The sequence below is a fragment of the Arvicanthis niloticus genome, chromosome 21, assembly GCF_011762505.2.
Source record: "Arvicanthis niloticus isolate mArvNil1 chromosome 21, mArvNil1.pat.X, whole genome shotgun sequence".
In the NCBI taxonomy this organism is placed as follows: Eukaryota; Metazoa; Chordata; class Mammalia; order Rodentia; family Muridae; genus Arvicanthis; species Arvicanthis niloticus.
The window spans coordinates 5,458,618-5,746,975 of NC_047678.1; the positions used below are offsets into that span (position 1 = coordinate 5,458,618).

Below are 288,358 nucleotides of genomic sequence, written 5' to 3' on the forward strand. Positions count from 1 at the left end.
TGTGACACACACCAGAGGCTTCACTGTAATCCCATCCTTTGGAATGTCAAAACTATGTCTCATACATGGGCAGAACACAATATCTTTTTTTCCCCTCAATTCATGTTTCAATGAGCTGTTTGGGTGGCAGTGTTGTTTGTTTTGGACAGAATACTCATTGTTTAATTCCAAAGATAGATAGAAGTTCGGTCTATGGAAAGGACATGTGTGTAGTTTGTGTGAAAATTCTATGAAAGAAAACTGGAAACTGTAGTTTGAGGTTTTCATTTCTTCTTACATGGGGTTGAATTGGTTGAATTGTCTAATGTTGGAATTATTGATGATATCATTTATTCTTCAAAGGAAATTCTTTTAATCACCTGCGGGTACATTAGGAATTCAAAACATGGGCTTAGTGGTTAAAAGTGTATACCATTCTTACAGAGGATCTGGGCTTGAGTCTGAATACCCATGTTGGGTGGCTCACGACCATTTATAGCTCTTGCTTTAGGAGATGTGGCACTTTTGGCTTATGCAGGCAGCTGCACTCATGTTCACCTGCCTCTACACACACATAATTAAGAATAAAATAAATCTTAAAAGATGAATGCAGAATATTGAGAAGGTGATTTTCTCTGAGCAGCGACTTATTTTCATCCTTCCTTAATGATGTTTCTGTCTTTTAAAAATTTCTGTGCATTGGATTGGAGAGATGGCCCAGTGGTTAAGAGCACTTGCTACTGTTGCAGAAGATCCAGGTTCAATTCTAAGTATCTCATCAGGTGGCTCATAACTGCCTGTAACTACAGTTTTAGGGAGATACAATGCACTCTTCTGTCCTCCCCAGACACCTGCACATACATGGTACATATGCACACACGCACACCACACATAGTCACCCACACATACATTTAAAAATTCAATGCAGCTAAAACAGTATGCATACTTCTAGACCTCCACACCTGCACCCCAACCCAGGAAAAGTGAAATGCATAAAGCAGGCAACAGAGATAAAAATTCCTTAGCCTAGAAATGAGAGAATATCCTGTCAAAAGACAAAGGGGCCTGTTTGAGGGACTCCCTTTGCCTACTCTTGAAAGGCTGAAAGAACAAAATTAATGGTAGTGAGAAGGCATGGGTTTGTAATCGTATATAAGTCATCGAATGAGTAAGTATTTGAGGCATTAGGAGTGGTCACACAGCACAATTTTAACTAAACACATTAGAAAGAATAATAGAAATAGAAAAGTCATTAAATCCATTATTTGCAAGCACTAATCATCATTTCAAAATCAAGAATTATCAGCCGATGTTAAAAGGAGTCATGAATGTATTTTAAATTTATCCTCTGACAACTTCATACATATATACAGTGAAGCTTAGTCATTTTCAACCCAAGTATGCTCTCTCTTTCCTTTTCTGCTCAAACTGTTTCCTCTCAGAAAGTCCCTCTCCCATTTTCATGGCATTTTTACACATACAAACTACTGAGAATTATTAGGTTTGTTTGCATGAGCGTGGGTGGGAGGCTTTTTACCGGACATAGGCTAGTTTTAAGTGGTTACACCACCAAAGAAAATAAAGATGAAGCTTTTTCCCAGCAACCATGAACTACTGCTAGTCCCTTGGGGGGCAGTAGAGCTTCATAATGCTTCTCCCATTCAGGCTTGACCAGCCCAGTCTGTGCGATGAAAGTACTTCAGTCTTGAAAATTATCTTCCTATGTAATACTCAGTGGTTACAAAGAGAAAGACAGTAACTATAGTGGAGAAACCTAGCATACAGGATCCCTAAGGGCACAGTTACCCTCAGCAGTGATGAACAAATTGAAACAGTGTGCTTTCCCCATAAGGACTATGAAGCCGACACAATTTATTTCCTAGGCTAGCCTTGCTACATATATGTAATTTGAATTTAATCATGGACACACATCAAACCAGGACAGAGGGATATGTTACAAGGCAACAGTCCTGCACAACTCCAAATACCAAGGTCTTGGAAACCAGGGCAATTCAGAAGTTTCTAGATCTGTATATCAGATACATTGAACAACTTGTCATAAGCACACATTTTTCACTCCTTCAGTTTCTGGACACAGGCTCAAAATTCTGCATGTGACACATGCCCCTAGATGTTACACATCCTGGAGTATGGGTTCATATGTCAGAAACTGATGGTCCAGAATAGGCAAGCTGAGACCCATTAGTCAAATTCAACTGGGAGCTTGTTTTCCTAGTCCTTATATTTATGTATCTTTGTATTCCCTAAGCTCTTACCCCTCCATAGGTGATGTGTTCAAGATTCCCAGTGGATGTCTGGAAGCATGCCTAGCTCCCAACTTTATCCTTACACACCTATGACAAAGTTATTAGTCTCACAGTAAGAGACTAATAAAAGCTATTAATAAAGTGAATAATTATAAAGGTATAATGTGATAAGTTACAGGAGCCCTTTCCCCGATAATAGATTATTCTAGCATGCTTACCCTTCTTCCTGTGGTGATGGAAGAACCATTTAACACCAAGTGCTGTGCTCTGTGGCTTCTTTGGCCTTTCCCAAGTTGGTAGCATCATACTACACTTGCCCTTCTGGACCATTGTTAAGGAAAATTCAAGTTAGTTGAATAAGAGTGTCGTAGTACTGTACCAGGTGGTGTGATAACCAGGCTGGCTCCCAGGTAACTAAAGGAAGATAGTGCGCAGAGTTGATGCTCTGGACTGGGATGATTCACATCCAATGAAGTACTGTGAGATGACCTCACGCTACCTACAATGGGCCGCCATTTGAAACTAGTGTCTTATTTATTTCTGGGACCTTCCATTTGATATTATTGGACAACAGCTGACCATGGTAACCAAACACACAAAAGAAGTGGGCCAGAGGACAAGGGGGGTGTTCATGGAGAGTTTTACTGGAGCATAGTACCAGTACTGTTTACATACCTGTGGCTGCTTTTGGCTGAGTTGAGTGGTTCCCTTAGAACTACTCATGACCCATGAAGTGTAAATATTTACTACCTAGGCCTTGAAAAAACAAGTTTGTCATATCTGACCTGGAATTTAGATTAACTGGGCAGCACAACAAAGAAATAGGATCGAGCCTGTCAGAAACTGGAATCCAGATAACAAAAGGGGCAATCATGAAACAATCAATTGTGAATGCCTGTAGATCAAATTATATAAATTTATTAATTTTAATCATCTGGTTTTGTCATTATATTGTGATGATATATGATATACCCAGCTCAAGAACCTGGGTGGAGAGTATATGAAAATTCTCCCTAGGATTTGAGGTGCAACTCTGTGTGCATCTCTAATGACTTTTAAATTTAAAAAAAAAAATGGTTTGAGAGGTAGAGAAGAAAAGCAAGGCTTGTCCTCAAAAGCTTAACACTGTGCACATATGAACTGTATTAACATAGAATACTAACAATAAACAGTTAGATAGATCACCTCAGGAGAAACTGCTCTCTCAGTGTGAGGAAAGTTTTGTAAATACCCCAGATTACAGAATGATCTTCAGATCAGCAATTGATTTAGATATTTCAATAGAATATAGAATGGGAAGCTGAGTTCAGAAGGAAACAATTTTCATACACAACTGGCCTTGCCAACACAACCCTTTGTCAGAAAATGCTTCTTCTCAGCAGCTTTTATGGGCAACTCAGCAGTTAATTGACTCTAATAATGTCCTCAATGATTATTACTCAGTATTACTATATTTTTATCAGTACAATATTGTACATCAAATCTAGTGCCTTGCACATGCCAGGAAAGTTCTCTACCACTAACCTCACATCAACAGCCCTCTTGTTACTCTTTATTGTGAGACGGAGTCTGACCAAGTTTCCCAAGTTGGCTTTGAACTGGAGATCCTCCTGACTTAGCCTGTAAAGTACTTGGGATTTTAGGTCCATGCTGTTACTAATGCTGCTACTGCATTAGCCTTTGCTGTCGTGAAATGCCCAGATTGTCACTGGGTGTCATGTTCCACAAAGAAGCAATTCAGGGGCACATCAAGCTGCGCCTAACTCAAGGTTACTCAGGCAGAAACTGAGGTGAGGACAAGGCTTCCAACGTCATACACTCCTGGTCCCTTTCCTGTTCCTTCAAGCACTTTACCTATAGACAGAAGAGGAAAATATTCTATTTCCTCTTTTCTCCTATCTTGCTATTGCTCTCGAGAATAAACTGGCATAGATTCTGGAGAAAAATCATCCTGAAATGTGTCCCTATTGTGGTGGTCAATTGTCTTTGACAACTTAAAAGGATTTCAAATCACCTTGGAAACACATCTCTGACAGTGGCTGTGAACAATTTTCTAGCTTAGGTAAATTGAAGCAGGAAGACCCATCCTAAGTAGGGATGGCATCTTTCCATAGGCCGGGCTTTCAGACTGAATTACAAGAAGAAAGTGTGCCGAGCAAGCAGTATTTGTGTGACTCTCTCTCCAGTGTCTACATACAGTGTGAGCAGCTGTTTCGTGCTCCCACCACCATGGTGTACTCTGTAAACATGAGTTACAAATAACTTTTCTTTAAGTTGCTTCTGTCCCAGCAATGAAACAAATAACTAGTACAGAAAACTGGTACTGAGGAGGACCACTACTCTGGTGACACTGGACATTGACCATGTGGTCCTTACACCTTTGGAAGGGTAATCCTGAGGCAGAGGTTAATGGGCTATCCTAGTTGGAGTTCGGGAGATAAGAATCCTGGGAGAAATATGGTTACTGAGGGAGTATCTCATGGGGTTTCAAAGAACAAGGACCCTTCCAGGAACTAGATTAGAGGCTATTTTTGTGGCATTCTGAAGAACCAGCCTGCTTCCCTCATAGGCTTAAACCCCATCTTAGAGTAAAGACAAACTAGGTTCATTTCTGTTTTCTGATTAAATCTCTGTTTCTCAAGGATTGGGATATGTCCCGCCTATAACCTTAACTATAAATTGTTTTGTAATGTGTGTTCCTGGGATGGGAATCACGTCTTTGTTTCAAAAAGTTAATAACCATCTTGCAATCCTTTGTTTTTAGAGGGTTGCTATGACCACCTTTCAACCATGGCTTTGTTTCAGGAGGTTATTATGACTAACTTGTTATACTTACATTCAGCTCCTCGAACCCTGCCTATTTTGCCTGCAAAATTTCCCATTTGGACCCCCTCGTCTCTGAGCTATAAAAGCCTTGTCTTCCTCATAGCCAGTGCTGTGCTCTCAAACTCCACCTTAGTGGGAGGAAGCCTGTGTACATGAATTTAAAAAAAAAAAAAAGCTTGCTTTAATTAATGTGTCCACTATAACTTGGGTGGGTGGTCTTTCTCCGCCCATCTTTGGGACTAATAATACTGGTGAAGAATCTGCCCTCATTCTGTCTCTGTCTCCTGAGAAGGTTAAGATTTAAAGGTGTTCGTTGTCAAGCTGATGAGGGGTGGAGTTGAGATGGTTAAACTTGATTATAAATTTGACAGGATTTAGAATCTCACCAAGGAAACAAATCTCTGGGCATGTTTGTAGGGCACTGTCTAGATAAGGTTAATTAAGGTGAGAAGACCTACTTCAAATATAGGTGGTACCATTCCCCGGGCTGGGGTCCCAGACTAAAAGGAAGGTGGGTGGATTGTCGAGCAACAGCCTTCATCATGCCCTGCTTCCTGACTGTCATTTCACTGCCCTAGAGTCCAGCTGGGTGGATGCACTCTCCCTGAACTGTGAGCCCAGACAAAGCCTTCCCTCCTTAAGGTTCTTCTGTTAGGTATTTGGCTACAGTAACATAACAAGTTAACTAATACACACATCAAACAAAGAATGCCAACAATTTCTAATCCCACACAAATTTAAACAGCTTTAAAAGATTTTCCTTGTGTGTGTGTTGCCTGTGTGAGGGAATACCATATACATGTGGGTAACTGATGAGGCCAGGAAAAGGCATTGGATCTCTTGAGGCTGAGATTAGTGGCAGTTGTGACCTACCAGACATGGATGTTGGGAACTGAACCCAGGTCTTCTGGAAGAGCAGTAAAGGCTCTTAGCTGCTGTCTTTGCAGGGTTTTACTTGCAGCCCAGGCTGGATTCGAACTTAGCAAGTAGCCTATGCTGTAGCCACAACCCCAACCTCTGATCTTCCTTCCTTCCTCCCTCCTTCCCTCCTTCCTTCCTTTCCTCTTTCCCTCCTTTCCTCTTTCCCTCCTTCCTTCCTTCTCTCCCTCCCTCTTTCCCTCCTTCTTTCCTTCCTTTCCTTTCTTCTTTCCCTCCCTCCCTCCCTCCCTCTTTCCCTCTCCTCTCCTCCCCTCCCCTCCCTTCCTCCCTCCCTCCCTCCCTCCCTCCCTCCCTCCCTCCCTCCCTCCCTTCCTTCCTTCCTTCCTTCCTTCCTTCCTTCCTTCCTTCCTTCCTTCCTTCCTCAGTCTCCTGAATGCTGGAATTACAAGTTTGTGCTACCATGTCCAAGGACAAGGTTTAAAATTCAGCTTCTTGTTAAGACTAAAGGCAGGTGATACATTTCCTCCCATCTGTCAGCCAGTTTGCTGTCTCAGCTCTAGTACTTATATACTTAACTCTGTAGGGCAAGGACAGAATGCACCTACCCACTGACTAGGCTTGCTGGTGGCCTGGGGCTAGGTCTGTTATTATCATGTGTGTATTTTGGTTATATGTTTTGTTCTTGTGGAGAAGCATATTAGGAAATAGCAGGGGATTTCAGCCTATGACATCAGAACTGTGCTTGGGCCCAAATAAAACTCTGTCACATGACAAATGTCTTGGGATCAGACTAATTTGGCATTAGGATTTTGAAATATTTGTGTGTATACAATGTGTTTAAGGTAAAGCAGAACATTAAACCCAGCATTGCAAACACAAAGTTAATTTATATTTCTTACATGTTCTAGACACAAAAATCTAAAAATATTTCATATGACTTTTTAAAAATGTTTTTATACACAAAATAAAGTTTTGGTGTGTGGAATTTTTTTTTTTACTTGCAGAAATCATATTGACAGTTAAAAAGTTTCAGACTTTGGACCACCTGTGATTCTGAGGATCAGATCTGGGCATCCTACCTATGCTGTGCAACTTCAAGTAGGTTACCAAGGCTCTCAGAACCCCGGTTTTCAAGCCCTGTAAGTTATTAGAAAGTGATAAAAATTACAAGATTTTCAACAAATAGTGAGTAACAGGAGGGCAGCTTGTTGTGGGTCCTGAGGCCTGATCGTACCAGTCCTTAGCTTCACAGTCTAAATCAGTGGTTCTCAGCCTTCCTAATGCAGCAACCCTTTAATATAGTTCCACAGATTATGGTGACCCCCCCCATCATAAAATTATTTTGTTGCTACTTCATAACTGTAAGTTTGCTACTGTTATGAATCATAATGTAAATATCTGATATGTGACCCCCAAAGAAGTGTCAACCCACAGGTTGAGAACCACTGGAAAAAAACATTAAATCCAAACCTGAAGATTTTTAGCTTAAAAAAAAAATCCAGGGCTGGAGAGATGGCTCAGCAGTTAAGATCACTGACTGCTCTTCTAGAGCTCCTGAGTTCAATTTCCAGCAATCACATGGTGGCTCACAACCATCTAGGATCCGATGTCCTCTTCTGGTGTGTCTGGCAGCTACAGTGCACTCATATAAATAAAATAATTTTTTTTTTAAAAATCTGAAAACAGGCAGGAAAAATACATTGGTATTTACTAAAAACAATATGATACACAATTACATACAATATCATCTATAAGATAATACAATATATAGCAAGAAATTAAACTATCATATACCCTAACCATTTTATATATCATAACTATTTTACATATGTATGTATGTATGTATGTATATGATATATCTGATATCATATATACACATATATATGATATATATCACATATATGTAATAGATACTGGTCCTCCAGCACCATGCTTCTAGCCACATCTCTGTGTACAGTTGAGAAAATAACAATTGGCCATGTAACCCTCAGCCTTCTTTCTGCAGGTAAGTCAGCCCAGGCTAGGCTGTGCTGTGGTAACAAACCTCATTTGCTCAATCATCAAGCAATCCTCTATGTCTTTCATCCCACTGATGTTGCAAAACCAACATGTAGGCACATGGCCTCCAAGTTGCTACAACAGAGTAGAGATGAACCGGAAGGAGGCTTGGCCTGGAAATAAAGTGTATCCCTTTTATACATTTGCCCATTGTCTGGAATTTGTTTAAAACAACAACAACAACAACAACAACAACAACAACAACAACAACAACACAACAAAACAAAAAAACCACCCTCCTAGGAGAGTGAGAAGAGACACAGTCAGTGGGCAATGCACAGCTCTAGCTCAGGTCAAACTATGACAAATAGTTTTCCCATTTACACCTGAATGTGCTATAACTTCTCTCTGCAAAATTCCATAAGGCTTCAGAGAGATGTGCTACATATGCTGGATCTCCTAGAGGAAGCAGCAGCTGGAAAAGCCCTGTTGAGAATGGAGATATCTCGCAGACAAAGTAACAAGGAGAGTGCTAAGTGGGCTGGGGGTCTGTTTTGCCAGACAGAGTAGCGAGCTGTGGAGGATGAGGTCTGCATTAGTTATTCAGTGGCAGTTGCACACTAAGGGGTTCAGACTACAGTTGAAGTATGTGAAACTAAAATTGATACAGGAGCATCTGAGCATCACCACCACCGTGGGTGAAGATTTCCCACACAGTAGCAGAAGGGATGCTTCCCCCAGCCCCATTCCTTTAAGTAAAGGAGAAGCCCTGGACTCAGGCTTCCTGAGCCACAATTCAGATTCCGTGCAGCTGTCCCTAGGACAGTATGGATTTGGATATCTGGCTGGAAATGCTGTGCAGAATAGGTAGCATGGTGCTTTACATCTTTAAGGATGTATATAGTATAGATGCTATTACACATGTTTTTTTTTTTCCTAGATGAAAGGGACAAACCTTTTAATGAGGCCAGTTTCCACCCCCCCCCCCCAAAAATGGAGATTTTTAAAAAAATTATAAACAATTTTTTATTGAATATTTTATTTACGTTTCAGATTTAATCCCCTTTCCCCCCACACCCAGGAATCTCCTATCCCATCCCCCTTCCTCCTGCTTCTATGAGGATATGCCCTCACTCACCCTCCCACTCCCACCTTTCCACCCACGATTTACTCCACATTGGGGTGTCCAGCCTTCACTGGACCAAGGATTTCCTCACCCACCTATGCCTGACACTGTCATCCTCCCCTACATATACAGCTGGAGCCATGGGTCCCTTCCTATGTGCTCTGAAGCTGGTGGTTTAGACCCTGGGAGCTCTGGTTGGTTGGTTTTGTTGCTCTCCTCATGGGGCCGCAAACCCTTTCAGCTCCTTCAGTCTTCTCTCTAACTCCTCCATTGGGAACCCCATGATCAGCTCAATAGTTAGCTGTGAGCATCCGTCTCTGTATATTTCAGGCTCTGGCAGACCTCTAAGGAGACAGCTATATCAGGCTCCTGTCAGCATACACTTCTTGGCATCCACATCTGTGTCTACCTTTGGTGACTGTACAAGGGATGGATACCCAGGTGAAGCAGTTTCTGGACGGCCCCTCCTTTAGTTTCTTTCCCATCGATCCATTCTTATCTCCTTGTACAAAGCTCAAGTCCAAGTGGATAAAGGACCTTCATATAAAACCAGATACACTGAAACTAATAGAAGAAAAGGTGGGGAAGACCCTCGAATACCTAGGCACAGGGGGAAAGTCCCTGAACAGAACACCAATGGCTTATGCTCTAAGATCAAGAATTGACAAATGGGACCTCATAAAATTGCAAAGCTTCTGTAAGGCAAAAGACACTGTCAATAGGACAAAATGGCAACCAACAGATTGGGAAAAGATCTTTACCAATCCTACATCCTATAGAGGGCTAATATCCAATATATACAAAGAACTCAAGAAATTAGACTCCAAACAACCAGCTAACCCTATTAAAAGCTAAACAAAGAATTCTCAACTGAGGAAACTCGAATGGCTGAAAAGCACCTAAAGAAATGTTCAATATCCTTAGTCATCCTGGAAATGCAAATCAAAACAACCCTGAAATTTCATCTCACACCAGTCAGAATGGCTAAGATCAAAAACTCAGGTGATAACAGATGCTAGTGAGGATGTGGAAAAAGAGGAACACTCCCCCACTGTTGGTGGGATTGCAAGCTGGTACAACCACTCTGGAAATCGGTCTGGTGGTTCCTCAGAAAATTGGACATAGCATTACTTGAGGACCCAGCTATATCACTCCTGGGCATACACCCAGAAGATGCTCCAACGTATAACAAGGACACATGCTTCACTTTGTTCATAGCAGCCTTATTTATAATAACCAGAAGCTGGAAAGAACCCAGATGTCCTTCAACAGAGGAATGGATACAGAAAATGTGGTACATTTACACAATGGAATATTACTCAGCTATTAAAAACAACTGATTTGAGAAATTCTTAGGTAAATGGATGGAACTAGAAAATATTATCCTGAGTAAAGTAACCCAATCACAAAAGAACACACATGGTATGTAGTCACAGATAATTGGATATTAGCCCAAAAGCTGGCAATATCCAAGATACAATTCACAGACCACATGAAGCTCATGAACAAGGAAGACCAAAGTGTGGGTGCTTTGGCCCTTCTTAGAAGGGGTTAACAAAATACTCATGGTAGCAAATATGGAGACAAAGAAATGGAGAATTTTATGATCAGAGAGAAGACCTTTGTTCTGGAGTCCATGTCTAAAATAGCACTTTGGCTAAAGGGACAAGGTGGCTGGCTCAGTCTTGTGGACATTGTTACTCCTCTGTTGCCATGCTGTGGGGGAGAGATGGATAGTGCAAGCCAGCTTTGACTGGATGAGAACACTCAGCTCTGTGTTGGGGAGAACAAGGTTTCCATGCACTTGTGGCCATACTATTGTCCAACTCGACATCAGTAAAAGCAGAACAAAACCCCACATAGCTCTGGCTAATATTTATCTGTCTTGTCTGTCTTGTAACCTACTTGATCTAACTCAGGAGAAGAAAGGGTGGTTACTAATAAGTAACCTTCATCTAACTGTAAGGAAGGGGGAGACACTCTAAAAGCAGAATCTTAGAAGTTTGGACCCTAAACCGTTCAGGTCACTTTCTTTCAGTGATGAGAAAATGACAAGCTCCCAAAATATCTGAGGTCATAGTTGCATCCGAGTTATGCAGGTGTAATTCATGGATCTTTCTCCTACTTGATTATGGGTTAGATAGCATTGGGTAAACATCAGCTGATAAAACAGGAATAAGAAGCCAGCTGGCAAGGCTTGTCATAGATGCCTTTAATTTCAGCACTCCTGAGATCAAGGCACGAGGTTTGTATGTTCAAGGCCAGCCTGGGTTATATAGTAACACCATGTCTTATTTAAAAAAAAAAAAGCAACAACTATGAAGAAGTGCCAGCAGTATGAGTAATTGGAAGTGGAAATTTAGGGTGAGAATATATTGGACCCAGGACATAGGAAAACAACCTTGACTGACCAGAAAACTCTCTCCTGTTGACTAGTTTTTTTTAGTGTTGGAAGGGTCTATGCTGTTGATGGGGGAACAAAGACATTGACGGTTTTAACTTGCATCAAACCCTGTGTAGTATAACACTAACCTGCCAGTCAAGATGTGCCTATTGGTGCAATAGCACATAATTGTTTTAGATGTTATTCAACTGTTCTCTTGATTGGATTTGAGGCCTATATCACAGGAAAGAATTCATGCCTATTTCTATAAACATGGGCAAAGAATCAGCTGAGGAAGTCTCAGGTCCAAGGGGAAAAGCTTTGGATTTTCTACTAGATGGTCGAGTTGTCAAGTGTCAAGCTACCTTGTAAATACCTACGTATGTACCTATAGATGAGTGTAACTCCCCACCTTGGTCAGAGAAAGTTTCTTAAACTAGTGGGTGGTGGTTAGTGCAAAGATTTAGCTCTGTTCAAGTGCTGGACATAAATGACCATGAGTGTTCAACCATAGATGGGTCGTCTATATTGACTCTCCCACCTCAAGGCTCAGGGAACATCTCAGAAGAATAGGTAGAGAGAATGTAAGAGTCAGAGAGTGGGGAGAGGGTTAGGGTGGGGTGCTGGGAGGGGTAGTGGGAGGGGGTGAGGAGGGGTGGTGTGAAATGCTGTTCTCTGGACTTTGGCCTTTGCACAAACGAACACACAGAAACAAACCATGATTATCTGCACAAGACTGACACAAATTCAAGCTAGTGAAAAATTGCAGAATGAAGCTAGGAATGATTCCTGAGGCTCCATCCCTGATTGAAGAGCTGTTGGTCCAATGGCTGACCCAGGAGGGAGGCTCACTTTTCTTTGAGGGGTGGTCTATAGCAATCTGCTCATGTACCAGTAGATAATCCTATAGTAACCGGACTCAGTGGATTGTTAAAGGCAGGGGTAAGAGAGACTTAAAGTGAGGGAAGAGAGATATTGGGGGAGGGCTATATGGAAATTAAGAGAATTGGGGGGGGTATGTTTAAGATGTATACTTCTATGAGAGTACCAGAGAATGTGAGTAAAGACAATATACATATAGAAATATTGGCAAATACTATTTTCTTATTTAAAATAAAAATTTTGGACCAATTGGAGTTTGGTATGTGGTATGAAATAAGCTGTCATGGCAAAGTTAATTGGGAAGACCATCACTCAACCTCCCTCACTGATTTGAAATACCACCCGTGTGCCACTAAGAGTTGTTTCTGGAACTTTCTTTTCTGTCCTATCTGAATATATATTGGCCCATTATACTTTGTTGTGGGTAGAAAATCAACATGGACAAAAAGTCAGACATTGATTTTTTTTTAATTCAAACTACCTGGGTTTGAATCCAGAATATGTCTTATGGATGTATGTCTCAAGGAAGACACATACGCATACACACACACACACACACACACACACACACACACACACACACACTGACACAAAATGAGTCCTAGATTTGACTCTCAGCTTCAGTTTTCTCATACATTGTCTGGTGTTAAAAACTACTTGCTGGAAGCACAAAATAAAATAGCTTGTACTGTGTGGGCTTAACATTTGAAATTTGTATATTGACTTAGATAATTTAAATCTCAATATTTCATCAATATATGTACTTTGCAATTTATAATACAATTGCCTCCTAGGGAAGAGTACAAAGTGCTAATAATTTTTATTATCTGATGCCACCTGGCGTCTTTTACAAGTTACTACAATTATATTTGAGCCAGTTTTCTTTTTGTTTTGTTTTGTTTTATTTTTAAATTTGCTTTTGAGATAGGCTATGCCACCACAGCTGGAGCTTATGATTCTCCTGCCTCAGCCTTCCGAATGCTAAAATCACACACATGCACCACCATGCCTAGCTTATTCTTGTGAAGTTTTAGTAAAAATGAAAGATATAACTAATATTTGCAGGATTTTTTTCCTGGGCCAGACACATGTAAAATTTCGCTATATTTGTTTGTGTGTTAATGAACTAATTCAATAAATACTTCCTGAGGAGTGTCTGATCATAATTATATGATCTTATCATCACAGCATGTGTCTGGATGGGTTTTTATGTCTCCCGTAAGACTCAGTGGGTTAAAGTAGATACTCAAGGTCACACAGCTAGAGACTCTCTCTGTCTCCCTTTCCTTCCCTTCTTATGCCCTTCTCCCCCCACCACTCTCTCTTCTTTCTCTCCCCCACCTCTCTATCCTTTTGTCTGTCTCTCTCCTCCCACTTCTCTCCTCCCATCTCTCATATCTAGTGAAAGTTTTCTTTCTAAAATATATTTTTCAAGGAAGTTACCCTTTGGCTTTGTTGACTCTTCTCCATCTTCTTTCACCAATTTCCACTGTGATCTTTACCAGTTCCTTCCTTCTGTCTGCTCATGCTTAGATGTTTCTTCTTTCCCTAGTTTTAAAAGCAGAAATTCGGGAGGTCGCTTTGAGATCCTCTTTACTTTTAAGTGGACATTTTCAATCAGACATTTCCTTCTTGATTCTTCTCTGTTTTCTGAGTTTTTTCTAAGTTTAAATCCACTGTGTCTTCACTTAGCTTCATCTGAGAATACTGTCTAGCTTCCACTTGGATTTCCCTTTTTTCAGCCACTCATCATTTATGAGTATGTTACTCAGTTTCACACACACCCGAGGTTCCCGAAGTTTAATGTTATTAATTTCTACTGTCATTCCACTGTGTTTGGAAGAATATATTTGTTATCATTTTGAATGTGGTAAGGCTTGTTTGTGGACTAAGAGACAACATATCTTAGAGAGTGCCCCTTGTATATATGCTATTGTTTTTGAGAGGAGTGCTTTGTAGCTATGTAAAGGGGCTAGGTGATGTGTAGTTGTCTTCAAGTCTTCAGTTTCTATGCTGATCTTTTGCCTAACTGTTCTATTATTGAAAGGAGAGTATTTGAAGGTCTAATGTTGCTGCTAAATAACCAATACATTTGTCATTTCTGGATATATTTGCTCCATGTACTGTGTATCTCAGTTATCTCTTGTTGGGTGCATGGATGCTTATGGTTATTATATTCTCAGATGGATCGACCCCTCTGCCATTTAAAAAATAACCCGATTTGTGTGTTGTTACATCGAGTTATGCGACTTACTGTTTCTGATATTGATACCAGCCCCCTACTTTTCCTATGGCTATTATCTGCATGATATAATTTCATATTACTCAATGGCTGGGATTCATCTGAAGAACTTCATCACTAGAGGGTTCCTGCATTGTGTGAACAGCACACGTGGAATAAAAACCTAGATGATGTATGTCAGGAGTTTGGTGTGGCCTCAGGGCACTGAAGATGTGCGTAGCTAGCACTGCACTGTGTTCTGTTTCACGGGAGAGGAGTCCACAGTGATAGAGAGTGCAGTGCCCTAAGTGTACGATTGTGTATCGTCACTATGAGGCATTTTGTGCTGCGTATAACTGTAATAGTTTTACCTATAGCAGCCAACGCAGTAGGCTTGTTTACACAACACCACCACAAACATTTGAGTAAGGTGTCATGCTACAATATTCCAAAGACCAAGACATCATTAAGCAATAGAAAATTCTTACCTCCATTATGATCTTTTGGGACCATTGCTATTTCAATACCTGAAACTTCATTACGTAGCACATGCCGGTGTGTTTTGTTTTGTGTATATATTTGTGTATCTGCCTGTCTATAGGCACATGTAGATGCTCTGAAAAACAGCTCATACTCAATCACTGAGCCATCTCTCCAGCTTGTCTTTATGCTTTGTTTTCAAGAAGATTTTGCTTGATAGCCCAGGCTAGCTATAAATTCTCCTCCTGTGTTTTTTTTTTTGTTTGTTTGTTTTTTTTTTTTTTTGTTTTTCTTTATCATTGAATCTAAAGATAGTCTCCTATACACTGCATCTAGTGATCTTTAAAAAAAATCTAGCATTATGATTTCTACTTAAGTCATTTAACCTCTTTCTGCTCTTATTGAAATCATCATGGTTTGGTTTTTCATTACATTAATACAAGTAAAAACATTATTTTACAAGTAAAAACATTGAATAATTTAAAATGCTAAACAGACCTCGCATTTTCACGATTGACCTTTTTTGGTTGTAAATTTATATTTACATCTTGCTTCATTATATTCCTTAGAATATCTTTACTTATGAGAAAATTTCTTAGTTTTTCTTTTTATAACATATTACATGATTTTAATATCTGGGTAATTCTATCATTATAAAATGAATCAGCAAATGATATTGTATGTTTAATATCTTAGTCTTTAACAGTGTCTTGCTAGCTAGGAAGTCTGGGTAAGCCTTGAGCTCATCACATAGCCCATACACCATCTTCCAACTTATGCTTCACCTGCTTTCCTACCTTGAGACCTGGGATCACAGGTAAGTACCGCCATTGCTGGACTGTTGGAAATTTTTGGAAGCCTAATTGGCACCATTTCCTCCCAAAGTTTTTGTTTGAATTTACTCATGAAACTGCCTGAGCTTTGAGGGTTTTTTAAAAAAAAAACTGTTGTGACATTTCAAGGCATGGATTTAGTTTATTCAATAGATATATGACTATTCACTTTACCTTCTTTCTCTGAACAAAGCTCCTTCTGGACGCTCTTTGTTTCTGTGAGCCTACTGCCATGTTTGTTTACCTTTGAGGCATATACAAATTTATAGTTTGTATACCACAGTCAACCCTAACTGTGATGTGTATGTTGTATGTAAATCATGTGTTTAACTGCATATATATATATGTATATATACATATACATCATATACATATACATATATATATGGTATAGGGCTGGAAGAACAGGTTGATCATGAGTACCACTACTGCAGAGGACCCGAGTTTGGTTCCCACCATGTACATCAGGTGATTCACAGTGGCTTGGCTTATAACTTCAGTTTCAGGCACTCTGATGTCCTCTCTCAACTCCTTGGCTATTTATGCCCTCATCTGTATACACTTACACACAGACATACATTTAATTATAAACTTAAAACTATCTTTAAATAGAAGATATAGACCATTTGAATTTGTGAGGCTGCCCTCTCTAGACTGAAGGATATTAAAGTAGCTTGTTACTTTACATGCAGGTCCATGGAAGTGTCAAAAGGAAAGCTTTTCCCTGTGAGCTGTACAGGTGCCTATCAGTGGGGTGACTGCATGGTCATTCTGTCTTTAAGTTTCCAATCACCAGTTCCCCCTTAGGAGGGGAGCGGTTCCCTGACTTAGTGTTTTCGCTTTGTGTATAGTCTTCACCAATAAGATGTCTTTTTTCCCCAAACACAGCAGACAGGTTTTCTCCCAGGAACTGAATCTTCAGTGGAATCACTCAAAGATAGATTAGATAGTTGAGACTAGTTCATGGCACAGGCTTTTCTGTTGATTCTCTAATACCATCCCCTGTATTGTCCGCTGTGTCCCTGGAGGTGGTCTCTCTTCTATTCTTCATGATTCAGTTTATTTCTTTAAGTTGTTCACCCCATATTTTCAGAAGTCATTAACTCAGTGAGAGATTATTTCAATAGCTGTTAATAGTTAAAATTAATGTTAAACAAATTAATGTTAATAAATTAATGTTAATAAATTGTGAACAAAGTAATGCCTTAATACATGCTATAAGTCTAAGTCAAGAAGGTCGTGGCAATTCTTTTCTGTACGGAGAATGCATTATAGCGTCTGTAAAGACTTAAAAGATTTATAAGTGTGTGTATGACATGTAGACCATATTAAGCACACAGGGATGGGGGAGCTTGTTAAAAATATGCTTCTCTACTTTGGGCCACTAGGTAACAATTCTCAGCAGGAGGCCTAGACCATCTAACATTTGAACAAAGTTCTCAAGGATTACCTTGCAAATTTATTTTGGAAAGCAGTACAGGTTTTAGAAGCTAAGAACCACCTACTGGAAAGCTTTATCCCATCTAAGCTGAGATTAGTGGGTGGGTTTTATGGATCCTCTTTTCTCGTGGGTAGCATGTGTGCAGTAAGAGCCTGCTTGCTTATCCAGAGGATGTATGCAGACCAAAGGTATTTTCCTGTTGCCAAAACAGGGCAGTTGCATCAGTGTCAGGATTCTGAAATATAAGGTTAAGGTAGAGATTGTGAATAACCAAACCATCAGTCTAGATCATTTAAATCTACAGTAATGTGTGGCCATACATATGTACCATGTTATAGGGACCTCACTGTCATTAGCATACTGCTGAGTACTGTCTTCAAAGATCAACATAGATTAGGCCAGGTAAAGGACTTGGCTTGTACTGAGAAATGATGATTGATGTAAACCAAAGTCCAAACAAAGCACAAAGGTGCTTTTCGCTCATGGTCCATAGCATCAAGGGAGATGCATTCGAGCATCCGGTCAGGAGCATGCCAATGGATGCCTTGGTCTTTGAGATATTATTACTTGGTACAACAGAGCAAGAAGACACAGAGAACTGACCCCAAGTTCTTATATAGCTTTATCCAGGAATAGCTGCTTTTCCTTATGTTCACATCCACTGGCAAACCAAATCACACTGCCATGGCTGATATCACGTGGATAAAGAAAGACAGTCTGCTCAAGTTCTTTGAAAGTCAGAGAAATAGGGGCTGGTGATGCAGCGAGATGGTGGACCACTTGGTGAGCATATGCAAGGGCCTTGGTTCAATTCCCAAAGGAGTAAAGAGTAAAAAAACTGGAAAGGAGGGAACTGGTGTATTGTTAATGCTTATACCGCGGTGTGTGTGTATGTGTGAGTATTGTGTGGCATCTAATGTGAAGTAAAGGTTGGGAACCACCGTTCACCCTCGTCTTGGGTGGCTTTACATATGGAGAAGTTGTCAGGGGTCGCTGGGACTTGGCCCCATGCTGTTCCCTCCTTTTCCACACTGGTCCTCACAAGGTCTTCCTATACCTGTCACAAGAACTGTAGTTCAAATGAGGTCAATGGCAGGTCATACGAACATGAAAAAGTAAGACATTGAATCTAAAGATGACCTTGATGGGTGTAGTAATCTCGGCTGGTAGTTATTCTAAAAAAAAAGTCATTTCATTTCAATATTAATGATTGTATAAGCATTAATTTTAATTGAGATTTTATACATCTGGCACTACTCATAAATTGTCTTTGGAATTAAAACAATCACCACTGCTGCTCATGGACATGTCTTTGTGTGTGTTTTTTTTTTTTTAAACAAATTAGCATGTCTCTCTAGAAAACAGTGGCCCTATGGGAAAATGTCCAGTGTCTCTCTGAAGAAAACCATCCCAGTGTGTGGCTCTTTAGCACAAGTCCTCACGTCGTGATGACCCCAACCATAAAATTACTTTCATCGCTGCTTTGTAACTGTTTTTAGCTACTGTTATGAATCGTAATGAAAATATCTAGGTTTTCTGATGGTCTTAGGTGACTCCTTAGACAATGGCCTCAACCCACAGGTTGAGAACTACTTCTCTGAAACAATGATTATATACCTAGGCAGAAACTATTATTTGGATATGAGCCATCACTCCCCTGACCCCTTGGCCCTGCTTCCTAAATATTCTTGGCAGCATAAGCACTAACTGCAGAAAAAAATGCCACATTGAAGGACGCCACCTCTCTGGTTTCTGTCTGAGTAGGATGAATCAGGTGCCTGGAAGGCTGACCACCATCCATCCTGAAGCCTTGTAGGATGTAAGAATGCAGAGAGGTTTCTGCTATGTGCAGGAAGGAAGTGGTGGGAACTCTTATATATGGGGTGGGATAGGCATCTCAGATGTATGGCTTGCCTTAACATTATGTTGGCAAAAACACAGTGCCTGGCACAAGCAGGGCTCTCAGTGTACATTACTAAACAGAAGGCTCAGCTTACTAAAACGCTAAAGAGCAAACAGCAGCGACAAATCTTAGCAGGACCTAGATAAATTCTCCTATCAGGTTTCCCTGATATTGATCATCTATCCTTCACTTTATTTATTTAACCTTCAGGGGACCCACTGTGTATCTCAGGCTGGCTTTAAACTTGTGTTCCTTCAATTTTGACCTAGGCCTCTGAAACAGCTGGAGTTGTAGGTGAGGTGCATGCCATAGTACCAGGCTTTGCTTGGATGTTGTTATTGGTGGATAACTTATTACTTCTCAAGATAGAACACTCAATAAGACACAATTTACATTGAATGCCCTTTCCTGTTTATTCGGTCAGTTTCCGAGTTGACCTTGCTGGATCTTGGTTGGCAGTTATTCCGTGTCAGGCCCTGAAACATACCATTCCATGCTTTCATGGCTTTTAGGATTGTTGGTCAGAGTGCCACTCTGCTGCCCGTGGCGTGAGTTGGTGTCTTTCCCTGTTTAAGCTGACCTAGTTATTTTGTGGCTTCTGCATCTTGACTGTGATGTGTCATGGAGACATTCCTCTCTAGCCATGTCTCTCTGGGATAACAAATATTTCTTGTGTTTTGATGTCTGTTTCTTTCCCTAGAGTTTTGGGGGAATTTTCTGCTATAATTTCATTGAATTCATTTTCTATGTCCTCAGTGTTTATTTCTCTCTCTCTCTCTGTCTCTCTCTCTCCCTCTCTCTCTCTCCCCTGTGGATTCTTAGGTTTGGTTGTTTGGTCGTACACTAGAGTGTTTAGACCGTGTGGCCATAGTGGTTTAATTTTTTTGCTTTGATGTTTGGGTCCTGAGTTTCTTCAGGCTTGCCTTTCATCCTTGGTCCGTGTCTGCTGCTTTCTCTAGTTTTCTGGTGAGGCTTTCCATTCCTTTTATTAGTTGACCAAGTTTTTTTTATTTCCAATATTGCTGTCCTTCCATCTGACCCTCCATTAGTTTCACCCTTGAAGTCAGTGATTCGTTTAGATGCAGATATTGAATTCTTAGGCTTCAATAATTTTAGCTTCTTTGGATTCGGGAATGGAGAGGTCATGACCTCTTTGACCTTATGCTGCCTTATTGTTTTTCATTTTCTTGTATTGACGTTGATGAACTCTTAAGGTTTGATTTAGGATCTTCTTGGTGACTAGCCTATTCTTGAGATCTCAATTCCCAGTAACTCTGAGAGGAGAAAACACTCTGCTATAGTAGGAAAACACCCCGGTACACTCAATGTAGAATTACACTTCAAATCGACTCAAGCCAACGATGGCTAGAACAGAAAATGGCAAAAGTAAGTGTGCTGTCATGATAAAAATTACTTAAAATAAAAATAAAACTAGCCGAGGAGTTGACAGAACAAGCTCCAGGACAGCCAAGGTGACACAGAGAAACCCTTCCTCAAAAAAAAAGAACAAACAAAAAGAAAAAAAACCCAATTACAACAAAAAACTGAAACAAAACAACAACAAAAACAACCTCTCCCTCCAAACAAAACTAGTAAAACTGGTAAAATTTACTGAGCAAATGAATGAAAAACTAGAAGGAAGCAGGAATGGGGGGAAAATGGAGAATGGAAGCAACCAGAAGTAAACCGAGGATTAGAGATGGGTGTCGGTGTTGTCAAAAAGGAAAACGTGCAGCAGATGCAAAAACATCTGGATGCCAAATAAAAGATGGATAAGCAAAAGTAGATAAATGTAAGAAGAATGATAACAAGTAAAATGATAAAAGTCTTTAAGAACAAAACATTAACAGAGAGTGACAAAGGGATGCCTGGGAGAAATGTAAAAGAAAAACAAAGGAATGTTAGAGAGGCTTCTTTCCCTCTCAATCTCATTAAGTCATTAAGATAGGAGCCTCTCAATCTCATTAAGTCATTCCCTCTCAATCTCATTAAGTCATTAAGATAGGAGCCTGCCAGGTCTAGTCCAGGGTCAGGTGTCCACAAGAGTAGTCTTCTCACTAGAACCATCTCTCCTTGTGTACCAGGATCATACGCTGGCCACATTCACCTCTGCACTCTGTGGTCTGGTCAGTCTTTTATGCCTCCAGTTCATACTCACTCACTGTGGTGCTGAATGATCTCCCTGAGGAGGTTGTCTGATGAGTGCACTTGAAATGGAAGTCCCAGAATTGTCAGGCCAGTCAGCAAGTAAGGCAAGTGACTCCAGAAACTGATTTACCACTGACCACAGGCTCAGGATTCTCAGGTTCCATGTTTTGTTTTGTGTGTGTGTGTGTGTGTGTAGGCCTAACATGTAGCCTAGGTTGGCCTCTAACTAAGTTAATTCTCCTGTCTCAAGCTCCTAAATGCCAGGATTACAAATGTGAGCCATGCCTAACTCAAGACTCCAAAGTATTTTCAAGTGATGAGTCTGGCTACTAGCCACTGTGGTTGGTATTACTGCATTATTTCAACCAAATCCCAGGTCTCTTTAACCCTCACACTCTCTGGCATGTCAGCCACTGTTCCCTACCTTCCCACAGCTGCCTTGAATGGCTTTAATCCACTCTAGGAATATGGAATCCCAGATTTAGACTTGTTCCTCATTATCTGGGCAGCTTAGTCTTAAACAATAAAAAAAATCTCAATATGGCATCTTGCTACAGACCTCCAAGACTTGGAGGTAAGAGAATAGAGCTCCTCTCTTCTTGTTCTGTGGGTCCACAAGGCCTGCACTAGCATCTACTTAACTTCTTATAAAGGGCTCGTGTTGCTTCCATCACAGTGGGAGAATAACAGGACAAGTGAGAAGGAAAAGAATTTGCCTGGTGAGATATGAGGCAAAAGAAAATCAAGGACACAGACTCCTTGTTAACATCCCATCCCCCCACCCCTCCCAGTAACTAATCCTTTCCTCTGAGTAAGTGTTTTCTCTTAAAGTGAGTTTAATTCATACAGATGGTACAGTTCCCTGTTTTTTAGTATATTCTCAAGGTTGTACAACCATCACCACTATTTGATTTTAGAACATTTCTGTGGTGGTTTGAATAAGAATGTCTCTTATAAGCTCATATATTTGAAGGCTTGGTACCCAGTTGGTGGAACTGTTTGGGAAGGATTAGGAGGTGTGGCCCTGTTGGAGGAGGTGTGTCACTGGGGGCAGGCTTTGAGGTTTCAAAAGCTTATGCCTTTCTTAGTTAACCCTCTGTCTTCTTCTCCTGTCCCTCTCTGCTTTTTGCTTGCAGATAAGGATGTGAGCTTTTAGTTACTGCTCTAGTGCCATGCCTGCCTGCCTGCCTGCCTGCCTGCCTGCCTGCCTGCTGCCAAGCTCCTGGCCAGGATGGTCCTGGACTAACCCTCTAAAACTATAAGCAACCGCCAATAAACTCTTTCTTCTATAAGTTGCTTAATTACAGTGTCTCTTCACAGCAATAGAAAAGTTACCAAGACAATTTCCATCACCACATAGAAACTCCACGCTCATTTATAGCCACTTCCCCTCTCCCCACCGCTGTAAACCATTTATCTGGTTATGTAACATTTTCATACAAATGGAATGGTTTACAATTTTATCTCTGGCTTATTTCCCTTGTCATGCTTTCAGGATTCATCCCTGCAACCGTACTTCTTTTTGTTGCCATGTTATGGATATTCTATTTCTGAATACATCCCATTTCACTTCCCCATGCTTGAGTCAATGGGCAGTCAGATGGCTTCCATTCTTTGCCATTACAAATAGTGTTGCTAAAAATGATGGACTGGGTATTAGGACTATCTTGTACCTCACTGGTACAATTAGGAATAATTATGTTCTAATTGTATTTTGAGAGAAAAGTTTTATTTTAACAGGAAGGGTGATATGTAGGAGGAGCTAAGGGGGAAGGAGTACTGAGAGGAAGAGATTGAGTAAGGAGAGGAGAAGATGAAGGAGAGGAGAAGCTAGGTGATGAGAGAGAGAAAGAGAGAGAAAGGGGGGACATGGAGGCAGATGTTCACATGTCTCCACCAGTCAAAGATAGTTTATATATCTAGGTTGGGTATTGGGTTACACTTCTGATTGAGCATTACCAAAATTATAAAGCCTTTGATTAACATTTAAAAAAAATTGTATAAAGGCAAAAAGGAAAAACCCAAAATAACAAAAATAAAAAAAAACAAATAGTGTTGCTATGAAAATCTTTGCAGATTGTAAGTGTATTTTTTATTTCTCTTGGTCACATAATACTTAGAAGTGGAACTGATGGATTGTATAATTATTTTAATATTTCTGAGTGGCTGATACAGTTTCCTTAACAACCTCACTGTTTTGCTTTCCTATCAGGAGTGTACAGAGCTCTACAAGTACTGGATATGGGTTCATTTTAAATTTAGACTTCTTAAGTGAAATTATATGTTATTTTGGTTTTGTTTTGAATTTCCATGAAGATTAATACCATTGAATATTTTTTAAAAATGTTTAATGAAAACTGGAATGTCTTTTCAATTAATTAATTAATTAATTAATAGTTGATTGATTGATTTCCTTTACATCCTGATCAAAAGTTCCCTTCCCTCATCTGACAACTGGAATATCTTATGAAGAGATTTCTATTCATATCTAGGTATAATCTTTTATCTTCTAAAATGATTTTATAGTCATAGAAAAATTGAAGACAGGTTACAGAGAATTCTTCCCTCCATATATATAGCCTATCCGACAGTCAATACTGTCCCTCGGTAGCACACTGTCACCCTGAAGAACCACTTTGATTTAGCATTCTCTCCAATCATTTAGCATTCTCCCCAAACTCCATAACTTATTTTAGGGTCCAGTTTTGGTGTGATAGAATGAATGGGTTTGAAAATGTATTTCACTTATTGAATTTATTCACCATTATAAATATAGAAGATATTTTAACTACTTTGAAAGTCCCCTTTACTCTACCTTTTAATCCCTCCCTTCCCCTGATAACTACTTATTTGTTTTTTACTCTTTCATCATTTTTATTTATCTAGAATGTAATATAGTTGGAGTTGCATAGTTATGTACCTTTTTTAGATTGGTTTGTGTATTAGTCAGGTACACACACACACACACACACACACACACACACACACACACACACTTAAAGAGGATTTATTATGACTTACAGGCTGTGGTCCAGCTAATCTAACAATGGCTGTCTACGAATGGAAGATTCAAGAACCCAGTAGTTGTTCAGTACACAAGGCTGAATGTCTCAGCTGGTTTTCAGTATATGCTGGAATTCTGAGGAAGTAGGCTCTAATATCAGCAAAGGAGTGGACTTACTAGTGAGGGCAAGAATAGCAGGCAAACATGAAGCTTCCTTCCTTCATGTCTTTTATATGGGACTCCAGCAGAAGGTGTGGCTCAGATTACAGGTGGATTTTCCCACCTCAAAGGTCTGGATTAAAGTTATGTCTTTCCATCTCAAAGATCTGGTTTAGAAGTGTATCTTTTCATTTTCAGTGAGGTTTTATTTGTTTGTTTGTTTTGCTTTTTCTTTTTTCCTTGAGGTTGGGTTTCTCTGTGTGTCCCTAGCTGTCCAGCTCTGTAGACCAGGCTGCCTTCAAACTTAGGCAAAAATTGTTCACGGGTAAGCCCAGCCACTTTTGGTTTTTCATTAATTCCAGATATAGTCAAGTTGACAAACAAAGTAGCCATCACGGCTTGTCTCATGTTTCCGTTTGTGAGGAGTATTTCCTGACAGCATCAGTTTACTTATGTACTCATTGACCGATGTTCACTTTGTTTGCTTCTGAGCTTGGCAAGCACAAACAAAGCTGGAATAATATTTTGTGCAAAGCCTTACATAGTGCCCACGCCTATAACCCCAGTACTTCGTAGGCAGAGGCTGGAAGAATTTGAGTTCAATGTTATCTTTGGCTACCTGCTGAATTCCAGGCCAGGCTGGGTGACAGAAGTTTCTGTCTACAAAAGAAAACTAAAGAGCCATAATGTTGACTTGAGTTTCTAAGTCACTTGAGAAAATATCAAGAGGTGTGACTCATAGATTATATTGTAAGAACATATGTAATTTTGTAAGAAATGGCCAAACTGTCTCCTAATGTGGTTCTGCTACTTTGCTTTTTTATGAGCCATATCAATGTCTTTGTTTGGTTTCTATTGATAGGGTTAAAAATTTTCAGAAACTTCTAGCAGGCTGAACAGAACCAAGAGTGCAGGTCAGCTTGGTTGTGAGCTCTGTGTTTCAGGAACTTGGCTGACCACAAGATAGATGTTTGATTATTAATAGGCTCTTTGAGAATAGCCTATACAAAATGTTCCCCAGGACTGTTCCGTGGACCCTGTCACAAACTGAATAATGGGCTGGGACTTTCCACAGGTACTCTCCAGTGACCTCCCTTCACTCCCCCTGGGTTGTGGTTCCCCCCTGGGTTGTGTTTTTTTCCTTGTGGTTTTTGCCTTTAAAGTTTCTCTGCCTCCAAAGCCCCGGGGTCAGACCCCACTGCCCCTGCGTGGGTCATAGGTCTTGACCTCAGCATGCTGATTGAAATATACCTCTTGCTGATTGCATCACGTTCAGTGTCTTGTGAGTTATTGGGTGACTGCGAATTCCTGAGGCTTGGGTGAGGTCCTCCCTTCGTGGGGGCTTTACATTTTTGGTTCCCTGACCGGGAAACTGCGACCACCCTAATCTCCAAGAACCCACTTGGAGGTAAGATTTCACCCGCGTTTTTCTGTCTGGTTGCTGTGTGGCTGTCTGTGTAAATTGTTTAGTTTCTCATGTGGCTGTCTGTGTAAATTGTTTGGTTTCTCATGTGGCTGTCTGTGTAAATTGTTTGGTTTCTGAAAAGTGCACTTTGGTTTTGGTCTGCAGTTGTTTCTGTCTGAAGAGACAGTAAATCGTTTTTTGTCTTGGGAGGAGACAAATGTGTGACCAGCAGACATGCTGTGGGGGTCACTGGCTGCTGCTGCGCCCTGAGAGACATCTCAGGAAGACAGGGACCCCAGAGACATCTGGGAAGTTCCCATCTGAGTGCTGGAGAGAAAGTTAAATCCCTCCTGGTTGGCACTCGTGATTGAGACAGGTTTTTGTTAGTCTTTCTAACAAAATGTTTATGTTATGTTATGTATATGTTTTGTCTGGGTTTTATGTTATTTGTGATGATGGGACAGACTATGACTGAAGTTTAACCTTAGACTATTGGACTGAAGTTAAAACCAGAGCACATAACATATCAGTTGAGATCAAGAAAGGACCGTGACAGACTTTTTATGCCTCAGAGTGGCCAACTTTTGATGTTGGCTAGCTGCCAGAAGGGACATTTGACTTGAGTATTATTTTTAAAATTAAAGCTATTATTTTTCAGGAAGGACTGGGGTCACATCCTGATCAACAGCCATACATTACTCTGTGGCAGGACCTGGTCCAAGATCCACCACCATGGGTGAGAAGGAAGCAGTCAGGCTCCCAAGCCCTGGCCCTCGGTGGAACAAGGCACAGACCAAACTGGAAGATTAATCACCCTTCCTTTTCAGATAACCCTGCCAGTCTGGAAGACTCTTTAATGTTTTTCCACCAGCCCACCTGGGATGATTGCCAGCAGCTTTTACAGGTTCTCTTTACCACAGAAGAACGAGAAAGGATCCTGTTAGAAGCCCCCCTTAACCGACCAAACTGGGACATGGCTACAGGTAGGGAGTGGCTGACAGTTCCCCCTCTAGGCTCTGGTGACAGGTAAGAAGTTACAGCGTATAGAGGGACTACAGGGTTATACCCTGCAGGATTTAGTTAAAGAGACAGAAAACGTATATCACAAAAGAGAGACTGAAGACTAGAATACTGGCCACAGTTGTAGGAGATAGACAGACAGGGAACCTGGGCAACAAAAGACCAAGACCAAATGGGAACAGAGAGATGCAAAGACATCTGTTAAAAAAGATCAATGTGCCTACTGTAAAGAAAAAGAACACTGGGCTTGAGACTGCCCAAAGAAGAAAGGCAGGACCTCTAAGGTCCCGGCTCTCAAAGAAGATGACTAGAGGGGACCCTGAGCGTGGAGGAGACCCCTATGGACTTTCTGGTAGATACTGGAACAAAATATTCAGTTCTGAAACAATCATTGAGAAAATTTAAAAAAGCCCAAAAAACAAAAAGACCATAGTCATAGGGGCAACTGGGCAAAAACAATATTCTTGGACTATTTCACGAACTATTGATCTGGTGAAAGGTTAAGTGTCTCATTCCGGTTATACCTGAGTGCCCTATGCCTTTGTTGGGGAGAGACAAAGTTAAAGTTTACTCAGAAAGGACCAGAGGTGTCTTGAGAGAACCCCCACCTCTATGATGTTGGCCTTAAAACTAAAAGATGAGTACTGGCTTCATGAGCTTCAAGAACAGCAAGAAGCCCTGACATTAGTAAATGGTTAACAGAATTTCCAAAAGCTTGGACTAAAACCAGCGCCTCCTCTACTGGAGTGTGGCTGTACCCAATGAGTCGTGAAGCCAGAGAAAAAAAATTAGACCTCACATTCACAGACTGTTACAACAGGACATTCTGGTTCATTGCCAGTCACTGTGGAACACCCCCTGCTACAAATGAGAGAGTTCCTAGACACTGCTGGCTTTTGACCTAGTTGCCAGTGGATGGCCTACTTGTCTGAAAGCCATCGCTGTTGTGGCATTGCTTGAATTGACTCTGGGACGGCAGATAACTCTTATGGCACCCCACTCCCTTGAGAACATTATCTGGCAGCCCTCTGACCGATAGATGACTAATGCCCACATGAAAGGGTGATCTTTGCAACCCCCTGGCCATCCTGAACCCTGCCACCTTACTGCCTGAGACTGATGATTCCTCCCCCCCCGTCCATTGCTATATTGACATTCTGACAGAAGATCAACCTTGGCCAGGAAGTCTGAACTGGACGGGAGCAGCTTTGTGATTGAAGGTAAGTGGATGGCGGGAGCAGCAGTGGTAGATAAAAAACAAGTGCTTTGGGCCAGCAGCTTGCCAGAAAGGATACTGATAACAGGTATGCTTTTGCCACTGCCCATATTCACAGGGCAATTTACAGACAGAGGGGACTGCTGACTTCTGAAGGAAAAGACATTTAGAACAAAGAAAAATACTGAGTCTCCTTGAGGCCATCCATTTGCCTAAAAAAGTGGCCACAATTCATTGTCCTAGACATGAGAAAACTCAAGATGCTGTTGCTAAAAAAAAATCAGATGACAGATTTGACTGCTAAAAAGGCTGCTCAAAGAGCTATGATCCTAACTGTTGAAAGTCCTAGAAAATATCTTGATGTCCATGTTAAAAATAATCCTCTACAGAGAGAAGGATGAAGATATGTGACAAATTTACATCGTTTATCTCACCTAGGAGCTAAACACCTGAAGAACTTGATAAAGTCCTCCCAATTTTATGTGTTGAACTTATCTGAGGTAGCTGAAGCAGTATAAAGAAATGTGAGGCCTGTGCCCTGACTAACGCTGGGTATTTGAGATGTCCCCCAGGAAGAAGACTTCGAAGAGACAGACCTGGGGCCTACTGAGAAGTGGACTTCGCAAAAATCAAATCTGCTAAATGTGGTAACAAATATTTGTTAGTCTTTATAGATACTTTTTCAGGCTGGGTAGAAGCCTTTCCTACAAAGACTGAGACTGCCAATGTGGTGGCTAAGAAGATCTTAGAAGAGAACTTCCCCAGGTTTGAAATACCCAAGATAATTGGGTCTGACAATAGACCTGCCTTTGTTGCCCAGGTAAGTCAGGAACTGGCCACCTAGCTGGAGATTAATTAAAAATTACATTGTGCTTACAGACCCCAGAGCTCAGGACAGGTTAAAAAAAAAAAAAGATAAAATTGGCCTTAGAGACCGGCTGGGGATGACTGGACAGCCCTCCTTCCTTTTGCCTTGTTCCAGGTTATTTAAGCTAACACCTTATAAGATTTTATGTGGGAGGGTGGTTTCCACCACTTACTGAGATAGGTAGAGTATATGATTCTGATGTTGTTCTTTCTAAATCCCTGTTCGCCCAAATGAAAACACTTGAGGTGGTCTGACGTAAGGTCTGGGAGCAGTTAAAAGAAGCTTATGAGACTGGAGACCTGAGTGTGCCTTATCAGTTCCAGATTAAAGATGTTCTCATCTGCTGCCACCCAGTGGAAAACCTTGAGCCTCATAAAAAGGACCATACCTGGTGCTCCTGACCACCCCCACAGCGGTGAAAGTTGAAGACATCTCTAAATAGATTAGTTAGATACTGAAAATTAGTTCTATAATTAGAACTCCTACATCAGAAGAAATTGGGAAATGAAAGGGTTAAAAATTTTCAGAAACTTCTAGCAGGCTGAACAGAACCAAGAGTGCAGGTCAGCTTGGTCGTGAGCTCTGTGTTTCAGGAACTTGGCTGAACATAAGATAAATGGTTGATTATGAATAGGCTCTTTGAGAATAGCCTATACAAAATGTTCCCCAGGATTGTTCCGTGGACCCTGTCACAAACTGAATAATGGGCTGGGACTTTCCACAGGTACTCTCCAATGACCTCCCTTCACTCCCCCTGGGTTGTGGTTTCCCCCCTGGGTTGTGTTTTTTTCCTTGTGGTTTTTGCCTTTGAATTTTCTCTGCCTCCAAAGCCCTGGGGTCAGACCCCACTGCCCCTACGTGGGTCATGGGTCTTGACCTCAGCATGCTGATTGAAATATACCTCTTGCTGATTGCATCACATTCAGTGTCTTGTGAGTTATTGGGTGACTGTGAATTCCTGAGGCTTGGGTGAGGTCCTCCCTTTGTGGGGGCCTTACACTATCACTGTAACAAAACACCATGGCCAAAAGCATCATGTGGAAGAAAGTTTTATTTTACCATATAGCTTGTATCCCATCCAGGAACTCATGGCAAGAACAGAAGCAGAAGCCATGGAGGAGCGCTGCTTATTGGCTTGTTCTTCCTGGCTTTCTTAATCTGCCTTCTTACACAGAGCAGGACCCAAAGTGTAGCACAGTGTGGGGAGCCGACAGAAGGCAGCTATCATCCTTGTAGCCATCTTGAGCCATATACCCTGAAAAGAGACTTGATTACATTAGCCTACAACAGCTGAGCACACTCTGATAACATCTTGCTTTAGATACCCAGGATTTTCCCTTGGGTGTGTGAGACTTAAAGGTGTGTGACTTAAGGGTGTCACTTAGAGATCAGATTTAGAGACAAGACCTAAGGGCATGATTAAAGGCGTGACTTAGAGGCGTGGCTTAGAAGTGAGACATATAAAAGGCGAGAGGCAGACAGGAGAGCTCAGAACAATTTGGAGTAACAGAGACTCAGACTCTAGGAGTAGGAGTAGACATTAGACACTCAGAAGAGAACAACTTAGAATACAACTATGAAGAGAAACTGAAGAATAAACGGGATTGAATCACACTCTGTCTGGTCTCTATTCTTTGCATCCGTCCTTACTCTCTCTTTCTTGCTGAACCCCGACCCTCAGACTGAAGCTGCTTGGGGCAGTGTGGGCTCTAACAGTTTAGCCTCCAAGGCTTTTGGCAGTGTGGGTTCCAACATTGACAGAGCCGTCTGAGACATTTTGGCCCCCAAAGGTGGGGCAGCTCGGCCGCAACAGCACAGCCCACAAAGTGTGGGCCCAGTCACATCGATCATTAATCAAGAAAATGCACCACAGACTTTTATATGTAGACTAATCTAACAGAAATATTCTCAATTGAAGTTCCCCTTTCCCACATAACCCTATTGGCTTGTGTCAAATTCACAAAAAGTCTAATCAGGACAAGCAATTCTCTGTTCATTAAAGTTTTCTTTTTCTTACACTTTATTTATTTGTATATGTGTGTTCATGTGTATACATGCCACGGCATCCTGTGGAGGTCAGAGGCAACTTTCAGGAGTCATTTCTTATCTACCATGTCATCTTTAGGTATTGAACCTAGGTTATCAGTGTTAGCAGCAAGCTCCTTTATTCTCTCAGGCATACCCTGATCTTTTCCACTCAGTTTTCATTGACTAATTTGTCTTTTTAAAATATTGATTTTAGAGAATCCATATATGTACACACACACACACACACACACACACACACACACACACACACACACACACACATATATCCTGTTATAAATCCATTATTAACTGCCAAATGTCTCCAAGTCTCTCAGTTCTGGTTGCCACATTTGCATGCTTCCTGGCCACACAGGAGCGACATTTTACTGTTCTGTGTGGCATGTTAGCTTGAGGGTAGTGATACTCCTCTGGATCCACCTGCAAAGCAATATTACCTTTCTACATTTAATTGCTGATCACTGAATCAAAAGAGACAAGTCTCAGCAGGAGAAGGCTGACTAGTCAGTGAAGCTCTTTGAGAGAACACGAGGCAAGAACCATTCTCAAGAAAGAACAGCAACTGTGATATCCTTCCTTCCTTTCTTTTCTTTTTTGGATTATAAAATTACTGAAAACTTCCAATTTTTGCACTTCCCAGAGGCGTTTAAAGACAGCCTGACTCTCTGAAAAGAGTCTTCGGCTTCCCAAACAAAGTTCAATGCAATGTGACTGGGGATGAGAACCGGCCAGGGCTCTCAGCACATAACTAGACATTTCTTTTCTCACCCTGGAAGGCACTTCCTCCTTTCATGCCCTTGTACCCATCTCACCTGTTGTGGGAGACTATTGTTCTCTGTCCTCTGTTTGGTGACTTCTAATCCTCTTGAGTACAGGCTAGCCTTACCTCTGGAAGCATTTTGGTCTTTAAGAGCTTGTTCCTCTTCATGCTGTTCTAAGTCACATTGGATTGTGTCACTGTCTAACCTGTCTCCTTGTGTGCCTTTTTGAACATTTAAAATTCCATTTCGGGCAGTGGTGGTGCATGCCTTTAATCCCAGCACTTGGGAGGCAGAGGCAGGCAGATTGGATTTCTGAGTTCCAGGCCAGCCTGGTCTACAGAGTGAGTTTCAGGACAGCCAGGACTACACAGAGAAACCCTGTCCCGAAAAACAAAAACAAACAAACAAAAAATTGTGTTCTTCGGGGCAAGGTGTGGTGGGTGGTACGTGCCTTTAGTCCCAGCACTTGGAGGCAGAGGCATACAGTATCTGTGTGTTCAAAGCCAGCCTGGTCTACACAGCCAGAGCTACATAGTGAGAATCTGTCTCAAAATTCAATAAAGTAAGAAAATTCCATTTTTACTCTCCCCCCCCCACCCCCGTGCTTCTTAGCTAAACCAAAGGTCTGTTAAGAGGTCACAGATACTACTGGAGGGATGTTCCTTCCTGGCTCCTTCCTCTCCGTTCTGTCACCACAGTACTTCCTCCACGCTAGAATCCTTCTTCTAGAATCTAGACACACTTTCTTTTTTTTTGTCTCTGTTGTGTTCTGTTTTGATGGCTATCTTCCAACTCATGGTTAAGGAGGCTATATATTTTTAAACACTTAAATATTCTAAAATAAAAATTTTAAGGTTGATTACTTTAAACCTAAATCAGTCATTCAACTTTTGCATGTTTCTAAGTTACATAGAGTAAGACCATCAGGTAATTTTTGCTGCACCTCGGCAAGATTTCCTAGTGGATTTGAAGGCTGAAATCTCTACTTACCATATATATATATATATATATATATATATATATATATATATATATATATATATATATATTTGCTATGATCTAAATAAGGAAAAACAAAATCAATTTAAGACATCTAAATACATTTTTTAATTTCAAAATAAGAGTGAAGGCTTTTCCAGGAATCTAGGGTTTTTCTGAAAGTTGAAACCAAAGCCTGTCCTTGCAATTGTTAACCATACCACTGCACTCATAGACCATGAGAAACGTGGAAGTATAGTTTTAAAACGGAAAAGCTACTGAAATGACACCGCAAAAATGACACCGGATAAGAACGCAGCCAGTCGCGCTGTGACACCGCAAGTCATGCAGCTGATTTTGGGGTGGCTTTACACCCAGGGACCTAATCTCAGGCTGTAGGGGCCTTGGTTTGGCTTCCGTCTGGGCGGGCTGCCAGGTCATAGCGCCTCCATCCCCGCCCCCGAACTCCCATCTCCGATTGGTTTCTTTCACGAACCCGCCCCCCGAGGCCGCCCAATGAGGAAGCCTGCGTCTCAGCTCCGCCCTCCCTGCCGGCAGCGTGGGCTGCGGTGCCTGAGAACCGGGGATGGCGGCGGTGGCAGCGCGCGCGGGTGGGCTGCTGCGGCTCGGGGCCGCGGGAGCGGAGCGGCGGTGGTGCGGACTGCGCAGCGCTGCGCTGGTGCAAGGCTTCCTGCAACCCGGGGGCGAGGACGCGGCCCAGAAGCGGCGGGTGGCCCACTTCACTTTCCAGCCGGACCCAGAGTCCCTGCAGTATGGTGAGACTTGGCGATCTCACTGCATCCCGGGTCTATCCTCGCCTTGCCCTAGACTCTAGACTATAATCTAGAGCCTCCCTGCTTCGGGTCGTTTTTATGTTTCCATTGCTTTTCCTTGGTGACTCTTTCTTCCTTTCAGATGCAGGCCCTGGGAACTTCAAGATAGGTGAGAGTGCACTGTGCCTTCTGCGAGGGCCTGAGGGTGTAGATGAGTTGTTTAAAGAATGCCCCTCCCCGCCCCCCTTTCCCTGAGTTCCATGCCTGCTTTCCTGTATCAGGTTTTAGGTGTTAGCTTGTCCTAGACCGAGTCACTAACTTGAGGCAACTGTCTGTAAAATACTTGCCTTTTAATTTTCATTTGGACGGAAAGTGTAAACCTAGGGAGTAAATACTAGAATTTGATTTTCTCAAGGTCACGGAACAGGTTCTGCCTAAAGATGGGAAAGAATCCATACTTCTATTTGAGCTTAGTACGGAGCTCCTCCTGCTGGGACCCGCTGCCACTTGGCCAAGCAGTACTCCATAGAGGTGGTGGGAAAGAGCAAATGGAAGGGCATGGGGCAGGCGCCTGTGGTGCCATCTTTGCTACACTCTGACTGTTTCTCCTGAAAGTTTATGCAATTGCCTGCCATCCTAGGTCTATCTGCAGTGTATCAGGAGAAAGTAAGTACAATCAACCTGTTTTCTTGTCTAATAACTTCTCACTGCGCCGGGGCTGGCATTTTTTGGAAGCTTGTCTTTACTTGTGAACAATAATTGAATATTTTTTGAAGTTTGCTATTGACGAAATTGACATTCCTCATCTCATTTAGTTCACAGGACAAGATTTAATTTCACGTGAGGTAGGTGATGTTTTAATATTTGCTTTGTAGTTAGATAAACTGAAGCCTTGAAGCAGATTATTCAACAGTACACAAGACATCAGTTCATAACACATAGTTCCCAGGGTTAGACTCTAGTAAGCTGGATTTCAGAATTGCCACTCCATGCAAGGCAATAAGAGGCCTTTGGAAATAATTTAAATGGCCGGGTTTCCCAGTTTTGTGAAATAGTATTAGAAATAGAACAGCAGGTCGTTTTCCCCTCCTAGTCTTCAATACTGTTTTCACAGCAAAGAAACTTTGGCCTAGTAATGGAGAAATAGAGCATAGGTCTTCCTAATTCTCCTTTCCACAGTTGTGAAGTTACTAAAATTGAAGCGATGTCAGGTCTCTAGGTTGTTACTATAAAAACAGTACAAACATCTTACAGATAAAAGGTATAGTTTAGAAAAAAGTATAAAGGTGACCGCGCCGCTCATAGTGAAAGCTGCGGAGCCTTTTGAGGTTCGCCCTTGCATATCACTGTGTTTTCATAATTGTAGTTATAATACAAGTCCAGTTTGCATCAGTTAGAAAACATTCCCCGTAATGCTATAGAGTTTTGATGACTTGTAGAATTCAGTAGAGAGAGTTAGTGTCTTGAGTTTGGTCTAGTCCCCATCCCCTGAGACTTTGAACTTCTCACTTCTACAAGCCTCACATCTCTGTAATTAAGGGCTTAATGATAGTAGCTATTTCAAAAGGAGAGGAGAGCTAAGGGCTGAGAAACATCACCAACATATGTAACATAGTGTCTGCCATCTTGCAAGTACTAACTCAGTAAAGGGAAACTTTCAATAGACAACACCATGCGTTTGTCATAGTTTCACAGTGTTATAAAAAAAATGCAGACTTACATTCCATGTGTATGGCTCCCCTGCCCCCATGATAGAGCCCAAGAGATGAGAGTTCTCATTCGAAGATTTGAATGGTTTAATGGAGTTTTAAAATGCCCACTTCGAATCCCCAGTTTACACCCAGTGTGTTTAAGAGTGTTCGGTGCATTAAGTGTGAGGGTCTGTAAGAATGTGCAAGAGTGTGTTAGGGATTAATGCGGAAAAGCCCAGGTACACACTCTTGGGAATTTGTACTAACCTCTGTATCTTGTGTTTTCGGCTGCTTCAATCCTGCAAAGGAGTGCTTTCCCATGCATTTGCTCACTGGTTCATGTTCTTTTGTGACTTGAATTGCTTTTTTTTTTAATGTGTTTCGAAAGTTGTGCCCTTAGTCATTTCTCCTGTCCATGTTAATACTCTTCTCCATTGTTGGGCAATTGCTTTTATTCAGCTGTTGTAGGCATGAAGTCTCACAACAATCATGTGAGTTGGATGGTGATGTGTTCACTGTACAGATGAGGCAGTCGAGGCTCAGAGGTGCTTGTGGCCTTCCCAAGTGTGGTGAAGGGCAGAAGCAGCTTTCCAGTCACATTGTGTCCAACTCTTAAAAGTCTGACAGGTTTAGGTGCTAAACCTTTGCATATTACGGCTGTTAATGAAGACGCAGACTTTCTGCTCTTCCCAGGTGCTGCAACTGCTTTCCATTCATCCATACTGTTTGATTTCATATGGAAAAGGTTCTGCTCCAGTTTGTGGCTGGGTCCAACTTCTTTTAAGCTGCACAGTGGACTGGGACAAGGACTTGTCTTTGCAAAGACCATGGGAACATGTTGGGGTCCACACTAGCCCCACGTTGGGGCAGCCAAAAACGTCACAGCCCAGGCAAAATGTTGAGGCCCGGGCCGACCCACATTTGGGCGGCCACTGTATCCCGGCCCAAGCTGCCGCTCCGGTCCGCGGGTCGGGGTTCAGCAAGAGCGAGGGTGAGGGCAGACTCGAAGAATGGAGACCAGACAGGGTGTGATTCAATCCCGTTTATTCTTCAGTCTCTCTTCCTCTAAGTGTCTTCTTCTCTGTCTCCTCTGTCTGCTGTGTCTGATTCTGTCTGGAGCCAAGTGTCTTCTACCTAATGTCTGATGTGTCTGATTCTCTGATCTCAGTCTGATTCTGATCTGTTCTGTCTCTGCCTTTTATATGTCTCACTTCTAAGCCACGCCCTTAAGTCTCACACCTTTAAATCTCACACACTCAAGGGAAGATCCTGGGTATCTAAAACAAGATGTTATCGGAGTGTGCTCAGCTGTTGTAGGCTATTGTAATCAAGTCTCATGTCAGGGTATATGGCTCAAGATGGCTGCAAAGCTGATAGCCGCTTTCTGCTAAAAGTCGGCCCCCAACAGAAACATTGCTTTTCAGGCAGAAAAAAGGCTGGATAGGTCTAAGGCCCCTCGTAAGTTTATCCTGTGTTGTATCAACAGAGAAAACTTCTGTGATTGAGCTGTTTCTGGTAGCGGGGTAGTGATATTCAGGGGCAGACCAAGGCTTTTTGTTGATGGGGCTCCTCTTTTTTATGGGATAGGAATATCCTGAATAAAGTCAGATTAGGAAGCATGATGTTTCTGTGCAATGGGAAGTGAGTTTATTTGGGGTGGAAAAGGAAGACATAAGAAAGAACCAATAGAGGCTTTAAAATTCAGGACAAAGCTTGGGGAGAGAAAACACCTGCCTACAGCGTATCTCTCACTGTGATGGGTGCATTGCACTTTGGTTGAAATTCTGTTGGGCTATGGGGTCATCATTTATCTCTAGGAAGCAGGTGATTTGCAGTGTTTTTGTGTTATTAGAAGAGTTAGTGGAAGGTATTGCTGGATGAATAGTAAGGAGCTGAGAGACAAGCTTTGAATATTGTCTTTGACCAGGCGAGTGGATGTAATTGAACTCAGTACCAGGGGGTGGTACTAATATTGGAGATGTTGATCCTGATTTACCTGTGGGTGTGTGTGGGGTGTTGAAGTTGATGTGATCATTTGTAGCAAGAGAGACTAAAAGGGCGATGTGCTATTTTTCTTTTTAACCAGACAAAAGTCAATATAAGGAAGGATGTATTCTGGCTTACAGGCCATCATGTAGGGTAAGGCATGGTGGCAGCAGCTTGGTCACATCACATCTACAGTCAGGAAGCAGTATGGGATGAATACTGATTCTCCGCCTTTTCTCCTTTGCATGCAGTCCAAACACAGCAAGTAAATTCATGCTGATGGCATTAAGAGAGGGTCTTCCCACCTCAACCAACCTCCTCTAGATGACCCCTCACAGGTGCCTTTTGAGGCTTGCTTCCTAAGTGATTCTAGATCTTGTCAGGTTGACAGTTGATACTAACTAACGAGGGTAAGGCGCCAGGACCACTGATACACGTAGGGAATTCTGGGGTAGATTTCCATCTTCGGAGAATGGGAGGGCACATGATGGAGACTTAAATTTTACCGTGATTTGAGGTATTGGTGGATGTAGTACTGTGAGCAGACTGTCTGAATCTTAGTCTGCCATTGAAAGAACTTGTTGGCAAAGTTAGGAGCCCTTGAGGCCAGATAACTCTCTCTGTGACTTTTTGGATTTGACATAACCCAAAATGTGACCCTATGAGACAGGGCTGTGAGGAGGTCATGTCATCAACCACACTTTAAAAATGAAGATGCTGAGACACAAAGACATTAAGTTTCTGTAAATGTCGATTTGATTTCCTCAGATGAAAGGAGGAGATGAGAGTTGTGCTTGAGCTGTGTGAATATACAGCTGGGGCTGAGCACAGAGTGTGTCTTTCTCTGTTCTGACTATCCCTAGGCCTAGGCCTGGAAGCTTCTGGTCTCCATACAATTTAATCTTCCAAAATGACTGATTCAATCCTGCTTCTCTCTGCTTCTCACTAAAGTGTGTTATTTGGCCTCATACTAACTGTTCTAATCTGGCTCCTTATTCTCTGGTTCCTTCTGTCTTCACCTGTGTCTAGATAGTTCTCTCTGCAACCTGTCTCTCTGTAAAACTGTCCTGGTAAAACTGACACACACACACACACACACACACACACACACACACACACACAACTGACACACACACAGACACACATAGACACACACCACAGACACACACATAGACACACACACAGACATACACACCTATGTCTAGCTTGTTCTCTCTCCCCGTGCTGCTCTTAAGTAGCCTGTCTTTCCTGTGCTGTTCTTGTGAGAGTTGGCCGTATTATAACTCTAACTCATTCTGTCAAATTTTTCTCTGGTTTGTCACCTTGTCTGCCTTTCAATTAGATGTCACTTTCAAACATGGCTGCTTCCTTTTACAAACTAACCTTGCCTTCACTCTTAGCGACCTTGATAGTTTATATGTGCTTGGCCCAGGGAGTGGCACTATTAGGAGGTGTGGCTCTGTTGGAGTAGGTGTGTCACTGTGGGTGTGGGCTTTAATACCCCCATCCTAGCTGCCTGGAAGCCAGTATTGTGCTAGCAGCCTTCAGATGAAGATGTAGAACTCTCAGCAACAAAGTCTTCCATATTCCTACTAGGATAGCCTATTAAGCCTCACTTAAAGGGTTGCACTGCTTTTCAAATCCAGAGTCCCTAAATCCACATTCTGCCAAACAAAAGCATGGTCAGGTCCATCACAGCAGTACCGCAGTACGTGGTACCAACTTCTGGTCTTAGTATTTCACTGTTGTGAACAGACACCATGACCCTCTTATAAGGACAACATTTAATTGGGGCTGGTTTAAAGGTTCAGAGGTTCAGTTAATTTTCAAGGCAGGGAACATGACAGCATCCAGGCAGGCATGGTGCAGGAGGACCTGAGTGTTTCACTGAAGGCTGCTAGCAGAATACTAGCTTCCAGGCAGCTAGGATGGGGGTATTAAAGCCCACGCCCACAGTGACACACCTACTCCAACAAGGCTACACCGTCAAATAGTGCCACCCCCTGGGCCAGTCGTACCAAACCATCACAGGGACTAAAGGTGTGTACTAAGGGCATGACTGTATTCCAGTTGTATCATATTGTAATCCAGAGCATGTCTGAATTCTAGCAGGATCACATAGACCTAGAAGGTCTTTGGATATGATCTCTTGCCAGAGCATCTGTGTTGCTGGATCAGAATTCCTCTAAATCTTCCCCTTTCTGTTACAACAAACAGTTATCAGTCCCATAAGCCTGAATGTCCTTATAAAGATCCGCTGATGCAACTGTCCTTCCTAACTGCAGTCCTACAGCAGATGTTTATTTTGGCATTACGGCCTTCCAGTCTGCCAGTCTGATGAACTTCTGGCCTTTTTCTGCCAGTTTGTTGAGCTGTCCCTTAAAGAGGGGGAGGGGATTGTCAGCTTTCTGTATCCTTTGCATTGCATTGCTGTCTTTCCGTGTCTCTTCTTCCTTCCTTGTCAAACATCTTTAAAGTATACAGGCTGAAGCCCTCAAGCCTGGGCTTCAGGCAGGAATCTGACATTAGGCTAGAACAAAGAAGTAATTCCATGCAGGAATCTAAATCTTAGGCTAGAACAAGGAAGTAGACTTCAGACATGAAAATGACTTTGGGCTAGGACATGGAAGTAGGCTCAGATATTTTGGTCATCCTGAGAAGCCCTTAGAAACAGTGATCATGGAGGTGATCACAGGACTTTGGATATTGCCTTGCTTGTTATTTGACTGTTTGTGTTTATTGTCTTGCTTGTTCCTTGACTATTTGCATCTACTGTATTGCTAGTCCCTCAACCTAGAATTGATTTTAATACTTACATGTAATTAAAATAAAAGCAAAAAGGAGGAGGCAGGGTGGGATAGGGAGTTTCTAGGGAAGGAAAATGGGGAAATGGGATGATATCTGAAATGTAAATAAATAAAATATCCAATAAAAAATAAATAACTATGATCAAAGTAAAAAAAAAGTATACATGTTGATCTAATTCAGTAGTTCTATAATCCATTGTCTTTAAGTAGATGTTGTTCCTACCTCATTGGCATTCAAAAAATTTAAAGTTAATAAAGCATTATTCAGTCTATTTCTGGGAGTTATTATTTCCCATTTCTGTTTATTAAGCATCTCCTTTCAGGTATGATTAGATCTTTCTATAACTGTTTGACCTATTGGATTGTATGGTATACCTGTAATAGGTTTTATGCTCTAATATGTAAAAAAATCATTTCATTTTAATGGAAGTATATGTGGGGGCTTTATCAGTCTTCATTTGTAAGGGTATCCACATGATAGCCATCATTTCCAACAAATATACAATACAATTACAGAATCAGCCTTTTCAGAACTCAAAGCAGAAGCCCATTGAAATCCTGAATATGTACCAATAGTATAATGTACAAATTTTAGTTTCTCAAATTCTACAAAGTGAAATACATCCATCTGCCAAATTTCATTTCTTTGGGTATGCTTAGTGTTACTTCCAGCAGGTAATGGAACTTGATTATGCAAAGAACAAGTAGGACTTCTTTTTCTTTTTTTTTTTCTTCTTCTTCTTCTTCTTTTTTTTTTTATAAAGAATTTCTTTGGCTTGTTGCAAAGTAATGGGAACATTTCTCTTTAAACCTTTGTTGTTAACATGATGTTTTTATATGAAATTCTGAGGCTTCTAGCACTTTTTTTTTTAAACAATTGGTCAATCTCATCATTTTTTTGTGCCAGTAAGCCAGGCAATCCATATAAGGTTGAATATGGATGGTATCTAATAGATAATTTCTGTTTTGAGTTGTCTGTTTTAGTTGTATGAATACTGATGTTAACTCTGAATTATTAGGAATAAGTTAGCAGTTTCTATATGTAACACAACTCTCTCTACATATTTTGAGGCAGTAATTATATTCATAGGTTCAGAAAAAATTAATAATGCTCTAAGAATTGTATATAACTCTGATTTTTCAACTAGAGCATATGGGCTTTGAAATTTTTTTACTTTTTTTTTTTTTAAAGATTTATTTATTTTATGTATGTGAGTACTCTTTTGTTTTTTTCAGACACACTCAAAGAGGGCATCAGATCCTAATACAGATGGTTGTAAGCCACCATGTAGTTGCTGGGAATTGAACTCAGAACCTCTGGAAGAGCTGTTAGTGCTCTTAACCACTGAGCCATCTCTCTAGCCCCTAAATTTTTTTAATTTATATTTCCTGACCATTATAACCTGCCATTTTTGATTTATTTATCAGTGTAAAATGTAGGAGCTTCAGAAATTGGTGTCTCTTTTACTATAGCGGGGGTAAGGGGGTGGGATACAATTACTTCTTTTTATGAACTGGCGTTGCTTGCTCTTTTTGGGTATTTGTTGTTAATTTCTTCCAAATAATTGCTAAAAGCTCTTTGCCAATCTTCATTAATTACCCATAATGAGGTGACTTCAGCATTACTATAATGTACTATTTTTTTATTGTGTGTCTGTTCCTGATACTTGACAAAGTCTTATTCTAACTTTTATTATTATTATTATTATTATTATTATTATTATTATTATTATTATTATTTTTCGAGACAGGGTTTCTCTGTGTAGCCCTGGCTGTCCTGGAATTCACTCTGTAGACCAGGCTGGCCTCGAACTCAGAAATCCGCCTATCTCTGCCTCCCAAGTGCTGAGATTAAAGGTGTGCGCCACCACCACCTGGCTCAGAAACCTTTTCAATCTGTTTTTAGCTTATTACCCTGCTTATGTGCTAAGAAGATCCATTCTAAAATATTGGCTTCTCTGCATAATGTGTCCATGATGAGTAGAAGGTACGTATTCTTGATAATACAGTCAACTTTGAGATCTAGGCAGTCCACATGTGTGTCCTGCAATTTTTACTCTGCCTGAGTCAACTCTTTCTCTGCTTCTGCTGCTAATTGTCTAGGATTGTTTAAGTTTGCATCAGACTTGTAAAGTTTGAGACAAATTACTCAACTCTTGAGTAGTTAGTCCAATAGTAGGCTGTAACCAGTTTATATCTCCCAATAGATTTTGCAAGTCATTAATAGTTTAGTTTGTAGCTGACCTCTTCTGATTGTGGTTGAATCTTTTGCTGACTTAATATAATTTCTGGATAGTTGATTGAATCTCATCTCTGTATTTTTTTCAGGAGCAATCTGTAAACCCCAAATAGATAAAATATTTTTTGCTTCATTAAACATTCTAGAGAGAATGTATTTGCATCAGAATTAGTCAACAAGATATCATGTATATAATAGTAAATTATGGATTGAGGAAATTGTTTACAAATTATTTCTAGTGGCTGTTGTACAAAATATTGACATAGAGTTGTATTATTTACCATTCCTTGAGAAGGAACTTTCAATTGGTTTTTTTTTTTCCCCACAGTTTGAGGATTGTTTTAAGTTGGTACTGTAAAAGCAAATTTTTCTCTATCTTGCTCTTGTAAGGGAATGAAGCAGTCTTTAAAACCTATTATTATTATAGGTCGTTGTTTTGGTAATAGAGAAGGTAAGGGGATAATAAACTCAGGATTAAATAATAAACTCAGGATTGATCCCTTTATTTATAACCCTTAGATCAGTCAACACTTTCCAATTTCCAGATTTCTTTTAAATGACAAATACAGAAGATTCCAAGGACTTATAGACTGTTTTATATGTTGAGCTTCCAGCTACTATTGTATCTGCTTCTTAAGTGCCTGTAATTTTTTTTCCCCATTCAAAGTCCATTTCTGTAACTGACATGTTCTTGTCAGTTAACGATTTTAAAGGGAGGGCTGTTAGTTTCCCAGAACCTCCAGAATTTCTTGTTCTATCAAGTAGAGCTGCTCTGCCCTTGTTTGATGGGCTACTTGTGGTTATTGCCAGAGTAGTGTTGCCTTCTGTAGTATGTATTAGCCATCCGGAACCTAGTCTAGTTTTCTCTAGTTGCTCTGTGGATAGGTGTTATCTGGCTCATGTTGTTTGTTGTCTGGGTATGAGTGCACCCTCTTGGGAGTTTCCTGTATTTAAAAGATTATCTCGTAGGGAATTTCCCATTGGTAAGGGATTAATTACCTCATATATCTTTTGCTGATTTGCATTAATTAGTCCAATTAGACTCGTACTAAACCGTCTACAATCCTGGAAGCCTGAGGTCTTCTAGAGCAGTCTCTGGGAATGCTTGTCTACAGTTTCTTTTCAGATGACCTTGTCTCCTATAATCAGAACAACAGACATTTTGAAATTTAGGATTATTGGCCATTGCTTTTTTTAACTACATAGTCATTAGAGTCAATATCAGCGATACTTTTAATCCATTCACCTGTGGGTGCTGATCAAGCTTTTAAAGGTCTAAGAGCTTTTTTACACTCTGCATTTGCATTTGAAAAGTCAAAAGTTTCAATTCACACCAGTCTTGCATCTGGATGTGATATTGCCCTGCTTATAGCAGACATTGATCTATGTATGAAATCAGTAAAAGTCTTTCTAGGGCTTTGCATAATCTTTGTGAATGACAGACCTTTCCCCTTGATCTTCCACCTTATCCCAGCCTCTTGAAGTTAGTAAAGTACACTGTATAGAGTCATCAAATTGCATCTTCTTTTGTAAATCAGCATATTGACATTCACCTAACAATTGATCTTTCATGGTATTTACACCTTTAGACAAATTACAAATATCCATAATTATAGCTTCTTTTTTTGCCACCACGTCAGCCATTGTAAGTGAGAAGTCTAGTATAGCTGTTGCCAAGTCTTTCCAGTTTTTAAGTTATAGCTTCTTTTTTTGCCACCACGTCAGCCATTGTAAGTGAGAAGTCTAGTATAGCTGTTGCCAAGTCTTTCCAGTTTTTAAGTTAGTGAATTTTCAGCATTTTCTGGCATTTGTTCCTGGGTAACTGGGAAGGCTCGTGGGGATGCTTGCCTTTTCTAAGTTTCATTAGGAAGTGGTACTGTAGGTTCAGTGGCCTGTCTGTCCTGATCCTCGATTTCATTAGGTACCATAGGTTCACCATAAGCACTTGCTATTCTCCGACTTCCTCTGTTGTTTTGTCTCTCCAGCCTCTGTACTATCATAACTAATTTTTCGTGCTGTACAGCTATTTTTCTTGTTTCTCTTTAATCTTTTTAAAAGAGGAAATATGTAAAGATTCCAATTGAAAGTAGAGATGGCTTTTTCAAATAATGTTTCTATCCCCTCATGTCTCATTCTTACTTTCAAGGGATCTGAGCTCTTCCCATTTTTGAATGCAGGAAGAATCTGCCGATGTAATAAAATTGTCTTTTGTGTGCCTTACTGTGATTCATTGTCTCAGAGATTCCTCCATATCCAGAGTTTCCCGAGTATTTTTGAGTGTCCAGCCAAACCCAAAGAACTGACGCTTTCTCTGGAGATGATTGGAACAAATCTCTCCTCTGTGGCTATCTGTCCGATGTTTCCTGTCTTCTGCCATGTTTCTGTCAGATGTCTTCTGCTTTCTGCAATGTTGGTGGGCTTTCTACTTCTCCGTTCATGTTGGGCTTTCTTCTAACCATGTTGGGTGTCAGATGTTAATGTTGCTTTTATCTCCTCAGATGATGGGATAAGATGAGAGTGAATACACACCTGGGGCTGAACCCAGAGTGTTTCTTTGTTCTAACTATCCCTAGGTCTAGGCCTGGAAGCCTCTAGCCTCCATACAATCTAATCTTCCAAGATGACTGATTCAATCCTGCTTCTCTCCACTTCTCACTAAAGTGTGTTACTTGGCCTCATACTAACTTTAGCAGTATGTTCTAATCTGGCTCCTTCTCTGGTTCCTTCTGTCTTCACCTGTGTCTAGATAGTTCTCTCTGCAACCTGTCTTTCTGTAAAACTATCCTGGTAAAACTGACACACACACACATACACACAGACACACACACTGACACACACAGACACAGACATACACACACATACTGACACACACACAGACACACACAGACACACAGACACACAGACACACACAGACACAGACACAGACACACAGACACAGACACAGACACACACACACACTGACACACACAGCCACACACACACACACTGACACACACACACAGACACACACAGCCACAGACACAGACACACACAAACAGACACACACAGACACACACACACAGACACAGACATACACACACACATTGACACACACAGACAGACAGACACACACACACACACAGATACACACACAGACACACAGACACAGACAGACACACACACAGACAGACACACACTGACACACACAGACACAGACATACACACACACACTGACACAGACATACACACACACACACACTGACACACACACTGACACACACACAGACACACACAGACACAGACACACACACAGACACAGACATACAGACACAGACACACACACAGACACACACACTGACACACGGACACACACACACATACACACACACACACACACACACACACACGCACCCTATACCACCTGTGTCTAGCTTGTTCTCTCTCCCCGTGCTGCTCTTAAGTAGCCTGTCTTTCCTGTGCTGTTCTTGTGAGAGTTGGCCATATTATAACTCTAACTCATTCTGTCAAATTTTTCTCTGGTTTGTCACCTTGTCTGCCTTTCAATTAGATGTCACTTTCAAACATGGCTGCTTCCTTCTACAAATTAACTTTGCCCTCCCTGTTAGGGATTAAACATGTGTACTAAGAGTGTCTGAATTCCCACCGGGTCATACTATGATTTAAAGCATGTCTGCATTATAGCCAGATCACGTAGACTTAGAAGGTCTTTGGATGTGATCCCTTGCCGGAGCAGCCATGTTGCTGGATTACAATACTCTATAAATTCTGTCTTAAGACATTTAAACATAAGACGTGAAGCCACACGTCCTTCGGAAGGTTACTGACTCAGCCTGGCTGCCAGATGTATTTCCCCGAGTTCTCTCTTAATGTTATTCCTACACCCGGCAGGTGCTTTAACGTGGGCTCCCACACCTTTTGGCTCTGCTCAGCTTCCATCTGGTCTTTGCTGAAGACACTGCTTCTTGTGTATCTCAGCGAGGTCTGACCTCTTACATCATTTACCACCTTCGGGTTTCTTTTGATCATTCAGGAACTTCCTTAGTTATTTTCCTCTTCATCTCATTTTTGATTTTGTCATTTCAGAGGCAGTATCACCTAACCGTTAGGAGCTGTGGGTTTGTGCTTCCTCTCTGCCTCCCGCATCCTTTTCTTCTTTCCCTCTTCCTCCCTCTCTCTCTCTTTTCCTCTCTCTTCCTCTTCCCTCCTCTCATTTAAAGTTTTCATACTAGTCCAGGCTGGCTAAGAAATCACTGCAGAGCTCCAGCTGGCCTCGATCTCATGGTGATCTTGCCTCAGCCTCCCAAGTGCTGCTCTTGTATGAACGAGCAAGTACACGCCTGCACTTACTTCTCGACAGCACTACACTGTGACATGGCCCAAGCTCATTAACCTGTGTGTATTTTACTGCTTTCATCTGTACCATGGCAACCTAGTATGATGATCCATGTAGTTATTGGCACCCAACAGCTGGGGTACTAGAATAACTCTCGGTAGGTAGGTGAAAGAGTAGTTCGTACCAACACAGACTATTGGCTTTTTGATAGACATTACCTCACAGGTTTTCGACAAGGATCCTGTACATTAGATATCATTGGTTTTGCTTTTGTAGAGGAGGAAACCGGATGCCAGCAGCTTAAGCAGCTTTCACTAAGTCATGCAGAGAATAAATAACTTAGCAGACTTCAGAAGAGGCCAGTCTTAGGCTTATTTGTGCACTGCCTGTCAGGGCCCTGTAATTGTGCGCATGCGTGAGCTTGTTAACTAATTCATTCCACGCATTCTTACTTCTTTCTGGATGACAGACTGCTAGATGCTCTGGATATGGATATGGCCCTGTCTTCCTGGAATTCGAAGTCTGAACAGAAAATAGCAACCACGAGTGTAATTAAGCCAACGCCTACTGCAGTAAATGACTCTTGAGTAACGTTCCATTGCTAAGGAAGGATAAGACAGATCTGTCACAGCTCCTAAGATACTTAGCCAAGGTTTTAAAAAGGTACCCAGAGGTGTGAGAGGGGACTTCTGGCTGGCAGGGTTCATGTGTATAGGTTCTGCTTACATAGTGGATCTGAGAGACCACTCAGTGGTGAATTTTCCAGCCAGTGATGGTAAATGGGAGAGTTCAGGGGGGCAGAGATGAGACTCAGCAGGGCCTTGTGGATGTGCACAGAGTGGGGATTATTCCATGTGGTCTTTATAGGGCTTTCTATAGGGGAGTCATGATGTGGTTTGCTTTGTAGGACTCTGGCTGCTCCGGTACTAACTCTGTTCACTAGGCTGGCATTTAACTCAGAGATCCACCTGCTTCTGCCTCCCCAGTGCTGGGATTAAAAAGCTGGCTGTGGCAGAGGATTGCCTGTACTCCTGTTTCTGGAGGTTGGGACAAGAAGAATCTAGGGCTATTTAGCTAGCTTTCAGAGACACCACACAGGCACAGTTGCATTTATAGAGTCTTTGATTTTGTTCGTGATAGTGTTTGTTGCTGGTGATTGACGTAGGCATGCTAGGCAAGCTTTTTAAACCAAGCCCTTTCATTTACATTCTAGTACAAACTGTGTGTGTATACAGCGTGCTTGCACGATAGTGTGCCCCCTCTCTCTCTTTCTGTGTGTCCAGTCTTGTATTCTCTCAAATCTTAAGTTGTGGGTAGTTATTGGGGACAGATTTTAGTGGGAGGTAGAGAAGGATGAGAGCAGAAGCAGGCAAATAGAGGACGGATGCAGAACAGAGAGCCTGGGTGCTGGGCAGGGCCAACTGGAGTTCGAGGCTGCACACTGAGAATATAAAACAAGGCCGAACCTGAGAATAAAATGGTTCCTTCTCTACCATCTATGCTTCAGCGTTAAAAAGAATTGGAAGTAGATGCTGCCGTATCAGAATTGTCATTTATAACTTGGGACAGTACTAAAGAGTACTCCAACCCTAAACTTTGCAATATTTGGCAAAAATATCCACTAGTGAAAATATAATTTGTGTGCTGACACAGCAACATAAATAACTTGTAAGTTATTTCCCATAAGGTGAGACAGGTTTTTTTTTTTTTTTTTTTTTTTTTTTTTTTTTTTTTTTATAGTGTCAAGAATACATTTTAGGGGGGTTCTTTATGTAGCCTAGGATGACCTTGAACTCACAATCCTCCTGCCTCAGGGGCATAGGATTTTACTCCCTTTCTAGTAAAAACTTGCAGAGCATCAGTGTGATGGTGTGAGCCGAGAAAGCTGGGGGCGGAGCTCAGAGGTGGAGCACTTGGGCAGCATATGGGTTTGTTTGCTCCTGAGCTCTGGGAAAAGGTCTTGTGGGCACATTTGCTATTAAATGGTCAGCAAAATTAAAATGACAAGATTAGCTCTTAAGGTGTTTCTATTCTCCCCAGGTTCTTAACTGAAAATCGTAATAAGCAAAAATATTATTTTATTACACATATGAAATAGGAGAGAGTATGTTATTGTCATTACAAAAAAAGTTTATCTTAAACTGCTATGTTTTGTGCCACCAAGAAGTTTTAAGAGCACAGACAGGTTTTTTAGTGAATGTCAACTTGACACAGCCTAGGGGGATTGCTCCTGTCAGATTGGCCGTGGGCAGCCTGAGGTGGTATTTTCTTGCTTGTTAATTGTTGGAAGGCTGAGTATGTGGCTTTATGAGGAAGCCAGAGAGCTGGCTAGTAAGCAGCTTTTTCTCTCTGCTTTCTGCCTCGGCTTGAATCCTTGCCCCGACTTTCCTCAGTGGTGGACTATATAAGCTGTACGATTAAATAAACATTTTCCTCCCTAAGGTGCTTTTGGTCATGGTGTTTATCATAACAACAGTAAAACAAACTAGAACAATAGGGTAGAGAAATAGTTACCTTTAAGGAAGGTAACTATTGAATGAAACAACTGTTTCAAAATACTGTTCAAAATACTTTATGAAGTAATTCTGGTGTGACTGTATTCTTTCATATGGCTGATATAATGATACTTTCTCAGTGAGTTCGGTTTTAAAAATTTATTTATTTTATGTGCATTCATGGCCTTTCTGAACATGTATCTGCGTGAGGGTGTCAGATCCCCTGGAATAGGAGTTCCAGGCAGTTGTGAGCCATCATGTGGTTGCTGGGAATTAAACCTGAGTCCTCTGTAAGAGCAGCCAGTACTCCTAACCACTGAGCCACCTCGCCAGCCCTGGAATGAATTCTTATTGTCTCCAGAAACAAGAGTATAAACAGGGCATTATTCTGGGTGCAGAGGGAAGCAAAGTGTCTGAAAGGGAACTGCCAAGGCCTGAAGCTTGGGCATGCCGCAGTATTGAAGCGATCAGAGAGACTCCTGAGGTCAAGCAGGAGAATGCCAGAGGTCAGGCTGAGAGGACAGTGGAAGGCCTAAAGATGGCGGAGGTGAGCGCTCAGTGAGGAGTAGGCTGAGGAAGAGGAGGGAAGGGTGAGTGACCAGCATTTCATGTTCAGGTTTGAAGCCAACAGCAGGAGCTGTTGTGACCCATGCTGGCTGTTAGACCTTGATCATGCCTCACATTAGGTGACTTTAAAGAGCATGGAAGTTAGAGGGACAGTGGCCAGAGTGGGGGCGGGCGTTGGAGGTAGCTAAAGGGCTAAGGTAAGGACTGGACTGCTTAGCAGAAGTTCGTGCTCTGAATGCTGTAGGAGAGGAGTTGGACTAAAGTTCTGGTTATTGTGGGCCTCTGCCAGCCTTTAATTTGTTCAAAGTCATTCTTATTCTGAATTTGCAACATTAGGAGTTCTATCTGAGAAAGCTTTTGATGAATTTGACAGGGTCGCGAGCAAACCTGAATCTAACCATTGACAGCTAGCTTTCCCTCTGCATTTAGGGATTATAAAATACATTCTTTGAACATCATTTTCCAGTACTATCTGGTGAAGATGCTGTCTTTGGCAGTCTTGTGGTGCACCGTTGGTTTACGAGACACTGTCTTAAGTTTCTTCTCTGTATTGCCTCATCTATTCCTTCCCAAAGACTGTTTGATAGAGACAGGCACGGGCTGCTTACATTGTAAGCAGTAGTACGATAGGAAGGACTGAGTCTGCTATGATAACAGAAGAGGCTGTACTACTCTCCCAGTACCAATGGTTGGTCCTGCACACCAGACTTTAGCTTCAGCTTTCTTTACTGTTTCATGGGCTATGGCCATTTGCTGCTGTTACCAGTTTTAACATAGGGCACTGGTCATGTGCATTTTTAGGGTGCTCTCTTCCAACACTGTCTGGTACCCATCTGCCTTTTCTACCGAAAGTTCACCACTTGGTGCTTTCTCTCCATTTGCTTACTTTTCTAGACATTGTTTAGCAACTTAGGGTTTCCGTCATACACCTACCTCTGGCTGACTGCATTTGCATCTTTTATAGATCTAAGATTTCTGCAAATCATTAGATACATTTCTGTGAAAGATTCTGTACCTTTCTTCCTACCTTGCCCTTTTATTTATTTATTTATTTATTTATTTATTTATTTATTTATTTTTTGTTTTTTTCGAGACAGGGTTTCTCTGTGTAACTCTGGCTGTCCTGGAACTCACTCTGTAGACCAGGCTGGCCTCGAACTCAGAAATCCGCCTGCCTCTGCCTCCCAAGTGCTGGGGTTAAAGCCGTGCGCCACCACTGCCCGGCTTATCTTGTTTTTAAAACCATGCTCTAACAACTGTTCAGAAATTGGTCATTTAATCCCAGCACTTGGGAGGCAGAGGCAGGCAGATTTCTGAGTTCGAGGCCAGCCTGGTCTGTGGAGTGAGTTCCAGAACAGCCAGGGTTATACAGAGAAACCCTGTCTCGAAAAACAAAAAACAAAAACAAACAAACAAAAAAAAAAAAAAAAAAAAAACAAAAAAAAAAAAACAAAAAAAAACCCCAAAAAGAAAGAAAGAAATTGGTCATTTTTTCCCTGTATGTTACAGGTTTTGATACAATTAATTTAACTTTATTTTTCACAGGGCAAACTCAGAAAATGAACCTCTTCCAGTCAATAACAAGTGCCTTGGATAACTCATTGGCCAAAGACCCCACTGCAGGTAAACTTAATACATGTGTGGGGCTTTGCTCCTTCCAGAACTGGGTACCTGAGCAGATCATCAAAGCCAAAGGATGTACTTGCAGTGTTAACACATGCACATTGCACTCATTCCTGACACACTGTGTGTGTCTTTGCTAACTTGCTCTTCACATCGCATGTGGCCCTGTACTGTATGTTACTTTCTGACTGACACCTGCTGGCCACTCCCATTAGTTTAGTGTATAGGACAACCCAGAAATGCCACTTTGTTTAGATATTTAGATACAGCATAAAGATTAGATTTGTATATGTTTTGGTTGTTTTTACATTGAAGTTGTTAATATTTTTTTGGAAATAATAATTTTAGTATTTCTGTTTTTAAAATCAGTTTTTTTTTTTTTTTAAATTTATTTATTCACTATTGTTCTCTTCAGACACACCAGAAGAGGGCATCAGACTCTATTGCACCACTCATGGTGGTTGTGAGCCACCATGTGGTTGCTGGGAATTGAACTCAGGACCTCTAGAAGAACAGTCAGTCAGTCAGGCTCCAGCCCTAAAATCAGTTTTTAAGTTGCCATGCAGAGCAGTAGAATTTACTATGGCACTGTCATCCTTAGGTGTCATAGTTTGTTCTGATGTGTCTCCTTCCCCTCACCCACTTTTCTACCCTTAGGTTGTCCCCAGTCTGTTTTCAATGACAAATTTTACTCCTCTCTTTCTCATCCTCTTTCTTCCATTAAAATCTGTTTCACTCCTCTCATGATAACCTCTCTGGTCACATGTACACATACATGTACTTGCACATGCCTAGGTTCTATATATGAGAGAAAGCAGGCAGTATTTTATCTTTCTGAGTGTGGTTTATTTTAACCAATGTAACGACTTCTAGTTCCACCCATTTTCCTGCCAATGTCATGATTTCATTTCTCCTTGTGGCTAAAAAAAAGTTTGTTAGTGTATGTAGAGCACATCTTTGAAACAATTTTATAAGTAATTTAATTTTAAAAACTTATTTTATTTTTAGTTATGTGTATGTTATCTGTATGTGGGTATGTGCATTTGAGTGCACGTGCCCATGGACTCTAGTGCCATAGCACTAGAGACACTAGTGGTGTCTCATTGCCCTGGAGCTAGACTTCCAGGAAGTTGTTAGCCACCTTCTGTGGATTCTGGGAATCAAGCTTGGTTTCTTTGCAAGTTCAGTGTACACTCTTAACTGCTGAGCCGCTTGATCTTACTGAGTTCTTAAAGTTTGGTTGACTTTGTATACACATACATAATTACATGTGTGTGCGTATATGTATGTATGTGTATATACATGTATGTGTATTATACATACACAGGATTATGCATATATATTTATACATATATGGATAATTTATGCAAACATAGATGTATGTGTGTATATGTGTATACCACTTTTATTACAGAGACACATATATGTGTATGCATAATTTCAAATCTAAATATTTAAGTTCCTTATTTTTCATAACTTAAAAACTTGAGTTTTACTAAATATATTCTTTGAACTATCATTTTCCAGTAATATTTGGTGAAGATGTTGCCTTTGGTGGAGTCTTCCGATGCACCGTTGGTTTACGAGACAAATACGGTAAGTTATTAGCTGTGTAAAACAGCATTCAGTACAGTATTTACTCAAGGATCTTGAAAATATAAACATGTCTGTAACATTGGTGTATTATTGTTGGTTGGGTTCCTTTTATTTTGGCAACATCTTGTGGAGTTCGGTGGCCTGGGTCTCTCCAAATCTGTTCTGGCTGGAATCTTCTAATGTAGTTTATTCTACATGTATCACAAATTGCAAAGCACCAAACAGCTCACAACATGGATTGTCACATCATTCATCTATCCGAGGACCTCTTCCTCTTGCCATCACCATAGTCAAGATTCTGCCCATTTATCTGTGTTAGTAAGAGTGAATATTTTGTTGCTGTTGGTGGTTTGAATATGTTTGGCCCAGGGAGTGGCACTATTAGGTGTGGCCTTGTTGGAAGGGAGTGTGCCACTATTGGGGTGGACTCTGAGACCATCCTCCTAGCTGTCTGGAAGACAGTCTTCTCCTGGCTGCAGTTGGATCAAGGTGTAGAACTCTCAGCTCCTTCTCTAGAACCATGTCTACCTGGATGTTGCCTTGCTTCCCACCATGATGATAACGGACTGAACCAGTGAGCCTGTAAGCCAGCCCTAATTAAATGTCCTTTATAAGAGTTGCCTTGGTCATGGTGTCTCTTCACAGCAGTGGAAACCCTAACTAAGACATTGGTGGACATTTGATTTGTATTGCAGCATTGGTTTACATGGTTGTGGAGATCTGGCCGTCTGTAGGGAAGCTCAGGCAGGATTTCTATGGTTCAGTCTTGAAGCCTAATTTAGTTTCCTTTGGGAAACCTCAGACTTAAAGCCTGGGGGTGACCAGAAAAAGCCCACTCTGTGCTGTGAAGGGTTCTCTGCTTAGAGGACTTAGAGCCACAGACTTAAAAGTTCTTCATAGCTAATGGGCATCTCTGCAACAGTGTCTAGACCTGTGTTTTGGTAAATGTAACAGCACTATGGATGGCCTGGCCAAGGTGGCGCTGAAGTCCACCAGCCGGTAGCCTCTTCTCTGAGTCTTTCTCACAGCCAGTTTATGTCTCTTGCATGGCACACACTTCTTTCTACATGCCGATTTCATTGTCTTTTCACTCAGAGGTCGAGCCATCCGAGTTTGCTTTGGTTCTAATGATGCCCACTCCTCCGACTTGCTAATGAGTGTATTTCTCCTGTTGGTGATGCCTTTCCAGTGACCTGTGCTTTATTTCTTCATTCACTCTTGCCTAATCTCAGAGAGAGCAAAGCAGGCTTAGGAGAAGCTGATGATATCAATCATCTGTTAGTGGCCTCTGCCCTGGAGTGCTCAGCTGTGCTCTGAATGGGCACTGAGGGCGGTTAAGAGCTTTAACGAAATCATTGTTTCCCTATTGTACCATTCCTGAGGTCCAGGATATTGAGTTCCGTGTGGTGTTCTGAGAACAGCCAGCATGTTCTTTTTTCTGCCACTGATAACAGGGTTCCAGTCCTCTGCTTCCTCCTGGCTGTGTGTTCTGTGAGCCTTTGAGAGGCGGAAGAAGTTGGTTAAAAGGCTGTCTTCTGTACTGCAGACTCTTAGAAACATTAGAAAAAAAAAAAAGAAACTTTTTATACATTTGATTTCAGAGAGATGAATGCACACTGTGTACTATTTCAGGAAGTTAGGAAAACATAAAGTAGAGAGTAAACATTGCTCAGGTGTTTCCAGAGATAATCACTGGGCACATCTAAGTATTTGTACCTCTGGAGCGTTTGTATATATTAATATTTAAAAGGCAGAATTATGCTTTTTACAACTTGGTGTTTTCTCTGTGTGGTGCAGCTGCATGCTGCTGAGGGCAGTCCCTGTTTGGCTGACTCGGTATGATGGATTTAAGCTGGGCAGAGTTTTCCTGGCGCTTCCCACAAGGTCACTTGTATGATTCTTTACCAAATCCATTCTGTCTGGGGCATTCATCCATGTTTTCTCCTGTTGACAGACTAGCAACTTCTGCCTTTCTTCCCCTAATTTATACCTCTACCCTGAGCCTGAGAACCATAGATTCACTGTTCTACCCCAAATCTTCACGTTACAGTCCCACAGTATGCTGATTGGCAGCTTTCACTGACCTATGAAGATCTGTCTGCGAGACCTGGGATATGAGGAACTTAAAGAATAGGGCAGGCCACAGTCTAATGCTGTAGACAACCTTCCTTCAGTTTCAGTACCTTTATACACAAATGTAACAAAGAAAGCAGTGATCTAAGGAGGGTTGTTTGAGGTCAGAAAATCATGATCAGAAAAACATGTAAATAAATAAACCCCAGTAAGCACATAACTAGATACTGACAGAGCAGCCATTCCCTAGAACTTTCTCAAGACAGACAGATTTAGACGCAGTTGCCTGCTGCGTGCTGTGGATTATATCTGGGCAAGCATGAACGTAAAGCAGAAGGCCAGATCCAGATTCAGGGTCTTTCATCTGTCCGACGTTAGCTTCAGCATTGTGTCAGATTGACACATAGCGCCAGTGTGAAAAGGCACCGAGTGTCTGCGTTCGAATCTCAACAGACCTGGACCCGATGAAGATGAACAGTTAAGTTACTGCTTCATGACCAAATTCTGTTTTCAGAACTAAAGGGTAATGTGGATGCTGGAGAGAATATGTATGAAAATAAGTTTTTTTCTTACACTTACAGAAGTATTTCTGATTCATGGCATGTAAAAGACAAAAAAGGAACAAAACCACAAAAATCAAATACATACTTTTAAAAAATAACTTCTGAGTATACTCTAGGAATTTTTCAGTTTCACGCAAACATGTCTGCTTACCATTATTTTATGAAGTTAAAATAATTTGTAAAAACTAAAAAAATTGTAATAATATAGTTGAAGACGATTTTTTTTTTTTTTTTTTAAATGATGAGCTGACTCTGTTGGTTCTCAACACAAGCTAGAGTCCTCTGAGAGGAGGCAACCTTGACTGAGAAAACGCCCCCATCAGACTGGCCTGGGACACACCTTTGGGACATTTTCTTGATTAATGATTTATGTGGGAGGACAGAGCCCTCTGTGGGCAGTGCCATCCCTGGCTTGTGTAAGAAAGCAAGTGGAGGAAGTGATGGACAGCAAGCTGCTGTCACCTTTCCTCCATGGCCTGTGCCTCAGATCCTGCCTTCCCGTTCTAGCCTTGAGTCCCTGCCCTGACTTCCCTTCATGCAGACTTTAAGCTGTAAAGTGAAATAACCCCTTCCTCTCCAAGTTACAGTGTTTCATTATAGCAATAGAAAGCAGACCAAGATACGAAGGCTTAAAGTTCTGGGTAGCCTTGGGTGTATGGTGCAGGAAGGCTCATGGCCAGTAGGTGGCAGCCTGCGCTTTTCAATGCGAGCTGGGCATTGTACTGGTGTGGAACTGTGGCCAAGCGTTTTGCATCCGTCATGAGGTAAAGACTCAAGTTTTGCAGGTTTACTGATGTAGTACTGGAAAGCTGGACACTGCTTCGCATTACAGTGAAAGGGCTGCATGATTGGAGGCCACACTAAACCAAAAGCTACAGGGCTGTTTTGTACTCAGATGGCCAGGATGAATGGGAATTTAAAAGCATCAAACTGTTTCTCTTTTCCTTCCCTGTCCATTGACAGAACAACCTGAGTGCCTTGGCAATCAAAAGCAATAGAATGATATGTCCCTAGCAACTCGTTGTGTACTAAATGGCAGCGTTAAACGCCGTGGGTGCTGAGATCTGTCTCAGAGCAGCATGGGATGGAGCTAGTACACTTCCAGGGAAGCGAGGGTCCAGAGAGCCGTTTACGTTCCTTGGTTTGTGGGGAAAGTGTATTCTTCTGTTGAAGGTCACATGCATATTCAACAGTCTCCTTTGACCCTGTGTGCAGGTATATGTCTTCCGTGAGAGTGCTGTATGCATTTATCATTTTTTTCCTTTAAAAGGATGTATGTTAAGTTAGCACACAAAATAACAGGTTTCTTAATGGCAGCATTGGATGATTCTATCCCCACCTTTTCTGGACTCCCCATTTCCCTGTTCTTGTTCCTGCTTGAACCCTCCCCCACCGGAATCCCCGCTTCACTTTCATACCCCTGTCTTCTGTTACCCTCCCCACCCCATCTCAAACCATTCCCCCCGCCCCCTGTCCCCAGCCCCTCATGGCCCACTTTCTAGTTTTCTGGCCTCTACCCAAAGCCCATCCTCACATAAACACAAATAACTCCTAAAGCTGTGATCTGCACAGTACCATTCTGCACTGCTGTAAATATTGCTGGGCTGTGCTTCTTAGACTCTCCTTGGCCTACTCACTGCAGGAAACGTAGGTGAGAAAGAGAACTTGGAGCAGTCTCCTGCCCAACCGGACATCTGCCTTTCCTCAGGCGCTGGGGATTTTCCATTACTGCATCCATCCATTCCTTCATACATGCGTGGCTGCCATAGCAGCTTGGAAGCGCTAATATAACCACTTAGCTGTTTTTCTTCTCTAAACACCAATGGAATTGTATAACCAGATACTTTAGGATGCTAAAGTTGGGAGGGAGGAGGGGGGCAATCATGAGGAGAGAGAGAAGTGACCTGTGACCTGCCTGTGTTTGTGAGTTGACTTTTGGCATCTGTCGTTGCTGGTAGGGTGGAGGCAGAAGGCTGGGAGACCCCACTGACTCTTCTCCACACTTTCAGGCAATCTTTTGTGCTTTCTTCTGGTCTCCCTCATGCATTGCTCCCCGAATGACCTTAGGCACTCTTAAATATTATTTTAAGAAATGTCTTTTCCAGATTAGTTTCAGACCTGAGGGGCACACGCATAGCTTTTTGACAGCTCTCAAACTTTTCTCTGAAAAATGATATTAATATCGTCAACACAGCAAATACCCTTCTGCTGTACATTCCTAGTGCCGAAAGGCTCTTCTGACTGATAGCCTTGCTTTTGGACTTAGTGCCAGGCCTGCACTGAAGGACAGCCATCGGCGAGATGAGGTTTTGCTGTCTAGAAAATTGAAGTTCATTTTTGCTGAAGAAAACACCTTATGAAAACACGAATTCTTTGGAGAAATGGAATGTATGATTTGTCTGTCCTATTGAGCTATGCGTGCATTTTATCAGTTTCTTACGGTTTTGTTCATTTGGTGGAATTACCTTCAGAAAGGAGATGAAATCTTGTTTATCCATGCTTCATTTACATTGACCTGCTTCTTTGCTTTGTTGATTTTTTTTTATCAGTTTTTATTCCAAATGATCACTTTAGAATCTACTAAAATTCAAGTTGTCAGAAGTGGCCACTGCATTTTAATTTCGCAAAAGTTAAGTGAGCATTCTCTTAATGGTACTTCTGAACAACGGCTCAACAAACAGCATTTAAGAGGATGAGCTATTTAATGTTTTATAAGGTATCAGAGTTGGAGAGAAAGGAAGGCTGTGTGTAGCCCAGAGATTCTTGGCTCAGTAGTACTGAGGCTGAGAAGCCTTCATCTGTCTGTTCATCTCTTACAAAGAGCCACAGAAGTGGATGTTCTGAAAGGTTAGCAATCCTGAGGGCCCAGTGGCAAGTGGACCAGCAGTTCCTTTCTTTAAAAAAGTTAGAAATGTAAAGAGTTTTTAGCTCAGGGTGGTGCCACATACCTTTAATTCAAGAAGGCAGAGTTGAGGCAGGTAGATCTTGATGAGTTTGAGGCCAGCCTGGTATCCATCATAATTTTGAGCCCAGCCAAGGCGCTACAGTGGGACCCCCTCCCCCAGCTTCCCCTTTCCCCCACCTCTCTCTCTCCTACACACACACGCACACGCACACTCACACACACACACACACACACACACACACACACACACACACGTAAGAGAGGTAAAAATGTAAAGAGGTCTGGAGCTAGAGAAGTTACATGTATGTATGTATGTCAGCTTAGTTGACAGAGTATGTATGTATGTATATATGTCAGCTTAGTTGACAGTTTGCATGTATGTATGTCAGCTTAGTTGACAGAGTTTGCATGTATGTATGTATGTCATCTTAGTTGACAGTTTGCATGTATGTATGTATGTCAGCTTAGTTGACAGAGTTTGCATGTTGTATGTATGTCAGCTTAGTTGACAGTTTGCATGTATGTATGTATGTCAGCTTAGTTGACAGAGTTTGTATGTATGTATGTATGTATGTATGTCAGCTTAGTTGACAGAGTTTGTATGTATGTATGTATGTATGTCAGTCAGCTTAGTTGACAGAGTTTGTTTGTATGTATGTATGTATGTATGTCAGCTTAGTTGACAGAGTTTGTATGTATGTATGTATGTATGTATGTCAGCTTAGTTGACAGAGTTTATATGTATGTATGTATGTATGTCAGCTTAGTTGACAGAGTTTGTATGTATTTATGTATGTATGTATGTCAGCTTAGTTGACAGTTTGCATGTATGTATGTATGTCAGCTTAGTTGACAGAGTTTGTATGTATGTATGTATGTATGTCAGCTTAGTTGACAGAGTTTGTTTGTATGTATTTATGTATGTATGTATGTCAGCTTAATTGACAGAGTTTGCATGTATGTATGTATGTCAGCTTAGTTGACAGAGTTTGTATGTATGTATGTATGTCAGCTTAGTTGACAGAGTTTGTTTGTATGTATGTATGTATGTATGTCAGCTTAGTTGACAGAGTTTGCATGTATGTATGTATGTCAGCTTAGTTGACAGAGTTTGTATGTATGTATGTATGTATGTATGTATGTCAGCTTAGTTGACAGAGTTTGTTTGTATGTATGTATGTATGTATGTATGTATGTCAGCTTAGTTGACAGCATGCTTGCCTAACATGCAGGATGCCCTGAATTCAGTCCTCAGAACTTGACAAATCCATCCCAGCATGGGAGGCAGAGGCAGGAGGATCAAAAGTTTAAAGCCACTTGATGAGTTTGAGGCCACCCTGGTACAGGAGCTCATGAGCTCCTGTCTCAAAACAAACTCAAACAAAACTGAAAGAAAGAGAGAAAGAGAGAAAGAAAGAGAGAAAGAAAGAGAGAGAGAAAGAATAAGAAAAGAAAGAGGAATTCTAATTTAGCAAAGATAAAGTTTTTGCGTTATCTGTGGAGTAAGGTACAGCTGACAGAAGTTCATCTTAAAAAGTTTGAGAACTCTGTGCTTTTTTTCCCAAACAGGTTCTCCTAGCGCATTAAGTCATTTTGCTGGCAGCTGGTATTTTCGCTGTTTTTTCCCCTCCTTAATTGATTAAACACTAAATGTTAGAGCTGCAGGCAGGTGTTCTTTTTGACATTTTAAGCATCATGCAGAATATGATGCCCCTAAGCCAGTTTTTCTCAGCCTTTTTTGACGGTGGCATAGTTTTAAACTTTTCAGATGTGAGTGTGAACCGGAGCTTGGGAGATAGACTGAGATCAACATGACCGGGTAGTGGTGTCCGTAGCGCAACACTGACTTTTAGATCTTTTTAAACTTGGCCATTTAGAAGTAGAAAAGTGAGACTTTGTGTTTTATGAAAAGCCATATGTTAAATGGTAAAAGACCTTTTACATTTTCAAGTATGACATGCCTTGGCTGTGACGATCTCACATGTCCCTTGAGGGATGGATTTGCTATAGTAACCTCCCAGACCTGGACTGCTGATACCTTTTCACATTACAGATGGTTGTGAGCTGCCATGTGGTTGCTGGAAATTGAACTCAGGACCTCTGGAAGAGCAGACAGTGCTCTTAACTGCTGAGCCAACTCTTCAAAATATTTTTAAAAATTTTATGTGAGTACATTATAGCTGTTTTTCAGACACACCAGAAGAGGGCATCAGATCACATTATAGATGGTTGTGAGCCACCATGTGGTTGCTGGGAATTGAACTCAGGACTTCTGGAAGAGCAGACAGCTGATACCTTTTAATAGATGGAAGGATTCTTTGTTACTTTGTAGTATAGTATGCTATAAATATTTTCAAATCTTTTTCTTTTTTTTTTTTTTTTTTTTAAACTTTTTAGTTATTCAGAGTTTTGGCTCAAGTCTAGTCTTTGGTGTAAAACCTTTCCACTTTCTTGTCCACGTTAGTCATAGATCACTGGGGAACGTATGTCGTGTTGTCTTTAGTGAAGAGTAAATATAAGGCTTTAAACATGAGGTAAAGCTGGGGCAGAGCTCACTGTTAGACACTACCTAGGAAGAGTGAGACCTTGGGATGAACTATCAGTACCACAGATAAACAAGAACAAATGAATAAAAACAGTACAAATACATTACTTTCTTTCTTTCTGTTTCTTTTTTGTTTTTAAAACAGGGTCTCACTATGTAGCCCTGACTGGCTTGGAATGCCCTATGTAGACCAGGCTGGCCTCAAACTCAAACTCAACCTGCCTCTACCTCCTGAGTGCTGGGATTAAAGACTTGTCCCACCATACCTAGCGATATTTTAGGAGAGATTTAGCACAAAATAACACTCACCAAAAGGACAAATTCTATTCATCTTGAGGGTTTAGAACCACCAGATTGAATGCCACATGACTACCTCCCATTCCTGGGTATGGCTGACCTGTATGTGAAGATTAGAAAGTGGTGGTCTCTTTGGTGTTTTGTACTTTATTTCAGCTGTGGTAATTATATATCTACAGCCACAAGAGCTTGTGTAGAAGGGACTCCCATTTAGAAATGGAATGTGACCATTTTGAGACACTTGTAGTTTGTGAATTTAACACATTTAAAACAAACAGTGAGGAGGTAAGAGAGATGGCCCATTGGGTAAGAGCACTTGCTGTTCTTTCAGTGGACCTAGGTTCAGTTGCCAGCACCAATGTTGGATGGCCCACAACTGCTTATAACTCAAGCTCCAGGGAATCTGATGTCCTCTTCTGGGCTGTGAGAATACTCACGCACATCTGGAAAACACACACTTACATTTTTTTGAAGTACATTTTTGGTTTATTCCTCATGCTTTTGATGTTCACGCCATGATCTTGGACATGCTTGGGAGAGGAGAGCTCAACACTCCGTTTCTGTGACTCCTTCATTTAACTGTTCACGGTTGTTTGTGTATCTTGTCATCATCATCTTCCTCCTTTTCAAAGAAAAACCATGGGTGTTGAAGAATTAAAAACAGACTCGTGGTCGCTGCTGACTTGGAGATTCAAAGATCAGCTTAGGTGGGGTCAGGCTAGTTACAAAATAGACTTCCCCCTCTCCAAATAGCATTGTGGATTCCTCAGTTTTAATAGCTCAGGTTTCTTTGGGGATTATTAATTTAATGATTATTAAATTTTTTAAAATTAAAAACCATCAGGCAATAAAAGAGTGTGATTGATAATAGTTCATTTAGACTTCTGGATTTTGAGGGTGAAGAGGCTGGATAAGACGACTTTTTTTTTTTTTGGAATGGTTTAGATTAGCCTCTAACATCTATGAATGCCCGGATTATCCCATCCTCTTTTGTTCAACTTGAAACAAATCGCATCATCTGCTGAGTTCTTTCAAGGATGTTTTTTCCCTGTATGCATGACAACTGTAGCCACTTCAGGGCAGCTTGACACGAAGCTGATATTGTCACTTACCAAGTCACTTCAGGAATCTTAATGTACAGGCTATTATAGTGTACAGGGAGACACATTCTCTGCCTCTAATCCTAGCTTGGGATTTCATTGCTTAGTGCATGTAATACAGCTCTAAGATCACATAGTAATAATTATTAAATTCACTAGGAAAAAGTCATTCTCTACTCAGACTGGGCGTAGCCAGTAAAAACAAGCCTTCCATGGAGGGGACAGACAGCATGAGTGTCATTTGCCAGGTATTTGCTGAGTGAGACTCCTTTGTGAGAGCCACAGAAGTTTGGAGAACATTGGCTTTGTTTTCTGTTCCCATTTAAATGGATGGGGTTTCTTACTTGCTTTGATTGGCAGGGTTGATGAAGATCAGTTAGGTAAAGGTTGGCAAATGCCACGAGCTGAGAAGTCACTTGGGAAGCTTGCTGGACTGAAAGTTTTCAGTTTCCTGGTGAGCAGCTACGCCCAAAAGCATCATTAGCCATGCAGTGCGTGACCTTCTCTGTGGCACTCTGCCACCCCTTCCCACAGGTCCTCTGGCCCCCAGCCAGAAGCAGTGGCATCTGGCCAGCCGTAAATTAGCCAAAGGATTCTTATTCTGTAGTTCTGGCTCCTGGAAGCGCAAGTGTCTTTAGTAATAAGGAATTCCTGTTCATTTTTCTGGGCAGGCTGCTCGCTTAACCCGTCTTCTTCTTCTTTGTTCTTTGTTAGTGGGGAGTCCAGTAGAAACAAAGGAGAAACTCGTTTCTGAGCCAGAAGGGAAGACGCACCCCCAGTACTGGACTCTAAATTAGACAAGGTCTCTTCTATATTGAATTTGAGCATTTGTTTAAAAAAAAAGTGGGAGTTCATCAAGTTCAGGAGGAAACTTTAAATCACTGTAGGAACATCTTTATTCTCTAATTAAAACAAGAGATGAAGCATACTGCATGCCACCAATCCGTTGTGCTTATTTAAATTGAAATCATACAATAGGATGGTATGTCTGTTTCTCTCTTCCTCTTTTCTTTGTTTCTTTGTCTCCCTCCCTCTCTTCCTCCTTTTTCCCCCCTTTCCTTTCACAGAGTCCCAGGTGGCCTCAATCTTGTGATCCTCCTGCCTCAGTTTCCTCAGTGCTGGGATTACAGGTGTGCACATTGTTTTGGTATACTTTCCTTGTGTTAAATAAATATTCAGTGGAGTTTCTGCCTAAGGAATACTTTTAATCATTCTGTCCATATATACCAATGACTATCATAGCCCTTTGCTTCCTTGGCTACCGAGTATGTTTACACCGTGTGACTATGGAAAAAGAGAAATGCTTGCTATTGCTATCTTAGCTGTGCTCTCTCTAATGGCTTCCTTCACCACACAGGATGCTGAAGGTAAATTCAAAGGGATCCCATCTGTTGGGAGGCTCTGACCTACATACCCTCTCCTGATTGCTCCCAGAGACTCGTAAGCAAATCTAGAACCGAAGAATTTCAAGGCTTGGTTGCTCTTCCATTCTTGCCAGTTATCTTGATTGGCTGTGTGGGTAGCAGATGTTTTTTCTTAGAGCGTGGAGTAGAAGAGGACGGCAGCTCACTACTCAGTGTTAGCTCCCAGTGTAGTTAAAGATGTTAGCAAAGTGAAACTTCTTCTCTGTTCTTCCAGCCTAAGGGTGCTTACTCTCCAGTCTTCATGTACAAAGGAAGAAACAGCCAAGTCAGACTGCATGGCTCACTCTTCAAAATTGCCTACAAAAGACAGTTCCATTGGTCTGTTATGCTGTCCACCTCCCATTGTACCTGGAAGGGTCTAGGGAAGAAGCATGGATCACAGGACAGAATTATTAGGAGTCTGTCTCACATGTGACTTCCATAGGGCAGAGGGTTTGATGCAGCACGATTTACCTGCTTAGCTTTGTTTGCAGATCTTCTGGTATTAGTGGTGTCTGTTAAGGTAGTTAATCTCTGCTGGACTGCGAAGGGATGAGGCGCAATAGTTAGGATGCGTGAGGTAATCGCTTCTCTTTTCCAGACCACAGGGAGTCTTTCTTTCTCTGTTGAGTCTCTCTTATGAGGGCTCTAGCAGTTGCTTGGTGTCTTGCCTTGCTTCACTCTTCTTGCCTTTCATCAGACCACTGTCCATCTTCTAGGAAGAAGAGAGATGAGGAGGTAGTTTTTGATAGGGCAATGATGCTGGCATCTAAGGTCCCTGCCTTTGCTAAGGTTGAATGTTGAGGAAGACTTGAGGGAGACTTGTGGCTTCAGTAATTTTCTCATATCACCTTTTGAGTAGTCAGATCTAAGGGAAAACAACAGGCCTGCTATGGACATGTAAGTTCAGCACATGCCCTCTGGCTTTTGTTTCTGGCAGGAGCAAGTTTCTTGAGCTCCTGCTATACAGCTATTTTGGAACCCTTGCTGCCTGGCAACTCTGTCTGTTTTGTTCTTTGGGGGTCTGTTTTATAGTATCTGAAGAACTGGAAGGTTGCCACTCAAAATATCTCTGGTTTCCTTCACGCATGTGTATGACTGTTGGGCTGTTGACCACAAGTTATGAAGGAATAACAAGGCAGAAAGATGGGCAGTACACACAGTAGTGTAAGGCTGTCAGGCACTGGTCCTGTTGGTACTTTGATTAGTGGTCATGATGTAAACAGTTAACTGTGCAGGTTTTCTGACAGGCAGGAAAAATATGACTAAACCTGGTCTAGGCCCATGTATTTCAGTGGAGTTACCTTCCTGGTTTAAGGATCAAGGGTTTGTTGGCGATGCCATCCAAGGAAAGTAGATGCCTTATGGTTGTTTGTGTTGATAAGAGGGGTCAGTATCCAGGACAGGTCTACAGACAGCTCCAGTCCTGCTGAGTTTCGCCCACATTCAGCATCACTGATACTCACCTCAGAGATGCTAAGTTCCTTGAAGGAGTAGGATGTGGTATTGCAGTCTTAAGAGGTCCTTAGGGCAATTCGCATAGAGAACTGATGCCCTAGAAGGGACCAAATTTTTAAGATGTTATTTCTGCATTTAAGCAAATCACAGTGTACTGGATAAACCAACATTACATTACATATGGAGTAAAATAGTTAAGTATGAAGTAACAATATAAAACCACATAATAATTGCCAAGAAACTTTGTTTCTTCCTTTGGGACAGAATTTAAATAAAAGAAGGTAACGTAAATTATGTGAAGTTTAAATTGTGCACTAAGACTTTGATAGCATATGGCAGTGGAGACCTCTATAGAAAGACACTACTAATATAGGGATCTGTTGTTTTTTTCTCTTCAAATGCCACTGAAATGTAAGGGTCTTCCTCTGTGAAGGAGTTATCTGGATGTGAATGGTGAGACCAGGGATAGCCTTGGCAAAACTGTTAGAAGTTCAAAAGTAAAAGGCCTTATAGCATGGGAAAATGGGATCTACAGTTGTTAGCCAAGAATTAGGTTCATGTTGTAAACTTGCCCAAAGTCTCAGGACATGGCAATACCAGAGGTGTCTGGAAACGGCGTGGGGGAGGTGATGGAATTAGGTGAATGGGTAGAAAGTCTTCTGAGGATGCTCTCAGACCACCATTAGCTTCCCTGACCACCTGGCAGAATCTTGTAGTTGATTCACATGAAAAGGTAACATGTACAGAGACAAAGGGTTGACTATGGAAGATGTCCTGTGTGTTTTGTGGTTAGATGAGCAGCCAGGGGTTCAGAGTTCTGGCATGTAGAGGCACAGGAGAGTGAATATTGGGGGGGGCAGCTAGACATTATGCTTCCTTAATATGAGTTGCTACCTTAATATGAGAAATGGAGACTTTGGGGACAAGATAAGGAAGTATCTTAATTTGAGAATCTGGGCTCATGCTTAAACCATAGCCTTTCTCAGGGCAGAGCACAACAATTGGTCGTCCAATACCGAAAGATCAGCCCTGAAAACATACATACAAGTTTAAGTTAGTATCTGACTTTGGCTACAGCATAGGGGGCTGAGAAAAGAGGCAGGGCAGACAGGGGTGAGCCAGGGGTGAGGTGACTGCTGGGCCAGGGATTTGAACTTGGAAGGTTTTTGAGGACCCGGATTGCAGGGGCCTACTCTCCAGGACATCTGACTTGTAGATCTGAGGTGATAACCTGAGAATTTTTCCTTCTGGGAAGTGCAGATGTTGTGAGTCCTGTTTGAGAAGTGTGAGGATTAGTCTTTGGCCCTGTTGGAGAGACAGCGGGGAAGGACAAAGATGGAGTCAGTCAGGGTAAATTGATAGGAATTAATGAGTTTTGGGAAGTTGAGGAAATGGGGACAGATGAGGCTGGGGAGATAGTGAGGGGTGAAAATGAATGGAGGGTAGGCTGAGCCATTTCCACTGAGCCCACCAGAGGTCAGTGATGACTGGCTGGCCCGAATGAAGGCAGTTTTTCATGGAAAAGCATGGTCAGAAATAGGTTAGATGACTAAGGCTTCAAGACGCTATGACTAAATCCTCTCATGTCATGAAGATGAATGGAGGTTTCTTTAATCTCAGAACACTGGGTTAGACTTTGTATCCTGGTTGCTTTAGCTGCGTGTCTGATTTGGAACTGACTGGGCCCATGCTTAAGCAACAGTCTTCCTCAGGGATGAGCCTATCAGTTGGTTATCCAATAGCAAATGGTCATCCCTGAGAACATACATACAAGTAACATGCTATATACTGTGAGAGTTGTATGTATGCATTTAGGGGGAAAACCACACGTGCACACACATATGTATGTACAACAGTTAATAAAGGAAGAGGCCATGAATTTAAAAGAGACCACGGAAAGGTATATGGGAGTTTTGGAGAGAAGAAAGGGAAGGGGTTTGTGTGATGCAATTATATTATTATCTCAAAAAGAAAAACCCAAAATCCTCCCAAATGTCTCTGACACTGAAAGAAATGTCTGTATTTTTAAGTGACACCCCTTCTTCTACTATCGCTAGCTGGCTGGGGACCAGCATGAAATCCTGTCTGCTGGGTTTAATTCTAGATAATGACCTCTAAGATCTACCTGACTCTCAGAGCCTGCAGAAATCTTCAGAATGACTCCAGGCATGCCAACTTCTGTGGTTTTACTTTGGGGGTTATAGACAGCTATGAGCTTCCATGTGGGTACTAGGAGTTGAACCTGGGTCCTCTGGAAGGGTGACCAGTGCTCTTAACCTTTGAGCCATCTCTCCAGCCCTTGTTGATGTTTTTCTGATTCTATAGTTATCTGCTCATTGAAGTATGAAACATAAAGGCGCTCTTTGCAAGCAACTAGGCTGTAGGAATGGGCTTTAGGGTTTGTTGGCAATAATTGATTTTAGGGGAAAAAATATCTGGAGCTAGCTTAGGAAATAATGATGTGATAAGCTATAAAAATTAAAAACACTTCAGATTTAGAGAAGAATAATTTATATTGTTCAAAACTATTTCTTCCCTCTTTGGCCAAACATCAGTTCTTCGGGACATTTTTACGCTGTGCTGCCTTGGGGCTATATTAAAGATCATAATTATGGAATAAATTGTGTTTAGTTTTGCTCACATGTTTGCCTTGAGTTTGTTCCTAGCTGTGAAACTGACAGATCTTTTTTTTAAAAAAAAATGGCCGATGATATTGGAAGAACATTGTTTGTTTTCTGTTTAAAATGGATTCTTCATTTTCTTGTGCTTTATTTTATTAATAGCTCTTCAGTTTGGATGTAGAATTGGTTTGCTGTCAACCTCCTGTTTACAAAGGGAGAGAAGCTCATTTGTTTTTTATACTTCCGTGTCCTGTTCCCTTCGATTCGGAGAAAAGGGCAGCATCCTATTTAGATAGGGAAGTTTAGGCTATTTTTAAAGCAAGGCAGGTTAATGGAAATTGACAGCTTGGTAATGTCCTTCTTGGTGAATGACGCACACGGGTTTCAGATGCTGCTGCCTGGCTGTTTTCCCTTACAGTCAAGAATCAGCTGGAGGAATTTGTGTGCTTGGAGCTTTGCTGTTGACGTAGGTACTGGGTACAGATACATTTTCGGAAACATCTCATTTCCATATAAATGAAGGGAGAGTAAAAAGAAAAATGGAATTGGCTTGCCCTTAAATTCCAGCTGGTATCACAAGGATGATGCAAGTCTGTCTTTGGTGTTTATGGAAAGATGGGCTTTGGTTATAGTCAGCCACCGTGAAACAGCCACAGGTTCATTCAGAAATACCCTCTGCTCATTTCCTGGAATCTGTTTATCAGAATGTGCACTTTTGTTTGAAAAACTAGATTTCCAGTGTGAATTTTTCTAATTTCCAATATTAGCCCTCCACCTCTGACCCCCGCCTTCTGCTAGGGATAGAACCCAGGGTCTTGTGTACCAGAGGGGAAGTTAGAACATTACCACTGAGCTACATCCCTAGGCCCTCTCAATTCAGTTTAGTTAAGTGCACTAGGGAAGTTTACATTATCCCACCAAGAAACGTGTTCATTTGGTCTTAGTAAAAGGTATAAGAGCCAGGATTTGAGGTGTATCTGGTGATAGAGTGTGTGTTTAGCAGGCATTAGGCCTGTGTCCACCTGCAACAAAAAGACAAAAGAGCTTTCTAGAATTTCCTCTCCGTCTCTCTCCATTGTTTTGACTGAAACAACTCATCCTGACTGAAGTGAAATTTTGTGTTTTTCTTTTCTAGTTTCTGAAGCTTAAATAATTGTAATAGTCTGAATTCTCTCAAATCCAGGCCATTAGACTGTGGTGTTTGTCCTCAGAGTCATTCACAATGCTACGATTTCATCATTAGTGAGGACTTCACCTCCAGTCACCATCAGTTCATGCATAGAAGCAAAATTCCAGCCTACAGTGCAGTGTCAGAGCAAGCCCTAATAGTTGATTGACTACTAGTTAATATCACACCCTCTGCGGATTAAAGGCTGTATCAAAATCATTGCTGGAAAAGTCCTGAAGTTGTCCACGGCCCTGGCGTGCCAGCTTCGCCTTCATGCTGTTCCCGTGTGGACCACTTTGGCGTATAATGTTTTTACTCAAGTCTATGGGCGGCAGTATGATGCTCAGCCATTAGACGTCAGGATGCTAAGGTGCCTTGAGGCAAAGGAATGTCCCCAAGCCTAACGGGGCTGCCTGTCTGCCAGGATCCCTGCTTTCTCCTGTGCTCTGGGGGCTCTTGCTCCTGTCTTTCAGCTCTTGGCCTGCGTGGAGCCCAATGTTTGCAGACACACAGTAGCGGCGTCAGTCACTGCTCATATTCCTTGGTCCTGAGTGGCCTTTGACTCCTCACGATTGCCCTTGGTTCTCTTTTCCACACATTCATCTTTGGCCGAGCGTCTTGCTTGCAGCGCCACTCTGTCCAGTGCTTGCCCACGTGATAGCTGGGTGGAGGTGACGGGCAGCTCCCTTCTTGCTCATCCATTGTTGGTTTATCAATGAAACAAAGTTAGATTTCTGCTGCTGTGACTCAGCCTTTGGGGAATTAGCTTGAAAGGAGGGAAAGCTCATTTTGGTTTTGATTATGGTACCTTTGGGCCAATGGTGGTATGAGGAGCATGTTGCCAAGGAGAAATAGTCACCTCACAGTATCTGCGAAGCAAAGTGTGAGGGGGAAAAGGCTTTTCAACCATAATGCTCTGACCCTTTAATACTGTTCCTCATGTTGTGGTGACCCCCAACTCTAAAATTACTTTTGTTGTGTAAGGCCCCCACGAATGGAGGACCTCACCCAAGTCTCGGGAATTCGTGGCCACCCATTAACTGCAAGACACTGAACTTGATGTAATCAGCAAGAGGCATATTTTAATCAGTATACTGAGGTCAAGACCTGTAGCCCACGTAGGGGCAATGGGTTCTGACCCCGGGGCTTTGGAGACAGAGAGAATTTAAAGCCCAAAACCACAACTCAGGGGGGGAACCACAACCCAGGGGGAGTAAGGGAGGGCTATTGGAGAGCACCTGTGGAAAGTCCCAGCCCATTATTCAGTTTGTGACAGGGTATAAGGAACAGGCTATTCTCTAAGAGCCTATACGTAATCAGCCATCTGTCTTGTGGTCAGCCAAGTTCCTGGTATCCAGGGTGCACAGGCACGCTAACTTGAACTCCCAGCTCAAACCCTATTCAATCTATCTTTTTCAGTTTTTAGTTCCTGGTACCCATAGCGCTTGGTCACGCTGTCCTGAACTCTCAGCTCTGAACTCTTATCTTACTTATTTTGTCTTGTGGATAGCCAGTTTCCTAGGACCCAGAGCTCAGAACAAGCTGATCTGCACTCTTGACTTCATCTGTGGAAGGTTTAAAAATTTTTAACTCTTTCAGTTGCAACTTTATAACTGTAATTGTGTGGTTTGCATTATGTAATGGAAATGTCTGTGCTCCCCCCACCCCAACAGGGTTGCTTGACCTTCAAAGGGGTTGCAACTCACAGGTTGAGAAACCCTGGGCTAGAGTCTTAAGGTTTCCTCTACTTGCAGGGTATACCACTAGTCACCCAAATTCCTTCTAACAGGCCCCCACCTCCCTAAAGATTCTAGCACATCCAAATATGTACCAGTGCTAATATCAAAGCCTTCCATAGGTGGGCTTCTAGGCTAAGCAGGATTGGTTCACAGGCTCTGTGTTGTGAGTTTCCCTCACTGAGTGCTTCTCACTGATGGCTCAGGTGCCCCAGACAGAACTTTATCACAGCTGAGGACAGGCAGCATGGAGTCAGTGCTGATTGGCCTTTTCTGGGGCCTCAGCTCCATGTGCCTCCTCACGACTACCAATCTCCCCACGGTTCTACAGTGTTTCTCACGTTTCCTCTCGCCGTTACCTAGACGATAGTGCTCCAATTGCCTTTGCATGCTGTAGCTTGCTTTTTCCCCTTAGATCATCCATAGGTTAATTCTGTTTTTTAATCCTGACTTATGGATGGGAAAATTGAAGCATGATGTAAGATCACCTGACTGAGAAGTTGTTAGAGCCATATTTAAGCCCTGGCATTTTGACTCTGATGGTCCCTGTAACTGTATGGGCTTTTTCTATGCCCATCAGAGTTCCTGAATAATGACACAGAGGCTTAATTTTATTTACAATGGTTTTGGTCTTTGCTTTGGCTTGTTCCCAACTAGCTCAAAACTCATTTATCCTGTTTATACTAATCTAAGTTCTGCTACATGGCTGATTACCTCTCCTCAGTTTCATACGTCCATGTCTGACTTTCTCCCTGCCTGACTCCTTCCCAGAGTTCCTCTCTCTGCCAGATGTCACACCTTACTATCCTGCCTTTTGCTATAGACCATAGGCTTTTTATTTTTAACCAATCTGAAGGTGCCTTAGGTAGGGTAAGGAAGGACAGAGACATCTTCACACAGTAGATGAAACATCACTCAGGTTCCACTTTGAACTGCTGTACTAAGCCTGATCTCAAGCAGGTAATGTTGAATGTAGCTCAACTTTCTCTGATTACCACCATAGTATAATTGTGGTTATTTGCTAAATTATACACATGATGGGGTGGGTGGAAATTTCAGAGACTCTGAACTTAGAGGAGGATTTACCTGAAGTTGTTTTGTACCAGGCTGTCTTCTCCCCCACCCCTTTGTTTTCTGATTTTGAGAGAGGAAACTAAGGCTTTCCAAATGTTGGATAAGCACTGTACCATTAAGCCGTATCTCCAGTCCTACCATTTTGTATTTTGAGTTAGGGTCCCACTAAGTTTCCCAGGTTGGCCTTGAATTTGCTCAGTAGCTTAGATAGGCCCTGAACCTTCTATCCTGCCTCAGCCCAAGGTCTTAGATGTGAACTACTATACCCAGCCCATTTTTGCCCCTCATGAAAGTAGATTGTATAAAAACATCTTGATACTTTACAACCTACGGCATCTTAATTCTGGCCAAATAAGAGGTAGGTTTGTGTCCGCCTTTGTAACATAACTGCTAACAGTTTGTCAGGATTATCAGTACTACATAGAGTCTTGTGCAGTTTATTATTCAGTCAGTATTAAATCAAGCCTTTTTGGATAGGTTGTTTAAAACATGCTCTCATTAAGAGTTCCGCCTTTGTAACATAGCTGCTAACAGTTTGTCAGGATTATCAGTACTACATAGAGTCTTGTGCAGTTTATTATTCAGTCAGTATTAAATCAAGCCTTTTTGGATAGGTTGTTTAAAACATGCTCTCATTAAGAGTTTTCTTGACCACTTTAAACATTGTTTGGTGTTTAAAGAATCTTTTTATTTTATTGTTGGTAACTAGGTCACATACTGTAAAAGTTTAAATGAACTATTTGTTTTAACTTTTTGGAGAAACATCTGAGAGAGTTTTAGGACATTGCTCATAGAGACCTATGACATTTGGAGTCAGTGTTTAAAACTATTTTGTATCTGTAGCTGTGGCCAGATAATTATGGTCTAATTTGATATGTTTCAAGCACTTATGAGTTGAGTAGCTTGCAGTAGAAAATTTAGGGACAATGTATTTGCCATTGAGGGGACCAGGCACTGGTCAGACCACTGCCAGCAGACTTTGGGCAGTGATGTAACAATGACTTTTGTTTGTAGCTGTAGAGCTTGGGGCTGGTAGGAATGCTTTACTTAGAGCTAGGATTTTGTAACTTGTTCTTTTGTTCCCTTTGCATGCACAGTTGTAACATTTACAGCCCGTTATATCATTTCACTGATCCTCTACCTGCCTTCTATCTTGTGACTTTTGAATCTTCTGGAATTGTTATAAGTGCAGTCATAAATTTTTAATCCCCCCCACTTACTGTGTCTCATATGTCCTAAATACTGTTCTATGTAGTAGAGAAAGGTAGGATACATTTGTAACTATATGCCTCAGTGATTGTGTGGTCTTTGTTGTTGGAATGTTTTGTTTTTCCAGGCAGGGTTTCTGTGTAGGCTTGGCTGTTACTAGAACTCACTTTGTAGACTAGGCTGACCTTGAACTCAACCAAGTTCTGCCTACCTCTGCCTCCTGAACACTGAGAGTAAAGGCAAGGCGAGAGCCACCAAAACCTAGCAACTGTGGTCTTTTTATTGTCACAGTTCCCATTATTTAAATTAAATATTTCATGTGTGTTTTACTCCCTCAATTTCCCACTTAGGCACTCAGCTCAACTCCTGTCTGCCTTGCTGCCATATCTGTTTGTCTTAGTCCTTGGTGGGATATGACCCATATATCTGCATGAGTTCCACAGACACGGTTGTCTTTTTGTCTTTAGTCTTCAGTACCTGGTGAATATAATAAGTTCATTTACCCAGTATCAGATAACTGCTATGTTTAAGGCTCTGTACTCCATTCCATTTCCAAAGATGATGGGATGGAGTCTGTGTTATTACTAGAAAAGCGTATGGCTTTTCCCCCTTGTTATTCACTGGAATTGATTTGGGCTTTTCTGGTTTACAGTGCTCTTGGGTACACAGCCAGAATTACAGACTCCTTTATCTCAAAGGGACATTTGTGTTTTGTACATGTCATTCAACAAATGTTTCCTGAGCATGTGCATTTGCCCCTACTTGCCTTGGGTTTTCTTCCTCCTGACTCATTAGCTGTCATGCTTGTCTGAGTGTTGTGGAGAAGATGTAGAATCTGTAGGACAAGGCTCACAGTCATTTGCAGTGATTGCTTCCTGAAAGTTTGTGTTTTGAAGACTTGTGATATTAGTATAAATACAAGTGAACTTCCTACACTTTGATCCTTGAAACTTGACACATTCTAGGTTGGTAAAAAACATTGTTGTTACCTGTTGAAAGCCGAGTTGGACCATGGGAGAGGGCCACGCATGGTGTGGCTGCCATAGCATTCACAGGCAGCTCCAAGAGACTCACAGGCAGAGTGACTTCTGAGTTGAACTCAACTGGGCTGACATGACCAGGCCTTGGTCCTCAGATAAGATCCAGCAGTGCATGTGGGCGCAGGCTGGATGGGTTGCTGCTGATGAAACAGTCCTTAGAGGAAGGGCTGACAATTGATGCCTTTCATCTAGCAGCATCCTTAGCAGCCAAAGGAACACAGTGGGAGAGCTCTGTCTGGGAGTCCTAGTGAGCATCCTGGTGGTGACTGAGGCACTACCTCCACGGCTGGTTGCTTGTCCCTCTTCTCTTCTCCATTTCTAGGACTGGATAATGAACAGCTCACCCAGAAAGCCAACCTCCCACCTTCCCTTCTTAGTTTTCATGGGTGTTGCTATCACTGACATTTAATAATAAGGAGACTGGCAGTCATTGTTACCTGGAGCTGTCTTTCTGTCTAGAGCTCCTTTCGAAGATAATTAACATCTTAAAAAAAAAAAAAAAATGCCTAGCACCCGGAGAAGTGTTCAGTTTGGAAGATAAATTATATGGTCATCTCATTTTAGAATGAAAAAAAAATTCTTTAAGAATCTTCCATTTTCTGTTTTTAATATTAGAAAAAGAACATTTAATTTATGGATGCAGACTGATCTAGATTAGTTTTGTATTGGCCTTAGGCAACCCTGAAAAAATGCTTTTTATCTTTATCAAAGCTTTGAAGAACAAATATAAAAAAAATGTTGAACAATCAACATATTCTAGAAAGTCTATGACAAAGATGATAAAGATACAATATTTCTTTTCCTGTTGTTAAAATTGTACCTGTATAGGAGCTGGAGAGATGGTGTAATAGTTCTGAATGCATACTGCGCTTGCAGAGGACCTTAGTTCAGTTCCCTGTAACCATGTCCGGTGGGTCAGTATCACCAATAACTCCATCTCCAATGTATCTGTCAGCTTCTTCTGGCCTTTGCAGGTAACTATATTCTCCTACATACACTTCCTTTCAACACCAACACCATATTCTTCTATACATAATTAAAAATAAAACAAGCATTTAAAAAATTGTACCTGTAATGACTTCTAATTCTCTGATTTGTTTTATGCCTCAGTCATATACGTTCATGTCTTTCCTCTCTTCTGCACAAGTGCTCTGGAACAGATGGCGATTAAGTTGTCTGTTGTGGTGGTTTGAATGAAAATGGTCCCCATAGGCCCATAGGGAGGGGCACTGTTGGGAAGTGTGGCCTTGTTGGAGTAGGTGTGGCTCTGTTGGAAGAAGTGTGTCCCTACAGGTGGGAATTGAGGTCACAGATGTTTAAGCCAGGCCCAGTGTCTCACTGCTGTCTGTCAATCTCAGCTCCTTCTCCAGCACCATGTCTGCCTGCACGCTGCCATGCTTCCCGCCATGATGATAATGGACTGAACCTCTGAACTTGTAAGCCAGCCCCAGTTAAGTGTTTTTCTTATAATAGTTGCAGTGGTCATGGTGCCACAGAAACAGCTATTTTTTGAAAGGATGTTTTGGTCGACTGAAATCTGGGTGCTGAGGATATAGTAGCTGCTTAGGGATGGATAGTTTTAGTTCTGCCTTTTTAGAAAATTTTGTGGGAAAAGACAATTTCAGTTTTATTCTGAGTGGCTTCAATGACTTGCAAACTCTAAAATTAGGGATGGGTTCTGGAAACTGACTGGGGGGCAGAGGAAAGTGAGGGTTCACTGAGTCCCGTATCCCCGGAGGTGATTGGCCAGCAGTCATCCATGGTTCTTTCCTTTCTCTAGCGGTTTCTTCTTTGCCTAGTGTTTTGTGTGTTGGGTTGAGGACAGGATTCACTGCTGGGCTCAGCTTTGGCCCTCTCTACTTTTTCACCGGGAGAAGTCAACTGCTGGTTTTATTTTGATGTTTGGCATTGGATAGATGCTATCTTTATAGACAGTGCCCTACTAGGAAGGCAGAGCTTCTGAGTCCTGTGTCTTTTATAAAGGAATAGTATCAGGAGAGGGGCTGTGACCTGATGTATGATTTTCCACAAATGTGAAATCAGTAAGACAATGGGCAGCTGATATTCCACATAATTTTCATTGTTTTTGGAGACTGTGACATTGTATAAGGATGTAGTTTGAAATGTAAGGGTACATAGCCACATGTAAATCATGTGGCATGGACATTTCCCCCTTTTACTCTAGTTTCCTCTAGCTATACATTTATCTGAAATGTCAGTTGCTTTTTTTTCCCCTTATTTTAATTTTTTGGTTCTGGAGAGCAAACATCGTAGATGGGTGTCCTCCATTGGGCTACCCTACCCCAATTGCCTGAAGTGTTAATTTGATTTATAGTTGAAGAAGTATATGTAATATTTCCTTTTTTTCCCCCCCTGACCCAGTTAAAGATGGTGGGTGCTGGGGCTACTCCAGGGGAGGTGTGGTTTTCTTTTATTTGAAGTGAAACACCTCAAGTGACTAATTATATCCCTGACAATGTGGTATATAGGACTGCCATGTGACTCTCCCTGAGTCTCAGAGGCTAGGAAAAATAGGGATTTCAACTGATCCCACACACTAGCCATTGCTTAGATGACTGGATCCCATATTTCAGAGATCAGCAGTTTTGGTAGTTGCTAAGCAACAGAGAGGACAGCTGTGTGAGACATAAAAGTTACCTACCACATGCATAGTGCCTACGAGTACTGAACTCAAAAGAACCTGGTTCTAGGTTTCAAAAGGCTGAGTTCAGTCATCTCAGAACTTAGGATAGACGCATGAGGTGGCTCAGCAGTTAAGAACACTTGTGGTCTTCGGGAGGACCAGGGTTTGGTTCCTAGCACCCACACTGGGCACTCAAAATTGACTGCAACTCCTGCTTCAGAGGACCCGATGACCTCTTATGGCCTCGGAGGGCACCTGCACCTGTGTGCCGACACACACAGACACATACAAACACAAACACACATACAAACAAATGATAAATCTTAAAAACGTAGGACAAGCTAATAAAGTGTGCTTCTAAGGTAGCTCTCGTTACCTAATTTACCTTTTAAAAAGAAACATTTATTAAATGGCTGCAGTGTGTGTTGAGTGACAAGCACGTGCACTCTATATAATTCTTTGTCATTTGCTGGCCCTGACCAATCCTTGCTGAGGGCGACTGGCTACTGTCATTCTCCGTCGTCTCTCCATGTCTTCACAGATGGTCCCCCCACATCCCAGTCACTTCATTTCTTCTTTGTTTTCCTTCTGGTTCTCTTGCGCATCACGTTCAGACCCTCATTCTTATTACTATCAATAGCAGGATATTCTCTCTACGATCTCGTTTTGAAGCATTTCCAAATCTTGATCTCAGCCTTAAACTTCTCCCTGATCCCAGGACTGCTACTTCAGCAATCTCTTGATTTTTTTTTAAAAAAATATTATTTATTTTAAAATAAATAATACTTTCTTCATCATTTCAGAATTTCATGCGCTATATTTTGATCCTATCCATTCCCTTCCCCTGCCATTCCCTCCCCACTCACTCAACTTTGTATTTTCTTCTTTTTTTAAATGTCCATTGAGTCTAATATATGCTCCCCAAATATCCTTGAGTATGAAGCCTGGCTTGGACCATGGTTGACCTCTTAGGGACCACACCCTTAAAGAAAATGGACTCATCCTTTCACAGAAGCTATCAATGGCTCCTCTGCTAGGGGTGGGACTTTATTGCCCTCCCCATGCTGAGACTTCATTGGTTCTTTTATATTAGATTGTAAATATTTTATGTTACAGGCTGGAAAGATGGCTTAGTGGTTAAGAGGACTGACTACTTTTCCAGAGAACACAGATTTGATTTCCAGCACCCACAAAGCAGCTTATAACCATTGTACCGTTAGTTCCGGATGCTCTGATACCCTCTTCTGGCCTTTGAAAGCACCAGGCATGCACGTAGTGCACAGATATGGGTGTAAGCAAAATACCCATACATATTAAATAAAAGTAAATATTTAAAAAATATGTTATGTGTATAGGTGTTTCACAGGCATCTGTGTACATCACGAGAGCCTGGTGCCAGTGGGAACCAGAAGAAGGAGTTGGATTACCTGGAATTAGTGGTATAGACAGTTGTGAGTGAGTGCTGGGAATTGAACCTGGGCCATCAGGGAGAGCTCTTAACCATGGAGCCATCTACCAAGTCTGGAATTACTGGTTCTTAAAGCCACAAATTTCCCTCTCTTGTTTCTCTCTTCTTTGATGTCCTTTCTCCTTTTTATCCCCATCTTGAGTTCTGTACAATATTTGCTTGTTGAGATCCAGTTCTAGATAAATCTATCTTGCTGTCTAAATCCTAAGGCCATCAAGCTGAATGCCACTTGTACAAAACAAGCCATTACATCCAGTGCTTTCAGTTTGGGCTCAAGGTTGGTGGCCACCTTCAAGGCAACCCTTGCTGCCTGACTCCGGGCGTGTTCTATACTGTTTCATTCTTTCTTCTCAATACTGCCTTCCTCCTTCTTCCCTCTGCTAATAATGTATTTTATGGGTGTGAGAACACTTGTTTAGTACACATGAGGCCCTTAGTTTGATCCTTAGTACACAAAAAGAGAGCTGGATCTACTTCAGGATACCAAGAACATGGGCAGGCCCTTCTTTTCTTGCTGCTTGTGTCAATGTGTGGGCCTCAGTGCTTGTCTGCTTGCTTCCTTTTCTTCTGAATCTTGAAGGATGTCAGGGTGCCATTGAGTTTCCCCTGTCCCTGAGACATGATCCTAGTTATTCTTTCTATGTATTTCATTAATTCTTTTTTGGACCAGTTTCTCTTTCTCTACTGATCATTTCTATTGACCTGAAAATTCGTTATTTCTTCCACCTTAAATTTTTTTGGGGGACAGGGTCTCATGATGTAGCTCTGCCTGGCCTGGAACTCCCTATGTAGACTAGGCTGGGTGCTATAAGAAAGCAGGCTGAGCAAGCCATAAAGTCTGCAAGTAGTGTCTCTGCATTAGTTCCAATCTCCAGGCTTCTGTCCTGACCTCCCAGGACAGGCTGTTGTTGCCTGGAATGTGTTAGAGGAAATAAGCCCTTTCCTCCCCAAGATTTTGATCATGGTATTGCCTTTGGTTATTGTGTTTCATCACAGCAATACAGACCCTGACTAATATACTACCAATGACCACTTCTGTTCGTTTCTTTACTCACTTTGCCCCCTAAATTCACTCAGTAATTCTATCCCCTCTTATGCCATTCATATGTAAGGTTACTTATGCCAAATACTTCTAACTCATATTTGACAGTCCTATAACACTCTACCTAATGTCGGAGGCATGGTACACGTTTTCGAAACAAAACTTTGGAATCTCATGCCCAGAAGCTTTCATGTAGCATAGTCTTTTTTATTTCTCAGCCTCACTTACTGGCTGTGGTATCTTCAACATTACTGAGGCCCAAGGCTCTGAGTATCCTTTGCCTGTCTTTGATTCAGACTGCAGGATCCTTTTATCATCAGTGAAGCCTTTGACTCAGGTTTTAGAATTCATCCAGTCTTGCCTATCCTTCCCACCTCTGCTGTTCTGAGTCTCGGTCTTTCACGGTATCCTGCAGTCCTTCTTGCAGTGACTTCCTTTGCTGTTTACAGGCTATTCACAGAATGCCAGCCAGAAAGAGAGTGATAAAATGACACCGAGGGTGGCCTAGCTTTGCTCTGTCATTTCCTGTTTATCTTACTTACTTGTCTTCTGACTCATCTCAGGAAAAGTAAGCGTTTACAAGGGCATGCTGGATGGTTAGTGCTGGGAACCAGACCTGTACGCACCTTGGAGATGGGCCTTGGGCTTGCCTGTGGGGATTATCTTGATGTGTTAGTGAATTAACGGAGGCAAATGGTGTTAATTTTGGATGGGACACTGCAAGTTCACAGAACCCTGGCCTCTGGAAGTTGAGAGTGAGCCGAGCTCCCTCTCATGTAGTTCTCTGTGCTTCTGAACCATGAGTAGAATGACCCATTCCCTCACGTTCCTTCTGCTGTGACTTCCAGCTGTGATGGACCATAGCCTGGGACTGTGAGCTATAATAAACCTTATCTCTCTTACATTGCTTTTGTTAAAGATTATTTGCTTACAGCAGTAGGGGAAAAAAACCCAAGACTAAGGGCCTGGAAGGCCCGCCCGATCCACGATGGATGCTCCTCTGTAGTCTCTTCCTTTTGCTTTGGCTTATCTCTGCCACAGTTTTGTGTTGAGATTCTCTGATATGCCGACGCGATTTCTTCGGGGTCTTTTCACTCTCAGCCCCTGCATTAGTTCATCTTGCGCTGCTGTGACCACAGTAGCTGGTTTACCAGTGTGGACAGAGAGGTGCTGTGGCTCATGGTTTCAGGGCCGTGGTTGCCCGAGCTTAGGTGAGTCAGCACAAGATTGTGATGGCGAGAGCTGGTGGAGGGGCATGGCCGATCACATCTCAGCAGATGGGAAACAGAGAGAAGGGTCAGGCCACTATTGAGCTAGCTTCCTCTCTTCATCCCTTCTGTCTGAGACCCCGGCCCATGAGCTGCTCCCAAGCCGTGTTTAGTGTGGGTCTGAACTGCCCTCACAGATGTACCTAGAAGTGTGCCTCCATCTATTAGATGCTGGGCATGCAGTTGAGTTGACAATGAAGGTTAACTATGGCTGTCCCTGTGCCCAGACATCTCTGTGGATGCTTGTATGGCTCACACATTTTTCTTTTTTTAACTGTTACTTTCCAGTCTATGAGCTCCCTGTTTGAAGCCATGTTAGTTCCAAATAGCTATCACCCACTTCCTTCTTTGCGGTCCCATACAGCACTTAGTGTTATAAACAGACTGCATATCTACTCGGTTGTTCTTTATTGTAGTTTCCTTTGTCCAGAGTAAAAAGCCTCCCTCATGGTGGGAGGGGAGGAGTTTTTTGTTTACCTAGTACTAGTTAGATTTGGTCACCTTGACATAATCATAGATGTATCTGGGAAGAGGAAATGCCTCGGAGAGATTGGCCTGAAGGTAGTTTGTGTGTGTGTGTGTGTGTGTGTGTGTGTGTGTGTGTCCTTGAGTAATGACTTGGGAACTTAAAAAAGCAGGCTGAGGAAGCCAGAGAGAGCCGCGCAGTAAACAGAGTTCCTCATTGGCCTTTTCAGTTCCCGCCTCGAGCTCCCATCCTGACTTCCCTTCAAGATGGACTGTGATCTGAGCCCAAGTCCTTTCCTCCCCAAGATGCTTTTGGTCATGGCATTTTTAATTACAGCATAAAAACCAAGCTATGACAACCCTAACGTACAGAAAAGTGTTAATGTAATGTTCAGTGCTTTGTGAACACTAGTCAAATAAATGTGTGAACGAGTTTAGTCTGGTTTGCGTCGTGGTTCTTCTGTTGCAGATAAGAATAGAGTCGTAGGTAATTTAGTAATTTATGGAGATAGTTATCCTGGTCTGTACTGCTTCACTGCACCCTTGCTGTTTGCAGTGTTTCATTTCTCAGGATGTTACATACATGAGCTTTACATTGGGTTAACTGCACTGTCGGCAAGAGGAAGTCATCAATATTGTGTGTCTTATTACTGCTTACATCACCAGTCAAGATTAGGCAGAAGACAGAAAGATTTTTTAACCTAGCGATTACACGGGAACATCTCTTGGAGCATTTAAAAGCATCCTTTGTTAAACTGTTTCCTCTAAAGTAAGAATTCTGAAAAATTCACCTTTTCTGCCTTTTAGTGGCTAAACAAGCTGTACTTTACCAAGACGGAAAAGTACCTACCTGTATCCTATGAACTTGAAGCTACAAGGAGCACATTGGTGACGGCTGCTTGTTCGGTGTAGGAGGCTCAGACTTGCTGGATTCGGCTCCACTGCAGGCAGCTGGGATTTCTGGTCATTCGCTACCACTCAAGCAATAGAGTAATTTTTTTTTTTTCTCTCAAAAATTACCCAGGTACTTTCGGTGGAGTAGGGCAGTGATAAGATGTAGAGGCTCCACGCTCGGAAGACAGTCGCAGATCATGATGAGTGTGAATCCCACTTTTAAGTTTCTGCAGCTGCTTTTAAGAGTTACAAAGTACAGGATGTGTCTAGTCGGCATTTCCAGCACCTGCCCGATTTGTGGCTCGTATTCAAAGGGAATGATTGAGCTGAAAGTAAATTCTGCATACGGAGATGAACCGATATCCTGGGTTATAGAAACAGAGTTTGGATACCGACCAGGTCTGTGCCTGAATGTTTGGGTTCCTGATCAGATTTCTGAAATTAGATTTTTGTCATAAAATGTTGGCAGTGAAATTTTAACTGAGATTTGAGTAGTGTGTTAACGAAGTGTGCACTGTGGTTTGAAGGCAAAGCCTGCATGAGGGGATTATTAAGGTCCTCCTGCCCCCAATACTCCCATTTCTGGCCTTCCCAATTCTGTTTACATCTTTGACAGAATCTTTCATTGTCTTTGTTGTTTCATTGTCCTGGTTTTTTAATACTATATTAAGAGTTTTTGTACCTTAAGTTTATTCATTAAGGATATTGGATTATAATTTTATCTTCTTTTTCTTTTTTCTTTTCTTTTTTTTTGTACCTTTCTGGGGGTGGCATCACTGATTTTTTTTTTAATGTGAAAATCTTTATTGGATATTTACATTTCAGATGCCATCCCCTTTTCCCATCCCCCCCCCTTAGAAAACCCCTATCCCATGCCCCCTTTTCCTTTTTGCATTTATACATTTTTTAAAATAATGTTAATCATAAGCGTTATAAGTTTGGAATTGTTCAATCAGAGGTGTAACCCACTGACCAACCTAGATATAACAACTATCTTTGACTGGCGGAGATACATGAATATCTGCCTCCCTGTCTCCCCCCTCTTTCTCTCTTTCATCACCTAGCTTCTCCTCTCCTTCTCCTCCTCTTCTTACTCCTTTTCTTCCTCTCAGTACTCCTCCTACCTTAGCTCCTCCTACACATCACCCTTCCTGTTAAAATGAAACTTTTCTCTCAAAATACAATTAGAGCATAATTATGCCAATTTGTACCAGTGAGGTACAAGATAGTCCTAATACCCAGTCCATCATTTTGTTGATTAACCAGCACCTCCGTCATCTATCCTAACTAAAACATTTAGGTCTGAACCTGGCTTTAGGATGAATGTCAGCTGACGACCATCCACTCAAATCTTTTCTCTTAAGGTAAATAGCTATAAGTTTTCAACCCCGTCAGAAATCCAGAATGACTCAGTTAACTATAATTGTGGGAAGCACAAAGCATAGCTTCTAAAACTTAGCCAATTTATAGAGACCTCTGAACACCTGAAAAGCCCCTATACTACCGAACGTTGGAGCATCAAATCTTCAGCCTTCTGGCCCAGAATCATCTGACAGACCTTGGTGATGCAGGATTATTAAGGGCTGATTACTCTGTCTAGGCAGATATAATCAGTCGACTATTCTGCATGTGTGTCCTTTTCTGGACAGTAATTTGTCTGTAGATGGAGAGAGGCAATTCTTGCCTAGTGGCTGTTACCACACAACTGGAGTAACTCCAAGGATGCTCAATTTCTTCTTCTTAGAATCCACGACAGGAAGCTGTCAGGAGCAGACAGGTCTCTAATCAATATGAACATTAATATATAAATATTTGTAGCGTCGGTTCTATGGACTTCTGATGTTTTGAAAACCAACTATCCATGTAAGGTAACCTGGACTGTTGTCTGTTCACTCCTCTCAGCTATTTCTAAATAAAATATGGAAAACACCCTAACAATAAACTCAAAAATATGAATTTGCTATAGTCCCTTAACTCATAGGTTAACCGTCCCAAATCAGTTAAAAAAGTTAAAAAAGGGCTGGGTCTAGGCATTGTATTCCTAAATGTGTTATACAGGCACAATGCCCATGACTGTATCAATATTCATCTCATTTTTATATTAATAAGAGGCTCGTACCAATGAAAACCTTAAATTTGAGATCCAAGTAAATTTTGTACCATTTAAGAAATTATAACTTCATCTTGATAATAATTATACAGATTTCTACCAATAGGTTATGGCTATGCAATAAGTCCTAGCTAATCCCCCCTGTTCCAACAAAACCACTACTTGTCCCTAGAAAGACAGACCATTATTAACCACCTTAGTTCCCAAGCTCAGGGAATAGGGGCGCTGACTCTTCTTTAACTTCTTCAAGCTGATTAAGGGCATTGAGATTTTAGAAGAGGGGTGGGGGGAAGAGTAAGTTGATAAGCCTCTGATGCTGTGTCTTCACTGAATCCAGATGGAATTCCAGGACATCAGAGGTTTGGGCAGGTCTGCTCAGTATGCTTGATGAGTAGATACACCAAGGCTCTGTATTCTGCAATATACAATTCTCAGAACAAGTTTTAGTACCAAGAAAAAAAAAAAATTTCTCACCCCCAGGGGGCTGACATTTTTTTTTAAAAGATGTTGGTTCTGAAGACTTTTTTTTTCCCGCTTGTTAAAATTGGTTGTAGTATTTACGTTTCAGATTTTATCCCCTTAGCCTACTTCCTCCCACCACCCAGAAACCTATCCCATCCCCCTCCTCATGCTTCTGAGGCAGTGACCGCACCTACCCCCCCCCACTATCCCCTCCCCACCCTCACATTCCCCCCCCCCCCACTGTGTGTTCATTTTCTTTTTTTTTTTTTTTATGGGACCAAGAAACTCCTCTCCCACCTATGTCCGACAAGGCCATCCTCCCCTACATATACCTCTGGAGACTTGGGTCCCTCCCTATGTGTTCCCAGGCTGGTGGTTTAGACCCTGGGGGCTCTGGTTGTTTGGTATTGTTGCTTTCCACCTGGGGTCAATAACCCTTTCTGCTCCTTCAGTCCTCTCATTAAATTCTCCATTGGGAAACCCCTGATCATATCAGTGGTTAATTGTGAACATTGTCCTCTGAGTGTGTTAGTCTTTGGCTGACCTCTAAGGAGACAGCTATATCATGTTCCTCACATTATGCACTTCCAGCCATCCACAACAGTGTTTAGCTTAGGTGGCTATACATGGGATGAATACCCAGGTGGAAAGGTCTCCTGATGGCCCCTCCTTCAGCTTCTGTACCATGTTTTGTTTCCCTATTTACTCCCTTGAGCATTTTTGTTTCTCATTCTAAGTAGAACTGAGGCATCCCCTCTTGGTCTTCCTTCTTCATGAGCTTCATGTGGTCTGTGGGTTGAGTCTTCGATAATCCAAGCTTTTGGGCTAACATCCGTGGAGATATGTTTGTGTAACTATCTTCTTTTGGGGTTTTTGGAAGATTACTTTCTTGCTTTTTCTAGGTTGTAGTTTCCCTCCTTGTGTTGGAGTTTTCCACCAATTATTCTTTGAAGTGCTTGATTTGTGTTGAGATACTGTGTAAATTTGGATTTGTTTTGGAATATTTTGGTTTCTCCATCAATAATGATTGACAGTTTTGCTGGGTATAGTAGTCTGGGCTGGCATTTGTGTTCTCTTAGGGTCTGTATGATATCGGTCCAGGATCTTCTGGCTTTTATGGTCTCTGGTGAGAAGTCTGGTGTAATTCTTATAGGTCTGCCTTTATATGTTACTTTGCCTTTTTCCCTTACTGCTTTTAGTATTTTTTTTTTGTTTTGTACATTTGATGTTTTGACTATTATATGGCGGGAAGTATTTCTTTTCTGGTCTAAACTATTTGGAGTTCTGTAAGCTTCTTGTATATTTATGGACATCTCTTTCTTTAGGTTAGGGAAGTTTTCCTCTATAATTTTGTTGAGGATATTTATTGGTCCTTTTAGTTGGGAGTCTTCCCCCTCATCTATACCTATTATCCTTAGGTTTGGCCTTCTCATTGTGTCTTGGATTTCTTGTATATTTTGGGTTAGTAGCTTTTTGTATTTTGCATTTTCTTTGACAGTTGTGTCAATGTTTTCTATGGTATCTTCTGCGCATGAGATTCTCTCTTCCATCTCTTGTATTCTGTTGGTGATACTTGTGTCTATGACTCCTGATCTTTTTTTTAGGTTTTCTATCTCCAGGGTATTGTCCCTTTGTGATTTCTTTATTGTTTCTACTTCCATTTTTAGATCCTGCATGGTTCTGTTGAATTCCTTTTCCCATTTGGTTGCATTTTCTTGAAATTCCGTAAGGGATTTTTGTGTTTCCTCTTTAAGGGTTTCTATCTGTCTACTAGTGCTCTCCTTAAGTTCTTTGAGAATGTTATTTATGTCTTTCTTAAAGCCCTCTATCATCATCATGAGAAGTGATTTTAATTCTGATTCCTGCTTTTCTGGTGCGATGGGGTGTTCAGGGCTTGCTCTGATGGGGGAGCTGGGTTCTGATGATGCTATGTAACTTTGGTTTCTGTTGCTTATGTTCTTGCTCTTGCCTTTTGCCATCTGGTTAACTCTAGTGCTGCCTGTACTTGCTGTCTCTGACTAAAGCCTGTCTTTCCAGTTATCTAGCTTGTGTCTGATCTCCTAGGGGTCCAGATGTCTCTGTGATCTTTTCCAGCTGCACTGATTACAGTGGTACCTCTAGGATGCCTCAGGATATGGTGCCTCCAAGGTAGTAGTCCAGCTAGGTGTCTGCTGTTCTGGGTGCAGTGTCTCCTCTAGAATATCTCAAGATATGTTGTCTGAAGCTCTGAGTTCATTTGTTCCTCTGTGGCTCTGGATTGAGTGGACCTTCCAGTATGTCTCAGGTGGAATCCAGGGTCCACACAACAGCAGACCTGGCAGAGGTCTAATCCAGGCCTCAGATCTGAGAACTAGTTTCTAAGACACTGTCCAAGTTTGAGCGCCTGGGATCCCTGCTTCCTCTGGGTTCTTGGAGGTTGGGGACAGAGCTGCCACCCAAGATCTGCTCAGTGCTCTGGCCCAGACCTGAAGGAACCAGTGTTCCGGGTCGGGAGTGACTTCCTGGGTCCTTTTGGTTCCCAGTTACTCCCTGTTTAGGGTGGGCCCTGCTGTCTGCTTACCTAAGATACTGCCTGAGTTCGAGCACCTGGGATCCCCGCTTCCTCTGGGTTCTTGGAGAGGTGATACTGGTTTTAGACAGAGTTTTCTAGCATTCCTCTCTTTTCTACTTTATGTAGTCATTTGAGAAGGACTGCTGTTAATTCTTCTTTAAAGATGTGGTAGAATTGACTCCATTAGGCCCTGGACCAGGTTTAGTTGGGAAGTTTGTATAGATGCACATGTGTGTTCATGGGTCTATGTGTGTGGAGGCTACAGTGTCAGTGTGGAGGCCTTGGGTGTCAGTTCTTAGGCATTGTTCATTGCTTTTTGAGATAAGGTCACTCACTGGTCTGGAGCTTGGCAAGTAAGCCAGGTGAACTATAAAGTGGGTCTTGGGGATCTTCCTACTTCTGCCTCCCTATTCTTGGAATTATACAAATATGATTGCCTTTAAAAATATTATTTAATTTTTTACACAATATATTTTGATCATATTCTTTTCTCTTCCCCAGCTTCTCCCAGCTCCTCTCCACTTCCCACCCACCCACCCAACTTCATGTTCTCTCTTTAAAAAAACAACTCCTCAAATCAAGACAAACAAATAAACAACCCAATAAGATGAGGGTGTGGGGCTGGGCAAACAAAAAGCACACAAAATCACATGTCAGCCAACTACTCCTGGGCATGGGGCCTGCTTTGCAGTGTGATTGATCCAGTGACACTCTATTGGAGAAAACTGACTTTCCCTTTCCCAGCAAGCATCAATCACAAATGACTTCTTGGTAGAAGGTGGGACTCTATCTGGTCTCCCTGTTGGGATTTTTGTCTGGCTTGAACTTGTGTAGGTTTTGTGCACGCTGTCACAGTCTCTGTGAGTTAACATGTGATCAGTCATGTTTTATCTGGAAGACACTTTCTGAGGAGCCATCCCCCACCTCTGGCTTTTCTTTCCACCTCTTCTCCAGCATAGAACTGTGAGCACTGGGGCAGGGCTCAGGGGTTGATAAAGATTCCTGCTGTGACCAAGTGCTCTGAAGTCTTTGACTCACTGCACATTATCCAGTTGTGAATCTCTGTGTTAATTGTCATGTCCTGCAAAAACAAAAACAAAAACAAAACAAAACAAAACAAAAAAACAAAACCAGAAAATTTCCTGGTGAGAGTTGAGTGATATACTTACTGTTCATTTATCATCCTTTTACCCCATGGTGGTGTCTGTTCTTGGTGGTCAGGTGTGTTTCTTGGATACAGCAGAAAGATGGAGCCTGTTTTCTACTCTAGTTTTTTAGTCAGTGACTTTTTATTGAGGAATTGAGACCATTAATATATAGAACTATTGAGCTGTGTTTATTGATTCCTTTAATATGTTGCTGTGTATTTTCCTTTTTTTTTTTTTTTTTTGATTAATTGTTCTGGATTATCTATTCTTTGTGTCTTCTTGGATGTTCTTCAGATTTTTTTTCCTTCTAATGCTTTCTGTAGGGCTGAACTGGTGGACAGACATTGCTTAAATTTGTTTTTATTGTGAGCTGTTTTTATTTCTTCATCAACTGTGATTGATAGTTTTGCTGGGTGTAGTAGTTCAGGCTGGCATCTGTGTTTTTGTTTTTTTTTTTTTTTTTTTTTTTTTTTGTTTTTTTTGTTTTTTCATGCTTGTAGAATATCTAGAGCCTCCAATAAAAAGTCAGGTTTTAGTCTGATGGGCTTGCCTTTATGTGTAACTTGGTCTTTTTCTCTTGCAGCTTGTAATAGCACCCCCCCCCCCCCCATACATTTAAGGTTTTAGTTATTATATGTCATGGGGCATTTAGTTCCTGGTTCTGTTTATTTGGTGTTTTGTATGCCTCTGGTACCTTGATAGGCATTTTTTTCTTTAGATTGGGAAAATGCCCTTCTGTGATTTTCTTGTGTGTCCTTCTAACAATTTCTGTGCCTTTATCTGGGTTTCTTCTTCCTGTATACCAGCAGTTCTCAAACTATAGGTCATGACCCCTCTGGAGGCTGAATACTCTTCCACAGGGGTTGCCTAAGACCATTGTAAAGCACAGATTTACATTACAGTTCATAACAGTACAAAACTACAGTCATAGTAGTAACAAAATGATGTTATGGTTGCCAGTCCCTCACCACAGTGTGAGGGACTGTTAAAGGACTGCAGGATTACAAACACTGAGAACCACTGCTCTACACTTACTGTTTGTAGGTTTGGTCTTTTCATAGTGTTCCAGATTTCCTGGATGATGTCTTGTGCCTGGACATTTTTTTTTAATTTATAACTCTGCACCTTTATTAATAGGTCAGTGGTCCAGGTTGCAAGCTGATAACCATCTTTCCTCATGAGGGTATTAAGAAGTTTAATTTAGCTTACCTTTGGCTAGATCTCCTAATTTTAGTTTTTATACATTTCTTATTAAGCTTTCATTGATTGCGTTGGCAGCTCTGTTTTGTAAAGCAAAATAATCTATTACCCAGTCTCTTGCCTTCTGTATGTTTATTTTAGCCTTCAAATCCTGCTTTGATAATGCCTCTTATTCTAGGTGTAAACTGTTTCTAGTGGTTTTATCATGCTTATTTATTCATTCATTCTTTTTCCAGTCCACATTCTGCCTGACTGAACTGCATTTCCTCTATTGTCTTCTACACCTGAATTTCTCTTCTCCTTCATTCAGGATGTTGGTGAGGCTTACCTTTGAACTCTTCTCTGACTTCCTGAGCTTTTCATTTTAAGTTTAGTGATCCTCTTTGTTAAATTCTGCTTTCATGTCTTGAATTTTTGTCATTATTTCATCAATGGTTTGTGCTTTTATGGTCTCATTAAAGCATGTATTCGTATCTTCTTCTAGGTCCTTGAGCATATTCATAATTGGTATTTTCAAGTTCTTGTTGTGTGCTACAGCTAAGCTGCTTTTCTCAGGGCCTATCGTAATAGCATTTTTCATTTTTGGGTGAGACATACTGTTTTGGTTGTTCATGTCTGTGTTTTTGAGCTGAGATTGAGCACCTGGAGTTATGATGGTTGTGGTATTCCTTACTATAGATGTCTGGTCTCAACTCTGTTGGGTGGGTATTCAATTCTTTGGTTGTTATCGCCCCAGTCTGGTTCCTAGCCAAGTGTGTCAGCTGTGGGTTCTTGGTAGAGAACACTTCCATGAGTTGGTGTTGGGTGGGATAGAAAGAATGACTGTATCCTAGTTAAGTGTGGTGGCTGGGGCTCCCCTGAGTCTAACAGCTCAGTGTGCAGCTATGGGTCAGTAGTAGACACCTTGTTCTGTAGATTGATGAGGAGTCACAAAGGACTGGAGATGGCCTGGAAGAGATGACGGAAAAGATGGCAGTCAAAAGCTAGGGACTTATTTCTGCAGCAAGAGGCTAAGTCTCAGTGGGATGGAGATATTCTGGGGAGATGGGAAGGAGGGCACATGTAGCATACCTGAGTCCCTTGTTAGTGTGGCAGCTGCAGGGTTTCTGGTAGAGAGCTATTCTGTAGATCAGAAGGAGTCATAAAGAAATGGAGGTAGGCTAGAAGAAATGGCTGAAAAGGGGTGGCAGTGAAGGCCTAGGGGGCCCTGGGTCTACACCAAGAGGCCAAGTCTCAATGGGATGGAGGTCTGTGTTTGGATTTTATTAAAATGTGGGTTTTGGGGATTGGACTAAGGGTCTCACATTCGTTTCAGCCCCGCTGCTGTCATAGACATATTAGATATATTTAAATGATGCCATCTTGGATTATTTTGGTAGGTCATATGCTTTTAGAGATTCATTTATTTTCTTTAGATTTTCCAATTTAGGGGATACAATTTTTTTCTGTTTTTTTTTTTTTTTTTTTTTTTTTTAGAAAAGGTCTCAATTTATAGCTCTAGCAGGCCTGAGGCTTGCTGTTGTGGGGAGCCGACAGAAGGCGGCTATCATCCGTGCAGCCATCTTGAGCCATATACCCTGACAAGAGACTTGATTACAGCAGTCTAGGCAGCTGAGAACACTCTGATAACATTTTGTTTTAGATACCCAGGATCGTCTCTTGGGTGTGTGAGATTTAGGTGTGATTTAGAGATAAGACCTAAGGGCGTGACTTAAGGGCGTGACTTAGAAGTGAGACATATAAAAGGCAAGAGGCAGACAGAAGAGATTATTAAATATTAGGCACTTGGAGTAGGCACTTGAGACTCGAGACAGGAACTAGGAATTAGACACTTGTACTTGGATGAGACTCGAGACTAGAACTTGGAACTTGGAGGCACTAGGGACTAGGAACTCAAGACTTGGGACTTGGACTAGGAAGAGAGACTGAAGAATAAGCGGGATTGAATCACACTCTGTCTGGTCTCCATTCCTCGAGTCTGTCCTCACTCTCTCTCTTGCTGAACCCCGACTCGTGGACTGGAGCAGCTTGGGGCAGTGCGAGCTCTAACAACTTATCCCCCAAGGCTTTTGGCAGTATGGGTTCCAACATTGATAGAGTGGTCCCCAACATGCTGTGGAGATCATCATATTGGCCTTGAGCTCACAAAGATCCACTTGCTTCCGCCTCCTGCATCCTTTAGGTTTCTATGACCCTGCCTGGCAAATGAACTCTGTTTATTAATTTCTGTCTTCCTGTCTACTGATTTTTGGATTTGCCTTGTTTTTGATTTCTCAGGTAGATCATTTAGTTATCTGAGATTTCTCTGATTTGATTTTTTGGGGAGGGGGTAGACATTTGTAGGTCGTAGCTTCTATCCTTAGAACTGATTTCATGATTTAATTGTTTCCCATATGTTTTGATCTGTTGTGCTTTCCCTTTCATTAACTTCTAGAGAGTTTTGGATTTCCCTTTTCCTTCCTTTGGTGACCTATTCTTCATTCAGTAGTGTTCCTTGGACTCGATGACATTGCTCTAATGTAAAGAGACTAGGATTCCATACTCCCGAGTTCTCTTTAGTGGGTACAGGAGACGCTTCTGCTCAGCTCTTCTGTCTTCTAGAGGTTATTTTCTAATGAGTTCTTTGTACAGGTGTCAGTGTGCGCATGCCAGTTTGTGCAAAAGTGGAACATTCTTTCTTAGTTTTCAGTTAATGGCCACATCCGCCTCAGATCCTGCTCTTTGACACCGTTTATATAGTCTGTCTGGATTCTAGTGGTTTCTGATGCAGAGTGGAGAGTCCTTTTGTGTCAGCCTCATAACCGTGATCATTTGCTCTGTGTTTCTTCTTTCAAGGCTCATGTGTTCCGTTTATGTGCACTTTTAGCTTTCTAATGCCTCTAAAAACTGATCACTTTTAGCCTGGAATTTTAAATAGATTGAGGAGGGTTAGTTTGAAAGAAGCAACGCTGCAGTTAACTCTGGTAGTTCAATAAGTTGAGATATAAAGTTTAGTTATTCAATTCAAACATTTTTTCTTTTCTTTTTCTTTCTTTCTTTCTTTCTTTCTTTCTTTCTTTCTTTTTTTCTTTTTTTTTTTTTTGTTTTGTTTTTGGTTTTTCGAGACAGGGTTTCTCTGTGTAGCCCTGGCTATCCTGGAACTCACTCTGTAGACCAGGCTGGCCTCGAACTCAGAAATCCACCTGCCTCTGCTTCCCAAGTGCTGGAATTAAAGGTGTGTGCCACTACCGCCCGGCTCAAGCATGTTTTTTCTAATTTCCATTTTTTAAATTTTTTTTGAGCTATGTATTAGAGAGGTGCATTTAGTAAGCCATCTAACACAAACTTTACTGTATCTCCCCGCCTCCTTTTCCTTCTTTCCTCCTTCCTTTTCTTTTTCTTCTTTTCTCTTGCTGTGATAGAATAGCCTGATAGAAGCAGCTTAAGGCAGAAAGGCTTTGCTTTGGCTCACAGCTCAGTGGTACTATGTGTGAGGAAGTCGTGGTACTAGGAGCTGGGATGTGGGCGGTGGAGGAAGGGGCTGGTACACTGCATGGAACTCAAGTAGTGAGAAACTAGGAGGTGGGGATGGGCTTCACAGCCTTTCTTTCAGAAAGCTCCACCTCCTTAAGGTTTTACATTCTTCCCAAACTAGCTCTGGGTGGGAGTGCAGTCGGTGACTATGTTTAAACCCCTGAGCCTATATGGGATATTGGGATATTCTACAATAAACAACAACAAAATAGCTAGTTTTCTTGGTCCCTCCTTTCTTCCCTGCCCTCCCCTCCTCACCCCTCCCCTCCCCACCTTCCCCTCCTCCCTATTTTATTTTTTCTTGAATATTGAAACTTGAGCCTAAGGTCTCCGCTGAGCCCTACAGCCCCACATCCAGATTTCTTTATTGTTACTGATTCTTAGTGTAATCCCACCATGGCCAGAGAACATACTCAGTATGGTTCTTATAAGTAATTCTTAATGAGTCTGTAATGTGGACACTTTTCTATATATGTGCACAGTGTATTCTGCTTACTCTCCCCTCACCTACCTGCTACCCCCCACTTCTTCCAAGTGTCTTTCCCACCGTCAAGTCTTCTGTTTTGCGACATGCTGCATTTGATTTTACTCTTTACAAAGTTGCTGAGATAGGTGGAACCCCAGCATATGATTGGCTCTGTATTGGTGTTCCTGGTGTAGGTGCTGTAGGTGACATCCTGAATATGTCAGTTTAATCACATAATTTATTGTGTTATGCCAATATTTTTAAAGCCTCTTTTCTTTCAGGGGGAGGGTAATTGTTGTTGTTGTTTGTTTGTTTGTTTGTTTTTGTCATTGCCCAGATAGTATCTCAGAATCTCATCATGCTGACTTATGTACTTGCCTATGTTCTATTTAGTTGTGGCAGTTATTCCACACTGCTTGGTGCTCATTGTTGCATGTCGTCGTCTTCCTCTTCCTCCTCTTCCTCCTCTTCCTCCTCTTCTTCTTCCTCCTCTTCCTCTTTCTCTTCTTCCTCTTCCTCCTCTTCCTCCTCCTTCTCTTCTTCCTCCTCCTTCTCTTCTTCCTCCTCCTCTTCTTCTTCCTCCTCCTCCTCCTTTTCTCCTCTTCTTCCTCCTCCTCCTCTTCCTTCTCTTCTTCTTCCTCTTCCTTCTCTTCCTCATCTTCCTTCTCCTCCTCTTTCTCCTCCTTCTCCTCCTCTTCCTTCTCTTCCTTCTCCTCTTCCTCCTCTTCCTTCTCTTCCTTCTCCTCTTCCTCCTCTTCCTCCTCTTCCTCCTCCTCTTCTTCTTCTTCCTCCTCCTCCTCCTTCTTTCTTCTTCTTCATCATTATTCCAGGAGTGAGGGTCTCTGCTTGGGGGAGGGGTATCTAAGTCCCAGGATCCCGGGGGTCCTAGTTAAGCCGGATATTTGGGGGTGGGGTCTGGGGGGTCTTACCTGTGATCCTAGTTGTGTCAGAATACCTGGGGAGTCGAGCTGCAACTGGGGTGTGGGCTGAATGGGCTGAGATCCAGAGCGGACGCTCTGCTCATAGTACAGGTGCAAACCGGAAGGAGTTGTCTTCTTAAGTCTTTGTAAATCTGAGCCTTTAACAGAACGAATTTTGCCTTACTATCTTTGGCAGTGTCTTTCTCTTGATGTCTTCCTGTTGATCATGTGATGTCAACTTCCCTGATTAGAATTTTCACTGTGTAGTTTTCTGTTTGGACTTTTCCCTTCAGATACCTGGGATTTGCCTTTCAGACAGTCTCAGTGTGGCAGTGTTTCTTTGATTGGTCTGTTTAGGTTTCTTATGTTTCATACAGATATGTACTGAAGTCAGTCGTTTTGCTGTTTACTGTTTGCTCTATGTCCCATTTTTCTGCATCATACTCGTTTTTGATGCATATTACATTGCTTTAAATTGCGGCATTTCTTTTGTTTACTATTTATGTTCGTATTAACTTTAATCATTTTTTTTTTTAAGGAAAAGATAGAGTGTTTAACACCCCGTTGTGTGAACAAGGAATTGTTGGATTTGGCATTGGCATCGCAGTCACTGGTGCTACGGCTATTGCAGAAATCCAGTTTGCCGACTATATTTTCCCTGCCTTTGATCAGGTAGGTTGCCTGATGCTTTGCTGGGAAGGGTAACTCTTAGGGTCAGTCTCCAGCATTCAAAGGCCGGCTCCTCCCACTCAGCTCCGCCCTGCCTACAGCAATTGTTGTCTATTTGTGCTCTACAGTTCGCATTTTGTGGTGGGAATGCATTTGAAGATCCAGCATCATGCTTTTAGGGCATTCATTGGGCAGGAAAGAGTCACTGTGGCATGTTCCTTCTCTCTGCAGATTGTCAATGAAGCCGCTAAGTATCGCTACCGCTCAGGAGATCTTTTCAACTGTGGGAGCCTTACCATCCGCGCCCCGTGGGGCTGTGTGGGCCATGGGGCTCTCTACCATTCTCAGAGTCCTGAAGCCTTTTTTGCCCATTGCCCAGGAATCAAGGTATCCTTGTTATTTTCTTTATTTGATCATTATTAGTTGTTTGCACCTTCGCTCATGTTGTTAGTATTAACCAACAGCACTGAAGGAAGGCAAGTGGGACTTTGGGATTGATACCACCTTAACTATATTTGAGAGAGAGGGGCTCCTTTTTAAATTAATTTGCCGATGCCCAGTTTTCTAGATGTTCCTCCTGAAGCAGCATTGGCATGATGTTGGCATTGATGAACTGCATAGGTTCTAAAGAGTGTGACATTCTCCCAAAGTTCTAGTTTCTTCTTTTGAATGGGTTTTTCTTGTTTAACCGATTTTGAGGTATTTTTAATAAAACCTACTGTTAGTCAATGTTTACCTCACAGTCTTGTTTGCTCTCAGCTCAGTTTTCAGTTTTTGAGCAGATGGAGAGAAGGCTGTGACCTAGATGTGAATCTTCTGTTCTAGAACAAAGTAGCTCTGCTCAGCCCGCTTTTCTCAGAGTCCTGTTTGTAACTGGCGCTTGTAATAGCTTTTAAGTCTTTTTGATGTCACGAATATTTTTGTCTCTTGATAGTCACCAAACAGCTTTCCAGGAATTACAGAAACACACATATGTTTTGCAGAGAGGCATGTTTGTTTTTGACAACACAAATCAGTTGTAAAAATGTTTATATTTTCTTTCTTATTGTTTTTTTTTTTTTTTTCTGCTGTATCATAAGAATAAGGTTTGTCTCTGTTTAATGGAGTCTGCATGCTTTTCTGACACCAGCCCGCAGTGGCAGTTTGGGACAAGAGCTACTTTGAGGCAACACTTGTTTTTGGTTTGAGCTGGATGTTGATTATATTTACCATTTATTCCAAATCTTAGGGTTTTAAACAACAGAATTTTTAATCTTCTGTTGTATTTTCTATTTTTAAACTTGAAATACACACATACACACACACACACACACACACATACACACACATACATACACACACACATACATACTAAAAGACTAATAAAAATAAGTATATGAAGAAAGCAAGGGCTGGAGAGATGGCTTAGTAGCTAAGAGCAGTGATTGTTCTTGGAGAGGATTGGGGTTTGATCCCCAGCACCCCTGGGTGACTTACAACCATCTGTGTAACTCAAGTTCTAGGGGATCTGATACCTTCTGGCCTCTGTAGGCACTGCACACTTGTGGTATATAGACATATATACAAGCAAAATACTCATGCACATAAAATAAAAATAAATAAATTTTATGGCAGGGCAGTGGTGATACATACTTTTAACCCCAGTGCTGGGAGGGAGAGGCAGGCAGATGTTTGTAAGTTTGAGGCCAGCCTGACCTATAGAGAGAGTTCCAAGTTCTAGGACAGCCAAGGCTACATAGAGAAACCGTGTTTGAAAAAATAACAACAACAACAAAACAAAAACAAAATAAATAAATAAAGACTAAAGAATAGAAGCATAAAGGCATTGTGTGATATAGTTAGCATAGAGATAAAGGCATTGTGTGATATGGTCAGTATAGAGATAAAGGCATTGTGTGATCTGGTCAGTATAGAGATAAAGGCATTGTGTGATATGGTTAGCATAGAGATTTATGCTGCTTTATTTTTAAACAAAATCTTCTTAATAAAAATAACACAATTTCTTTAAGGCAGTAAGATTAAAAGTGGGAGGCCAGCCTGGTCTACCTAGTATGGCTTTCTCTGAACCAGATCAAGGGCTGGGGGTGTTGCTTAGTGTAGAACACTTGCCTAGTATGTGCAAGCTAAGGACTTGACTTCCAGATCCACAAACCAAACCAAACCAAACCAAACCAAACCAAACCAAACCAAACCAAACCCACAATAGTGGTTTGAAATTGAAAGGTAGTTTGCTTCAAGGAGTCTTCTTTGATCTTCTTAGGAGGTTCAGGCTTATTTTAATAATCCTTCTCAACTAAAGTTTGTTCTTATTTATTTTATAATCATGAGAATTTAGATGCAAGAGAATTGTGAATTGTGATTTGATAGTCAACAGTGTGGTCTCCAGACTGTATCCAGAGAGAGTAAGAATCTCTGTTCTAGCAAGCTGTGTGACCTTGGGCAGTGTCTTTACCTCTCTGTATGCTCCAGTCTCTGTTTCTAAGTGGGAAAAAGAATAGTAGCTGCTTTCTGAGGTCACTGTGACCTCAGATGAAGGTCTGATGAAATGACCACGCAGAGCGCATTGCCAGGTCATCTCATGCACTTCCTCCTGTCGACAGTCCTCCTCCTCATTCCTAAAGGTCTTGGAGCCCTTTCCTGTGCACTGGAGATGTGGAGTAGCCATGTTTTTCTCTTCTCTGTGTAATAGGATGCTATACTATGTAGGCCACAGAGTTGAGTGGGTTGCCTTTTCACTTATGAAATGCACGTAGCATTTGCCCATTAGAACGAAAGGAATTGTGGCGATTTACGTTGGTGAGTGGTAGCCGCATGTCATTTTAGAAATGCTTATCTGAGGGCAAGACATGCATTTTATAGTAAATACAAATACCCATTCTCTAGTTGAGTTAGTTATACTTGACTAGTTAAGTATCAACCCTAGGAGTGGACTTAATGGGATGTATTTTATTTAAAATGTTTGTTTTTACAGGTGGTTATACCCAGAAGCCCTTTCCAGGCCAAGGGACTTCTGTTGTCATGCATAGAAGATAAAAATCCATGTATATTTTTTGAACCTAAAATACTTTACCGGGCAGCAGGTAAAGATTTCTTATATTTTGTATTTGTATCATTACAGTCTTTTACATGGTTAATTTTTAAAAAAAAAAACTTTTCTCCCTAACACTTTCCTTATAGCTTGAGTTCTATGATACTTAATTTTGTCCTCAGATGTAAACTGTAGAGAAAACCCATCTATTTAGATTTTGATTGTGGGATATAAAATGTTAACAAGAATGGAAGATCATGCCGAGTTCTGTTTGGTCAGTGTGGGTTGGAGGACAAAGTAAACGTACTTGTGCTTCATGACATTGAAAGTCTGCTTTGCATAAGTGACCCCAAGGTTCTCTAGGTCAGGGGACTCTGCAATGAAGCAGGTACTGTTTACGGTATGCTGTGGAATCGAGCTTCCCTGGAGGTTTGTCTGTAGTAGACCAAGATGCCTGGTTACCCTTCCTGTAGCTCAAAATCACAGTTCTATAAACACACATCTGTGACTGCTTATTTCTCAGATGTCATGGAAAATTTAAATATCAGATCATTTATTTTATCTAAAGTGTGTCCCCCCACACCCTGAATTCAAGAACATTACTTTGGCAAATCAGTTTTGAACAGTTAAATTTGAAGCCACATGTTTTTGTTATGATGTAATTTATGTACAAGAAAACACACAGCTATTGTGTTCTGTTTGATGGCCGCATACATCCACGTAGCCACTGTACAAAACAAGATGCAGGACAGTTTCATCACTCCTGCAAGCCCTTTCCTCTTCTTCCTGCCCATCTGTCCTGTCAGCTCGAAGCCTCGTTGCTTTCTGATTGCAATTAGGTTAGCTGTTCATGTTTATTTTAAATTAGCAGGGCTTTGTGGAAATGGAGTCTCCTATATATTCTGTTTGTCTTCTTTTGCCCAACCTAGTGTCACTGAGATTCATTCATGTTGTTGCCTACGTCTAGTTTATCTGGATTGCTGTGTCATAGCCTACTGTGCGAATAGTCATCGTTCATTATTATTACAGTTGTGATAATTCTGCACAGTTGTGTACAATATTAGGGCATTAGTCAGAGAATGAGCATGCCTTTCAGTTGTATGAATAGTTGTTGTTCATCATTATTACTGAGTATTTTTGTTGTTATTGTAAGAAAAATTGTTTCTACTAAGGAAAATAGGTTACTTCTCTCGTCGGCAAGCTATTGACCTTTAAATATTATTAATATATTGCACCTCTACTTCTAGCACTTGACTGTTAATGAATTAATTGGGAAATGCATCTTGGTCATGAAGAAAAAAGTACTTGAAAAATCTATCTAAGGCATATACAGTTCTGTTGCATAATTATTATCTTAAGTTCATATCCATTGTATGAGCCCACTATATTTTACTGAAGGCTCATGCACTGGGCTTCTATTTTACTTTATCCATTTAGTTTTTAAAACCGACTTGTACTGATAGCAGAGAGAGATTGCCCCAAATCTGAAGTATTGTTGTCTCCATAGTTTTTGAAATAAAATACTTTAAGGATCTAAACATTGATTTCCTTAGGAACCCCAAATGTCAGTCATTTAAAATAATTCCTGTTATCTCTCGATATATATTATATGAGTGTGTGTTTGTGTCTATAATCAGAATATATACTTTCAATCAGTACGTGTAGTGTCTATACTATATCATCTGAGTCCGTGTATCTGTGTATCATTTCGGAAGCATGTGTTTCCTGGTTTACTTTGTATGTCTCTGTTCTCTTTTGCATTGTTCACAGAGATCTGTTTCTATCTTAGCCATGGAGGAGAGCTTTTGTTGTATCTAAAACAAGTGGATCCACAGTTAACATAACTTCATCACTGCAGAGTGCCTTGATAAAATGTTGAGAACAGAGAAGAATCAAAGGTTTTCAGTGAACTTAAAGTGCAGAGTTGCCTTTGAATTTGTTGACATGTTTTCTGTGATTGATAAGCTGTGTTGTTCATGGCACTGGGCCCAGAAGAATTTTCTGATTTGCTTTCTAGATTGAATTTGAACACACGTGTCCTGTTATCCTCGATATATATTATATGAGTGTGTGTTTGGTCTATAGTCAGAATATATACTTTCAATCTGTACGTGTAGTGTCTATACTATATCATCTGAATCTGTGTATCTGTGTATCACTTCGGAAGCATGTGTTCTTATTTTCTGTTAGTTACCTTCTTAGTGACCAAGCTTACGCCATGTGATAGAGTGATGCTCTCTTTCCTCTGTGTAAAGTTGAGGATCATGAGCCACTGCACCTTGTACCAAGTTCTCCTGTTACAGTTCTGTAGCCATCTATAGTTTATATACAAAATAAGCATAGCAAGAGTTCCCCTTCCATCCCCTTTATTTCCCACTCCCCCTTAGCCCAACTTCTGTGGATTTATATTTATCTGCATAGGTGACTAGGTGGACGATATTTGCTGATACATAAAACATTAAAAAGGTAAGCACTTTCCTGTAACTTGCTTTGTGAAACATTTTTCTATAGATGAACAAAAATCTACAAATACGTCTGTATACTCAAGTAATAAAGAGCAAGCTACAAGTTTTCTGTAAGGAAGTGTTCCTTAAAATATATTTCTGTTAATTCTTTGGGAATTTCATATAATGTGTTTTGATTACATTCACGCCCACTCCTACCAACTTTGTGACCCCCGCTTAAATACTCATCAGGTCCAGTTGGTAATGCTTCTATATTCCTGGGTGTGGGGCTGTGTACTGTAATATGGTGGACATACCCGGGACCACATTGTTAAGGAAAACCTGAATCTTCTTTACTAGAAGCCATCAACCACAAATAGTTCTTCAGTTAAGGGCGGGGTCTCTTGATCCATGCCCCCATCTTGCCACATACTTGGATATATTTCTGTCACTTGACATAGGTGAAGCTGATTTTTACTTCATAAAATGTGTACCATACCCACATCTTTACCCTGCTTATAAACATTGAATTGCTTCTAAGTTCTGTCTGTTTTAAACAGTATTGAAGAAAACATCTATTTATATACATTTAAGTATGTGGAAGGAAATGTCTGTATTAAATATGTGTCTGTACAAAAATCAAGAAATGTATAATCTGTATACTCAAGTACTAAAGATCAAGCTATAAATGTTCTACAAATAGCTTTTTCAAAAATATGTCTATTAATTATCAGTGAATTGATACATTAATAAAAATTGATCTGTAAATTAGAAGCTCACAAAATTGGTATTCAGTCCTTTACTGCTTTCTCTAATCCCCATGTAGTTTTTGGTTGCACCTTGATAGTACATGGAGCTTAAGTCAGGATCATCTTGTCATTTTTTTTCCCCAGAGACCAGTAGTTGCTATTGCCTGTTCATGTACAAATATAAAAACTGATACTGGTCCCTACCTAATCCATAACTACAGTTGAGAAAGTTCGAGAAAGCTGGATGTGGTTGGGCATACCTGCAATCCCAGCATTTGGGAAACTAAGGAAGGAGGATTGTTGTGAGTTCAAGGCCAGCCAGGGATACAGGGATACATAGTAAGACCTTAAACAAAACAAAACAAAACAAAACAAAACAAAACAAAACAAACTAACCAACATGCCAAATAAAAGTTCCAGAAACACCAGAAACTACTCTTGACAGTGAGGTCTAAATGGTTGTGGTGATGTGGAAAGGCCCAGAAATGCATGAGGTATTCAGTGGATTGCTAGAGAGCAGTTGGTTACTCCTGTGTGGTTTGTGCCACTCTTGCACCGGTCAGTATGTCTGGATAAGACTGAGTTTTACTTTCTTCCTCCACTAGTGTGTATAGCAATTTCCAGGTAAAAACTAGCCCGTAAGGATTAAGCTTCCATGTCAGTACCTGCTTGATTTCTCCATGTTTTATGGTACAAATATATGATATATTCAGCAACACGGTCTTGCCATCAGCTCAGGAGGATAACTAAGAACAGTGGCAAGAACATGCAAATCATGAGAGTCTATAGGACCTAACTGGCCAGCAACTCTGATAGAGTTAACCCATTCCTGACATTGGGTTTTTATTTGTTAGCTTGTATCTACTAGGGAGATGGTTGTCCTGGAAAAGTGAAACTACATTTAGGTTATTTTTATAGATGCAAATGTTTATATTTTAGGAAGCATCTGCAATAGTTTTTCATGTCTTTTTCAGAACATCTTTAGGGTCAGTCATCTATCCCTTTTTCTTTGGTTTTCTTTTCCAAATCCCATCCCATTTAACTCTTCCTGTTCCATTATTCACCCTTACTTGTTATATTGGTATGTTCTTCCTTGCCTTGAAAGCCCCGCGCCCAGTGACCACTCACTGATCTCTGTGTGGTACATTTATACATGGGGTATTATTCAACCATTAAGAAAAATGAAATTTGGAAGTATATGGATATGAACAACCATTCCATGTGAGGTAAGCCAGATGCAGAACTATAAACCTCATGTGTTTTCTCTCATCTATGGATGGTAGCTTTGGATTTTCATGTGTGTTCTCTCATTTGTGGATGGTAGCTTTGAATCTTCGTGTGTGTGTGTGTGTGTGTGTGTGTGTGTGTCTGTGTCTGTGTGTGTGTGTGTCTCATTTGGAAAAGCCAAAGAAATTCCAGTGTTTTAAAGAGGAAAGAGCAGTTGTCAGTACAGTCGATTTGGTAGCATTGTTGCCAACCTAGAGATGTAACATACTGCTGATTGCATGGAAAAAACTACTCCGAGTAACTGAGAAAATGAAAGAGGCTGTAGTTGTGGTTAAAGTTCACTACACTCTGTGTCATGAAGTATCAGTCCCATGAAAGCTTTCCTTGGTCATGTCAAACAAGACTGCAAGTATGTAATGAGGCTAATCGCAAGTCGTGCAGAGAGCAGATGGACGCTGTGTTATCTCACCACTGCCTTTGCCGTGCAGGCTTGCCAGCCATCTTGAGAGCTTTCTAGTTTGTCTCATGTAGAAAAGCTGGAGATGTAGGATGTGATTATTCAATTAAGTGATTAGGAGCTCTGTCTTCTCCCCCCACCCCTTGCGGGTGCATGCGTGTGTGCGTGCGTGCGTGCGTGCGTGCGTGTGTCTGAGACTCAGATAATTTTGTTACAACCAGGAGGAACTGAGTTTGATCACTAGAACTGATGTGAAAACGCTGTGCATGATGGTGTGTGCTTGTTATTCTAACCCTGGGGAGGCAGAGACAGGAGGAATCCTGGGCCCACTGCCCAGTCAAGTGTACTTGGTGAGTTTCAGACCAATTTGAGACCCTGACTCAAAGGGTCTATTATGTTTTGGAAGATGATACCTAAGGGTTGTGTTCTGGCTTCCACATACATGTTCACATATGCACGTTTCCATACTACACACATGAACACACACATGCACAAAAGTGATATCTGGAGCATTTAAGTTGAAAAAGCTGTAGACTTTTCCAGAGTAACATTGCCATTTAGAATTAGAAACAATAAATTCTTTAGTGACATTTCAATAGTAAGACTATATGACCTTTGGAAATAATGGCATGCATAAAGACACGTACAACCCTAAAACGATTATACATAAAAGTATGTGCATAAGAAGCCTTCTGATCGCATGCAGGATACTTGTGGATTCTTTACGTGTAGTTTTGTTCGGATGGCTTTTATTTAATAGTCAGGTCTCAAGGGAATTATTGTCTGGCATGCATAGATGTGAGCTTTGTATCTTCCCGTCTTTTCAGATGAGTTTGTCCAGGATACAGAGAGATCACAGGTATAGTATTGAGTGCCGCTCCACCTACAGTTGCATCGTTCACTATAGCTTCCTTAGCTTTATTTGCACTAACGTTTCCAAAAGGGAACATTAATTCACAGTGCCTCTATGGGATATATACAGCAAGTGGCCCTGTGGGTAGGAGTGACTCTCTAGAATGGGAATGTCCTATGCAGCCTTAACGATGGGGGTCAGTGACGTTTTGTAGATTGTAATGTAGTCTTTTTCCTCAGAACACAAAAAGATGTCTGTTGTGATTAAGATAATGTGTTCTCATGTTCCTGTGATATTTCCATAATCACAGGTGGGATCCTGGGACACAAACCTAATATAATGACTTGTCAGAGACTACCAAGTTAGATGCAGAGAGAATGCTGGAGGCTGGCTTGTGTTTGGAGAGCTTTGTCCCCCCTCTCTCCTGTGGGACTGACAGGTGAGGCAGGCTGTTTTCAGGATGCAGTGCAGACATTACGTATATTTGATCATCAGCCACCATAGGCCAACATTCCAGAAGTGCACAGTACTTTTAATACAGGGAACATCTATGTCTTGTCAGGGCATCAGGTATGATAAAGCCTTACCCATGTCTCACATTTGTGGGGAACCTGTCATCCTTGAAGTTCAGTGTGTGGGGAAGGACCAGTGATCTTTGTATATCTGTAATGGTCATTGCGTATTCACAGGGGAATTTGCGGCATGAAGATCAGTGGCTAATTTTCTTGCACACAAGTACAAGTAATTAATATAGGAAATCAGAAGATGTTGGCAAGTTATTTAGAGGGATGGGGAATGCTGACTGACAGGTTTCAATATTTGCCTCATCTGAAGTATCATGTCTGTTTTCTTAGATGCTGTGTATACTTGGTTGCACACTTTCATGCTTTTTGTTTCCTCTCAGATCTTTTATTTTTATTTATTTATTTCTTTATTTTGGTTAGGTAGGTTTTCTTGGTGTAGTCCTGGCTGTCCTGGGGTTAGCTCTCTAGACCAGCATCCTTATTTATTGTCTCTCATGCTAACCACTTCTGTCTCCAAGACTCCCCCAACTTGTGCCATACTTGGTGAGATCTCTTTGATTTCCATAAGCAAACTGTTGCCTCCTCCTAGATTTCCAGAGTGGCTGGTGATATGTTGTCGATATCATGTTTGTATTTTTATTTTTGGCTAATTATATCTTTTATCTTTATAATTCCCACAGACTGTTTCATTTCTCAATAGTATGAATGACTTCTTCAGGTTTTTTGTTTTTTTTTTTTGTTTTTTTTTTTTTTTTTGTTCAGTGTCTTACTTGAGGCTTATATATATTGGAAGCTTAGTCATTGTTAACTGACTATATGCATATATTATCTATGCATTTTCTTGCGAAAATATGTTTAAGATGGCTTATTAAAAGAAAATCGAGGCAAAAGTATGGGAAATGAAATGAGCTATTTGGAAATAAAATGAACGTATTCATGCCGTGAGTCTGTAAGTGAGCCTGTGCTAGGCATGCAGATGTGTTCTCATGTGCAACTGAATGTCGAGGTGAGAGGTTTATAAAACCCATCCTGCCCAATAATTGTGTCCTTGCTCTCTCAGTCGTACTGCCTGCCATCGCTGTGGATCTGGTGCTGAGGATTTCTCTGTGCACCACTCATTAGGATGTGAACGCAATCAGCATGAAGAGAGGGGGATGGATTCAGTTGGTGTGCATGCTCTGAGCATATGTGATGCTCTGTAGCTCCGGAGGCCAGGGTTCCAACTCCTGTTGCTTGCTCTTTTTCAGAAAGCACATAGCACATAGGAATACAAATTTGCAAATTTGAAATAACCTTCTGGAATATGTTATCATTTAAACTAATATAACTAAAGAGCACCTGTGGATTCTCACTGGCTCATCTGATTTGGCTCATTTACAATTGAGCACATTCAAGTTGTACTCTTACTTCCAAGTCCTTAAGATTAAAGTCATGCAAAGCTGAGAAGAACTCTGAAGAGATCTGCCACATTCGGCATGGCTCCAGGGACTGACCTGACTGAGATGGTGAGAGAATGGGCTTACGCATGGACACCGTGTACAAGAAGACTGGGATCTGGTGGTTTGGGCTTTGAATGGGGAAACTGCAGCACCCTGAAGCTCAGCCTGTTTAATATACACAGTTGACAGGGAGGCAGGGTTTTATGTACAACTGAATAAGGAGTACAATCTAGCTAATTTTCATAGTATTAGTCTACACATGGGAGTATATTCAGGCTGTAAACATGGGGGCAGAGGCTAGAAAATAGAAAGTGGGCATTTTCTGTACATACTGTCAGCATTCACACTTGGATTAGTGGAAGGCTTTGCCATCTCTCTGAACCTTACCTGTGGGAGGCTCGGCTCTCCCATGTGCTGAGACATTGGTTCTTGATGTTTACCCAGGACTTCACTTGCCCCCTATAGAGGGTTTATGGCCCCCAATTTGGTCTTAATATGCCTTTCCCTGAATCACATTTTCTGTATGATGTTAAAAAAAAAAAAAGAGAGAGAGAGAGAATAAAGCAGTGTTTGCCATGCTTTTCCTTAATTGCTAAAATAATGAGGTCTTATTGTTCTGGGTAATTTATTTAAGACAACAAGGCAGTCATTGCTGGCAGTCTTTCAAAGACGATGTGCCAAGATACCAAGCCACCATGCTAGTGTGCCAGCCTCAGAGTCCTGATTCCAGGGATTTGCTATTCACCAGCTGACAATTGATTTACAAGACAGGAAGACAGGGTTCTTGTATGTCCCTCGCGGGCTTACAAGCAGAATAGAATCTGTGCTGATTTCCTGTTCTTTCTGCTGGCCTTGTGAGCTTGCAGCTAGAGCATGAAGTGACGGCAGAAGACCAGGGTGTTATCTTTGGTCAGGTGTCCTCAGTTTGGTCCTGACTTTCAGATGGTTAACAGCCTAGTAGAATTTAGTACTCTGGTCAAATATGTCTCTGTGTGTGTCCATTTTTCCATCTGTTGGTCGCCTATGGGTAATACTTTTCATCTATACAAAGTACAAAAATGAAACACAATAAGCTTAATCCTACTATGTGTTTCCTGTGTTTCAAATGTTTACACATTTTCTGCTTGAAAGAAAACTGGTCTGAGAATTTAAGAACTTACTTGAACAGTGAACTAGGGTTTTGGCAAATTTGTTAATAATTTTTAAGCTTCCTTTAATATTAACTTCTAAATGATTTTGTTGGGACATGACACAGTATGTTTGTGGAAGTGGGAGGACAACGTTGTCCAGTGGCTTTTCTTCTTCCTTCTTTAATGTGGGCTCTTAGAATTGAACTCAGGTCACTCAGCTTGTGCTGCAAGAACTTTCATATGCTGAACCATTTCACTGGGCCCAAATTTTGAACACTTTAACCATAACAGTTTAAAATCTGTGAGGTGAAGAGAATCCCATCCACCGCAGTCTGTTCCCATGGTCATCATCTTGCTATTGAACACAGTTCTTACGCTTTGCCAATTCTGATGAGTTAAGTTGGATGAAAACGTGCACCATTAAGATTTATTGTGGTTTTTCATGTTTCAGGATAGATGATATATTTCAAATGCTGCATATTATTTATCTGGGCTGTGATGTCATGGAGCTATATAATAAAATTTATATCTTTACATGAAGCTTTCAACAATGAGGCCCTGTCACAGTGAGATTTCTTATATTCTCTACGACACAAGTGTCACTTCGGGAACATTCATTAATTTGTTTTTCTCTCTCATTATGTATTTAGTGGAACAGGTCCCAGTAGAACCCTACAAGATCCCTTTGTCTCAGGCTGAAGTCATCCAGGAGGGCAGCGATGTGACTCTGGTTGCCTGGGGCACTCAGGTCTGTAATGCTAACCACCTGCTGAGTCCACACTGCACTGGGAAACTCTTTGTTTGTCATTCTGGTGTGTCCTTTATGTCTCCGATGGATGGTCCCTTTGTGCTAATGATAGCCATCTTCACCTCGAACTTTCTTAAGGCTTAACTGACAGATAAGAATGATTTGAGGTGGGTAGTGTGATGATGTCACATATGTATACACTGGTAAATGATGACCCAATCAAGTTAATCAGTAGTTTACTACCACAGTGCACATGTGCACATGTCTGTGCAGACCGAGGAGACGCATGATGTACTCTGAGCAATTTTTAAGTGATTCAACTTCTTTTTAAAGCAGAGTTTTATTTACTTTTATTTTTGATGAATATTCTGCTTTGACACTTACACACACACACACACACACACACACACACACACACTGTGCTCTGATTACTTTCATCTCCTAACTCTCTTCTCTCTTTCATCTTTATCACAGCCCCTTCTTTATGCTCCTCAGTCTTGCTCCTAGATTTATGAATTTTGCAACCCAGTTAGTTTAACCACAGGCATATCTGTGTGAGTAGTGGATTGGAACTCCCCACTGGAGCCTAGTCTGAAGGCAGTGATTCCTTCTTCCTATAAATCCACCATAGGAAGTATTTCCACAGTGTGATGTGGCGTCCCTAAACTCTTCCTCCATTCGTGACTGGCCATTGATAGGCCCACAGGTGAAGAGCAAGTACAGCCATCCATAGCTGTTCTAAGTCCTAGGTTTCAGTGCGAGTGTCTTGCCAAGAAGATGGTGCTTGTACAGCTCTTCTCCCATCTCCCAGCTCTTGCTGACCCCTCTGCTACATTGTCCGTGAGCCTCAGGTGGGATGTCTTATTTAAGGCTGAGGACTCACCTATCCTCTGCATCTGTTTAGCCATGACTGCCTTTAAACAGAGCCTTAATGATGCTCAGGTCAGGCCCTGAGCTTGCTAAGCAGTTGATGATGGAGTTGAACTTCTGTTCCTCCTGCCTATACCTCCCAAGTGCTGGGATTACAGGCTCTGCCACTGTGCCCAGCTTACAAGCAACACAATTCTATTAGCTTAGTCACTATGCTGCACTCTCATTTCGTGCCATTTACCCATTTTGTGACTGGAAGTCCCTCTTCCGTCACACTGAGATGGTAAGTGGATATGCACAGCTGTGTCCATTAAGACACCTTTGTAGCTCATGTTGCATATCTGTGTTTCATGTTGCACTGAGATCTTCCTCATCCGATCTTTTGCGCTCTGTCACGAGTGCTTTGCTGGCCACGTGGACCATTTCTTCTATGGTCATGTGACAGAATTAGGTATCTTTTTTTGAAAATTTTTTTTATCAGATATTATATTTACATCTCAGATTTTATCCCATTCCCCCATTCCCCCCACCACCCAGGAACCCCCTATCCCATCTCCTCTCCTCCTGCTTCTATGAGGATGTGCCCCCACCTACTCCCCAACTCCCACCTACCCACCCTTGAATCATCCCCCCCCCCCCCCCACACACATTCAGTATTCAGCCTTCATGGGACCAAGGATCTCCTCTCCTACCTATGCCTGACAAGGCCATCCTCCCCTACATATGCTGATGGAGTCATGGGTCCCTCCCTATGTGCTCCCAGGCTGGTGGTTTAGACCTTGGGGAGCTCTGATTGGTTGGTATTGTTGCTCTCCTCATGGGGCCACAAACCCTTTCAGCTTCTTCAGTCTCCTCTCTAACTCCTCCATTGGAGTTTCATTGGATTTGCCTCAGCTGTAATAGCAGGGCTTGTGTAATAGTTCTCCACTTCCTGTCCGTCTGTCCGTCTGTCTGTCTTTCTCTGTCTATCTCTCTGTCTCTCTCTTTCTGAGCTGGCTTTCAGCCATCATGTATGATGCTAAGGATTGAATCTGGGTCATCCTCACGAACAGCAAGTTCTCTTAATCACTGCGCCATCTCTTCAGTGCCTCTCCTAGTTACTAAACCCAGCATTTTTCTCTTATTTGGGTGTGGGTACTTGCTACTTTGTCTATGAAACCTTTTGGTCTTTAGCGTTTGGAATTACTGACTTTTTTTTCCCTTTTCAGTTTCTTTAGCTGTTTCATGTTTAGAATTCTTGTTCTGCTACCCCCGCCCTTTTCTTTAAATGTTGGTAGTATGTGAGCTCTCTCTCTATGCTTTACAGTCATCCTGTTTTTACCTCTGCCCCTGTTTGCCTTCTGAGTTTTTGGAATGAATATTTTTCCTTTCCTCCTGGCATTTTTTTTTCTAACTGATTTCTAGACATTTGTCCTTGATTGTTTTTGTGACTTGGTGATCGACATTTATGCATTTTTCCTGCACATCATTTCTCCAACTGCAGAGAGTAGCATTACGAATGATGCTGCCATTCAGCTAGTCTTGCAGCTTCAAACTGTTATAGTCATTCTTTCTGTGTTTCTCCTCATTTTCAGGTTCATGTCATCCGGGAGGTGGCTTCCATGGCCCAAGAAAAGCTTGGAGTGTCTTGTGAAGTCATCGATCTGCGGACAATTGTGCCTTGGGATGTGGACACAGTTTGCAAGGTATAAGTCTGTAACCGATGCATCACTGTTTCTCTAAGGCCTTTTATCAACTTTTTTGTGTATTTGAAAGGAACTGTTTTGAAATTGTGACTTGCATGAGCATTTTCTACTCATTTAAAGTTTTAAATCTGTGATATGAGTGGTATAGGTGTTGTAGCTTGATGTTCAGACAACCAGCTCCCTTTAGACTGTCTTTCCCTTCCATGGTTTTTTTCTGTTTAAAATATCCCAGTGTTCTCCTTGTAGGCAACTCACATTGATTTCTGTGGGAAACAGTGGTGTAAACAGAGTGTCAGGACCACTGAAGTCACCCATGCAGCTAGCCTCTTACTGGTTTGGTTCAGCTAGCTTGGTTTGATTTAGTGAGGTAAATGGTTTGGCTCCCTTTTTGAAAGCCTTTTTTTTTTTTTGTTCTATAATCAACCACATTATTATTTAGGAAATTACTCTAGTTACATCAGATTGATCCTGTGGACCACAGACTGAATGTTATGTTGTGGGATTCTGGCTACTCTGAATTATAGTTTCTGTCCTGATACTTAGATTAGATCGCTGAAGCCCTAGTAAGTAATAACTAAGTAAATGCACATAGTTGTCTTTGAAGAATAGAGCTGAGTTTATAACTGGTATCTTATGCATTGACTTCTGCGTAGTTTATAGAGTGTCAGTTCTTACATCAGTGCCCAAGGGGAAGTCAGATCTTCTGTTTTGTGATGATCTCATCTAGTAAAGTCTAGATCATTATTACAGGTATTTCTTTCTCTCTTTTTTCTGTATTTATTGCTATAGTAAATAAATCTTAAGATTTAGAGCGTTTTATGGTTCCTATTTTTAAATTTTACAAATATTATTAGTTCTTTCGAGAATTTCATGTAATGTCTCTTGATCCTACTCACCTCCAGCTCTTCCTAGATTCATTCCCTTTCTGTATCCGCCCATCCTGTGTCCTCCCTTTGTAATTGCTATTTACATTTTTTTTTACTATTATAATATAATGACATCATTTCCACTCTGTCATTCCTCCTTCCAAATCCTCCTTTATAACCCTCCTGTCTTTCAAATTTATGGCCTCTTTTTTTTTCATTAATTATTATTGCATACATACATATATGCATATCCATATAAGTCCTAATTATTTAAATACAACTTCCTCAGTCTGTATAATGGACTTTGTGTGTGTGTGTGCATGTGTGTGTACATATATGTACATCCATTTTTTATGGATATGTATGTATGTATGTATGTATATGTTTCAATTGGTATGCTCTTCCCTGGGAAAGATTATTGCTACTGTTCTTGGCAGTCCTTAGTTGCCATTACTTCTTTGTCTTGGGTTGAGGCCTCTTGCCCTCCCCACTAATCCTCATTAGGATGTCTGTTGTCCTTGTACGGCTCATATTTGTTCATTTGGTCTGTTGTATTGGTAAGATTTTATAGGTGTAGCTTCTGACATTACTGAGAGACACAGTCTCACAATAAGCTCCCTGTTCTTCTGGCTTTTACAGTTTTTCTGTACACACTTTTACAATGTTCCCTGAATCTTAGGTGTGGGAGTTGTTTTGTAGCTGTATTCATTGGGACTCTGCTCTGCAACTCTGCATTTTGATTGGTTGTGGTTTTCTGTTATGTTCTCCAGCTATCGTAAAGAGAAACTTTCCTCGTGATGGGTAAGGACTCCATTTATCTCTATGTGTAAGAGTAGATATTTATCATATAGTTAGGGATTATGCTGGTTTAGTAAAGTAGTGCTTGTAGATTCTCCTCCAAGATCCATGACTTCACTAGTCCTGGGTAGTTGGCTAGGTTTCTAGTACCATGCATGATTGTCTTCCTGGTGAGTGGGCCTTATTTCCAATTAGAGTTGCTGTTAGTTATTGCCAAGATGTGTGAGCCTGTATATGCATCCTTAGGGTTATTGTTCTAAACCTGTCGTTGTGGTTCATAGGCATCATAACTGTGTGGACTATTTGTTGCTTCCCTCCATTGGAAGATTGAGTGGTGCCTCCTGGTACCATGAAAGCTAGTCTTCAGGGAGGAGGCATTATTCTAGCTCAAGGCCCTCTGGACCTGAAGTTTATGGTGTCTTCAGCAATAGAGACTTATCTTCCACCCCTGTGGGGGCCACTAAAGGCAGTAGGAATGCTCTGTAATGCTTTAGGAGTCTCTTGGACAACCCGGCTAATGACCCAAAAGAGGGCTTCTCCTGTTTTCTGGAGGGTTTTTGGATCTTGGAAAGAGTATTGTCAGCACAGATGAGAAATTTCATTTAAACTACATGTATATTTATACATAGACTTATCTGTATTACAGTTTATTTTATTATTTTTAGGTTGTTAATAGTATGATTTCTTATGATTTTTTTTTCTGGCTACACTTCTCTTATAAAGAACTCACAGTAAAGCCATGTGGGTCTAGGGTTTTCTTTACATATGGTTAGTGGAAATGCATTTAATTCCTAATACAGATAATGACAATGAAGGTTTTCTAATTCCTTATTTATTAATTTTAAACAATTTCTGTTTTTATAGAAATTTTATACAGAATTTATTCATAAAACTGTTAGGATTATTTAATATGTTTATATTTATTTAATTGCTTCTTATGAGTTTACATCTGCCATCTACTGTCTGTTTTATACAGACCCCAGCTGTTTTTGTACATACTTCATTCATTCTTTTGGGTTGACCAGCTATTTGTAATTTACAGTTTTTACTGGCTTGCTAGAGCTGCAGTCTTTTATTATTATTTCACTCACAACACTAGAGATTATAACACACATCCCTGGTTATTGTCACAAACATGTTATAGTTCACTTATAATCTCAAAAGTAGACAGTAGAGTTCTTGTCATAAATTAAAACTTTTCCTTAATTTTAAGAGTTTATTTGATACACTCTAGTGCCGTGATTCCCTGGGCAATATTCAGAACTCTGCTGTGTACCCCCGAGGACATACACTCCTACACATACATATATCCATGTACACACACACACACACACACACACACACACATTCACTCACATACACACTCACCTTATAAATAGTGTGCAGGGCTAAGGAAAAAAATTAGAAATTCTCAACTCTTCCAGAATCACTTTCCTATGCAAGCTGCTGAGGTATGCATTGCATTTATCATTTGTATTTCTAATGACATTTTCTGATTGAGAATTCCCAAAGATGTAGGTGTGTTAAGTTATAGTAAATAAAATCAAGGAATCCAATTTTGTCCTGTGACAAAACATGGCTACTAAAAATATGACTACATTTTGGTATCTATAAAATTTATAAAGATGAAGAAAAGCTTAACTTGAATTAATGAAAACAAAACAAAAAACAAAGCCTTTGTTTTTAGTATGCTTATACTATGGTTATAGGGCCATCATTTTTCAAGTCATTTCTAGGATCCCGCGTGATTGCCTCAGAGGGTAAGAACCTTGCTGATCTTGCAGAGGACCCAAGTTTGGTTTCCAGCACCCACATAGTCGCTCAAAAACTGCATTTAACTCCAATTACAGGGGATTGGACTCCCTCTTCTGGCCTTTGTGGATACCAGGCACACATGTGACACACTTACATACATGCATAACACTCACAAAATAAAAATAAATAAATCATCTCTAACTTCCCAGGGGGAAAGGCTAAGTGTCAAAACATATCTGATACCTTTTGGTATCAGGAAAGGAAAACAAGAATTATACCCAAGATCAGCAATGAAGAGAGTCACAAAGAGACCCAAAGTCATCCAGGAGTGTCAAGCTGGCTTCCACTGTCAAACTGGGGCCATCAAGCCGAGAGTCAGCACGATGAAGTAGCCCAACACAGACCCAAGATAATGAGGCCAAGGAGCCAGAGGCCTCATTCTGCAGAAAACTCTGGTCTTTCATCTTCCTGAGGTGATTGGAGCTTTCAGGACAGTGGCTCTATAATCTAGAATCACACACAGGTGCAACTAGTACATTTAATAAAGGAAGGAAAAACCAAATTGATAGAAATACCAATATTCCTCCTTTTTTCCTCTGGCTGTCTCGTTAATCTCGTGATACTAATTTGGTATGTTATTATATTTGTGTTTTGCCCTAAAGGGCTACAAATCCTTTTTGAATGTAGATGGCATAAATACAGTTAAATAAAATTCTAAAAATAATTTACATGACTACATATCAGAACATGGGCCACTCCCTCCATGGTATCAGAACTGAACCTCTTATCTCCAAGCTGAAATAATATCCACACTAAAAATACAAGTGGGAAAGACAGAATTGCATATAAGGGTAGCTGTGGTTTAGCTAGGTTTTGACCAGCTATACAAGGATCTAAGATACTGTTAAAAGTACTTGTAACTAAGTCAAGTGTTTTACTGATGTCCACTGGGTCCATCTAGTTTCTAGTTTCAGATCTGCTAAATCACAATATAATTTTCTTTTAAGAGTACTTTACCCCACCCTTTTATGGCAGTATATCTGCAGATTATATTCTTGTGACTTGCCTAAGAAGTAGTCTGTAAGAGCTACGAGAACCTACTATTTGTCAGCTAAGTAGACATAGTACTAAGGTGACGCTTAGTGACTTATTATTGTACAAATAGATTAATGCATTTCTCAACCCTCATAGAGAAGTTTCTACTTACAGTAGATAACAGTTAATACAGGGTGTGAGACCATGAAAGGATAGCTTGGTTTCTGGTGGAGCACTGGCTAGAGATGGCTGGAGACCCTGCGAGGGACAGCATACATTTTGCCACACTCCCAGATTCCAGGCTCCTGACATGCGACTGAAAACCTTCATTGACCCTCATTTCATTGACCTTCATTTCAGTTACATAGGGCAATTCCCCTACAGCCCCTCCCAAAGAGAGGTTTGTGTCACCTAGCATAGGTAGAGGGCATGACTACAGGCCTCAGGACCTCGAGAGAGCGCTATATTAATGAGATACCTAAAGACCAGAGGGTGTAGCCAATTAAGCATTTCTTTCCAAACCCTCCTCCTTGCAAAAGGTATTTAACCAAAGGCCTGCCCTGGAGGCACAGGGGTACAGCTTATCCACTTTCCACCATGACAATAAATATCTTAAGACCATGGACTACCTCTTGTCTTTGGAGCCCCCACTGTGGGGAACCATGGAGAAGGCCTTTGACTACCAAGCCACTGCTTAATCTCCTGCTAGAAGACTTCTCTATATTCCTGTCATGAAGGCCACCAACCCAAACAAGCTCGCTGAGCCAAGCCAGCGACCCAGCCAAGCGAGAGCCATAACCAAGAGTCTCCTACCCCACAGGGTGCTGCCAGAGTTCTCGTTCTCTCTCTCTCTCTCTCTCTCTCTCTCTCTCTCTCTCTCTCTCTCTCTCTTGCTGCGGGCTAGTCCAGCCCGTATGCCCTCGCATCTCAATTCTTCTGTGGCTCCCAGCGGTGTCTGGGAGTCCAAGGACAGAGACCACTGGTGTTTCAGCCCGGAGACCCCCCTCTCAGAAGCTCTGCCCCTGTAGGACTTGAGGCTGAGACTTCCCCCACCTGGGCCGAGCCCCGTAGCTTCTCACAGCCCAGCTTCTGCCTCCCTGAGCCATGGCAGACACATGGGATCCAGACAAAGCCGGCTCCAAGAGTGCCCCCCACGCCCCCTGATGTCGCCCATGAAGAACCTCTCCATGGAATTCAAGGACAGTGAGTAACACCTGGCCTAGTTCAAAAGACCTAGGCCTCTCCCCGTCCCTTTCTCCTTTCTCTCTCCATGTGTTCCTGGTCAGCTTCTCCCTTTGACTCTACAGTCAACTCTTGCCTAGTTCATAAGGAGACTACTGGATGCTCAGTAGATATATGGAAGATATATGTGTACTCTCTGTTTCCCCATCCCTCACCCCCCAAGGCTCAGGGATCATTGTAGAAATGAGATAGAAATAGAGTAAGAGCCAAAGGGTTCCCTACAAGGAAACAGTTTCTGGACATAGCATAGCAGTTGTATATATGGGGTTTGAAGGGTTGAGACAGCACGCACAAGACCTGTTCAAGACCAAGCCAGTACAAATCCAAAATGGAGAGAGGAGTTGAACATGAAGAAGTCCCTCCCAGCTGTTGGCAGTTGTTAGGGGCTCGTGAGAGAGAGAGAGAGAGAGAGAGAGAGAGAGAGAGAGAGAGAGAGAGAGAGAGAGAGAGAGAGAGAGAGAGAGAGAGAGAGAGTTTTCTAACAGTCTGGCTCCTGTTAAGTTGACTGCGCTCCAGTTGAAGGCCACACATCCAAGCATATTTGGGCAGCACAGACTGGGCCTGATGGGTTTTTAAAAACCTTTCTGTGCTTAGGTTTTAGTTTTTGCTTCTTAATTCTAATTTTCATGCTGACTTTACTGTGCATTTTTGCCTGGATATGCTCGAGAACCCAGTGCTCATACTTTGTACCTGAGACACGTGCATTGGTCAAAGAAGGCTGGTCTGTGGTATTTCCTCATTAATCAGAAGCCCGTGTTTTACCGTTCAGATCTCATTCTATCAGGCTGTGCTTTGCCTGCCTTTTCTCCTCTCATTGTCTAGTCTGCATCGCAGGTGTGCCAGTGTCACGGGACTTTTAGCTGGAGCACATCCTAGTAGTTGGTTCCTTCATAGGTTTGCCTTCCCATGCCTGAGCTGATTGGCTTCCATTCTTCATAAGCACTCCTGAGTGTTGAATCAGTGCTTTTCTCTTTGGAGAACTTTCTAGTACAAGATCGTGTCACAGTTTCCATTACTTCCCCTACCCACACTCCAAAGCAATGTGTACTGGCTGGTTTTGTGTGTCAACTTGACACAAGCTAGAGTCATAATAGAGCCTCAGTTGAGAAAATGCCTCCATGAGATCCAGCTGTAAGGCATTTTCTCAATTAGTGATCGGTAGGGGAGGGCCCAGCCCATTGTGAGTGGTGCCATCCCTGGGCTGGTGGTCTTGGGTTCTGTAAGAAGGCAGGCTGATCAAGCCAGCAGAAGCAAGCCAGGAAGTAGCACCCCTCCATGGCCTCTGCATCAGCTCCTGCCTCCAGGTTCCAGTCCTGCTTGAGTTCCTGTCCTGACTTCCTCCAGTGATGAACTGTGATCTGGAAGTGTAAAGCCGAGTAAACCCTTTCCTCCTCAACTTGGTTTTGGGTCATGGTGTTTTGTCGAAGTAATAGAAACCTTGTCTAAGACACAATGTTTTATTTTTCTTATGATTTAAAAAAAAATGAACAAAATCACAAAAGAATATATATTTTTTCCATCCTGCCACCTTTTCTTCTTGAGCACCCCCCCTCACTCTTTCCATTCGTCAAACATCAGTTATATGGACAACTCTGGTTGTCTACTCATGGGAGTAGTTGTTCTGTGGCTTCAGGTCAGGGGCACCTGTAGCCATGTGTGTTTTGGAGTTGGGTGATCACAGGAGTCATGCAATGTGAAATAGTTCATTTGTGGCATGGAGCATGACTTACATCAGTTGTCCCTAATTTAATAATGTTCTTGCCCTCATTTCTAGACAGGGGACACTGCATAAAGACCAGACAGGTGATAGCTGGTGGTGTAGTGTAGGGAAGGAAGGGTTTGGAAACAGAGAGGTCTCAGTAAGAAAAAGGGAGGTTGCAGGTAGCTCTGCACACATTGAAAGGACCAAGATTGCTTAGCCTTCCCATTTGTACCTGGGTTGATGAGTTTGATAGAGGAAAGCCTACCTCATGAAGGCTCATCAACTTAACCTTAACTTTGCAACATTTAAAAGACATCATTTTCAATGAACTGGATATTAGGTCATCTTGTACCTTACTGATACAAATTGGTATAGTTATGCTCTAATTGTATGTTGAGAGAAAAGTTTTATTTTAACAGGAAGGGTGATATGTAGGAGGGGCTAAGGTGGGAGGAGTAAGGAGAGGAAGAGGAGGAGTAAGGAAAGGAGGAGGAGAAGGAGATGAGGAGGTAGGAGACGGGGGGGGGGGGGGGGGTGACATGGAGGCGGATGTTCGAGTGTCTCTGCCAGTCTAAGATAGTTGGTGTATCTAGGTTGGGTATTGGGTTACACTTCTGATTGTATGGGTATCTTGTTATTGAGCATTACCAAACTTATAAAGCCTTTGATTAACATTAAAAAAAGTTACTAATAAAAAAAAAAGAAGTCAGAACCTATTAGAGATACTAGGACACACTTTAAATGATCTGTTCTGTCTATGGAGACTAAATAGTTTAATAGGCCTTTCAGTTCAAAGTGCTGCTTATAGATTTAAGCAGAGCAGCCTGTGGATATGTGGTTTTCTGCGGTGTTCTAATAGGCATTCATGGTGTGGGGGGCTTGTGTACTTGTTTTAGCAGAGTTGAATAGAATAATATGGTCACATATGGAACTTGTAAAATGCTGTATTTTAAATTTTTAATATGTCATTCATATTGCAAGTAAAGTAAATTCCTATGGGGGGAAAAAAAAAGAGAAAGAAAAAGAGAGGGGACATGGAGGTGGATGTTGGCATGTCTCTGCCAGTCCAAGATAGTTGATATATCTAGGTTGGGTATTGGGTCACATTTCTGACTGTATGGGCATCTTGTTATTGAGCATTACCAAACTTAAAAAGCTTTTGATTAACATTTTAAAAAGCTACTAATAAAAAAGAAATAAAAGAATATAATCAAAATATTTTGTATAAAAATTTAAATAAAAATTAATAAAAATATCATTAAACCCCATCATTTTCACTGGGCTGCTTTAGATCACCTTTGATGACATTTTAAAAGTTAAGGTTGCTGCCATGAGAAGAGTGGTAGATAAATTTTGGGGCTTTGTACCGAATGGCTGCACCCTGTATCCATGGGAAACTGAGGGCTTTCCTCCCAGGAGTTAGTTCCTGCTGGATAAGTGGTGCACATTTGTTTATATACATTTAAAAAAGTGCCATTTTGGACTTAATTGAGTAATTCAGTGACTGAAAGTTGCATATTTTGCTTGAGGCTGTGTGTGTTCATCAGAGGGAATAAGGCGGAGAGAGAAAGGGAGAGAGTGGAGGCAGAGAAAGAGTGAAAGTTAGAGAGGTTATATAAAGAAAAGAAGGGGAAGATGGTAGCAGTGAGAATGACCATGGTCACAGAATCTTCATGAGGCGGAAGAGGGGGCCATTAGTAACTGACCATAGCCACTAGAGGCCTCTCTTAGGCAGGGTTTCAGGGTGAATAGCATTAGGTTTCCATAGTGGCGTCTGGCTTTATCATTGCAAATTACGTATACTTTACATTATAGTTCTGAGTAAATATTCTGTCAATGGTGTATTCTGGGGTGTGTGTTATGCTGCAACCTAAGTGGTTTATTAATTTGTGTATTAGTGGATGGATGCTCAGTGAGATTCAAGGCAGCTACTTAGGAATCTTGTCTCTAAATCCCTTGACTAAAAGTTGTAGTCAAAGAGTTACTGGGTGAAATGATGTGTCTTCAATAACACAAAGATATTTAGTTTTACAGTTATGATTGTTTTAAAGTGTTTTGCTTAACTTTTGAGTGGTTTATTCTTCTCATCATCAATCTCAAGGAAAGCCATTGTAGACTGTTGAAAAATTTTTTAATAGAAAAGTTACTATGGAAGTGAATATGGAAAAGCTAATTGAATAAATGATTTTAGACCCATCTGTCTGGGAGGAATTTGATGTTTTTCTTTAGGAGGAGGGACACTGAGTCTCATGCTTATTTGGAGTTGGTTGTGATGTAGTTTGATTTTACAGACTAGTTGATCAGGTCTACCCGACCCTGTCTGATAGAGCAGTATTTTCAGGTACAGAACAGGAAAGTGGTGGTAGACTGAGGCTTATTTGTCAGGTTCTCTTTCCTGTGTTGTTTGCTTGATTTTGTCATTGTTATGTCCTATTGGTTGAGGCACTGGTTGGAGCAGGGTTCACCTTCTTGTCTGCTGTCTTGTTATATGGCTGCTTCACTCAGTGCTCTTCTGTGGCCCTGTGGCCAGCCAGGTATTCTTAGGTCCCTTGAAGCAGGGACTTTGCTCATTTGCTAGATTGCACTAGCCACAAAGAGTGTCTAAAACTATTTTGTTTGTTTGTTTGTCTATTCAGTGTGTGCATGTGTATGAGAGTATGTCTGTGTGAATGCGGAAGAGGATAATTTGTGGTAGGTACCAGGAGTTGAACTCAGGCCACTACATTTGACTGCAAGCGACTTTATGCAGAGCCATCTTACTCCATGAAGAGTACAGTATAGTGGATGCTCTTTGTAAACTTTACTAACAATCTCATTGAATTTTAAGATAGCTTATGGTATTTGATCTTTCAATGGAAGAAAGTACAGGAACTCATACTTTCTGTAGGGAGTCAAAGGACTGAGGATGTCACTCCTGCCACTTTGTCTGCTTTTGGTCTGACTTTTGGACTGGGTTTAGAGGTGTTTAAGGTAACAACTCTAGGCTTCAGCCTAATTTTGTGAACTATGATCCACATCCTGGGATGTAGCAGGCCCTTCCTGGTGAGAGATAAGTGGAAATGGTTAAAAGTCTGCCTCACACAAATCCTCTTGGTTACTCTCAGCAGTTCTAAGTTGACACCAGGGTCTATTTTACAGGGAGGAAATTGAGTTTGGAGACGGTGAGATGGGAGGTGGAAGGGATGGCTGATGGCTCAGGAAGGGCCAGCTGCTTCTCTGGCATCTGGATTCTGACTCTAGCTCTCACTTTTCTCACACAGCATACAGCTTCCCTAGCAAAGAGTGAGCAGATGTTTGACATAGTTTTGAGATGTGATGAAATGAGTGATTTATGATGATTTGTTTGTGTGCACCTGGAAAGCATAGCAGCCATTGGCAATTGAAGTAGATCAATTGAGAGTGTGAAGCTTTTCCTGGATGTCTATTTCATATTGAACTCCCCCCACCCCCCGATTTAACCCTTTCTGTTATGGTGTGTGGTGAGAATTATTATTAGCTGTTTTAGGGAGAAGGAAATTGAAGGAAGACTAGGAACTTCTGCGTCACTCAGCTAGGAAGTGTCTCCCTTGTACTCCATCCCCAGGCCTGATCCCCTCCTAGGGCATGGATGCCTCATGTCAGAGTACTCTTACGATCAAAGTGTTTTATGCTTGGAAAATTCTCACTTGAGTTTTACTGATGTTGCTAAATTTCAGCTGAGAACATATTTTATAAGATGTCTAAGTATTTCTCCCACATTTATACACTTGCATTCTTCTAAAATATGTGACAGAAATATTGCATCTACTCAGTTAACTCAAGCTAACATATTCCTTTTATTTGATTTATTTTATTTCTTTTTATATGGGCCCGGAGAGAGAACAATTATGCAACTCCCAGTTTTTTCTGTTTCTAATCTTCTTTAGTATCCTTTGCAAGTGCTCATTTACATATTTAAATTATGTGAGTATGACTCAAGGGCTTAATTTTGCTTAAACTATTTGTTGTTGCCATTCTGAGTAGCAATGGAAAGAAAGTGGTTCCCTGCCTCATCTTCTGTGTCCTTGGCAAGAAATCGACCACTTCATGTGATAGTGATGGGAGGTTACCTCCCTGTGTTCTTAGAAAGAAACCTATTACTTCATAGTGACAGATGGTGACAGAAGGGAATAGGCCTGTGTTTTTAGGAAGAAATCTACCATTTCATGTGATAGTGATAACTGGTCACTTCCTCGTGTCCTACATTTAGCATTTTAGGTATACTACAAGACATCTAGATTAAAAATAAAAGCATATATATATATATACACACACATATATATATATATATGTACACTCACACATATATGTACATATACATACACACACACTATATATATATATATATATATATATATATATATATACACACACACACATACATACATACACACACACACACACACACACACACACACACGAACTATCATATCTCATAGAGATAGTATGCTCCATGGTCAGAGGTCAGTCTTGTGGAGTTGGTTCTTTCCTGTATTTATGCAGGTTCTGGGACTAACTCAGGTCTCCAGGCTTGCATAGCAAATGCCTTTCAATGTTGAGGCATCTGGTGAGCCCAAGAAGCCTAAGTGTGTTAAGCTGGCATTCCTGTCTTCCAGGCCATTCTGCCCAGTCTCTTCTGTTAACACACTCACTGAGTAGCACTTACGCTGCTACAGGGAAGCATAAGTGCCCCTCCTACAGTATGACCCCACTCTTGCAGTGTCTAACTGTGATGATTTAGCTTGGATAGTTATGAAACATTTCTCAAAGCCGTTTTAAAATTTTACTTTTATTTAGTTTTTAATTTGTTTTTATTATTTCTCAAATTTCTTCTGTCATCGGATGACCCTCATCATGCACAGACAGTCCTTTCAGGCACACCACACTGCACATAGAAAGCCCTTTCACATACACACACTCCTCTGCACATAGTCAGCCCTTCTATGTACATATATCCTTCTACATAGTCAGCCTTTCCACATACATACACTTCTCTGCACATAGTCAGCCCTTCCAGGTACATACACTCCTCTGTACATTTCCTTCCCAGTCATTTCTTCCTGAAACTTAGCTTCTCTCAGTTTTTTATTCTTTTATTGCTTTTTAACATTTTATGTATTTTTAATGATGTATTATGTCCTGGTTGGATATTTTTGTCAGCTTCACATAAGCTAGAGTTATCTGGGAAGAGGAACCTCAGTTGAGAAAGTATCTCCATCAGATTAGCTCACAGGGAAGCCCAGGTTGCCTTTGGTCACGGTGTTTATCACAGCATTAGAAACTCTACCTAGAGGTCGGATCATTATGACTTTGTTTACCCTATTGCCGTTCCTGTTCTTTTTTTCAGTGTTCCTTGTTTTTTTTTTCAGTGAATAGAAAAATGAAAGTTATACACTGGTACAAAGTATATTGTCCAGTGGAGGTTACAATGCAAAGCCCTGTTTTCTGTCCCTGTCCTGGCTCTCTTAACACAATCGCCTTTTACCCCATTTCTGTTTCGCTCTTCTCATGGCTGTGTCCGATATGCTGGGCACATCTGTCTGGTGTGACATAATGAAGGATTGCTGAAAACTCCTGGATTTCCTACCAGTGTTCACTAGAAATAACGGTGTTGTGTGTGTGTGTGTATGTGTGTGGTGTGTGTATGGTGTGTGTGGTGTGTGTATGTGTGTGTGTGTGTGTGTGTGTGGTGTGTGTATGGTGTGTGTGGTGTGTGTATGTGTGTGTAGTGTGTGTGTGTGTTGGGACAACAACAAAGAAACAAAACAAAACAAAGCAAAGTTATATTGGGGGAACCGTTTAATAAGCAGCTCTCAGAGCTGAGTGGTCCGGAATGGGCCTGCTGGCGCCACGTAGCGGGGTGATGAGCCACGTATGGGGTGATGGCACTGCTGTTGGGCATTATTTGAGTCAGCACTCTGGCTGTGCTTGGCGTTTTACTTTGCTTCATAGTGGCGCAACATTAATGTGTTGGGGCAAACCCTGGTGCCAACATGGATTTGTTAGTTGCCGCTTCCTCTGAGCCTGTGAAAGTGTATTTTAGATGAGTACCAAGAAAATGGACTCCTCCTGTGGAGACCTTCATTCCTGTGGCTCCTGCTGAGTAAGGTTTGACAACCAGAGCATGGGTTATGCCTTCCTCTTGATTGTGATGGAGATTGGACACGTAGCTTCCTTTAAATTTTTACCTTTGAAGGGGTATGATTAATAAGAGAACTAATAAAATTTGTAAAGAATGTAAAGTTTTTCAAAGATACTTGAATATGCTTGTAGAAATATACACTGACATATGAGTGTCTTGTTTGTCCAGGTCTGTGCCATGTTTTGATTTGTCCAATTTGAAACTTGTATTCACCTCCATGGAGTAGAGTTGCCTTTTTTGTTGTTGCTGCTGCTGTGAGCAGACTTCTGATGGAAACCATTCATTTGGATCATAGTTTGAAGGGAAGCAGCTGGTCATGAGGAGGAAAGCATGGCGATAGCTCACTCCATGGCAGTGAGAGCTAGAGGCTGCTTGCCTGTTTACATCTCAGCGCATCAGAGAGCAAATGAGAGGGGGCACACAGACAGCAGTGGGAGGGAGCACACAGACAGCAATGGGAGGGAGCACTTAGAGAGCAAGGGGAGGGAACATGGACTCAACTCGCTTTCCCCTTTCGTTCAGTCTGAACCCTGGTTGTGGGATGGTGTCTCAAGCTTCTGACATTTGGAACAGATCTTCATTCACTTAATTCTCTCTAGAAAAGCACAGCTGCACTGGGAGGTTTACCTCTGTAATATTGTATGTGTTTCCCAGTCCTGCCAAGCTGAAGTGGACCACAGTGCTAGTTCAACATGCCGTAGTCCCTGCTGACATCACACGGTCTTTCCTGAGCTCATTATTCTACTGATTAACTTCTGGTCTTAAATTATTTGTTTTAGATGATATGTCTTGTATCACTAAGTTTCAGTAGTGTCCCTTAGGCCCCCTTTTCTTGCTCTTTGCTCCTTGGACAGAGTCTTAGTCTGAGGCCTGGGCTAGCCTAAGAACTCAGGGCAGTCTCCGTGCCTTGGCTCCCCAAGTGCAAGGATTGCAGGTGTGAGCCAGCATGTTGACTCTCCGAATCTCTTGGTCTCTCATTATGTCAGAAGATGATGCTGATGATCTGCTTGACATCATCTCTGTCTTCACTCCTTCCGGTTTTCTGCCCACTGTTCGCTTCTGCACTGTGAGACTGGTAACACTGCATCCTGTTACTTAATCCCAAGGAATTGCATCTCCTACACTTTATGTATGGATAGGCTAAAGAAGCTGGAGAACCAGTAGCTGCTCTAGATATCATGATAATGTAAATAGTCTTCACCATTGAGATGGGCCCTGTGGTGTTTGAATGAAAATGGCCCCCATAGGCCAATAGAGAATGTCACTATTAGGAAGTGTGGCCTTATTGGAGGAAGTGTGTCACTGAAGGTGGCTTTGAGGCTTCAAATGCTTCAGCCAACCCCAGTGTCATTCTCTCCTCCTGCTGCCTGGCAATCTGTAGAACTCTGAGCTACCCCTCCTGCACCATGTCTTCTTCTGTGTTGCCATAAACCTCTGAAGTATAAGCCAGCCCCAATGAAGTGCTTCCCTTTCTTTATATGAGTTGTTCTGGTCACGGTGTCTCTACAGCAATGGAAACCCTCACTATGCAGGCCCCTAAAAGATGTTCTTGCCCAACCAGTCACATGCCTAGCATTGCACAGGGCATGCTAAATGTCCATTCTTACCATTCAACTGATACTTCATATGTGGGCCATTGCATTCTTTTAACTCCCTTTGGGTTTTAGGAGAGTGATTGCTTTTCTTATTTTACCTTTACAAAGTCTAACAAGCCTTTCAGTGGTCTTTTAGTTCACCCCTCTTAGAGGTCCACTCTGATTCTTGACCCTCCAGAGCCCTCTGATTTGACTCTCTAGTCCTGATTTCCTGCTATGTAGAAGAACTGTGAGAGTCTCCTCCTTCTCCCTCACGTTGCTGCGCCTTCTAGAGAACTGATCTCTTTAAGCATAGCGCATGGGGTGTCTGGGTGCCCCGGACACACTGTGTACCCACGAGCACCGTATCTGTCTGGCTAGGCTCTTACCAACCTTCACTTAGTACTTTGTAGATAGTTTTACTCAGTATTTGTGTCATATTGGAGGAAAGAACTTTTATAAATGATTTCTCCGTGTGTTTGTTTTTCTGAAAGTTTTATACTCCCTACCCCCAGGCTTTAATGCTGAATGTTGCAGGTCTGAGTGTTAGAATCAAAGTCTCTTTCACACTTGTTTGGGCTTTTTTTGTTGATTTTCCTTTGGGAGCTTCTTAATTACACATGAGTAAATCCTTTTGTATAGTTTCCTAAAGAAAAACCACTCCTTTTGGCTGCACGAAAAAAATCTATGTTGGATTTTTCTGTGTTTCTTATCTTTTCTGTCCGAGTTTTTCTATTCTGTTTTACAACAACATTTTGTTTCTTTCCCTCATTTTTTTTTTCAATTCTTTCTTTGAATATTTTAAGTTTCAGCTGTAGTATATGTTTTGGGGTCCAGTTGTGGTTCCACATCCTCTGTTTCTCCCTCTGTGGGTATCTAGATGCAGATGAACACCAGACTGGAAGGATGAAGTGGAGTCTGGAGCTGGTTGGGTTCTGCAAGTTTACTTGGGAATGCGTGCTGGAGGGGGTGGGGAGGAAAGAGAAGGTCTTCTATGAGGGTCTTTAATGAAGCATCTCTCTTGGACGATCTTAGCTTGTGTGTGTACCTTTATTAGAGGTGGGCTCGTGCACATACACTTACTGGGGTGAATAGGTGGGTATATATGGACTTTGGAGAGTGGGAAGGCATTTTTAGGGTAAATGAAAATTATTTTAAGTTCTGTGAATGCCTCATTTATTTGTATGGAGAGGCATTTTAGAAGTCCCAGGTACTTGCTGGGTTGGTTCTTTCAGGGAGAAGAGGAAGTTTGCAGGTCTGCCAAGGACTACACTACCTTCCCCAGATAGAGGGTGTGAAGAGTTGGGATCTGCAGACAAGGTCAGAGAAGGGGAAGCCCTGCTGATAGAGGGAATTCTTCATTTTGTGCACAGCTCAGAGAAGCCATCTGGTCATATAGACAGTGACCTTAATTAGCTAGCAGGGTTTCCCCGAATTCAACCAAATCTTCAGTCTGTTCTATTCCTTAGGGCATTGAATGATTATGCAATTTAACTTTTCATAAAGATGTGTCTTAAAAATTACACTTTTTCAGTCCTCTTTGTTTTTTGTTTTGGTTGGCGTTGGTTATCTTGGGTAGCTAACTGATGTGGTTTCCATGGTCTTTGCCCTAGGGGAAAATGTTCTGGTTTGTGCTTGGGTTGAGCCTATGCTTATGGGTAGTAGATGAAAAGTCCTTTTTCACTCAGGAGGGTCTGCTTGATATTCAGATCGAGTGGTCTTCATTTTTGCAGGATAATGTTATCTTTGTCAATTTGAATCACTATCAGAAATTGGCTTCTTTGGATTGTCTCTGGAGTCAGGCCTTCAGTAGGGAAAAGTGGAGCAATTGATAGAACTGTTCTCTTGAATTGTGTTATGTTCACTTTCAAACTTTCCCTTTCTTTTGCTGGGGGGAAGGTTTCTTGCTGTGTGGTCCCAGCTGGTCTTGTGTTCTCCTATCTTACTTAGGCTCTCAAGTTTTGGAATTCAGGCCTGCACCACCACACTTGGTTTCAAGTCTTTTAAAGACTTGAAATTTAATTTAAGACTTGAAATTAAATTTAATTTCAACTGACTCGTAAAACATAACATTTGTACAGATTAATGAGGTCATGTTCTCAGTCTTTGCGCCTACCTTCTACATCTGCGGATGAGCTTGTCCCCAGAGATGTTAGCTTCCTCTACCCCAGTTTCTCTCCTGTCTGGGGAATTGAGCTTCCTGTGCTCCTTGTTGTTCTCATAATGCCCCTGTCTCTTATGTCTGAGGCTCACTCCCCTTCACAGTTGTCTTCCTATTTTTAGGTCAGGGTCCTACCTGCCCTTTGCCCTCATTTCCTGTTAAAGGCATGCATGCTGTCACCCTGAGCTGGGAGTCTTGTATGTTTTCTTTTTTTCTTAACACAAAGTTTTATGTTTGTGTATTTTGATCTATGTCATATTTTCTCACCAGCATCTTATTCATCCTAGTATTTTTTTTTTCCAGACATTTTATCTTGGTATTGTATTCTTCAAGTAAGTCAGATTTTGTAACTTTTAATATATAAGCTTATGCTGTCTTACATATCTGGAACTAGAAAGCTCAAGCTTGAATTAATTAGATTCTTAGAGAAAATGAAAAATATTAACTTTTTACATAAGCCTATTGGAAAAAAAAAACTCAGAAATTCCTAGCACAGTTTTTGTTTTAAAGCAAACAGTTTGCTTTAACACTAGCTTAAAGTAAACACTCTATTGTGTTCTTTTGTAAGTAGCTACAATTTGGAGTTAATGATAGGTAACAAGGGAAAGGTATTTGTCTTAAGCAGTGAATCCTTCACAGGGAAGTTTTCAAGGCTAGGTAGCAGTGGTCAGTCAGAACCCTAGTAAGCTGTGAGCTTAGTATTATGTCAGAAGTATTCTGTAGAAGAAGTTGGTTGCTTGATTGGCTTTGATCTTTTAAAAGGCTCCTTAAGAATTGCATTGCAGATCTTTGAATTTTTTTCTTTAAAATTAATATTTATTACTAGCCTCCTCCCCCCAGAAGCCTCATTTCTGCTTTTCATGGTCCCTTACTTACTTACTCTCTAGAGGCAGACTCTTAATGTAGAACTCCAGACTATAGAATTTAGAAATACTTAATAGAAGTCTCAGGGAAGTGTTTTCTTCCTTTCTTCCTTCCTTCCTTCCTTCCTTCCTTCCTTCCTTCCTTCCTTTCTTTTTCATTGTTTCTTCTTTTTCTTTCCCAATATACATCAGTTTTATCCACAAGGAGATGTTAAATCATATGGAATGGTCAGAAAGCAAAAACAAAACAAAACCAACCCTTCCCCCCAAATGAAATAAAACCAATAGCCTTTTGCAGTTTTAAGGCCTCTTTGTTAACAGGAGAAAGTTGCTGGTAGAGTCTTAAAGATTAGGAATAGTGACCCAATAAGTGTTTTCTTTTTTTAAAGTTATGTGAAGTAAGGAAAAACTGCCCAATAGCTTCTAAAAACAGAAGTGCTATGTTTTAATATTATATAGAAAAATAAAAAATACAGACAATAAATGAAGCCCTCTATTTACGCTTATTTTATATAGTTTCTCACATTTGTAGTTTAATGCTTACTTAGACTTTTTTTTTTGTTTTTTTTTTGTATGTTTTGTTATTCCCTAAACACAATCAGAAATGAGTTATTTTTCTGGTTTTGTAGGTAGATCCCATCCACTCCCCATGTGGCACACGGCTTTTCCAGTGACATTTCTGTCACCTGTTCATTTAATTTTCCTCTTTTCTGTCAGCCTGCCTCCCTAGTTGAAAGTAATGTCACCTCTGGGACCAGTGACTCGACTCTTCTTTTCCACACTTGAGCTGTTGTGGGGTGGTTTTTCTTGCCTTACTGTCTGTCCTCTTGCTCCTTTGAAGACAGTCCTTCTATCCAGGGGTAAGCAACTGAATGATGTCATGTCCCCCAAACTTTACATGTTAACATTCTCACACATAATGATTATAGGCAGGGCCTAGTTAAGTTGTACGGGTGGGCTTCTCATGGTGGATTAGCACCTTTATTAAAGGGCCCCAGGGAGCTCCCTGGTTTTCTACCATGTAAAGCCAGGAAATGACAGTGTGTAACCAGAATAAGGTGCTTCTCCTGCCTTGATCACAGCAGTTCTCCAAACCATTGGCAATAAATTGCTACTTGTGCTTTTAAATTATTATTATTATTATTATTATTATTATTATTATTATTATTATTATTATTATTTTATAGGCATGGTCTTATTATGTAGTCCTGGCTGGCCTGGAACTCACAGAGATCTGTTTGCCTCTGCTTCATGGTGGCTGTTGCTAGCAAGGTGTACCACCATGCTTGACTGAACTGACCAGTTACTTGCATTTTTCCTGTACTTCCAATCTGTTCAGTGTTTGGGGTGAGCTTCAGGACAAAATTTAAAATCTATGATGTGCTTGCTTTTCTATTGTCTGCTGCCTCCTGTCACTGACTTTTCTCTGTGCGCAGGGTAGAGTGCAGCGCTCGCTGTTTCCCCCTCCCTCAGAGCAGCATTCTTTCTTATGAAAGTGTCTAGTCACAGCTGTGGTCAGATCGAAGGCTGCAGACAGCTGGCTTGTTTCATGCAAGTGTTCTCTCTCTTTTTGCAGGTACCTTGTGTCCTTAGCTCTTTCCTTGCTAGCTGTTATCTCTCTCCAATCTAACGAGCGCCTTGCTATTTTTTCAGTGTTGTAGGTAGAATATAACCACATTAAAATAAAGGTTCACATTCTTTTTGGATAGAGCCAAGATCAGGAGAGTCTTGGGAATCACAGCTGACAGGTTTTCTCCTCTGGGGACCTGCTCCAGAGTGTCTTCTCATTGCCTTCCAGCCCATGTCGTCCCCAGGCTCCTTACTGGCAGCTCTCTGGGAGCAGGTGTCACTCTTGTTGTGGTTTCTGATCTCTCCATCCATTTTGCTTCTCCTACTCTCAGCATGGTCTCTGTGATCTTCATATCTAGTGCGCGTGGGAGCGTGCAGTACATGGGAAATACGTTTGTTGGTTTGTTGAGACAGGCTTGCTGTGTTTAGTTCTGGCTGCTCTGGAGCCAACTACATAGACTAGGATGACCTTGAATTTAGGCGATTCTTCTGCCTCTGCTACATGAGTGCTGGGATTGTAAGGAGTGTGCTACCACACCCAGCTCAGAACTTGATTTCTTCTCCCTCAATATTTAAGCTTTCTATTTATACAGAGATGAGGTTTCTTGGATTCTCAGCTTTCTAGCATTTGGCAAAGAATTGTGAAGAAGGTAGAGACCGAACTTTCTAGGCACTTTGAAGAAGTTGTGGTTAAAGCCCTTGCATAAGAGCACACACTCCTGTGGGGGAGGAAAGCATTCCTGAGCGGATCTCACTTTGCCAGCTTTTGCCTAGAATCCTAGCCGACTCCTGTACTTGGGGCCCACATTAGATTGAAAGCTACACATAAGAAGATGAGGGGACATTCTGCTGACCACAGGAGGGGACCCAGAGCTCTGATGTATTGACAGCTACTGATGGTAGGAGATGGACTGAGACTTTATGGGGAAAAACATGTATGAGAACGATGTCAAGCATTTTTAATTGTTTTAAAATCACAGCCATTTATCTTCATTTAATGCAGAACCAAAGCAGACACCTACTATGCTCCCCTGACCATACCTACTGTGCTCCCCTGACCACACCTACTGTGCTCCCCTGACCATACCTACTGTGCTCCCATGACCATACCTAATGTTGTAAATGCATGCTCCCTATGAAGACATTCATTTCCCTCCTGAGAGGTATACATGCGTCCTTAATGGTATGGGTGGGGTGAAGGGTCAAGAATGTTGGGTGACCAGCGGCACCCCCCAGTTTTACACAAACAGTTTTTTTCGGGTTCCTGCAAGGTACTAGTTATCTTGTTTCTAATTATTAATTTCTCTTTGCTTGCAACAGTCTTAATGTCATTAACAGATGGCTGTTTGGGCATTTCTTATTAGTTTCTAATTTCTTGCATCAGATTTAGAAAGTAATAAAATTACTCGTTCCCTTGGCTCTTTGACCTCCACCGTTCGAAGTTTGAAAATTTCTTACCTGCATATAATATATTGATCAAATCTACCTGTATTCCTTCTTTACTGCCCCCCTTTTCAGCCCTGCCCTTCCCTCCCAACTAAATGTGCTGTGATTTTAAAGCCACTTAGTGACGTGGATATGTGCACAGAGCATAGGGCTATCACTGGGGCTATCAGGGGACATAACCTTGAAGAAAATAGACTCCCCCCAGCAGCCATCAAGTGACAATAACTCCTTGGCACTGTATATTTTTATCTCTTTTCTCTCTCTTTTTTTTTTTTAGTCAGAGCTGCTGACGACTTTTAGCTGGATCAGACCTCTCTGTGTTGCTAGTTCTCATACAGTTTTATGTTAATCCCACTTCGCATGTTCCAAACTTTTCTTTAGTTACAGTGGTGGGGAGGGATGAGAGGGAGGGTTAGTCCTTCATTTGGTGCTGATTGAGATATCTAGGTATGACAGATGGGCTGTTTCAGTCTTGATCCTTACAAGTCCCTGTGCTGGGCCATGGAGTGGCGCTTCTTGGTGTGAATCACTGGAGACACATTTCTGTGTCTCAGTTAACGTCTTCCAGGGGAGCTTAGCTTGTAGAACCAAAGGGCGGAGGGCGATTGTCTAATCTGCTAAATAGCCTTTTATCTTCACGTCTAGTTTCTCATTAGTATTTCTAAGCCGAAGGATGGCTGGTTGGGAATGCGGGTTTGTGTTTTTAATTAGTCTCTCTAGGGATGATGAGAGGCTTATTTTGAGGAACGGAATTTTAAGGAAGCCTGACAACCCCACTTTTCATGTGACTGAAAAATGTTGGCAGCTGAGAAAGGTTTCACAACTGTGATTTGAAGCCAGCCTTTCCCATGGCTTTGCTCATCCTGGGGGCTGAGATGCATGGGTGACCCGCATGTCTGCTTCCAGGCCCCAGGGGTCTAGAGCCTCTGTAGAGTGCCTGGTGGTCAGAGCCGCTCATGCTTCTTCCTCTTTAGTAGTTCAAAGGGCTCTCATGGGGTTTACTCTCCTATAACATGTATTAGAATGCTGGCTCAATTCCTTCCTTTGTCTGTATATTCAGTTAGGCTGCAGGCATGGGGTTGTATGACGTCTTACTATCTGTATAAGAAGCACTTGTTTTTCGTGCTGAACACCACCGTACATTTAAAATGCTCATTACCATGGAGAGTCAGGGAGGTAGGCTGTTTTGCTCACAATTGTGTTGGAAAATAAGGAAATGTAGCTACAGTACCCTGAAGTATGATATCCTGACAAGTGACCATTAAGCTGCGCATTTTACCTGCTCCCATAAAATAAGGCAGCCAGCTCCTTTGTTGTGCAGTTCTGGCTGTTAGGGGGAGTGTGTGTGTGTGTGTGTGTGTGTGTGTGTGTGTGTTTGTGTGTATATGTGTGCATCTGTTTATTTTGTTTTGTTTTTGTTGTTGTTTTTGAGTTGAAAGGTGTTTTCTCACTTGTTTCTGTGCTTCCTTCTTGAAGGCTTTGTTTCATGCAAGTATGTGCATAGCTTCCAGACCCCCCCCCCCCAGTTATTGTCTTCTCTATGTCCTTTGCATAGCCACCAACCCCCATTATCCGCATTTTTACTTTCCCTTTCTGTGGCTTTGGTTACTTATAGTCTGAAATTATTAAGTGGAAAATTCCAGAAATAATCCGTTTAAATTGTACACAATTCTGAATAGCATGGAGGAATTACACACTGTCCCTTTTCTGTCCCACCTGGGACATGAATCACACTCTCCCCAGCTTACTCATGCCATAGGTGCCATTTCTACCTCTTGGTCACTTGTAGCGTCCTGAGGATTACTTGTACTAACTAGGGCATACTGCAGTGCGTAAGGTAATGACCCGGAAGCAACAGAGGCTGAGAGTGGTGCAGATGAGATGCCGTTGCTTGGAACATGGAGGGCTGGATTAACTCAGTGCTGTGCAATGATGTGTTGTGCGGCATGATGGAAAAATGACAGCGTGTGTAGAATTCATGCTTAGAGTCTTTCTGGGACTCTGATATCCCCGTGAGTGAGGGAGGTCACTGTTGCCTTTTTGTTGCTGATTCCTTTCAGCTGTTAGGTAAGTGTCCTGGTTTCCCGGCTCCACATGCTGTTCTCAGAACGCCCTCGCAATGTCCAGTGGCTCTTTTCAGTTTAAGTGACTTTAAAAGTGATATGTGACCTGACAAGCTGAAGGCCTCTCAGGAAAGTTTCTCTGGTGACCTGATGCCTATCATGACTTGGATAGAGATTGGTACCTTGTCTGCTCTCTTTTGGAATACCCTGAAAAGGCAGTGAGTTAGTTCCCTGCATTGGCTGTGTTAAGCCCTCACATAGAGGTTTATGGGTATTATTGAAATAGAGGAGTAAAAACTGTGTTGTGAAGGTAGTAATCTTGCAAAAACATCTCAAATGGTATTAGTTTTAAAATATATTTTCAGTGTGGTTTGTATGATATGGGGCGGGGGAGGGGGCATGGCATTGTGTGCCTTGGTGTGTGTGCAGCGGTTGAAGGACTTTAGAACTGTTTTTCTCTTTTCATATGGGTTCCAGGATCAAATTTGGGTGGCCAGGCTTGTTCCACAAGCATCTTGTTCCCCCTGAGCCATCTTGCAGGCCCATTTTTGGTTTTATTTTAGCTGTTTATGTAGTACCAATCGAAAAATATGGGTTAAATGACAGCATCCATCTCTAAGATTACACCCAAGGAAATCTCCGTCTAGAAGGGCATTTGGGTACTTTCATTTTCTGATCAATCAGTAAATAAACCTATTTGCATCTGTGGAAAACTGTCTTTTATCAAAAATTTTATTTCACAAAAGTTTTATCACCCCCACCTCCTGCCCTCTACCATGGCAAATGGCAGTTTTTGTTATTTTCTATTGGTCTAAATTACTTACTTCTACATATGATCAGTATTTGGGGCAGCATGCCAGTATGGCTACAGACTTACTCAGTGGTGCGTTTGTATCTCAACTGTGACCTCCTTGTTGTTAGGTAATCAGCCAAGCTTTGTTAGATGTTCTCAGATAGCACTCTTGGAAAAAGACCATTACTCATGCTTAATCCTAAAATCTAGCTTATGGAATGTATCTTTACTGTCTGTCAGTTTGGTGCTATGTAGAGGACAGCCTCGTTAAATTATGGCAATAAGAATTTTTGTGTTGTCTGTTTTAGGACAAGTAATTCTTCAGAAGGTATGTCTTATAATAGTTTATGTAGTATATAGAGTATTTCTTTTGTCTTCCCCTATGAGGCACTTTTTGGAGTGTGTGACTCTATTGAGATGTTTAGTTCAATAGTATATTGCATAGAAAGATAATTTGATGAGAAGTTTCTTGTGTTATGAGGCAAGGATGTCAAAAAACCAGAATCACTCAAGTAAATTGTGGTCTGTAACAGCTCCACCCTTGGGGAAGGGAGACTCATCTGAACTTCTCTGGCTATTAATATTGTTAGAGCGTACTCATGGTGTCCTTGGAAGCCTCTCTTCATCTTATCAAGGGAGGGCTCCATAAGTGGGGTCAATGTGCATTCCTTCAGGCCCCACTAATCAGAATAAAGATGGAGGATTGGCTGCACAGTGGATTGGGTTTTTTGACAAGTAAGTGTGGAGTGTGAGTCATGACCGTTCCCCATTTCTTCATTTTTACCACTTGTCTCCCCAAAGTTTCTCACCAGAAATACACAGCGAGACCTTGAGTTTGCTTGGATCATTGAATGTGTTTGGAGAAGGGAGTGAGAAAGGTTTCCAGCTGGAGCTGCCATTTTTTCCCTCCTGCAACAGACTCCTGCCAAACCCAAGGATAACCTGATATGTGCCTTCTCTGATTTGCTACCACTAAGCACCCTCCCCTGGCTTTTGTAGGCCCCCACAATGCAAGGCAGGCTCTGGGCTTTGGTAAGCACTTGGAGCTTTGGGGCATGGAGAGCAATCAGATTGTTGGCCCTGCCATTTCCTCTGGTTGCTGGATGACCTTGCGCTAGTGAGTCAGCCTCTTCCCCATTTTCTTTCCCACTTTCTAACTAAGACATAAATGAAAATTCATGACCATTAGGAAAAGGTAAAAAGAGTTTTGTAACTTCAGATAATACAGGAGTCTTTCTCTTATCAGTGGAGTGTGTTCCATTCCTCCAGTGGATGCTTTTTTGATGCCTTGGAGATGACTAAAGCCCATGGATATCATGCTTATTCCTATACAACATTCCTGTGAAAAAGCAAATTTGTAAATTAGGAATCATAAGAAATTAAAAACAGTAACTAGTAAATAGAATAATTGCAACACTATGTTATGATGAAAGCTAGAGGTGAATGGTTTCTCCTGAAGTAGCTGATTGTTGTGTCCTCTCCCTGGTCCTGACGGGAGGAAAAAGGATGTCTCTGTGCTAATGATATTATGGGGAGAGTGGCAGAGCTGTTGGGCAGTGGCATTAGGATACCTTTGACTTTCTGACTTGTTCGCTAACCACGGACAAATGAACCCATAGCAAGCAGAAACATGGAGAAGGGAGGTGGATACAAATGAAACTGTAGCAAGCAGAAACATGGAGAAGGGAGGTGGATACAAATGAAACTGTAGCAAGCAGAAACATGGAGAAGGGAGGTGGATACAAATGAAACTGTAGCAAGCAGAAACATGGAGAAGGGAGGTGGATACAAATGAAACTGTAGCAAGCAGAAACATGGAGAAGGGAGGTGGGTTGCTGTGTAGATACAATGAGTTCTTGGATTACTAAAGTAAATTAAAGAAAATGTGCCAAATGCATTCAATATGTATTCCAGATGGTCTATGTTATATAGAAGATGTAAGTCGTGTTGGATTTGTATAAATCATTTCTGTGTCTTCTGGGGGAAAGCAGTTATTATGTTGTCCATGTAAGTTGTATTGTAGTCGTCGAGAGCTTCAGAGGACACCGAACGATTGTTTAGTCGCTTGAACCCTTAAACTCCCTTTGGGAGGTCTAGTTCATTCATGTGGACTTTCCAAAATGATCTAATTAACCACATTTTTAAATTGCATCACAATTATTTCATCTACTTTTTACTTAACTTTGGTTTTTTTTTTTTTTTTTTTTTTAATGTTTTTTTCAAAAAAAGTGGTGGATAAATTATGGTTACCCCAGGAAAGTGTTTGAATTCTGGTTTATGTAAATCCAACTTCAGTTTTGCATTTCAGAAGTCTTCAATGTCTCTCAGCTCCAGAAAGCTTGACATTCTCTGAAGCTGTGTGCCCAGGTGTGTGTGTGTGTATGTGTGTGTAGAAACCTGAGGGTAACTCCTACCTAGCCTGTGGCCACCCTGAGCACTCTGAAGGTTTCAGAATGTTGTTTCTATTTGAGCCCCATAGAACAATAGAGTTTACTCACCTGTGCTGTGATCTGAAGTTTTATAAGTTGTTCTCAGTTGTGTGACCATAAAATACCTTACAAGGAACCTTTTGTTTGTGGATCTGTAAGTGTTAATGCTTGTGGTAAGGCAGAGTTGGGACCTAATGGGAGAAGTTTGGGGAATTGCTTGGCATCTACTGATAGTGGAAATGAAACCTTTCTAGGAGGGAGTCCTGCAAACTACTCACTGAAGTTCCCTTCTATTCATGTGCAAAAAAAAAAAAAAAAAAAAAAAAAAAAAAAAAAAAAAAAAAAAAAAAAAAAAAACCACTGAGGGAGTCAGAAGCATCCCTGTGTTGTGGGATGAGAGAGCAGAGGCTTTTCCAACCACCATATGTGGTGACTAGAGTCTTTGGAATGACATTGGGGTACTCTCTGAGCAAACAGCAAAAGCCTTCCAAATAACATATAATAAATAAAGTATGCAAGACATTTCCCCAGCCAGATGTAATGTTCAATAGTAGAGAAATAAATTTACAGTGCCCTCCCACAGGAAACTGGAAATGCTAGCTGGACCAAGAAGGCAGTCATGCTGTTAGAACTGCAGGCTCCTTTTCCCGCTTCCAGGTGAGGATATACCTCATTGAAATTCTGTTTGTGTGATCTGTGGGGTTTCTTAGAAAATGCATGGATGAAACCTCAGAACTTCAGTGAACTCAGTTTGAACTGGTACTGGATTTTCGTTTCCAGTATTCAAAAGGCAGAGTGTGTCAGTAGGTGTGGTGCATTTCCTTGAATGTTAGTAACTGATGTGATTTTTTTTTTTTTTTTTTTTCTGTAACTGATCTAATTTTGGTATATTAGATTATCATTTCATGGTGTAGAGAGAAATCCACTTCTGGCATGATTCTTAAAGGTGGCAGTCTAACCATGTCCCTGAGGGCCTTCCAGGCACCAAATACAATTCAGAATTTTCAGGAGGAGAGCTTTTGGGGAAGGCATAGGGCAGTGGGAAGGATGTTTCTTCATTCTTGTTGCATACAGTGCTGTAAGTTTGGCTTTATGTTTACCCAGGGATCGAGTTGTGGAGCTTTTTATGTGTCTCAGCCAGCTGTGGGCAAACCTCCATTGCTCTTCAACAGACTGAGCTGTATGTGCCCAGGTGTGTGTGTGTGCAGAAACCTGAGGGTAACTCCTGCCTAGCCAGTGGCCACCCTTCTTTTTCTTCTACATGGAAGAAAACAAAACAAAACCAAATCAGCTAAACAAATAAACAACAGCAACAACAAACAACTAAAACTGGAGACAGAGTGTGAGGGCCATACATCTTTCTCCAAGTTCTTAGAGGGAGTTAGCCTGGAAGTCTGTTTCCAGGGAATCCTGGTACCTGCCCAGGGGTTCTACAGAAATGCTGGATGTCAAAGTTTGTATACAACATCCTATCATAATAGGATCCCTTGAAGACATTCTTGTTAAAACTGTATTTTCATTATGTTTATTCCTGTGATAGATATTCATTGAGAACCTTCTTAAACAGGTGCTTTAGAAACAGAGGGCACAGCAGAGAGCAGAACAGAGGATATTTTGCACTCCTGGCTCTTAGATTCTATTTGGGGAAATAATGAATAAGTACACTAATGCCAGGTAATACTGTGAAGTAAAATGAATAGCTTGAAGGGCGAACTATGTGCTGAGTTGCTGATCAGGGAACACTGCCCTCAGATGGTGTTTTCGGAAGGAGCACTTGACTTCAGTAAAGAAGGAAGCTGTGTAAATAAATATTAACAGCATGAGTAGCCTGTGCACAGGACCAGAAGCAGGATCGTGCCATGTGCACAGGACCAGAAGCAGCACCATGCCTTGTGCACAGGACCAGAAGCAGCACCGTGCCTTGTGCACAGGACCAGAAGCAGCACCATGCCTTGTGCACAGGACCATGCGTGTGCACAGCACCAGAAGCAGGACCATGCTGTATGCATGGACTGTGTCATGTGCACAGACTAGAAGCTGAGCCGTGCCTAACCTGTTGGAGGAATGCATGAAGTTGGGTTTTGTTATACTAGAGTGAACAAGGACTGTTGAATTTTGCAGTCATGCAAAACTCAGTCAGTTGCCAGATTGAGTTGTAGAACTCAATCAGTTGCCAGACGAGGACCAAAGGATGTACAGCATCTCTCACTGCCTGCCTTCCTTCCTTCCTTCCTTCCTTCCTTCCTTCCTTCCTTCCTTCCTTCCTTCCTTCCTTCCCCTCTCTCTCCCTCTCTCTCCCTCTCTCTCCCTCTCTCCCTCTCTCTCCCTCTCTCTCCCTCTCTCCCTCCCTCCCTCCCTCCCTCCCTCCCTCCCTCCCTCCCTCCCTCCCTCCCTTCCTTTCTGTCAGTATAGGGATAGAATGAGAATTAATGAGTTGGTACAAATGTGGAAAGAAAAACAAGATCATTCATCTATTAAAGGATGAGATTATGTTCTTGTGAAACCAGGAGTCTTTCTCCACTGTTTGAGCTGTGAAGTGGTAGGGATTTGTATAAAACCTACTGAGGTAGCTGATATGGGGGAATTCTTTGATTCCAGGAGTTGGGAACGAGTCTGCTCAATACAGCAAAACTCTTCTGAAAAACACACACATGAAAAAAAAAAGTAAGTTTTCTGTATCATGAGTATGTGCAAAATCAATAGCGTTTTCTATACTAGTGATAAATAGCCAGAAATGGAAAATGCCAAATGAGGGTCCAATTCATAATGGAAAGAAATAAAAATATTTCAGAATAAAATTTTATGAGAATAGTCATAGATATATGAAGAAATGAATAAAGTCCCATGGAAGGCCATCAAATTAGGCTTAAATATACTGTGTGCTGGGTGGTAAAACAGCGTCACATAAACACCGTTTCATACAGCCCATATTGAACCCTCAAGGAGCTTTTATTTTTTTTTTAACTGCCTAAACTTTGAAACTTTGCATCAAAGAAGAAATCCTCAAAAGTAGCCAACGTAGAAAGATTCCCTATTAGATGAATTTAAAATTTAGTGTAATGTCTTATAAATAGTCTGTGGTTAGAAACTGATCTGCAGATAGGGGATTAGCAAGCTTTTTCTCTAAGGGCTTGATGCAGACATTGCAGCTGTGTGGACATGTGGTCTTTGTCTGACTACTCCACCCTGCCCTTCTATCTCAGCAGCAATAATAGATAATTTGTGAATAGAAGATCCACAACTGTTTCTGATAGTTGCTGATATAGATGTTAAGACAGAACTGAGAAGGAGCCTGTGCTGCGTATGTTAAAGGTGATATTTTAAATCATTTGGGTAGATAATTTAGTTAATAAATGATGCTGGTAAAACATACATTAATCTGAAGACAAAACACACTCAATTTTCCCTTCAGTCTGTGTGACAGCATTCCCAGTTCACATAAACACCATCACAACAAAGTGATAGAAGAATTAAGAAACAATTTTTCTAACCCAGAGCCCGAGGGATTTTTTTTAAGAACAAGGCTGAGATCATAAAAGCTATAAAGAAAAACAGAGGTATTTGACTATGTAAAAAGTGAAATTTTTCTTATGGCAAGTTACTGTAAACAAAGAAATAAAATGGCAGGCAGTTAAAAAATATTTACTGGACATGTGGCAGAAAAAGGGGGCAGATTCCACAGTATTTGAAGTCTATCATTTTTGTCTGCGTCAGTAAAAGCAGAGCATAGAATAGAGTTATTGACAAGGAAAACAAGTGGCAATTAGTACAGATTACGGACAGTGTTACTGGAAGCTGCATCCTTCAGGGGAGGTTCGTTTTTTGGTACCCATCTCAGGGGTTGTTTAAGGTGGTGCAGATAGATAATGCAAATGAAGACTAAGGATTTGCTCGGCTCTCAATATCTATTCAGTAAAATGGTACTTGTTTTTAGCCTGTAGAACATAAAAAGTGTTAGTGTAAGAAGATTGCTATGGTACGCAGTTTTGTAAATAACTGGAAACAAATGGAATGACTGTCAGTGGGGAGATGGTATATTCTAGGGAATTTCATGCAGCTATTAAAATAATGAGCTTAAGTTATTGTGCATGTGCAGTGCTAGGCTGAACTGAAGGTCTCACACCGGTCAGTCAAATGACATACCACTGCCCCACAGCCTGAGACCCAAGGACTGAGTTATATCCAGAGGTTTAAAATGCAGCCATTGATAGCTGACTAGAAGGAAAACAAACTTTAGGAAAGTGAAGGTATTATTTTCAGTTTTACAAATGTCAGGAGCTCTTAGAAATGTTTATACTTACTACTAAGATACTTGATCCATTCCACTCAGAATCACTGTCTTGATAAAACAATACAAAGACTAGCTCACTGCCTTCTCCCAATAAACCTTTGGTATATATATGTATCAAATCAACATCCCTCTCTCTCCCACTTTCTCTCCCACTCTCTCTTTCCCTCTCCCTCTTGCTCTCCCTCTCCCTCTCTTTGTGTCTGTCTGCCTGTCTGTCTCCTGCCTGCCTGCTTGTGTTCGCACCATTTATATCCATCTCTCCTTTGAGCTTGGTGTCATCATGGCATATGACCTTATTACCCTCGTTAAAGTATCAAATGCTGTGTGAGAACTTCAGAGAGAATTGCTGCACACACCCTGGCTGTTACTGGTGTTTTCTTTTGCACCTTTGCTCTGTCCCCATCACTTCCTTGCGTCATCATTTCTAACACGCCGAATCTCTTCTTCCCTACCTTCTGTTTTATCTCTGCTTCTAATTAGGAAAGCAGTAATGGGAACCATCCTATGAACACATAAAGGTAAGTTGGGGCATTCCACCAGTCATGGCAATGTCATAGTTCTACCGAGCCACCAACCAGGAGAAAAACAGTTATTTCTTATAGCTACTAAACACATTGTGGTTCTGTATTAGACCTACCTCCATATTGATCCTGGATGATTGGTTAGCAGTAACTTTCCAGAGGTCTATTATTGTATCAAGAATTTATTGTAAGTTTGGTTTCAACAATAGAACTTTCAGTTTCTGTCACAGAAATCCATTTTTCTATATTTGTGTATAGTTATATAGCTTTGTATATGTATGTATCTTAGCATTTCTTTGCTGTTGCAAAAATACCCAAGATCACAACTTAAAGGGGAGAATATTTATCTTTGCACATGGTTTCAGAGTTCACTGCGTCTGTGGTGGTAGAGTATCTCATGGTGGGAATGTGTAGAATATTTAGCAAAGGGTCGTAATGAATTAGAGTATAGAGGTAGATATACGAGACGAGATAGAATCATAAGAGAATGACTGTAGAGGGAGATAAGTCCAACAGGGCCACCCAGAGACACAGGGACTTCAGATCCACAGAAGTCACCGAGACATGATCTGAATTAGGGTAGCGTGAACTGCTGGGGGTACAATGCAGGGAGCACCCGAGGAGAGGGGGGTATCTGAGCTGTGTGATGCACGCTGTGTCCCCAGGAAGAATGTGGAGAACTGAGCAACTGATTAACAACACCAGAGTCACTGGCAAATTTAGATGGAAACTTACAGGTCCAAACCCAGGGTGTGTAAGAAAAAAATGAGAGGACAGAAATAATTGAAACCACTAATGGAAAATTACCAAAGAGTTTCGTAGCAGAGAGAAGTAAGGGAGGCTGTTTTAGGGTCTGGATATAGGGGGCAGAGACTGGTGCTGTTTGTTTCCTATGAAATGTGTAAGGCACATTGCAGGATGATCCGAATGGAGTGAGAGGACCATTGCGATTGATTTGCACATCTACAGGTCTCCTAATTCATCCTGCTAGTATAACATTAAATGAATATTCCAAAGTGTATGCCTTCCCTATTAACATGTATTTACGATGCTTTTCATATTTCTACATTTTGCACAGTGCCCCTGGGACTGCTTTTGCACGTGCTTCTTTATGTGCATATCATAACTGTCTGGGAAACGCCTGGGAAAACAGCTTCTGGGCCGTGTTCTGCTCTGTGGCTGTTCCTGTGCGTTTGCCTTGTGGGGGATGACACGGTATCCTGTCGGGCTCAGATCGGCACTCCTGTAATTGTTAATGAACTTGCACATGTTTTCTAAACATACAGATCATTCTTGCGCTGCTTCTGGAAACTTGTTTCCTTCTTCCAGATAGGGGAAAATAAACAAATTCTAATGATGATTGTAGTATAATATTATATCATCTGGATAGCAAGATATGAGTTGTGTAGTGCTAGTATTACATTCTTAGCTTAAGCCTGTATTTTTATTCTTTTAGTGACATCTTTAGATGCATAGTAATTTTTAATTTTCCTATCACCAGATATACTCATTGTTTTTTCACTTAAGTTTTGTGTTTTCTTTACCTTGAAATTTTGCTTATCACAAGATTATAGAGATTGTCTTTTGTATTTTGGGGACTATTTTAAAGTTTTACTATTGAAGCCAAATCTTTAGTTACTTCTAATCTTTTTATTTTCTGTACGAGTTGGAAGGTTACTTTGACAAGCTTGTTCTGTCTCACACACACATGGGTGGGGGGCAGAGAAAAAGGGGGAGAGGGAGAGAAGGAGGGAGGGAAGGAGAGAGAGGGAGAGAGAGGAAGAGGGAGAGAGAGAGAGAGAGAGAGAGAGAGAGAGAGAGAGAGAGAGAGAGAGAGAGAACATGAACTCAGCTATTGGTATTTACTAGATTATCCAGGGAACATGAAATCTTGGCAATGTTAGTTCTTCATTTCTATGAATGCTGTATCTCTTCAGTTTGTCAAACCTTGTCTTCTTCTTTTCTGTCTAAAATTTCACTACAAACCTTTTGTTCATGGTTGGCTAGATTCATTCCCAGATACCTTAGAGATTTAATTGCTCTGATGAACGTAATTTTTTCCCCTCGGTTATTCTTCCTTTCCTATTGCTGGTCCAGAGGAACATTATTTATCATTAAATCCTGAGCTATCTGAAGCTGGATGCATTAGTAATGGAAAGGCAGTTTGCCCTAACAATAGTCCTAAATGGAGAGACCACGGGGAGGGCTGCCGAGTGCTTCGGTCAAACCAAACCCAGGCTGCTTCTTGCTGACTGCAGCGGCTCCTCCGACTTGGTGACTGAGTGACCTGAGGAAAACTTAGAAAGAAGGCAAGAAGTGGATGGAAATCTTGTTCCCTGCATAAGAGGAAGGGTTGAAGTAGGTGACTGAAGTTCATCGGTGGACTAGTTTTTTTAGTTAATTGGTTTCAAGCACTTCAATTTTTGGAGCTAGCGCAGGAAAAGTCTGCAAAGCACGGCTTGATATAACAGATAGAATTGGAGGAGGCACGCAGCCTGCATGGTAGGACAGCCAGGTCTCAGCTCTTTAACAGCCTTTCTCCCAGCCAGCTCTCAGGTCTTCATCAGATCGGCTTTCACGATGGCTCACTTTTGTTTCATTCCCTATGTGCTGTTGAGCAGCGTCATGATTGATCACCCTGCCATAAGCTCCAGTCCAGCTGCTCTGCCTCACGACCTGTCTCCAGCAGGTAGTTCCCCTTATATCTGAGTTTTAAACTCTAAATATAGTTGACCCAGTCCTCCTCTGCATCCCTGTCACAGATCTGAGGTTGCTGACCACCCACAGAGTGGCCCCGTACCCTTTCTTTTAGTTTTGATTTTGGTTAGGGGCTCACTGTTGTCTTAGTGCTTTGTAATGTACCAATCCCAGTTTGCTCAGAGCCATTATTGTCTCAAAACCAATTATTAATAGACCTTTTCTCTGAATGTTTTAGTTTGGATAGTACATTATTTGGTTACATTATTTGGTTACATTATTGAGAGATGGCAGGGCCTGTGCGACATGAATGTGTATGCCACAAGCAAGAAGTACCCTGCTACAGCCAGGGGATTGATTGCAGTGGTAACGTTGAACCTGCACTGTGTTCACAGAAAGTCTACTGGTAATCAGATCTCAGGCTAAATGTAAGAGAACAGACGGAGTGTGACATTTGTGTTGATTTCTAGGGATCAGTTAGTCAGGGGTAATGGCTGTTGCCTGGGCTGAATGTCCAGGTAGGGTATATTTGGCAAGAGGGAAAGGCTGGTGTGATGTTCACATCTTCACTGATGAGGCACACCTGTGTATTTGTCTGTGAGGACGATTATCTGAGGGTGAACTATCTACTCTGAGGGTAGGTGGCCCCACTGCACAAGGGGCAGATGAAAACTAAAGTGTACCACATTCCCTTCTTTCCTCTGCTTCCTGATCTGCCCTCACGTGATCTTCAGTGCTTGGCCATACCCTCAGCTGTGATGCAGTGGACTCTGAAACCAGTCAAATCAAACCCTCCTTCCCCCTAAACAATCTATGTCAGTGGCTTTCATTAGACAAAAGACTCTACCCCTGAGCTATGCGTTCAGCTAAATCTCAGTCTTGGAGCACTGGGGCCTGAGAGCCACATCTCAGCTACATACTACCTGGCTGGTACGGCCAGAATCAAGTTTCTAAGTTTGGACAACTGGATAAAATTGGGTACAAATGGACAAAGCATCATGTCTGGTGCACTGAGACCCAGCTAGAGGTTCAAGGACGGAAGGGGGATAGTACTGAGCATGCTCACTCTCAGGGAGTGGGGATAGTACTGAGCATGCTCACTCCCAGGTAGCACTTTGTAGGCTTTATTTCACCACCAACACAAAGGCTGACGTATCAGTGGATAGAAACCCAAAGCGTGTCTGTCTCAGTCAGAGGAGCAGGTCAGAAGCAGGGAGCCTTGTGCTTTCATACAGTCTTCATTCTTTGATGAGGCAAGAGCAAACTAGAGTGTGAGCTGGATTGACATAACTGCAGTAGGCTCAGGGTGGCTAGAACATGTTACATGATTGTCTGGGTAGAACAGGCTTGAATTAGATGTTGTTTGACAATAGCGTAGAAGTAATGAAAAAGGTTTTCAAATACCTGTATATTTTAAGAGGCTCAGTTCAAATGTGTTTTGATATAAGAATTAATGTTTATGTTTGCGACTTTCAAGACAGAACTTATTTGAAGAGGAATGAATAGCTCCCTTTGGGGAAGGGAGATCTTTGACAATAAGAAGGTGTGAGCCTAGTTATGAGCTACATATCTAAGAAAATACCCTATTATTTCATGATGCCTGCTTTATAAACCCGAGTCTATAAAAGTTTGATAGCAGAAGCTACTGGCTTGTTATATTTGGGAAACTCTGACTGGGAAGCATATGTTATGTATTAATGTGTGGGAAAGGCTGAGGGGTCTGATGACAGATGGAAGTGGAGGGCTGGAGGAGCGTGGAGATGGATGGGCACAGGCCGGGCTGTGTGTGTGTGTGTGTTTGCGTGTGTGTGTGTCCTGAATCACAAAACAGTGTGGCTACAAGTATGTGTATAGGCAATGAAGGGTTTCAAAAACACTCATTATAAAATTAAATTTCTTTTTGATGTAATATCCCATAGAGATTCTCCGACGGGTTGCTCATAAATCAAATCTTGAAGGGCTCCAGTGTAACAATAAGAAAGAAAATAGCCCTGTTAAAATTACTGTTAAAGGACTTAGTTATAAAGTTGTTTTTTGGTTGTTTCATTATTACGTAAACAGGGAACAGAATTGTCTTTGTTCCTAGGGTGAATGGGTAACAGGCGTTTGTATGCTCTGTACTGTATGCACGCATGTACTGTAATTATAGTAGATAATGCCTTTTAACAACTTATGGAAAGAATTAGTTTCTTCTCTATCAAAAGCTAACCTACGGAATATGACAAATGTCATTATATTGTAATGATTTTTGGCCTGAGAAAATAATAATATCTTGGAATAAGTGAAGAAATGTGACAGCAGAAGAAAGATACCTCTAATAAAATAGACAAATTATTTAGACAAAAGACACAGTGTTTCTTTAATTGGATTCCCATGGCATACTGGTTGGAAATGTGCTGACCAAACACTGTATCTCTGAGAAAGGAATTTTAGATTTCTGGGTCATGCATTTTATGGTGTGGATTCCGTTTGGCTTGGAAAACTTCTATCAGCCATCTTATTCTTATTCTTAGCTCTTGTACTCTACTTTTTTTTTTTTTTTTTTTTTAAACATATATTGGGTATTTAGGACATTGTTTGCCAGTTGGGCACAGAAAACCCCCTAGCTTAGAACTGGGAGTGAAAGCCACTCATGAGTCCAGTGGAGCAAACAGCAACTTTATCATTTTCTGATGATGACAAGAAAATATTCAGAGAAGAATGGAGAAATAGAAAGTTTGAACAAATGACCACCTTAGTTTTCTGGAATAACCCCCTTCCAGCTGTTTTGTTAGGGACATTAAAAGGAAATCTCTCCAAGTCCAGGAAGCAAGAAGTGAGCAAGGTATGATCAGGACACATTCACATGGGCCTCATGCAGCTTCCTTCCTACGACTGGTCCTGACACAGCATCTGGCCAGAGCCTGGGAGACTGTGAGCTGTTAGGTAATGTAAAGTATATGTAGTTCCAGATGTGTGCAGATTTGGCTTCATCAGTGTGGGGGACGTATTGGTAGAAAGAAGTGGTCAACCCAGTCTGTAATCCACTGGTCCTATGTGGAATTTTGCATGTCAGCCCATCTGAGCCTTGGCTTCCCCATTTGTGTTATTCCATGTTGCTCTGCCAATAGCTGGGGAGTCTCCGGGTGAGAGAAAACCATAACAGGGCCTTGTGTTACCCTGGCTAGGCCTAATGCTTTCCATGCAGCCACTCCACCCTCTCCCATCACAAGCTCAGGAAATTTAACCGTTTGTTTCTTAGTCCTTTCTACCAGGCAACCCGCCTTACTCTTGGAGCCGGGGAAGTGACTCTTGCCTACTGTGTTGTGTCCTGCTTTACGATTGGTAGCCATTTAAATGCTCAACTCTGTGTGTTCTGAGCCATCAGCCTTTGGGCTGTTGAAGCAAAACCATTTCTCTTTTCTTTTTCGATAGAGTGTTGGGTTCAAGACCATTGCTCCAGTTGATCCCATGTTTTAGGTCCTATTTGAAAAGTGAGAACTGAATAGTAGCACTGAACCTAGCAGCATCTGCCTCCTTCTAAAGCTGCCTGGGCTTCGGTGGATAATGATGAGGCAAGCAAGGACGAAGAGTCAACACCTAATAGTTTGTAAATTGGAGCTTGTTCAGTCCTATGTACTGCATTTCTATAACCCCCTGAACACCGTGGTGATGAGCCAAGCTGATGTATACACACATTTATGAAAAGAATTAGCAGTCTTTCAAAGATGTATTACAGGTAAGCACATGATGGATTCAATGAATCAACTCTCTTAGGTTCTGCTTCCTCTGAGTCATCTGAATGTCTTTACATTGATTTAAATTCTGGAATCTTATCTTCAAGACAGGCATAGAAACTCATGATGATACAGTGTCTTGTCTGTTCTTTTGGAAACTCAAAGGCACAGTGTCATCGTTCAGCCACATTCTATTATCAGAGACACATGATAACAGGAAGTGGCTGGTCCACATTCAGTCCTGAAATACCATCTTCTTGGGTCATCACTACATGCCCGACCAGCTGATGGTTTTATTGGTGGGAGTCTTGTTGGGTTTGGAGAGGAGAAATACTTTTTTGTCAGGGCCTTTTCAAGCTCTCTGCTATTTAATATTTACTGGGATTAGCTGGCAATGATCCCTGCACACACTGTGGCCTGCAGCTCACTGCAGTGATGCCTGCACACACTGTGACTTGCAGCTCTATTGCATTGATGCCTGCACACACTGTGACTTGCAGCTCATTGCAGTGATGCCTGCACACACTGTGACTTGCAGCTCATTGCAGTGATGCCTGCACACACTATGACTTGCAGCTCATTGCAGTGATGCCTGCACACACTGTGACTTGCAGCTCATTGCATTGATGCCTGCACACACTGTGACTTGCAGCTCATTGCATTGATGCCTGCACACACTATGACTTGCAGCTCATTGTAGTGATGCCTGCACACACTGTGACTTGCAGCTCATTGCAGTGATGCCTGCACACACTGTGACTTGCAGCTCATTGCAGTGATGCCTGCACACACTGTGACTTGCAGTTTATTGCAAGCCTTAGTTCATAGATTTGAGCAGTTTGTACAAACTCTTCCGAGTGTCTCCTCACTAGCTTACTGTGTTTCTATTCCATACTTTGAGATACCCTTGTTCGTAAAGCTAGATTTTCCTTTTTTAAATGAAAAAAATCTCTCCTCAGCATCAGCATCCCAGCCGTCTCTTGTCATGTGTTATCTGAGTGCTGTGTTCACCCTTAAGTCCGTGGCTTGGGTTGCATTGGTTCTTTTTGAGTCTATGGCTGTTTGTGTGTTTTAAGTGTGGGATATGTTTATATACGTGCTGTTGTTTTATTTTTTTAAATTTAGTTTCCCTAGGTTTCATGGCTTTTATTTTCTTTAGTCTTTTTGAGGCTTAGAATTTATTCTTCTTTATAAATTAGCCTGAAAAAAGATTCATTATTCTCAATATCTAATGTTTCCGTCAAGTGTCAATTTATGAGTAATATATGGTGTTGCTGGGATCTGTCTATACTGAGTGGAGATACCAAAGTTGAGCATGGCAAGGACGGTGTGCAAGAATGAAAGAGAAGGAAGAGACTTCTCCATTGAGTAATCTCTGGTTTGTCCAGGCTATCCTGTAAAAGACTGTCCTGTTTGGATGCAGGAATTTGTATTTAAAAGTTCTCTGAAGGCTTTGAGGCATTCTTGTGTTTAATATTATCAGTGAGCTGTATAGAAATTATGCTTTTTAAAATTAATGAGGACCATGACACTATTTGTGTGTTTAACCAGGTAGTTCTTTACTTTGGGGATGCCCCGTCTATTGAAGGATGTTTAGAGGTAACTCCAAGGTAGCAGGACTTTCTGTTCTCTGATGTCATTGGCACCCCTGTGTGTATACTTCTCTTTGCAGTTTGCCTCATCCCCTCCCCCAAGTTGTGGTAACTCTAAAGGTCTCAGAATATTTCTAAGTGTCCCGTGGGTTAGAAAATACCACTGGAGCATGTTCTTTTCTGGCTTTCAGAAGGATTTGTGTTAGCGTTTCTATTGCAGAAAAATGCAGTTATGTTTGTGATTATCCTAATCTGCATTAAGGGAGCAGCTTATTCATTCTGGAGGGCGAAGTGAGTTGATACTGCCTCATTTCCATTTTTTACTATGGCACAATAGCCCTGATTGATGGCAGGGGGTGCTTTTTGCTTTTCTTCATGTTTATATTGTATGCAAATAGAATGGGGAGACTGGGAGGTGGTGTGTTCCAAATAGCGAAATAGCGTGTGGTGTGGTTAGGACTCAGCCAGTTCAAAGGAATTGCTGTCAGTTCTTTACATGTCCAATCTACTACAGGAGCCCATCCAGAAGTTACCTGATACGACTCTTGGGGTATAAGTAGGAGGGCATGTTTCAAGTGACATTCACATGAACCCTGCCGGGGGAATGGGGAGGCACAAAGTTTGAACCCTCAGAGCTAGTGCTGTATATTTTTTAACTTGCTTTCTTGGTTACAGTCCATGGAGAAACGGAATATAAGAAGGTAGCCTAACTAGCCCCCTGCCTTAAAAGCTAAATTAATTTAGTGCTCTAAAACCTTCTTAAGTTCTCAAGGATTATTTATAAGTTGTGATACCAGGTGTGCTCACTGTTCTGAAGTGCCACTGACATCACTTTGTCAGATGCTCCAGGAGCCAGAGGCTCAGTTCTGTCAGTTCTGATCCATGACCCACAACTGCTTGGTGCTGTGGTACTCCATGGTGCCGAATGGGCTCTCGGGAGTCGGGCTCTTGTTTCAGCTTGACTGTAGCGCCCTCTATCACTGTTCTTTCTCTGTACCCTCCTCCTCTGCTGGTATTCTCAACACTCCATTCGGAAAGAGCCTGAGCCAAGAAGTTGAGGCCGTGGTTTGTACCACTTCTCATGGATGGATCTTTAAATCCAGCAGTTATCCCCAGAGCTCATAAAGTGGCAATGCTGACACTTTATATGCCCAATAACATTGTGGCTGCAGTTGCAGCTCCAGTTTCAGTCTGAGTCATTTGGAGGAAAGAAATGAGGTAAATGTGAGCCTTTGCTGTATGGATTCAGTCCCCACAGAGATGGCCATGCTTATGTGCTCACATCTGGATAGTGGTGCCCTTGATTGTTAGTCATGGGAGGGAGAAAGGAAAGAACAATGGAGATTTTTATTTTTATTTATTTATTTTTTAAATCCTGAAGGCAGGAAGGACGGAGACTAGAGACTGGGGAAGATGGGGGCCTCTGTGAACTTTCACTTTTGTGCTTTGATTGGAATGACTAAGGTCCCACTGGAACCAGAGTTCTCATTTCCTTCCCTCAATGCAGAACTCAATTTGGGTAGATGTAGGCTTTGACAGCACAGAGGCGATGGACTGAACATAGCACGCCTAGTGTGAGTTAATCCCACAGGAGTCTGTATGTGAAGAGCTTGAGCAATCTTAGCTCACTGACCCTGTGAATGTACTGTGCTGCTTCCTTGCCCTTTCTGGTCCTGATGCCCAGGCTGTAAAGCCCACTCAGTAATAAAGACTATTTAATACAAATAACCACAGAAAGCAGTTCTTAACAGTTTAAATGCCGAGTCTATATTATTGTTTTCTTATTTGCTCTAGAATTATGTAAAAATTATTCTTCTGGCTGTTCTAGGGGATTTAGGATTCCTTTCTAGTTTTCATTGCTAAATAGTGTCCTTACTTAAGTCATTTAACTTTGTAGATTTTGGAATTTGAATATTAGAAACTTTTGAAATGGAAGATCTTTTATATTAGTTTGTTTAAAATCTCTGTGATTACAGTATCCAGCATTACTGACTGAATGGGGGCCCTTTATGTTGGCTCACACTTTCAGGGGTCTCAGCCTTTCTGGCATCGGGAATGTGAGCAGAGGCCCCTCTGCTCATCACAGAATGGGAAGCAGAGTAGCCGGAACCAGGGATCTGTGTGCACACTTCAGAGGCCTCTCCCTGGCAGTAATCTGGTGCCAGCTAGGTCCCACCTCTCAAAGTCCCCACAGCCTTCCAAAACAGTACGGCTGGCTGAGAAAGAGGCCTTCAAAACATAGCCTCTAGGGATATTTCATGTTTCAGCTGTAACATCTTCTATCCAGAGCTACAGGCATTGCATTTTGTTTTGCTACTTGGAAACCTTTATGCCTTTTTTTTTTTTTTTTTTTTTTTTTTTTTTTTTTTTTTTTTTGTGAAAAATGAAGACTTGAAGAGCAGCTTGAGTCCCGGCTCACTTGCTGAACAGCCACGGGGTGCAAACCTTTTCACAAGTCTTACGATTTTTTAGATGAGTACTTGTAAATGGAAGGACTAACTTAATTGACGTCTTCTAATTCAATTCTGTCTTAGAGATCAAGGTTAGAAGAGAGGATAAGCGTATGTAAGATTGTACAGCAGGGATGTGTGAAAAAGTTAAAACTCTGTTAAGATATGCTTTTTAACCAATGTATTCTTTCTGCCAAATAATCTTTTCACAAAAGGAATTTGAGTGCCGTGTTCTTTCTGTGCTTAGGTTTTTCTTCTCTTCCCATATATGTTCATTGTGTCAAGCAAGAATATTATATATAATTAAGAGAGAACAACCCTTCCTCCAGGCCAAGATTTTCAATTGTCATTTGTATTCTCTGATCTCATGAAGAACTGACCTTATCCTATGAGAGATCACCTCACTCTTGCTTGTATTTCTGTTTGTATATAAGTAAAACAATTACTGTACATGTATTCGTGCCTCTCTCTCTCTCTCTCTCTCTCTCTCTCTCTCTCTCTCTCTCTCTCTGTGTGTGTGTGTGTGTGTGTGTGTGTGTGTGTGTGTGTGTGTGTAGGGAGTGGTGCATGCTACAGTGAGCATGTGTAGGTTAGAGGAGGAACTGCAGGAGTTTGTTCCCCTTGCCATTATATGAGCCCTAAGCATTGAACTCACATCATCAGGCTTGGTGGTGAGTCCTTTTTACCTATAAAGCCATCTTTATGGCTGTATTTATAAGAGAATATATATAAGAGAATATTCTCATTATACTTCATTCAGTGTGTGTATGTGTATGTATGTGTGTGTGTCTGTATGTTGGGGAGCACATTTTTTTTTTAAAAAAAGACTTATTTGAATATTTTTAATTGTGTATACCTGAGCATGAGTAGAGTCCAGGAGAGGCCATTGGATACTGGAGTTACAGGCCTCAGTTACAGACTTGTCTCTTCTGTAAGACCATGCTTGCTCAGCCTCAGCACCTTTTAAAAAGACAGATATCATAGAGCATGATTAAACTTCAAATGTAGCAAACAAAAAGTACTTTTAACAAGCTATTTACAATAATTTGGTTGAATTTTTATTTTGTTAAAATACTGTTGTTGAGAATGGCAGTAGGGACTTTATCTTTCAAGTATTTAAAACCTAAAAGGAAACAGAGAGCACAAATTAACATGGAACAAAAAATTCAGTTTTAGGCTAATGTTAAAGCTAGCATCATAGAATGTTCAGGGGAGGCAGCAAGTTAGGAGCTCTGTGCAATACCTCAGATTTAAATACCCATCAGAACTGGTAGGTGTCGACTCCTCTATCTGTTGATAAAATCTATCTGAAGTTTGGAAAAGTTAAGCTCACATGACTGCGCAGTTGAGTACAGGAGTTAGGCTTGAACCCAGGCAGCCCAATTCCATGCTGAAGCTGCACTTTTAGTAACCAGAATTTCTGTATTGTAGTCCTGGCATTTACTTTTTTCTTCTCTGAACTTTAAGCCCAGCTACTGCTGAGGTCACTTAGATTATTTTTATCATTATTCATTTGATGATTAAGCCTGTGACATAACCTGAACAAGACTAAGGGAGACTCTGAAAACCTTAGTTCTCCACTCTGTGGTGAGTCCCTCACTCTACTACATTATTATTCATTATTGTAGCTGTTTTAAACACATCTTTTTCTGAACTTAAGTTTTTGGAGAAATTAGAAATCTGGAAAATGTAAAATCGTGTTTAAAAGCATCAGATGAACTAAAGCAGAGGTAAGTGTTCTTGCATCAAACAAGGGCCATGGATGCCAGTATCAAAGGCGATTACTTATTTTTAACAAAAGTTTGTTTTTGTATTTTTTTATTGGATATTTTCCTTATTTACATGTCAACAAGTGTATTTTTAAGTATCTTTTTTGTTTGTTTCCTGTTGAACTTACTTGTGTGTATATGTGTGCACGAGAGGAACACTTATGAGACCCAGTTCTCTGCTTTCTCCATGTGGGTCCTGGGGATCAAACTCAGGCAATTAGGCTTGGTGGCAGGCACCTTTACCCTCTAAGCATCTTTCTGGTCAATATTTTAAATAATCTGTATATAATTTTTAATGTAGAAATGTTATGAATTATCACTAGATATCAGGCTTGGAGTAAGAAATAAATACTATTTTTAAAATGTAATAAGACTTTTAAATCATAATCTCACACTTAAACTACCGTCAATTAGGCAGGCTGATGCGTGACATCCCTCATAGCCTGTTACATTTGCTTCTGCCCTTGCTTCCTCTTAACCAGTCATCATTGTCATGGCAACCATCACCATCATCATCCTTTCCCTTAGGACTTCAGCATGAGAAATCTAATTTCAAGTGTAGCCGGCTATTCCCCCCTCTACATTTTACAATAAACTTGGTAGTTTGGGAGGAGCTAATGTGGGAGGAGCGAAGGAAAGGAAGAGGAGAAAGAAGAGGAGGAGCTGGAGGGGGCAGGGATGTAGGAGCCATGGAGAACTATGCATGGGTCCAGGATGGTCCTGGGTAATGACTTATATCTTAAGGTTAGATATTGGGAAACAACTCTTATTGTGTGGGCAAATTGTTAATTGAACATTTCTAAATATATAAAGCCTTTGGATAATAATTAAGCTTTAGAGTCTCATTTCTACTGGGTACTGAGTGGATGGCAGGTATTGACTGGGGTTCAGCTAAGCATTGTGGAGACAGCGTGGTAGATTGGCAGAGCCAGGGCCAGTGCTTCTGGCTGGCCTGAGCTGTGGCAGCAGCAAGAGCATTCAGCTGCTTGTGGCCTCAGGCCTTGCCTAGTCTGGAACATGGCGGCCCCGTAAGAAGAGGCCAGATTGGACCTTGCTGTTTTTAATATTAACCACAACATACAAGCAACAGAAGTGGCTGAGTTAAGCCTAGAACCAGTCTCTTTGGAAGAATATTTATGGGTTTTAGTTGGAGTACATCTGGGCCTTGAAGAGCATCCCAGCTCATACGGGTTAGATTTTTATATTCATATGTGCTAGTATTATATTTTAGAAGCATGTATTTGGGCACTATCTCTTTTAGTGCCCTTAAAGGTACCGGCAAACATGTTTCCATTGACTTTGTGCCTTATTGGATTTTGCTAACAGTGCATTGTAGTGTCACAAACTACAATATGGAAAAGAAATAAGGGCTGTAATTTTCTGTGAGGACCATAGCATACTGATTGATAAGATTTTTCTAGCACACTCTTCAAGATAGGCTTAGTGAATCTTCCATGGAAAGTGTTTCGTTTCTGTGTTTCTCTTGGTACTGGCTTTCAGTTTTTCTGTTAAAAACCAGCCAACCAGACAGAACTATTTTGGGATTAAGTCCTCAAATATTCTTATTCTAAATGATAAAGGATAGAATTTGAGTCACCCACTGACTGGTTAGCACTAGCAGTCCCAACGTCGTTACATCATCGCACGGCATGCAGTAGAGGTGCAGTCTGAAAATGCAAGCAGCATTGCATGCAACAGCATCACAAAAACAGAAGTTTTGTATGTGTTGCCTGCGGGGATTCAGGCTCAGCTTTGTGTAATCAGGAGCACAATGTGGTCCAGTTCCCAAGTTGGATAGGACATATGGTTTCCTGTGGACTAGATCTTAGTCCTGAAGAAACAGTATGTGCTGTTTATGTTTGGTCATCATGGCGTATACACATACCCAGTACTGAGGTTGTCCATGGACAGCTAATAGGACAGTGAGTCAGTGGCTAGACTTTGAGTACAGGTGTCTGGTGGCATGAATCCCATGAGCAAGCGGCATTTACCCTGTGTGCCCTGCCGTTGTTACTCCATCGTTAAGGCTGCACGTTCTCTCATGTGCTTGTCTTTGAGAAATTATTTGTTTCCCTCCTGTGGATCATGACTGGCAGCAAATAATAAGTTTAAGCCAATAAAATCCAATGTTAATAAAAGTGTCTCATGCTATTGAATTTCTTCTTTAAATCCCCCCTTTCTCTCTCTTACACACACACACACACACACACACACACACACACACACACACACACTTGTAAACAGACTGATTTAAATCCACGGAGTCACGTCACGCTTACACTTTTGAACGAATAGTCTCAGGATGGTTCTTCCTTGGCTCAGTTGAGTATGTAGTACCTGTCCCCATGCTGATGAAGCCTGGTGGTTCACTGTGGGCTTCAGTCCTGTGTTCTAAATGAGATACTGTACCTGGCTGCTTCATAGATGTTCAGAAAGGCTATAGTGGTAAATAATATTTACTCATATTAAATGTAGGTGTCTGAGTACGGTTTTAAAAATAGCAACATAGTTTTAAACAGAGGCTTCTGATTAAATCCTTGCTGAGTGACAGGAGTGAATGCTTTCAGATTGGTGGATGGTTTTGCTCTACAGCACCGGCTCGCGACCTTCCTGATGCTACGACCCTTTAATACAGTTCCTTATATTGTGGTGACCCCCAGCCATAAATTTATTTCATTGTTCTTTCATAACGGTAATCTTGCTACTCTTATGAATCATAATATAAACATCTGTGGTTTTCAATGGTCTTAGGCGACCCCTGTGAAATAGTTATTCGTCCCAAAAAGGGGTTGTGACACACAGGTTGAGAACCTCTGCTCTAAAGTCTTTAGTTCCCCGATGTGACTTTTTAGTTTCTATAACTACTTACAAATGTGAATACATAGAGTTTTGGGAATTCATTTTCTAGCATGAGTTATAATTTTTTTAGAATTATGTCTGTGAGACAATTTTTAAAAATGAAAAATAGCTGGTGTTTACCCCTTTGACTAGGGAATTGAGTGTCGGCTGTTTCCTGAGAGCCTGAGAACAGTTGCTCTTCTAGGCTAATGCTGACATGGTTCATTGCTTTGGGCTCAAAAATCTTATACTCCCTTTCCACCCTCTGCAAAATTATGTAAAAATATCTACACACATAAGAATATGTGTACAACCCTGTGTTGTGTCAAATGTCTGTGTAGGGCAATACATACAAATACATGCATTTACTTTTGTACTGTATCTTATAAGTCAATGAATTATCTCATTATGTTCAGGAATAATACATACTTTAAGAATTGCAATACTGCTACACATACGTACTCTATTATTTCAGACTTTTCATTTAAACCTTTGGCTGTACCTTCCATATTAACAGTTTAATAAAATCTGTACTGAGCCTCCATCCTTTGTGTTAACTTGTTTCCGCCCCTTGTGGGCTCCCTCCACACTCATGTGTGAAACTGAACATACCTCAGTGACAGATGAGTAGCAGTTTATGCCTGAAAGCCCAGAAGTGTCAAAGAATAGTGTTTTACCAGCTCTGGTGACCTCTGGTAGGTAGTTATCTAGGAATAAAAGTCCAGGAATCTGAGCTGATGCTTCAGGTCCTGAGGAATTTGAAGGGACTTTATTTGTTTGCTCAGGGTGACTCACTGAAGATTATCAAAAATTGGACTTTGATTTCAAGTAGAGCACATGGCAGTGTATTAAGATGTTTCCTTTGTGCAAATGCACAAATTTTTTTTTTAAAAAAAATGTCAGCTTATATTCATCACCGCCTATATGTGGTTCTATTGAATACAGTCACAAAGGACGGATCCAGAGCCTCTGAGCTGGAGCTAAGGCCTGGGGCTCAGCAGCAGGATTGCTAGGTGGTGTTGAACCTTACTAGAGCCAGGGCAGCAGGGGCTTCTTCCTGGTTTGGTGGCTATTTCGTAAGCAGCGATAGTCTCTTGGTGAGGAGAGCAGACAGGCTAGTGTGGATATTTACTCCTTGAGGTGTTGTTTGACAAGAGTCCTGTCCCTGATGCTCTAACTGACACATGGGTCAGTTTTTACTTGTATCTTCTTAACTGTTTATGTTCTGACTCTTTTACAAAGTCCTTCTTTATTCTTCCTCCCAGTTTTGACGACACTTTGTATACATGTATTCTCTCAATACAATACCATTGTTGCAAGAGGTCCTGGGACAGGGTAGTGTTACCATGTCAGGGTGACTAGGAATGGAGAGTACCAGGTACCATCAAGACCTTCCCCTGCCCATGTTCTTGGCAACCTCTCCATTTTAACCCCTGAGCATAGGGGATATGTTTATTCTGTACACTGTATGGAAGCCTGGTAGCTAAGACAGTGGAAACGGTTCATTTCTTTGGAATCTAGAACCAAGGGAGACACGTGAATAAAACTTTTGTTTTGTTCTTTATGGTCTTTCCTTGGTTTATGGTTGTACCTGAATATATCCTAACTTGATTTCTTTTGTTGGTATAAAATAACTTGAGGAAAGCAACTTAAAGGGCAAAGGCTATCTTCTAGTTCCCAAGTCCAGGTTACGGATCACCCTTGTGGGCAAGTTACGGCAGCAGGAACTTGAAGCAGCAAGTTACATTCATAGCCAAGATCAGAGAGAATGGATGCACACATACTGTGTCCAGCTTATTTTCTTTTTTTATTTAGTCAAGGACCCAAACCCAGGGAATAGTGCTACCTACCCCTTAGTCTGATTCTTCTCATATCAGCTAATGTAATCAAGGCAGTCGTTAGCAGACATCCATCCACTGGACAACACTTGTCTAATCTAGACTTTATTAAGACTCTCTTGTCAGGAGTCAAGATGTATCAAGGTGACATTTAAAGGGAACCTTCTTACTGAGCAAACCTTAAGTATTATAAATGTAATTTAAGTTAATAAAATAGTTTTGAGAATTTTGTCTCTAAAAGGAATTTTAGAGTTTCTCAAGATGTTGTGTGACAAAACTTTTTCTGGGAAGACACAATGCACATGCACACTCCCTTTAGGCAGGGAAACCTTGGCAGACCAACGTACGGATACTACCAAAGTCCAACTTGGTGACCCGTAAGTTTTATTGGGATCACTTACTGGGATATGGGTGAGAAATTACTCACAGAAGCAGTAATGACTCAAAGACAGCTGTGTCACCAAAGCCCACTTTAGCATGAGTGACAGCTCCCAAAGACTGGGAACCTGGAGCACACTGCACAGCTGCAGGCAGCTCAACAGGCTAGAGAGAGAGTGTCCCTTCCAGGTACCTCAGTTGGTCTAAACCTCTTCTAGGCAGTTTGCCTGGTTTCTGTTTCTTAGAGGCAGCTGGTCTGATCTATCTCTAGAGTCTTCTTTGCAGCCCAGCTTTTTCTTAAGAGGTCTTTTAGCTTTTATTTCTTACTCTGCAGGGATGGGCCTAGTGAATTGTTCAATTTCAGGGACTTCCTGAAGCTATTTTGAATTGTTTAGCTTCTTTTCTTAAGGTACTTCCCTGCAGGATGCAGTGTTTTAGTCTCAGAGGAAACTGTTACACAATACCAGTGAAAATGTATCTCATCTACTGATAATTATGTCATTTTCCCCCTTCCTTCCCTCCAGACTTTCCCATGTACCTACCCCCACTTGCTTTCTTTCAATTTTGCGGCCTTTTTTCTTTAACTATAGTTACATACTGGTGTGGTTGGTGTTTCTATGCGCACATGTACGCGTGAGTATCTCTATTTCTAAGTATATAAATATAACCTGTTCAGCTTATGTAATGTTACTTGTATGTATGTTTTCAGGGCTGACCATTTAGTATTGGATAACAAACTATGTTTTTCCCCCAGGGAAGACTATTTCTCTCCAGCATCCTTCAGTTAGTTACCAACAGTTCTTTTCCTAGGGTGGAGGCCTCATGAGCTTTCTTCTTTCCATGTTAGCTCATTTACGGTTACATCCTGGTTCGAGTGAGTCATCTTTAGGCAGCCATGTTAGTGAGACTTCAGGGTGTATATTCTGACATTCCCAGGAGACACAGTCTCACAGAAACTTCCCTCTGGCTCTTAGAATCTTACAGCCTATGCCCCTCTTCTCCCTGGGCCTTCAGTGCAGGCATTGGGTTGTAGATATATCATTTGGGACTGGGATCCACGTGTCAGCGTTTTGATTGGTTGTGGGTTTTTGTAATGGTCTCCATCTGTTGCAAAGAGAAATTTTCTTGATGAGATCTCCACTTATCTGTGGGTATAAGGACAAATATTTAGTGTAGTTAGGGATTATGTTGGTTTAGTAAGGGGCTGTTGCAAGTTCTCCTCCAAGAGCCACAGTTTTGCCAGCCCTGGGGAGTTGGTTATGTGTCCAGTAACAGGCATGGTTTCCCTCTTTCTTCTCACTTCTTATGGAATGTGAGGAAGAAGGATGGTCAGTTTTCTTCAAACATTCTACCAATCCATGCCCATAAAAACATTATGACTAGAGAATTAGAAATCAATCAGGAAAGTATTAGCACCGCAGGAAGTAAAATTTCTTGAAAAAAATTAAACTTATAATTTGATTAAAAATATGAATCATCTTTATAACTGTCATCATCTCTTGCTAATACACTAAATTATCTTGATAATTATCATAATGTGGAGCTAATATTCCAGTAACACTGAGTCTCGAGGCTGTAACTCTTGGCTTTGAAATGTTCACACCTCTGTATTTTTAACTTTTTTTCTTTTACCAAGTAGCAGACATGCATTCTGTGGGTACTAATTACTCTCCCTGATGAAGGGATTCTTTTCCTGTAATTTATTCTTACAATCTTGCTCTTAATGAAAATATGAATGTTTGCATTTTTACTTTCATACTAGCTTTCTTATATATGCTTAGTCTGTAATTTTTCTGAAATAGTCTTAAAGTTTTCCTATAACACTGTTTGCCCAAGAAAGACCCAAAAGATTTTTAGCCTTGACCATGGGTTATGAACTACACATGATTTTGTTTCATAATGTACTAAGAATTCATTTATTCTAACAGAGTTGGACCAAGTTTTAGGAAATGAAACCATTTATCCATGGTGATGGAGAAGTGTAGCTGTGTTTATACTTTTGATCATTCTGCAGAGAAGTATTACCTTGGTAGGCACCCAGCTGGCATCAGGGAGAATTGTACCCTTGATACATACTTCGAACAACCATGTAAAACGTAACTGGCTGACGCCGTGGTTTGGGTGCGGGTCACTTTCTTAGTTTTAATGTTAACCTGGGAGCAGGATAGATAACGCCAGTTTCTACCAGTTATCACACTCAACGATGGCCAGACATAGTATTTCTTCCGCTTGTCAGCACTTGAGAACAGTTTGCCAAATGTTGTTTTAAGAAGAGAAAAATACCGGGTGTTTTTTTCCCCCGTTATTTTAGAATAGGAGTAAAGTGTCGAAATTTAAAATTCTTCAACAAATTTCTGAACTTCATTTTAACAAGGCATTCTTTCTCTTTTATCCACTGTCTCTTAAAGCAGTCTTTGTTTGGAGGGAATGTTTTCTCCTAGGAAATTGTGGCAATTAAAGTTATAACTCTTTAGGACCTGAGTTAACTCTCTTACTTTTCCCCAATACTAGCCTATGGCTCAAGGTGTTGTTTTTGATATGAACTAGTGACCTTTGGAATTTATATAACATTAAAGGTTTATTGAGAAGTTACATAGATACTTAAATAAAATGGTGAAGAAAACGATTTTCTGGTTTGTACTACTGTTCTAAGCTTTCTTTATTGGCCCTCAGTATCTAGTTGGTGGCATGGTGTGGAACAGACCTTAGAGGTTTTTTTTTTTTTTTTTTTTTTTTGGTTTTTCGAGACAGGGTTTCTCTGTGTAGCCCTGGCTGTCCTGGAACTCACTCTGTAGACCAGGCTGGCCTCGAACTCAGAAATCCGCCTGCCTCTGCCTTTGAAGTGCTGAGGTTAGAGGTGTACACCACCACTGCCCGGACCATAGCATTTTAAAGAGTGATGTAGCAATGTGTGCCACCTGGATCATGTTCACTGAGACTTGACCCTGGCTTTAGGTTTTATAAAAGGTCCTAGTATTGTCAGCTTCCTCAAACACTATGAGACTCTGGTAAGAAACTGAGAAAATAGTACCATGGCATTTAAAGCAAGAGGAAATCCAGCTTGTTGTGGGGACCAGGCAGGAGGGGGTTGTAAGATGGGTCTCTGAAGAGGGTAGAGTGTCTGGTAGTTTAGAGAAAGGCAGAGAATGGCTCATGTTCTTTTTAATTTTTTAAAAAAAATTTTATTGGTTATTTTATTTAGTTTCATTTCAAATTGTTATTCCTCCTTTCTGGTTTCCCCTCTGCAACCCCCCTATTTCTCCCCCTCCCCCTGCTTCTATGAGGATGCTCCCCCACCCACCCAACTATTCACACCTCACTGCCCTGGCATTCACCTACACTGGGGCATCAAGACTTCACAGGACCAAGGGCCTCCCTTCCCATTGATTCCAGATAAGGCCATTCTCTGCTTCATTTGCAGCTGGAGCCATGTTCTTAAACTCGCCAGTAGCTCACAAGCTTTGGCCTTCCAGGGCAGTATAAAAGCAAACTGCAGAGGTAAAGGCTGGCCAGCACCAGCAGGCTTATCCAAAGTATTGTGAAGTAGCTTTAGAATCATGCACACTCGTAATTGTGTCATGATTTCCACAATGATTTTCAAAATAATGGTGGAATGTGTGAACCATGGAAAAGATCTGGAAGTGTCATAGCAGTGCCTGGAAGCTGGGGTACCATGGTGGCTTCCCCTTCAGTTGTCTGTCATTGCTTTCTGCTTGTTCTTTTACCTCCTCTCCCACATGGGTGACAAAGCCATAGGGATTCTTTTTTTTTTTTTTTTTTTCTCAGTTTACACTACTTTCGTACAATATTAAATATTTGCTACACTGCCAGCACTCTCTTTGCCAAAGTGGACTTTTCAGAACTCTCTCCGGAGCTCTCGACGGCTCTTTTTTCGTGTTGGTATTTCTCCAGTGGAATACTGGCCAGTGGTCCAGTCATGTGCAGCAGGCATGCTGATAAATACTGGTTTCCAGGCATCCAGTGGTACGTTTGTCAGCCTGTGACTAATTTTGTTTTGTTTTTTTCTTCTAGTTAGCATGAGAGATGTGTTTGGTTACTACAGTAAAAATGTTTCAAAAATACTTAGCTAATTCATCTCCCTTGATGTTTGTAGCTCATTGATACCGTGTCCTTGATCAATCCTAGACTTCAGTTACTGAGTAGCATGTGCTCCACAAATGAAACGTGTTGTGATGTTGTCAATCATTATGATCACTGGTAAAGGCGGGCTTTGATGTTTCATTACCTATCTTTATCTTTGTAGTCTGATGGAAATTGCTAGATCGCCTATGTAGAATATTACATTCTTATTGTATCTGGCCAGCACGTGAATGTGTTGCTCAGCCTGGTGCTGTTAAGATTAAATTGTCTGTAGGGAGAAGTTTTTGTTATAGATTTTAAGTAAGAAATAACACACACACACACACACACACACACACACACACACACAGAGCATTGTGAATGCTGGTGTTATACTTTCAGGCATATGCAAGCTTAATGGTCTGCCTGTCTGTATCATTTTCTCCTGGAATGGCAGCTTAATAGTTTTCCTGGTTGGATTGTGTTAAAATCCTTAAAGGCTACATTCACTAAAACATATGTGTAGCATTTGGGCAGCCAACCTCTGCGTGACCATTTTTTGTAGTGAACAACTTAGCTCTGCGGAGACTGGCATCTTGTTGCTAAAGTGACATTAGCCTGCATGTATGAGACATCACAGGGGACCCATATATAGGTATGAATTTTATGTTTTACTTTAACAGCTAAAAACTGCTTTAAATTAACAGATAAAAGCTATGTTAAAATTCCATTAATTTCAAGTTTTACTTCACACCATTGCAGGATAGGCTGAGGTGTATTTTTGTTACCTTAAAATGGATTTTGTAACATGAGATGTGTTTGTATAAATGTGCAAAGGTGACATGTGTAATACCTTTAAACATGTTTTCATAGAGATTGGTCTGGCTTGCCTGGCGTATTGCCCATATTCAGAATATTGTAGTAGCTATCCTATATAGATAAGCATAGCTCTCTCATCATTGTTGAAGATGCCCAAGCTGAGCACAGCTGTGGGGGAGTCTCATATGGATCCCAAATCTGGGTTCCATTAAAACAGGGCATCGTGTTTGCCTGTGGTCTTCCACGTCTTCATTTTGCTTGCCTCTCCTGTGACAGGAAGCTGCTGGTCTCTGATAGACGGTCTTTAAATGGTAAATAGCCTTTGGGAGGCAGCCTTGAAGGTTTTGACAGGTAGGGAAGAGACTTTTGTGGTTTTGGAATATGGAGAAAAATGGAGACTTTTTCACAGTCCTAATTTTTAATTGGCTTAGCCCTTGCTGGTGCCCCATGTGCCACAGACTTAATCCAGGAGCAGATTGTAGTGGTGAAAAGTTGAAGAAGCAAGAACTAGAAAATCCTGCCTATGTGGTCTTTCCTGGTTTTGGTTGGTTTAGCTTTTATATTAAAAAGTTGTTTAAAGACTTCAGGTTTTTCAAATGGAGAAGTTTGTATCTCAGATGTGAACTTGACAACTTAAAGCTTTAAGCTTCCCTTTCTTTAGTAGAGAAATATTAGCATTTATATCTGTCATTTTGTTACTTTAAAAGCAAATGGCAACCACCTTTAAAAAACAGCATGCTAATTTTAAGAGAGTTCAAGAAAGCACTTAGTAAATTTTTTTTGTAAAGAAATTTCCAGGCAGTTGTATGTTTTCAGTTTTGTCTAGGTGTGTGCTCATTGGAAACAAAACTTAATTTTACTAAATAGTTAACTGAGCCACGAATGATAGGATTCTGTTTTATAAATTTGGAGTGATCTCAGTATTAGTAAGTGAAAAATAATAAAATGGAATAGAAAAAATGATTTTTGGGAGTCTTAGCAAATTAAAAACGTGAATATGAATGACAAAAGGCATATGCCACACTGAATTTCTATTCTGCCTTATGAAATTATTGAACTATATTTAGATAATCACAATATATGTTCATTCTTAGAATGACTGAAAATAACAGTGTTTCTTTATTTTATACATGTAAATGCTTTCCAGGGATCAGAGATATTTTTTAAGCTTCAGAAATGAAATGTGAGCACTTTCCAAATTAAATGAAATAGTAGGCATGGAATCCTTGGCTCAGAGCAGAGGTTCTTTGTCTGAGGATGACAACACATTTTAATGTCAGGCACAGGCAGAGAGATGGCCGTGACCCTCTCATTCCAAGAGTTTATTTGTCATTGTCTGGGGTCTGTTGTCTTGAAGTCTCAGCGAGGAGCTTCCTATGGTTCTGCATGAGCAGACCTCCAAGAAGGTGGCAGGTGGAGGCTGGTTCGCAGTTTTAATGTGACCTTTTGCATTTGCAGTCTGGGATACAGAGATTCCTCTGGTTTTTGAAGGGAATCTTAAGATAGATAAAGAACAATTCTGTTTCTTGAGGAGATTATGACCATACTGTATTTGTCAATTCAGCATCAATTCATGGGCTTCTTTATTTTTTGCTTATTTAGATTTACCAAGAATAGTTTTTGTAATCTGTGTGATATAAGGGAAGGTTTAAACCCCCCCCCCATGTTTCTCCTTATCTACCGTTTCTCAGGAGAAACCAGTTCTGACCATGTAGAAGGAGTATTTCTAATAACATACATATTTAAAAGGGTCTTTATGTCTCATCACTTTTCACAACTTTTCGCTGTCGTTGTTCAACTTGCTTATTTTTAGAATTGACTCCCTTTGGAAATCTTTGCATATATTGCCCTTCTTTCTTGTGCCTCCACAGTGTTCTGGGGTGTGGAGGTGCACTTCTGCAGCCATTTCCTCCTGAAGCATGCTCAGACGGTCTTGATACTCTATATTTGCACATCGTGCTGCTTGAACTGTCAGAGTTGGAATATAGTTTTTCCCTAGAGTTTCCACTCTGTAGCTGCTGGAAGCATAGACTGTTGGCCCTCAATGCTTGTTGGATTTCAAGGTTTATTCTAAACCTTGTCATTTGATCTTGGATTGGCCCAAACCTGGATTATAAAGGACTAGTACGTCGTATGGAGTTTTAGGATAAGAGCAACATGTTGAGAGCAGTTTCTCATTCCCACCTGTTATTCATGAACCGACACCATCTAGCTTGGGTGGGTGTTAGCTGCTTCATTGATTACATCATACTTGCGGGCCTCTGCATTACTGAACTTTCATAGATCCGAGCAGCAAAAAATGGATCGTTCAAGCTGATTAACGAAGGCAGAAAAATCTATTACAGGATATTTTGAAAACATATATATATATTTTTTTGTTGTTGTTGTTGGTTTTTTTTTTTTTCTTTATTATAGAATGTTTGTATTTTGTCATTTCTAGCTGGGCACATTGAAGTTTAATTGTGATTTTTTAAAAATAAGTGTCAAGTTACTTCAGCCATAGGAAGCCAAAATGCCTGTTCCTCAGGTTGTCAGATCTGTGGAAGTGGTTAGGTTCCTTACACCGTCCTTGTCCTCTCTTGTTCTCCAGTCACTACTTAGTAACTATAGTGACTTACTTTTGTTGTGAGTCCTGCCCATACCTTGGGGCTTAGCATCTGCTGGCTGCAGCTGCTGTCACTGTTTCTGAGTTCTAAGCTAGAATTGCCCAGATTGAGTAAAATCTTTCCTTTTAGACATGTATCTCTTGCTTGAAGATTTCATTTTAAATTGATAAAACAGTAAATTTTTAAAAGAGTGATAACCTTGATAGCAATTTAGAGAAGAATTGACATCTTCTCCACTAACATAGTTGAATGTGTTTTAAGCAATAACTTGTTGATTTTGGTACCTACTGGCATCCTGCTGTGATATAGCTATGACTTTTGGTTTTGTAAATAACCTATCATGCCCACCGTGAGCAGCTGTTTAAGCCGTGACAGTTTCACTGTGACAGTTTTCATGTTGAAGTGGCACTGTGATCATTAACAAGGTCTTAGTGCACATTAGTGAAGACAGTTGTGACCCTTCGTTTTCAGAGTCACGTGTTACTGGCAAGTCTCTCAAGGACACACTAGTTTTTCTTTTACTGTGGTGTTTTTGTGCTGTTTTTTGTTTTCCTATCCCATGAACAGTATTTCTCAAGACTGTTGTATGTACTCACATGCCATGTGCCCCCCATCCAAAAAACATTTGGGTCTTAAAGTAAAAAGATGGAAAAATCAGACCAAGATATGGACAGGTGAAACAGTAATTCACTTATAACAACAACAACAACAAAAATGTCCTATAAAATAGGCACGCGTTTTAAATTATATATTACACGGAGTTATAAATCTCATTTTCCTTTCATGCTAAGATCATAAGCTATGTGAAAGTTTCTTGACAGTACAAAAATGTACCCAATTGAATGTACATTACTAAACATAAAATCAGTTCTGATTTTTATTTATGGAATTTAAGCAGTTTGTTTTTATTAGTGAATTAAAATGGTATCATATGCGTAAAATATGTATTCTTTTCAACGTCAGGTTTTCCTCTTCTCTTTCAGTCTGTGATCAAAACGGGCCGACTGTTGATCAGCCACGAGGCTCCCTTGACAGGCGGCTTTGCATCTGAGATCAGCTCGACGGTCCAGGTAGGGTAATGCAGCGCCGACTTTTCCGTGTCTGAGGTCGTGCATGTTGTTCCAGAGGAATGGTTGCTTATCGCAGAATACCAAAGTATGAGCTGCTGGGATTGAACACTGAGACTGTACTAGCCTTCAGTTAATGGTGTAATTATATCTTGAAAGCAGAAAATTCAGATTAATCAAAGTGGAAAAATCCTTTATGGAAGAAGAAAAACTGGAGATGAATTTAATAAAATAAGTGATGTTTGCTGCATTAAGGGGGAAAGAAATTCTTTTACATATCAACCTAATCATCCCCTTGCAATAAAACCTACTGTTGTTATCAAATAGGTCGGTTATGAAATTCATCTTAGAAATGTATAGTACTCATCCTTAAATCTGTTAAAAGTATCTCATTTCAAAAATTATTTATCAGTTTAATTAATGATAAAAGGGTGGAATGTTATTGGAAGTGCTTGAGAAGTGAATTAAACACTTTCATTTTTAAAATGTTCATTTAAGATACTGTGTAAAAGGGGAAAACCCACACATACTTCTTTTTTAGGAGAAGATTTTACTTAAAACTGTTTATTCATATGTGTGTAAATATATATGTACAATGTGAAGGAATTATATTTTTTCTTATTTAAATTTAAAAAGTAAGTAATCAGAGTAAAAACTATTTACATTTTAAATTCAGAATATCAATACAATTTATAAATGCTTTTCTTCTCTTTTCTGATATTATGGTTCTTTATTAAGGTATATCTTTGTAGAGAAGGCATAAGTACGGGGTTAATAGTCTCATAGAAATTATAGTGAAGGAATAATGCTGTAAATTAAGTTTTAAATTTTTAACTAGCAAATGAATTTTTCTAATAAAATAGTTTATGTGCTAGTTAGTAAAATTACATAGTTTTTTTTATAATACTATGAAAACAGACTTAAACAAAATATTTTTTAAAAAATGAATCTAAGTAATAAGTATATTCAATGAAAATCAAGCCGTTCTGTATCTATAGGCACTGACACGGTTGAGAAAAGTGAATATTTGCGTTTTGTCAGTGTCTTGCATTCCTTTTACTTACTATCATTAATGGATTGTGAATACTTGGTTTGCACTGTGCTACATGCTAATTGTTGAGTAACATAGCGAACCAACTCTTTAAAATGAGGCTGCAGGAATAATCACCCTAATAGTCAATGTAATAATCACTGTGATACTAAGATGGTTTTTCAAGCCAGAGGCAGCATTGGCAAAAGAAGCTGGCTTTTCTGACTCCTGATAACTCGGGAGTGTAAGGAAGCCTTCAGGAGGGGGAAGATTGCTGCTGATAGGAACTGTAACAGGCCTGAACTGTTTAGGCCACTGCTTGGGTAATAAGATCATTGCCTATACCGAATATCATTTGCATATAATTATAAAAGGACCACTAGTAGAAGGTAGTTGAACTTGGGCATGTGTCTTTTTGTAAACATTTCTTCCTCCGCGCTTGCTTTTGAACTGTGATCTCTGTTGGTACGCTGCTGTCGAGTGTAATGCAGTTTTCAGACTGGAATGGGTTTTGAAAGATGATCTAATCTGCTGTCTCTTCATTTTGAATAGTATGTGGACTCATGTTTATGGAAAAATGACTCTCCAGCCCCAGGAATACATTAGCAAATCCTCATTTCAGAAACACTGGGTTAAGAGTTTAAACACTGCCATTGCAGCTTGCCAGCACCAGAAATCACAAGAGTGTGTCACAGGTCCTGAAGCTGTGTGATGATTTATGGTGGTAGAAGTTGACAGAGAGATTACCCACTGTGTAATCATATTTGTACCATAAGTCGGATGCACCAAAGCAAGGCAGCTTGTGCCACGCCCTGGCTCTCACAGCATTGACTGTAGCTCCTCAGGTTCACATGCACCTGAAACTTACAGCCTCTTTTTTACCAGATGTGCATTTGCTACTAAACTGCCGAGACTCTATAAAGACTGCTGTGGTTTATAAAGACAGGAAAGATCTTGAACTAGCCCAGGAATTGTGAATCAATGCTCAGAGAATACATACGCAGTCGTCTCAGGGAGTGCAACAGCCCCAAGAGGAACATAGAGATTTTGAATTCATTATACAGTTGTCTGTTTCTATAGAGAAATCATTCGACGAGTGAACTACAAGGTGAATTAGGTAATGCTGTAAAATTTGTAGGAGCTGGGCATCTAATTCGAACTTTTTTTGTCTTAATTCATTTTATTTGTCTAAACACAGAATGCAGAAAATGAATTTAAGTAGGTCTTACGAGTGTATTTGCCCTTTATTGCTTTTACCTATTGATAAAGAAGGAAGCGAGAGATGGGAGATTTGCCCCTTTTAAGTAATATGTGTAAGAATAAGCTGAAGTGGTTTCAGCAGTTGTTTTTTCTCGAGGTGGGTGCTCAGAGCCTGCTGTCAGTGAAACCTGGATCAGGTTACTGGTGCTACAGGTTGTTTGACACTGAAGTGACTTATAGCTGCTTTCACCACTTGGAGTGATTTATACCTCTACATTTCTTTTTGATGTTTGGGCCTTGTAAGGTTAGCAAAGATGAAACTGGGTTATGGTATTGAAAGTCAGCCTTCTCTCTGGGCAGATGGAAAAGGAAATGTCCGAGGAAAAACTTTTCATTCTTTTTAGGAGAGAAAGGCTTCAGACTCTAAATGAGGGTGGACCTTGAATCTTAGCACTCCTTCCTAAAATATCCTGTTCTCGTTGTATCAAAGAATCTTAGGTTTTCTATGAAATTTTAAGTAAAAATGTTGCACCCCACATGTTATTATTATGTGGAGCATACATGGCGGGTTTTTAGAAACCCATGATTAATTCTTAGGAAAATAATTATCAAATAGTAAAACTATTGTTTTTAAATACAAAAAAATCTGAAAACTCTAGAAAACCTAAAAATGCTTTATTTATATCTCAACCTGTTATCCATAGTCAAAATGAAAAAAAAATGTGGAGAATTTATCACCCTATCAAATAGCTTTTCAAGTTTTATAATTAATATTGTTAGATAGAAGCATCATACTTTGTTGCAAAAAAATAAATCTCTGATAGAAGATCACCTTGACAATATGGTTTTGTTGGCATTATTATAGAAAGATTATTTTTACTTATAGAAATAAAATATGAGAAGAATGAGTTCAAAATATATTTATAATTTATTTGTTTAACTCTAATGTACTGCAGATGTCCCTTCTCGTCAGACAAGATGTTTACAGTCCATATCTCCAATCTCTTCATAGTTGTATCTTCTTCCTCATAAAGCCTCATATGTTATTATTAATATTGTTATAAATAGTCTTATTGTGAAATAATGGTAAATCCACTAGAGAAATGAGTATATAGAAATCATTCAAATTCATTAATAGTGTCTTCTAAGATTTCTATGTTTTAAAGAATGCTGATAAGAATGAATGGAAAACATTTAATCAAGAGCATTGGATTTAATTTAGAAGTTAAGTGGGAGGTAGAACAAGCTGGGCCCTGATACTCTCGGGAGCTGTGTCCGTCCTCCAACACACTGCTGTTTCTCCACATCAAACTTTATGTTCCCTTCTGTTCTTACTCTGGGACGCGTGAACTCTTTGGCCCTCTCCTCTCATTTGACACATGATGAATCCTGAAGTCCTTGAGGACTTTAGGGTTAAATTTGAAGCCTGGTGTGTGGAAAAAAAAAAAAAAAAAGCGAAGACAATAGATTTCATTGTTTTCAGAAAATGAGTTTTCTATCATGTTTGTGTTCCTCAGCTTTGCAGCCACAGATTGTCAAAAACAGTATGTCCACCGTACAGAAAGCATTAACATCCTCCACGTATGCGCACCGTACAGAAAGCATTAACGTCCTCCACGTATGCTCACCGTACAGAAAGCATTAATGTCCTCCACGTATGCTCACCGTACAGAAAGCATTAACATCCTCCACGTATGCTCACCGTACAGAAAGCATTAATGTCCTCTGCTTTACCTTCTCCTGGATTAATTTGTGCTGTGTCTTTGAGGATCTGGTCTCCTACTCAGTAATTACATACGTAAATGTTAAGACCAATCAGTTGAGCATTTCCACAGCTTTAAAACATAGCGTGATTCCTGTGAACATTTTAGAAACCAGCCTTCATATTAGCTTCCAGCACAGTCCCATAATGACAAGTTTCTGACTCTGATATAAGGTGTGATAATAAAAAAAAATAGTTTTCTCTCTCTCTCTCTCTCTCTCTCTCTCTCTCTCTCTCTCTCTCTCTTTCTTTCTTTTTTTTTTTTTTATTCCCCTTCTGGATTCAATCCTCAATAAGAGTGCCAAAAGTTTTAGGGATTGTGGTTGGCTTAAAGGTTTCTTTTTTTCTTTCTTTCTTTCTTTCTTTTTTTTTCAACACATGGAAGCAATAACTCTGCACTAGAGAGGCCAATTGGAGAGGAGGGTAACTTTCCACACCATTGTTCTGTCCTTTCTGTGCGGTCTTCTAGCTGAGAATAGGAACCGAGAAGTCGCACACACATACACATAGTTTGTAAGGTGATCGGGTTCTGATAGCGTGAGAGGATTTTTATAGAGGCTTTGAGAATCATTGCGCGAAAGGAAAGTTTCATAGTGTTTAACCGAAGGAAGTTTGCTTTTCTTTCTGTTTTGTGTTAGAAAAGTTGATATGGAGATTTGTTTTTCTTTATAAACCTGTTACTACCAAATTTATAAATACTGTTTTTAAGCGTGTCATGTTATGAAAAGAAGACAGATCCTAAATGATTTTGAGTTTTTACTTGTAATATCTATTTTTATCTATTTCTCTCTCTCTGTATATATGTATGTATGTGTATATATATATATATATATATATATATATATATTGTGTTTGTGTGTGTGTGTATATATATATGTATATAGGTAAATATATCTATCGTGTTGATCAATTAAGAGTTATCAGGATACTAATGTGATTGATAAAGAGTTTCCTACAACTTTGTTATCTTAATTTTTTAAAAAAGTGTTTATTAGAACATATCATTTGCTAGCAACAGATGAAGCAAGCAGTCAGGGGAAGTGTGCCTTTTTGCTAAAACATGGGAGCCGGGGGCTCTTGAGAGCTGGTCAGCATGGAGTGTCTGACTGTGACCTAGGCTTTGTAATGAGCAGTTTTGCGCTGAAGCCTGTGGCCACAGACAGCTGCCACGTCAGTGACAGCCTCTGCTGTGAATGGTGTGCTCATGAGCACCTGGGGTGAAGCCCCCTCTTCTCCCTCTGTCTTCTGTGTGCTGTTTCCCCCACCCGCCTTCCCTCCCCTCACTGTTGTTTTTCAGGGGTGGAAGTGAACACTTTGCATGGCTGTTCTGGAAACCTTAACTCTGCCCTGCTCTCAGGCTTTAGACAGAAAGGTCCTTTTTCTTGCTAATTTTTGAGATGATACAAAATATAATAAATGGTTTATGTGGAAAGATGTAAACAAGGAGCAGTGAGAATAGACAGTAGCTTATGGAAGTGAGCTCTCCTGGTGTGCACACTTCCTTCCCAAAGCTTTTTGGGGAGTTTTTTACTTCTTTGGCTTCAACGTCTCACCTCTTATCACATTCTAGTCTTTATTTTTCAAAAACATCACTTTGCCCATCCTCTGCTTGAAAACCTCCGAGGATACTTTCATTACAGCATCGAGTTGCTCATGTAGGACCTTGATCGCCTAACACAGTGGTCCAGTGAGGAATAGATGACATACTGTGATCTAGTGTGGAATATGATACAACACAGTCAAGCAGAGCACTGTGGGATTGTAAAGTCTCTGACAATGTCATTGATATGTGGTAGCTCATGTAGCCAGACGGTGAGCATGATCGTAGAGATGAAAGTGAATTCAGTCAGGGTCAGAAGGGGTATAATTCCAGGGCCAAGCATGCTTTTGATATGGTTAGAGTACTTCACAAAAGGCTGTAGTTTGAGGTTAAGGTTGACAAGTAGGGATTAGAACCCAAAAATCTTGAATACAGTATTACAGAATATACCTTTGTGTGGAAGAAACCTATAGTTGAGCTGGCTTCCCTTGATATAAATTCCAAGTTTCCCATAAATCTGTGTAAAATAGACTTTATAGCATTCTTGACAAATAGTTGTAAATAAGTAAGTAATCTTTGCTGTTATTTCAAGCAGTGACATATAATTAAAGGATTTTAAGCAGAGGACTAACAGACAGATGTCCTAGTTAGGCTGAAAGATTTATTAAAATTCTATCTCCATAATCTAATTGAGAGATTTAAGGTCTTAAACAACTAAGAGGTAGGGTTGGTCAGCAGTGTGGCTTTTAGAGAGTAGGAGAATGAATTTGAAAGAAAGACTTGATTCATGAGAAAGGTGTGAGGCAAGGACTGAGGTGGTTGGTGGAGAGTCTGGGAGTCTAAAGAAAATATCCACTAGGCTTATTAATAGAGGCGTGGCTTCAGTGAGATAAGAATATCATTGGGAAAAGTGAGCACTGTGAGTAAAGTCTTGAAAACAAGAATATAGATTACTGTTTCGGTGAGGAGAGAGCTGAAGCACAGTGCTTCCTCTTGTGTATGGTTTCTACCAATCATTTCTTAAATATATAATAACATTATACAGTATAAATAATCATATAATAATGTCCTCAAAGCTCAGTAGTATCGATGCTGGGGATTTTATTAGAGGATATGGCTGTCGTTATTTCACCTTATGATTAAAATGTATTGCAAATCTCATCACAGACAGTCTTTGGGTCAAGCTTTGTTCAAGGTGTTCACATAGAAGGAAGATAGTATACATATTATAACTAGGTGCTGTTTGCAGTTTTAGGCATCCCCTGGGAGACTTAGAGCATTCTGCGTGGATGGGGCGGGGGGGGGGGGGTTACTGTGGTTAGAAGTGGCTTAGTCATTACCATGAGGCTACTTGCTTAGCAGAGAATGCCGTTTTCTTGGTCTGAGCCCTCCCAGCAGCCTCCCTAACTTCTCTGCCTTCTCCCCTTTCACGCCAGCTCATGGAGTCAAACTTTTAATATCTCTTAGTTCTGTCCTTCCCTTGTATTCTCCCAATAAATTCAAAATGAGCTCAGAGGCCCGAAAGCCTAAAAGGAAAACATGGAAAATAACAGCCCCAAGGTGAGCATTTTCTAAGAAAATACAAATAACTTCCTGTGTTTCTTCTGTTCATTATACAGTGTCAACTGTAGTTCTATCCTAAGGAGCCTTTATTGTATTGTATTGTATTGTATTGTATTGTATTGTATTGAATTGTATTGGGGCATACTCCCTTTTTTCTTTGTAGCTTTAGGGCTTCCTGCATTCAAGAGAAGGCCCCTTGCTCTGGAAGTCAAGTCCCAGGGCCATGTAGGTCATTACTCAAAAACTCAGCCAGTGATTTAAATGAGTTGTTCATGTCCCAATATCACTCCGATTTATTTGAAGGTGAGTGCCATTCCTGCTGTTCCTGTTGTTAGAAGGACTGATAGGTGAACTGCTTAGTTTTACATCACCACCCCACTGAACATCAACTCACTGTGGTTTGTGTTTGTAAACCAGAAAGTGGACAGTGACGTTAGGTGTGGTGTGCTTCACGCTTCACCTTTCTGCACTGTGGCCTTGTGACCGAGGAGGTTTTTCAGTCTTTTGTTTTAAAATAAATTAGGGTTACTTTTCTTCTCTTTCTCTGTTGAGTCTATGAAAGAGAGTTGTATTCACACGTTGACTGGTGAAGTTTCAGAGGCTAGCAAAATCAGTTACCTGAAGGAAGCCATTCCTTTATTTCATTACATATCAAGGCTGGCTTTTGCGAATTAGTCTCTGTAAATAATTCCTTTAATTCCCAAAGAGTTATATTTTTTTCACTTAGTGCTATAATCCTTAAAAATCTAGTTGTATGCTTGAGGAAAATGACAAGTAATTTAAAATATTTCTGTATGGGTTAGCTTCCTTGCTGTCACAAACAAAACAATGAATGGAATAATGCTGAAGAGAAATGTTGGAGAGCCTTACTCTGGCCCATGGTTCCAGAGCAGTGGTCCTCACCCTTCTTAGTGTTGCTACCCCTTCCTTAATACAGTTCCTCATGTTGTGCTGACCCCCAACCATAAAATCATTTTGTTCCAACCTCCTAACTATAATTTTGCTACTGTTCTGAATCGTAATGTAAATATGTGACCACAAAGGCATTGCAAGCCACAAGTCGAGAACCAGGGTTTTAGAGCATTTGGTTTATGGTTTACTTGGTCCCAAGTAGTTGGACAGGACATCATGGCGGCAGGAAGGCATGAGGGAGAGAACCTCCATGTGATGCAGGCCAGAACCCTGAACGGGAAAAGCTCTGTCGTTTTTCTCATTTTACTTCATCGAGGCCCTGCCAAGTACACAGTGCTGCTCACTGTTGATCTTCCAACCACAGTGGGCCTGTGTATGCCCTCCCACATATGCCGGTATGTCTCACAGTCTCTTAGGTGGTTCTAAACCAAGTCACTCGGCATTCACTGGCATAATTTTACTACCTTATTTGGTATGGAATAATATCTTACATTTTTCTATTAATATATATTATATTATCAGTATAATATAATTATACTATATGTAATGCATATGTATATATTATATATTAAATATAAGGTATCACTTAAAATATTTCCAAATAAGCTAGAGAGTTGGCTCAGCACTGAAGATCACTTGTTGCTCTTACAGAAGACTTGGGTTTGGTTCCACGCACTCACGTGATGCCTCATAACCGTCCATAACTCTAATTCCAGGATGCCCTCTTCTGACCTCTGTCAACACCAGGCATGAGTGTGGTACCAATATGTATATGTAGACAAAACACTAATATACATAAAACAAAACAAAAAAATTTTATCTACAGTAAGTTCCTGTAAAATTTTATAAATGATAGACATCAGAAGATGTATTTATTTGTCCTGGCCAATCCTGTTGGCCACCTTGTACAACTTGCTGTTAGGCTAAATGAAGCAGCGTGGTACGTTCTCCTAGCTATGCTAGGCATGGGCTGTCGGCCTCACATGCATATTTCTTGTTTGGGTTGACTATGCTTTCTGAAGAAACAGCTCATTTTCTCAGTTTGTCATGCCTCTTAAGTAGGCAGCAATATTCGTAATTTTAGAAGATCATTTAAGTTTGCCTCTTTAGCATAATTTAACTTATAGCTCAGATTAGTCCATGCATGTTTGCAAGGGCTATCATTTCCTCTCATGAGTGAGTTCCTAGTCACAAGAAATATGGTTATGTTTAGAGATTAATTACTGCCAATGAATTCCCTGCTAAACTGTAAACAGTTAAATCAGTGCTTATTGCAAAAAAACCCAAACAAACAAAAAAACAAAAGTTGAAAATGAAGACTATAAACAGAAACCAAATGGTTTATTAATGTTTTGATTTTCAGTATTAATGCAAATATTACAAATACTATTTTAATTTGCAGAAATGTATGAAAAAATTTGCATTTGATTGAGAAATGTTGACTGTTTTGATTATTTTTTTTTTTAAAATAGGAAGATTTTATTTTATTTCATTATCCATTTTGGAGAGTCATGTTTTTCCGTCTTAAGTCCTTTAGGGGAATCAGGTACCAATATTAACTATTTAAAGTAGTTTTGTGTCCTAGACAGCACAAGATACCTAATTTTTTTTTTTTAGCTAAAAATTGTAGTGACATGGCTCAGAAGGCAAAGGCACTTGCCACGGAAACCTGGTGACCTGACCGCGATCTGAGAGCCTGCCTAGAGGAGGAAAGAACTGACACCTTCACAAGAGCTCTTCCCTCACCTCCACACGGGAGCTGGGACCCACATGCCCTTTCCTCGACACCACACACAATAATAAATTTAATTTTTTAAAAGAAAAATGAAGTTAAAACGTATAACTAGAATGATTTTTTTTTAGGGCTGTTGGTATCTTATGTTTAAAGAATGCTCTGTGTGACCCACACGTTCAACCCACTTTTGGAGCATCCACTGGCCACGCTGAATCACGCCAGGCTACTCCTGTGTTTTGATAGGGTTGGTATGTTCTCAGCCCTGCATTTCTTTTCTGGGTCAATTTTAAATCCCCAGCTGATGGTTTCAAAAGTACAAAATACATACTTTGAAACAGGCCGTTGGTGTCTAGGTTCTTCCTGAGCTGGCTTCAACTTTCCTATGGTCCTTAAATCATCCTTTTTCTCCTTTGTTTTCATGCTCTTTACTTCTGATATGAATATCTTTAGTCAGCAGTCAGAGAAACTGAAATGGAACTTTATGTTTCATCTCATCGCATCTCATTTCTTAACAGTCTCCTGCCTCAGCACTTGCCCTCCAAATTTATACTCCATGATTTTTTACCCATGTACTTTTCTGAGCATAGGTTAAGTATACCTAGCAGACCATCTTGAATGTATTTTGTGACTAATATTCTAATATTACATAATCCTATGTATTTTTATTAAAACCACCTTTCATGCAGTGAAACTGTTTTGAAACTGTTTTGATCTAAAAACAGATCAAGTACATTAAAATAAGTACTGCACATACATTGATAAAATATTATGGGATGTTGAATGTAGTGGAATATTTAATTATGTAGGCAGCTAATAACTTAATAAATTAAATGCAGTATTTGTTTCAGCAAAATCTGAATCATTCAATAAAATAGGACCTAGATTGGCCAGTGTTTAAACTGAGTCTTGGGAGACACAGTAACACAGATGTTGACTGAATTCTGCCAGAGAAAGATGCCATACAGCCATCTCTTGGAATGTTCAGAGAACCCCATCTTTTTTCTCTTGCTTTTCCTTGCTCCTTTTCTGTCCTCTTGCCTCTGCAGACCCCTCTTTTCCTTCTGCCTCTTTTTGGGTTATTTATTTACATTTCAAATATTATCCCCCTTCTGGGTTTCCCTCTGCAAACCCTTTATCCCATCCCCAGGGGAATGACTGAAGGAGCTGAAAGGGGTTGCAACCCCATAGTAAGAACAACAATATCAACTAACCTTCTGCCTTTCTTGACAGTTTCTCTATGCCAGCCTTAGCAAACATGCAGATCTTTGTAGAAAATAGATAGTTCCTCTCTCACCGTAGGCAGACTAGGCATTATTGAGGAGTAGTTTCTTAATGAGAAGTTTCTGCAAACCAGCAAGTGAGAAACACAAGTCCCTTGTGGTACTGGATGGAAGTTAACAAATAAGGTTGGATTTAGGCACTCCCTGCTCTGTGTAGTTGATCAAAGGTGGTATTTACATAAAACAATATGAAAACACCATTTGAAAAGCACTTTAAAGAGTTAATCTTCCATCAGTAAGAGCACTGTTTATGGTAGGGTTGGGTGATTCTCCCTATATCACATTTCACTGTAAAAAACATAAAGAACCAGCTCTTTGTTGGTGATTTTTTGTTTTTCAGAAAGGCATTCTGATGGGGGGATACATGACTGCTTATCTGTGGTGTTAATTTTCTGTAAGGATATTATAGCTATTAGTTGATCAGTTGTTGTTAGAGAATGATTTTCTAAAGCTAAACAACATAATTAAAAGAAAGATTATACCTAAAACTATGAAATAAGAGGAAAAACTACAGGATAAGGGATCATAAAACATTTTAAAATAAGTTCTCATAAGAACAAGCTAAATACAAACATGCCCATTGGTGCAATACCCTTCTAGAAAAGCCCTCAATTTGAAATGCTGGTTGTACTGTTTAAGAAATTTCTAAGTACTTACAAGTTCATTTGGTATGACTTTTCTTACCATTTATGTCATTACTGAAAATTGGGGGGAAATATTATTTATTCATTTCCAAGGAAGCATTATCCTCCCTTCTTCATTGTGTCATTTCATTGAAAACCCTTTTTTGAACGTGAGGGCTTAGCTCATTGATAGAGCAGGACACACTGGCTTTCTGTATTTTCTGTGAGGATGCAAGTTATGTTCATGTGTGCTGAGGGACAAACAGGTAGGCATATCTGATGACGGATAGCTTGTCTTTGGAAATCTATTGCTTAGGACTAACACCAACAGACTCTCTACCATCAATAGCATTGTATAGTTTTGTAGATTATACATCTTCATTATTAGTGAAAGTTAGCATGATTTTTTTTTAGTGTCTCAGAAGTGAAATACAATCATCTCTAATACATCTCATGTATTAGCCAGTTTTCTTGCCACTATGACAAAGGAGGAAGGCCTTCTATTTTCAGAGGGTTCAGTCCGTAATAGAGGAGAGCGAATTATAGAATAGAGCAGTTCATGGTGAACCAGAATATAAAGAAAAAGTGACATGCAGGGAGAAGCCAGATTTACCACCCTTCTTCCCCATCCCCCACCCCAGCAAGGACACACTTGCAGCAGCCTTCATTTCCTTACAAGGCTCCACCACCACCTTCACTACCATTTTTTATGGTTTTGGTCTTTTGTCTTGAGTTCTTGGGCATTAAGTTACCCAAATTTAGCATCATATTATGGTCTATTAAGGGCTACATTCATTTGGTGTCTGCATGCGTGTGTGCATGCATGCATGCATGCTTAGGTGCATGTGTGGGTTAGAATCCTCATGGTCTAATTGTATCTAGAGACACCATCTCAGATACACTTTGAACTTTACTTTCCTAATAATCAAACACTTCTTAATTCCTAGGGAGTCATGAAAATTAATTATCAAACTGGTCTTTTAATCCCAGCACTCAGGAGGCAGAGGAAGGCGGACCTCTGAGTTTAAGGCCAGCCTGTTCTATGTAGTGAGTTTCAGGGCTGTTAGAACTAAACATAGAAGCCTTGTCTCAGAATATCAGAAGGAGGAGGAGGAGGAGGGAGGAAAAGGAGAGGAGGAGGGAGGGGGAGGAAAAAGAAAAGGAGGAAGGGGGAGAGGAAGAAGAGGAGGAAGAAGAGGAAGAAGAAGAGGAGGAGGAGGAGGGAGGAAAAGGAGAGGAGGAGGGAGGGGGAGGAAAAAGAAAAGGAGAAAGAAGGGGGAGAGGAAGAAGAGGAAGAAGAGGAGGAGGAGGAGGGAGGAAAAGGAGAGGAGGAGGGTGGGGGAGGAAAAAGAAAAGGAGGAAGAAGGGGGGAGGAAGAGGAGGAAGAAGAAGAGGAGGAGGAGATTTGACTATCACGTTTATCTTTTTGAGATTTGCAAGCCAACATTTCAAGTATGGCTTTGTAATTTTTGTGTTGGTTTTTGTTATTTGTTAGTTACTGGTGTGCCAGACGCAGCTGCTTTGTATCCTAAAGTTTCTTTATCTGAAGGAAAAACACTTAACTCAGATGCACAGTGACAATGCAGTTCCTGCTTCTCTGTCAGGGAGATGAGCTGAAGGCAGCAGAGACTCTGCCTGCTGTTTCCTTCATGGTCCAGGTACTAAAAATGCTGTTTACCTTTCAGGAAGCTCCTTGATTTTTATGTATTTGCCTGACTAGATGTGGGGACACAGAGGACCTGACTGGTGATGGTGATCCTTTATTTTCCAAACTGGAACAGGCAGCACAAACCAGGATTCACCTATGCATAGGGGGTTGTATACTTATCACCTTAAACCACTTCTCACATGGTGCCATTGCATTTTAAGCAATAGGTCCAGGGTAATGAAGGTAGAACTAAGTAGCAATGTCTGTAAATCACATTTTGGTCTCTTAACGCTCTAGAACCTGAGACACATGACTAATAACATAAATGCTAGATTTGTTCTCAGTGGTTGCTTCTTTTAAATGTGATGTAGAAAAAATTTGCAGCAAATTCTTGTTCTGGAAATGAGCCTGTGCTCTTCCACGTCTGTATGCTTAGCAGCGACCTCTCTGGGAGTCACTAAATGACTTGTTTGTTGCAATGGAAGCTAAGTGATCCTTAACAGTTTCAGAACGTCAGTATTTCCTATGTGCCTAAATTAAAATGTATTTTTCTCTCAGATTATGTGTGTAGCAGCTAGGATTTATGCACAGAATGAGGATAAATCTATATTCATGTGATTTAATATGCCTTTAACTTTTTAATAACATTACAAATCAGTGCTTGCAGAAAAAATAAGCCTGTTAGTAGCTACGCTCTCTTTTTATGAGGCTGGGGTTTTAAATAATCGCTGAAAGGGCAGACCGCATTGTTCTCTCCTGGCAAATCAAAGCCGTGTGCAGGGTCGTTCACTATTTCAGTGTTTTTTCTTTCAGCGAACCTCCTTTCAATTGCATTTAATCATGTCGCCAAGACCTGCAGTCGTTCTGTAGACACTTGTTTAGTAGCACATAGCCTCAGAGAAAGAAAACAATGGGAAAAAATTAAGATCATATGAAAAATAGTGGCTTATGAATAAATGAATGTGATAAAATATCATTTATATGTGTATATATGAACATATATATATTATAAGAGTACTACTCCTACAAGAAAGTATTATCTTGGATGTTTACACACAGCTTAAGTTCGCCTTTCTGAAATGACTTTCAGTTTATAAAACACTGTTGTAGCTCTGTGCTTGCCTGAGAGTCTTCCCAGACTATGCCTGATGCAGATTCCCCTTTATCACAGTTTTAAGCCAACTTTTATTATGATACAAGCTGTTTTAGTTTTAAGTTTTCCTCTTAAATACTTCTGAAACTGCCCAGACATTTTGGAGATTACTCCCAGACTTACAGATGAGTCCTGTGGACTGGCATTTGATTAATAACTAGCTGATGTCATAATGGTGTTGGGAAACCTAACGGCAGGGGAGGAGGATGGTTAAGTTAGTGGTCAAGTGTCCTATTTAGTGTCACATCCTCCCTTTGTCTATAGAAAGAGACTCCATTTGGTAGAATTCTAGTCAACAAATGCAGTTATTCTTTATCTTTGAAAGAATGTAAATTCTCTGCAGCCCCGTGTGTGTGTGTGTGTGTGTGTGTGTGTGTGTGTGTATGTCTGTGTATGTGTGTACGTGCATGCACACACATACACAGACCTTGAACACACTATTCTTATTGAACCCTGGACTTTGCACACACTATTCTTCCACTGAGCTATGCTTTAAGACAGTTATAGAGCAGATTAAAAAAAAATGATCCAGAGAAGATAAAGGCATGTGACTTATGTTTCTTAAAGTGTTTTGTTATTGTTTTCTTTTTCAGGATATCTTATTTTGAATAAGACTTTATATTATGAATATGGTTCGTACTGAATTAAGTGCTTATTAAAGTTAACTATAGAAAATCAATTCACTTTTAGCCTGCAGACAAATGATGGCTGGCATCTTTTCAGAAACAATGGAGCCCAGAAGGCAGTGACAGCTTTAAAACACAAGAAGAAAAATTAACACTCTGCCGTCAAATCTATTTGTTGAACTCTCTTTGAAAATGCCAGAAAAAAATAATAACATTTCACACATAGTGTTTATCCTTTGAGAATTAGGTTTCAACATGGAATTTTGGTGGGACCCAGTCTATACTTTACATGGACATGTATGTAACTTTAATTTTTTTCAATGCCTATTTTTAATGCTTTAATCTCTCTTTTAGCCCACCACCCACCAGAGGTAGTGGGAAAGAAAGGATACCTGGAGTTGGGAGGAAGTGGACCTGTTTAGAAAGGTTCTTTGGAGCAACTCCCATCTGTGTTGTCAGGAAATCAGAAGTTCAGTTCACAGGTCAGCAGCAGCTTTATCCACTCGCAAACACTTCAAGGATACACCAGTCCGTTTCGGTAGTCGGGATAGCAAACACAAATTAGCAGTGGTGTCACTACCTAGCAGAGATAGCCAGACATGAGTCAGCAGGAGGGACCAGGAGGAATGTAGGCGAAGTTCTCCACTGTGCCTCTCTCAGGGAAGTAAAGATCAGCAAAGAATCGAGACCTACAAGCGTTGCACAGCTAGCTATAAGCAAGCCTAGCTCAGCCTCCTCTAGGGTCTTTCAAGTTCTATTTATACTCCCTCCAAACATCACGTGTCCTCCACAGGTTTCAGCACAGGTTTTGCCTCAGCATTTGTCCCACCTGACATCACTTTGCCAATCAACCCGAGTCGGTGAAAGCTGCAAGAAACTGCAGCACACCACCAAAAGATTCTTGATTTGTTTCTCTCTATGGAGTTCTGACAAATGCAGCCCAACTAGGCAGTGTAAGGTGGACCAATACATGTGTGTTTTTAGGAAAGAATCCTTCATCATGTGTCCTTTCATGTGCTTGCTTTAGGAGAACATCCTTTCACTTGTGTCTGCTTTAGCCAAAAGTTCCTTCACGAGTCTGCCCCAGTATAACACCATCCAACTGACATTCCAAAGAGCCCTTAAGCTTCCACCTCATATTCCCCTTTCTGTTTAAGAATTCTCTTTTCTCTATCACTAACAATCTCTACACAATAGAAATAATTATAAGAACCATCATATTTTCAATAAATGGCATGTGTACAATATAGTCAAACAAAATAACCTTAAATTTCTATCGGTATACAATGAACAAAAAACGTTGAATATCTATCAGTATACAATAACTCAAACAAAAGAACTTTCTGTCAATATATAATAATTAAAGAAGAACTTAAATTTCTATTAACATATAATAATTAAACATAAAATCTTACATTTCTATTAATATAGAATACAATAATTAAACAAAATAACCTACCACTGCAGATGAAAACACATCAAGTGATCAAAATTACCCACCCAACTTAAGGGATTGGGACGATGGTCTTCTTATATATATGTTTCCTCATAAATTGGGGTGAAGAATTCCTGTTTTGGTCCCTAAGGAAAAAATTAGTCTCTATCATAGCAAACCACAGATGTTTTATAATTTTTATAAATGATAACTTCAGAATGCTAAAAGGTCATCACACGCTTTTTTTTGTTTTGTTTTGCAAAAGAGTTCTGTAATCCTGAAACTAACATGGTCACCTTGAACCATGTTGGCAGACTGGGCATTTGAAGTTCTGATGTTGTCAAAGCTATGTTGTCAAAGAGAAGATAAAAATGTTTTCTAGGTTGCAATTCCACCAGCAATGGAGGAGTGTTCCTCTTTCTCCACATCTGCTGTCATCTGAGCTTTTGATCTTAGCCGTTCTGACTGATGTGAGGTGGAATCTCAGGGTTGTTTTTATTTGCATTTTCCTGATGACTAAGGAAGTTGAACATTTCTTTAGGTGCTTCTCAGCCATTGGAGATTCTTCAGTTGACCACCAGTTAGAGTATACATGTACAAGTCCATGGCTCCTGCTGCATCTGTAGCAGAGGATCGATTGCCTCATCTGGCATCAGTGGGAGGGGAGACGCTTAGTCCCGTTGAGGCTTGATGTCCTAGAGAAGGGGATGGTAGAGGGGTGAAGCAGGAGTGGGTGGTTGGGTGGGGGAGCACCCTTTTAGAGCCAAAGGGGAGGGGTAGGGGGTAAGGGGGTTGTTGAGGGGAGACCAGGAAGGGGGATATTATTTGGAATGTAAATAAATAAAATGATTAATAAATAAAAAATAAAAAAAAAACAAAACAAAAAACCCCACTTTCTATGAAAAGGAAAACATCGAGTGTTTGTGAGTGTCAGTTCCTTTGAAACAGCCCAGGCTCCCTGGCTGGCCAGATTTGAAGCAGGCAGCCAGCTCTTTCCCTAATTGTGTTTTTATGTTTGTTTAACTTCAAACTCTAATTTGGGTTTGTTTGGTTACACTGTTAAAAGAAAAATACTACATGAAGTTTTGTTGGAACACAATCACGGAATAAGACCGTGTATGAGCTATGTTGAGAACAAACAAGTATTATGGCAGAATGGAGAGATACGGCATTTATCAGAACTTACTTAGAGTCTGTAGGTTAGCAGCTGCACTTTTTGTTGATTCCTGAGGGTTACTGTTAGTGTAAGTGACAGCGCTGAACATGCCAGTGTGCACAGGGAGAGATGCATGTCAGACATCTAGGAAGCAGATACAGTCAGATAGAGAAACATGTTCTCTTGATATCCCTGGACTCTGATTCTGTTCCTTTCCGTGGTTACAGCCGCTGCAGTTCCGTAATCTACACCAGAATTCACTAGTATAGACACAGTACCACTTGTAATAATATGCCACTAGTAATAATGTGCTACTGGTAATGCTCTTAGTAATAACTTATCTGGGAGGCTGGGGAGCGTGTCTTCAAACCTGGTTAAATGTGCTTACCCATCAGACTGAACATGCATCTGAAATACATGATAAGCACGTCTTTCCTGGGACGCTCAATCATTTAGTCTGATTTTTGTTCATCCTAAAGTTTCATTGACATGATTTCTGCTACCATGCCTTTAATGTCCTTGTCTAGACACAGCTCAACATCCATTGCCTGTTTGTTTGTGTCCAGGACCTGTTCGTGAGATGGCACCACGCAGAAGTTTTCATTGCCATGCAGAAGCTTAGGTCCTTAGGGCTTCTCTGTTTTCATTATTGCCACTTATCGCTGAACAACAAGATCCACTTAGGTGTCTCTCCCAGGAAGCTCTGCACGGGAACACCCTGCCCTGAGAAGAGAGCTTGAGAATTTCTCACTACTTGATCTAGCAAAAGTTCATGTTTTAAAACACCTAAGGCAAAGAGTACAGTTTTGACTTTTCTTACAAATACTTTGTTGCTTTATTTCTCTCTTAAACCACAAGTTCCTGATTTGCCAGTATTCTGTTTAAGGAAGATGGAGAGCATATGAGTTTAACTGCACAGAAAGACACATAGCCTACACCATCACTCATTAGATTCTAGGCTCCTTACCCAGATTGTTTTATTGTCAGTATTGTTAAAGCTACATCCAAAAACAACACTGTGACATAGCAACTACTATCATCTCTGCAGGTGAAATGGTTGAGTACAGAAAAGGTTTACAACTTGACTAAAACTCACACTATAAGTAGGTAGCAAAATTTAACTATGGCCGTGTAATTCTAGATAGCCAAATTGCTCTAAAATCTGCCTTTTATAAAAAGAAAAGATATGATAGCTTCCTTTAAAGTTGAAAAATATTTCTATTAAATATTTTTCAGCATGTGTATTATGTTCAGTACACTGGAATTAATCTTGTGTTGGCTTTTAAGTCATATAAGTTTATCTAAGTTTTGTTGACAGGAAGGCCAACGTTTTACATATCTTTAGCTGGATAATCTTTGCATTTGTTTTGTTTAAGCAGCAAAGTAACTTTCCTAGGCTTACAAAATGATCAAATAGTATAAAGGGTGTGTTGTAATACTTGATCCAGCTTAACAAGCACAAGTATGAAGGAGTTTTAGTGTCATTTCACTGTTTACAGGCAAGGTTTTCTATCGTCTGTTTCAAGAGTTTATAGATAACCCAAGTTTTCCCATCGCAATGCACACCCATACTATGGCAGTAGAAGCTGGAGAGGCCGCTCTCTTAGTGCTCAGATTTTACATGTCTGACCTCTGACCTGAGGCCGTGTATCTTGTGAGGTGAGTTCTGTGTGTGGAGGGCTTGATCTTGAATTTACTATTCAGCTGGTATTTCCCAGTGCTCAGATGCACCCTGGCTGAATAACCAGAGGTATAACACGGGACCTGAACAGTATTTTATTGTCCTTCAAAACTTTTTCTTACTATGTTCTAGAGGAATGCATAAATCATTCAAAGTAAACAGTAAATATAAAATAGGAGTATATAACACAAGATAATGCCGTATTTTCTCTTTTAACTTTTTTCTCACTATTGAGACATAGAGGCAGAAACCTTGCAGAGACAGAACTTCATTGTGGTGATTTTTCAGAAGGCCATGTCTAAGTTTGTTTCTCCGTTGGGTGACTTTGCTGGAGCATAACTGGAAGTATAACTGGTCTTCCGTACCAACCTCCCCTTTGTCCATGATGGGCCCCCACTCGAGTGAGTGTGCATGGTCTTTAGTTTCACTAAAGGTAGTTTTATTTGCATCAGTTGTGAGTAGTGTCAGTTGGCAGCTGAAGCTGCTGTTTGGGTATTGAACTGGCAAGGCCAGTTTCTCCAACAGGAAGCAGCGGGAAACTCCTCACATACGATTCTGTAGTCTCAGGTTTGCATTCTGTTCCCTGCTCCCCAACATTGCTTGTTTTATGGAATCTTTCTATATACATATTTTTTATCAGTCACTCTTGTGTTAATGGGAACAGAGTATAGATGTAACTGTTCTTAGATGCTGCTACATGCCTCAGCTGGTATTTCAGGGGCGTCAGCTCCTCCTCTCTTCATCCTAAACTGTCATGAAGGAAGTGGCATGAACTTCTCAGATGTCAAAGGGAAAATTGTACATGGCCTCTTGACAGCTGAAGAAAATTGGATACAGTCTAGTGCCACATGTGAACGCCTCTGAGACTCCATCGTGTAACTCTTTCATTCTTCTTGCTGCTCCTAATCAAAGAAAGAAATGTCTCCCCTCCTCTACCACTGCCCACACAGCCTCACAAACAGGCTTCTAGAGTTTTGTTCTTACATACCTTTAACATGTAATTATCTGAGAGGCCATTTGCATTGTTCTGGGTTTAAAATTCCCCTTGGAGTCTGTGCCTTTGCTGAGCTCTGGCCGCACCATATGGCCATGGCTCGGGTTGATCTTGGTTGTAAGAATAAACAGATGCCGTTTTACTTAAAGATAGCTGGTGTCTGGGGTCAATTGCATTTTAGGAGGTTTTAAGAAAGTTCAGGTTTTGTGTTGTAAATTCCTTATAGTGTTTTAAGAAAAATAACAGGATTCTAAATGTTTGTTTAATGTAAATGAACACATCTCTAGTATACAACTTTGAGTGCCTCCTAGGAGCATGATGCAGAGGCTCTGTGCAGTCTGAGGCAAGCTCCCCAGGCATGTTGAATGAGGGGGCAAGGAAGAAAGTTTGTGTGTGTGTGCATTTGATTCTCATAGATAACTTTGAATGTGTACAGTGAGACATGCATTTAGTGTCATAGCTTTAGTCAGTTTGATCAATGTCATCCTAAAGTTACAACTGTAATTTAATGGGAAAAAAGAAGCAGAATTAAAGATTGTTTTAAATAAATATAAAGAAATATTAGAGAGAACCAAGAGTTAGAAATAGTCAATACTTTACTGAAAATAAGAAAGTCTGTGGGAGAGTAATACAAAAGTAGTTACTATCATAATGATATAAATATACCTCTGAATCATGTCAACAGAATATGAGGAAATCTACATGCTACGAGAATGTTAGTATTTTCATAAATTCTCTTCAGACATTCTTATGAAGAGTGCTTGCTATATGTAGACATTGTTATCATCACTAAAATGAGGCCAAGGTAAAATTGGTTAATATCTTTCTTACCATTGCTTGATTTGTTTGTTTATTTATTTATTTATTTATTTATTTATTTTGTATCTTTGGGCTTTATTTAGTTAACATGGAATATATGTATTTTCTTTTAATGTCCTTTAGAACTTAGGATTTTAATTTTATATATGCTAATTGTGAAGGTCTGACTTGTTTTCAAAGTAAAAATTATCAAAATTGACTCAGTGAGAAACAAAACAAACAACTCAAATCTTCATATAGCATCCCTGATCTTGGGCGGGGAGCTTGCTTTCCGTGATGGTAGAGATAGACCCAACTGACTGTGATTCTTAGGTTCCACTGGCTGCCAAAACTGGTATGTAAACTGTTCTAAAAGAGAGCTGAGAACTTGAGCCATTTTATTTTACCAAGTTTAGATTAAATTATGAAGTTAGGATAGCTTCAAACCCTAGCAAGGCCAATTTAAGAACACTCAAGGATAGATGAATCTGCTCCACAAAACAGAAGTGAATATGTAACAAACTGAATCTTGGGTTGTTCAAGGTCAAGCTGATCCAGGAGTGACAGGCTGGTTCACATTAGTGTACATTAAATAACATACAATTAGAAGTTGTTAGAGTAGCTGCCTATGAGGAGAGAGATTCACGATATGAATGCATGAAGATTTGCTCTGTAATTTTAAGCAGTTAACAGTGTTAGAACAAAACCATGCCTAGCAGATTAGCAACTTGGTTGGTACCTGTCACCTACCAAAAACCTATGACAAAAAGATATTTAATGGCAAAATGTTGAAAGAATTAGCTTTCAGTGGAGGAATTAGAAGACTGAAGGAGCTGAAAGGGTTTGCAGCCCCATGGGGAGAGCAACAATACCAACCAACCAGAGCTCCCAGGGTCCAAACCACCACCAGCCTGGGAGCCCATAGGGAGCGACCCATGGCTCCAGCTGTATATGTTGGGGAAGATGGCCTTATTGGGTATAGGTGGGAGAGGAGGTCCTTGGTCCAATGAAGGCTGAATGCCCCAGTGTGGGAGAATTCAAGGGTGGGAGGTGGTAGTGGGCAGGTGGGTGGGGGCACATCCTCATAGAAGCAGGAGGAGTGAGGATGGGATAGGGGGTTCCTGGGTGAGGGTAAAATGGGGAAAGGGGATAACATCTGAAATGTAAATAAAATATCCAATAAAAATATTTAAAAAAATAACAGAAGAGGTGGAAAAACCACCCTAAAATAATACATGGTTTTAACGATTTAAAAGAAAAACAATAAAATATCTATTTTGACTTTAGAAAAAAAATTAGGACTCGTTTAATTATATTTGTTGCCATGTTAGATGCCCTCCCCAGGACACAAACACAAGAATGAATTGAAAACCTGCAAGGATAGGAGGAATGAAAAAATAAAAAAGTGTTATTTATCGACAAAGAAATTTAACCAGAGACTTTCATGATGTTAAGTGCCAAATAGAACTTGAAAATACAATTTGCCAAAACATAAGTCTTATTTATAGTAGCAACGATAGGAGATGGGAATAATGCTTAAACAATTCATCTGAGGCGTTTAAGGAAAATCACTAAAAAACAATTTTTAAATGATTCATAAGGAAGCTCGTAGGTTGGGGATTCATCGGGATAATGAGCTATTTATTGTCTGTTTAATCTTTAGATTCATTCCCACTGCAAACAAATCTTAGCCTGTTTTTCTTGCAGTTTATTTACTTATTCATTTTTTACTTTCATTTTCACATGCATTCATGTGTGTGCCATATGAACCATGCTCAAAAACCAACTTGCAGTTCTCTCCTTACACCCACCATGTGGGTTTCTGGGGTCTTGAACTCAGGACATCTTGGCTTGGTGGCAAGTTCCTTTAGTCTCTGAGCCATCTTGCCATCCCTTTCTTGAGTTTATTGAGTTGATTCTAAGTGTTTTAGAATCAGGAATCTACGTGCTGGAAGAGCCTGCAGCAAGAATGTGGGAGGACTCTTGGTTCCTCACCTGGCTCTGTACACATTAAAGTCATGGCCACATCTGTTCTGCCCTGTACCTGCAGATCCAGGACACCCAGCCAAGTTGTTCTATTTCATTGATACTTTTAGCATCTTCCTCTTGACATCTTGGACCACTTTCATCATGGACTGTGAGAAGAGAAATATAAGGAGTAATACAGATAAGCTTTGCTTCTAGGTGTTAGAGCTGGCTTGCTAGATTCAAGTGCCGGTTCTGCCTTGTGGCTGCTGATGACCGATGACCGTAGGCTGTTTAATCTCTGCTTCTGTTTCTTCATCAGAAAATCAGAAAAAACATAGTGCCCCTTGTGTGAAGTTATTAAGATTTGAATGAATCAACCTGCTTAAAGCTTGGAGAACATAGGCCTGGCATTCTTTACACAGGAAACATTAGGAGTTACTGTTGTTATTCCTTTGCATTGTTTTATTGCCCGAGATATTTTTCTTCTTGTGTTACTTTCTCATAATACTTTAAATTGGCTTTAATTGTACCTTTAAGTGTTTAAAAAATAGCAGATTTATTTAACCACTAAAGACAGAATACAGGAATAGCTGGGGTTTAAAGTGCCGTGAGCTTGTCTTTATAGAGAACTGACAGTTTAGTCGAGAGATACTTTAAACACAATTACCGAAGCATGATTTGCCAGTACAAAGTTTGTCAACTGTATAGTCTAAATAGATGGGAGTGCCTGAAGGCTCCGTCAAGGATATAGAATTCTCTCTACAATTTGAGGGACGAATAAAGATGGACACATAAACCAATGGTTGTCTAGATAAACCAGCCTTTCATAGAAAGTGCAATTATTTAATAAATGTCATGACGGTGTGTATGTTGATGGAATACTACCATTTAATGGTAAATGATCTGTAAATTTCAAGAAAAGAATAAAGTAGGCAGAGGAGGTTCAGCTTTAACTTTGCCATGAGTCGCATACTATGGATTGGAATAAGCCATCACTGCTCCCATGCCTGTATCCTGACCCTGGCTGTGTCCTGTGGCTTGGCTTCATGCCCAACTCTTTGGGATACTGGGTATGAGGCTTACTGAGAATTGATGAGCCACTGGTATAAGTAAACCACAGCCTGTTCCTGGGAGGTGAGGCCGGTTTCCAGAGCATTCATGCAGCCAGGCTCCGGCCCAGCTCAGACCAGTACCAAAACCACTTTTCTGGGCTTGCTGCAGAGCCCTGATCTTCCCAGCCTCTCCTGCCAGTTAAATTACATAACTCTAGTGCAGTCGGAGATGTGCTCTCAGTCTGAGAAGTAGTTTTTACATCCAGCTTTTCTCTCTCAGAAATGTAATGACATCGGGGAAATCAGTTTTATTTAATTGGTCTAGGGTTAGAAGCTATTACTTAACACGGTGTCTACTTTTGAGGTATTTTATATTTCATCTTAGTTTCTTTATCTCTAAGACAGAGATGGTTATACCTATCGGACCATGTGATAATATTTGCAGAATCCCCTGCACCCTGCCAAATAATAGTGATGCAGTGAGCTTCTGTCTTCTTTATCCCTACCCCAGAGCTGAACTCACCCAGTCTCTCAGCCAGAGATTTTGCTCTTAGGGGCAAAGAGTCTCTGTTACCTATTTTTCATATATATCCCCTTGAAAGAGCTTAAGTTTTCACCTCAGTAAATTGAAACTTAATGATCTTCAGGTGCATTCATTGTTGGCTTAAACAAGATCTTGTGGAGCATAGCAAGAACATCATTGAAAGGCAGCAGAATTATAGAATGGATCTAGCAGTTATAGAGAACATAGGGTGTATAGTATTTACTTAAGGCATGTTTGTTGTTTTATGAAATGTTTTGTACGTGTCCTAGTTGAAATGTTAAATATTGTTTTCTCATTGTTTTTAGCAGAATATGAAGCACACATTTCATATTGGAGGAAAAATTTTATTCATATGTAAATCACTTAAACAAAAAAAAATTAATAAATTAAGAAATTTATCCATGGAGCTATGTCTAGATCTGTTTTGAATTCTTGACATGATGATTTAAAATAAAAGCAACTAAATATAAAAATCACTCCCTAAGTAAATTTACAAACCATTTTACAATTTGAGCAATCTAGCTCCCGATTTTCCAAATCCAAAATACTTCAAAGGACTCAAGCTGGAAGATGGACATTGACCCCAGTGCATTATTTTAATAATAATTTTTTAAAAAGCAAATGCATGTATTTATGAGTTAGATGCACAAAGCACAGTGGGATTAATTTTTCCACCTTCTGTATGTGCCTACATGTTTGTAACACTTCAGTTTTATAACTTTGGGATTGTGCTGTATGTGTTTTGTTTTCTGCATATTATAAACATAATTGTATATACTAATTTTGTCCAGAATTGTTTAGTGGGTGTGATATTCCATTATTTGGAAGTAGCTTTGACACTAATCCTAACTAGTTAACTATTTCAAGACTTTTAGGCTCAGCAGAGATGAAATGAACTGTCACTAAATGTTCACTGTTAGTTAGGGTATCTAAGCATGCTTTGCTCTCATGTCACATAAAAGTAGCACCAGTCATTATGTCACACTGCTTTGTCTTATACATACGATTGTTAAATATTATTCCTCAGATTAAATGGGGGAAAACCTCTGTGGGTGGAGTTTCTTATTCAATGATTTTTTTATTGTTATAAATATACATGCATAATTTAACCCAAATGAAATAGCATACTTTATTATCAGCCATTATTTTATAACATCTGTATTTCTTTATGATAAAACTCTTGTCTACTATTAATAGCTCAGACTATTGTGAATCAATTTGAATATTGGAGCTATTCAGAGTATATTTTATCTACTCTTTGTCTCATGGTGTCATACATCATTTTTGATTTTATTAAAATATTGTCTCTAAATACTGTATAATGAATTTGGGTAATTATAGTTGAAGTATAAACAGTGGTATCTTGTTTATAGTTCTTTACTGGGACAATGTAAAGAATAAATTGTTTAAGTAAATATAGAGCACCTACAATATCTTGCCTTATAGGAGGCACAGATTGAATGAATAATAACACTGTAAGTTAAAACATGATCTGGTCTGTAAAGGAAAATCACACTAGAGCATTTGAACAAGTGAAAGTACCCGTGTGGCCATCTCCGCCGTCAAGCGTGTTGTCAGACTCGGGTAGTTTCTACGATTCCCTTCATGCGTGGTGAGTTCCAGATTCTGGAAGAGTGGAGATAGCTGGCGGGTTTCCATAGGTAGTGTAATTTCAAGTTTAGCATAATTTAGTTTGACAGTTAAATCGTGAAACAGATGTTAAAACATTTGCAAAGCCCAGTGAGTTTCTTTTTAATTGGCAGCCTGATCACCTTCAGAATTGAAGCTATACTTATATTCTTATCTTAGATTTTCCTTAAACTGTAATGATTTAATGTGTATGTGAGAATCAACCACTGTTCTATATCACGTGGTAGCGCAGCCATCAGAACTTCAGTGCCGTCTGCTGGTTTCCTCTGTTTGCATTTTACATCAGCATTTCCTCCCCTTTACCTGGACTTTACCCCAGTTCTTCACAAGATTAAAGAATACATTCTTTTCTATCAGAAGGTTGCTTCCTGTAGCCGGGAAAGTTGTACCAAGTGAGTACTTGATGGAACAATACATGTGTTAATACCATTCATTAACAACACTCTAGTTAATGGGAAAGTCACGAATGCAAAGTGCATCCCGTTGGGTTACTTTCTGTGTCAATCTGGGAGAGAGAAAGCCCATCATTCTTGGTTTCCCTCATTTTTGGTTTGATAGCTGCTGTTTCCTTGCTGTCTGCATATGGGCTCAGGAGTTGGTTAAGGGTTTTGAGGGTGACCCGGTTTAGTTAGTGCACAGATTCTGTACGCCTTGGGTAGAAGCTGAGAGGAGGTGTCATCTAGGAGCACACAGTTGTGTCACTCTTACTCTGTCTGTCCTTAGATGCTCCGAGTTGGCTCTCAGTAGCCTCCTCAGGACAGAATGGGTGGGGTTTAGAACTAGAGTTGTTTCTCCAGAGACAAAAGGGCTGGTCCTATCAGCCTGGTCCATCGTTGTTTTCTTTGGATTTGCTCATTGGGGTCAGATGTGGTCTTCTCTCCTGATTCTTGATGACTTGCTTAGTGCCTCTGTAGTTACTCTCCTTCACCCTTAAGGGGTAGCCTTGCTCTAGGATTCAGATGTCTGCACAAGTTTCCTATTGCTGCCTAAACACACCAGAACAAACTTAGTAGCCTAATAAAACACAAATTTAGTAGCTCAATCCAATACAAATTTATTTTCTTATACGTCTGCAGGACTGGAGTTTAATATGTGATTCTGTAAGTCTAAAGGCACAGTATCGACAACAGTGTTCCTTTTGCCTGTGGTTCATGACGCCTTGCCCATCTTAAAAACCAGTGAGGTTGTGTTCTTGAACATTCTGCTATAGTCAGGTCTCCTGCTGCCTGCTCACAGCTGGGGAAATGGTTTTTAATTTTAAGGTATTAAGATTATATTGAACCTACCTGCATGATCCAAGCTGCTCTTTCCACGTCACATTCCCTAATGTTAGTTAAACCTTCACAGTCATTTTTTGCCATGCTTATAGGGAAGAAATGCACATGGCTGTTTCCAGGCAGATACCCCATCTGCAGTGTTCTCTCTTCACATTTTTTCCCCTCAGGCCATGCATGTCTAGAGACTTGAAGAAGATGAGCCATTCTTCATCATGACAGTGTGCCCAGGATAGAATTACTTTCAAGGCATAAGACATAGCACAGTGATGTCTAGAGTTGGGTTTCCCAGCTAACCAGATGCGGAATGATTTACTGCCCCCTAGGTTCTTCCCCCCGTGGTCCTCCACAGACCAGTGGGGTTTTTCCCCCTCAGTCCTCAATTTCTCAAATCCCCTTGTGTATTGTATGTGCTCTGTAGGTATGGCTATGGAACCCCAGTGATCAGTGTTGAGTTCTTAAAACCAGACTAAATTGTTTTCAGTTACTCATGTATGTCTACAAGACATAACAATCACTAGTTTAGAAGACAGGGCCTGTGCCCTCAAGTTTCTAGCTATCTACCTAGGAAACAGACATGCAAGTAATCATGACTATCTGCCAGATGGATGTGCACGAATATGTATGTATTTGAACAAGTACACACATGTGTGGTGTATGTTTTAGTGGAAGCATACCAAAGCTTAAGTCCTCAGGTTTCTTAACCTTTCTTCCTCAGGGCATTAACCAGCTGAAACACAATAGCCTTTCTAGGTATGTAAGATTTCAACTTTCAGAGAGTCTTCATGGAATATACTTTCCTGGCGAGGTTTTGGATATTTAAAAGACTATGACATAACTTGCAGGTCTCTTCCCTCTTCCTAGTTTTGGAAGGAACTGAAAAACAGAATTCTGCTTGATTCTCACTATGTGTGTGTTCTTAAGCAACATTCTTTACTACAGGCCTCAGTTTACCCACTGATAGTTCTTCCCCACTGAATTGGTGAGCTTTGAGGAGTCAGAGAGCCCCATAGAGAGGGTATTCACTGCCATTAAATATCACGTGCTTTCTCCAGTTGTTCACCATGTTTCTACTGTGATTATATAAGATTTCTTGGTCCAAGGCAGCTTTTATCTCTCATGCCTGAGGACTGCCTCTAGATGCCCAGGGGACTGTGCAACACACCAGGGTCCATTGCAGAGGTGGATGTGCGAGGGAAATCAGGTGGCTACAACTTCTAGATGTGAGCATGTAAGGATTCAGTTTACTGATAGGAATTCTTAGTGTTTATGTAACATAGATCTCATGTTTTCTTTTTTTTTAACTTATTTATTGTTTGTAAATCTGATGAGATAATTTAGAGAGTGATCATTTAAAAAAAATCCTTCTACTCTAATTAAAATGGTGGAAAGTAATTCTTTAAAAACTATTTTTGAACAAAATAAGCCATCTGCCATTTTCAAGGTTGACTTATCAGCCACACATTGTATCTGCTTCTAAGTCTTCAGTGAGCTCGGAAGCATTTTTGTCTAAGCATCGACATGTGCTATGTGCAAACACCATTAAATTGTACATGCACCAGATATGAGGACTTACACATTAGTCTCCAATGATCAAAGGGCATTTTAGCAGATTAAATATTTTCATAGAACAAGAATAAGTTGAACTTTAATGAAATCATTAAGAGTAAGAATACAACCTGGTTCCACCAAGTTTGATAGGATATTTGCTGTTTAGATTTTAGTTTTGTTGACGACAGGGAATGATGGGACATATGTTCTTATCATCTCCCTGCTTTATGATGTTAACGAATATTGTTTTATGTTCATACATGTGAAACAGTGGCTATGAAATGTAGATAGACCTGCAAAATAAGCTTCTAAAAAGGATATTAATTTTGTCTGAGATTAATTTTTCAATTATTACAAACGTGGGATGTTTTCTTATGAGTCAGGTACCTCTGACTCAGCACACCTAAAGTGTGACATGAAAAATGATCCAATTAAAACTACCTAGAAAGGCAAATGTTATTACCACCTAGACAAGCTCATGGCTTAGAAAGGTAATGGTCTAGTAAGTCATGAGTAAGACAGTAGAGTCTATCAAAGGCTGACAGGTTGACTTCATGCACAGCTTGCGTTCTCCTTTTGATGGGCTGCCTAAGGGGTCATGTGGGAAAGCACGTGACTTGGGATGAGTGCTGTGAGCGGTCAGTGATGCCTACTGTGGGTACCATGACTTGAGTTCTCCACTCCAGTCTCCATAGTCTCTCACTGTGTGTGTAACCACAGCTCTTGGGAGGGAGAGCAGTCTGAGTTGGACACTGATAGAATGGGTAATTTAATTACTTGGATATTAACATCAACAGGTTGCTAATATGTCATGAAAATGATGTTGGATGTTTTTGTGTGCTTGGTGGGGGCTCAGTAGCCAATACTCAGTAGCTTTTTAAAAACTTAGACTTTTTTTTCATTAATATGCTTACATTTGTTTCTTTTTGTAACTCCATAGAACTTTCAGGAAACTCATTTGACTGAACTTTAAAGAAACAGATAAGAGTAGATTTTTATTTCGATATTATGTCTTTAGTGTATCCCACTGTCCTGGTTTTATTGCTTTGGTTATGATAAACACCTTAACCAAAAAAAAAGCAAGTTAGGAAAGGAAAGGGTTTATTTGTCTTACAGTTTGAAGTTACAGTCCATCATTGTTGAGAAGTCAAGGCAGGAGTTCAAGCAGCAAGTCACCTGGACAGTCAGGAACAAAGACATTAAACACAGCATTGCTTCTGTATTCTCTTTCACCTAGCTTTCTCTTCTCAGATACTGTTCAGGACTCTCTGCCTAAAAATTGGCGGTGTCTAGAATGGTCAGGATCTTCCTACACCAGTTAACAGTCAGGACATGGCTCACAGGCCAGCCTGAATCTAGATGATTTCTCATTAGGACTTTCCTCCCAACAAGTTCTAGTTATGTCACCGTGACAATTAAAATTAGCCAGCAGGTCCATCCATGCCAAATTGATGCACACACTTATCACCTGAAGCCATAATTTTCACCCATGTTCATATCATAATATAAATTACAGACCAATTCCAAAAGCCTCCAAAGTCTTAAATTCTAATATTTCAAATGCTCAATCTCTCTTTAAAAGGACAGAGTTTCCTGTAAAATTAAAAATGAAAAACAAGTAATGTACTTAAATATTCTTATTTCAAAAAGAACTTTGGGAAAAAATGGTCACTCTAAAGCAAAACTAAAATCCAGTGTTGTAGATCTGAGAGATCTCTATGTCCAATTGTCTGCGACTCACTCACAGATGATGTAACCACAGCCCCTCCTCCCCAGCTCTCCACACTGACATGATCTTTGGTGGACATCTCATGGTCCTGGCATCTCCAATATCTTGGGATCTCCATTGTAACTGAAGCCCCACTTTCACCAGTGGATTCTCAATGCCTTTTCTTGGGGTGGTGCGTGGCCTTAGTTCCTTATTATGACCCTTTCATGCTTTCAAAACCAGTACTACATAGTAGGCTATTACATTGCCAAGTTCTTTGGTAGGTTTGAGGAATAGCCTGGCCTCCTTGGACCACAGCTGCATCGGTTTCTGTGTGCCAACTTTGAGAAAACACTTTGCTGTTGCCTCGATGAAGCACAATGAGGTTTTGCCTCAGTGGTGCTAAAGCAGTCATAGCTGGTCCTTCAGCCCAGCCTGCTTGAGCATCCACTTTCCCCAGTGAAGCAGGAAAAGATGGTTTTACGTCAGCACACCCATTATAGGAAACAGAGCAATGTCTAATGACCTCCCCAGATATAAATAATAACCAAAACCATAAAATGCCTATTTGCTGATTTTCTGTTACTTTCTAACCCCAGTTATGTCTCAGGAACCATGAGCCCTTACACCTGATGTTCCATTAGGGAAAACAGCGGGCAAGTCACTTTGTGTGTACTGTAGTGTTTGGATTAATGCCACCTGCTAACTAAGGGCAGTTGGTATTCTCCTGGAGCTTGCTCATATGTGGTAGGTAGAAGAGGCTGCAGATTCAGGAGAAGAGAAGGGTGATGTGCCATGCACTGTGCCTGCTGTGTGTGCTGTGTACACTGATGAGCATGTGTGTGCCGTGTGCATTGAGGAGCACGTGTGTGCCGTGTGCACTGATGAGCACATGTGTGCCGTGTGCACTGATGAGCACGTGTGTGCCGTGTGCACTGATGAGCACCGTGCCTGCTGTGTGCACTGATGAACACGTGCGTGCCGTGTGCACTGAGGAGCATGTGCGTGCCGTGTGCACTGAGGAGCACGTGTGTGCCGTGTGCACTGATAGGCCGCGATGCTCCTCTCTGGATCTTTATGACATTCACTGTATACAAGTACATGAATCAGAAGCCAAGAGGACTGCCCGATTGTGGACAGTTGCCATGCTTTCTCCTTTTAAAAAATAGATAGATAGATAGATAGATAGATAGATAGATAGATAGATAGATAGATAGATAGATTACCATTCCTGGAAGCTTGCCTGTGATGCCTTCTGAACTGAAGGGTGTTCATTTAAAATTGGTGCCTGCTCCGTCATCTTCAGTTGTAACTACACAGTCACAGGGACTTCTGTGTAGTTGCTTGTTGTGGTATGTAAACAAAAGGCGGTTGTCTGGGCATATGTTTTTGCCTAGAGAGGGCTTGAAAATTACAGAAATGCTTGTGTCAAGAAGAATACAGAATTCTAATTTCTCTCTCCTCACTGTCCCACATCTGTGGAGAAGGCAAGTGATTGTCTCTAGACATGACCTGCTAGGCTAAACTTGCCTTTTCATTTATGTCCTGGATATCCTTTAATCAAACAGAATTAAAGTTCTTGGGTAATTCATTTAGTAATTTTTTTTAAAATAGAACTTTGTCAGTAACTTGCATGGATTAATTTCATTTGAAATTTTAATTCTGATGTACTGGCTATAGATTATGAAATGGCTTGAAGTAGTTATGATCTTAGGTTCTGGAATTGGGCAGAAATGGTTTTATTTGTGTCTGTGCATGTGTGTTCACATGTGAATGCTTGTAAGAAACCAATGGCTATCTCAAGTGTCATTCTTTAGATACTATCAGCCTATTTGGGGGGGGCAGGGTCTCTCTGTTGCCTACCACTTCATCAGACAGGTTGTGCTGCCCCTCTAATTACATGTGAACTGTGTGACTTACACTGGTCTCCTGCCCCTCTGAGCTTCCCTGTCCTCTTCTTAAGATGGGAATAGTGAATGAAGCCCCCATAACTCAGACACAGTGAAGTCTGCACTCCTGCTGCACCTTGTGTGGGGTCAGTGGCTATTCGAGGGGCTGTCACTTGCTGACTGGGAGTCATAGTCTTAGTATTGCCTTAGTTACACACATTCACTTTCTGTTTTCATTTCTGGATCACTGTGTTGCTTATGGACACAATGCACACTGACATTTACTGCTTTAGAATTACCACTTTTCTCAGGCTTCATAAAAATGTAATAAAGCAGTCAGTCCCTAGTTTTAACCACATAGACACTACCTCCCAATATACATGAGTCGTGAAACATAAAATCCCGTAGGGAACATTTCTTTACCGTAATTCCATGAGTACTTTATACTGTACCACGTGGGTGCTGTCCAGATTGTTCTATAGTAGAGAGATGTCTGTGTCTTGGTAAGTTGCTTTGGGCAGTTTTTCTTAACTCTTCCCCCTCAGTGTTTTTCTGTCATCTGCCTTCTTAGTCAATATCTCTTTTTTCCTTAACATTCTCACGTCAGTCATAATCACCTTCTTATTTCTAGGACTGTTTTCTGCATACTGATTTTCTGTCTCATCTTCTTCCAGCAGTATGGTATGGAATTTCATGAGAAAACACCCCCTAACTGCTTTGCCTCTCCCATTCCTGCTTGAGGTCCACCCAGCTGAAAAGCTGACCACAAAGGTTCAGAGGTCATTTACTACTGACCGTGAAAATGCCAAACATCCTTTAAAATCCTACGCCCTGGTTGTACCCCAGAGTATTTATTATATCAGTGCTTGCGCTGGGGGGCAGGGGGGCACAGAATCTGTTTCCAAAGCTCTGAGGGCATCTATAATGTGCAGCCAAGTGTGAGAGCTGCTTTAGTGCAGTGCCGCACACAGAACACCAGGTAGAACTGTGGGAGTGAGGTGGGCAGGCTGGGGAATGCAGACTACTATTCTGACAGGGTTGAGGAGTGAATAGATGAGGGAGATGGGAAGTTGCTTGTGGAATGGTAGTCAGAAATGTAATGTATTCGTGCCAGGAAGCATATACTAATGAGTGTATGTATGAGTGTACACATAGCCAGGCTTGCATGCATGCACATACATACACACCCAGGAAAACACAGAGAGAGAGAGAGAGAGAGAGAGAGAGAGAGAGAGAGAGAGAGAGAGAGAGAGAGAGAGAGAGAGAGAGAGAGAGAGAGAGAGAAGAGTCTGAGTATAGGTTTGCAAATGTGTTTGAAGTGTGCAGAAGATCCTGGGTAATTTTGGTAATTTTTTTTTTTTTTTTTTTTTTTTTTTTTTTTACCTATCCTTTAGTTTTCACATTTCCACTCCCACCCAAACCTAATGTTTTTCCCCAACTTATCCTGCCACTGGTATATTACTCTTTCCCTTTCTAATTCAGTTAGATTTTTTAAAATGAAGTTTACGATGATCTTTAGTGTTTATTATTCCTCCTCATATTCCCTCCTCTACCCCGCCGTCCCATCCTCCACTTGCATAGTCCTATTCAATCCCTCCCCTTTCCCTTTATACCACCATCTTTATTCCCCTTTCCTTGGAAGAATCTTTACCCCTCCATACAGATACCCTGTTCCCATGCTAGCTACCTAACCTCTATGGGTATTTTAAATGAAACACATATATTTAAAGTTTAAATGCTAACAGCCACATTTACAAAATTGTGTCTTTCTGGGTCTGGCTTACCTCACTCAGGATGACTGTTCCTCACTACACCCATTTACCTGAAAATTTCATAAGTTTATTTTCCTTAATAGCCGAATAATGTTCCACTGTATAAATATACCACATTTTTGCTCTTTGTTTGTCAGTTGATGGATATCTAAGCTATTTCCAGTTTCTGGTTATTATTAATAGAACAGTGATGAACATGTATGGGCAAGAATCTCTGTAGCAAGATGTAGAGTCCTCTGGGTGTATGCTCAAGAGTGCTATAGCTGCATCCTATGGTGGATTGACTCTGCAGCTATCCCAGGACCGGCACACTCATTTCCACCATGGCCTGTACCAGTTTGCACCCCCACCAGCACTGAATAAGTGTTCCCCTTCCCACTTCCTCCACAGCATGGGCTATCATTTCTTTTATTGATCTTGGCCTGGAATAAGGTGAAATCTCACAGCAGTTTTGATTTCCATCTCCCTTATGGCCCAGGATGCTGAACACTTCCTTAACTGTTTCTTAGTCATTGGTATTTGATTGTTTGGGGGAACTCTGGTTAGTTCTAAATCTCATTTTAAATCGTATTTTTTATGTTCAGTTGGATTTTGTGGGAGGGGCAGTTCTTTGCATGTTTGCTGTGCTAGCCCTCTGTGGACGTATGATTGGTGAAGATGTCTTCCCATTCTGTCGGCCGCTGTTTGACTGGAATGATGGTGTCCTCTTTTGTATGGAAGCCTGGCCACGTGGCTTTATCAGTTCTGAGCCAGAGTTCTAGATTCATCCTGATTTGACCATAAAGGTGAATACCTGAGCCAGTGCTGAAGGGTGAAAATGCTGATTTGCTAAGTCACCTCAGGCCCACTCTTGGGCTGGGGGAAGTTTCAGCTTCCCTTATAACCATGGGGGATGATTATAGTTTCTCTGTGGGCAGCCAGTATTGCCCATTACATATTTACAGTAATTCACTTTCAATATAATGAGTTATTGGTACTTTTTAACAAGGGGAAGTTTTAAAAAACATACAGAAAAAAAAAACTGTTTGTTAGTATTAATCAGAGGCATTTCAAATGGCTTTTGAATCTAACCTGTATATCAAATTTGCGCTTCCTGTATCAGAGATAGCATTGGGTGCCATGCCTTAAGATTCCATTCATCTTGTGAAGTTCATTGCCTTACGTGGTCCCAATTGCTGCAGAATGTGGCACCTTTGCTGGCAGATACATCTATTTTCTGCTGCCAACTTATAGGAAAATGCAGTTCCTATATAGAAAAACTTTTTTAAAAAATTATATCTTATTACTATTTTTTATTTATGTGGGTGATTTGCTTGAGTGTATTTCGTGGACCGTTTGCATGCGTAGTGCCCACGTAGGCCAGAAGAGGGCATTAGATTCCCTAAAATTAGCATTAAAGACAATTGTGAGCCACTCTGTTGGTGGTGGGAATTGATCCTAGGGCCTCTAGAGAGCAGCCAATGTTTTTAACCATTGAACCATCTCTACAGCCCTAGATAGAGTCCATAAGCTCTCTATCTCACTAGGTAAAGAATTGAAAGGACTGTCAAAGCTGCCTGTCAAGGCATTAGCAGTTGAAAAAAAAAAAAAAAAGGAAGCTTGTGAGCTGTGTGAGACAAAGCTCATGCTTTCCATTTTGAGGCTGCTTCACATACAGTGGCTTAACACATGTAACATTCATTTGTTCCACCATAGATGATCTTGTTCTGAGAGGTAGTTTGGTGGGTGAAGCAGTTTCTTACACTGCCTTGTTTCTAAAAACTTAAATGGTTAAACTTCAATTATTTCTGCCCCATTTGGGATTAAATATTTAAGTAGAAACCTTATAAGCTAGTCCTACTATGAGAGAAACGTTAGACAAGTCTCACTGGGTGACATTAAACAAAATGATTGATGTGCATTGGAACTGTCAATATCATCAAAAGGAGGACACTCTGAGAAGTGAGGACGGCCCGGGCATCCTAAAGCAGGGAAGCTGGCTGGTTGGGTGGACCAAGGAGTGGAAGAAGGTGCTACAAGAGGGTGCAGAAACCCGAATGAAGGTGGGGCTTTAGTTAATGGTGAGGTGTAAGTATGGACCCATCTATCGTGACAGATACATCACACCGGCAGACACTGGCAGTAAGAGCTGTCATTTGTAGGCACTCTGTGGACTGTTAGGAGAATTAGGCTGGATATTTAGAAGTATCCTAAGACAGAGGTTATTTTAAGGAACAAGATTCTGCTGGGAGTCCTACAGTTTTAGGGATTTCCTTTGGATAGTGAGAATAGAGCATCCTTTAGATTTGGGATTTTTTTTTTTTTTTAACCTTAATTGTGGGTTTATGGCCCACTGTTCATTTGTCTGTCCACCTACTTCACAATGGGGTAAAGAAATAGACATATATTTTCAGGATCTACTTTATACTAAACATGTACTGTACACCATTACAATGAATACACCAAGTTTTAGAATCCCATGGGATAGGCTTACTGTTACTATAAAAGAGGAACATGGAGATGGGAAAGGCTATTACGTGTGGTCTTCTAGATGCTGTTGACAGAACTGCCTGAGACTCAGGGCTCCCCTCTCCCCACTTCCCATTCTTTCTGCTTCAACAAGGGATTAAAAAAAATCTATGCATACCTCTTTAAAAGTCTATAAAATGCTTTTAAATAATTATAGGCATTCAGAAAGTTACAAAAACATGGTAGGTATGGTCCTGAGTGCCCTTCCCCCAGTTTCACTTAGTTGTATTATTTTACATAACTGTAGAGCCTTATCAGAATTGAAGAACTGTCATTTGACATGGGTTTAGCAGTATGAACTGTCATTTAATATGGATATAAAAGTATGAACTGTTATTTGACAGGGATATAGAAGTATGAACTGTCATTTGACGGAATATTAAATTATGAACTGTCATTTGACAATATAAAAGTATGAACTAGACTATAGGCCTTACTCAGTTTTCACCCATTTGCTGAACATACATTTCTGTATATGTGCATGTAACCGTGTAACTTCATGCACTTTTATCCCGTGTGTAGATTTGAGTAGCTTTCGCTGCCACAAGATCCTATTTCAGCACAGGAAACTGCTTTATTCTATCCATGTGTATTTGAACCAGGCTCCCCCATCTGTTAGCAACTGCATGTATTTTCTCCGTGCCCTCAGTTTTGTCTGTTTACGCTTGTGCGCACAGATGGAATTATAGGCCTGTTTTTCAGACTTTGCTCTCTGAGCATACTGTCTGTGGACTCAACAGGGTTTGTCCATACATCTCCTCACTGCCGATGAGATTGTAATGGTGTGAATGTTAGTTCTTCCATCGCTCACCCCTTTGAAGGACATTTGGGTCACTTTCAGTTTTTTGCTGTTTTGAAAAGGCTGTCATGAACATTTCGTGTGCATATTATTTGTATGAACAAAATTTTTCATTTCTCTGGGACAACTGCCCAGGAGTTGGACTGCAGAGTCATGGGACGTGCGTATTTAGTTGTATAAGAAAGTGCCCAAATGATGCTTCCACTCATATGCTTGTCAATCTCTCTCAATCTCTCTCTCTCTCTCTCTCTCTCTCTCTCTCTCTCTCTCTCTCTCCACACACACACACACACACACACACACACACACACACATAAACAAGCAGATACACATCCACACATGTCTCACTGTATGGAGCACCTTTCACATGACTGTTGGACATCTATCTATATTTTCTCTTTGGAGAAAGGTCTGTACCTAACACCACCTTCTAATTGTTTTTATGTATTTTTTGTTTGTTTTGTTTTTTGTTTTACAGCTAGGTACTGAGAGTTTTGTAATGTAAGAACTTTGTCAGATTTGTGGTTTATAAATTTTTGCTTCTAGTATATTCTGTGCCTACTTTTTACTAAATATACATCTTACACCTTCCCAAAGATTCTCACCGACCCACAAGAGGAGGGATCCTACTTTAGCCCCCAGACGTTATATTTTCCTTCCTCTCACTGTGGAAGATTTTGTTAAACTTTATGGGTTTTTCTCATAAAAAGAGACTGCGCTTTCTCCACCATCTCTCTGTAGTTCCCGTGCAGTTTCCCCATGGGTGTGCCTTTCCCCTCTTGTTTAGTTATGGTACTAAGATTATTCTCCCAGTACACTAGTTTTTATTTGCATTGTGATCTGGGTACCTTATAGACTTTTCTCTGTTGTCATTCATGTTTCCTTCCCTCCTCCTCCCCTCCCTTCCCCCATCACTCTAATGTTGAAACCTTGAAAATCTGAATATAAGGTTTTGCCAGGAATTCAGGGCTGGAGTGCTTTCTGTTTTACTCCTGCTGGCTTTCCTTACCCGTATGGATAGGCTAAAGACTCTTAAGTCTCTGTTGTTTCGCCCAGCCCGAGCCATGTGAAGATAAGTGAGAATTCAGAGTTCTCTGGCAAGGCTTTATTTATTGCTGGATGCCTGCTGGCTGCCAGACCTCGGGTACTGGTGTGCCTTCTGCTGATGAGACCCAGCACTAATGTGTGTGAGGTAATGCTATGGCATTTACTCTTTCCATTCCCACACTGTGAATACCTTTACCATCCTGTTGGTCTTAGTGAGCCCACAGTAGAAAGGACTGAAAGGGTGAGGGAGAGCTATTCTGTTATTTACGTAGTTGTTTCCTGCATCCCAGTACAGTGTTAGCTGTATCGTCAAGGATGCTGTGATGGGTGTCAGTCTTCTGCACAAACAAGCTTTTTTTTTCACAACATGAATTGAAAACCTACTTGTAAATTACTTAAATGGTCTCAGAAATCAGTGCATAGCCAAAGACCAAATAATATAATTTTCAAACATCAGAATTTTCATAAATCAGAATTTTTAAATGCTGAAGAAAACAAGCATGCCCTTCTGAATTTTGTGTAATTGGGCACATAGAAAATGTTCTGCTTCAAGCTTGCCTTCCTGTTTGGATTGCTTCATAATTCCCTTGAATTTTTTAGGTAGCAAAATTCTGAGGAGCTCAGTTCACAATTTGCTACATTGTAGCCAGCCTTGGCAGCTGAAGACGCTGAGGGTATTGGTGAGAGAGAATGGATTTCGTCCCTTAAGGCTCAGTAAAGCACTTGAATGTCAGTGTGTATGCATGTGGAACCTTACTTCTTCCATGAGAGCAGCTGGCAGCATTAAACATCCGATCTCTGTGTGTGTTGCTAGGTTACTTGGTTTTGAGTCGTTTTCTTTACCATAGATAATCATTAGAAACTCAGCACGAAGGGAGAGAATGTCACGTAAGGAGAGCAGTGGTGTGAGTCAATGGGAGAGTAACATTGTCATTAGGATCCTGGCTAGGACAGTAAATATAATAGATTACTGGCAGAGAATGGATATTCAAATGCTAGCCAAGAAAAGATTCCACTTAGCCCCAGATCATAGGGTAGTATTTTTAATTGTATGAGCCTCACTTTTGTTTCCTCAACTCTCTCAAGTAGTCATTTTGGGGTTTCATTCTCATAGTTCTAACCAAATGGATCAGTTGCCCCTAAATTACAAATGCTCGAGATCTGCTCATTTCCATTGTGCCCTCTCACTTCCTCTTGTCATCTTTGTTGCAGTTTGAAGTATCAGCAGGGTCATGATTCATCTCTGATGATACCTTTAGATTCCTCATGCAGGAGCTCTGACAACAGTGTACAGCTCCATAGCCACACGAATGGATTATGTAAGAGATAGATGTGTAAGATATGAAAACCACTTGTAGCTATCTTCCGGTTGGGGCTGATCTGGTGGCCATCTGCTTGTCCCCCTCTTCCTTCTGCACCCCTCCGTTGGAATTTTCTTCCTTTTTGTGCTTCTTAAATGTGTTTCCTGTGCATACAGGGAGGGCCACAGTGGGGTATTACAGTGCGGCCTTGTTGTATTTGAGTAATAATAACTGAGGAAAATGGACATATTCTTTAAAAAAAATCAGTATCAAGTTATTAGATGGCTTCTTGGAGAAATTATGCTGAATTTGGAAGGTGCACCATATGACTATAGCAAGAGAGAGGAAAGCAGGAGACAAATTTAGATGAAAAGGGCTTTTAAGAAAGCAATGATTTAGCCTGGCAGTGGTGGCGCACGCCTTTAATCCCAGCACTTGGGAGGCAGAGGCAGGTGGATTTCTGAGTTCGAGGCCAGCCTGGTCTACAAAGTGAGTTCCAGGACAGCCAGGGTTACGCAGAGAAACCCTGTCTCAAAAAACCAAAAAAAAAAAAAAAAAAAAAAAAAGAAAGAAAGAAAGCGAGCAATGATTTGCTCCCTTTCCCCTCCCCTCCCCTCCCCTCCCCTCCCCTCCCCTCCCCTCCCCTCCCCTCCCCTCCCCTCCCCTCCCCTCCCCTCCCCTCCCCTCCCCTCCCCTCCCCTCCCCTCCTTTCTTCTTTTTCTCTTTATTTTAAAGGTATGTGTACATCTATCTGTTCTTGGCTTGAGGGAACTAGGAAGCTTATTCCGGGGCAGGATTGCTGTTGCAACAGTGTAGCATCCATTGCATGAAGGAGAGTGTTTAGGCATTACTAAGGAATGAAATGTGTCTGTCTGTCTGTCGTGTGTCTCTGTGTGTGTTTGCAATAACTAAGCTCTTTAATGTCTCAAGGTGAAGCAGTTCTCCTTAAGCTGAGTATCACTAATCCAAAGGTTGTGAAACAGTGTATGATATTCTGCACTGTTGGTTTTGCACACTTAAACAGAGCCAGCACTTAGATGATTAGCAACTGATAGCCAAGCCAGTGAAGACAAAAACAAACACAAGCTAAACCAGGATACTTAACTCACAAGTCTGTATTACCCCACACATCAAGAATGAGATGGCTTGAAACGACGACATATAGTTCACATAAGTATTGAAGTGTGTGCCCCTTTTGAGAAGCTCCAAGAGCTGTGGGGAACATATGGTGTTTCCTCCGGCCAGCTTTATTTAGTCCTGATAAGCCCTTTGCTCTCTCATGGCCATTTTTCTTCAGCCTGGGCCTACATGCTTAGCTACTCCAGCTGGAACATCCTGAATAACTTAAGTCACAAATTTTGCTTTGTTTAGACACAGTAGCACAAGGGCTAATCTCAGTATTTTTGCATTCATTAACAAAGCTATATTCTATGGTGGGTATTCGACCAGTGAACATGTTGTTTGCTGTGCACAATACCAGGTAGATTTCATCTCTAAAACTAGGTCATATTGTTACCACTGCAGAAGGACAAGCATGTTTCCAGAACACTGGTTCTTTTGCGTATCTTGGTGAAGGGTAGTTGCCATGGTGATCTCACAATCTCTGGAGGGAATTCGATCCTGTCCTTAAACAACCCGCAACCCACTGAGCTTGGAGCACCCCTCTGCAAAGGATTTCCTTCCACAGAAATTATTCGCATTACTGAAATAGAGTTTAATTTCTGCAGTGCTGATTTGTCATGGCTTTGGTTAGTATTCTTAAGAACAGCAATTAAAAGCAATTAGTCTGTGTTAATGACTTTCTGTGATTTTCAAGAATGAGGTTAACTATATTCCATGTTGGCTGTTCTGCGAATGTACTCTCAAATGCACAGAATACTCTATGCTCTGATTCATATGGGCCGTTGAACTTAAGCAAACCAGTCTAGCAAGATGCATTTCAGCTTTGGGGGTTTGAGGTTTTCAGACTTTCAGTGTGTGTTTCTTAAGAGCAGGGAACCTTCCTGTCTATACAAGGCCACTAGTGAAACAAGCGACAGGTATCCTGCAGCAGTACTTAGATGTACATAGTCGGTAGTCCTGCACCAGCCATGGCTTGGTGGGCAGATTGATGTGTGAACACTGCATTTACAGCACCGAGACCCCACATTTGCTCCGCAGCTGTGTTTAACGGTTATCAGTTTGGCGCTCAGCGTGATTATTTTGGAGGGAGAACACACACTCCAGACCCCTTTTGGCAGTGCTGAAGTAACTGAAGTACCTGCTGCTGAGATGAATCATATGAACTTAATTAGATTTGCTACATAATTAGCCTTGGAGGAAACCTAGGGAAAACCTTGTGGGTTAGTGATTTGTTATGTCAAATGTAAGCATGCTCCTTTTGGAGACTGAGAATTGAAAATGATGAGATTGGAATTCATTGGAAACTCTTGATTCGTATATGCACACAGTGCACATATATGTGCTTAGGTATGTGTGTGTGTGCACATAGATAAGTATGTTCGGAGAGAGAGAGAGGGAGAGAGAGAGAGAGAGAGAGAGAGAGAGAGAGAGAGAGGACGAGGGTGGGGGTGGGGGAACAGAGAGACAGACACACGAGCTTTTAAAAGTGAAACTTTTCCAGGGGTGACTGGAATGTCTGCCTCGGACAGCTAGGATTTGTTTGCTCCGTGCAGCTCCATCTGTACGGCAGCGTCCACTTGATGGAACTTAACGTACGCGTTCAGCTTGCTTTCCACTGCTAATGGGAGCCCACGACTCCCTAGAAAGCACCCAGTGTCAGCTGCGGGGGCTGTTCAAATAAGCATGGACTGAGGCTGGTGTATATATGCTCTGAGACAGGGACCCTGTGGTGCGCTTAAGTTTACACTGAACTTGCGATTGTGATTTCAGTGGCTTGCTCTGTTGCCTGTTGTTTTGATTGTTTAAAAAAAAAGATTTCATTTATTTCTCAAAAACCATTTATTTAAATACTTTAGAGATTTTATTCTCTAGTGGTAGAGTCCTAAAAAAAAAAAAAAATCAGTTAAGTGTGGAGAACAACTATAAAATATTTACTGTGAGGAGATTAAATTTTATTCCCCAATTTAAGGCAAAGCCAGACTAAGACTTGCAAACTATGCGTATTTAAAGTATTTTGCTAGCCTCTCAAAAATTTGTAATAGTTTTTCTAAAAACTTAGATGAATTCATCTAGGATATCTCATAAATAAATAAATATATAAATAATAAAAGGGGGCTTGTTTCCTTTTCTTTTGAAGTGCTTTTGTGATTTGAAACTCACTATAGAATCCATCAGACTCCCGTGGACGGCCGCGAGCTGGAACTCTGGAACTCAGGGGCGATCTCACAGTCACGTACTTTGCACTAAAGCTGCTCAGAGTTAACTAGAAACAAATTCCTCTCATGCACACCATACACATCTCCTCAGAGAGCATCTTCAAAAAAAAAAAAAAAATCTTCAAGCCTGCAAACCCACTTGCTTTGATTCTGATTAAAGAAGGCTGTCCAGCCCCCAGTGTCTGAGCCCTCTTCCTCTCTACAGACTCCAGTTCTTCTGCTGCTTGTGAGAGTTAAAAAGAACAAAAATCTCAATTGGCGTTGAAAGAAACAAATGTCTCCTGTTCACAGGTGCAGTAGTAACAGTAACGACAGAATCTCTGTGGACCCAAGCAGGAGTCTTTGAATGCTAGAGACTCTGGTCTTTCAGGTTGCACCTGCATTGGGTGAACCCCACTGGTTCAGATGGACGGCAATGTATGTGTACCTGTGTGAGCTTGGCTCTTCACCCTGCCTCTCCCTGACTCACTGTTTCACTTGTCACCACCACAGAGATGTTAAAAGAATCAAGGCGACCACATAGATGGTTAGTGCTAATGTGTTATCAAATCGGAGTATCCGTTTAGTTACTGTTTAGGCTGGGGCAGTTCTTAGCAACTTCTCTGTCTGTACATAGTCCTTCCTGGAACTCTTTAGGCAAATGGACAGCTTCACTTTTCCCGCCTCTAAATGTCTCCATGTTGGTTTTCTGGCTGTTCCTTGTATGTGTTGAGTATATACAAGATTGTTTGAGGCCATTTATGCTTAGGTACATCATTGGCCATGACATAATGACTGGTATGTGAACCCCTGCGGTCTCAGGGGTGGGTAGGGGGGCTCAGTACTTTATGCCTTTGCCACAGATTCTTCATTGGAGGTCCTGATTTAATTTATGAAAATCAGTCCCTAGCAAGTAGGATTTAAAAGAATAAAACGGTAGTAAATAAATGTTCTGATCCATCTAAATGAAACACATGAACATTACCTTTCATAGCACTGCCGTTTGTGTGGCTCACCTCAAGCGCCTTGCTAAGGGTGCTTTTGTCAGACCTTTCTACACTTAACTCTAAAAATATTAAGAGCCAGATGTCAGCCACCAGCCACCCCTCTGTTAGATCTGTGGTTTCATCCTCTTCATTGGAAGTTTATCTGCACTGAGCACGCAATTCAGCTGTGCTATGGCTTCGTGCAGAGCCGAAATTGTCTTTTCAGCACCTATTTTCTGAATTACAGGAGTACAGAAAAAGCCAAGGATTTGAGCCATCCCGGACTTTTAAAACACTAACAGGAAACTGTTTGCGTGTTTGTGAATTCATAGACATTCAACGTGAAACACGCTTTTGTAAGAAATAACCAGTTTTAAGGGCAGAAAAATTTTCTCTCTACATCAGTAGAGAAAAAATGTACTTTGGATTCTGCGTTTTATTTGAATTAGATACTAGCAGTTACTGCAACGGCTAGATTTTTATGAGCGGCTGTTTTTATGACCAGGCTACACATATCTTGATGCCGAAGTCATATGCATGTGAACGATGAGTCTTCACTTGCCCCTTTGCAGCTTCTGTCACACGTCCCTAACACAGACTCAATTTATTCAGTGACTACTAAGCTTTATAAGACAACTGCATCACATTTCTGACCAGATATCTGCCAAATGATTGATGACAACATGTAACCTTTATTTCTGCTGGACTTTATGGTTAAAATTGAAATCATCTATCTAGTGGCCAGAGTCAAACTATTGAAGAACAACTCAGCCTAATGCAGTCACTAAAACCAAACTTGAAAAGTTATGTTGCTATGGCACCCAGAATTAACTTTTTTAGAAAAGTGTTTCATTTCATGAAACATTGACATTGTGTGTTGGCAACATGTATATATAGTGAAGCTATCACTCTCCCCTTTGCCTGGGGAGTGTGTGTGTGTGTGTGTGTGTGTGTGTAGCAAGCTGTTTTAACATTCTTTTTAAACATAAACAACAACACATAAATTTAACATGTTTAAAGAGAAGAAAAATATTTTTATAAAGCTTGATAGTTTTTCAAGACTAATTTTTGAAATAACAAATATTGTAGCCACCTTTAAAAAAAAAAAAACCCAGTTTCTTGTTTTTGTTTTTTATTAGAAAGACAGGGACAGTTCAAGAGGACTCCGTCTGCTCCTTTTAGTTTCAGTTTATGGTTAGGTTTGAAACTTAAGAGCAGGTTGCAAAAGTCGGAGAGTGCAGACCGCTCATTAATTCAGCAGCTCAAAGCCGAAACAGTGCATCTCCCTGTCAGGAGACAAAGGTCACCTTAGCTCAGATGATCCCTGACGTCTGACTTCTGAACATCTGGTGGTGGTAGACTGCAACCCCAAGAATTTTATGGAAAAACATGTAGAAACACAGGCGTTTTTCACCATCACCCGAAGTCACTTTTCAGGAGAATTTTAATTTGTCGGTGACAAGCACACCGGAAATCCTACCTTATCGAGAACAAGCTGTTTGCTCCGGAGCGGACCCGAGCAGACCCCGAGCTGTTGCCGGCTCATGTTTATCATTATCGAATTTTCCTAAGGAAATTTCGTCTTCCCATGCGCCGCTGCCTCGGTCCATGCTCTTTTCTATAGGAAGAATTTGAACTGTAAAATTTGAGAAGCTTTGGCGTCTGTGGAAATTTGAGATCCTTGCCTTCCCCCACTTTCCTGCATTTAACATATTTTAACAAAAGCATTGCGTCCCAGTGCGTTCTACATGTCAAATTATACATGCTTTATCTCTCAGGAGTCTCAGTCTCGGACTGCAAAACTCTGAATCCCAAAAGCACCTTCAGAGGCCGGTTGTCATCAGTAAAGTGTGCTGCAGGAAGATTTAACAAGGAAATTAATTTTAAGTCATTTTTTTCTTACTCTACCATTTATTGAAAATGGTGACCTTCACGGGTCGTCGGGTCATAGTTCATGACTACAGGGACAAATCTGAAGTAGGACAAAATCTTTGCAGGTTTTACCTGGGAAACCAAAGTGGTATTGATGTGGTGCTAGATTTTATGTTTCTGATTTCATTTAGAATTCATGAAAATTAAAATCAACTAATATTTTAAAATCTATGGGTCCCTAGACCATCACAGTATAATGCCATGTTTTTTAAAAATATACTTTTAGCTATATTATAAATGAAAGAATGAGTTACCCATTTTTTCAGCTGTTTTTATAAAGTAGCAAAATTTAGAAAACCAGCGTAAGAGCGCAGGAATCTAATCTCTAATTTATGTAACAATTTTCGACTGAGTATGAAGCATTGATTTAATACTAAATTTTGGTTTAAAAATTTGTGCTACTTCAGTTTCTACAGGCAATGCATCAAGAGTCGTTGAGTTGTTTATATTAAGATGTTACTATTGTGACATGTTATGACTCTGCACCATGAAGCATTTCTTTGCCTGTTTAATGTCATCTCCAACTGGGTGTTAGGTAGCTTGGCTATATCCAGGGAAACCCAAGGATATCAGAAATGGTGTTTGTTTCTAACTTCAGAAAATAACTCTATTTTAAAAATAGAGTTGGAATTTAAGTAAATATATATACTCAGAATTTAAATAAATAAAAAAAAATCACCACTAATTTGAGATTCAGTTCATTCTTTAAGTAGCTCAAAGAAATGTTAAAATTTTTCCTATCAATTTGCCAGGGATTTGCATCAAAGATAAAGAAATGGAGAAATCTGGGTAAAATTATATCATTCATATACTGCGTTGCTTAGTTATACTGGTGGTAGTAGTCTGCATCCCATGTACATAGTATTGGGACAATGAAGTGTACATGTAGGTTTGGAGGGAAACCTGTTGACTTGGGGCTTTGGGTGGGAACCCTGACTACTGAAGAATGGCTTACATGTCTAATCCCATGGAAAACTGGCACGTAATAATATACATGTAGTTTAAGCTCTGTTTTAAAAGCGTGATACGTAGCATTTATTACTAGCTTAAGTGAACATAACTGCATACATTGGTGAAGTTGTATTTATTTAGTGCGGTTTAGTTTAGTGCAGTTGCTGGCACATGACCCTCTGCAGGTCTCCATGACTCATGTGCTGACAAAGTGTGATTCAAGATATCCGAGTCACTCTTTCTCCTTTGCAGAAACGCGTGTTTTGACTGTGGGCAAGTTTTCATGGCAGATTTAAAACAAATATTCTGTGATAATATTTGGAAGCAGGGTGATGTCTAACCTTACATAAGTGGGATTAATAGAAGGTTCATGGACTTTCAAGCTATCCGCTCCATGTCATCTTGAAAAACTAGTTTAGTCTTTCTTATATTTACAGTATTTAACTCATATGCTTCCAGCTATGACGTCTGGATAACTATCTCTATATAGAAGGAAATCTGTTGTTTTGCTTATCAGTAAATTAATGATGACTAAATTATATTAGGATATAAGTATAAATGCCAGTGCACTAACAAATCACGTCATGCTGTTAAAGAATATACTCTCCTAGAAACGGATGATAAATCTGTGGTCTGTTTGCCGTATTCACTGCTCCTTATAACTGTAGACTGTAAGATAACGGTCTATAGTCCAAATCATTACAGTGGCATGGGACCATCGAAGAGCTATCAATACATTAGCAAAGCCAATTAGAATGAAATCTGTCTTTCATCTTGGAATTAGGTTGTGGATTTTTCTCTAATCTGTTAGAACACAAAAGCCTGATTAGATCCTATAATAGACACTTGTCTATTTGACTTACAAGGTGTTCCTATTATTTCTGCTTTCCTCAAATACCATTGAGTGCCCAGAAAGATTAGTAAATAATTAATTGTTTGGCATAATACCAGCATACCAGGTATTAAAAAGCATAGGAAAGACTTATGGTTTTCTCCTCGGACTTTGAACTTGACCTCACAGCTTTTTAGCTCATGGTGGCGTGGAGCCTTGCACAATGGGCTGCATCCAAATTTCTGTCACTAGAAGAACTGATAACACATTATTCCAGAATTCCTCTTAGAAAGAAATATGAGCCAGGAATGTCCTTGAAGTAAAAAATAAAATAAAAAACACACAAAAAACAAATGTTTAATTTAAAGAGGGACCAAATGCTATTGTATGGTCTTCTTGAGCAGTTTTCCAGGCATGCAGCTTGGGCATTCTCTAACCCAAGGGACTCTGCTCATAATCTTCTGTGTGTTGTTGACACGTCAGTTTCCCATGGCTCACCATGTGGAAAAGACATTCTTTTGATACGTTAGATATTTTAACCATTTCTTAAGGTCTTGATTTACCTGTCTCCCTGTATGTTCATTTGTCACTAGCTCCAGGACCTAGCCCAGGACCTGTGCTCCCCACCAGGGGGCAACCCCGGACTCTGACTTGCCTTATGGACTGAGTGCAGCCTGCTCAGTGGTTCTGCAGAGCCTCCTTCATCCCCTGACAGAGCGGCTAATGTATTTGGGGTGATTTCCTATGTGTTTTAAGGCTTTGTAAGGAGCTGCTGGGCTGTGTGCTATTACAGATGCCATAACTCAGGTTTGACAGTTTGCGTAGCTGAGTCTTTCTTCAGTGAGTTGGCCTGCTGTTTCCAATACCTGCTTTGCTATAGATAAGGGACTCCTTTAACTTGGAAAATCTCAAGAGAAAAAAGAAAAACCCTGTGATTTTTAAGCATTCTGACATGTCAGGCATGAAAACCAGTATCATATGTTACTCTGCATTTAAAGAGGTAACTAGACAAAAGCTACAGAATGGCAGAAAATGACAATTATGTGAAATAGTGATTTCAGTTTTGTTGTTGCATACGGAGACTTGGAGAAATTGAGTCATACTAGAGTAAAGACTCTCTTCAGATACAATTCCAGGTTGAATGCTGCGCCAATGAGATTATGCAACCTTACCATAAAAACAATATAAAGATTCGGTGGGGATTGCTGGAGCCGCAGTGTTCTGGAACTGTGAACTAATTTTTTCAGTGATATACTCCTGTCATACTGAGGCAGGGGGATTATGGCTGATGAGCTTAATTTTTTAATGGGATAAAATGATGTTACACATTGTAAGGTCTTGACGGATTCCATGAAAGTTCTAACATGCTTTTATACATATACATACACACACACACACACACACACACACACACACACACACATATATATATATATATATATATGTATGTATGTATATATGTATATGTATAGATACACATAAAACATATACTAATGCCAGTATATTTTACTCTCTTGACTATTTTCTATTTCTGTCACAAAATACCCGAAACTGGTTAATTTATAGAGAATCAATAGAGTGGCTCTTGTTTCTAGAAGCTACATTAGATCTCTCTTTTTTCTAAAGCCACTGCTGCTGTCACGGGCTGTGACATGGGGTCATCCTCATGACCTCATCTAGCCCTAGTCCCCTTCCCCAACCTCCATGTGCAAGCACCACTGACCTAGGAACTAAGGAAGTTCTCAACATGTGACCTTTAAGGGACACACTCAAGCAATTGAAGTTACATCTAGTGAAACAGAGACATAGATGCAGGACAGCTAAAATCTCATAATATTCCATTTATCTTAAACTGTAAAGGGTCTGATTCCATGCATTTATAATTATTTTTCTTGTCCCTATGTAAAAAAATTGAAGAATCTCTGTCTTTTCTGGTCTCATGACTTTCGTTTTCCAAAAGCATAACAAGGAAATTGAAGTGAATTTTATATTAGAAAAAGCAGGCAAATGAAGATGTGTTTTGCCTGCATCCGTGGCTTTAGTGATTTGGAATTATTCTATACTGCTTGCCTCCCCTGCTGGCTGTCACAGAGCAGTCCAGATGGCTACCATATAAACAACTCAAATTATGCTTGCACAGATCTCTTGTCCTGGTCCTGTGACATCTGTTTCTGGCCTCGTGTGTTACCTTCATGTGTTACACGGCCTCCACACTTCTTATGATGTGGAAGAGGCTTCCAAGCCTGCTCTCAACCCCCTGTACTGCTCAGTGCTCTTTTATTTCATCTCCATGCCTTCCAGTTCATCTTTTAAATAAACATTCCTAATTCATTTTTCTCTTACTATTGCCGTTCTCAGTATTAATACAGAATAGCGCTGCTGGGGTGGCTCAGAGGGTGAAGGCAGCTGCCGTACAAACCAGAAGGCTTGAGTTCACCAACTCGAACCATGGTGGGTGGAGAAAACTCACTCCCAAAAGTTGTTCTCAGAACTTTAGGTGCATTCAGTAGCACGAGGACACCCCTCCCTCCCTTTCTTTCTTCTTCTCCTCCGCACCACACCATAAACTTTTAATAAAAACTTAAAAGTAATAAATCTGAGTTTGAGGAAGAGACTGAGTCCACAGGTTTAGCAGCGATGCTTGGATCTTCCTTGTCTGTGAGCAAAGTTTTTGACCTCAGACAGTTTCCACAGTCTCCATCTCTTCACTCATAAAATGAAATAAAAAATGAGGTAAAACACTGAGTACAGAGCCTGGTACTATGGGAGTACTGTCGCTGTTATTATTAACATATTTTAGGGGGAAACCTCACAGTTGCAAACGTATGTTCAGAAGCAAATGCATATGCCATTTTGGAGTTTCACAAGGGCTTTCTGGAGGGACTGTGACTCACCGCGAGCAGTCACTATTTAGCTGTCGCTGTATGGACATTGGGGTTCATATTCGCCCTTCTTGCTGGACCAAAAATGGCTGGAGGAAAGCCTATCTTGGCTCAGGCATAGACTGTTAATTGAACCTGGTGATGTCATGATCATGCTGGATCACATTGGAGCTGGTTGCAACCAATCCAAGCATCCTGCTCTCTCTGTGGAGAAAGACACAGGCTAGATGCTGCCCGTGGCAATACATATAATCTTCTATATAGCTCTGTGGGCTAAGCCATTATTTAATTCCTCATTCTATGCACTTGCTCTTCCTGAACTAAATGTCAGCAAATATAATTTTTAAATATGTATTTGCTTAAGCTGGGTATGTGTCTCATACCTGTAATTTCAGCACTTGGGGGGCTGGGGGTGGTAGTGAAATAGTAGAATTGCCAAGAGTTCAAGGTTAGCCTGGTCTATATAGTGAGTGCAAGGCTGCCCAGTGAGACCCTGTCTCAAACAAACCAAAAATCAAAATAAGTAAAATAAAGCAAAACATATGATTGTACTTAAGCAGCCAACAGAACAGATAAATATAATTAATTTCGATTGTCCTGACAGTTCAGCACACATGGTGGCATCTGTCATGCAGTTATAGTGGAGGGAGATGCTTTGAAGGATTAATTTCATATATTAGTATGTGCATCTGAAAATGAGATTCAGGCATTTCTTTTCCAAAGTGTGTATATGAGTGTAAGTATGCATATGTCCGTCTGTCTGTCTTTATCTGTTGATACATGTATATGACTTCCTTATGAAAAACCTGATGTTGAGCAAGGCTGTGCTATTTGGGTGGAGCTCAAAGAGAATGTGTAATTTGCATATAAACCGGTCCTTTGAGCACAGCTGCCTGGTCCAGACGTCTGATTTCCAATCGCTTTACAATATGTTCCACTTGATATTCGTGGAAGAAATAACTAAGGGTTCTTGTTTAATGTGTTTGATTTAGCAGAAGGTAAGAATTTCAAACTGGATCACCTCTCTGGGGCGCATGCTAATTACACTGAGAGCTCCATCCATGGTCTTCTATTCACCGTCCTTGAACTCTCACCTCTGATTTGTAGAAGACACTTTTGTGCACATAATCATTTAATTCTATCCTATTTAATTTTCAGTCTTGGCTTTGCACAAAACCATCAATTTCTGTAACCTAAAATGAGAGCTTTTACTCAGACAAAACTTGATTCTTTTAATCTTTTTAATCTTTTTATTTTTTCATTGTCACTTGACGACGGAATCATTGTTGTCTCTTAAAGCCTGAAATAAACTTTAAGACATTTAAACTGAAACCTCTGCCCTTTTTGCTGTTCCCAGCCTTGGAGGGTGATGCTGTTTCTAGTGTGTCTGGGTGGTAGATGTTTCTTTTCTCTGCTGGTGCAAACATGCAAAGCTCACATCCTTGAGTTACGAGCAGAGCTGTTTGTCAGTGATGGAGTTGGCTGTTGTCTACAATAGAGAGACTGAGGATAATGAGGTAGATTGGCTTTCCAAGTCAGTGGTTACAAGGGTAAAATCAAAGTCATTTAGTGAGATAGTTTGTCTTCCATTTTCTGTACATGGCTTATGTCCACAGTTAATTTACTTACAAAGAAAGTGGTATTCAAGGAAGATTGGAAGGCAGCCGAGTCCTCTAACATACGACTGAGTTTATCCCAGATTGGTAATTTAAACCTCTTTGAAATTTCCTGTGCTTTGAAGACGGTGGAAGATGCTCCACCCTGTCTGTCATTCAGTTTGGTTGTTAGAGGTAGAGCGAGTACATGACTCTGTACGCTTGTATGGTGAAGTTTTCATGGAGATTTCTATTGATAGGAAGTGTAACACTGGTTTGGTGTTTGATTCTGTAAGTCATTGTGGTTAATCAGACCAAGGAAAGGAGAGGGCTATATTTGTCCATTTGGCCCTCTCTGAAGTTTACTTATCTGATTGGCATGGCTTTTCTGTTATACTTGTACTGATGAAAATAGTTTGCCCTATGGATACAGATTGAATACTGTATCATAATCTCTTCATATAAAATATTCATTCAAATGATAATTTAGAAAGATTATGACATGTAAGAATATTTAGACTTCAACTAGTCTTTGGGAAGCAAGACAGTATGGAAATAGTTGAATGTAAACCCAAGGGTTTTATTTCAGATAATAGCCAGTATTTAAAAAAAAAAAAAAAATCAATGCTATTTTCTTCAAAGTTGTTTTGTTATGTCTTCTATCAGTTTAACATTTTATTCAAATTTAATTTTTAAAAAACCAGTTTTCCCTAAAATGTTTGTGCATTGTTTGTTTTACCAAAATTTAGATTTCATGTTTTTTAATTAGATGCCTCCCCTATGGAGGATCTCCTGGGGAGACAAAGAATCTGGCTACTGCCTTGGGCCATGCTTAGGTCATCCATAGGCGCTCAGGGCAGAAGTTCCATCTGTCATCTGTGTGTGCAGTTGAGAAATGACAGTGGAAAGAGGTAACCTCGTCTCAGGTCAGCACAGACCACACAGGCAGTGGACTTGGGATGTGAGTAGCCACGAGCCAGCAGCATCTTCAGAAGCCTGCTTATGATAGTAGTGACCACAGTCCAATTTCTGATACACGGCTGACACACGACAGAATCCCTGGCGTGAACTTCGGAAAGCAACACATTCGTTTTATAAATTTAAACAAAGATACAGGAAATAAGAAAGCAGAAAGCATACATCGTCACTAAATTCAAGCTGTAGTGCTAAGCGCTGTGAGCATTGGCTGTGTCCTCTTGCTTGGCATTTCTACTTGCAGAAGTAGGGTTGCTATGACCCTTCATTGGTGCCGGTAATAGATAAAGGTGGCCACAGAGGCACGTGCATATATTCAAAGGTCTTTCAAGGAAAGTTGGGATCACACCAACATGCTACTCATATATACCTGCTTTTAAATATAAGTAAACCCAGGCATTTTGGTATTCATAGATGGAATTGGGTCTTAAATATTTGAATTATTTTAAGTGGAAATGTTTTTTTTTTTCTGTGAATGAAAACATGTTAAAGTCACCTATTTTGACTGTTCCCTGTAGGAAGAATGCTTCTTGAACCTAGAGGCCCCAATATCTAGAGTATGTGGATATGACACCCCGTTTCCTCACATCTTTGAGCCCTTTTATATCCCAGACAAATGGAAGTGCTACGATGCCCTTCGCAAGATGATCAACTATTGACGACAAGGTAGGTATTACCCATGTGTTGATCTGTGCAGATACCCTTTGTTTCTTGTTACTTGGGATCAACAGCCACCAGTGCCTTCTGCTCTGGTAAACAGTAACTTTCAGAACAAAGTGTTTTCTTCATAACAATTCTCCAACTTCTGCTAGTATATTCACACCCGGTAGAAACGTGCCGACGGTATTAAGATTTATAGCGGCTATGTGCTAGCATTAAACAATCAAATATGTTTTCTCCCGCTCTTGTCCCTGCTGCCCCCTCTATTTCTATGCATTGTCCTGGCTGTTTTAAATTGCTCGGGTAAGAAGTATAATTTCCGTTGCTCAAAAGGGGTTTCTAACATATTACCAACTCAGGCGCTCCTTCTTTATAATATGATAAATGGCATTCAGAAGTTTATGTTCATGTTATCCAGAAGAAAAAAAAATTATGAGGAGACAGCCTATTTAGTATAGAGAAATGTTTTCTTAAAAAAAAAAAAAATAAAAGACTAAAACCCCAACATTGCTGCTATTTCCAGAATCTTTTATGACAGGTGAGTATTTTAATTGTGTGTGTATGTGTGTGTGTGTGTGTGTGTGTGTGTGTGTGTGTGTGTGTGTGTGTAGGTGTAGGTATTGTTTTGTTTTGAAGCAAGCTCAGGCAGGCCTTAAGCCGATGATGATATTGTCTTGTTTCTGCCTCCTAAGTGCTGGATTCACAGGCCTGTGCCACAACACCCAGCTTGTGAATGTTTTATAAATATTGGATGAGAAATTATATTTATTCATAGTGTTTCCTAAGTTGCACTTATCAAACCTGTCAGCGGTGCTGTTCTAGGAATTAAAAAAAAAAAAAAAGCATATCATTAAGATATTCTTGGCTTTATTTGGTTTTCAAGTTTTTAATATAGAAGTTGCCAGTACTGACACCCTGCTTTTAAAGTGTTCCAAAATGATGAAATGAGATTGGAAGCTTCGTATTTTAATATCTGAGTTGTCCAAAAAAGTAAGAATAATGCATTGTGAGGAACCAAGCTTTCATCAGAAGATAAAAGAGAATAAACGTGGCATGGTGGCAACAGACTCTACCTGTTCCAATCCAGAAAAATGTAATTCTTAAATTCTGTAAGTGGGTTACAGAGCTAGCTTATAGAAGATCAGAGAAAGCATTTATGCAAATCATGTCCCCTTCTGTTACTATGTTCCCACAGTTTGACAACTGTGTTTTGAGAATATTATTACAGGTGTCAATTAGGGGTGCTGGCCACACTCCTTGCAGGTAATTTATGTCTCTAAATTTAGGTTGTGTGTTTGATTTTAAATGTAAGCAAAGTATGTTAACTCATGACAACAATATGATAAAAGAATAAAATAGCTTTTCTGTGGTGAAAATTAAATGTGTTATTAAAGAAAGTAAGCACGTACGGAACTAAGAATGCTTACAATTGCTCCTGATTTCTTTTACAGAGAACCAGGAAGATCATGACTAGATATGGAAATATTTTTCTGAATCCTTTTTATATTTCCTTATACTTCTTTCTTCTTACATATAGTTTTATGAAATGTACTATCATGGATATTGGCTGACAAGTTGTGAATGACTTATCATGTTAATATAAGTGGATTACTGGATTGAGTGCACGAGAGGAATGCTTTAAAGAACACGTAAGCGGTGATGTCTAGATTGTTTCATGACTATAAATATCGGGTGGTGTTGTATTCAATAAAGCCAAGTCGCATCACCCTCAGACTGTGTGTGTCCTCTTCTTCAGTTAGTAAAGACGGTTTTCATTGCAGAGCGATGGGTTGTTAACTTGCTAACTGAATTTGAGTTAAAGTAAAATATTTATTCTAGAAATGCTGACTTTTCCACTTTGTTGTATTTTGTTTAATTCTTTATGGTCAAGATGGTTTTGTGTTGGCATAACTTTTGGAATGTTTTTCTCCATCTCTCCCTCTTGGTTCAGCAAGGTTACTGGTGGACCTTGCTCCTCCAGTGAGTGAGACTGAATCAGCTATGCTGCTACCCTTTCTCACTCAGAGATGGATGACATGATCCTGCTAATTATAAAATTGCTAAACTTGAGCTGCAATTGTAGAGGTTTTGTTGTTGTTGTTTTTAAATAAGACTTTGCAAAACAAATTGAATTCCTATTTATATTCTTGTGTAGATAAGAAGAGAAAAATATTAGCAAGCAGTGATTGCTTCTGCCAGGTGGAACCTTTCCTAGGGCTCCTGGCAGGGGACACTGCCTTCTCTGCCCTTCACTAAAGTTCTAGAAGATCTGAAAACAGTCTAAGGAATTCCCCACAGAGCCATCACCTTGGCCTGCTCTTGGAAATTGAGCCATTTGACTCTCCTCCCCTTCCATGGTCCCCGAAGAACTTTCTCACTCAGATTCTGGCAGAAAGGTTCACACAAAGGCAGCAAAACTGGATTGTCCTGTTCTCCCTTACCCGTAAACACTTAGAAAACTGGTCATTTCCTTATAATTACCAATATGTATTTTTCTTTAGAGCTGTAATTGTAAAGGTTACATAAAGGCTGCACCCGTGTTATTTTTGTCAACAATCGGAGAAGGCTGCGGAAGGTAACTGGCAGATTGTCACTGACTTGGAGGCAGAGAAAAGGCTCTTCACTGCAGGTTCTGGTGCAGTTTGTTAGAGAGGAAAGCAGAGCCCTGTCCTTGTGTTAAAAATAGAGAGTCCTGTGCAGATAGGATGGGAAAAGTTGCAGGTTGTCAGCCACAGTTTGGAAAAAAAATGAGTCCAGTTGAACAGGACATTCTGGGTTTAAGATACCAACACTCTGTCTGGACCTGGCCTTTACTCTTAATTGCCCAGCAGGCTCAGTAGTGGCTCATCTACTCTCTTGGTCCAGCAGAATAGGATATGTGCCATAGTTGGCCACATCTTGACTGTATACATCCTATGAGAACCTGATGTCTCTAGTTGAAACTATTTTTTCAGTTGATGTTACCTAGGATTATGTGAACCTCTTTGTTATTTTGCTACTGTGTCTTTACTAATTTTTCTATTTGTTGGTATTTTTGAGAAGTTTCCCTTAGCTACTTAAGACTTAATGTCTTTAGCTTTCTTTTAGAAACAGAAAGTACAGGACGAGTCTGGGGACAATCTGTACACTAAGAATGGATTCTGAGAACATCATCTCGGTTCTCATTGGCCCCATAGGCTCTAGAAGTAAATACACCCTTCCTAAGACAGACAATTAATAATTAATCTGCAGCTTAAAATAAAAACATCTATATAACTGAATTTTTTATATAAAATAAATGTTCTCTATTGTACAAATTAGGGAAATAATGTCAAGATGGCACTTAGGGTATCAAATAACAATCTAATCTCCCACTACTGCAGACTAATCTCATAAGTCTGTCTCCCTGTATCAGCATGAATATATATGATAATTTAACTTTCCATAGTTCCAGTCATTCTAGTTTCTTTAAAAACATGTCCTATTGCTGATGACACCATGCATTTCAGACACTGGACTCAGAGGCCTCTCAGCTGGAACTAACATGAAAGTCTCTTCTCTGAAGACTAGCTTTTATGGAACTAGAAGGTGCCATGCAAGCAAACAACTGTCCTACCCAACATTGATGCCTATGATCCACAACAACCATAATGAAACAATAACCCCAAGGGTGTAATAGTGGCACACATACCTTGGTGGTAACCAACAGCTCTCTAATTGAACCTAAGACCTGTTAAACAAAAGGGAAATCATGTCTGGTACTAGAAACCTAGGCAACAACTCAGGGATAATGAAGTCATGGGTCTTGGAGGAGAGCCTACAACTGCCACTTTATTAAACCTATATACTTTGTAACTACATTCTAAGTATTCTAAATATTTGTCCAATTACCCAATGATAAGGATAGTCTTTACCCATCGTCAAAGAAACTTCTGTTTGCAACAGATGAAGACTATTATAAAATAAAACTACAATCAATCAAAATGTAGAGTTGTGGAGTGGAGCCCAGTCCGAACTTACACACACACACACACACACAGAGAGAGAGAGAGAGAGAGAGAGAGAGAGAGAGAGAGAGAGAGAGAGAGAGAAGGAAAAGAAAGGTCATGAATTTGAAAGAGAGTAATGAGGGGTGTAAGGGAGGGCTTGTGGGGAGGAAAAGGGGAAAATTATGTAATTATAATCTGAAAAACTAAAGACATATAATATAAATGCTTTACAAAACTGATGGGCAACTTACCTGAACAGTCTAGTGTTTATAAGGCTGGGGACCCAGGGAAAAACCAAATATGACTGTTCTACTAAAGGAAGATAACAATAAAATGACTCCTAATGACATGGTGCTATACTCATAGACCAGTGTTTTTCCCCGGCATCATCAGCAAGACTTCCTTCTGCAGCAGATAGGTGTAAATAGAGATTCTCAACAGACATTATGCAGAGGGTAAGAGACCTGGAAACCCTCAGCCCTAAACTGGATGTTTCCATCAAATCTCTTTCCTCCAGGCTTAGAAAACCCTGTGGAAGAGGTGGCTGAAAGCATGTAAGAGCCAGAGGGATGGAGGACACTGGGGAAACAAGGCCTTCTAAACACAGCAGAATCAATGCACATATGAACTCACAGAGGCTGTGGCAGCATGCACAGGGCCTGCAAGGAGGAGCACCAGATGGGGTCTTAAGACTAAAGGAACTGAACATAGCCCCCCCCACCCCCCATCCCTAACCCAGAAGCTAACTCCAATTGATAACCACAATTAGTATTCTACAGGGAGTCTCAGCAGGAAAACAAACTACTCTTTAAGGGGAGGGCTAGGCCCCATGCCCAGCAGTAGGTGGCCAACAGGGAACTAACCACATCTCTGGAGGATCTTTGCTGTGTCTGGGCTTTTTGTTTTCTTTTTTAAATCTTATAGGTTCTTTGTATATTATGACTTCTAATATTGTGTTTTTATGGGATTCCTATGTGTACAAATGTGGGTTTTGTTTTGGCCCCTTAAACACTAATAAAATGAAATAGAATATGTAGTTTCCATATCATTACATACTTTATTAATTTTGCATAAATTTATAGTGGGTATGTGGACTGGGCCAGTATTGGATGGCAGTTTCCTTGACAGTAAACCCTCTATGTTGATGGGAAACTTGTTAAGACATAGGATGTATGTACAAAGGGGGTGAAACATTCTATCCTTCAGGGAAGCTACTTAATCCATATGATGTTCCACGTGGAGGTAAAGCGTTCTCTCCTACAGGGAAGCTTGTGAAGCTCAGGACATAAATGACTCACAGACTTCAGAAGTCTCTGAAACTGACCAGATAGATTCACTAGGCTCCTCCTCTCCAAGCAGTAAGAACTACTAGGAGACAGTCTCAGACTATCCAAGGTACCAAGAAGAAACTCAAGCCTCGAAGGCACTCAAGCCAACTGAATTACTTGGAAAACTACTCTCAAACTTGTAGAGATGTTTGCAGGTTGCACAGTATGCCCTGGGTTTCAAGGTCTGTCACTCATGCTAGAGTAACTAGTAATGTCTCTGTGTTGTTTCTGCTCCTGTAAGCAATCCCAAAAAAGCTCACTGTCACTAAACTGGACCTTTACAGTATCCTTACTTTGGTCTGTTGGTTCCCTATCTGGGGTGAGTGGATATTTTTTCAAGTCTCAGGAATCGTGTTGAACAACAGCCAGGCACTGGGTTATAGTTTAAAATGCAAAGTTAACAGAGAAACAATCTCTGTAAGAAGAACTACAGATACTATAACACAAAGCACAATGGGAAGAAGAGGGTGGGGAGAGGGATAAAGAAAGGCCAAGGAAAATAATCAGACGGTGACTGGAGGAGGATAGACCCTTGGTTAATCAAGGAAAACTTCGGTGGGATTCAGAAACAAAATGTATTTAAAGGCTGTTCAAGAAAGTTGATAGAGAAAGGTTACAACTTTGACATAGAATGCTAGGGAGATGGCCCAGCTGGTAACGTGCTTGCCAGCAAGCATGCAAACCTGAGCTTGATCCCTGTACCTTTGTAAAAATCTGGGCATGCTGGTGTGCACCTATAAATACCAGCCCTGAGGAACCAGACAGAGGAGGCTGTCTGGCCAGCCAATCTAACTGAATCCCAGAGAGCCCCAGGTTCAGTGAGAGACTGTCTCACTGAACCTGGGTGAAGTGGGGGTGGAGTGTGGGACTGCCCCATGTTGACCTCTAGCGCCCATGTGCAAGCACACAAAGGAACATGTACACACATGCACAGATGTAAGCATGGAAAACATGAAATGTTAGCAAGGCAACCCGATTCATATTAATCAAAATTGTAGAGAGAGGCAATATATTTTGAGTATTTACACAAGGAACATACTACAGTGAAGGCGTGCTAGTTAAATCCTTTATATTCCAAAAGAGTGACATTAAAAACATTAGGAACGACATAAATACTGAAAGTCTGGACAAAAGAAAAGGCAGAAGAAAACGCTATACACCAATTTCAGTTTTTTAGATAACTGAAGAGGTGGATCACTAAGTCTGTATATTGAAGTGTGTGTGTGTCTGCACATAGAATTCACAGCCTTTAAAACGGCAGCTAAAGCATTCAATCACATCCCAGGGCACAAAGAAAAAATAACAGCGTGCTTCCCAAAGGAAAATATAGGAAAAAGCACCACATTTTCTCACCGCATCCCGAATTAATAGCAATTATTCCAGCTCCTTGGAGATCATAAAGCACCCAGCTTAGTAACTGTGAAACCAAAACGGAACTGTAAACCAGTTACCGAATCTTTAGAGTGTAAGCTCACAGATGGGGGGTCGGCTGAGCTTTTGTGGCAATCAATTCATAGCCTTGAAAATTTTCAAGTGGAAAACTATAATTATAAGACTTCGGAAATGAACAAAGGAGGAGAACTCAAAGTAGAAAACCCCAATGAGGAATTTAAAGTTAATGTTTTTCTTTCCCCTTGTCTTTTCATTTTTCATTTTATCCTACGATGGACGGCAAAGTGATTTCAGTGGTGTGGTCATGACCTGTGTATCTAGTGACTCCATAATGGCAGTGAATACTTATCCTGCCTGGGTTCTTTCTTTAGGGTTCAGAGAATACTTTTGCAAAAGTGGATAGGCTTAGCTCCTAAGATTGTGAGACAGGTCTTCATTCTTAGTGTATCTTGTCCCGCTGCTTTAATTAGATGACAGACCAGGGCCATGGTTTGCTGAATTTTCCTTAGGTTCTTAATGGAGGTCTGTTTGTACTAACCACTCTCATCAGAGTCAGGAGCTATAGAGAGAGTGATTGTTTCTAAACTTTTCTTGGGGCTAAGGAGCAAGGGAAAACTCATTCTATATAGTCAGCCCTTGCTGTGCAAGCATGAAAATATAGATTCTGTCCTCGGAATCTACGTAAACCCAAAGTCTGGCCTGGTGGTGCAAGGTCGGAATTCCAGGAGGTGGATCACCAGGGTTCACTAGCCTGCCAAACTGACCATGTGTCAACCTCCTGAGGAATAAAACCCAAGTTTGATCTCTGACCTCTACCAACAAGCACGCACACAATGTTTTATTAATTGTTGGATTTAGCCTGTTCCTCCAGACCTGGGGGTTTTATGGGCTGGTGATTTCACAGAGCCTAGACTAGCCCACAGTCATGCCAGGTTCTCGGTGTGTTACTGGCTGAACAGGAGTAGAAATGCAAGCCTGTACCCAAGTAGCACTTTGCTCCCTGTGCTTAATGTGTGTGCTCAAGATGATGCTTTGACATCATGCCATTTTCCATGGTACTGAGTAACAAGGTGCTTAGTCCCTCGTCTGAAATGCCGAGACCCTAAGTGTTCCAAATTTCAAATATTTTGGAGATTGAAATATTTGCATAAATAGGTATCTTCGGGCAGGGAAAACACATTGAAACACACTGTTCATTTACAATACATGTGCACATCATACACAAAGACTAAACGTGACTTACACAGTATTTTTAGTGAGGCAGTGAATGAAGTCTGCTGACTCATCAAGAAGTAAAGGCACTTGGACTCCAGTCACCCAGGATGGCAGCCTGGGCCCATATGGCCTCATCGTCTTTGCTGACTGTGAATGTATAAATACATTGAGTCATAACTTCTTACTGAAACAGAAATGACAGACATACAGTGTGCCACTGATCCAGTGAACAGCACGTGCTCATGCTCACTCATCATTGCTGTACCACCTTCCATCCAATGCGGAAGCACCACATCCTTCAGTCTCCGCTGGGATGCTACATTGGAAATCCCCAGGAGGTGGGCACTGTTTCATTTTGTCAGATAGAGTTAGAATTGTATTTGTTAACGAGTTCCGAGAGAACACTGTGTGTCAAAGTGCATGTAGGTATGGAGAAAAGAGAATATGGTGCTCACTCAAAACTGTCCCGTAAATGGCTTATGGTGGCTTGAATATGATGTCCCCATAGGCATTTGAACACTTGCTCCCTAACTGATAATGTTGTTTTCAGAAGTTTAGGAGGTGTGGGCTTGTTGGAGAAAACATGGCGCTGGGGGTAGAAGGAGCTGAAGGGGTTTGCAACCCCATAGAAAGAACAACAATATCAATCAACCAGACCCCCCTCCCCCAAGAGCTCCCAGGGACTAAACCACCAACCAAAGAGTACACATGGAGGGATCCATGGCTCCCGCTGCATATGTAGCAGAGGATGGCCTTGTCTGGAGGCCCTTGGTCCTGTGAAGGCTTGGTGCCCCAGTGTAGGGGAATGTTAAGGCACTAAGGAAGGGGGGGAGGGAGGATGGGATAGGGGGTTTGTGGAGGAAATGGAGATGAAGGATAACATTTGAAATGTAAATAAATAAAATAATCAATTTTAAAAAGACTCATGCCATTTCTAGTTTGTACTCTGCTTCCTCCTTGCGGTTCAAGATAGGAGCCCACAGCTTCCTACTCCTGCCCTTGTGCCTCCACTCCACCATCATAGACTCTTATTCTTCTGGAACTATAAGGCAAATACACTCTTTCTTCTGTAACTTGCCTTGGGGTAAAACCTGTACTGTAGTGAACTAAGACAGGCAGGGCAAAGTAGCAACTGTCATACTCAGGCTAACTTCATTTCTGCCAGGGTGGCCTTCCAGTGTACCCTTCTTACTTTCTCTGAGGTGTCACTATAAGGTCTTTGTAATAAGTCATCATTGCCTTCATCCAAGTTGGGCTTTTGTAGCTTGCAACTGAATGCCTCATAATTCCACCATCCCAGTAATTCTGCACACATTAAAACTGAAGAAGGAAGCCCACGTGTTTTCAATAATGTATGTTTGGAGCAAACCCTCCACTACTGGGATTAGTTTTGTCTTGTGCTTGACTTTTCTTTTTGTATCTGTGACACACCAATTAGCTGCAGATACTGTGTTAATGGTAAGAGTCTTAGCCATAAAATAAGTGCAGATTTTGAACTTGAATACTGCACACTGCCATATCCCCTCAGGGAAGTGAGCATCTTTATAGCAGCTGTCCTCTGAAGACCCTGTTGATTGGTAACTAGTTCCTTCAAGTCCTTTACTGCAGTCATGAGACCTTAGCACTGTTGATAACCTTAACCAGAGACCTAGGAAATTTTGTTTTACTAAGAATTTTAACATTGCCACTGTAAATTTGTTTTTAAACTATAGTTTGGATATACTCAGATGTATCCTCCTTCCACTGAACTAAATTTTTATTCTCACCCCAATTTATTTTTAAATAAACACTTCAAAAAGTTAAGAGAACAAGGAAGTGTCTGTGTTCGCAGCACCTTGTGTAAAAATTTAAAAGCACAGTTTATCTCCCCAGCCTTCCTAAACCCAGAGATAAGTTAAGACACCATCAATAGTTAATAAGTAGTACTTTAAAAAAATCTGTCTCAACAGCTAGCTATCCTCACAAAAGTTCTCCCCAGTGAGATCTGTCTCCAAAACTAGCTACTTCCTCAAGGGTTTTTCCACAGTTTTTTAGGGGAATTTCATCTGCACACACGCATAGAGTTCATGCTTCCCTCTGGCTCTGACTCCCTGTGAAATATAGTCACTGTCTGCAGCTACAGAAGACAGACACCTCCTGTCACTCCTGCCACAAGGACGACTGTAGTTGAAACTTGCTGCCTTGAAGCAGACCTCTAAGCTGCTTACAGGGATGCGCTTGACTGACACTAGCTCTCTCTCATTGGGTTTTGTGGAGCTCTCCAGAACAGAAGAATGAATTGGCTTCCCATGAAGACCAGTTGCTCCCAAATAATGAGCTATTGTTTCCCCCCAAATCTCACTGATATTGCTCATAGAATTATTTATCATGGCTATGTAAGTAACGTGTCAATTATTGTATTGTATTGAACTATACCCCCCCCCCTTCTCTCTCTGAAACAGGGACTATTACCATACTAAGCATGCGTTCCAGCTTTTTCTCTGAGAAGTGACTTCTCCATGGGACTCCTTTGTTTTAGAGGCCAACTTATCACACTCCCCTAAGGACAGAACTCATGCCGAATCAGTTATTTCATGTTACTTTGTGCACAGTAAAATTTCATATAGATTATGGAAAAACTGCCTAGGAGAAAATGGAACAGTAGTGGTCTGTGATTCATGGTGCAGTCACATGGTTAGATACAATGCAGAATTTGCAAGTAATGATTATGAAAATTATGTGGAAACATGGAAACCGTGGTCATTATGTGTCTTTAAGTGGAAAAAATCAGGATTCAAAATTATATGTATATTATGATTATAACTACTATTTGTTGTGATTACACTGATTATTACTTATGATTTTCCTTGTAAAGGAGTCATCGGATCACAGCTGTGCTAGGGTACATACCATGAGCAATGCCATAGTAAGAGATAATTCACTTGTTAGCATGTATGTTACCCATATAATGAAGTACCTACTAATGTATACTTTACCCAACAATGCCAAGTATTACCAATGCATAGCTTTCCTGTTCTCTAAAGAAGCCATCAGTGAACATCAGCACTAGGTAATCTTTTCCATGTGACTTCAAAAACAGGAAATCTGGCAGCTTTCTCACTTTCAAACTCTTTCTCGCTCATGGGTCCATGTGCACCCACAAGAACTCTGCCGTTAAACTCAGAAGGGAGAATTCAAGAAAAGAATTCGCCTTCTACAACTATTAAATTAAGGGTTGTATAAGTTTAAGCCATTCTATTCAGATGCAAATGTTTATTATTTGGGGGATCACTGCATGAAGAGGAGGTCACATTCATAGTTTTTAATTGGATGGCACTTAATAAATGGACTTTGGTAAGGATATAAACAGGTTAAAGGCACTGGAATTTGGAAAGGTGGGGCACCAAGGAATGAGCATTTTAACCTGAAGCCAGGAGTGGACCCTGGAAGAAGGAAAGCCAGCAGTTGAGATCTGAGTGGAGAGACAAGGTCCAGCTGTTCATGAAGCAGCCTGGGCAGAGAGGGTGCTTGTCAATGCTCCTCCCTCCTGATCCCTCAAGGCTGCAGGTGCTTCCCATTGGCCTGACCTGCCTGCACATGGAAGCCATGAGCCTCCGTGTGATTCTGTCCCTCGATGCCAGGCCCTCTAGCCACAGGGTTGGTCAGGGTAGAGATGGATTTGAAGGGTAAATGGAGAATAAGCAGCCAAGCAGGTATCAGCACCTGTTCAACCACAGGCTAACTGGTCTAAGCCTGCTGGATACCATGGACATTTTAAATTATATTTAAATTGTGGGGGTTGGGGGGGATTATGTGCCTCAGTGCACCTGTGGAAAACAAAGGCTTACTTGTGGGAGTTAGTCTTTTCCTTCCGTTAAGTGAGTTCCAGGGATCGAATTCAGGTTGTCAGCCTTTATTAACAGAATCACTTCACTGGGTTGTGGATCCTTGTTGAAGTTGTCTGTCTTGGGCAGGTCTGTTCTTCTAGAGGAAGTTGCCAATGAGCTCTTCTGTAGTTCTTTGTACATTGGTTCTCAGAAAGTCCCCATTCTTGATGCAAAAACAAACAAACCAACCAACCCTGCCTGGCTGTGCCATCAGCAGGGTTCTGCAGCCCCACTAGTGCTTGAGGTTCCCTGCCACCTCCACTTACTGTATCCCTCAGCTGGGTCACACAGTAGATTTCTCAGTGTCCTCCCAGGAAGCACATTCTCTTAGTTCATGACAGGAAGCCCAGACTCTAGCCCTTGGCCAGTAATTTGGCCAAGAAGCTGAACTTTTGTCGGTGAAAATTTTACCTCAGAGCAAAAGAGTGCTGCCTAAAGGTCAGGTCTTGACTGCCTGTGTTCTTAGCCAATCTTTCCATATCGCTGGTTTTTAACTGTCAAGGGAGGAGGGATGGAAGGAGGCAGTAGACGGTAGTACTCTGAGAGGGGACCCATCTCTGATTATGTATTGAATAAGCAATCTTTAAGCCCTCACTCTTCAATTCTGAACTATAGAAATTAAGCTTAGATTCATCTGTATACTGTGATTCTTTTTACAAGGTAGTAATTATAACTCTTTGAACTAAGTGAAATTGAAACAGGACTATACCTCTTGAGACTTCCGTTAAAGAGCCTGTGCCTCTATAACAAGCTTCTCAAATGATGCTGACGTCAACGTTTGCATCATCCATTCCCAGCCGGAAGAAATCTTGATCCACTACTCATCACCGTGGGCGGAGTGTGTGATATGGGGCCTTCCTGTGAAGGTGATTATGATTCAGGTGATATAAAACAAGTTGTTAAATCAAGCTCAGAGCTGAGGGTCAGCTGGGACTAAAGCTAAAGTACTGATGATCACACCTTGCTGCTTAGTCACCACAGTTTTTGTCAAAGAAATCCACTCATGACTGTTTAAGGAAGGTAGAATTTGTTCTAAAGAATCCAATTTTATGAGGAACTTTAAGCCCGGTGATGAAAACGTTCCCATGAAGACCTTCTGCTCTTTTGGTCTCTGGCCTTCCCTCCAGCCCTTGAGCCCTCCATGTCCCTCCCCTCCTTCGCTCTGCAGGCCACCTTCATTCCTGCCCCTTTGCTGACTGCTTCTCAAGTAACTCATCGCCTCGCACTCCACTCACTGAAGAAAGGCTTTGCTTCGTACCACAGACAAACTCAGTATTTGTCTATCTAATTTCAAGTTTCCCAGAGTGAGCTTAGGTCAGGCTCCCTGCCCTGGTCCATGGCTGGAAGCAGGAGTAGATGGAAATGTATTGCATATGGAAGACTGGGGAATGTCGGCATCTCCACACAGCATGCTTGCCAAGTCACTTTCTCTGAAAGGTAATTGCTGTTGTTTCTTCTTAAGAAAATGTCTTATCTAGACTTAACAATGAAGGTCAAGGTGAAGTGTAGCTGGTGTGTTCTCCTTAGAAGACTCCATGCAGAAGAAAAAGAATTGGTTCTGGCAATAGGAGTCCCTCTCAGTTCCTTTGGTATTGCTCTTTCTGTGCTTCAGTAAAATTTCTTAAATGATCATCAAGATAAGGGCAGCTAGCAAAGCCATTGCAAAACAAGTCTAGAAAACGGAACCTCTGTTATGCTCAGCCTTGGAAGGTGAAGGTGTGCTGAGTTGGACACAATTGTATCTCTATGATTATCTCCTTGACACACACACATCATACATGATGTAAATGGGAATAAAAGAAGGAGCCTGACTTGTACAAAACATCAAGTCCCTGGCTTATCAGGGGGCTAGAGTGGCCCCAAAGAACAAACCCACAGTTTGTAGAGGGGCCTTGGGTGATGCACAGTTAAAGCCGTTATTTATTAATTTATTGTGAATTTATTTTGTTATTGTAAAGTTATTTAGTTTTTTAAGTTAAGTTTGGTTTTAGTTATCATATGTAGGCTGGGCCTTTTCTGGATTGCTTAAATGTGACTATGGATCATGGAGAAGTTATGGGTGGTTGTAAAGCCAGACATGGACTCCAGTGAGGACTGCTTAGACAGGACACTGGGAAAGCAGAAGTGCTCTGTGCCCGAATCAATCTTCTTTTCATGTTTCCTTAGTTATTATTTTAATCCTTAGAAAAGAGATTCTAAATCACATTTCACTCAGCGTAACCGTAGGGCCCCAGTCCCTGCTTCCATCCTTGTCCCGTCAGCAGCAGACCTACAGCTCACTTCATGGAAAGCTGATGCTTTCCCCTGGAAGGGGCCATGGGAGCTGATATGTGACGATGCTCACTGAGCTGTGCAGTCGATGCCATCATATTTCCATCCTGTAGCTATGCAGTCATGGACAGCAGCTGTCCTGAATAATAACACTGGGTCAATATTGACCCTTTCTCGGAATGACCCAGCAATCAGGGCTGCCAAGAGAAGTTTCAGGGGCTTCTGATGCCTCATATGGAGGGAGCGACACCTTCTCCTAGGATGTCCCCCAGAAGTGAAAGTTTTGAGTAGATATTGGAACCCAAGCCTGACATTTGTTCTGCGGGAAAGAACAGGAAGTCCTCAACAGGCCGGGAAATGTCAGTCTTGGATGCAAGGTGACATCAGGTGGCCTGTAGTTTTAAGCATGTTTCTCATAAATGTGAATCTCCAACTTTGAAAAAGGGCTAAATATTGCAAACCGCCATGTAAATTGTAAAGTCAAGGAATCCGGTTCCATCCTGTCAACTTCCTCACTAGCAATGAAAGTAGCATTAACCAAAAGACGTGCCTTTAGATGTAAGTTTAAATAAAGCACCTCTACAGAAGATGAAAATTCTATGTAATTTCACATAATTAAATGGAGCTATTTTGTCACGCTACAATTTTCTGCTCTGCTCCTTATGTCTGCGATTTTGATGTTCGTCATGGACTTGGATGGCTTATTTCTGTGCAGGCTTACTCACATTTGTGGGGTGCGGATGGTAATTACTCTCCTACCCAAAACCAAACAAGATGCCCCCAGTTCTCAGTTTGAGGACACTCAAAAAAAATTTTTTTAGCAAAGAAAACAGGGAATGTTCTTTGAATCTGAGCACAAACAGTGACAGCTTTTCAAAGGTCACTGCTTTTTCTGTCTGCTCCGCCCTTTCTTCACCATTCTTTCAGTGAGAATTTGATTGAGCGTCTTGACATGAGCGTTTCTGGAAGGCTGTGCTCGGCACCCCTTCCTGAAGGTTACTGATTCTTACTATAAGCAACAGTGTTTTCCAGAGTGCTTCATTAGCAAACATTCATTTCCTTGTCTTTTCAAATAGGGTATTAAAAGAAATGTCAAAGCCTGAAGTCACATGTTTTTTTTTTTCTCTCTTTTCATCTTTGCGTTCTTTCATACATATAAACGTTTGGAGTGTCTAGGCTTCCTGTGTAGACAGTATTCATGTACTAGCTCTGTGACGTCAGAAGATGGAGTCGATTTGATGAATCTTGTCATATAGGCATTGCACTGGACCAAGAGAACTATAGAAATCTAGACAAGGTCAAGTTTATGCTTCCCAAAATTCAGTCCAGTTTGATGGAAGCAAAATGGCATCTTTAAGTTTCCCTTTAAAATGGCCTTGACTCTCATAAGTCTGAAGTGGTGCACACTTAAAATATGAAGTGATTAGCAGTATAAAATCTATGTTAATATGGAAAATTGTGTAGGTGGCTTATGGCTGGCACACTTGGACAACCCCATGCTTGCTGGAAATTTTGTGGTTTAGCAGTGAGTATCATGTGATCCCAAGGACAATCTCACTGCTATTCTTTTTCTGAAAGGAACCTGGCTGGCCTAGAATTTGATATGTGGACCAAGTGGGCCTCAAACTCACAGACATCCACCTGCCTCTGTCTTCCAAGTGTTGGGATTAAAGTCATGTGCCACCATGCCTGGCTGCTGGTGTTCTTTATCCCATGGATAAGGAGGCACAGGTGGTGAGCCAGACATCAGCAACAGTTCATACATACCTGGACTTGCCCACCACATTCTTCCTTAGAGAACTTGGAATGACTAATGAAAACCCCAAGATGGTGTTCTACAGTCAACCAGCCTCCCCAATGTGCTCTCTCCCTTCTCCCTCCATTTCTCTTTCCCTTCCTCTCTGTTGCTGTTATTTTATACATCATGTACAATAGGATTTGAACAGTGTTCATTAACTTAAGACTTATATGTCGACTATAATGAAATGTGTAATTGTCCTAAATTTGAAATGAATAAGACCAACTATGGAAAGAAAAATGTCTAGCCAGCATCCGGAAGACACAAGACAAACAGCAAGGGTCTGGAGCAGACTACTAACCAAGTGGTCTATAGAGTCGGCCAGATCATTGGCTCTGGCTTTACTGTTGGGAAAGGAAATTGAGAGGTGTGGACAGGCCAAAGATATGATTTTTCCTTAAGTCAGATTATTAAGCAAGAGGTCTTGATGAAAGGATAGCTCTCCTGATCTCTAGTTGTTTTGCTTTTGTTGTTTGTTTCTTTTTGCTTCTTTTTGGTTTTGTTTGTTTTGTTTTTGATATAGGGTCTCACAGAGTCCAGGCTGGCTCCAAACTGCCTATGTAGCCAAAGATGACCTTCAAATTCTGATCCCTCTGCCTCTACATCCTAAGCGCTCATGCTCACATTACAGGTATGAACAACCATGCCGGACACTCTGATTTTTCAAGTAATTTCAAGCCAAATATTGTTGTGCATGTTAAATGAGTTTACCACTCTATCTCAGATGTAAATAATAATCTTTCCCTCACTATTTTTCCGTCAAATCTTTTGGTTCAAACCACTTAGAGTGAACAAACAGATTCATTTGTCAAGAGTGTCCAATTCTGTGGCTGTCAGCTGAGATGAAATCTCAACTTGTTCACACTGAAGAAAACCGGCTCCTGATCGTGAGAGCCAGTGCTGGCAAATCCATAGAAACAAAGTTGCTCCTGCTCTGGCTTCCCCTGTGTGATCAGCAAACCTGTTGAAAGGCAAAGCCTCATCCAGGAGTTAGTTCTGAGTAAGAGGCTATAATATGACACTCTGGGAAAGGTTTGAAAAATCTAACACGCTCCATCCGAGCTGTATTAGCTTTTAGGTATAATCACTCAAAGACGTCTCCTGGTATGTGCAGTTTGTGTTTTCATTAGTGAAGGGTGTGCTTTGGTTTTCTGCAAGCCAGGTTCACTCTCTCCTATAATGCCTTAACCTTGAACCTTGGATCATAAAGGCAGGAATTTCCCTTTTCTCTGGCCCCGAGCTTTTTACTTATTAGCTGCTAATGAAGCAACTGTTGCAGAGCTGAGTCCCATGGGGCTGGTTGGCCTTGAGTTAAGAGAAAACAATTCTCAAAGACACAGAAGGAATTCCCATTTCTAGGCAGCTACAGGCAAATATCTACCATAGGATACAATTTGATCTTGAGAAAAGACTGAGGGTGTTTAGTGTATTGCAGCCTACAGCTACACTCGGGATAACAGAAGGCCAAAGGTGCCAAGTGCCGAGAACAACCTGCTGTGCTGGGCATTGACATATTTGCCAGTGTCTTTCCTTAATGGCAAAGAAAATTCTAAACAATAAAATTTTTTAAAAAGGAGAAAAATTAAAAGGTCTTGCTCAAGTGTGCTATCTAACCTAAAAGTGATATTGTGTTCTGCCTAGACTGCATTGCACAAGATTTTAAGTATTGGTCTTGGTTTTCATAAGTCTTTTTGTTTTGTAGTAATGGAACTCAAACCTAGGGCCTTGTGTATGCTACGCATGCGCTCTACCACTGAACCTTGGCCTTCTGAAATCTGGCTTCCTTCTAGTAACTCTCATATTGCTTTCTTAAAAATAGGTAGGACCCACTTCACCTCCACATCTGTCGCGAGTCCTCAGACTCTGGACAGACAACGAGAAGAACAGACTTGGGAAATGAGCAGTGTCCCTTGGAGTGGTGGCCCTCTGCCAGCTGGGAGCGCAAACATGGAAACTCCTGCCCTCCTACCTCGGGAACAGAACTGTATTTGCACAGTGTGCTAACAAGCCTCCCCAGACCGGCTCCATGACTGGGAGCCCTGAGTAAATTCAAAATGCAAGTACTTTTGATCAAAATGCATTATAAGTTACCACTAAAAATAATGAACACATAAAGCCCTTTTCTTTTTTTTTTTCTTCACTTGTCTTGGCAACATTTTTATTTGCTATTTAATGTTGTCCTCCTAAGAAAGAAAACAATTAAAATCTAAAATTATTAGCATGGGTTTTGGATTATATTGTTCTATTACAATGTCAACTTTAAATTCAAATTCTAAAGTATTCCATTCAGAAACCTATTACTGTGTGCCACAGTCTGTGGATTCCGCCCCTCCCAGAACGCTGGGGCCACTTCAAACACCCTTTCTCTTGTGCAGCTTATTGGTGTATGTCTCACGTGCGTGAGTTGATGTGCACATACACAATACTGTAGTTGGCTTACTGATGATCATGGAAGACATAGGAGGAGAAGAAATGGAGGTTTCCCAGCTTTCTCTCCCGTCATTGTCCCTTTCCAAGTGTTTTGTTGCCACAAAGAAGCAGCTTGACTTAGAAAAAGAGTCTGGCTCTCTTGTCATTCTTCTCTTAGGAATGATTTTGTACTAGCTTGCACGTGCAGACTGGAGTGGTAGCATGGCCCCTCAGCCTGTTTCTTTCTCTTCCCTTACTCAGTCCAAAATAGAACACATTCGTATTGTGTTGTATCCTTGCAATCTCCCCACAAAGTGAACTCACTAGAAGGTTAAGCGGGAGACAATCCGCATGTAACACTGGAATAGGGAAGCAAGAAATGGCAGATGTACATATACATATCGGTTCTTCTTTGCACATGCATGCCCCACCATACCATGCAACTTTACTTGCAAGACACAGACTCAAAGATAAAGTTATTAAGAATTTCTAGACTTAGAGCCATCACTATAGCTAGCTTCCCATCACTATAACAAAATGCACAAGATGCTTAACTGATCAAAAAGAAGAAGGCTATTTGGAATCATAAATCTGAAGTTTCCAGTTTATGATTAAAAGGCTTAACTCCTGTCCTCCTGCAAGACAGCAGATCTTGGATAGAGTGCTGGGCAAGGAAAAACTGCTTAGCTCATCAAGTAGGCAGCAAAACCCAACACAAGTAAGTCCCGGAGAGGAGAAGCACAATACCTTTTGAAGGTATGCCTGCAATGACTTCGGGACCTACAAGAAAGGTCTGACCTCTCAGAGGTTTTACTCTGCCCTCATAGTGGCACTTTGGGTACCAAGCCTTTAGCATATGAAAACTAGGGCTCTCTCACATCATCATGACTTGAACAGTGCCACGAGATACCTCCAGGCAGGCTGTGCTGGGCCTTTTCAAATGGTGGCTTAGTAGCCTCTAAGTGCCTTGCCTATTCAGCACAGGTAATACAGGCCTTAGAGCGGTGATTCTCAGCCTGTGGGGCAGAGTGATCCTTTCATGGGTGTTTCCAATCAGGCATCCTGCATATCAGATATTTACATGAAAATTCATAACAGTAGCACAATTATGAAGTAGCAATGAAGAAATTTTATGGTCGGGTTCACCACATGAGAAGAACAGTATTAAAGGGTCCCAGCATTAGGAAGGGTGAGAACCACTGCCTTAGAGAAACAGTCTTGGACATGTGAGTACCCTGAGGCATTAAAAAAAAAAATCAAACCATATAAATTCTCTGGCACAGGTTTGCATTTCTGTCCTCAGAAGCCTATGATGGACTTTAGGGCTGAGAAGATTTCTAAGATGGCATCCAGGAATCTTTCCTAATGTGTTCTATCTTAAACAGTTGGTGTTTTAAAATTGCTACTAACAACTGCACCCTCCATGACTACAACTTTGTAAGACATGGAGATTCTGCGAAACTTTCTACTCTGTCCATTGCCGGCAATGGTCGCATGTAAACTTGTCCAAAGCACCCAGTAATATCCATACAACGGTAGGATGTTTTACTGCCTGGACATTTTTGCTATCAGATAAAAACTAGCCATGACCAAATGAACAAGATGCTGCCTTATGTCACTATGGCATAGCCAGAATGAGCTTCTAGTCTAATTCCTAGTTGACTCCTCATTTCATCAGAAACTTCATGAGTGCAGTATTTATTGCCTACATTCTTAATAGCATTTTAAATAGCATTCTGATCTTTAGTTTCCCAAATGGCATCACCCATTAATCTCAAATAACTGTCTTTTAAGCTTTTTCTTGAATTCTATAACCTCTTAATGTCTAATTCTGAAGACTTCCTCCATACTGCCATTGATCACAGCCACAGCAATGATCCACTATGTGCTACCTCCTTTCTGTATTAGTCAGCTTTCTATAACTATAACGAAATACTTACAAGTATAAACTTGCAAAAAGAAAAAGCTTATTTCAGATCATGATTCTGTATGTTTCGATCTGTGTGGTCAAGCAATCTTACTGCTTTTGCCTCCTCAAACAGCAACATATGGAAGAAGTACATGGTGGGGGGAAAGAAACCACTTACCAACCAGAAGGCAGAAAGAAAAAAAATGGGGGAAGGGTTCTTGTAATCCTATTTAACTATTTAAGAACACGGTCCCATTGCTGTAAGGTTCTCTTATTATAGGCCCCACCTCTCACTGCCAAATGCCATCGCTGTAGAGGCCAAGTCGTTGACACATATACTGTTGGAGGACATCCAAAGTCTTGCAGGACTAGCAGAGCCCTGATGAGCACAGGCTCCTGTGAGGCAACAGTCATACACTCATACAGCTGGCTCTGGACATACTCTGGCTGCTAGTTTCACCCCACCTACCTAACAACTGCTGTGTGTAGCTCTGTCAGCATCTTATCTCCCCAGGTTTCATTTACCTTTATAGAGTAATATTACATAACACCTATATTATAATAAGAGTTTATTGCATGTTGAATGCATTTTAATACAAAACAGGTCTGAAATAAAATTTGCCATTTTCCTCCTAAATCTGTTCTTGGTTTAGTTGCTGGACACTAAAATTCTCTGTCATTGGGTCATAGACAACAGGATACTGACAGCACAATAACTGCTCAGTGTACACTTGTTTACTTGACTATGTTGAAAAACTGCCTATAGTTATACATTTATAGGATTAACCATAATCAATCTAAAATTGATCTTGGTTGTAGTTTTTTCCCATTCTATTCAATTGATAATGCCCTTTTTACAAAAAGATTAAGATCATCTTCAAGAAAGGGAGACAAAGGGAGGGAGCAGACACTTTTGGTTCAGATACATGAGTGCAGGTGCCTACAGAGGACACTGGAAGGCATCATCCATCTAGGAGCTGGAAGTTCAGTTGTGAGGGCCATGTGCATGCTGGGACTGAACTCAGGTCCTTGTGAAGATCAACAAGTGCTCCCACTGAGCCATCTCTCTAGCCCCTGACCATATATTTTGAGATTATTTTTCATAATAATCTTTAAGACACTGGACAGAGGCAAGGAATGCCTCTACCCACCACTGACCAAAAATCCTTAAGAGGATAAACACTGGTAGTAATAGCTAGTGGATTCCTTCCAATTGTCCCCAAATATGTAGCTGCTTCCCCTTCTTCCTTCCCTACTTCCCTCCTCCCCACTCCATATATATGTACTTTTTCCAAAACCAAGAGCCTTACTCTCAGTCCATGTCAAGGCCACATTGGATACTGCCTCGCTTGCATCTTGCAGGGATTGTAATTTGACAAGACTTTAATTATAGTGTCTTGATATTTCCACTGCTTACCACTTCTGGCTAAACCATAAGCATGGTGGCAGTATTTGTGGTGTTTTTCTGGCACTTTCAATTTAAACTAGGAACTAGGAAAGCCCAAAGGGTATTAAAAACAAACTGATAAAAATGAGCATACAGAATTTATAAAGAAAGACAGGAGCTTAGAGAATTTTACACCTCAGGGTGCTATTTGGATTACATTCAAGTGAGATTCGAGTTGGTTATTATTTGGAAATGACCTTGCAGGTCAGGTTCTCAAACCTTTGTTTCAGACATGGTATTGTGGAAAAACTAACATTGCTTTCTTGGCTGGCTAGGCCCATCCAGTCACTGACTGCCTCCAACACTGAAAGAGAGTTTTTCTTATTTCAGATGGCTCAGGCACTGAAAACAGTGGACTGCTTGTACTATAAATCCAAAGACATACAGACATAGCATGGCACGTCTGGGTGGCCAGGAAGCGATATGTCCAAGGAACTGGATGCCAACATCTCTGATAATGTTCTCTATCCAGCTGCTCCTTGGTGAAAGCAAAGTTACTCTTTTAAATACAGCTTGATTTTAGAGCAGTGGCTTTTCAACCTTCCTAATGCTGCCACCCTTTCATCTGTTCCTCATGTTGTGGAGACCCCCAACCATAAAATTATTTCATTGCTACCTCATAACTGTAGTTATGGTACCGTTATGAATCATAATGTAAATATATGATTTACAGGATATCTGATATGTGACCCCCGTGGAAGGGTCAGTCAACCCTGAAAGAGGTCATGACCTACAAGTTGAGAACCTCTGTTCTAGACTTTAAGGTTTTTTTAAAATGATAATGATAGTAATCACGTACTTCAAACGTGTTCTCTTTAATAGCACTATTTCAAAGACTATTAACAATTCAGCGACATCACGTTAGACAACATCAAAGCCAAACATGTAGAATATTGATTGATCAAAAATTACTTTGATTTTTTTTTTTTTTTGATGCACTTGACAACTGTGAGTTTAAAGCAGAGGTAAAAAAAAAAAAAAAAAAAAAAAGCAATTCCTACCTTCAAAAGTAAATCAACTGGAGCTATCAAGAGTCTATGTTCCTGAGTAATTAGAGGAAGATGAAGGGTAATATGTAGCCTGGCAAAAGAAAGCAATCAGAGGAGGAAGAAGCTAGAGCCTTGTGCAAAGGGAGGGGGCGTAAGGGAGACTTGAAGGCTTCCATTGGTTTTTGTTGTTGCTGTTTTGTTTGTTTCGGGGAACATGGTTCAGAACCACATTTATTCCAGGGACATTTACAAGGTAAAATATTCTTGAAGCTTCAAATATTGCTGATTCTGCACATTATTTCACCTCTCTTTAGTTTTGAAAGTACATGACAATTGCAAAGATGAGCCCATGAGAAGCAAGGAAGACTTGGAGCACACTCAATCACCAAGGGGCTTTGAAGAGTAGCTTGGCCTTAAGAAATCACTTCTTAAATGGAACGAGGTGCTGAAGGGATAAGAGAAACCCGTTTGACCCTCCATGCCCTAGCTGGACATTTGTTTTCCAGTATTGAGCAGTAGAAGATCTCTGTAGGTAGAAGTCTCTTGTCCTGTATATTAGTTCCAGTTATTTTCTTTTAGCATTTTAATGAATTTGTCTTATTGTTTGACAGTTTCATACATACCTGTGTGTGTGTATATATATATATAATATGTAATAAATATATATGTAATATATATGTTTTATATATATATATATGTATATATATATATATATATATATATATATATATATATATATGTTGTATTCTGATCACTGTCACCTCCACACCTTCTGTGTTCTCCCTCCCCTTCCATGGCCCCACACCCTCCCATCTCTATCAACTCCACTCTTACCTCTATCAGTCCCACTTCCAAATTCATGACTTTGGGGTTGGTTTTGTGATACATTCAGTGTAAGCAGGATCATTTATATGGCCTATTGGATTGAGATTATATGGATGGGACACCGAAGCCCCTTCTCCATCCATAGCTGACTGTTGACAGGCCTATTCTTATGATACTCTCTGTGTGTTTTAAAATCTAATATGTTTAAAATCTAATTTATATGTTTAAAAAATCTAATTTATATGTTCTCATTTTGTTACTTACATTTTTGATGTCATAAGAATATTTTGTCAAACTGAGGTCATAAACTGTTTCTTCTTCATTTTTTTTTCTAAAAGTTTTAATTTAGTGCTTACATTTCCACCTTTAATTCATTTGAGTTAATTTGAGTGTGTGATCTGAGGTTGCAGGATGAGGCTGCACTCTATTGTGTTGATTACCACTGTTGGTAATCAACATTTAATCATTTACCTGGGCACACTTGTCAAACATCAGCTGGCTCTGGAGGTGTGGATGTGGACATACTGTTGTCCCTGGAAGCATGAACAAACCAACTTCTGTATTTGGTTTGATCCCCTACTCTATATCAAATCCTTATACCAGTATCATAAGTTTTGACTAGCATTGCTTTGTGGTCAGTTCTGAAATTAGAATGTGTAAGGACCCCTATTTTGTTATTCTCTGTTATATTTTCAACTACTCTAAGGAGTTTGAGATGGCTAAGTAGAGAAAGGAGCCTGCTGCCAAACCTGACAACCACAGTTCAATTCCTGGAACATACATGCTAGGACAGTGACAACTCCTGCAAGCTGTCCTCTGATCTCCACTTCACCATGATGGATATGTCATCCCCTCCCTGCCCCCCTACAAACACTAAAATAAATGTGAAAAATTAAGATATTATTCAGAGCCTCTTGCAATACAGATTTTAGGATAAGCTTGTCAGTTTCACAAAGCAGCTAGCTGCCATGTTGACATGAACTGTATCTCAGTTTGAGGATTGCCCCTGTTTAACAAGGTTTAAGTCTATAGGTTCATGTACATGGACGTTTTCCACAGCTTTGTTCCTTAGCTTTTGCCTCAGTGTTTTACAGTCTACAAACTGTATTTTCGCTTCTTTTTTTAAAACTTATTCCTAATAATTTTATTCTTTCAACGTTTCAATCTCTTCCTTGTCCCCTCTTTCCAACTCCTCTCCCACCCTATGAAATCAAGCATTTGTTTTTGCTTTGATTAGGAAAGACAAATGGTTGGTTGACCCTAAAACAGATGGTGTTAAGTGAAGTAACCCAGACATGGAAGGACAAATTCTGCCTGTTCTCTCTCATCAGCAGGTGGAGGCGTGGCTAGCATGTGGATAGCTGCTTTCTAGCCGCTTTCTGCTAAAGGTCGGCTCCCAACAAGAAGCCTCCAAGGCTTACATCATATCCACGTGCCTACAAGGGGCGTGGCAAAAGTATATAAATACCCCAGATTTCCCTTCAATAAAAAGATTTGAGACTGGATCAGAACCTCTGTCTTGTCTCCATTCCTTGCATCTCTTCTCCTTATCCCCACTCTCTCTCTCTCTAGACCCTGACCCGAAGGCCAGAGCAGCAGTTTGAAGCCAGGCAGTGGTGGCACAGCCTTTAATCCCAGCCTTTGAAAGGCCAAGCCAGGCAGAGCAGAGCAGGCCACAACATAGTAACTATTCAGGCATTGTTAAGTTTTTTGTCTCAAGCCAGGTAGAGCGGAGCCAGTTGCAACAACTTCTATGTCTCTTTTTGGCAAAAACTATCCTTACTGGTTCGAAGTGGTGTCTTACTGGGGTTTCTGACCTGCTGTTTCCTGTTGCTGAGTGGCAGTGAACATTTTACGGGTAGTGTACACTTGCTGGTGTTTGCATGCCTTTTGTTGAGGAAGTTTAGCGCCATCACCCATTTTTAGAAGAGGCCGTTTTATTTACTTACAGCTCTTAACTTGGAGTTCTGGATTTGAACCCTATAGCATATATATAGTTGGCAAATATTTTCTTCTATTCTGCTGGTTGTCCCTTTACCTTGATTCTGGCTTCCCTTTTGACTTAATATACTCTTCTGTTACTTTTCACCTTCATTTCCTGCCTTTGCCAATTTTTAATGTTCCAAAGCATTTTCCATCTCCCTTCTCCCAGGAGCTTTATATGTTCAAGCTCTATGTTTAGGTGACTAATCTGTTTGGAATTGAATATTACATCGAGGAGAGTTAGGGGTGTGTCTCAATCTGCTCAGTGATGTCCACTGTTCACAGCACGGCTTACTCAGAAGACTGCTCCTTCTTTACATTGTGTTCTTTGAATATTTGTTGAAAATTAGTTGACTGTACAGACATGGCGGCGTATTTCTAGGTCCTCTCTGAGTTCCACAGCTCTGCTGTCTTCCTTTGTATGCCAGCACCATGCTGTTTCGATTACGGAGCACACACATTACTGAAAGTCCAGATGTAAGACACATTGAGTGATATCAGGAGAGTTCATGCTTTTTGGGTTAGATTCGAAGCTCTTCTAGAAGCTGTTACATAAATAGCAATTACACGAATGCTTCAAGGACTCTCCGCATGACTATTGTTCAGATGCTGTCGTGCACAGTGAAATCTGCCAGCTCCCCCATCATTTCCAAATGTTTCATAGCTTAAGCATTTGTGCTTGTAGATTGAGTACATTTAAGCCTTTGGTTTGAGAAGTGAGGTCTAGATCTATGGCTTTCTTCCCCTCAAAATATTTGTTTTCATAGTCTCTCTTTTGAAAATAATCTGATGATTTTCACCAATTTGTATATTCATATGTACATTTTAAAAAGCAAAAGGTAGACTTTTCTGATACTTTTCCTCCTGTGGCTCATATCACATACCATAAAGGGGCAGAGTAAGCTCATGGGGAACATAGATCATCTCCTCATTCTAAATGCCCCGCCCCACAGAGAGTCTTTCTAAGCTAATGTGAATGCAGTGTACATTTTATTTTTCAACATCCTACATTGTGAATTATTATTCTGTATCTAGTTGGATAAGGAGGTATTTTGTAGATACTTAGAAAATGTTATATCTGCCAATACTTGAACAAATACTTTTATACCTAATTTTTTCATTCATGAATTCCTTAACATATGGAACTCAGGTTTTCATTCATTCTTTGGGTAATAAAAGCTGTGCAATGGGTGAATGTCTGCAGAACAGTCTCAGAAACAGTCATATCTTAAATGGAAAAGCATGTGAATGTGAGATTCAGTTAAGAATCCATAGAGGCATACTAACAGAAGCTGAGGAAATCCAAAAAGTCACCAGATCCTGCTACAAAAGCCTATACTCAACAAAATTGGAAAATCTAGATGAAATGGACAATTTTCTAGACAAATACCAGTTACCAATGTTAAATTAGGAGCAGATAAACCATCTAAACAGTCCCATAATCCTGAAAGAAATAGAAGCAGTCATTAAAAATCTAGTCACCAAAAAAAAGTCTGGGGCCAGATGGTGTCAGTGCAGAATTCTATCAGACCTTCAAGGAAGATCTAATACCAATTCTTTTCAAACTGTTCCACAAAGTAGAAATAGAAGGAACACTGCCCAATTCATTCTATGAAGCCACAATCATGCTCATACCTAAACCACACAAAGATCCAACAAAGAAAGACAACTTCAGACCAATCTCCCTAATGAATAGCGATGAGAAAATACTCAATAAAATTCTCAAAAACCGAATCTAAGAACACATCAAAACAATCATCCATCATGATCAAGTAGGCTTTATCCCAGGAATGCGGGTTGGTTCAATATACAGAAATCCATCAATATAATTCACTATATAAACAAATTCTCAATTGAGGAATCTCGAATGGTTGAGAAGCACCAAAAGAAGTGTTCAACATTCCTAGTCATCAGAGAAATGCAAATGAAAACAACATTGAGATTCCACCTCACACCAGTCAGAATGGCTAAGATCGAAAACACAGGTGACAGCAGATGCTGGTGAGGATGTGGAGAAAGAGGAACACTCCTCCATTGTTGGTGGGATTGTTAGCTGGTACAACCACTATGGAAATCAGTCTGGTGGTATCTTAGAAAATTGAACATAGTATTATCTGAGGACCCAGCTATACCACTCCTTGGCATATACCCAAAAGATGTTTCAAAATACAACAGGGACACATGCTCCACTATGTATATAGCAGCCTTATTTATAATAGCCAGAAGTTGGAAAGAACCCTGATGTCCTTCAATAGAGGAATGGATACAGAAAATATGGTATATTTACACAATGGATTACTACTCAGCTATTAAAAACAATGAGCTCATGAAATTCTTAGGCAAATGGATGGAGCTTGAGAATATCATCCTAAGTGAGGTAACCCAATCATAAAAGAACATACATGGCATACAATCACTGACAAGTGGATATTAGCCCAAAAGCTCATAATACCTAAGACACAATGCATAGACCACATAAAACTCAAGAGGAGGAAGGAATACCAAAGTGTGGGTGCTTTTTTTTTTTTTTTTTAGAAGGAGTAGCAAAATACTCAATCAGAGCTCCCCAGGGTCTAAACCTCCAGCCTGAGAACAGAAAGGGAGGGACTCATGGCTCCACTTGTATAGGTAATTGAGGGTGGCCTCGTTAGGCAACAGTGGAAGTGGAGGGCCATGTTCCCCGAAAGATTGGATCCATAGTGTTAGGGAATTCAAGAGCAGGGAGGAGGGATTGGGAGAATGGTGGGAACACACCCTCATAAAAATTGGAAGAGGGGGTATGGGATAAGGGGTTTTGGGGGAGAAAGGAAGTGGAGATAACAGTGAAAGGTAAATATGTAAAATATCCAAAAATAATCCAGATAATGGGTCTGGAAAAAAAAGATAGTTTACTTATTTCAAATGATTTTCAAAGGTTTCCAGGAGATGCTTATTGGCTAAGATCTTATTTTAAGCTCTTCATAAAAGAATTTATGTCTCTGTTTAATATTCTCAAGAGAGATGCAAATCCTAATTTCTCTCAACAATTAATTGAAAAAAGAGGAGTAATTTTACAAAAAGTAGAAGAAGCTCTCATTAATTTATATATTATATATTAATATAGATTGATTAATTGTTGGCTGTTTTATAATAGTCCTTTGATAAAAGAAATTATTAATAAAGAATTATATTTCTTTAAATAGTGTCTTCATGACTCTCTGAGGGTGGAAGGGGCATGCCTTGTTTACTCTTAACTTTCTAAAACTGAAAGCTCATGGCAATCTGCTGCTGATTGCCTCTGGCATCGCTGAGACCAATAAAAACTAGCCACAACTATGTGGAAGGACCCTTTTACTCTTAAATGGAATGGCCAGGACCCAGTTCCTCCATTGGGCTGAGGACTGCATGTTTGATACCACAGAAGGCACAGCTAAATGGCCACCAAAAAGATTAATGAACTAAATAGATACCCTGACAAAACCAGGCCCAATTATAAATAAGATGAATAACAATTGACATCCAGGGAAGAGAAATTTCCCTGAGAATTTCCTTCTATTTTTTCCTTTCCAGATAAATAATTAATCACTGGTGATGTCTGCTGTTAGGAGTTCTAATCCTGATGCTAGCTTCTGGACTTATACTACTCAGACCTTCGATGGGCCAAAGACAAAGACATCAAATAGCTAGAGATTGCCATTACTAATCTGAAGAAATCCCTCGTTTCGTTGTCTGACGTGTACAGCTCTAGACTGTGTACAGCCCTTAAAGAAGAATGTTGCTTTTACATAGACAAGACAGGGGGATGGTTAAAGAGAGCATGAAAAAGGCCAGAGAAGGTCTTGAGAGAAGACAGAGAGAGAAAGAGAAAGATGAAAGCTGGTACAAGAATTGGTTTTTAACCTCTCCATGATTGTCAACCCTACTTCCTTCCATCTTGGGACCATTAATTGGGTTATTTTTGCTTATTTCTTTTGGTCCCTGGGCCTTAAATAGGCTGACTAACTTTGTGAAACACAAGATAGATAATCTGATAGCAAAATCTATTCAGATACATTGTCATAAGTTAGCTATGGGGGACCATGAGACTCAAGATGAGGTTGTTACTCTATCCAGGGTGTTCCCAAATCCCATCTCCACCCAACCTAAAAGAGGGGACTTCCACCCCTAGACCAAGCAGAGAGGGGCCACCTAGAACCCCCTCTGTCTGGCGATCTGAATTCTTGCGTAGGCTGTGAGGCTAAGCACTGCAAGGGAATATTAAAAAAAAAAAGTTAAAAATATGTTTCTGGGTTCCCTGAGGGACAAGCCTGACTGCATAGGAGTTGATGTCAAAAGTATCCCCTCTCCAGGAAAAAGACATCGGGATGGGTATGGCCCTCATGCCTCACTGAACAACGACAGGAGGACTAGAGCCATTACAAGGTCCCCTTTAATTACTGGAGGTCAGGCCTCTATCCCCGCCTTGGTAAGATTAGAAGCGCCATAGCCCTTCTATACTTGGAGAAGGGAGGAGATGTCAAGGGCAGTCCTGCTTATATACTGAAGGCCTAAAACTAGCCATAAGCCTAAAATCAGCAATAGGCCTGACTTACATGCCTGCTAACACAAAGTCTTGGGTCTCTATGGAAAAAACACTGAAACAGAGGGCTATAAACTATTGTAAACAGGCAGCTTTTGTTGAAATATACCAGCCTGAGTAGTCATAGACCTGGTAAATAGGCAGCCTTTGGCAGATAGTACCAAATTAGATAAGGACAGGTGAATCATAGGCAGAGTCATAGTGACCTGACCCCTGAACTTTCACCCAGCTGATACCCTGTTCTGAAAGATATCTGTACTCCCCCTGAATACCTATGCTCCTGTGTCATCCCCTTTCCCACATCTTGTATTTTTGTGTTTATAACCCCCATGTTAAAAAGTAAAATTATGATTTGATAAACGCACACACACACACACACACACACACACACACACACACACACACACACAGTGTTCCCTGGTTTTGCTGACTTAGCTCCTGACAATCTATTTTCTTGTTCTCAGAAATACTTTGAATTATAGAACGTTATTGTGGTTTTTGATAGTATGCTGGGTAAAATAATCTTTATTGATCTCATTTTAAACATCAAAGTTTGTAGTGAGTTAGAATGTCCTTTAATATAATTATAGGTCATATTTATTTTCATATTGTAAAATGTTAGTTGATCTGTTGAACATTTTAAAAAACTGGATTCCTTTTTGAGAATTTCATATATGAACACTGTATTTACATATTTTTCCCCTTTCTTTCCTTCCTCCCACTTTTCCCAACCCCCATACTTTTTGAATACATCTTATTGTTTAATTATTGTTTATATATGTATACATGTATAAGTATATATGTTTATACAAATATTGATAAATAAAGCGTTTTGGGAAAAAATGCACAGTATAAGAAGAAAAGCACATTCTCAGAGGAAATATCTATTCCATTTATGTTTTGAACAGCGTTTGGTTTTGTTATATTTAGAATTTTAAAATTGTTTTTCTACAAGTATATCTTGCAGAGAGGATTAAAAGAAAAAGATAATAGGAAAAAAAAAAAAGAATCCATAGAGAAAGAGGTAACCCAGATTTCTTAGGTGTTTTCTTAGAACAGTAGGGAAAGGTTTCATGTATATTTAAGGTAAGGGTGAGATATTTGCAGTTTGGAGGATATAGCCACTAACCTATGCAGGGCTGCAGGTAGCCACCATCAGTGAGCAAGATGTAAAGAAATGGATTTCTTCCCTGGGATACAGTTCAGTGGAGACCTTAACTTTGAACACGTCCTGAGAGAGAAGATGCCTATGGCTCTAAGCCACCAAGATTGTGCTAGCTTGTTAGAGCTGCTTTACAGTCTCCACAAGAATAACACTGTTTCTCTGCCTAAGAGTCTGAACTGCCATCCTAAAGCTGTAAAAGCTCAGAGTTGACTTATTCATGTCCAGTATTCTCTTGACATTCTTATTCTCTCTCCATGTTTAAAAAAGGAAACACAGCCTTTCCCGGTATCGGATCTTTCTCATGCGCAGTCACCAAAGGTAGATGCTGATGTGGATGCCAGGAAGTGCATGCTGACAGGAGCCTGATATAGCTGTCTCCTTAGAGGTCTGCCAGAGCCTGACATATACAGAGGCAGATGGTCACAGCTAACCATTGAACTGATCAAGGGGTTTCCAGTGGAGGAGTGAGAGAGAGGACTTAAGGAGCTGAAGAGGTTTGCAGCCCCATGGGGAGAGCAACAATACCAACCAACCAGAGCTCCCAGGGTCTAAACCACCAGCCTGAGAGCACATAGGGAGGGACCCATGGCTCCAGCTGAATATGTAGAGGAGGATGGCCTTGTTGGGTATAGTTGGGAGAGGAGGTCCTTGGTCCTGTGAAGGCTGGATGCCTCAGTGTGGGGCAATTTGAGAGAGGGGAGGTAGGGATGTGTGGGTGGGGGCACATCCTCATAGAAGCAGCAGGAGGGGGCATGGGCTAGGGGTTTTCTGGGTGGGGGGAGGGAAATGGGGAAAGGGGATAGAATCTGAAATGCAAATAAAATATCCAATAAAAAATTAATTAAAATTTTTTTTCTCTGAATGTGCCCTCTGTGCTGATTGCATTTTGTTATCTAGTGAGCTACGTTAGCAGGTGCGCACACATAGACACACTCTCATGCATACACACACACAAACATACACACAAAAACACATATTCGCACACACTCACACACATAAACACACTCCTCTCACACCTCATTTTTCCAAGTTTATCTCTTAAACCCAGCACCTAATTACTACTAAGACCAATGTGGGAAAAAAAGTCTTCCCTGTTTTCTTATAGGGTTTTTTTTTTTGGTTTTTTTTTTTTGTTTGTTTTTTTTTTTTGCAGTTTCTGGGTTTATATTTAAATCTTATTCCATTTTAACTTGAATTTTTGCATAGTACAATTGTTGACATGTTTTCTTATTAGCACTGGTATAGGTGTCCATATGCTTTATTAACACATGGATACCTAGGTATGCCAATCACATTTTGAAGAGATGGGTTTTTTTCCATTTCCGATTACTTGTACAAGTTAGCTAACCATATATACATTGTTTTATTTCAGGGCTCCATTTCAATTCCATTGGCCTATGTGTGTTTCCTAAGGTACAATACCAGACTGCCTTTGTTGTTTGTAGTATAATTGATTAGAAAGTGAGAACTCTGTAGAGATTTTTCTCTTATACATCCTTATTTTGTTTATTTGAGATCTTTCTGTGATTTCATATAAATCTTAGAATTGCTTTTGTAAGACACCCCCCCCCCCCCAAGAAGGGAGGACCTCCCTCAAGCCTCAGGAATTCATGGCCACCCAATAACTCACAAGACACCATTCTTGATGCAACAACAAGAGGTATATTTCAGGATCAGTCGACTGATGGTCAATTCATAACCCATGCAGGGGCAGAGGAATTGCCCTGCCCTGGTCAGGGGTGGTCTTATATAGGGGAACCTACAAACTGGGAGAGGGGGTGAAGGGGCAACCAAGGAAACATAACATAAAAACAGTGGAAAGTCAGCTAGTTCCCGGAACCACCCAGATGACTTGCAGCTTTCTTTGTGGTCAGGAATGTGTCTTCCTGCTTTGGGCCTTCCCCACCCTCAGGTGGGTTCTCTTCCCTGAGGTCTGAGGAATGTTAATTAGCCCCTCCCTTCCTCTCTTCAATGTTAATCCAGCAAGTGTCCTCTGACTCAGGGATAATGTACCCCTCCCAGAATGTGGAATGTATCCCGGGGCAGTGAAGGCCTAAAATCTTACATTTAGTTCTGCTTTTTGGAACTAGTGAACCTGCATTCTTTTGCTTAGGTCTAGGGGTCATAAAACTTTCTATATTTTTCATAAGTTTTCTATATCTTTCACTTTTTATTTTGAGGGAAATTGCAGTGAATTTGCAAGTATCCTTGAGTAGTATCACTATTTTAACATTATTAGTTATTTTTTAAAGGTTTATTTATTTTATTTTATATGAGTACACTGTCTTCAGACACAAGAGAAGAGGGCATCAGATCCCATTACAGATGGTTGTGAGTCATCATGTGGTTGTTGGGAATTGAACTCAGGACCTCTGGAAGATCAGTCAATGCTCTTAACCACTGACTGAGCCATCACTCTCTTTTATACCATTTTAATTACATGCAAGTATTCAGGTCTAGGTTGAGGAACAAGCAATACAATAGATGCAAATAGTCAAGGAACAAGCAAGATTATAAACACAAATAGTCAAAGAACAAGCAAGGCAACAAACAAAGTCTCACGATCACTCCTACGATCACTGTTTCTAAGGGCTTCTCAGGATGACCAAAATATCTGAGCCTATTTCCCTGTCCTAGCCCAAAGCCATTTTCATGCCTGAAGCCTACTTCCTTGTTCTAGCAATATTAGTTATTTTAACCCATGAGCATAGTGTATCAATCTGGTTTTTTTGTCATTTTTAATTGTTTTCATCTGTGTTTTATAGTTTTTCAATTTAAAAATCGCTTACCTCCTTAATTAAGCTTATACCCAATATTATATTTTAGGATGCTATTATAAGTGAGACTGTTTTCTTAATTTATTTTAAAATATGGAATGTTTGATTAATTTATTATTTGTGTGTGTGTATGCTATGCACACCTTCCCCATTACTTATAAAGTAAGCTGTGGATACCTTACAAGTAGCTATAATCATTTCTAGATGATTATGTTGCTCTGCAGGGATGTGGAATTTGGTCATTTTCCTTGTATTTATTATTCAAGATGACTGTTTGGTAGTTTTTGCCCTCAAATATGTTAATATTGTCTGCTATGTTTATTGATTTATGTTACTTAGTAGTGCTGGAAATTTGGATTCAGAGCCTTGTACATGACAGGCAAGTGCTCAATTATTGAACTATGACTCAGCCTACATGATTGATCTATGTGTATACTGAGCCCTCCTTGTACCCAAGGGATAAATCACACTTGCTTATGGTATATGATCTTATAAGTATATTGCTGAGTTTGGCTTACTCGTGCTTTTTGGGAATAGTTACATTGCATTCATTAGTGGTATTGGCCTTTAATTTTCATGTCTAATAAAGTCATCATCTGGCTTTGGTATCACAGTAATGTTGGCCTGGTATTGGAAGGTTAGAGGTGGCTGCTCTTTAACTTATTTTTAGAAGAATGTGGGGAGGAGTGGCATCAGTTCTTCAACGTTAGAATTCAACTGTGTGGTCAACAGGTCTATGAGGATGTGCCGTCACCCACCCCCTACTCCCACCTCCCCACCCTCAAATTTTCCTACATTTGGCATCCAGCCCTCACAGGACCAAGGATCTACTCTCCCACTTATGCCCAACATGGCCATCCTCCCCTACATATACAGCTGGAGTCATGGGCCCTCCCTATGTGCTCCCAGGCTGGTGGTTTACACCCTGGGGAGCTCTGGTTGGTTGGTATTGTTGCTCCTCATGGGGCCACAGACCCTGTCAGCTCCTCAGTCTTCTCTCTCACTCCTCCATTCTTGGCTTCCTTTTATCTTGTTCCTTTACACACTCAGTGTTCAATGTGCTGCTCACTTTTCACATGTCTGTAAGTTCTCTAACATTTCTACATTATTTATTTCTAATCTTATACACTTGAGTTTAAAACACTGACTTATCAAACTATCCCTATTTTCAGATGCTATGAGGAACACACAAGAGACCCTCCCAAAAATCTATTAAAAAAAAAAAAAAACTTCTGTAAAAAAAAAAAAAAAACCCCAACAATTTCAGCAAAGTGGCAGAATAAAAAGATCATCTTAGAAAAATCAGTAATCCTTCTAGACAGCACCAACAAACATTCTGAGAAAGAGATCATGGGCATACTTCCATTTACAGTACCATCTGAAACAATGCTATTGTCTTGGAATTAACCTAACCTAGGAGGCGAAAGATGTCTACAATTAAAAAAAAAAATCAAATATTTAAAGGAAGAAATTGAGAAGGAGCTCCCATGTTTATGGATTGGTGGAATTATTATGGTAAAAAATGACCATCTGACCAAAATTGATTTACATAGTCAATGCATCTCGATCAAAATACTCAACAACATTCTTCAGTGAAATAGAAAAAAAATCCAAAATTCACATGGAACCAGAAAAATAAAACTGGACAACTAGAGCAATTCTGAGATAAAATATTGGAGAGATGCTATTCCTGACTTCAAGATATGTTACAGAGCTATAGTACTAAAGGACTTTTAAAGTGGCATAAAAATAGACATATAGACCAGTGTGATACTAGAGGAGCCAAGCATGCATACGCATTGCTACAGCCATGTGATTTTTAATAAAAAGACAACATTGTACATTGAGGAAAATATACTATATTCAACAAACTGTGATGGGGAAACTGGATGTTCACAGACAGAAGAATGAAATTGAACCCATATCTATCACCCTGAACAAAAATTAGATCTAAATGGAACAAAGACTTCAGTTTGAAACCTGAAACACTAAAACTGCTAGAAGAAAATATAGGCAGTGTACTATATAATATAAGGTGTAGGAAAGGACTTTCTGACCAGAACTCCATTAGCAAAGGATTTAAGGTGAACAACTGATCAATGAGACCTAATGAAACTAGAAGGCTAAAGAAACAATCAATTGAGTGAAGAAGAAACTCACAGAGTGGGAGAAAATGTTTGCCAACTGTATATCTGACAGAGGATTAATATCCAGAATATACAATGACCCCAAAAATCAGAATCAAAGACACAAATGACCTCATTAAAAAATGGGCCAGGTATCTAAACTGAGACTCCTCAATAGAAGAAATAAAAATGCCTAATGCCTTAAAAGTAAATTAAGCAAATGCAAATTAAAATAAGATTGTGATTTCATCTCATTCCAATCAGAATGGATAAAATCAACCAAACAACTGACAACAAGTGCTTTTTGTGTTTGTGGAAAAGAGGAACCCCCATTCTTTACTGTTTGTGTGGATGCAGACTGGTGCAGCCACCCTGGAAGTCAGTATAGAGAACACACAAAAATCTAAAACTATATCTACCATATGACCCAGCTATACCACTGCTGGGCACACAGATGCTCAGTAACCTTGACTTTCTACTCCACAGATACTTGATCAGGAAGGTTCCTAGCTACCCTACTCACAGTATCAAAATTGAAACAGTATGACTATCCCTTTCATTGATGACTGGATAAGGAAAATGTGGCACATATATAAAATGAAATACTACTCAGCTGTAAAGAAAACAAATTGATGACATTTGCAGATAAATGGAAGGACCTAGAAAAGATTATACTGAATGAGAAAACTCAGATCCAGAATCAGAAACACTGCATATTCTCTTAACATTTGTCATTTTCAGCTTCAAATCCTCAGATGTGAATATGCAACATGGAGTAACCATAGAACCCAGGCAAATATAAAGAGACCATAGATGTGTGTGTGTTGGGGGTTGGGGAGGTGGGTACATGGGAGTGGAGTACCAGGATACAAGTGATATGATGTGGGAAGTAACAGGGCGAAAGGGGGCCCAACTGGATGGCAGGGAGAGAGGCCAATACAGAAGGAAAATAAGGGTCAAGGGACAAATAATACCAATGCTGTTTGGTAAAGCCTCAAAGACTCATTTTATATTTATCTAAATTATATACAATACATATACATTTATGCACACACATGTTACACACACACATGGAAGTTAAATTATTATTATTATTGTTATTATTATTATTATTATTATTATTATTATTATTATTTAAAGGTTAAGTCATTAGGCTAACAATGTGCCACACAAGAACCATAAACTAACAAAACTTCAGTACCAGGCACATGAGACATCCTTTCAGATGGTTGATCAGGGTAGACCAAGTGACTCCTAAAACAATATGGCTTATAGATGTAGCCTTTGGTAGAGCCTCAAGTGTCAAGGGTGAGCTTCTGTTGCTGAAGACACCATACTTAGGCACAGGAATCAGATGATTTGAGCTTATCTGACCTGAAAGTGTCTTTCCTGTGCTTTAGATTCAATGGTTCCAGTAAATACAATGAAGCTACCCATGGAAGGAAGCAATTAGATAGTTTGACCCAGCTGCAACACCTATGAGCCAGGACAGTGACCAGCATGGCAAGATATGTTTATAAAGGTTCAATAAGCGGCATTCACATGTCAGTGGTAACCATAGCTGTCTAATTGGACTTACAGTCCATTTGAAGAAGGCAGATTATGTCTAATACTGGAAACCTAGCCAATTCCCAGGGTTAGTGATGTTATTAGAAAAGAAACCTATTACCACCACTTTACTAGATCAGAATAATTCTAAATCTTAAACTTACAGCCACAGATAAGTGTAGCTACTACCCTCATCAGAGATTCTCTTCTTCACAACAAATGGAGACCACCACAGATAAATCACAACTGGACATAATGCAAATATCAATGGGTTGTAGGGAGCCCAGCCCCAACACATACATCTATATGTGCTCCTGCATCTGTGGGCTTTTGAGCTATTGCAGTAGAAGAGATGGAAAGATTGAGCCAGAATACCAGATACACTGGGCTTGCTTCCTTTAGAGTCTAACCTTGGAGAATCTGGTGAAACACAGTTAAATGTTACTTTACCATAAAACAATCTCTGCTATACATGGCTGCATGAACAAGACCAGAACAATTGCAATATCAATGATATTGGAATGTGGAAATAAAAATTGAAGTGTTAATGAGAATTTTTTCATAGGGTTCCACCCCTAGACAAAGAATTACAGGCAACTCTTGACTGCTAAGAGAAGAAAAAATTGCCTCTCCCAGGAATGAATCCTAGTATTCATTGTTTAATGTAGAGTGGTCAGCCATGAAATCATACACGAACAACAAAAATGGACTCAGTAGGTTGTATTTGCGCATACACACACATACATATGTATTGTATGTATGTAACAATAATAAATAAAAAGAGGCTATTAACTTGAAAGTGGGAGGGGCATGAGAGGAGATGGACCAAGGAAAGAGGAGAAAAAGCAATATAATTCTCTTTCAATTAAAAACCTATTTTAAAATAGAACTTTAAAATAATATGTTTTTTTGAGCTTTAACCCACTTATACTCAAAGTAGTAACTGATAGAGATGTACTTGCATTTTTTAGTTCCTGTCCTTATGGGTTTTCTTTCTTTGTTTCTTTCTTTTTTGCTGTTTTCTTCCTTCCTTCCTTCCTTCCTTCCTTCCTTCCTTCCTTCCTTCCTTTCTTCCTTCCTTCCTAACTTTCTACCTTCCTTCCTTCCTTCCTCCCTTCCTTCCTTCCTTCCTTCCTTCCTTCCCTCCTTCCTTCCTTCCTTCCTAACTTTCTACCTTTCTTCCTTCCTTCCTTTTTTCTTTTCTTCCTCCCTCCCTCCCTCCCTTCCTTCCTTCTTTCCGTTTCTGTAGTGGTATGCTTTGATCTCTGTTCTCTTTAGTTTTTAGTCTCAATAGCTTCCACGAGTTTGACATAAAATATTTCATAGCAACAAATACTCATCTTAAGTCAATTCAAGTTTGCTTACAGATTGAAAAAAGAACTCTAGAATTTTACACCTTATTGTCTCCCTCACATTATGCTATTGCTTTCCTCATTTATGTTTTGTGTTTTTTACTCCTTAATGAACCTTCATTTTCTGTGTGTGCCCATGTATAATTAAAGTTGATTTCTACGCTACCAATTCAGTGTTAATGCACTTTGAATGTGAGGGTAGCAGCTACCTTGGCAGTGATTTTTATGTGTTAAAATGTTAGGCAAAAGGTGTCTCGGAAACACCTAACACTATAAGGTTAACACTTATAAGGTAACACTATAAGGTTGTCTTAGTGTTTTTCTATTATATTATGTAACTTGGTGAAGTCAAATAGATCATGAAGTCATTCCACTGTCTTCTCATTGTTTGAAGGCAGGCTGGTCACCAGTGGATAACTGTTCCATAGTGCTTGCTATTTGGATTACTTGCGTGTTCTAGTCTGTCTTAAGTTTTCTTCTTCATTGTCATACTAATTCCCTTCTTGTTCATGTGAACTTATAATAATAGATACTGATTTATGATTCCTCTGTTTTTCCCTATCAAATACTTCACCTAGGAATTCTGAGCTCTCAGAGATAGATATGCTGTGCCCAGGAATTGCCTTTTGCTTTGTGCCTAGTTGTCTCTCAGGAGTGTGCAGTATCTGGAGTTAGGCAAAATATACTTAGATTTAGAAATAATTTTGCTATATGAGAAACAGAGATTTTAGTTTCCGGGTTAGTATTAATTCTGGTATTCTTTCTGCTCCTTGTTAGCAATTCTGTTGCATGAAGCAAAGTTAGCATATGCCATAATGACAGCTCTATGAACTGCCTTTAGTTAGTGCTAATTCTTCTTAAATTTTGGATGTTGTCCAGTCTTTACTGTTTTATTGAATTTTCATTTTTCTCCTGTAGCTGTTAGTGAGAGGCTGAGCTAAGATGGTTGGGAATTGCCATCTGGATTCCCTTAGAGCCCAAATTCATGTCCCATTAGAAAATATTCTTGTGGTTAGCTTTAAACTTCAACCAGACACTGTGGTAAATTGGATAGAGGAGAGCTAGGAGAACCTGGTCAATGGATAACAATGTTCCATTAGTTATGCTGAATGAGGGCTGGTGTATATAACAATAGGGTGAATATAATTAATAATAATGCATTGAGAATCCTGTAGAAGAGAGGATTGTGAATGTAACCACTGTAAGAAAAACAACAGGTTTGAGGGTGTCAGATAGTTTGATCATTACCTAGTGGACACATGAGTCAGGACAAGGCATTGTTTTTCAAAAGGTTACAGTGGTTTCAATTATAACATGTTAACTCAATAAAGACTTCTCTTCTAAAAAAAGATTTCTCTTAGCCTATAATTCTCTAATGTGTTCCCTAATGTCAAGACCAAACATACATGTTTGTATTATCAAGTTATTGCTTATCCCTGTGACCATCTTCTACTACTAAAGGTTGATAATTAGTTTTTGACATTTACATTCAATATTATAAACATTCACATTAAAGATTTTTATATGCTTCATGTGTTAATGGATTTTTTAAGCACTATTTTTATTCACAAGACTCTTGGTCTTGAGAACTCTGATTTATTCCCTTTTATGTAGAGTATGCTGTCAATTTTGGAGGTTTCTTTTTGTTCAATGCACCATAGAATTAACATATTACTAACATTCCAAAATCTGTACATTTTTATTGTGTGCAATATGGTAAGTTTAGCTATACCTACTTATTTCTGAAAGTGTTACTGTAATGCTCATCACCTCTAAAACTTCCACTTACCCTTCATGATGATGCTGCTGGTGATAATGATGGTGATGGCAATGGTGGTGATGATGATGATGGTAATGGAGGTGGTGATGGTGGTGGTGATGGTGATGATAATTACCAAGGCTAATTAACTATGATAACAACCTTTTAGTAAGCTCCGCCATCTTGGCAAATGATTAAGCTATATAATACAAGGAGAAATTTTATTTTGCATAGAGAAATAACTCACTTACTTGATACCCTGAAATATGTTGGGCTTATTTGTCATAGAGTAGTACTGTAATTAACATTCATGTCCTAATTGGTCCTTATGCTTTGGGGCCTCTGATAGAACCCATGACTTTGACATCCCTTTGAGATGGTCAGTTTTCTCTAATTGTATTGGAGTACCATCTTAGTCTCTGCTATAACAATTCATTCTCCTTGTGTTGTGTGAGATTCTATGGTAAACTTGTCTCCACTTATCTTTCAAGAGTACTTTTTTTTAACCACACAGACTTTGTGATTGCTTTTAATTGACTCTATTATTTTATGCTCAAAATCTTTCCAGAAGCATTTAGTAGCAATGCTAGTGCTAGCATTACTTAGGCCATTAGTAACATAAACAAACATACAAAATGCTGTGGAACCACATTGTTCTAGCTTGTTTCCTTATTCCCCTGTCAGCTACAATGCTTCAGAGCCACTCACCCACTTTCTTCACACATGCCCCTTCTTCATGCCTTGTTTCATTCTTCATGATGTAATTCCCCATACTTGAGCACATATTGGTATTGTTCAGTGGCCAGGACCTAGCTCATCTAACAAATAGTAAAACAGGACAGACATAATAGTTTCCTGGTAGCATGGATTTAGGCCACTGGTGAATGGATCACAGGAAGCTCTGGGGATGTGAAGTCCTGAGGAAATGTGCACTGTTGACATGGGCATGCCCATGTAGAGAACACCAGAGCCTCAGACCTATGGAGAAAATGGCCAAGCCTTCTCCTCTGGGTAAGACTCAGAGGGAAATGGCAAAGCCTTCCCTCTAGTCCATGCTCAGATGGAGCAGATTCAGCTGACACTGTGAGCAGAATCTTTCTCCTCTAGGTGTTTATGGCCTGAAGACTTCTTCCTGACAGAGACTGGTCCTACCAAGACTAACCAAACCTGTCTCCTTGGTCTATATGAACACCAAAAGCCCTGCCTACTTGTTTAGCTATATATAATAACGTCACCTCATGGTTCAGTTATATGCAATAACTCCTCTTCCTCTTCCATGTTTAACTCTATACAACAAACCTGCTGAGGTCCTGGAGTACTGGGGTTCCTCTGGCAGAGAGCCCAGACTACTTGCTTCTACATTTTCTGTCTCTGTGTCTTTTCTTCTTTCTCTCACCACCCCATGCAGGTTCAATTCTTTGGAAGCCATGAAAAGTCATTGCACACTGGTTTTCTGAAAGTACAGATGATTGACTCTATCTGATATGTGAATAACTAGTAAGTAGTTCTAACTTTGAGTATAGGACTTCACATTTTTAAAATATGTAATTTTATTATATATAGCAAATAACCTCTTTTTGGAAGTCTATCAACAGTAAGATAATTAAAAGATTAAATTTTTTTACAACTTGTTATTACTGATGGATACATAAACCAAAAAATGTGTGCTGTACAAAACATCTTTAAAAAATCATCTTTAAAAAACTAATTAGAACACATGGTGCAATATGGATGAAAATTTACATGATGCTAAAAGGTATAAGCATGTCCAAGAAAAAAAAGAACAAAGGTTGCATTGTTCTACCTACATGGGGTATCTAGAGGAGTCAAATTCATAGAGAAAAACAAGGGTTGTATTCTATGAATATTTAACTACAATTTAAAAATAATGCATTTTTTCTTATTCTACCAGCTGAAATTTTACTTATTAGACTAGACATTGTTTGCAGTAAGTTCAGTAAATGTTTGAAGATCTTGAAAGCTACTAGGTTATTTAGCAAAGGATATATTGGTTCCGTGGTTAAAGAGAACTTCATAACCATGGAGTTAAAGGCTGAGTCCTTCAAGTGGCTCTGTGGTATCTGGAGTGGACAGCAAGCCAACAGATGCTCATGGTTATCTTCCTTTGTTTGAAACTGTTGAGTGTGGATGCGCCCCTGTGGTGTTTATTACTAATTAGGTTATATTTATGCAAAAAAAGAATAGCCCAAATTACAGATGGCTGTCTGAAAAAGACTTTTCCCAGACAGAAGTGGAACAATTCACTGATACAGAATGTAATGAATGACAGCTTGGAAGAAGCCAAACAATGATGAGCTTACCAACTCACCACACATGAAACATTCTCCAAATACATGGGACACAATGAGTAAGCCCTGTGTAAGGGGATCAAGTTGGTTGTATGTATCCCACAGACTTGGAAAAAGAGACAGCTAACATTCCTTAGGCCACACTGGAATTCAAGACCAAAATGCTCAGCTTACTCAATGGTTAAGTATAAACTGTGCAACCACCAAGCTGCATGAGTTTCCTCTGGTTGTGACTTGGTACAGATGCAGCTGCCTCACATCACCAAGAAAATCATAACAACTCAGTCCTGTCGACTGAAGAAATATAGATTCAAGGAATTTGCTCCTGACAGCATTTTTCAGAGTGAACCACTCTGTGGTCAGTGGAGGCTTCCAGCTGGAGTGTCTGAAAATAAAAACATTTCACAAGCATACACGGAGGATCTTAAAATAGTTTGTGTGGGGACAGGCTCTTTTGTTCTCAGGGAGGAGCCAGCAGCTTTGGGTGCTCAGTCATTTAGCAGCTGACAAGAATAAAATTAAGAAAACTGACCATCTCCCTGAAGCATCCATGAAGGATGCATCCACCTCAGGTGTTTGGGGTGTAGTCTATGTTCCTTTTTTTTTTTTTTTTTTTTTTAATACATGATAGATGCAGCATCTTTTAAGTGAAAAAATGGTCCATCCAAACAGTTTTCAAAATGAGACACTTTAGTTACACACAGGAAAACTGAGAGAAAATGTTGCTTTCAGAGGGAAGGCAAAAACCAATCTTCTGTTTAATTTCAGACTTTACAGGCAGAGACATTACCTACATGTTCCCAATGGACTCAGTCTTCTCCTGCCAAACCATATTTAGCACAGTGGTATCCCACAGAGAGCTCCTGTTTGCAGAGCCTTCTCTTGGATCAGGAGGATACAGGCTTCTTTGTTTGTGCTGGCTGTTCTTTTAAGCAGGAAGAAAGAACAAATGTTATTCTATCTTAGAAATAAGGACAAACAGGAAGACCATTTTTAAAGAGCATCTCTTTGTAATTAGTGATAATGTTGCATGAGGATTGACTTGATGATGCAGCAGTAGAATGCAGTCATTTTGCTGTATGAGCTGGATGTGGTCATATCTGAAACCGAGAGCTCTGATTGATTTACTTTCTGTGTTTCTGTCTCCTTTAACATTTATTAAAAATATACAGTGGAAAAAAGAAAACATCTTCAATAAATGGTGTTAGTCTAAATGACAATCTGTATGTAGAACAATGAAAATAGATCCATATTTTTCACCTTGCACAAATCTCAAATCTAAGCGGACCAAGGACCTCAACATAAAACCAGGTATTCTGAATGTAATAGAAGAGAAAGTAGGAAAGAGCCTTGGACTTGTTGGCACAGGGCAAAAGTTCCCAAATAGAGCTCCAATGACTCAGGTTCTAAGATCAAGAATTGATAAATGGGACCTCATGAACCTAGAAAGCTTCTGTAAGGCAAAGGACACAGTTAATAGGACAAATTGGCAACCTACAAATTGAAAACTTCTTTTGAATATGAATATGCTATGAATTTACCTCTCATAATTTTGTTAGCTGCATCTCACAAAGGTTAGTGTGCTATGCTTTAATTTTAATTAAGTTAAATGTTTCAAAATTCTCTTTGTAGTTTCTTCTTTGGTCTTTTAGTTATTTAGAGGTGTGCTTTATAAATTTCCAAATATTTGAGGACTTTAAAAAATTAATCTTGTTATTAAAGTTAAACTGTGTTATCTTGAGATCAAGGAGAATATTTTATATGAATTCAGTCTTTTAAACATTTATTGGTTCCTTATGACTCCAAATATAAGAATATTATAAAAGTATCCTTTTGTCCTTTTCCCCATTATGACCCTCATACATAATTATTGATCCTGGCCTTCTGGTCTGGGTCCGAGCACTGAGCAGATCCCGGACAGCAGCTATGCACCCAATCTCACAGAACTCAGAGGAAGCAGAGCTCCCAGGAGCTCTAACCTGGGCAGTATCTTAGGTAAGGAGACAGCAACACCCGCCCCAAACAAGGAGTAACTGGGACCCACTGGGACCCAGGAATTCACTCCTGGCCTGGGGCACTGGTTTCTACTGGTCTGGACCTGAGCACTGAGCAGATCTTGGGCCTCAGCTCTAACCCCAATAGTAAAACCCGCCCCACACAGTTCTGATACAACCAAGATAATAGGAAAGACAGGCTCCAGTCAGAGATAGGGCAGGTAGAACTAAGGAGATCCAGATGGCGAAAGGCAAGCACAAGAACATAAGCATCAGCCACCTAGGGTACTTGGCATCATTAGAACCTAGTTCTCACACACTAGAAAATTCTGAGTTCCCCATGTCACCAGGAAAGCAAGATTCAAATTTAAAATCACTTCTAATGATGATGATGATAGAGGACTTTAAGAAGGACATAAATAACTCCCTTAAAATAAGTACAGGAAAACACAGGTAAACAGGTAAAAGCCCTTAAAGAGGAAACACAAAAATGCCTTAAAAATTGCAAGAAAACACAACCAAACAGGTGAAGGAATTAAACAAAACCATCCAAGATTGAAAAATGGAAGTAGAAACAATAAAGAAATCTCAAGGGGAGACTACCCTGGAGATAGAAAACTTAAGAAAGACATCGGGAGTCATAGACGCAAGCATTACCAACAGAATACAAGAGATAGAAGAGAAATTCTCATGTGCAGAAGATACCATGGAAAACATTGAAACAACTGTCACAGAAAATGCAAAATGCAAAAAAGCTCCTATCCCAAAACATCCAGGAAATCCAGAACACAATGAGAAGGCCAAACCTAAGGATAATAGGTATAGAAGAGAGTGAATATTCCCAATTTAAAGGGCCAATCAATATCTTCAACAAAATTATAGAAGAAAACTTCCCTAACCCAAAGAACGAGATGCCCATAAACATACAAGAAGTTTACAGAACTCTAAATAGACTAGATCAGAAAAGAAATACCTCCCATCACATAATAAACACCAAATGCACAAAACAAAGAAAGAATATTAAAAGCAGTAAGGGAAAAAGGCCAAGTAACATATAAAGGCAGACCCATAAGAATTACACCAGACTTCTCACCGGATACTATAAAAGTGGGAAGATCCTGGACAGATGTCATACAGACCCTAAGAGAACACAAATGCCAGCCCAGGCGACTATACCCAGCAAAACTCTCAATTACCATAGATGGAGAAACCAAGATATTCCACGACAAAACCAAATTTACACAATGTCTTTCCACAAACCCAGCACTAAAAAGACATAGGCTAATGGACTGGATACTTAAGCAGGACCCAGCATTTGCTGCATACAGGAAACCCACCTCAGTGACAAAGACAGACACTATCTTAGACTAAAAGGCTGGAAAACATTTTTTCAAGCCAATGGTCCTAAGAAACAAGCTGGAGTAGCCATTCTAAAACCTTCAGCCTGAGAACACAAAGGGAGGGACTCATGGCTCCACCTGTATAGGTAGTTGAGGGTGGCCTTGTCAGGCATCAGTGGAAGTGCAGGGCCTTGGTACCTGAAAGTTTTGATTCCCTAGTGTTGGGGAATTCAAGAGCAGGGAGGTGAGAATGGGAGGATGGTGGGAGCACACTGTCATAGAAATAGGAGGAGGGGGGATGGGATAAGGGGTTTTGGGGGGAATGAGAAAGGAGATAACATTGAAAGGTAAATAAATAAAATATCCAATTAAAAAAAAAACAGATAATGGGTCTGGCAGTTGTAGTTGAGCAGTTGAGACTTTTTGTCAACAATCTATTACAGGAATTTTGTATAATCCTCAAGGACAAGGTATTGTGGAAGAGGCCCATGGAACTTTAAAAAATATGGTGAGACATACTGTTGATGAGACAAAGAATGATGCTGACCTGTGAGCTTGCTGAGTGCCCTGACAAGGGTGACTGTGGAGCTGTATTGGACATATGTTCCTGACCCACCTTTGCTTGGCTATATCCTAAATGGAACAAGCTGCCTTGCCTCAAGTTTTTAGACCTTGTGGGATAGAGAATTGAAAAAAGAAACTGTCTCTTGTGTTTTTCTTAAAGGTGCCCAGCTATTAGGACTCAATCATGTACTGGTCTAGAAATCAATCTAATATGGGAAATAACAGTCTACTTTTAGAAGACTGGATCTGGACTTTGTCAGAGACATATTTGGTAGCTAGCTGTAGCTCATTATGATGTTAGGATAGCAAGAGATAATGTTGGGACAGGATCTGGATTTCAAACAAGGGTTAGTATATGTTTTAAGACTCTTTTTAATTGTCAAGCTAAAATTGGTTTTGTCTCTTCTACAACATTTATTGTAAGTTGCAGTGACTGGATAATTTCCAATTATGTTAGTGTCTTAAAACCTGGCATGTCTGTTACGGGGGTTTATCACCAGCTTTTGTCTTACTGCCCTGAATATTAGAAAACTTTGATTCTCTGAAAAAAGCTTGAAAGTGCTGGAAGAAGTGAGTTGGGCTTTAAGCAGAAGCAAGAGGGTAGCAGGCTTGATTATTGCTGGTATAACAGCTTTAATTCCATTAATAGCTAGCACCACTGCTTCTGCAATAGCATTGACACAAAGAGTTAAGACAACTATTTTTGTTAACCATCTAGCAAAAACAAAATATTACTGATGTATTGAGTATACGAAAGGATTTATATAGGTATCTGGAACAACGAATGATGCTCTATAACCCATTCAAATTATCTGAAGGAGGTTCAGGGCTCAAGAGTTAGAAGCCATCCCAAGTGTCATGACAAATATCATTGGAGTAGTGTCACTTTTGAAATTCACAATGATTGTCGTTATAATTAGAAAAAAGTTTAAAGACACCTGTAGGATATTTGGCATAATCCTAATACCTCTCTGGGTGTGTTAACTTTGCATAGTGAGATTATAAATTTAAATAATGCTGCTCTGTTGACCTTCGATGCTGCAGAAAATGCCAATAAAATTATCCATGGCCTGAGCTCAGTATTTCCATTTTGTACAAACCTCTGGAATGGCATATATAGCTTGATCAGGCTAGCATTTCTTGTCTTGGTAATACTTTTATTCCTGCCCATCGTGTTAAAGCTTATCTTTAACAACATCAACAAGTTGGCAGCCAAAGTACATGGCTTAAACCTGAAAATGGACCCCCAGACAGAGTTATTAAACTAACAGGCTGGCAAGCCAAGGACGGATAAGATTCTTTACAGAGCCTTACCAACCTAAGTCAGAAGTGCATTGCCTTTGATAATGCATATTCCATAATGGGTAAGGAATGCATTCTTGTCAGAATGACCTAAGACAGGCTCAGTCTTGTTAACGAAATAAAAAAGGGGGAGAGATGGAGAGCCTTTGGAACTGCTTGGCAAGAAGCTGACTTGGACCAAGGACAAGGAAAGGGGCTGCTTGGCAGGAATATGACATTGGCCAAGACAAGGAAGTAGGCTTCAAGCAGGAATCTGACATTAGACTAGAACAAATAAGTAATTTCAGGTAGGAGTCTAAATCATAGGCTACAACAAAGAAGTAATTTCAGGTAGGAGTCTAAATCATAGGCTACAACAAAGAAGTAATTTCAGGCAAGAATCTAAATATTAGGCCAGAACGAAGAAGTAATTTCAGACAGGAATCTAAATTTTAGCCTAGAACAAGGAAGTAGGCTTCAGACATGAAAATGACCTTGGGCTAGGATAGGGAAGTAGGCTCAGATACTTTGGTCATCCTGATAAAGCCCTTAGTAACAATGATCACAGGAGTGCTCATGTAACTGGGTTTAATGCCTTGCCTTTTCTTTGACTATTTGTGTTTATTGTATTGCTTGTTCCCTGACTATTTACATCTATTGTATTGCTAGACCCTCAACCTAGAACTGACCTTAATACATGCATATAATCAAAATGGTATAAAATCATAAAAGAAGAGGAGGTATAGGATAGGGGGTTCTAGGGAGGGGAAATGGGGAAAGGGGTTGACACCTTATTGTAAATAAATAAAATATCCAATAAAAATAATTATTGATTTTGTATTAAAATGTTTTTTAAAGAGCTTCATCAGCAAGAAAAATATTATCAATTTACCAATTTACCTTTTCCCATGTATTGCCATTGTTTTCAGCATCTAGTTTTTCATGAAGATTCCATTTCTGTCCTCATTTTCTTCTTGCTAGAGCTTTTAAAGCCTTTCCTTGGGGGAATATATATTATATATAATATATTATCATATTAATTATATTAATATAATTATAATTTCTATATATTATTCAATGTATTATGTTATTATATATCATCTTGTTATATTATAAAATTATATATAATATAATATTGTTCTATTATGTTATATTTTTAATATAAAATATATTAATATGTTAATATATTATGTGTATTTGTCAGGGTTCTCTAGAGTCACAGAACTTATGGGTAGTCTCTATATAGTAAGGGAATTTGTTGATGACTTACAATCTGAAATCTAACTCCCAAACAATGACCAGCAGCAGCTGTGAATGGAAGACCAAGGATCTAACAGTTGCTCAGTCCTACAAGGCACGCAGGTGAAGAAGAGCAAGTCTTCCTTCTTCCAATGTCCTTATGTAGGTCTCCAGCAGAAGGTTGGCCCAGATTAAAGGTGTGTACCAACATGCCTGGATCTCGATTAAAGGCATGTACTACCTTGCCTGGGCCTAAGCTTTTCATAGCCACACACATAGGCAATTTGGGCCCAAGTCAAAGCTCCATCTAAATATATATTAATTTTTCAATCTATGACTTTTTTTTTCTTTTATTTTTATAACATTCAGCTCTATGCTGAACACTGTGTGCTATTTTTCAGTCTTGGTTTGTCATTTGTAAAATAGGAAATAATCATATTACTTCTTTATGATATCTTGTGGGAAATGACCGTGGTTTCTTTTATTTTTCTAATGATATTGAAATGTGACCTCAAAAACTCTCTCATCACAAGGACTCCCTTCTATTGCTCATCAAACCCAGATTCCCTTGTGACTGGCTCAGGTGTTTGTATTGTGGTTAAGAGTCAGGTGCTGTGTCCTGAGCTGGTGGATGTGCTCTGGTAGAAGGTGGAGGGCAGGAGGTAGAGGGTATGAAGAGTGAGTTGTATGATTTTCTGAGTTGGTCATTAAAGACTTTCTGGTCTTCTATTCAATTTCTGGAATCCATTTTTGTCTGTCTTGTGAGTAGACTTGAGTCTGTCACCCTAAAGAATGAGAGATAAGGTAGAAGGAGACGCTGGTGATTTATGCACCCAATATCACCTGAAATCAGCCTCACTGTATGCAGAACCTATTTAATATCATACACTGTTCTCAGGTTACATGGCTGTGACCAGAACTTCTCAGTTGAAGCCAGCCTTTATGGTTACCCTGCCAAATAAAGTATGTCTGTTGTTACAATTCACTGTACCACTGTACTCTTTTAGGGTGATTTATTAATAACATATTCTAACTAACAGGTTTGCCCATACTGTTACAGAGATTATAGAATAGGAAGTGAAAGTCACAGTACAGTGCCTAATTTGTAGTAGGTACTCATGGATGCTTAGAACTGTTATTTTAAATATCATTGTCATTACCACATAAAGGCATCATAATTGGAGAGCAAAAGTTATCTAACACTCCTGAATGCTTTCTAAATTTTGAGTTCTTTATATTTCAACTGACATATACATACATATGTGTGTATCTGTACATATATATCTCACATTCACATTTGTAGACATAAATATGCTCATGTCACCACATCTATTAAAGATGCAAAAGTGACATAACAGTTTAGAATACAATTTACATAGTGAAGAGAAAACATGGCCTAGTAATGGTGTATCATAGTCTTATAAACACAGAAAATTCTTTCTTCCAAGTTGTGCCACAGCTGCCCAAAACACAGATAGTATCAAACCCTTTATGTACTCTGTTTTTTCCCTATAACCCTAAATTATAGGACAACGCACTTAGGTTGGCTATGTGGACTCATTGAAGGGACAGTAGAAAAATTTCATGTGAATATTTGAATAAAACATCTAAAATTGGATGAAAATTGATCTTTCAGGTCCCAAATGCTCACGTCCTTTTTCTCATGACACACAGAGGACACATTGTTTGAAGATTAATTCCATGTCTTTGAAAGACAATTTCATTATTTGAAGCTTCTATTTTAATCAACGTATTTTATAGTGTTCGATTTATAAATGAGGTATGGCAAATGATTAATAATTATAAAATGAAACAGTTATAACAGTTCACTGGTACAACTGTTATTTTGAGCTTAGGAGTTTTTCATTTCTGGCCTTTTGAGATCTTCATCTTCTGAGGTTAGATCTTTTCCTACAAGCACATGGAGCACAAAGTTCTCACATTCATTTAGACTTTACTATCCAAGGGGCATTTTCCCATCCCTAACACTAGACTTCTATCTACAAAGTATCAGGCTATACTAGAAGCCAGAATAAACACTGAGAGATCCCAAGTCCCTGAACTAATGGAGTTGACATTGAATAGATGAGTTGACTGTGAAGCACAGAAATAATTTTCTTTAAAAGTAGTTGCAACTAATGCTATAAAGAATACATGTAGTCCATGATGAAAACCTAAAGTTGAAAATGTAATTTTGTTGAAGATGTCAGGGAAGTCTCTCTGAGAAAGTTATTTCAAGTTTAATGTTTGAGCTATGTTTATTTACTTAAAAAATGATTATCTACAACAATGTAGGTAACTTATCTTCCATTCAATCAAGCAACGCGTGAATTAACCAGTGTGTCACAGATATATCCCACAGTAAGGTTAATGTTTAAACTTTTCATTACATCTTGCTCATTTATTTTATGTGTGCATGTGTGTACCTGGGCATACTCATGCCACGGTGCACATGTGGAAGTCAGAGGGCAACTTGAAGGACTTGGTTTCTCTTCCCACCATATGTGTCTCAGGGATTGAATTCAGATCATCAGTCTTGGGGACAAGTGCCACTAACTCATCTCACCAGCCTGACAGCTGACCTTTATAATAATAATCCTGGATGAGAAAAGAGGCCCAGGCACAGAAGTATTAACATCTGTAACCTTCTGGTTTACAGACGTTAATACTTTAAATGCTTTCTGCATTTTAACTTATAGCACTTCTGAAAACGCCCATTCACAGGTAGACTATCTGATACGATTATTCCCCTCCACCCCCTGCAACTTTGCTTTTTGCACTTTCGGTTACCTGAACATCAACTTTAGTCTAAATATGTTAAGTAGGAATTTCCAGAAATGAAAAACTCCTAAGCTCAAAATAACAGTTGTACCAGTGAACTTTGTCCAGGGAACCAGTCTACTTTGGGGGTCAAATGACCCTTTCATAGGTCACATATCAGATATCCTGCATATCAGATAATTACATTATGATTCGTAATGGTAGAAAAATTACAGTTATGAAGTAGCAATGAAAACAATGGGCGTCACCACAGCAAGAGAAAGAGTCACAGCATTAGGAGGGTTGAGAAACTACTACTGCGAGAGTCAAGTCAGTGCAGACCAGAAGGGGTGCTGGGGGAAAGGTGCAGCCATCTCCAGGAAAACAAGCAAAGTTGCTGTAAACCATCAAACTCTGAGAAGCACATGCTAACGAAGCCGTCTATTCATTCTCATTTTTGGGGTTCATTTTATATGACATTTAGTTATTATTTACGGCTGTGCTTGGAGAAGGCACCTGGTAGAGTTAACTACCTACACTCGGTGTTTCATGTTGAGTATTTAGTCACTGTATCACCTTTTATACAGTCCCTGGCTCATGCATGCATTCCACACACTGCTGTGTTTATAAGAGCAGAACGAAGTAGACTGCAGGCTGAGGTGCTGACATCACCTTTATTGGCATCTAACAGTGGGCACTCTGCTCATCTGAGAGTATGGTCTCATCCTCAGGAGAGTGGGATGGAGGGTCTGAAGCTATGGTAAATCTCCAGCAGTGACTCTTCCTCGCGTTTTTATTTTACATTTCTGTCATTATTATATTTCTAGAGGGCCTGTTTCACATGACCATTTTATTACTTCCCTTGACTTGCCAGTGCTCTATCTCCCAGTGCCAGAAAAGGCATTAAACTATTCGGCTGGTCTTATCATCTTCCAGAAAACAATAAAGGCCCTTTTGTATGTCTTTAGTTAAATGCATTCAGTTGCCAACAAGACAGGAGTTAGGCAAGTCTTATAGTCCAGGCTGACATCCAACTAGAGAGGATTACAGCTTTCTCTATTCTTCATCCCAGGTTTTGGAATTGACTTCCCTCCTTTGCAGAGCACATATTTGGTTATTTATAGATGCCAGACTCCTCTTAAGCTTATGCGTTTTTGATTTCAAACTCTTAAGCAATCACAAATTTGTTTTTGTTTAGCCTTTTTGAAAAGATGATCTAAAGTTGAAAAAGCACATGATAAAGCTGATACAAACTGGAGAGAGATCTAATCATTAGGCTGTCACAACAACTTTGTTCTAAGTCATTGCCATAGTCATAGGACATTTATACACTTTAGGAGAATTGATTGGTTACTTGTATAGTCGGGGATGCTTATAGTAAACACAATGAGAAACCTTGTTGGGAGAGAGCTATGCAATTTATGTAAAAACCATTTAAGATTTTACTTTTTAACTGTGTGAATGTGTGTGTGTATATATATATCTGATCTGTAACTCCAAGGAGGTCGTGACCTACAGGTTGAGAACCACTGCTCTTAACTCTTGTGTTAACTCAGCTCATTAAAAACGTTTTAAAAATCAATTTTTCTATATGACTTTAAGAAATGTCATCTTCTTAGTTTTATCTGATAGTCTGAATCACACTGTGATATGTGGAGATTTAGTTAGTGAGACTAGTAGTTTCAGTCAAATTTATTTTCCCTTTTCTCCTAGAAACAGAGTTGTAGTTGTACATAGATCTGTGGACTAGACCCTACCTTCCATCCTCCCTTGCAGCTAACTGACTAAGTCCTTATTCATAGAATGGTTACAGAAGTAAAATATCTGGGTCTGAATATTGAACTCAGGTAAAAGTCCCCAGGATTCTTTCCAGGTATACCTTTATTTGTGTTTCAGAATATAAGAGGGCAATGAGGCTGAAGGCCTCCAAATCTCTGAGTTACTACATGTCACAGACCTGCCTCATCCATTTAGATTATGCAGTTACACATAGTTCTTTTATGTGAGAAAAAGATCAAATTCAAAGGTTCATCGAAGTAGCCAGGAGTGGTGGTGCTCTCCTTAGATTCAAGCCTTTGGATGGATGAAGCAGGAGGATTGTGAGTTTGGGGCCATCTGGGCTGCTAAGCAAGAATTTGTCTTAAAACGGACAAAGAGAAGATTAATTAACCCAGTGGAATTTTTGTTTCTCTTTGTTAAAGAAACTTGTCCATCAATATAATGAACACAATATTATCCCAATCAGCCTTTGATGTATGCGGGTTAAGATTTTGTAGTTGTAAATTTACAACAGGAAGTAGAATTTGAAATGTGACTTCACTAATTGGAGATTAAAAAAAAAGAACTACTAATGCATGTTTAACGTGCCTGTTTTCTTCTCGTGTATTCTTCACTGCTGAGGAAACTGAGGAATCTTAGAGTCTTTTATATTAGGATGGAAAGTAACTGTTAAGGTCTTCTTAAAAGTTATTTGGTGCTATCAATTGAAAAGTAAAAAAAAGTAAAAATGACTTTTACCTCCCATTTTTGACATCAGATATATATATATATATATATATATATATATATATATATGCGCATATATGTACATATATATTTACACACACACTCATATGGAAAATACATGAATTGTAAATACTTTTGATAGGGAATATTATAAAAGAAGGTGAGCACTGATCAATATAGGGATGGCTTCATAAATTATAGAAGCATCCATGCTGTGACATTCCTCCTTGAGGATAAGATGGTGAGATGTTCAGACATAGGACAACAATTGGGATGTAATAAGAAAAAAGTTACAGAACATTGTGTAATTTTTCTGTATGATGTTCCATTTAAGAGAACAATGCATGTGCATTCCCCTGTGATACTCTTAACTGTCTGATCAGAGGAAGGGAGAGTATGGCTGAGATAAGACTGCAATTTCATCTTTGAATTCCTTTATTTGCTGCAGCATCCAACATGTAATGGAAGCCAGATGTTGACCCAGATATAATGAGTTTCACCCCTCTATCATCCGTCGAGCAGTCAGCAGTGAGTGCATCCACATGCGTATAAGTATGTACATCTGTGAGCTATGCAGGACAAGCATAAGAGACCACGCTCCACGGCTGCTTCTGGAAAGGAAAGAGCCACTTACAGCAGAGAACGAGCAGTGAACAGCACGATCATAATTCAATTCTGTAAACCTTCCTCCTTTCTGATTTCTTAAATATGTCCCATGACTCCTCGACTCAAATGAGACATTATATTAAGAATCAAAAAGTCATTAGAATGTTCGATATAAGTCTATCCACCATGGGTATTTTCAGGATTCGAATGAAGCTGTGGGATTTATTACTTTAAAATCTGCCTGATCTAGAAGGAAAGCGCCGGGTCAAAAAGAAATCCGCATCCAAATGTAAAATATGACTTATGCCAGAACACTTCAAGAACAAATGGGGCTTTTGTGTGCAGATACTACAGTCTTTTTACCGGTAGATTTGGGAATTATGAAGAAGCCTATGGACTTCAGCCTCTGGGATAAAAGTGGTGTCTATGACTGTGAGATTGTTCCAGAACAGACCACAAACCAGGTTTGTGCCTGAGAATGTCACCCTTGAAAAACATAGCTCTGTCTTAGTTATTTTTCTGTTGCCATGATTATGGCAACTTATAGAAGTGTAACATAAAAGCACTATAAGCAGTATTATAAGAACACTTTGAAATTACCGAGAAAATTCTGCAGCTCAGTCATAGCTCTCTCAGTCCTTGCCATTATCTCTAGGCTGAGGTAGATATTTAGTGAACTATTTGTCAGTGAGCTACAATTGGGATTTTGTAGGGGAGCATTTGTTTAATGATATATTGGTATATGATAAGGAATATAACTAGGCCCCCTCTTAATTCTCTCTTCTGTCTTGACTGTAAGCATTCACCTGAAACATCCCTTCTTAATCCATTAAATTAAAAGATGAAGACAGAAAGACAATATGTTGAGCTGTGTGAGATAGCTCAGCTTACAAGTGTTTGCCATGCAGGACTGGAGTTTGGTTTCAGGAACCCAAGTAAGAGCTTGGTGAGTGTGTGATCATAGCACATACAAGGAGGAGATAGGGGATCCTCCTGCCCCCTTGCCCCAGCAGCCTAGGAAAAACAGTGAATTGTGAGTTTAAGGAGAGAGCCTGCCTCAGTATATTAAGACAGAGAGCAACGAAGGAAAACACTTGATGTCAACCTAAGGTCTCCACATATGGACTCACACCACACACACATACATGATAATGAAATGTGAAAAACAAATATACTGAGACTATAGAGTGAAAACTGAAAGGAACTTTTTACACATATGATCATTGAGTGATTAACAATGGTGGTGGCAAACTTGGCACAAACCTAGACATATTCAGGAAGCAAGAAACTTAATTGAGAAAATGCCCCTAGAGGATTGGTCTTCAGACAAGTCTGTAAGGGCATTTTCTTGATTATTGACTGATGTAAAAGCGCCAGCTCACTGTGAAAAGTGCTGCCCTGGGCAGGTGGTTTGGGATGAATAAGAGAGCAGACTGAACAAGCCACAGTGAACAAACCAGTAAGCAGCACTCTGCCATAGCTTATGCTTCAGTTCACACTTTTAGGTACCTGCCTTGAGTTCCTACCCTGACTTTCTTGGGTGATGAACTGAGATACAGAAACATAAGATAAACAAACCCTCTCCTTCTTGCATTGCTTTTGGTCACGGTCCTTTATCACAGCAATAGAAACCTAAGACAGCTGTTTATCTCTGGATTTTTATCATGTAAAAAAAAAACACATTTTTTACATCACACTTAACTATATTTTTGTAACTTTATGTATCGAAATTCCAGTTGCCTATATGGCACTTAAATCTACTGAGGGAAGATGAAAGGAAATACAAAAGGGGCAAAAGGGGAACACAAAATACTCAGTTTGAAGAGAAGTGGAACACTAGAAAATGTAAGGCTGGAGCTTAGAGTTGTGCTGAAAGAGATAAGGCAATTGATGAAGGGGCTAATCTATAAGGAACTAAAGGGAGAGATGCCCCAGAGGAAGAGCCTACCCATCCAAGCTTCCAACTGTTCCAAAACAAACAAACAAACAAACAAACAAAAACCCCAACAACAAAGAAGTTTACTGTAAATATAATTCAAGGGACCAGGCTACTTCTCCAGTAGAAAGCAAAACTTGGAAGCATTGTAAGCATGGTTCTGGCTTTAAACTCACAAAGAATACATAAGTAAAGGGGTTATGGAATCTTTCTCTGTAGTTAAGAAGAGCTTCTGAATGTGTCATAGAAAGGTCCCTGCATAAAGGTCTTAAGTGGGTGAGAAGCCCTCAGATGCGATTGAATGAACTGATACCTGGATTGAGTGGGAGGCCCCCAAATGTTGGGCATGCTAGGGCTGTGGAATGTTTACCTAGGAGAGCTGTCCACAGAGAACATGACTAACATGAGCCAGAGCTGGGTCTTTCAGGAAACAAAAGCTAGAAGGGCAGAGATAGCTAAGCCCTTTGATCTTGGACATAGGACTGGCAGGATTTGTAGATTGCCCTGTTGGGGTTGGTCTTTCTTCATAATGTCCTGATTTTTCTTTTGAAATGGCAATGTATATTCTGTGCCATTGTATGTTGGAAGTATGTGATTTGTCCTTTGATTTTATGGAGGGATATAGTTATGAGATTTCCTTGAGTGTCAGAAAGTCTTTGGATTTTAAATAGTGTTGAGACTGTGAAAGACTATGAAAACATTCAAAGTGGGCCTCAAAACACATTGCTGTGCATTGCTATGACCATGAGACTATAGGGGGGCAAGGAATATAATGTGGTGATTTCGTGTCTCCCATAAATCTTAGGCATTTGAATATTTCATTCTCAGTTGGTGGCTGTTTGGGGAGGATTAGAAATTGTGGCCTTGTATGAGAAAGTATGTCACTGGCAGCAAATCTAAGGTTTTAAAAGCCTCCCAACATCTCTGACATACTTTCTTTGCCTGTCACTTGGTGATAAATATGTGACCTCTCAGCTATTCCTGCCAACATGGCTCCAGAGATAGATTTCACTGGAGTGTGAAAAAGGATGAACACACACACACACACACACACACACACACACACACACACACATACACACCCATGAGATTGGGTTGACTGGACTCTGGACTCACATAGAGAAGCTCAGGGTGTGACTAATATACATTCAAATAGGGATGTAAAGTTGCTGCAAACACCTGAGCAAAGAGGTAGGGTTTATGTCATACAGATGAATTGAGGAAGAGATTTATCTAATATCAGTAGGAGCAGTCTTTGTAGGGGAATATGTTTCAGGCCATAAATATATCAAGGGAAAGAAGAAGAAACCTATGGTTAATTTTTTTTTTTTTTTTTTTTGCACACACTATTGGTATCTGTACATCAGTCAGAGAAAGGCTTTGTCTTCCTCTGTGTCTCACCCCAGGGGGAAGAAGGCTTTGCTACTTTCCTGAGTCTGAGGCTAGGGTCCTTGGCATGGAGGGCTTATGTTGACAGCACACATTCACTCAGAACCTCATGTGCATAGGGCTTTCTGTGCTCCCATGCGATGTAGTAGCTCCACCAGCATGGACGCTAACCCTGGGAAACTGTAAACCCAATTAAATGCTTCCCTTTGTAGCACTTGGAAGGATGTGATTTGCCCTTTGATTTTATATGGGGCTACAGGTAAGAGACTTCCTTGAGTGTCAGAAAAGTCTTTGGACTTTCAAATAGTGTTGAGACTGTGAAAGACTATGAAGAAATTCAAAAGTGGCCTGAATACATATTGATATGTATTGATATGATCATGATACTATAGGGGACATGCGCAGTGATAGAAAAGCAACTAAGACACCGGGTAAGGTGGGCACCATGATGATGAAGGTGGTTTTCTCACGTGATGATTTTCCTTTGCACACCAGATATGTCGAACCCTGTGATTTCCTCAAGTTCAGGGGACTCAACTGCATAATTTGTGATAGTTTGGAGACTGGGTTCGTGCTCTCCCCTAGCCCCACCTCCCACGAAAAATTAGAAAGATAGCAAAACGAAACGAGAAAGAGAAAAAGAAAAGCAACTAAGAGAGTGGTATTGTATTGTAAGAAACACATGGAGCCATTTAGACAGATCAGCTTATGCTACAGGATCAAAGCCACTCAAAACCTCAGTCATTAGAACACTGGAGTGTTCCCTTTCCTGCTGTGATTCTGGTATGGTTAAATTGAGGAAGAGGGTGCTCTGCTTCTTGTCTCTGTTCACTGCTTCTACCCAGGGAAACACAAGATTTACTGTGGTGGGATATAGTAAAGGGAAGACAGGAAAGCATGTATCTACTCTGAACACCCCAGCCTAGACTATGAAGGACGTTTCTCATATTTTATGAGACAAAGGTACTCATAAGAGCAACCCAAGGGGTGAAATAAAAACAAAAGAGAGACAAACAATCCTACAAAAATTCCAAGGTATTACATGTCTTGAAAAAATTAGACCTATCTGGTGGACAGTGTTAATGAAGCCACCACACTGTGGCTTCCAGAAGTCAGAGAACAACACAGTTGGACAGTCTGCTTGGTGCTGAACAAAAAGCAAGGCTCTGAAGTAAAAGCACACCAGTTTGATCCACTCCTCTGCCTGTCTTGCTTCCCACAAAGCAAGGCTCTGCTTGGAATTGTTTTCTTTTCTTTACTTGATGCCCTGTGATGGTGTGACAGTTTCAACTTCTAGAGGAACTTGAGTTCATATGGCGTGGATTGCAAAAAAGTCTGCTTCACACAGGCTACCAGAGCCACCTTCCCTTCCACTATTTGGAAGGTACTTTTGGGTTAAGAAATGAGTGCACAGGATGCCATAGAAGCAGCTTGGTGAGCAACGGAAAGTAAAGACTAGTCCTGCAAGCACAGAGGAGGATTCAAGAAGTGGGGCCCTGTGAAGTCAGAGGCACAGAAACAGTGAAGACTGGATATGAACTCTCTGAAGAGCAAACCCTCAACATCAGCACCCTCCCACCCACAAAGTGTGTTCCTGGGTCATTGTTCTCTCTAATTGCAATTAGTCACACTTCGTTTATTTTCTTTTGTCCCCCCCCCTTCTTTGGTGGCCTGACAGAAGTGTTGGCCACACACCATTGAGACGTGGTGGTAACTCAGTGATCTGGAAGGCACCATTACTCATATGGGTGACCAAATTTACTCTTGCCTGTGCTTTTTGTGTAACGAAGCTGTGGGAATCTTAGGCTTGCAGCACTTTTTTTATCCTGGTAAATGGGCTGAAACTCAGTAGGTCTGGTAAATAACAGAAGTCAGACTACAGGTCTCATGACCTCTAATCTTCCAAAGAGACCTAGATGGAACTGAGTATTGTTTGTAAGTCTGGATGCTATAACTAACATTCCAGATGGGATCTCAAGAGATGAAGGCCGGAGACCCTTGGAATATGTGTATAGATTTGTCTGTAAGACCACACAGAATCAGTAGCCCCACCCTGCAATTTCAGGCCAGGTCCTCCAGTGTTGACTCAGACTATCCCATGCTTCTCAGGGATGATTGCAGTCCATCTGCAGTTTATCCATGAAGTTGTCCTGCTTTATCTACTCCCCAGGTGTTTCCTTTTTCTTTAACTCTCCCTTGTGATCTGAGCTTTCCTGCCTTCCTTATACATGCCTTTCAATTTCCACAAGTCATTTTGATTTTAGTTGTTCTTTAGGATTGGGCTGGGGGCCTCACAGTGTCTAACTTCTCTGATGAGTCCTATTGGGAAGGACCTTGCCATCAATCTACCAATAATCTGTCTGTCTGTTTGTCCATCTGTCTGTCCATCCATCATCTATCTATGTATGTATGTATGTATGTATGTATGTATCTATCTATCTATCTATCTATCTATCTTCTATACTCAATTTTTCATCCTTCTATTCTTCCCTGCATTTATTTCATGCACATACAATTATGTTACTCTTAACATTATGAACATACCTCACATTCCCATACTGTCATGAGTAATGGGCTTCAAGACCATGGTTCTGTATGTGGGAGGTGGGAGGGGAAGTACATAGATGCAAAAAAATACTTTTATGGATTTCAGTTGTGAGCTAAGGTTATTCCATCTGCTGAAACAGATACAATTGTCTCACGTCCTTTGGGGATTTCATGGCCACCCCCAAGAGTTCTACAAAGTTTTGGAAGTCTTACAACTTTTCTATAATTATTCACTTCCATTGTCTGTTTTTTCCTTTATTTGATTCTCACATGTATTATCTCTTAAGGACAGCCTCACTTTCAACCAGTGTGACTGAGACAATGTCTGTTTAATTTCTCTCATAATCTTGTTAATCATTCAAGTCACCTGTAGTAGCAGATGAGAGTCAGGTCTTAGTGCTCACACTCATTTTGTGAGCACTGCTTATTCGCTTCATGACAATAATACAAAATATAGTGAATTCATTCTGATATTTTCATGCATTCATATCAATATATTTATTGTATTTATGTTGGATTACCCTTCCTTATACACTTTCTCTAATAGTCATATTCTACTTCTATATTCTTTTATAGTCATGATGACCTTTAATTCTGTTTTCTTGTGAAAAACAAAACAAAACACAATTTAAATCTTCTTTAGGGTTTACTTCATTTTCTTTATTTCTTCATCTGTTGATGGGCAGCTGGGCTAATCCCATAATTTAGCTATTATGAATAGTGATGAGATAAACAAGGGAACACAGGTAGCTCTGCTGTATGTTAGCTTTGGTTCCCTTGGGTGTGCACCCAGGAGTCGTAAAGCTGCATTGAATGTTAGGGTCTTAGGTTTTTGACAACTCTTTGTAGTGATTTCCAGAGTGACTACACTAACCTGCATTGTACCAACTGTGCATAAGTATCCTACATTCTCATTGGTATTTGTTGTTATTTTCTTGATAATAACTATTCGGATTGGAGTGTGAATTTGGCCTTTGATAGTCATCCACTAATGTGAGACTGCGGACTTGTATGATTTGGAAGCTAGACCTCAGAACCATGAGAACGTAGTCCATTGATACCAGTAGGAGGAATCCTAACCACTCATCTGCACAGCTGGGTGCAGGATTTACCTCCTATGCAAATCCTGACCCTGCTCTGAGCTGGGGCTCTGGCACACTGTGCAGGCAAAACTGGCACCCCCTCACTTATGTCTGTGGCATGACTCACAGAGTATTCAGAGCACATTTCCTCTTCTTTGTCTGCCAGCTATAGCTACTGGCTCACCCACTCTCTCTTTGGAATGACTTGGCTAATGCAGTCATTTAAACCAATGTTTAATTGTGTCGAGTTCTGCAGAGGACCATAAAATGCTAGTTACCACTGGCTGAAGGCTGGGACCCGTCAAAGTTGCCAGGACAACTAAACATTGCTACCTACTCTGTCTCTTTCTCCTATTTGTGGCCCACTTCTGACTCTACAAACTCCAAAGACATGCAAGTGCTAGTGGACAGGGACTCAAAGGCCAATGTCTTCCCCTTTCATCTTTGTCTTAAGATGAAAGACAAAGGCCTTGTCCATCTTGAAATGTGGGCATTTCCTTTCAATCTCCGCTGTTCCTTAGCATTTACAATTTCTGATAGTCTAGAAGGCAGTGTATTTAGCTTGAATATGGGCATTGATTTTAGGTAAGTCGACTCCCCTTCCTGATGAGAAACAATTTGCGTTGTATTTAGCTTGAATATGGGCATTGATTTTAGGTAAGTCGACTCTCCTTCCTGATGAGAAACCGTCTTTTTAAAGAGCAAAGATACAATCTTCACCTTCTTTCTTGTTTTCCCCAAAGCAATCGTAGGTTCAGTTATTGGCACCTGGCAAGACTTGCTGAAAGAATGAATGGGGCATGCTCCCATGGAAAAGCCAACTGTGTTGAAGGAAGCACTGATTTGCCAGTCATGTTCATTTATTCCACACACTTTCACAACATCAAAGGAAGCGTCTCTTATTCTTGGATGGGATAGATGCATAATAAGTTCGTCTGTGGTGACCTAATTTCACATCATGGGCTGAGCAAATAGCCAGAATGAAGTTTTGAAGCAAAAGCACTCATGGGCACCTGGCCTTGAACAGAAGCTGGATATCTTATGTAAATTTGTGGATGCCTGTGCATGTCTTAATTTGACAGTTACTATTTAGTGGACAGAAAAGGATCAAGAGCCTTGTACAGACAGAAGTGTAACATTGTGCCTAGTAATGTGACATTATTTAATCCCTTTAAGCCTTGGATATTTCATACATCAAGCATTTATAGTAGAAAATTCACTTAGGAGTTTTGCTACAGATAAACAAGGTCAATTGATATGTAGTAATTAATAAATAGCATCTACCATTATTGATAGTGTTTAATTAAATGTGGACACTGAAAGTGGGCAAATGATTCATACCTGTGTGTTCATTTGTTCCAGTGTTCAGAATTCCTAAGTATTTCACTAGAACAAAACAGAAAACCACTAAACTCCCATGAAAAGCAAAACCAAGCTAAGAATTTGTATCTTAGTCAGTGTTCTAGTAGTAGGAAGAGACACCATGACCACAGCCACTCTTACAAAATAAAGCATTTAATTGGGGCTTTCTGACAAGTTCAGAGGTTTAGTCCATTGTCATCATGATGAGAAGCATGGTGATGTGCAGCAGACATAGGGCTAGAGAAGAGCAGAGAGTCTTAGTTTTGATTCACAGGTAAGAGAGAGAGAGAGAGAGAGAGAGAGAGAGAGAGAGAGAGAGAGAGAGAGAAACTGGGCCTGGCTTTGGCTTCTGAAGCTTCAATGCTCATCCCCAGTAATGAACTTCCACCAACAAGACCACACCTCTTAATCCTGTTTAGGTCATTGCCCGATGATTAAATATTTAAATATATGAGCCTGTGGGGGCCATTTCTATTCAAACAGCCATAATTAGTGTCACTAATCATTGGGGAAATGCTAGTTAAAAATTATATTGTGTTATTATCTCAAACCTTCCAGGACAAATATAATCAAAAAGAGCAAAAAATGGGTGTTAAGGCATTGAGTCACGGGGAACTCTGGCACACTATTGCTGGGAATGGCAGATGGCTTAGCTGCTATGGAAGACAGCACAGTGGTTCTTCAAAAAAGTAAAAGCAGGATTTACACATGATCAAGGCAGCCTTCAACTGAAAGGGCTTCCAAGAGCTATAAGCACTCATGTTCTTTTCAGAACTATTTCACTGTAGCCATGGTGTCAAAACACGGAGAATGTCTAACGTCTGCTGGTTACCAATGGGGGAAAAGTGTGACACAGATAAGCTATGGTATTATTCAGACTTAAAAAAAAAAAGATTCTTAAATTTGCAGCAGAATGGATGGACTCTGAAAACACTGTGCCAGTCACAGAGACACTAGTGCTTCATCATTTCACCTGGGTGAATCTAACAGTCTAATTCATAGACTCGGACCCTGAAATTGTGTCTGCAAGGGGCTAGGGAGAATAAAGCTTTCCTATTCAATGGGTAATGCAGCTTCAGTGGAGCAAGGCAAGCCTTATGATCCACTGTGCTTGCCATAAATACTGTGTGCTTGAGAGCAAGGTAAGAGGGCAGACATCAAATAGATACTCTTATTGCTATGATAACTTTTTAAGCACTGTAAACTAAATACATTCAACTGAGCATACATAATTTATGGACTGTTTGGACCATTGATGATGCTTTTGTGGAAAGCTTGGCAACACGAGGGTTTTGTTGAGACAGAATTATGGCATTGCTTTTATTTCCAAATGTGTAACTAGCATTCTCACTCTTTTTGCAAAAGTCCAATTGCAGGCTTATGTAACTGCAAGGAATTCCTTGATGAGTCAGATGACTCCGATTAGTTGTGACAACTTGGATCTGTAAGATGTTCTCTATGCCATCCCAAATAGATAAAGATCATCTACTGTCAGTAGAACTGGAACGTAAGATGAAAAAATTTGGCAGAAGACATATTTCCCTGTGTGTTCTCAGAGTTTTTGAGGGTAGTTTCATCCTGAATTAGGAAGAGATAATGGGCTTACATTAATAACTTCTGTGTGTGAAAAGTTGAGAGTTATACTTCTCTCTTGTCTGTGTTATATAAAGTAAGTGCCAAGATACATAAAGAAAAAAAGCTCTGAACTTTCTGGAAAAACCATGTTCTATTTTACTAATTTAGTTATCACCAATATTGAATTTGCCTCACATAGCTCTGTGTCTAAGCGCACATATTTTAGCTAATCATAAAAGTGTACATGCATCTTTCAGAAAGCAAACTTGGCAAAGAGCTTTCTTTATTAAAATGTATACATAAATTCTAATAAAATTATTAATGTAGAAGTTCTTGCCTCAATCATACCTCCCAGGGAACTCTGCCTGAACTTCACTGTGAGGACACTGAGAGAGAGACTTCTGGAATACTTCACCCTAAACAGTAGATGAATTTATTATATCCCTGAGTGAACAATACCCAAGGATTGGCTTACTATTTGACAGTGAAGGAAAATAAAAATATCTCAAGCTTAAAAAAAAAAAAAAAGCCCAGTTTTCAGGTTTATCTTCAAAACATTAATGTCAACGAGACTTGTAGCCGTGTGACCTGACGATTTTTCTCAGTTGTGAATAACAAGTTGCCCAGTATGTTCAGTGCTAACGTGGAAAGCTGACAAGCTGTGAGCCCAGAGTCTGCTGAGATGATACTTTTGGAATGGGACTTGTCATTGGCCCGAGACAACCCTGAGTCAAATGGACACTTTTTAGACCTTATCTCCTTTGACCGCCCGGCAACATTTGACATCATGGATTGAATCCTCCTTGGTGAAACTCTTGGCTTCTGAGATTTTTTTCCTCTCTTGGGTAAATTTTCTACTCGGACTTTTGAGAACTCTTGATTTCCTATTGGATCACTTAATTGTTAGTCTGCATTTTGTCATGAGTTTCTTACAGTGCACACATAGACCTCGGTGATTTTACCCAATTATGACACCAACTACCACAAATGCGGTGTAAAGTCAATGACATCTATATTTCTCAAGGTTAAAAAATTTATATTTACAACTTCTTACTAGATTTAAAATTTTTTTGATTGCCTTCTCATACACCAAATTAACATGCAAAATAAACTTGTTATTTTCTGCTTTGCATCTCCTTGTCTTCTTATACCAATGAAAGGCACCACTTAGCTGCTTAATATAAAACCCTAGGTCTCCTTCTTGGTTCACATGTGTCTGTTGTTCCTTACAAACAATCTTTAAGCCTTCATATTCTAGTCATTTATCCTGTTTGTGCATCTATGTCCATGCTCATTGTCACTATCATGGTTCAGGGACCTATTTGTATTAATAACTTTTGAATCACTGGGAAAAATTTTGATGGCAAACTTTAAGGAGGAAGGATTTATTTGGAGTAAAAGTAGTGGAGCCTTCAGTCCATGTTCACTTGGTCTCAGGTGCTTGGTCTGGATAGTGTTAGTAGGAACTAGTTGTGGGAGAGAGTTGTTCACTTCCTAATTGACCAGGGAGCAAAGGGTGAGAGGAAGCAGACAGGAATAATGTAACTCTGTTCTAACTACTTCTCTCTTTGCTGTGACAAAATACTGGACAAGAGCAGCATAATGAAGGTGGTGGTGGTGGTGGTGGTGGTGGTGGTG

The 288,358-nt window shown here is 40.5% G+C and overlaps 1 protein-coding gene and 1 non-coding gene across 4 annotated transcripts; both read left to right on the forward strand.

Moving 5' to 3' along the window:
* Positions 1–33,369: 33,369 nt before the first annotated feature.
* On the forward strand, positions 33,370–239,344 carry Bckdhb (branched chain keto acid dehydrogenase E1 subunit beta). Of its 3 annotated transcripts, none has more exons than XM_076918034.1 (11): positions 33,371–33,599; positions 51,260–51,337; positions 52,865–52,933; positions 94,815–94,948; positions 95,177–95,332; positions 97,917–98,025; positions 107,447–107,544; positions 109,989–110,099; positions 167,134–167,220; positions 221,405–221,552; positions 239,204–239,344. In XM_076918034.1, exons 1-10 carry the CDS (start codon positions 33,410–33,412, stop codon positions 221,543–221,545), a joined length of 1,173 nt encoding a protein of 390 aa, XP_076774149.1. In that variant the 5' UTR covers positions 33,371–33,409; the 3' UTR covers positions 221,546–221,552; positions 239,204–239,344. The 3 variants fall into 3 exon arrangements, with proteins under 3 accessions (XP_076774151.1, XP_076774149.1, XP_034380884.1); XM_034524993.2 differs by lacking the exon at positions 239,204–239,344 and adding an exon at positions 222,998–223,278; XM_076918036.1 differs by lacking the exons at positions 51,260–51,337; positions 52,865–52,933; positions 239,204–239,344 and adding an exon at positions 222,998–223,278 and having other exon boundaries at positions 33,370–33,599.
* Positions 239,345–280,574: 41,230 nt separating this feature from the next.
* On the forward strand, positions 280,575–280,738 carry LOC117693894 (U1 spliceosomal RNA). The gene has a single exon (XR_004604488.1). It is a non-coding gene; the product is annotated as a U1 spliceosomal RNA (small nuclear RNA).
* Positions 280,739–288,358: the final 7,620 nt, after the last annotated feature.

What these genes read in the sequence shown, in the direction of transcription:
- Bckdhb (XM_076918034.1), top strand. Translation starts at nt 33,410, where the DNA reads ATGGCGGCGGTGGCAGCGCGCGCGGGTGGGCTGCTGCGGCTCGGGGCC. An exon ending in ATGTGGACACAGTTTGCAAG is followed by an intron (nt 110,100 to 167,133) that starts GTATAAGTCTGT and finishes CTTCTCTTTCAG; the next exon opens with TCTGTGATCAAAACGGGCCG. An exon ending in AGATCAGCTCGACGGTCCAG is followed by an intron (nt 167,221 to 221,404) that starts GTAGGGTAATGC and finishes TGTTCCCTGTAG; the next exon opens with GAAGAATGCTTCTTGAACCT.